Source organism: Pyrgilauda ruficollis, unplaced genomic scaffold, assembly GCF_017590135.1.
Source record: "Pyrgilauda ruficollis isolate IOZ18807 unplaced genomic scaffold, ASM1759013v1 scaffold2, whole genome shotgun sequence".
Lineage (NCBI taxonomy): Eukaryota > Metazoa > Chordata > Aves > Passeriformes > Passeridae > Pyrgilauda > Pyrgilauda ruficollis.
Window position 1 is genome coordinate 27581562 of NW_024519206.1, and position 248819 is coordinate 27830380.

General features: G+C 38.8%; 2 protein-coding genes across 16 annotated transcripts; one reads left to right on the forward strand and one right to left on the reverse strand.

The window, feature by feature from the left end:
- Window positions 1-31548: 31548 nt before the first annotated feature.
- On the reverse strand, window positions 31549-62011 carry LOC121352935 (programmed cell death 6 interacting protein). Of its 2 annotated transcripts, none has more exons than XM_041466363.1 (18): window positions 61679-62011; window positions 55595-55649; window positions 53774-53843; window positions 50557-50684; window positions 49827-49980; window positions 46684-46784; window positions 44881-44997; window positions 43840-44062; window positions 42997-43120; window positions 42194-42371; window positions 41673-41784; window positions 40432-40601; window positions 39464-39712; window positions 38045-38179; window positions 37078-37172; window positions 35644-35776; window positions 35044-35249; window positions 31549-34124 (listed from the first exon to the last, which is right to left on the reverse strand). In XM_041466363.1, the coding sequence occupies exons 1-18, from the start codon at window positions 61882-61884 to the stop codon at window positions 33959-33961; spliced, it is 2622 nt and encodes an 873-aa protein (XP_041322297.1). In that variant the 5' UTR covers window positions 61885-62011; the 3' UTR covers window positions 31549-33958. The 2 variants fall into 2 exon arrangements, with proteins under 2 accessions (XP_041322297.1, XP_041322296.1); XM_041466362.1 differs by having other exon boundaries at window positions 44881-45012.
- Window positions 62012-90883: 28872 nt separating this feature from the next.
- CLASP2 (cytoplasmic linker associated protein 2) lies at window positions 90884-236792 on the forward strand. 14 transcript variants are annotated; one of them, XM_041466164.1, is made up of 40 exons: window positions 90884-91087; window positions 102518-102596; window positions 115196-115299; window positions 118964-119055; window positions 119382-119457; window positions 120928-121025; window positions 127666-127736; window positions 147734-147880; window positions 163308-163387; window positions 168736-168828; window positions 169515-169660; window positions 171168-171303; window positions 174707-174777; window positions 176255-176314; window positions 177430-177507; window positions 178079-178246; window positions 180815-180870; window positions 182013-182183; window positions 185423-185446; window positions 188248-188265; window positions 190187-190288; window positions 195399-195569; window positions 196479-196586; window positions 200285-200347; window positions 201019-201125; window positions 204975-205219; window positions 205833-205896; window positions 207747-207749; window positions 210949-211112; window positions 211826-211904; window positions 216692-216835; window positions 220543-220686; window positions 221031-221137; window positions 222439-222592; window positions 223314-223542; window positions 227827-228020; window positions 228829-228957; window positions 230641-230847; window positions 231968-232084; window positions 233140-236792. In XM_041466164.1, exons 1-40 carry the CDS (start codon window positions 90893-90895, stop codon window positions 233224-233226), a joined length of 4581 nt encoding a protein of 1526 aa, XP_041322098.1. In that variant the 5' UTR covers window positions 90884-90892; the 3' UTR covers window positions 233227-236792. The 14 variants fall into 14 exon arrangements, with proteins under 14 accessions (XP_041322098.1, XP_041322085.1, XP_041322087.1 ...); XM_041466151.1 differs by lacking the exon at window positions 200285-200347 and adding an exon at window positions 212061-212111; XM_041466153.1 differs by lacking the exon at window positions 200285-200347 and adding an exon at window positions 212061-212111 and having other exon boundaries at window positions 204978-205219.
- The last annotated feature ends 12027 nt before the right edge of the window (window positions 236793-248819 follow it).

Sequence of the window (248819 nt, forward strand, 5' to 3'; positions counted from 1 at the left end):
GGAGATGTATCACTTATTTTGATCTGTTAGCTATATTGTGCTTAGCATATCCTAGGATAGGGTTCAAGTGGTCCTTTGGGCCACCAAGACACATTATTGACTTATATGGAGCTTGTCATCAACCAAATCCCCAAGATCCTTGTCTGAAGGGCTTAATTCCAGCCCTTTCTTTCCTCATCTATAGGCACATCTAGAATTTCTCTCTCCCAGGTGCAGAAATGGCCATTTGTTCTTGTTAAATTTCGTATAGTTGGTGATTGCCCAGCTCTCCAATCTATCAAGATCTCTCTGTAAGTAATCTCTACCCTCAAGGGAATCAACAGCTTCTCCTAATTTAGTAATGTCAGCATACTTACAGTGCACTGAACCATGTGAAAAATGGCCCTAAAATGAAGCCCTGGGGAACACCATTAGTGACTGGCTGCCAGCCAGATGCTATCCAATTTACTAAATTCCTTGAGCCCAACTATTCAGCCAGTTGTTCACCCAGCATACTGCATATGTATCTGGTTGTATGCTAGACATTTTGTCCAGCAAGATAATGTGAGAGATATAATCAAAGCCCTGCTAAAAATAGAAAAAAAAAAAACCAAACCAAAATAAACCCACTTCCACTCCCTTCTTTTTGTCCACTAGAAGGATAACACAGACATAAAAAGGATATTAAATTAGCAAGGCATGGCTTTCCCCTTGTGAACTTGTTGGGTTTGACCAATGACGGCATTGACTTTCAAGTGGTGTTTTCAGTAACTCCCAGAATAAACTTTTCCATAATTTTCTCAGGCACCAAAGGGAGGTTGACAGGCCTGTAATTGTCAGGGTCATTTTTCTCACCCTTCTTGAAAGCAGGAACATTTTCTGTTTGCAGTCAACTAGGACATCTCCAGATTGCTAAGACTGTTGCCAAATATCAGAGAGGTCTCCCAGTATCATTGAAAAACACTTCCAGTAATCTGGAATGAATCCCATAGGGTTCCATAGATTTATGGGCATTCAGTTAAAGCAGCAAATCCTATACCAGTTTAAAGTCAGCTGGGAGCTTATCATTCCCCCAGCTGGAATCCTCTTACCCAGGCCTCTCAGTGTACCAGGGTCCATCACTGGTGTAAGGACCAAGGCAAAGAAGGCATTAAACATCCCTTGCTTTATCTTCATCCATATTTGTGAGATGACCAACTTCATCAAGTAACAGGCCAAGGTTTATTTTAGGAGTCCTTTTGTTGTTACCATAATTTGAAAAGTTTTTCATTATCCACCACACTACTGGCAAGCTTCAACTCTAGTTGAGCTCTGGCCATACGAATGTTCTGTCTGCACTAGTGAACAGCATCTCTGTAGTCTTCCCACATAGTCTGAACTTGCTTCCAAAACACATATACTTTCATTTTCTGCCAAAGATCCAGGAGATCCCTGTTCAGCCAAGCCAGGTTTCTACCCTTCTTTTTTAACATAAGACACATTGGAGTTGTCTGTTTCTGCACTCTTAAAAAATGGTTCTTAAAACACAAAGATGGGGACCTTACTAACTAGTTTTTCAAGCAGCCTAAGCCTAATCAGCCTTTGGAAGCCTGCCCTTCCAAAACCCATGGTGGCAACTCTGATGAGTTTTTCTCATGTCAAAGCTTTTAAAATCAAGCATTTCATGATGACTGTGGCCAAGACAGCCACCAATTATCACTTCACCTATGAGACCATCTCCATTGACAAATTACAGGTTTAGAAGGCTACCTTTTCTAGTCAGCTCCCTTAGAACTCATAACTAAAACTTATCCTCAACAAGCTTTGGGAGTTTCCTGGACTTGTGCACATTTGTTTTATCACGGTCCCAGTTAAAATCTGGGAAGCTGAAGTCTCCCAAAAGGATAAGGGTACCTGATCTACAGATATCCTTTAATTCCTTATAGAACAATTCACTAGGGTCATCATCCTGGCTGAGTAACCTACAGATTCTCATTACAGCATGCAAGTCAGATGTTTCCCATGATCAAAAACCTTCAAATTCCGCCAGCAATACCAGCTTCAGAGACTGATATAGGTAAGCTGAATCTACCTGACGTCATTCCCTACAACTGGGAGGGATAAAGGAAAATACCAGCTATGCTTCTGATCGCTTTACCAATTCCTCAGGGCACTGAAATCTCTTTTGATCTCTCTTGGACTTCTCAATGTAACTTTATTGGTAGACACACAAAAAAGCAGTAACAGATAAAAATAATCCGAGGAACATACCAGTCTAGGAAGTTTCCTGGCAAAGTCTTTAACTGGAATCCCAAAGAACATTTCCCTGAAAGGTGAGTCTGGTTGACAGACCGGATTTTGTCTTCCCTTCAGAAAGGAGCCACCTATGACATTTTTTCTTTGGGACACGGCCATGAAGTGGGCGTTAGGCTGACCTGATCTCATCAACTCCTCTAGCATAGAATCACAGAATTGAGTAGGTTAGAAAAGACATTTAACATCAAGTCCAGCTGTTAACCCAGTACTGCCAAGTACTCCACTAACCATGTCCTTAAGTGCCACATCTACACATCTTTTAAATTCCTCCAGGGATGGTGATTCCACCACTTTCCTGGGCAACCTGTTCCAATGCTTGATAAACCTTTCTGTGAAAAAAATGTTCCTAATACGTAATCTAAATCACATCTGAGGTACAGGATGAGGCCATTTCCCCTTGTCCTATTGCTGTTACTTGTGAGAAGAGGCCAATCCCAACCTTGCAACCTCCTTCCAGGCAGCTGTAGAGAGCAATGTGATCTCCCCTGAGCCTCCTTTCCTCCAGGCAAAGCACCCCCAGCCACTCTTCATCAGACCTGTGCTCCAGACCCTTCACCAGCATCATCCACCTCCTCAAGTCCCTGTCCTGATGCCAGAGCCTGTTGTCTTTTGTATAAGGGCACCCAGAGAGGCAAGGTAGTCAAAGAGGAACTTCCACACCCCAAGCAGAGACTTGTATCCAATCACTTGTGTCCCACCTTCTGTCCAGTGGGGAGAAGGTGTAGGATCCCATTTGCCATGTGCTCTACCTATATCAACATTTTTGTTCCCAAGAGGCCAGAGTAGGCTTCCGCCAGCAAATACTGAAGAGCCTCCATCTACTTTTCAGTGAAACCTACAGAAAGATTGCAGAAGGTGAACCAGGATCTACTTCATAATATTAAACTGAGTTGATAAAAACATCCTTTGCACTTACCATTTACCTGTCATCTAACAGTATTAAAAACAAATGAAACTCACCTAGTGCGTTAATGATGAGCACAGACAAGGGACAGTCTCTCAATTTGGTAGCAATTGAAAGTTTAAAACAACCTTCAAGTGTCATCAGTAAAGGTAATTCAGAAATTCTCCCTCTTTCATGACACAATTCTGTCAATTAGATGAAAACAGCAATTATCAGTCCTTTCCTTTATTATTTGTGAAGAACCAAAACTTTCCAAGGATGATTAATGGCTCCTTGGAAAACACAATGCTCGGTTCTGCTAAATTTGCACTTTTTTGTTGGTTTTTGGGTTGTGAAGGTTTTTTTCATTTTTTTAACCATTCTTTCACACAGCCTATGAAAAGAAAGCAGTAAGGGCTCCAGGGGGAAAGTGGAGGGACAGGATACGTGCCATGGAAAGAAAACAGCAAGGGATAGTTTAAAGAGGTTTTTTCTCATTTAACTCACTGACCAGGGCAGAGATGTTCCTGCACTTTCATTAATTAAACAGGAAAGTTAACATTGTTAGCAACATTAGGTACAAAACCTCATTTAAATTGTTCTGAAACAAAACAAGAAAAAAGAAAATGCATTCAGAGGATGACCTTTGAGAATTCTGGCTTCATTAACATTTCAAACAGCACAGCACAAAATTAAGACAGGAAATAGACTTGCAATGCTATTTGACTGCAGAAATATATATCATTAACATGCCTATAATTAACAGGATAGCAATGTTTGTCCCATTGTCTCTGCTAATAACGGTGTAACATGTAAATGGAATTTATCCTAACAAAATTGAAGGGGATATTTAAGTTTATTCCACCTATCAAGCTTACTGAGAAATGTCAAACGACCCCCTTTTTGCCTTTGAAAGGAATTTCTCCATGCCTGCCTTTGCAGGCTCATGTAAAACAATTGCAGAAGGCATATACAGGCTGCTTTTAAAATCCAGAGTCCAGTCATCCTTTCTGGTGTCACAGCAGCAAGTTGATTGGGGAGCCACTAGTGACCCAGCATTACAGAAAGTAGTTCAGATGCCCACACCACCCCTTCCATGCAACACCACAGTGTTAGCAGCCTCTTTCCTCTGACTGGGATCATTTTCCCTATGCTCTATGGTCCTGATGGCACAGCACTGCCCTTTACAGGGCCATATGCTGGGTTTTGGTTTTGAACACTCACACAGAGGCCATACGTATCAGCAGTCTGTTCACTCAGAGGTATTCTGCAATCTTTTAGATCTCACTGCTGGGAAATATTGACCTGATGTCCAGTCTAGACTCAATTTCATTCTCTGTTCCCCTGTTAGATCTTCTCAGATAATATCCATCCTTGTACTCTCAAGCTGTGGCATGTATAGGCTGGCTGCTTGGTCATCAAGTGGCTGGCTGTAGGACTTGTACTTTCTCTTATGTCAGATCAGGTTGAAAATCTGATGAAAGCCTGCCCTCCATCCTAGAGAAGCAAGACACAGTAAGAAGTTCTTGACAAGGACCTGTCTCTTCCCAAGGCAAAATGAAGGGCTGAGTGTAACAAACATTTCAAGTGTCACTGCCAGTACTACACTTTTGTGATTAAGTCAAGTTGCATATTTTCAATTTGTTCCCCTATTATTCCTTTTCTATTCAGTCAAAGAGGCTGAAGCAAGAAGAAACACAGCTTACTCCCTTGTAAAGGAATAGGGGGATTATCTAACCTTCCTCTCTTTGTATTAAGACATCATTTACATTATGAGTTTGCCTAAAGTCACAGAAGGGGCAGACAGATACTTTGCCTGCTGGTTGCTTTGGTCATATAATAAGCATGGACAAAAAAGTCCCATCATGAAGCTGTTGTACAGTCACTGCTGCACCATAGAAGATGTCACCAATCTACTAAGGGTCAAGGAAACAATTATTGTGGGGTACAGAGACTTAGTAAACAGCAAACTTCAAGGATGAACCAAATTTGTGCATCTCAGCAGAGAACTGCTATTAAGATGTAATATCAATTAAGGTGCAACATTTTCTTAAGTTCCCTTCCCTCAGTGTTACTATTTATCAGTATTAAAAAGGCAATTTATACTTCTCAGTTCTCTAGACCAGAGAGCATATCTTACCAGCAGGAAAGATTAGACTGTCCATCACAACAACCTGTCCTTTCCCTGTTCTTATATTATCAAAACCTAGTGAGATTAAAACCATAAGAAACTGAATGAAACACATTCATTTGCTTCAAATTCATGGACTTAAAGTGAGATTACTATACACCTGTTATTACCTTTACCAGAAAAAGCAAAATCACAGCAATTCCCTCATCTGTAGTGAGAGGGTTTGAGAAACATTATATGTGTTTGTTGAAAGAACTGGTAACATAAAATGTCTTCTCTGAAGAAGTTTTAAGCAGCTTTCCTTTCCACAGGACTCTTACCCATCACCTCCCATGCATGCCAGTCAGCAAAAGGGTCCGAAGGTAAGGGATATTTCAACATGCTTCACTGCTCCACACACCATCACTCAAAAAAAAAAAAAAAAAAAACCAAAAAAAAAAAAAACCCAACCTATTATGACTAAGACTCAACACTGCAGCTTTACTATATCAATTCCACACGTTCAATCATACTGATCTCAATTATACATGAGCAAGGTGCTTCTAGACTCATTGCTGGTAAGCCCCTTCCTAGGTCTGAAAACCTGAAAAAGTCAGTGCATTGTGCAGCCACCTCATGATTGTTCTCCAGTCTAATACTCCTGGTTTTCATTTGCTTCTAACTGCATCCATCAGGCCAGCTGCAAATCCCCTAGGACCAGAACTATTTCTCCTGTGACAGAGTCCTCCTTGCCAATTAGTAGAACTGATTTATTTGGAAAAAGATCTTTGTGCTTTCCTTGGCGTTGAATCAACATTATAAAGTCCAAAAAAATTTTAAAGTAAATACATCAGCATTTCCAGCTAGCTCAACACAACTGTGGCCTTTTCAAGGCAATACTGAGCACTCTCAAGGGATTTGGATCTGTCCACGAGCAAAATTTTGTGACTTTGTTCCAAGTGGTGTCCAGTAAATCACAACCACCTGTGCCCCAGGTGAGCTAGCTGTTAATTTAGCCAGCACAAGCTCACCAAAGCTGCAAAATTCCCTGGAGTATCCCAACTCCATGACAGTGGAAGCAGCCTAAGAGACAAAGGAAAGAATAAATGGCTGCACAGGGAAAAATGCTATGGGGAGCTCTCTGTGGCACTCTGTGTCAGAGCCCAGGTACCCCCCACTGATTTTGTCTGTACTATCAATAAGATTATCTAAGTCTTTCTGGAATTATGCTCAAAAGCAGTGAAGTGGCCCTTCCAAGCTCAGAACTATATAGGGAAGGCCCTCTAGGATGTCCTCATCTTTTTGTACAGCTTCCACAGACCACACTCCGACACAAAACCCTATTAACATACAATGGAAGGAATTTAGGGGTGCATTTTTCTTAGAAGCCTTGACTAGACAACCTTTATCATTCCTAGTCAAAAACACCTTTCTTCTACTCACTAAAATCCCCTGCTACTTAAAAAGCAGAACTGCCTCAGGACAGATGTGTCCCTACAAAGAAACTGCAGAAGACAAATTTGGTGTCCATCCCTTCACTGATGAGTCACGTCCTCAGGGGTGACAGCCAAACACAGAGAAATTAAAAGCTTTCACAGCTCAGAGAACAGTGTGAAAAAGCAGAAAGTGAAAGAATGGAGGGCTGAAAATATTCACTCCACAAAAAGGTGATTTTTAAACTCTCTGCTTTGCCCATGTTAATCAGCAGCACGAAAAGTTGTATACTCAGATCTATGTTCCAGCAAAGAGAAAAAGGTTCAATAAATACAACAACCACAAAACTGCTGAGGACAGGTAGCCATAATTCTTTTTACAGCCTTAATCTGCTAACTGATAAAGTGTACGACTATTTGTGGTTCATTTTCCTGCCCATTTTAATAGGGAGAACAGTAGTTAAACATCCTTATGAAACTCTTCGGCAGCTTTAGACTGGAGGAGCTGGGGACTGAGAGAAGCCAGACCTTCAAGTTTCATAAATTGGAGCTGGGTGAGGATCTACTCCTGTGCTGCTGTGACTTTTTTTTTACAGGGTAAGGATCTAGACAACATCTAAATCTTTGGTGTTTCTGTACCACATAAGACAAAAATGACTTTTGCTTTGCCCATCTCCCCTCAGCACCTTCTCCACCAGCCTTAGGCCTGGTAGTCCATACCGGAGGCTCTGTTAGAAATCATCTTTGGTGGAAGCAAGCAGATCTTGCAGCAATCATATTGAAGTTGATTGCTGCTGTTGTGCATCAGCACAGCATTAACCCAAGTTGCCACTCCCCCACACAAAAAGGAGTTCACTGCCTTTTGCAGGACACTGAGCTCTAGATTTCACTGTAGGTGTAACAGCAGTTCTCCTTTGAAGCTGTTTCTATAACTCAGTCAAGACCTCATCCCATTGATGATTCATTGGTAGCAATCAGCAGACCAGAAGTACCAAAACGAATTCCTCAGCCTTGGTCGCACTTTCTAAAGGGACCACTGCTAAAACGTGTACCTTTGTCATTATGAGATTGTCTTTCAGTACTGGTATAGGTAGATGTATTGCTGAAAACCATTTTTCAGTGAAGAATTCATTTCACCAAACAGACAAAGGCAGGTACTACAGAATTTAGCTTATTTAAAAAAAAATAAATAAAAAAACCCACTGAACAATAGGAGAATGGTTTTATCCTGGCAGGATTCAGCAAATGATATGTTACTCACTGCAATACATATAATAGCTCAAGCCAAGCACAAACAGAAACAAGGTGACAAGGCCAAGAAAAGATCCTAGTATAAGTTCATGGGGAGCTTTTAGGCAGCAGGGGGGCACATATGACCTTAATAAAGAAACAGAGATGCTGATTAACACAAAAACACCTCTCTAAATTCACAACAGCGTCAAATCTAATGACCAAAGGCAATGCCATAGCATCAATCCACATCAAATTGCAAATAGCCAGAACACAGGAAAAAAATCAGACCTTAAAGGACACATGCTAAGGGTATACCAAAATTTATCACTTATCCTATCTGCCCATCCAAAATTTTTCAGCAGCAACCACCACAGTAGTCATTCTTCCTGTTAAAGTATACAGGAAATGACAGAAGTAAAACAAAACAAAACAAAACCAAAAAAAAAATTTCCAGGAAAATATATTCCTAAAAGAAATCCAGCAGGGAATAGGAAAAAAGTAAATGCCATCCATCCCTCTTCACAGAGTTAGACTTGATGATCCTTGTGGATTGCTTCCAACTTAGAATATTCTGCAATCCTTATTAAAACCAGTTTCCCTGAACAGATGTTAATGGACAATAATCAAGTAATTTAATTCTTACAGACTTCAGCTGTTCAATCCTAATCAAATATACTTACAGCAAGGTAAGGAAAAACAAACACTGTGTTGTGACAGACATCCATCCATAGCACTTTCCTGGTCAGGTTAACAGCCGGACAACCAGCAAAAAAAAACAGCTGGAAGGTAGCCAGGCTTGTTATCCTGCAGCAAAGCTGCTGTAATTTAGCTGGCACCTAGAGAAATCTGCAAGATTTGAGACACCTGAGAGACCACAGATATTTTGTGACAAAAGAGGAGAAAAATCCCAGTTTCTCCAGTGATGAATGGCAGGGGCAGGAAAGTGGTGCAAACACCTGCAGATATCAGCAGTTCTGCAGTCACCAGCCCCCTTCTGTGGGAGTCACAAATTAATCCACAAGGAACCCATGTGCAGGAGCAGTGGATCCAACCTAAGCTCTCCAGTTCTGAAATGAACTCTAAATGACTAATTAAAGGCCAAATAATATTCTCATTACTCACATTGCCCAGTATCTCGCACCATGATTGGTCCCTTTGGCTTCAATTAGTTGCTATCCTGATGGGTGCCAACTAAATAGCAGATAAATGCCCAATCTTAGCAAATTCTGAAAAACTGCCTTGCTGAGTGAGTTTTCCTTCCAGGTGCATGTCTGCCCTCAGTTACCTCATTCAAGGTGAGCAACCCAGAGATTTCAAAGGTCTCAATGATACCATTCTTGTTTAAGAAATCTGCTTTTTCCTGGAGACAAACCTTATGAATCATCCCTGTATCTGCCTTGGCATGACCTGGGGAACAACTGGTTCAAGTACAGCCTCACCAGAGGGGCTGCAAAGTTCATGGAGCACCTTTTCTCACCTCCTGAGAAGGTACCTTTTTTAAAAGCCCACACTGCTAACAAACAGCCACATTCAGACTGTGACCTGGGAGAGTACACTGGAGAAATCAGTTTCTTATGTTTCACTTTTAAATTTTAAGAAAGGGATAAAAGCCATAATGTCAATTATACTGCAGAGCCTGCTCAAAAGCCTACAAAATGTTTCAAAGAGGCATTTTAGAGCTACTTATCTTATATATACACCTTCTGCACAGGGTTGTGTGAATGTCAAACACAGCCCAAAACAAAAAATACCTAAGGTATTTATAAACTCCCAAGAAGGAAAATTCTTGAGAATCATCTGTTATTTTTAATTTTGTAGCTTTTTGAGTAACTTCAGAAAAAGAGCAAAGAAGTTTCATTTTTTAATGGCTTCTTGTAGCTTCTGTTGAACACAAACCAGATGCTTTGTGTTTCTTGTGCAGCCATTCCAGCTTGCACTGGAATGAGACACTGGCTTGCATTCTTTTTATACCCAAATAGCCTCATTTGTGTGTAGCACTGGTCTTATTCCACAGCAAGAACAAATTGACATGCTATTCCAGAAAATAGAATGTCTTTCAATTTCATGGGGAAAAAAAAAACAAATTCTTTTTAGACTTTTCTCCTCCTCCACCCCCTCCTCAATAGAAAGAGAAGTTTTCCTATGAGCCCTGTGAGCACAGACCACCAGAGGATTGCTTGGAGAGCAAGCCAGGGAGCAGCAGCACCATGGAAAAAAAAATAATTTTTTAATGAAAAGTTCCCCTTTTCATCTGTAACTTCAAACTGTATCAATCACTCAATTTGATTTTGTCACTTTATATGACTTTGCTAAACAGGGTGGATCCTTTCAGTGCCAGGGTAGCCAGGATGACCCTGCAGGTCCCAGTAAAGTTCCAGAAAACACCTGTAAAGCAGAGGGCCAGGCACACTCCCCAGAGCTCCCATGGTGACCTGGGGGTCACACAGAGCTCATTTCCTCATTTCCAGCTTTGCTGCTGGGCTTATTTGACAGTTGGGTAAGAGGATTTGTCTCCCTTGTGGTAAGTAGGGAAGGTACACAGGAGCTCAAATTGCAGAAATTTTGAATATCTCATGAGCTCTTTTCCAGCTTCAGCCCGAGCCAGCTGTCAGACAAGCAGCAGGTGCCTTTGCTAGCAAGATGTAGGGGAATGAGAGAAAGTGACCAAATGAAATAAGAGAAAAACTGATTTGGCTTACCCTCTCGTGTTCCTTCCTCACGTTTTCCCCAGCTGCAGGCTCAGGGTTAGAGGTTCAATTGGCTACAAACCAGGAACAGCAGCCCTGCTCACCTGCCCCACCTTTAAGCCAGCAGCTTTTCTGCTTTTTTTTTTTTATATGACTGAGCCAGCAGATGAAATCTGCCAGTGAAGGTGAAGAAATCAAATTAGTGGTTCCACCTGGGCTAAAGGAGCACAGCTGATGGAAATGTGATGTAAGTGTAGGTACATCTGCAAAAGACTATCAGAAGGGTGGGAAAACACAAGTTATTCAAAGCATGAACCAGGCACTTGCTAAGCAGCCAGCTGTGGAAATAAATGGACCCATCTTGACTCACAGCCATTTATAATCGTAGACAAGAATGAAAGTCCTATTACTTTTGAAGCCTGTAGCCATTTTATCATGCCAAACCTCATAACTTTTCAACAAAAAACCTGCCAACTGGCCCCTTTCCTCGGCTGTTCTCACCCAAACCCCTGAACCCTGGACTGTGCATGCACAGCTCGGTTCAGAGCAGTAAGACCTGAACAGCCCTGGCAATGACAGAACATCCTCCTAATCCACAGAGGACTCTGGATGACCCAAGAAAGCTCATAAAACACTACAAATGTAGCAGATTTTCCTAATTAAATAGAGACCATCAAAACTCCTTTAAGTTTTTAAAGAAATGTTAGTGTTTATAAAGGGAAGCTGATGCTGTTCAAATGGCTCCTGAGAGGACCATACCAACAGCAAGTTTGCAGCATCTAGAGTATGTTTGTCTACCAGATATTTGGCAATATATCTATGTACACTTATTAAAAATGAAAACGTATACAAACCTTGGCAGTCTAGACACCCACCATGGATTTAACACATGCTGTTCCTAAGTCTATTTATTTTCTCACATGCCTAGAGCAAGCCCAGAAGGCCTCAAGCAAAACCTTCTAGGGTGCAATACCACTGCCACAGGCAGAGGTAGAAAATAAATGACTTCAGGTGCTTTGGGAACATCAGCGGTACTGCAGGCAGAGAGGCAGGCAGTGGAAAATAAATACAGCTAAACAGTGGGAAATAGATTCCTCTTGCTCCTTCTGGCTTCCCACTGGGGAAGTGGATGGCAAATACAAGCCTGGAAAGGCTCCCACAGTCATCAGTGGCCATAAATGAAGAAACTAGCCCTTTTCCTTCTAAATTCTTCAGCTCACAAAGTTAACACTGTGAAAAAGAGATCCCCTGAGCTGGGGACAAATCCTGCACTGCTTCCATGCTGAAAAAGTGTTAACTGAGCTGGGGACAAATCCTGCCCCCTGAGCTGGGGACAAATCCTGCACTGCTTCCATGGCCAGGACATGGACTACCTGAGAGCAGCCAGCTCCAGGGCCAAAACTATTTGGTCACTAGGGAAAAGTAAGGTATCAAGTTAAGAATTCTGTGAGTTGCAAAGCAAATGCAAAGGGGACTGGTGGCTTATAGACCCTTTAAAAGCAGCCAGAGTTAGAGGCATTGACATTCTGTAGGTAGGAGAAAGGCAGCACCTATTCCCACCTTGTTTTCTGGGATCTCCTCTCAGAGGGGGATTTCATTTATCCTGCTAGACTTCATCCACAAAGAATTCCTGGGGAGAGCTTGTGATCTCAGCTAGTCTGGACTGCAACACTTGATATTTCAGCAAGTGGGCAGCAGATGGTTTTCAGAGGGGCTGACAGCTCCTGAGTATCCATCACACGCAGGCTGGCACCAGCCATGCAGCCAGAGCTGTGCAAACTCCAGCAAGACTCAAATTATCATGTGCCTGCCACACACACAGGCTTCTGGAGCATGGTCAGGGGTGGGAGACTCTGGGTGAGAGCAGGTGCTGAGGGGCTGGTGTGGTCCTGGTGGAAGCATTGCCTCCACCTGGTGCTTCTTATTTGCTGACGGTGGTCTCCAGTAAGAAAGATCCCAAACAAAATGGAGCTCAATTCTTCTTAGAGCTGGACATGAGGAAAAAGGCCACCTTCCTGATCTGTCCATGGGCCTCTTATTACAGAGGTGGCTGCAGCAGTTTGTGCATTTGCTGTAGGCACTGATTGGGAACAACCAAGTTGGGTTGCTTGCAGCTGCACCCCTCCAACCTGCATTCTTTGGGATTAAAATTCAAGTTCCCAGAACTGACCTGGTACTTCTACCTGTTCTGGTGTTTAGAAGATGCAAATTCTCTTTGTCAAGCCTTTTCAACCTCTTTTTAATCACATACAACTTAAAGATATTAAGAATGCTTCCCTTTCTTCCACATACACTTTTCCAGCAAAGTATTTCCAGCTCAGTGAACATACCGCACCTAAGAACAGTTAAACTGCTCTAACTCCATGTTAATCTGCCAAAATGCCCCATATCAAAGGCTCTATGAGTCCATTAAGTACCACAAAATAAAGAACAGCTTTTGAGCACTGCTAGCAGTATGAAAACGCATGAAGAGAAACCTGTGTGTGACTATAGTACTACCCACCCACCTGAGCATCCAACACCATGCCAGGGCTTACTGTTCCCAAATATTCAAAGACTTTTGTCTCTTCAGGCTTTTTACTTCAGGTAGTCCCCATGGGAAATTTAACCACATTTTAGAAAGAAAGAGAGAAAACTCTTCAGGCCTTAGAAAATAGTCCCACATAGACCATAAATCTCAGAGTAAAGGTTAAAAAGAACCCATTTGGCTGTCCCCTTCAAACCTCATACCAGGTTGGAGCTGCCAGCCCTCTCACAAACCATCAGCAGAGAACCACCAGCAAGAGCTGCAATGTGTTGTAGAGCTGGCACAAACAACAGAAAGACAAAAGCAAATACATGAACATCCCTCGATTTCATCCCACGCTCCTAAGGTCTTTGGGAGAATCACTGAAGGAAAGGACACCAGCCTCCATTAAGACCATAAGTGAATTAAAAAGTTATGAATTGTATTTGATTTTTAGCCTTCTTTAAGGAGAGACTTTTGAAGTAGCACTGTAAAAACATAGTGAGGAATTTTAAAAAGTAGCAGTTTGCATTATTAACATGAATGAATTATAAAACACGAGATTTACTTTTAACTTCTGTGCTCTTTCATTATTAACTTTGCTGTATGCTGCGCTTGGCATAGCCTCATGTAGAAATATGCTGAAGTAATCTAATATGAAGATGAAAAAGGTTTGGATGGTTAGGGCAAGTCACATCCATCTGTAGAAAAAATCTTTTGCAATCTTTTGCAATCTTTTTGACAACTAGGAATGAAAGAACATCCTGGTGTCTGTTCTTACCTGAAGATCTCAGAGCAAGTGAGGACCTAGCAAGGTTCAGGGAGGACTGACCCTAAGTCAGAGGAGCTCAGAACAGTATAATCCATCCACTTAGGAGCAGCCAGACACACCTTTACTCAGAGCAAGGTACAGCAGCCGGGCTTGAAAAATGGGTGTCTGCATGGGAAAAGTGTTAGATAGGAAAAGCACCATGTCTGGAGTCATCTGGGAGCACTCAATAGTTGCATGCCCTTGCTTCCAAACTGGCTCTGACTCCAGGTGCTCTCTGCCAGTGGTAGGTGGCAGGCTGGCACCCTCCAGAACCTGGCAGATCACATCACAAGCTCTGCAGTAAATCAGCCATCGGGCATCATGCTGTCAGAGCCTGCTTCTTCCAGCTCAGAAGTTGCCCTCAGCTTTGGAGCAGGGTCAGCTGCTGGAAGACTGGGGCTTCCCACATGCAGCGGCACAGAGAGACAGCGGGAGGACATCCTACAGGGCACGAGTGAGGGAGACCTTCTGTAACTGAGAAAAACAAAGCTCCACTGCACCACGCTGCTGAGGCCCAGCAGTGGTGAGGCTGCAACAATCTGTGTGTGTCCAGGGATGAAAGGGGTTTTATTTTGTTGTGAAAAAGGGAGGAAACGCTTGATTTGCCAAAATTTTACTTTTAAAACCGCTTCTTATTTAGAGGAGAAATATTTAGTGAGATATGATGTGGCTGTATTGAAACAGCAGGGCCAAGAGCAGGCTGAATTTCTCTGCAGCAGCCAGACATTATTTTCTAGGTAAGAAAAGGTTAGAAAATCTTCATGTGGATGCAGGAAGACTTGGTGGCATTTAGAGAATTAGCATGGAGGAGAGCTCCACGGTTCAGGATATTTCTAGGACATACTGCTGCAGAACTGCAAGAAAAAAAGAAAAAGGAAAAAACAAAAGTATTAAAAATATATATAGTTAAGCTACCTAAATGGTGAAAACCAAAACTACTCAAAAGGTATAAAACTCTTCACAATGCAATGATTTAAAAAGAAAACAACACTTAAAAAGAGATTTTTTACTGGGTTCTATGCCAAAATAGAGCCAACATTAATTAGTGGCTATTCAAGGAGGGTACTCTGAAAATGTTAATTAAAAGGGCTTTCAATTAATAGAATGTAATTTGTAGGGAGATGCCTGGGAAAAAGATTAAGCTTCTGCTTTGGGGTTTAACAAAACAGTCATGAGGTCTTGTCTGGAAGCCCTAATCAGACATTATTGCTCACTCCTGATCTGCTGGAATTCTTTGTGGGAAAAAGGTGAGCCAAGCCTTTCAACACCACAGAGCTTCCGAAGATTTTGCTACCAAGAATAAGACTCTTTTTAGTTGACCTTGCAGCCCTGTCAAGGGTGAGTCACAGAAGAGAGAGATCAGTATTTTCTAGTCTGAGCATTTGAACCAAGGCAGAAATGTCATTTGCTTCATGTTTGCTTTCCAATCTGAAATACAACCCTCCCATTCTGAAAAACATATTCCTCCTGTTGGTCCTGACACAAGTTAGGCATGGTGGTAAGGAAAAACTTGGAAAAATACTTTAAATAGTCTTTTCAAAATTTTTTAAAAGAAGATATATTTGCAGGTGAGATGTCGTTTGAGAAGCTGCATTCTGCTGTGTAAAGTGCACTAGAGAAAAACACACGGTGTAGCTAAAGGTGATCAAGGTGTAGCTCTAATAGCAGGGGAAACATGGAAGAGAAAGACAGCATCTCCTCTCAGGGGAAAAGCAGTCTCACTGATGAATGAGACAAGATGTCTAAAAGCTCAAGGAGAGCAGATCAAAGGCTGAAAACTAAAATCAAAATACTAATATTAGCTGCCCAGGCTGGTGCCACAAGCACAGAGCATGGTACACAGGCCAGTGCAGGCAGGGGGGAAAGCAGCAAGCTGGCTTGCTTTGACCTCCATCAGGTAGGAGAAGAAGGAAACCTGAAGGTCAGGCTGCAGCACAAAGGGGAGCAGGAGGAATCACAAGCCACAAAGTCCAACCTGAAAAGGTTGCACACAGGTAGGAGCAAGGGAGTCTTTGCCATCTCACAGCCAAGCCTAATGAGGCCCCAGCTTCACCACCTAAAGACATTTCACATCCTTTCCTCAGGGCAAAGAACTTTTGAGCCAAAGGACACTGGCACACCCAATTTTACATGATCTTGTGTCAGAGAGCTGATCATCTCCCAGGGCAGGCTTTAGGAAATTTGGTGAAAGGCAGAATGTTTGATTTAAAAGCTAGCAACAGAACTTGAACCAGAGGATGTGAAGCACACTATCCTTTACACAATCATGCTGACTTGCACTGGACTGTTAGTAAAAAATATACATAGAGAGAGAAAATACGTGCCTCCCCAACACTGCTGGGGCCAAATGCTCTATGCATGTCATCATATGAAACAATGCAGGTTACAAAAATGTGTGCACCTCAGCTAAGACAAAGAACAGCAGTACCCTCAACAGTGGAAAAACTCACATTGGAAATCTAAAACTCACATAGGTCTTAGTACTAAAGTTTAACAGTTCTGTTTGAGCCAGATGCAGCTGCTCACCGGCCTTGAGTTTTGTACAGGAGAGGCACAAAAGTTGTCCTGCCAGGTAAGCATCCCTGCTAAGTAACCCTGATTAATCCATCAAATTATGACAGCTTTCTGAAAGGATGAGAAATGCTGCAAACTTCACGCTTCAAGGCTTCACAGTTGTAAGAAATCATCTCTTGTCAGCTTTCTGCAGGTTCAGTCAACCCCACAGTTACTGTATCAGACAGGTTGAAATCCCTTTTTAGTTAACAAATGCCCTTGTTGGCTGGGTATAGAAGAATGCCTGTGAAAATTTATGAATGAGGTACTTTGTGCAAAACAATGCCCTCGTGCACTGTAGTGGCTTTGAGGGATGCATAGACAATGTGAGAAGGATATTCCAGCTGTTGGAGATGAATATAAATGTGGTCCAAGTCAGAAGTGTATGGAGTGGGAGTCAAAATGCTTGCTCAAGGGGATTAGAAAACAGGGGAACGTGGCATGTGGGATGTCATTGCAGGGAAACCACAGAGTGTCACTAGAGTCTTTCCTGGTTGCTGGATTTCCCCAAATTTGCCAGTACAACCCAAGCAGCAGAACTGCCACCTCAGCTGGTGATCTGGGACTGGATACTCAATGCTGGATACCCAGAGCAGATTCAGAAAAGGAAGAAAGATAATGGGTATAAGCAGAGGGAATGTAGCTGGACTATACAAACTACAGGGCTGTGAACATGCTGATACAGTCAGAAAAATAGTCTCTCTTGATTCTCACCTCCCCTGGAGCCTACACACAGATGTTTTCATTAAGGTATTAGGTACAGCTCATTATAATGGTGTCAGGGTATTTGATCGAGCATCACTGTTTACAGCACAGGAAGAACACTAACAAACTGGAGAATTGGAAGTTCTTTTTCAGAAACACAGTGACTAACAAATTGTTGAAACATATTCTGAAAAAAACCCTTTTTTTTAATAGAGGGAACAACATGACCCCATTGCGACAAATATGGATGTTCCCCCGTTTTGCTTGGACTGCAGGCACCAGACAGTTCTCAGGGTAACAGCATTTATTTGGGTACCTTATAGTTCACTGACGCAAAAGCATCCCAGATTTGTCAGATTCACTGAAATTCATGCTGAACAGCCAATAAACCAGGGGGAAAAGCAAAACTTTTTTTCTTTCTTTTCTTTCTTTCCCTCTCCCTGGCAAAGCAATGAGACAAGTTCTTAAGCAACATCTTGGAAGTCACAAAATAAAAGCATGGCATGAGTAAAGACAGACTTGAGCTGTGCTTGGAATCTAATTTGCTGCCAAGGAATTATTTAAAGTTTCTCAAAAACTCCTTTTAGCAAAGGTACTTCAGATGCTTGAGGTGTAAGATGCATCAAGACAGAGAAAGTTACTCCAATTAGCTGCACCTTTCAGACATCCTTTAACTGCAAGGGATAAGGACTGGCCAGCCTGAAGAGAGCAGTCTGCCAAAGGAGACCCTGTTTTAGCTCTCCCTCAAACTGTGATACCTTCAGTTTCTCAATGTGAGATGTTAAAGCTTCAAAGCAGCTCCTGGGTCCCCAGTTTTCCTCCTTTTTTGCTACATTGACAGCTCTGGTGGTGTCTGTGCATTTGTGAGGGCTCAAATTAAATACCACTTCAGCCCATGAGGGGATATAAGAAGGCATTTAGTGTTTTGCACCCATTCCAGCTGGAAGACCACCTCTCCACCTCTCAGATATCTTCTTTCCTAGATCATGCATATTGCATTAGGAACTCACTCCTGGATATGTAGCAATGTGTAACTTGTGTATAATAAGAGATATCTGCTCTGGGAGCTCTCTCAGATGAAACCTGCTTAGGCCTCCCTGCAGTGGTCCCTCCACAGCCATCATGGGACAAACTGGTACCAGGCCTACGCCAGCCCCTGTGTGTCCCTTTGATGGAACAAAAAAAGGAGGCTTCTTGCTCTCCCATCCTATTCTGCTTCCATATCCCCCTACCCCCCTCCTCTAGAGCCTCACCCACGCAGCCCCTACCTCCTTATCCACTCTCAGGCACCTGCCTGCACCAAAGGCCCACAGGCCTGAGCCTTGGGAGAAACATTTCCACCCCAGCTAGTCCATGGCAATCATGTGCACATGTGAAGAGCCTTCTCCTGCAGCCTGGCAGCTACAGGTGGTTGGGAACAGCCTCTCCTCTTGTGTTGTGAAGCCCTTTCTGAGAAAGATGAGGTGTAATTGTTGCTCTGGTGCTGAAGCAGCAAAACCCCCATTAGGGTGACAAACAGACCCTGAACCTCTGGAGAGGATATCCACAGCCCCTCGGAGGTATGTTATGCCGGATTCCTGAGGTGTTGTCTGGAAAGAGGCATATCAGCTGAGGAGCATCTCTTATTTAAAGAAAAATTTAAAAAGAAAAAAAAGAAGAGATGAGGGAACTGTAGAGTACAGAAAAGGAGGTACAATTTGAGGTGTGTGACAGCTCACTGGAGGTCAGTTTTCTGATCATACATGAGCCCTACATGTATGTTTTGTCAGTAGAACCTGTATCATCATCCAAGCACAAAGCAAACTGCTGCAACTCATCTGTAGATCCACCAGGTAAATTGAGCTTGGTTTAGAAGATGTTTCGTATCAAGAAAATAAAACAAAAGAGAAATACCTTTTTTGGCACAGCACACCAATGCACTTGCATGTCTTGCCTGAAGCCAAAATGTCAAAAAAGACTATAGTAGGCAACCTACCTCTCAGACTACTTTGTTTTGAAATTTGGTTTCCTGAAAAGGGTCTGTGGTGCTTTGAAGGGGGCAGAATTTACAAGCAACTCCTCTGGAAAGTTGCTAAAAACCATCTCACACAACTGTCAACTGCCCACAAATCAAAAGGATGAGCAGTCAGCTCAGCTGGCTAAGGATTTTACTGACTTTTGCATGACTTTGTCTGGCAGGAAGTAGGACAATCCTTATGTTTGGAAGAGGTGAAGGGTTTGCTATGTTTCTTTGTTTCATGTACAAGAGCCTGAAGCATATCCAATGACACTGCATTTTGCTTGCATTTGTACTCTGAATATACCCCTTGAGACCATGAAGTTCATGCTTAGAAAGGAAAAACTGCAGAAGAAAGAAGCTTCTGAACCCGCATCAAAATATTTGAAAAATCTGATGGGGAGGGAAAGAGTATAAGAAGTCGCAGTGCATCTTTCTTGTCAGAAGTCTTTCAGAAAAAGATCTGGCAAATTAATGTTACTGGGATGATAAAACTCATATCACACTGGGAAGGAAAGGGAAATAACCCAGTAGCAAAATCTGGGAATAGAAAAAGATATTAAGAGCTCTTCACTGCGGCACTTTACCTTCTTGTAATGTTTTGCCCACATCTCTGTGTACTGGTGTCTTTTGATCTGTGTCCTCCCTATGTCAGTTCACAGTGGGCTGTAAGGTAACCTGCAGAGCAGAGCAAACCATCCAGCCCACATACAGACTGGAAGAAGATGAGGATTCAGGCTCCAGGGGCTGACACAGCAAGTGTAAAAGGTGCCTTGGCTTTTACCCACCGGCACCCTGAGGCTGTTTGTAGCTCAAAAACTTTGAACCTAAAAGCATTTTCATCTGCATTTCAGGAATGCCTGTGCTATTGATCTGTCCAACTTGAAAGCACCAACTAGACTGCTTAGCTATTCATGTCAGATACTGAAAGGCATGTTTGCCAAAAGGGTAAGGTAGAATCTAAAACTGGTCATGTTTCAGAGAAGAAAACAGCAACAACCCACCAACACTAAAAGGCATCTGGAGAAAGAGACAGCAGTGCTCCAAACCCACCAACACTTAGCCATCACAGGGTACTTAGACCATATTTAGCATCCAATGACTGCATCAGGCTCAGAAATCTATTTTTTTTTTCTTATGTGGTTTTTTCTTTCTATTTTAATTTTTTGTCTTTTTTTCCCCCCTCACTTTTTTCCTCTTCCCCCAATAACATGCATACAAAAGCAATTTCAGCTGCACAGCATCTCTGGACCTGTTTAACCTGTGCCAACCCCAGGAGGCTGCATAGGCAATGATAAGCAAACCATCCTTCTCTCTCCACCAGCAACCTGTTTCCCAGACTTGTGTGCACCAGGAATGTCTGCTGGGAGATGTGTTACTTGTGAGCTATAAGCAACAAACTACACCACCACCTTCATATTGAACCCAAGCTCCTCCCTAACACACTGCTGGCCTAAATATTTAGTACTTGTTAGCACAGATGGCAACTCTTATCATGCATGTGGGAAGGAGGAAGAAAATCCAAAACAGAGGTTTTTATGTGGGAGAGCCATTTCACATCTGACACAGGGTGGCAAAGAGTCACAGTTAGCAGAACTTATAGACCTTAGAAATTATGCAGGTGGCTGGAAAAATCCCATCATCTCCTTGTGCAAGCAGGCCGATCTTGCACAAGCAGGCCGACCGGTGATCTGAGAGGTAATTCAGCAGCAGAACAGAGCACTGCCTAAACCTGCTCTGCTGAGCAGCACGCTTCAGTTGCTTCTCTGCATATTACCTCTCTCTGCAGGTTGCCACAGAATGGTGCCCTAAATTCTGGCAAAGCTGCTGTATCTAAGTGAAGAAAAAACTTGAGATTTTTGTTCAAGCCTTAATCCCTCAAACAGGCCACCAGAAGGAATGCTGCAGTTTGGCTCTTCAAGGAGTAAGGCAGGCTGTGACATTCACCAGGCACCCCCTGCAGCCCAAGCCCTACAGCATCCCTGCAAGCTCAACAATCTGTTTGTTAGGTCTCTTACAATGGTGCTGCAGAGGGATGAAAAACCTTGTCAAAAATTAATTTTTTTTTTCAGGAACAAGCCAGCTCTGTCCATCGAGAAATATTGAACAGTTTTGATAGTCAATAACAAAGGCATTTGAAGTCTCATTGCAGCTTCAAGTGTTTTAGCATCTGGAAGCTTGGAATATTCCTCCAAAGGTTTGCAGGTGCAGAATTAACCAAAATACATCAGCTCTCTTGCAGACAGCATCATTTCTGATATCTTCAGAGATAACCGCATGGATCAGGAGGATTATTGTGGCATTAGCTGCTCTGATTACATTCCCTACAGTTTAATAACAAGAGCAGTGAGACTATAGGTGTATCAACAGAGTTTTGGACTTGTGAGCAAAGAAAGTTGGGGGTTATTAGCAGAATGTGAGAAAAGAAAAGGTCACACACTCAAATATGCCTCTGAGGATACAGCCGACAATCTGTGGGGCAAGAGAAATGATTTCTCAATATAGCATCATGAGTTTTCTGATAAGAAGCAATAGGGACTTTGTTAGCAAAGCTGTAGATCCATCTTGTCACATCCAGAGGGCTTTGGCTGTAAGCTTAACCCATAAAAAAGGAGGCAACCACATTTTGTAACACCTGCCTTTTAAAGATAGTAGCTACAGTGTGTGCACTCTTCATGTTCCTATTTATCTGCTGGTTTTGGCAGGGACAGAATTCATTTTTTCACAATAGCTCACATGGGGCTAAGTTTTGGATTTGTGCTTTCAAAAACAGCATTGATAGTTCAGCAGCGTTTTAGCAACTGCTTAGCAGGGCTTACAGATGGGTCAAGTCCCTTTCTACTTGTCATATTGCCCTGACATTGAGGCCGGCCAGGGGTGCTCAGGTAGTTGGAAGGAGCCCCAGCTGACCAAAGGGACCCATAACCTATGGCAGCATTCCAGTGTATAAAGCTGGGGGGAAGAAGGAGGAAGTGGGATATTCAGAGTGATGGCATTTTTCTTCCCAAGTCACTGTTACTTATGATGCTCTCTTAGGGATGACTGAAGATCTGGATCCCCATGGGAAATGGTGAATGGGTTCCTTGCTTTGCTTGCATGTGCATCTTTTACTTTACCCACTGAACTGTCTTTATCTCAAAAAATTTTCCCAGTTTTACTGTTCAGGTTTTCTCTCCAGATCCATGGTTCTGGGAGTGAGTACCTGTGTGCTGCTTAGCTGTCAGCTAAGGTTAAACCACAGTGTAACTGCACTAGGACCTAGATTTTTTAATCATTAAGAAGAAACTTACTTTCATTTGATATAAAAAGCTAGGAAAGGTGGTCTCAGCAAAGTAGTGGCTGTTAACTGCACTGTTGCTCCTTCTGTCTAATGCTTTCCCCAAGGAGGTATCCTGCTCTTTCCACAGAACTTGTTTGGTTGGTACTTTGTGGAGGAAAGCAGAGAGGTAGCTAAAGAACTTTATAGCTGACATTACGAGCAAGTAGTGAGATTAAACATATTTTTCCCAGGCACATTTACCAAAGAGAATACAGAATAAGTTTACAATTCTATTGTTCCAGCTTGCTGTGCTTGTTAAAGTGCAGAAGACAATCTGTAGTTGCTTATTTTGTATCTAAGCAACTGTCAGACTCTATCTCTACTAATAAGAAAGGGTATAATTATATGCTGCTACTTTAATTAGCAGCAGATGCCTATGTTTATGAAATAAACTGTAAGATTTTTCTAAAGTGCAGAGCCTTGCTTATATGCAAGTCGCAAGAGCATTTTGGCAGCTTCTGGAGGCTTTGTTTGGCCGTGTCAGCTTGCTTGGGGCAGGGCACAGGGCACTCACAGCCACTTGCTGCGTGCATTAGACCACTGGCTCAGAGCCCAGCTGTCCTGAACACCCATTTGGGAGAGCTGCAGGGCAAAGATAAATCAGTGTCTAATATGCCTTTTTGACACTCCCAGTGCTGGCATGAAGCAAGTTCTTGTCCCTGATTCAAAGACCAAGAATGCACAGCTTGCTTTGGGCTACCTACTGCAGTGCCCCAGAGGCTGCTTTCTGCAGGATGTGGTCGCAGAGCAACCAGCACAGGGAAAAATCCTTAACATGAATTTCTGATCTCATCGAGGTGCTTCAGCAGCACGTAGTGATGCAATGCAGCATTTTTCTTCAGAAAGAATAACAACAGGGGCTACTGCTGAGGGTCCTTCTTTGCCTATAAGAGGAGAAGAGTACCGACAAAACAAAATAAAATCCTGAAAACATATGCAAACAGAGAACACAGATGAGAATAACCTTGTCCAGGATAGAAAATACTTGTTAGCTGAGGCTCTAATTTCTATTATTCTGTATTTTTATCCTTGTTTCCATGGAAACAGCACTTGTGCAGTGATGCTGTCCTGCAAGGGAATGAATGGATGCAAGCATACTTCTGTTCCTCTGTGAATTCTTCTCCTGGCCTCCAGCAACTTTGAACAAACCTACCAGTAAAGCTGAGGTTCTGAGGACAGTTAGATGGAAGGAGCTTTGTGAAAGGATTCAGGTAAAGGAAAAGTGATTTTGTAAGTTTTCCAGCCAAAGAAATCTCACCAGATCATAGAAAATTTGCATAGGAGGAGAACAAGGCCATGCCTGCAACTTCTACATCTCCAGAAGGTGCTTCAGCAGGAAAGCCCATACTTTCTTGAACATTCAACACCATCTTATACTGCCTGCCACAAGGCACAGATCTGTTCTTGTGTTTGGAACTCAGGGCTCCTGCTTAGAAACTGTAAAAATGCAAGACAACCTGCATGAAGGTTTAGGAGGCCCACAGAATAATCTCTTTGTTTGTCCATCCCTTGCAGTGCCTTGCCCTGTCACCTACACCTGAAGAAAACGAAGAAGGCAACTAAGTTTGGCCCATCTCTCCCTTCCTCCAAAATGAGCTACCATGCTGCCTTTCACAGCCATGTACACAAGAAAAAGGACAGGTCAGATCATCAAGGTAAATTTAGAGAAAAAGCTGAGCATCCATCAGTACATTCATCATTTCAGGAAAACATGAAATCGTTTAGCATACCTTTGTATTCATAGTTTTTATGCTCCCCTGTCACAGTTGGTAATCCAATTACAAGAACTAAGTTACACAAGACTGCATCTTAGTAGGCTGCAAGAGCATGCAAGCGTACAACCCGTACCTTTGTCTTCTTTTCCTACACTTCCCAATCTCTAATCCGCTCTCCACGAGCACTGCCAGCCATTTCTCTGCTCGCTGCGGTAGATGCTGTCAGCAGAGACACACACCAGATGCTCTCCCACAGAGCCCAGTTTTGCTCTTGCCCTTACTCTGCAGCTCTCAAGCAGAAGTCAAGGTCATTCCAATTGCAAATTTCTGTTTGTATTTGGTCTTCCCCACGCACAGCGTTAACTCACAGTGTGCAAAGCAAAGCTGCCGCAACAGGTATCACTCAGAGCACATATGGAGGCAGAAGGATCTGCTTGAAGGAGACACCTGCAAGCTGGAGCATTTGCATTTATTCTAAAGATTTAGGGACTAGTTTACCATGTAAGGTATTTGTGACAAAGCTTCATCAGCCTCATCTTGAACAGGCTTTAAGTAATCATCCATGCTTAAGACTAGCTATATAAAATCACTGTGACCTGTATTAATCAGTAATCTAGGAGATGAAAATTCTGTTTACACCTACAGTCATTTTCAAAGTGACCTGTATGACTTTTGAGCAGTATTTGAGGATTATCCTTTTTACAACAGAGGCTTTCTAACTTCTGCTACACACAGACAGTTTCAGTAACCTGTGTGCAGGTAACATTCAATAACAGGGAAAAATCAACTGACTGTGGTCCAAATGCCTGCTTGTTTTCTGTGCCATGTGATATGAATATTACTGCAGCTGTGCCGGGAGCAGATCTCCTCAGACCACCCCAAAAGACAGCAAGCACAGCTCAAGGGAAGCACACCAAGGCGCAAGAAGTTTCTACTTGTGCTACCCCGAGCTTCCAGCTCACCCCTCCCAACTCCTCTCCACAGGGGAGGCCACACAAAACACAGCCACCATGGAGCAACAGGAGGCAAATAGTCCAGGTAAATTCTCCCTGAGCATAAACTGTACCATAACCAGCCTCTTAGAGCACGTATCATATTCAAGGTCCTACTGTCAGCTCTTTATTATGGCAGAAACCAGTACCAGTTCAATAATCACCTTTAGGACCCTTTTCCTTACCCAACAGAACCAACAGCTATCCAAAATTGTGGACAAGGAAGACTCCCATGCATGCTATTACCTCCTCTTCAGAGATTAGGAGAAGTGTTTTACACTAGCAAGGTTATTAAATGATAGTGTGGGTCATTGCTATCAGTGTTTCACACAACCCCCTGCCTTTCTTTCTCTCAACTGAAAATAAAAGGCACAGGGTGTCATTTCACAAAAAACTAAGGTGGGGTGGAGGGGGTCCATTGTTAAGCCCCACTGACAACCCTGTGGTGAAATGCCACATGCTTAAACATAGCCAAAGTGCATGTGTGTATGTGGGGAATGGCAAAATCCAGAAAACATTCTTCTTCTAGAGACTTACAGGTAGCATTTCGATTTCTCCAATATTTTCAGAACAACCCTTTTCTGTTGCAGAGCAAAACTTTCTCTCCCTTCAGCTTGCATCAATTTTGTTTTGACTGTTAATGATGCAGCTCAAAATTTTCCACACAAAGCCGGTGATGCTGGTGAGATGCGGAGATTTACCAGCAGTGCAGTGCGCGGTGGATGAGCGGGGTTTGTGTTATGCCTTTCCATATAATGCCACCTAGCGCCACAGAACTGCCAGGCACATTTGATTAGATATTCCTTCTACATTTGGGGATGGAAATGCCCTGCAAAGTTTTGTTTACTTCAAAGCAAAATTAAAAAGTGTTTCAGTGTGGCCATATAACAACACTGGAAAACAGCAAGGTGCCAGGGAAGTGGTTTTAATCTGAATCTACATCTGTTTCTGTGATAGATCACATACTCCTTTCCTGCTTATGGAAATTAATACTTGCTGGAAGCTGCTGGCTAATGAAAAATTTAGTAATAGAATATGAAATGCTCCTTCACTAATGAAATATAACTAGTGACTGCAAGAGGCTGATTAGAGAAGAAATTCAGCTTTCTTAAATAAGAAACTCCATTCCTTTTGAGATACTTCTGTCTACCACCAGGACTTAGGCTCTTGCACTTGACCTGCTGTCTCTCCTCTGCTTTACAGGCTGCAGTTTCACATCACCCCTTTTTGACTCCAACACTGGACACTAGCATGTAAGCACTTACCTTGATTCCACTACTCTGGTCACTCCATGGATTATCCTACTCATTTCTGAAACATAAATCCTCATTACAGCCAGTCTGGACCAACATTGTCAAATGCACATGATCTGCTACATCTTCTGTCTTCCATTCTAAAGATCTTCTCGGCCCATCATCACCCCCCAGCTTTCATCCAGCCCTCTATACTCACTAGAAAAAAATGTGTTCCCTTCACCTTTAAATTTCTTTTCTGAACTCTCTCTCTGTGTACAGCTAAAGCTGCTTTCCCCCCTCCCTTTACCACCATTGATTTTTCTTCTGTTCCACTTAATATTTCAGTCCTTTTAACTTGAATTCTGCTTTCCTTGCACCACCTAAAATGCTATGATTCATAGTGTCAAAGTCTTGGGGCCTTTTTTCCATGCTTCCTCCTCTTCCTAAACTCATTTGATTTGCCTGCTGTTTCCTCAGCCACTGAGCTATCCCTCCCTCAGCTTTCCTTCCATTTTCTCCTGGCCCCTTCTCCTATCTGACCACTTTGACATCTTCCCTCCCTAAGATTTTTTCATCCCCCTGCAGCAACATCTTCTGTTAGCATTGTAGCTGCCCCAACGGTGACAGAGCTTATTTCCAACACACTTCTCTCCAGCCAGTACCATGGGACCCTTTTTTCTACTCCTCCTCTTAGAATGGGTCATGATGACACCCACCCCTCCACTTTGTTCCACTGTCACCTCATTCTGCAGCTCTTTAAAACTAATCAGTTAATTTTGCATTGCTCCAGGTAAGCAGACATCTTATCATGCCAGATGAGCTTAAATCACACTGGGTATATACAAAAAGACACTGTCTAAGTATGCAAACTAAAAGTAGAAAATTCCCAAAAGCTACATAAGTCCAGAAGGCCAATAAAATAGTTTAGGATGACCTGAAATCTTACCTATCCCTTCACCTCGGCATCACAGTGCTCTGAGTTTGGTGCACAGCTGGTCAGGAAAATGGATGCAGGCAGCTGAAATAATTGTCCCTGCATTTGGCTGGTTTTACAGTTCAGGCTCCAGGTCATCAACCAAGGAGCACTCATGGTATCTACACAAAGTTAAATTTGATGATGCTTAATTAAAAAACGATTTGCCTATCCTTCCACCAGCATAAACTTAAAATCTCTTTTCGTATATATTCACACCAAAAAGATCTGTCAGTTACACGGTTTCAGTCTGCCCTCTGCTGCAGGCAGCAGGCAGCTCCGTGATGCTGCTCACCTTCTGAGAATGTAAACAGCACAAGCTGGATCTGTCTTACAACTCAGATATTTTGTGTGTGTGTATACACAAATGTATATTCAACTCAGAAAAGTTTAAGCTAGCAAAATTAAGAGGTACCACCAGGTGTGTCTTTGGAAAGATTTAAAACCATTTAGTAGGAAATGGCAGAGAAACAAGAGCTGGGTGGGTGGGGTGGGGTGAGCCCACCCTCAGGCGGACAGCACTGCAGTGAACTCCCCAGGTGTAAGGTAGTTGGCACTTTCACCTCTGCCTCCCAGCTCACATGCCACATACACTCTTGCTGTCACACATTCAAAAGCAGAGAGAGCAATGGCAAATCTGTTAGATGAAATAACCTGTAAATGTTGTACCAGCCAAAACACAGGGCAGTTACCTCAGGCAGCCTCTGTGTTCCAGTGGAAGCCATCATTAGCAAAACCTGGACATTCAATTCACACGCCACGAGCAAATCCTCCTGTAGTCTGCTTTGGCACCAGGCCTGTAGGTCCACAGAGGACCCCATGGCCAAAACTGAAGCCAGAAGGGTCTCCCCACCGCTAGCAGCATGCCTGAGGTGTGGCAGGAGAAGCTGGAGCTCAGCTATGGCAGAGGAAGCCATTTGCCCTCATATTGCCTGTGTAACAGCACAGTGCTTTCTGCCCAGATCACACAATGCTGCTTGTCCCCAACAATTTCAAAGGCATCCTTCCAGAGTGAGCCTGGGTCAGGTCCCATCTTTGTCATGGGACAAAGATTACTTGAGACCAAAGGTTACTTCAGGTCAGAGGGCAGAAGCTACTTGATGTCAAAGGTTACTTTCTAAGGCAGATTTCCAGAATGAGACTAGCCCAGCTTCTGTCACAGGACAGCAGTTAATTGAGATCACAGGACAGGGGATGCTCAAGGAGAAAGGTTACTGGAGCTCATAGCCTGCATGAGGCCAGAATACAGAGGTTATGCTGGGTCAAAAGTTCTTTCAGAACAGAGATTACTCAAGGTACAAGGTTCTGCGAGGTCACAGGGTCAAGGTTAATTTAATTCAAATGTTGCTCAAGGCCAGTGGACAGAGGTTACATGAGGTCAAAACTTACTTCCAGTCAAAGGTTAATTGAGGTGACAGATTGCTCAAGGTCAAGGGTTAATTTGAGGACACAAGATAGAGGATCCTCAAGATCAAAGGTTAATGGACCTTGAGGTCCAAGGACAGATGTTCCTCAATGGCAAACGTTCCTCACAGTCACAGGACAAAAGTCACTCCAGGATAAAGGTTACTTCAGGTCACAGGACAGGTTACTCTAGGTGAAAGGTCACTTGAGGCCAAATCTGGTTTTGGTCTAAATCTCACCAGTGCCCACAATAACTCCATAGCCAAGTCTCAGCACGTTTTTATCACCTGGATGCTGTCAGCTGTTGTGTGCATGTGTCCCAGGAGCACAGTCCGAGACCAGCTGGGTTGCCAGGCCCATACCCATGTGTTGGGAAGGAAGAAAGTTTGACAAGAAAGTGTCACAGATATGCATGCTTAGCAGAAAGATATTTGAATGTAGAATCTGAAGAAGGAATAGATGAAAGCAAGTTTTGATCAAGCTGACAGCTGTAGGCACAGGCTTTGTCACCCACGACCCTGGACTGCACCTTGGATGCAATAAACTGCATTTTGAAGAGCTGCCTGGAGTCCCACATCTCTCATTCAGGCTCTTACTCCCACGTGCTTGCTCACCACCTCAGCCTCCAAGGAAAGGGACTGCAGGCAAGCTGCCCACTGGGAATGGCCCTTCCACTGCTCTGCCTTCCCAACAACACACCTCACTTGGCTGGAAAAGGTGCTGGTAGGAATAGGCTATCTTCACACCAGCAAATGCTCCAGCAGCTTACCAGCATCGAGAACAGCACTCCAGCACCCAGGAGTGCTTGAACTTGGAAGTACAAATGCAAAGAGGCATTGCCATGCAGAAGTGCTGAACGGATTAAAGGTGGAAGGACCAAAGGGACCAAAAGCAGTAATTTGTGGTGAAGCCTTGGTGCTGATTTGCAATGGTAGCTGCCTCTTCCTTTTCATGCTTGATAGTAAACAGTTTTTCTTCAGAATCTGGTTAATAAAATTGGTGGCCAGCCTCTCACATGGATTTTGAAACATAAAAAAAAAAAAAAAAAAAAAAAAAAAGCCAAAATAAAACTGAGAAACAGTTATAACTGAGATACAGTTGTTGGCACCAGGGACTGTTACTCAATTAGGGGAATTAGAGCAAGACTAAAGTCATAACTTGAGATTAGCAGTAACTCTATATTTGCCAGTAAGTTACCAGAGTTCCAAATTTAAGTCCAAATCAGAAAAATCTCAACTTGAGTATCAAGTTTTTGACTGTCAGAACACAAAAGCATATGGAAAAGTACTTAGAGCAGTGCAATTAAAAAATTAATTCATTTTTTAAATCTAGCAGTACTTAGCTATCTTGATGAACAAGTCACTTTTTTAAAAAAAAGAAACACTGACCATTTCAAATATACCTTTCAAAAGTCATGGTAAACCTAAAAAAGTTAGCACATTGGGTAATGTTAGTCAAAAGCAGCAAGAACCTCAAATCTTTCCCCATAAACAATACAAAAAAGCAATTTCGAGTTTTGCTCTGCTGTAATAGCTCATCTTTTCAGGCACTGAAACTTTCCAAATAGTTTCTTTTGAACTATACATAGTGAACTCTTGAAAATTCAGGCAGTTTCACTCAGTAGTATACAACCAAAACTCAAACCCACAATTGCTCAACTTAGTCTATTTTAATGTTCTGCCAGGATAAATGCATGCCAGAAAACAGCTTCTGAGATGCAAGTCATTTCAGAACTGAACATTTTAGCAACAAGCAAGCACATCTCTCAGGTAATGCAGAGGGGAAAAAAAAGTGTTTTCCAAAGGATTTTCTTGTGATTTTCAGCTACCTGTCAATGGGTGAGGTTGTTACAGTATGTCAAAGTTCAAATACTGCCTCAAGATACTTGGAAATAGCAAAGGACATAATTCAGTCTAAGGTCAAAATAAATCTCACAAATCAGCTCTAAAAGCACTCAAAACAATGGGATGATAGTAAAGAATCACCATTAGCCGGCAGTGTCACATTAGTGGCCAGGAAAGAAGACACTTTTTCCATATGGGCTGAGACCATGTTAATAAAGAAAAAAATTGCGGAAAGACCTGCTAGCCTTGCAACAATTTGGTATTTCACCAATGATCTGCTATTAGCCTTCTTCCCAAAACTTGTTTTTCATACTAATTGCATTGAAAGCTTTTATGCAAGATGAAATAAATGCTTGACTTCAAAGTCTCTGAAAGGATATGGTTGTAAACTTTTCCCTCCACACAGCAATTGAAACAAGCATGGCATTATAAAGCCTTTAAAAGAAGAAAAAAATTAAAAATAAACTGACTTCTTGGAGTGCCCATGCAGACTGTTTAATCTGCTGTTAGTAGCTGCCCTTACAACCCCTCTTCTTGCAACCCATGCTTTAATGCCCATGATGCTGGGAATCTCATGTAACCCAGCCTGAACATGAGTTCACAAAAACAAACTTGGAATGCAAGTTTCTGAAGGCACAGAACCATTACATCAACCTTAATCATTTCCTCCTCATATAAACAGAGGGAAATACACTCAATCAGCTTTGGAAATAAACACCACTACCAGGATCTGAACGTGGCTGTTATTACTAAGCAGCTGTAGCTGATACGCCTTCACCTCATCACAAACATTCTTGGGAGCCCATAAATTGTTTCCATCCTTTCCAAAATAACACTTGTCTGAACCCAAAGGAGTTGAGAGAAACACCATGAAATCAGGTTTTCTAACTGATTTTTTTAATAAACTATAGAAGAACAAGGTAACATTTCAACCAAAGTCATGACAACTGCATGCTTAAAAGCAAATACATAACATGTCTGGATTTTTCTGGTTTTTTTAGGAAAAAAAAAAAGAGAGAAACTCAACATAATGCATAGATTTCTACACATATTCAAATAATAGACTAAAGCAAGCAGAAACACAACTGGAAAAAATGTTTTGACAGTAATTCCAGATCTATGAAATTTTAAAAAGGAAATTTCAGTTCTAAGAACCTTTATGTGGGAACAAATGACTTTTTTTGTATAGCATGAAAATAAGTTTTATCAATTGAGGCACTAGAAACAAACTGACACAATAGCTCAAATGCATCTAATTTGTGAACTGAAAAACCTACAGCCCATGGCATACTAAAAATTAAGAATTTAAAAGGTTGCATTAGACTTGCAATAGCACATTGACACAGTGAAATTAGTGGAAAACTACTGTTTTTCCTGTTAGAATAAAATCAGGTTCTGATTGCTGTTTCCAAACAGTTATCTTCCTAGCTTTTTCTCATTGTCCTCGCTTGCCTTATGTCTTCTTGTCAGGGGAAAAAAAAAAAGGGAGAGGTTTCTGTGCCACCCCATTCGCAATGTTTCTGAAGAAATGCAAAGCACCTGTCTTTGTGCAGTGGTTTCATCTATGGTTCTGGATTCCCTTACTCCATCATGTTCCCCACATCACTGAGCTTCTACAGATGAACAAATTTGTTTAGAATCAGGTACTCAGTAAGTTCTATAAGGGGTGCTCATTTCTACCTTTTGATCCACATTTTCTACAGGTGTTAGTGAGTATTAAAGACAAGGAGTCTTCACACAGTGATCAGGATGACCACACAGCAAGAGGAAACTGAGACAGAAAGAAAGGAGCTCGTATGAATACAAATGCCGCTTTCTTTATGAGGAAGAATGTTCATGATCCAGTGAGGTTTCCACCCAGATGCTACAATAACTGGCACCTCTAAACACCTACACTAAAATATACCTCAATATCTTAATCAGGCACTTTAATAGAAAAACAAAGGAGTAAGTCTTTGTAACACAGGTATTGTTATAGTTATTCTGTAAGGCCAGAACATCTTCTATGAAGCATTCAGAAAATTAACTGTCCCACAGAACCAACTCTTATCAAGGGCTAAACGAAATGAGAGTCCCTCATTAGACAAGCCTGTTAGAAAAAGAAAAGGCTGAAAAATGGTTAGCAAATATTTGGTAGAAGCCATTAACCCCAAACTTAGATTCTTCACTATCTTATGTAAAATGCAGTGCAAGGTTACTTATCCCTTGAGATGATGGATCCAAAAGTAAACATTCAATGTGCTTTAATTCACAAGATTTTCTTTACCCCCGACCCCCCAAAAAAAAAGTTTTCCACTGATAACAAGCTCCCTGAGGGAATACATCTATTTTTTCAAGGGAAAAAAAAGCAATCATTTAAAAAGCAAACTGCAAAGCTCCAGCAATTAAAAGTTGCCCTATTTTGAGCCATAACATTTTCCACCACCATTTCTTTGGAAAACACAAGTTAGAACAACTACTCGCTGGTCCTGTAAGAGGACCCTGATCTCCCTTCTTTTATATAGTATCCTGCAGATGACAGTAACCGTTCTTAAAAAACGGTAATAAATGTATTTCAGTCCAATATACTCCAAAGTTATAGGAAAACTCTACCTGTAAGACTTAATCTACCAACATCTAAAAGGTTAATTAGAGTTTCTGTCACAAAAACACAGAATCATGGAGAAGAGATGGAAATTCACTTGTAAGGCTAAACACTTGAGAACTTCTTTGTTATGAAAGTCAAGGGACAAATGAAACAATCTACAGACACACAAAACACATTTTTATGGTAATGAGAATGCCAAGTGTTTAAACCGTTCTTAAGTAATTTATTTCTTTTTACTGATGATTTACAAGGCCTTGATTATTAGACAAAATAGCATATTTTAACTAAACTAAAAAAAATACAAACCAATAGAGTATAGAAGGAATTGCTATATGGTTCTGTAGAATATATCACACCCAGTGCACACACTGCTTTGTTTTTCTGATCTGAACCTATTTGTTACCTTAAGGATTTTTGCAAACAAATATTTTGGTCTAACCAAAACGTAATGTACTGCTTCAGACCACTGAATTAGGCTCGAATTCTGGCATTAGTCTATGGTCTAAACCACTGCAGTAGATCTTTCAAAGTGTTTAGTGTCATAAAAACTGATCTAGACATTTTGGAGCAGTTAACAAGAGACAGGAGTTATAGCTGCATACAGTTCGGTATGGTACACTAATGGAAGCTAGAAGTTTTAGTACACTTATTGCCAATTTCTCCCAAATTTTAACAAGCAGAGCTTCTTTGCAGAGACATTATTGCTGATAATAAGGCTGTTGAGGAAAAGGGTATCCAGGTTGTTGAGGTGGCGGATATGGTGGCTGTCCAGGAGTTTGGTACACAGGTGAGGGTGCATATGGCAGATTATACTGACCATACATGTATGGATTATAGCCCATTGGCATTGGCATCTGGCAATACCTGTGGGGGGGGAAAAAACAGCATACCTGAGTTGATAAATACTGATGATGGTAATTTGCAAAAACAACTCATTAATATATACAAGCACACAGGCAATCTCGACAAATCCTTTAATTTTACTTTGAGTGCAGCAGGGAATGTGGTAACTTTCGCAATCTCCACAAATGCTTTCCTTTAATTTTACTTTGAGTGCAGCAGGGAATGTGGTAACTTTCAAGGAGCGAACATGAAAACTATTACAGTGTGTGGAACAGAAATGCAGACAGAAGGTGGAGTAAAGGCAACTTGCTGGAACTGGAATTGATCTAAATTAATTCTCAAATGTTTAATAACATTGTGCATATTTCAATATTTGCTGAGCCTGCTACCAAAGGAGAGCACAGCTGCCTTCAGTTCCTTGTGATGACACCAGGAAGATGGAAAAAGGCATCAGAAGAAAGCACTACTCAACTGGAATTTTCTCTGTATTTTTCAGTATCTTAGTATCATACTAAAGACTTGAAAAATAAGATATGCCAACAGTTTTGAGATAACCACCACCAAATGATTATGCAAATGTCGGCAATAATCAACAAACCACGGTTAAGGAAATGCAGCCCTATTTTCCTTCTCCTTTAAAGAAGACGAACTGTAAACACTTAAAATGTACCTTCCCACAAAAGGTACAAGCAAATGATTCCTACAAGAGTTAAACAATTAAAACTAAGAAAAAAACAAAAAAAACCCCAACCCAAACAAACAAAAAACCCCAACCAACCAAAAAACCAACCAACTAAAAAACTAACAAACAAAATAACCCCTTCCCTCAAACAGCAAACACACCTTCAACAATAACTAACATTAAAATGTTACACACAAGAAAAAGTGCTTTTAAGTAACAGGATAACAAAAAATCTGCTTAAGTGCTCCTATAACTTACCCTGGGTAACCGGGATAAGTTGGGTAAGGTGGTCCCTGTGCCTGTGAAGGTGCAGTGCTTGCTGCAGGTGCACTGGCTCCTGGAGTAGGAGCTGGAACAGCAGCAGGAGCTGCAGCTGCTCCAGAGGGTGCTAATGCAGAAGAGGAACTGCTTGCTGCAGAAATCACTGGTGGTGGTGGCCGTGCTGGTGGCTGTGGTTTAGTCCCCTAACAAGAGAAAGTGAATTAAGTTGGAGCTTCTTTATCAAAGTCTTGGAATCAAAAGCTGTGGTTATATGATTAATTCATTTTTATTTTAATTTTAAACAGACATTCTATATTTCGTCTATATTTTGACAAAATACAGATAATGCAAAGTATCTAAATGGCAGTAAGCTTTTAATTTCAAATCTAGAAATGATGAGCATGAATAGTACATAACACACCTCTCTGAAAAGCCTTAAGATTTTGCCCTCTATTTCACTTCAACACATTTCCAACCACACCAGTATACTAAGGAGTGATACACACGAATTACAGATCAGTTTAGAGTTCTCAAGTACAGACCCACTTTCAAGTACAGACCCATTTTCAACCCACTAATTCTGCAGCATGTATTTACCACCATGGTTCTTGGGGCTGGAGTGGGAGCAGGCGATGCTGCTGGCTTACTTCCTGCTGCTGGCGTGGTCTGATACGTAGGCAGTGGAATGGAGGGAGCGCTGGGCTCCCTAGCAATGCTTTGCTGCAAATCTCTATTAAAAACAAAAGAGCAAACATGCAGCTTAGTTTAAGAATTGCTTGTTATACACTGCAGCCAGTTAAGCCCAAAAGATGCAGCAGAGTAAGTCTAATATTTAAAGCATGATCACTGAGCTAGCTCAAACTAAATTTGGGGTCCAAATCACTTCCACCTCCAAGAGGCGATGGAAAACCATCCTCTAGCCACCCCTCTGATTAACTGTTACATTTATTTTCTAATAATGTGTTTATGTTCTAACTCAGTACTGGGTACAACAGTAAAAGAGCACAGCAAGACTCAGCAGAATGTTCTATCAATACTAACCCTACAGCCTTAACACTGAACATAAACATTGCAGAGGTGTGAGATACTCAGGTCTCTGCCATAGTTAGGCAGCCTAACAGCTTCCAAACTACATGAATATAGGAAGGCAAATAAAGGCAGAAGGGGTTGTAACTCAGACTTTGTTTACAAGCACAGAGCCCAAATGAAAAGTAACAATTATACAAAGGATCAAGTTTGCAAAGGTAAAAATTGCGGGTTGAGCACCCCATTTTTAAGATGGCAAGTACACAGAACAACTGCAGCTTCACCAACCAAAATTTTAGTAACAAGTCGTCTTATAAAAGGCTACATGCTTTGCTAAAGAACAGTAATTAAATGGCAAACCTTTTCAATTATGCTTTCCTCTTAAGAGAAGAGCCTATAAATCACATCTGAAACATACTATACTATGTCTGATCTCATATAGGGGACAACAACATCAAACACTCTTCCTCACAAGAAGGACAAAATGTGCTTCTCTCCCCAACATTGTAAGCAATCCACAATATCTAAGCAATGATGAAGTATGAGACTAGAGCAGACTGCACAGCAGTAGAATACTGATGCTATTCCCCTATCATGCTGAAGACATGGAAGGAAATCATATGATGAAGCATCTAATTACTCAAACTAAATTGACAGCAGGAGAAGGGTGCAGAAATCAGAAGTTCCTCAAAAGACAGAATAAAAAATAACTAACAAATGCATGCCAGAAAGAACTGAGAGTGAAAACGTAACATGAAACAGATTTGTGTTGAACTGCACATAGGAACAATAGAGCAGACTTCAAAGTAGATTTTTCCATTTATCTCTCCTATCACTTTCCTAGGAGAGATGAGAGTAGGACCAGGATTTACGTAAAGAAGTGATAGGAGGAATAGGTGTGCTAAGCCTTTCTCATTTCATCATAATAAACACGTCCCCAAAGATAAATTTCTGATAAATACTTTAACATTTCTGCAATGTTTAAACAAAACATTGAAATCTTACTTGAGCAGTTCATCTCTTTCAGTCTTGCGAGCAAAGATAATGTCACTGCACTTGTTCTGGAATTTCAGCAGGATTTCTGTCAGCTCATTGTAAAACTAGTGAAGAAAAATAAAAACACAATATGCTCAATCAATACTTTCAAACTCCATGCTGGCATATTTCTATATATTGATCTAGTTATAGGTGTTGTACTATTACAGTGCCCAGAACCTGTCGTTCCATTAAGGTTTGCTAGTACATTCTATTGTGCTTTTCAAATCCAAAATTAGTCAGCTGCCGTTGCCCATCACTGTAATAATACAGAATTGTGTGTGTGTGTAAATATAAAAATAGTTTGGATAACTAAAAAAAACATACTAAAACCAGAGCAAAACTAGATCACTTCTGGTGACGGGCTATTTAATTTTGTAAAGGATAATTGTTTATTTTTAATTTTATTGCTCTCAGTTCCATGCATTTCATTTGTATAGATATCTCAGAAGTTGTGTTTTTTCTGTCTAATAAAATATCAATAAACCAGCAAAAAAGTGCTTAGTACAGAAGCCATAAGACACCTTCCAGACACCTAGATCAAAAAAAGCAAGCTAAATACAGCTTTCATTATTTCTCACGTATGCAGTAACAACATTTAAAACACCAATTTTATAAGGTGATTAAATACCATGGGAGAACAGATGAAAGAATTTCTTAAATAAAATGGCTCATCTGGGTGCTTCAGCATCATTTACTCAGCTGTAATTAACTTATCCTATTGCTCAGAAAAGCTTACTTTTCAGGTAGGAGCAAAGAAGCATTTCACAGCTCTTGAAACAATCAAAATTCCAGCAACTCACTGTCCTCGCTTCAGTAGTAAAATCCGCAAAAATGCACTTGTCAGCTACAATGTCTCCAAAGTTTATTAGGATTTTTGATTCACATCTCATTGTATACATAAAATGTCCTTTCAATCCCTAAAGCATTACCATACCTTTGTGCCTTCTTTTAAATTGGCTACAAGCTCCACAAAGTTGTCATTTGCTACAGCTAAGTTCTTCAAGACTTCTTCTCTTAAATTAGATTCATTGTTTGATTGTTTCATCTTTGAAAAATCCTGATGTGCATTCTTAAAAGAAGAGAATAAACAGTGTAAATAATGCAAGCTAGTTCTGTGTAAGACTCTGCATGTTTTGTATTCTTTTTCCTCTTAGTCATTGCTTCTGTTTTCCCCAATACCTGCTTTTCCTCATCTCCCATCCACACTGGACTTCCATACTTGCTACATGCCAAGTGCAGTGACTATTATAATGTATATTTCAGAACTGTACATATGTTAACTCACTGGCAGCAGGTATCAACCTGCTCTGTTGTGGGCTGCCTTTAATAATTCTCAAGCTCATCCTGCAGACGGTCTTTCCAAGGCTATACTATTTAGGCTCTCTCCTGTACTAACTACCATTGATATTCATAAAATCATATGTAAAATCAGTATTTTTAAGAGGCATTACTTCAAATTTGGTTGACATTGGCAAACTATTAAAAGGACAGGGAAAACTTACAGAAGGATCACCTATTTACATCTCATTTCTTTCAGGAAAATAAACAAGCAAACTTTAAAAGACTGTTTCAACTGCCAGAAGCCAAGAAACTTGAACTCCAAGACATTCAAACATTAAAGTAATACCCATCCAGATGTTTTAACTATGTTGTGCTAAAAAATATCCAAATATAAAATCCTTTCTAAACATGGTGTATATGATCATTTAAGAAAATATTTTTCCACTTGGAAATAGTCTCCATCATTACTCAAGCTGCCATTATCTTTTCTCCAAGCACTAAGACCTCTTTTGCCAGATTCACATTCAGGTACCCATCTCTTAATTTATGAATTAAGACTGAATTTATAAATAAACTTTGGGAAATGCTATTAAGTTTTACTTCAAAGAGCTCTGCACATACTGGAAGTCAAGCATATATTGTGAAGAGCAATTAGGAATAAACCAAGCTATACTTCAGAGACCTAAAATGTCTTCTAGTAGACAGGAAGAACACGTCTCCTGTTATCCCAGGAAGAATTAAAACGGAGTGAGGAGAAAAAACAAAAACCCAACAACTTTTTAACACACCACTAAGCTTATTTCAAGGACAAAACCATCTACAGAATTATGCCAAGAAAAAGTCCATGAGAATTTACACTGGAGCTGTAAAGAGAGCCTGCTAAACATTCCCATTTCTTTCTAGTGAACACAAAGACATCTCTGTATTTTTCAGTGATTGAGGCATAAAGGAATATCAACTGACATATGACAGAATAAAAAGCAAAACAGATCAGAAAGCGAAGTGAGACTAGACAGGTAGAAGTATCATTGCTCTTAGTTTAGGAGAGAGGAAAACATGCAAAGTGTTGTACCTGAATGTTTTTGAGAAGTTCTTCCTGCTTTTTTAGGGACTCCTGCACTTTCTGCGTGTAACTTCCATAAATTCTGTCCAACTCAGTCACAGAGATAGCCTCCTCATTTATAGCACCATCCTGCGCAAGTGCAGTCAGGAATTTGCTTGTCATATCAAAATTTACAGATTTCAGGTCATTTTCCAGTTGTTCTCTATCCTTCTTAACTTCATCCAGACTGGCCAGCAAAGTTCTTAAGACATTAACAACCTAGACAATATAAATGTCCTAAGTTAGCAGGTTTAGAGGAACTATTGGGGAGGTATAACCTATTAATAACTTGTTTCCATCTTGCATTCCACACTGATGCTGGTAATTTCTGCATATTTGTTTATGAATGTGCTTAAGGTGAGAAACCAGGACAAAATATGACTAAAAAAAAGATCTTCAAGCATTTCTCAATCTATATTCCCTTCTACAGGCCTGCTTTTGCTGAATTACTGCAAAATGTTTGGGGTTTTTTTAAGCTGATCAGATACCTTCTAACAGGATATTCTAAGATGGCAGCAAAAACCACTGACTTCTAATAATTACTATGAGAAAAATAGTAATATTGCTGTAGATGAGCCATTAACTTCTTGAAAAGCAAATTGGTGTAATTGCCCAATACTTTAAAATACTGAGCCATGTCTTATGTTGTCCCAAGGACTGAGCATTACATCCCACTTCCCTATATAACAAAAATATTCATTGCTCCTTTTATAATAGTCAACCAGTCTTGCTGTCCACAGTGATTGACTTTGCTCACATTAACTTTAACAAACTATGCTCAAGAAGATTTTAAACATGAAGTCAACCTCTTCTCCAAATGTTAGTTACCTCATGAATCAACTGAGACAGAAACAAATTAAATTACCAATTCAAGCAAGTTTACTTTGTTAGACAAATAGCACTTCTATTCAAAATAGAGACAAATCTCACTGCTTTACCTCATTTCCCTGTAGCGTTTTTGCTGGGTTGGCAGAAGGTATGGCTGCGTTGAGTTCTGCCTCTGGCTTACACAGAAGTGCAATCGTATCCCGGTGAGTCTGATAGCGCTCCTTCACCTGCCCATCTGCTTGCATAGCTTTATTCAAAATATTATGGTAATTGGCTCCCTCTGGAGGCAGGAGGAAGAAAAGAGTTTATACAATTTCAAAATTTGTTCCAACCAATCTTGCACCTGAGCAGGTTTTGTGCTTTTCAGCACAATTTTTTCATCACACATTTTTAAAAGCCTGTACAATATGTAAGACTTTTATATAAACTTAAGCTTCCAAATTATGTTTTAAGAAGTGCATAAACTAGGCACCCGTATTAATTCTCCTGTGAAGCATACAAAGGTATATGAACGAACACTGGTTTGAGCTACTCTGCAGATTTAAACCTCTGTAAGTTTGCAAGACCAAGTCAGTGGTTTCAGTCTCTTGTTAACTTCCAAAGACAACACATATTAGGCACACAGAAAGCATGATATAGTGATAGTTTTAAACAGTTTGACCTAACTGTTGGGGGCAAAAAAACCCCACCACATTAAAGAGACAACACACTAATGGAAAAAACAAATACGGTATTTAAGAGGCAATTGAAACTAGAGCCTTAGAGGGCAGGCATTTTTCATTTAATTTGCCTTCTGAAACTTCAGCATGCACACGTACGAAGCAAGTGACTTAGAATCCCCAGGCAATGCAAAGGAGAGCTGCTTTATTGCAAAAAAACCAGGCCTTTTAAAGCAGTTAGCCACTTATCAGTTTATATACATTTAAGGCACAACAAGCCCAAGTCAATCAACCTCCACACACCACAATGTGGACATGTGGCAGTCATGCAGCACATCTCTCATGTCTCTCTACCCCTATTCCAGCTGAGTCACTCTCCCGTAGTTCCCTTCTACTTAGCCTAAGTAGCCTGAGCCATGATTTTTCAAGGGCAACAAGACCCTTATTTCATAAGACTTTACCTATATGCAATATACACATACACACCAAGAGTGCAAAAGCAGCAGCAAATTCCCTGCTGTCACATCCTCTTTCAGCTCTAAGTAACAGTGCAGATTGCAATCAGGATGTTTTGGCATAACCTGCCTCAAACCGTAATCGGTGTATTTATAGGTAATATCAAAGCACTGAAAACTACTTTAATTTACACTATGGACATCTTTAGAACCCAAAGCATGAAACATGGACTGTACCTGCCCTCAGAGGCTTATAGAGTTCATTGGACGGTGTTCTCTGCCAGCGTTCTTTGAATTTTGTTCGCAGGTCATTGTCTGTAGCTTCTTCTTCATCTAACAATCTCAGGGACTGCAAGAGTAAAATGTTACATGCATTATGAGCTGTTTTAAACATAAAATAGCTTCAAAATATGTAGCTAGTATAGAAAACAAAAACTGCCTATACATTCTTCTAAAATATAATTTGACAAATAAAAAACAGGCATGAAAGGGACTAATCACTCAAATTTCTTTAGAATGTTTCCCAATGCTTCCCCCTCTCCACCAACTTTTTTAAAAAGAAAATATTTGTAAGGAAACATCCACATGTGACAGCACAGTTTTTGTATGGGCTGAAGGCTTAAATAGCATACTTTGAAAGTGTTATTAAAGTTACAAGCATTTGAATAATTATGCACTTTTTCTACTGTCATTTAAAGCAAAGTAATCATTGGAGATGTATTTTAAGATTATTTTAGTGTAGTAGGTTTTGGGCTTACTTCGTCTAGAATTTCTTTGTTCCTTTGTAGCAGTTCGGGCAGATCTTTGATCAGCTGATCAACAGTCTGAATTCCCCCCTGCTCAATCACAGACTTAGACTTGTTCAAAATAGACTGAGGAACAGTATCACCAGACACATCTTCAATAGCAGCAGGAAGATTGAGGGAAGCCAACACACTGAAAAAGTCAACGTGTTAAATAAACAACTTTTATTCTGAAAATAACACTGCTACCTAAACAAACAAGCAATCACAGTCAATTATAATGGAAATGGAGTGCAATGTACTCCTAGGCTGACATTTCAAACATACACCTCACTAACAATACATTTCAAAGCTCTTAAGCTAAAGAAATTCTAGCCTTTTAGCACTCACAAACATGGCACACATTTTAGGTAGTGACTGGTAGACAAAAGAAACAACTGCTTTAAGTTACATTGCTATCTCTCAACTTGGTACAACGTTTTTATAATTATTTATTTTAAAGAAGTTTTTTTTAATGACCACTGGAATATTGAAATCCTTCTAGATTCATGGTACTGGTTCTGAGCAAGTGTTGGACTCCTAAAAAATAAGGAAAGATGGCAGAAAAATAAATACCACTTGTTTTTAATAAGCCTTCAGATTTAACACCTACAGAAAAGTAGTTCTAAATCCCCCTATTATGGTTTAAATTTGCCAGCCTCCCATACAGTAATGAAAAAACACTGCTATAATCTGGATATCTACAGGCTGCAAGGCACCCAGGGCTTACAGGCCATGCACAACCTCACTTGAGAAACTTAACAAGAAGCCATATTTACCCATTTGCCAGATTTGTGGCTTCTCTCATCTGGGCTATTGATCTGTTCACCAGATCTGCCTTCCTCTGGTTATAAACACTCACAGACTGTTGCACTTGCAATGGAACCATCTTCTCAAACAGGTCTGCAATTAGAGTAGCATAAATTACACAAGCTGCATTATGAAATTAAAAGCACAAACATCTTCACAGCTTTTTTGTACATATTGTACTACAGAGACAGACCTAAACAGTTTAAGATACTTTCCTCCTACCCCCCAGGATATCTTAAAAACAAAAATCTATTTTTAAAGGCCTTTAGATTTCAATTTTTAAGGCTGAATTGAATTTGAAATAATTTAAAGACAATATATGTACACCAATTGTAGGGTTACAAATTACATTTGCCTTAAGGCTTCATTTCTAATTTTGTTTCATTAAAAGAAAAATATGAGAAAGTTAAGAGAATTTTTTCACAACTCATCTGTAGAGCCAACAAACTGAAATTTTTCAACTTCATAGACCAGCAACAAGGTTAGTTAATATTGCATAACAGAACTTTTCCTTTGGAAATTAAAAATATTAGTTACATACAGAAAATACAATTGCTGAGAAAAATCTTAGAAAGATCTTTAAGAAAATTGTACATTTCAGATAAGAATTTTCAACCTGTGCTTTATTACACTTATCATCAAGAACAACAACAACAAACTGGAGAAGAAAAGCAGCAGTTTCAAAAACACAGCTGTACACTTAACAGAATGCAAAAAGTAAATGTTTATTTTTGCAAGGTACAAACGAACTTTGTTGACCACGTGTTTCACAAGATAACAATTACCCTGTGCACTCCACACACTTTGCTTACCAGTGAATTTCTGACTGAGCGGAACAACAACCGGCGTAGACTTCACAAGACTGGCTTTTCCAATGGGCTCCAAATCTTTCAGGTCAGGAACCCGGTCATGGTAAATGAAGTCATTGTCTTTTTTAGCAGCTGCAAGTGCACGGTTGATTTTGTCAACCAGATCTTTAACGTTTATATATTCATCATAGCGAGATGCCACTGTTTTCACCAAATCTGCTGCATGCTAAAAAAAATTTTAAATATAGTGCAAATAATAAATTTTCTTTCTCCCTTTCATATATTTTTAAGAAAACAGATGAGCATACAGGAAAGAAGTTTCAAGACCCATCCTGCACAAAGCTGATAAATGCATAATGATAACTTTCAATATGTCAACACGATCATCTTATGTAAGTCTGTCAAATTTCCTGCATATCAGTAGATACACAGTGCACATAGATCTTCAATATCAGCTGAAGCAGCATTTCACATATTTATTTTACAAAAATAAATTTCTGGAGACTTGAAGGAAGTAGTTCATTTTAGCATTTTTTTTCTACTGTATTTAAAATATGAGATGACCTTATTCATTACAAGATCCGAGTCCCTCTAGAAACCAGATGTATGGGGCAAAAAACTATAAAGACTAAAAAGAGAACTGTTTGTACAATCTTTTTAAATTACTCAGATTTAAAGCAGGATATCAGCAAAACAATTTGGTATAGATCAGGTAGAATTTTAACCTTTGGGGGATTTCTAATAACATTATATAGGAAAAATTATCAACGTATCTGCTTATATATGAAGCTTATGCAAATACAAAGATAAAGATTTAACATGTCAAGCAGTATCAAATTTCCCAAAAATCACTAAAACACATCTTTACAAAAGTTAGAAAGGTGTCTTTCATCTTTGCAGCTGATAATAATTCAATTCATGTGATAAGCATGCTCAACAGTTTCTGAATACACTTCATTCTTAGTTATTTGGATTTCACAACTCCAACCCAGCTTTCCAGAATTAAAAGTTTTTCCATATTTTTCAGAGCAAAAAGTTACTCACCTGTAACCTCCCAATTTCTTCACCAAATTTCTTCTGTTGTTTTGCCAGGATAGATTGATGATATTCTGCATTGGCCTGCATAATGCAGTGCTTTGCAGCCAGAACAGGAAACACCTCCTGGAAATAAAAATACTGACCAGGGGAAAGTCCAACCACAATAACCACCACAGACAACATGGGATGCAGGAAGAAAAAGGAAGAAGAAAAGGAAATTAGATTCACCCAATTAATGGTTTAGATAGGTTAAAACATTAGAGGTAAATGTCAGAGATCATGTGGCTTTGCACGGATTGAATTTTTTAATCTGCTGTTGCAAAACTCTTGGTGTTCATTATTTTAAATGAACTATGATTTAAATCCAAGCCATGAAGTCACAACATTTACTTCAAAGATAAGAAATGCATGCATGTATTAGAAAGGACAGTTGCAAGAACACACCCAGACACCCCCAGACAAAGCCAAGACAGTGTTCTTAAGAAATGGAGGTGGGTGGAAAGATAGGTCTTCTAGGGGTTTTTTGCTTTGATTGGTTTTTAATCAAACAAAGTAATTACACTTAAAACAGCAGCAGGCCTATCAAGAAAGCAACTACAATTATGAAAGAACAAATAAAGAAGACCAGTGACTACTGACATGGAAAGCAACTTAAAAGTCATTTTTAGACCTTATATAAGTGCACTTATCTTTGCAGGAGTACCAACCAAGACATGAAGAAAACATTACGCTGCAGCGCACAGTACAAACATGGTCTTAGATCAAGGATTTTGCCTTACTGTTTTATTTCTTAAATCAAGGAGCACTGGAAAACCAGAGTGATGTTTTAAAGACCTCAGTATACAAAGACCTGCTTCTTCACATTTCTGCAAATTTGCTGCTCTCCCAGAGATGGAAAAATAACATTAAAAAAAAAAAAAACGGGTAAATTTGGAAGACAAAGCTGTCTGGAAGGCCTTGCAACTGGAGTTCCAGTTGCATCCAATCAACCTTCACGGCACACTCCTCAACGTGTAACTGTTCTCAGAGCTGGTGTTAACCAGCAAACCTTATGTTCTTTCAAACAATCTCACTTGACAGATTACTTTGCAACTGGAACAAGGAGCAGATCTACAGCTTAGAAAGGTACACAACAACAAAAGATAAAGCAATGGCTTTATTATTGCTTACTGCATGTCACTGTCAAAAATCATCATGAACATAATACCTACGTGAGAAACATTCAAGGAACACAACAAAGATCTTTCTACCTCTTCCAAAACCAACAGCATTCAAATCACAAGTCAAGATTAAATTGGGATATTTTACAAGCATCAAGATTGCTTTGAGGTAGGGCAAAAGAAGGCAGGCAGAAGACACACACTGACTTCCAGTCATATTTTTCACTAACAGGTCAGTGAACAAACCTCTGTATTCATGCTGTACTCAACAGGAGAGCAAATTTCACATGGAAACACTGAGACTAAGAAGCCAATTAAGCCCAAACAGAAAGTGTTAGTTTGAAAACAGATTTAGTAACAGATTAAGTTCTAAGACTGCATCCCTAAATAACACCATAACCATTTCAAGTTTACTTTAATGAAATGCATTACAAATAAATGCACTTCATTGTAATAAGATCTTACTTATTAAAAAAAACCCACACTCTTTTGCTCCCTCGATTCTTCACTGTTTTTCAAATTACAGGTTCATTTTCCTTGAAAGCAGCTTGAGAATATACATTTTAAGTTCTTTCTTTAAGTACATTCTAAACAATAACAGTTACTCACAATAACAACATATCCCACATTATTTCCATGAGTTACTAACCTTGGGCAAAGTATCTTTATATTGACACTGTTTGTAAGCATCACCATAGTAATCTGCAGCTTGATTTGCTAGTTTAGCTATGATAGCATCTTTCATTTTATCTGTGGGGAGAAGGAGAAAAAACAAAGAACAATTAAGATAATCATAAATTTTTACAACTGAACAGGTGATTATTTCATCTTTAAACAGCAATAATTGCATTTTAAGTGTACAGCTTTACATTACACCTCAAAGGTGGGATCCCATTCTTTCCTCTTGACATCTAGCAGCAGTTTCCAGAATTTCTACCTCAATTATGACACCCAAGGTTCAGTCAGTCATACAAGAAATCTTTTGGCAGCTGCAAGCATTTATGCAGGATTAAGAATGATGCTTTACCTCAAACCAATGGCAAGCTACCAGTAAAAGCCACAACAGTCCCACTCATAACTCTGGCAGCCTGCTCCCAGCCCTTCCTTGTGCCAGCACAAGCACTTGTGCAGCAATAGTCAAAGAATTTAGCTGAAATCTAGCTAGCAAAATAGGTTTTATTTTCAGCAGGATCTGCACCTAACCCAGTTCCATGTCAAGACTCTGAAAAACTGCAAGAGAGAAGAGACCAGTCATTTCCATTGCAGTCCACACCACTGTTAGCTTACAGCAAATACAGAAACACCACTTCTAGACATAAATAACCACAGCTCCTCAAAAGTCATATCCACTACTTCCTGTCAGTGCATGTGCCTATCTGCTGTGGCATCCCCTGCCTCACATCCTCATCCTGCTCCTGAAGCCAAAGCTGCTAGAATAGGAACATTCTGCAACTCTCTTATCTCCTTTTATAAAGGAGATATGCACTATTGGTAATGCAGGCTGGAGATTATCTCCTTTTATAAAAGAGATAAAGATAACCTCTGGCCTGCACTAGCAATTCAGCCTTCCAAGACAAGGCAGGCAATCAATGCAAACACTGGCTGTCCACTCTAAATAGCTGCCCTTAGAAACAAGCACCCAGTGACCCTTAGGTATTGACATACTGATAAGCATGACTGTGGGGAGATTAGGAAATCTGCCGAGTATGTTTATCTGCCAAAATGCGACCAAAGAATTCCCAAATGGTCTGCTCATAACAGCATATTCAGACGTCTATGTACAACATTTCAGACAAGAACTGTGATATACTATATTCAGTTTCTATGAAGTAAACATGTTTAAGATATGCCAGGAAGATCTTTTCACTGTGGAAGAGGACTTAGAGGACAACCTGGGAGAAAGTAGCTCATGAGATATACCTTTCTTTGCTGGAATGTTCCTGTCTGGGGCAGCACATTTTTAGTAAAACCAAACCACACAAAAAACCTAAATAACTTTCCTTTCTAGCCCCACCAAATATGCAGCAGTTGCATTTTCCTTCCTATAGTTGGACCATTAAGAAAGGAAAAAATACTGGCATATTAACCACATTTGCATTAACAAAGAAAATGTTAGAGGAGGCTCATTTGTCCATGCAGACAACTCAAAACATATCTTTCACCATCAGAAGCTTTAGTTTTTACTCCGGTATCTTTAAAATATAGCAGCTACAATATAAGACTTGATTCAGAACAGAAAACATGTTCAGACTTAAAGACAATTAAAGAAAACATTAGGAAAGGCTCAGAAATTAAAATAACTGACTTGTAGTCATGTAATGAAGTTAGATATGACTGACTAATTTGGCTTTTGCCAAAGATAAATAGTCAATGCAGCAAGAAGCTTAATTTCTGTTTTGAAATCTAACTTTGAAGGATTTGTGCTTGAAAAATAGGTTTTTGAAGGTAATCATGTCAAACATGGTTCTTCACAAAATGTTTTCCCCCCCGAGAAAAGAACCTAAATCCAGCAAAATCTACAGCCTTCATAATCAGATGATTATTAACCTTACTGTCTTTAAAACACTGTCAGACTTGAGTATTAGGAGTAATCACAAAAATCTTCAGGTCACTGTGCACACCGGGGGTTTGGATTAGCCTTGTTTTGTCTTTTTCATGTTTTGAAAAAGAAGAAATCAAGATGATGACGATCTGTTTGTCACGCAAAATGAGGGAAGCACCTGCTCCATTCCTGAAGGAAACATTTCGGGCATTTGTTGTACTAATTTATTTCAAAACAATGTCCGAACAGCCAGAGACTAAAATACTACTACCATCATGATAAAGAACAAACATAATTTATCAGCTGGCTAAAGGATGACAGTTTCTTGTTGAGCTTCTCCTAAAAGCAGAAAGGCTACAAGAGTTTTCAAGTATCTTCCCTATGAAGACAAGAAACATTGCAGTTCAGATAACCCAGGTCTTCCTCCAAAGTATTCCAAACTATGTCAGGAGAGAGAGCCATTTGTGGGCAGTCACATTTGACCTCTGTCCTTAGTTCTACCTTTAACTATCTGTATCTTCTAGACGAGCAACTTTTTCTGAACAAAGAAAGAAGAGCAGAAGAGTAAGAAATTTTGTATCATAGATAGTACCATTACACAGAATATTTCTTTGAAGCCTAAGTTCTCTAGTAGTTGTATTAAGATAGCTAGACTTGGAATGCGTATTTCACAATCAACCTTTAACATCTAGGGAAATGATTTTTTGTTCTCCTGCAGAATTTCTCTGATTCTGAGATCAACTGGGCATTCTAAAAGAATTGGTCAAAGAGTCTCTCTGTTAAAAGCAGGAGCAACCAAAAAGAATTTGTTTCTCTTCAACTCTTAGAAAATCTCATTGGTTTCTAACACAGTCATTTCTTTCTAAATTCTCATGAGATCACTCCCTAGACAGAGGAGTAGAGGAGTACTTGCAAAACCCCTTATACACCATTTTTAGTACTCTCAGTTATTTCAGAGTCTTTTGTTTTCAAGGGGGAAAGCGAAAAAATATAATTCAGTAATATCATTTGTAAAGATGAAGAACATAAAAAAGCAGATAGAAGAACTCTGTCAGGTGAACCTTAGACAAATTCTTAAGGGACATCTGTATTTTGTGTTTAATGACCTGCAAGGAGCATGGGGAGGATCAGAAAAGGCAAACATAAAAACTTCTGAAACACCCTTGACAGGCTCTTAGTAACTTAAAACACTACTAAGTTTTTTGGGGACAAGCTGCCCTTAAATATACAAGACAAAAATTAAAATATACCTCTTGTCGCTTTCAAAAAAAAGACTTCTTGGGCTTGAGCCAGCATAATAAGACTGAGAGTCCCAACTGTGTCTGGAGAGATGTCCACTGTAGGTTCTCGATTCAAGGCTGACAAAACTGTGTCTTTAATGTGTTGAAAAGCACCACTAGCAAACTAAGTAAAACAAAATATATTATTACTCATTCTTTTCATATACATTTTCCCACTAACACATATAATACATATAAAAATTTTTTTTTAAAAGTTTCTTTGGTGTACGGTCTCCCATTTATTGTTTACCACCAAAAACAACCCCTTGTGACCTCTTGTTCTTGCAGCCACTTACAATGAGACCATTATCATAACAGACTATAAATAATGGTATATTGGTTACACCTAACAGCCTAAGATTTTAACGCATTCCAGAAAGATGTAAGATTATTACTGTAATACTTGTGAAAACTAAAATTTATACTAGCTAAAATTATTAAATCTTAAGCTGAAGGTTTAGTTACCAACTCACTTAAAGGAAGGTGTATGGAGAACTGTATAGAATTATATCCTCCAAATCTGATAAACAAGTATGACACAAGACCATGTATACAGCCAATCCATCTTTGCAATTAAGAGCAGGAAAATATGTACATATATATTTTTTGTGTGTGTATATAGTTTTAAAATTGAGAGATACTTGTTTGGTTTTTTAACAATATGAATTCTGAATTCATAAGAAGCAGGGAGTCTCTGTACCTGATAGTGCTTAGCTGCAGCTTTTAGTCCTTCATCGTTATCCAGATTCTGTTCTGCTGCAATCTGGCTTGCCAACGCTCCACAGTTGAACAAAACACAGGTCTTCTCATATCCCAAACTCGCCAGAGCTGCAGGCAAGACAGACAGTCAGCCAGACTGTTAAGAAAATAAACTTCAGTTCTCTAGCATTCTACACGAGGCCAACACTACTCTTATCAGTAAAGGTATCAACAGTTTCAAGTAAAAATAAACAAAACCCCAATCTTACTCAACTTTTCAGGTTGAAATTATCTTCAACCTAAAGGCTTTACAAAGTCTAATTTAGTACTACCACAAAATGTTTCCATGTGAGCAACTACAGAAAGCAACACAAAGCATAAAAGCAGTAGCATGAAAATGTGTGCAAAATAATTTCAAAGTCTTTCTAACTAGAGTGCAGCTTTTTGGCTCTTGAAGCATTACCAAGTGGTCATCTGAAATATGAACTTCCACACATTAATTCCTTCACAATAACTGACCAATTACGAACACTTTTACATGTTCTGTTTTCTATCTATTGAAATGCAGGGAATTTTTCATTTTTAAAGCTACTGTTTCGGGCTGAAAATGCTGAAAAATATCTTCTCTATGTATGTTCTGAAACAGTTCAGGATTTACTTAGTTAAAACTTGATCTCACTAGGCAGCAGTGTAGACTGTCCAGAAGCGACACCTGCAGTACTTCATGGGCCCAGAGGATGGAGCCCACACTTCCGAAACTAGAAATACCTGAACAGGAACCATTTTGAATATTAATGGCTTTCAAAAGGTCAGTTGCCCTACACAAGTGCTTGAAAAAAACAATACTGTAAATATTAGTTCCTACCAGTGTCAAAAAGTATCTAGACAGTCCTCTTGGAGAATACAGGAGTGACAACTAGTGAATTTTCAATTTCACAAACCCAGGAACAGTTATCATTAAAACATGAAGGTACTCAATACATACATTTGTTTCATTTCACTAACATCCAGCCTCCTTAAACAGCTACATAATTATCTAACACCTCTCTGAAGCTTCTATGTTAGTGCTCACTAACCTGCACCAAGTTTTCAGCAAGCAAGCCTAAATCTGATGTGCCATTTTTCCCACTTGTTTCCAATTGAGTTACACTGTCACAGTCACTATTTCACCCAGATCATCTCCCTTCTCTAAGTTTATTTTTCCAGAATTTTTCTAAGAATAAGGTCTTGAACTCAGACAAAAGTTGTTTAGACTTGGAAAAGACTAAAATTCAAGACAGGACAGAAAATATGGCTTGAAAGTTTCTGAAGTGCAGAATTACTTTATACTCTGGACCGCACCTCAAGTGTGATTTACTATAGCAATACAGATTTTCCACAGACTCATCTGTTCACAGCACTACCTATTAACTTAGTCAATACATTTCAGATTACGTGTCGTGCCGTGAACTCAGTCACTTTCCAAGCAGTCACAGTATCTGTCAGCTACCACTGTGATACAGACTTGGGATCCAGGGGAAGGTGGGAAGCAAACAGTTAGGCAACACAGCAAGAGCCAGAACTCTCAAGTCACATCCCTGTATCTTGTTGCCACAGAAGTCTCAGGAGTTTTATGCTGAATTTCTATCTGGAAACTCCTCTTAGAAGTCAAGAGAAATTTTGCTTTCTTGATTACTGATAGCTTTGCTTTACACTGAGAAACCTCACCACCAATTCTGGTCTGACCACCAAATCTCCTTTTGTTAATTTCTTTCCACCAAGATCTGCTTCAAAGTTTCAAAATTACCCTCAGCCCATTGCTTGTTAACTGAGCATTACTCACATCTCAGTTAAAAACTTCTTTGATATTTGACACAGACTGCTGCATAAATCTCTGGCCATCTACCTCACAGATTATTTAGACTAGTATATAATTAACCTGCAGACAAGCAAGCTTCCTAAAGCTGCAGTAACATCACATTTATTCAGAGTGTTACAGTAATCATCATTGTTACAGTTACTGATTTTTTTCTCACAATTATTACAGATCTCTAATAATTTACAGACTATGTTTACATCATAAACATTCTGAACTTTACAAAAAAACTTATTCAATCCTCATTAAATATTAGGCCCAAAGAAGAAAGAACAAGCCAAATTCTGTGAAAGAAAACAAAGCATGTTCAGGAAGGTTTCCAATTATCCAGGACTTCTTCAAACAGTTGGAACAGAAAGCAAGGATCACCTGAGTATGCACAGGTATGTGGTGTATTGTTACAGATATAGTTCACACAAGCATAACTGTTAGCATGTGTATTCAGAACATAGCAAACTGCAAAGACTTCCAGTAGTTGCTAACTGAGACCTGGCAAAAACTTTAATAAAAATAAAACCGGAGTAAAGTTCAAACATCTTCTTCAGGCTTTGTCTGGAACTTTAAAATTGCAACGGTCATCTTGCAATGCTGATCATGATGAACACTTAGGTATAAATAGAAATACTAAAGAATGATGACAAATGACTGAACTGCTCCTCACTCACCAAAGGATTTAGTCTTACTTCTATATTGGCAAGTGTCCCAAATCCATTTCATGATCCTGAATTTGTGTGTAGGATTGTCCCACTATGACTAAACAAATCAGACTCAAACTCATCATGTTTATGGGAAAAAAGACAATTTTTTTTCTTCCCGAGTGTTTAAATCTGTATGAAAATATTTCAAAAAGAAGTGACAGAAGAGTAATTTTGGAGCACAGGCAAATAATTCTATTCTGTTGAAAATGTGGTATCAAGACTAGGTTAGTGTAGCCAGCCACCGTCACTCCCCTTCTGAAGTGGACTCACTCACTCCTAAGCACTCTCCATCTTACTCGTTTAGAACAGCAAGAGCTGCATTACCCAAAATCTAGTGGATCTTAATGTTAACATGAACAATTTTGATTAGCATCAACTGAAATTGTTCCCAGAAAACATCTGAGAAGCAGACAGTACAACTACTATCAGACTGCACATCTATTTGTGCCTCTGGAAATCTAATATAAGATCTCAATTTTGTAAAAATTCTTTGCATGGTGTTTACTTGTTCACTATCAATGTTGAAGTGATTAATCTATTACCAATACAGTTGAATTCATTTGAAAGCTATGTTGAGAACACTAGAAAGACATGAATTTGACTACATAAAAATATTCTCAAAGTTTAGTAACATTAATACTTGTTTTCTTGATACATTCACGTACCCAATTTGGCAGATCCTCCAAAAAGTGATCCTTTATCAAAAGCATCTTTCCACGTAAATGTTACACAGACCTGGAAGTTGTGAAAAACAAAGATCTTTACCTCTGAAATCAAATATAATCTTAAAATACCCCAAATCTATATTCTAATTGCATAAAACTTTTCCTTTACTTCTTGGAACATTACAAACATTCTGTAAGTTTCAGGAAATCATCAAGAAGTACTCAAAACAAAATTATGCTACATTTTTTCCTTTCTGTTAGTTTGCTCAAAACATTTCAAGTAGACAAGACAGAAATTGTCAGAATCATTTTTCAGCTCTGTTCATATTCTGAGCAACAGATAAATTTGTTTCTGACAAGATACTCCTCTCCCAGTAAGCCTGATGGGTTGATATAATCACAGTTTAAGGAAACCACCCAACCAGGCAGTTTCCAGTTTGCCAAATTACCCGTGTATTTGGATCTGTTGTGCAATACCAAAATCCACTCATTATTATGAGTGAATTCAATAGCAGCATTATCAGGAAATGCCCTCAGGAATGAGAATGGAGGTAGAAACAGTATGTTTTATTTATACTTCCAGCATATACTTCAGAGGCAATGCAAATACTTCACTGAACCTCCTTTCACGTCCCACAGTTCGATTCCTTATTCACCTGATCAAGTAATTGTAGGCAACTGGTATTAAACCAGAAAAGATGGCAAACTTCCTCAGTTTAAAGTGCTTGGGGAGAATCACTTCAGAAAGAGCAACAGTACTGCTTGATAGTGTATTTTCCTCTAGCAGCAGTGCTAGTGCAGGATGTTCTGGTCCCCAGAAGCATTGCTGCTTCCACTGACTACTTCTCCCTTTAGGTGGAACAGTTTACAGACATGCAGAACTTGCTGTCTTAGTTTTCCAGTTTTCCTTGTCTCAGGGTTTGTAGATTACCATAGCAAAGGATTTGCTCACTGAAAACCCATGTGTAGTTCTTGGCTGCAAGCAAATGCAGCTACATGCAAAATCCAAGTAGAAGTTAGAAACAGATTAACATTACTTATAACCTGTAAGACTGAAAGAAATTTCTCCTTTTAATCATAATATTACCATTTAAGTATAATTTGTTGATTTGTTAAAGAATATAAATTCTGCCATATTTGTAAACACATTGAAAGAAAATCCAAACCTTTCTCCTACAAAATACAGGAGCCTACAGATCTATTCCAGTCTCCACCTGAAGAAGCCTTCAATAGGGAGAAGTTCAGCTGAATTTCTCCCTAGAAACATGATTCTAAAAAATATGGCAGGAAAAAAAAAAACAAACCCTAATGAACACCATACCTATACAAAAACTATGCCTCATGAAGAGGCAGGAATAAAGGGATAAGCTCTTAAATGGATTATTCTGTTGTGAAGAAAACATCTCTTCTGCTTCAAAAAACAAAGATCATATTCCATTCACTTCTATAGGTTTTCCCATAGAAATAGAGAATTTAAAATCCTTTAGAAAATAGCATGAAATAGACTTCTTGGAAAGCAGAAAGCTGAAGAGGAATCAGCACAGCCCAACCCCTTCTGCCCTAGACCACAGTGATCACCCAGCCAGAGCCAAAATATTTTTCAATCTGTAAAACAAAGGCAATTCTGTCCACTAGAGGTGAAGTTTCAGCATAGACTGTATGTGAGCATCGACTAGAGAATAAACAGAGATTAGGAAAATAAGGCTCAGAGAGATTAGCTGTCTTGTTCAATAAAAGTACTCATTAGAGGATTAGGTACAGGCTTGGAAGTCACACATCATAGGTGCCATGATTCACTAACTGGTTTGGTAGTCTTCTTACCTGATTTTCAGAGAATGGAAACTTTGGTTCAATTGAACACAGCTGATCATAGTATCTAAAATTAAAAAAAAAAAAAAAAAAAGAAAAAAAGAAACACACAGCTATTAGATAAATGAAATTAATAGTTTTGATTTATTAAACTGGCATATAAGGTAGGGAGAAGGGCACAAAAGTCCTACACACAAGTAAGTTAAGAAGCTCATTTGCAGAAATGGAGGATTTGCAGGATGGACAATTTCTGTCTGAACGGATTCTTTCAGTAGAGAAACAAGTTCAGCAGGAGGTAGTTTTTCACAGATAACATGGGAACCCTGTCTCAGCTGGAAGTAAAACAGTATCACAGACAAAGCTGATCCAGATATCACTACCTGATGGATGGTGGATTAGAAAAGAGCACCATGCAAAGGAGTCCCTGTATACTTACAAGGAGACAATGAGTACATTAAGTCATGCTGCAAAAGTAAATTAAGTACAGCATTTAACACAATATAAACATGCTACACTGTACTCTCCTGATCTTACTACCATAACCCAATTTCAATGTATTCGAAATAGATGCCATTTGCTTTGCACAGAACCAGTTGGAGAGATCAATCATTCATAAAATTCTTTAGCTGTAAACTTAATTTTCATTGGAATATATTCTAGCAGTCACAGTGAATTAAACCCACAATTTCTACATGCCAATATTTTGTCTAGTCACAGTAGAAGATGTTTAGGACAGGATGCTAGAAAGATAATATAGTGAGAGTAGAGCATAGTCCCTCACACAATCTATCTAGGCAACAGTAAGGAATTCCAAGTTTTCCTGAGTGGTGACCTACACCTGCACCATTTGTTAAACATGACAGGCTAGATACAGAACACGAAACCCTTAAACTGCTAAGACCACATAACACTTGAAGCCTGTTTCCTGTACTCTTCCTGTAGCACTGGCCATACATATATGCTCAGCATTATATTGTGCAAATTGTTTTATAAAGAATTTATATTCCCAATATACACAACATCTTGCAGTAATGGTTTTCATAGCCTGTGAAACAGGACTAACATTGTTCCCAGTTCCTTTCACTATTAAATACTGATAACAACAGATACAGGCATGAGATGCATGTACAAGACCTCTATTATACAGACATTAAACATTTGTTTAAAAATTCAAGAAAAATTTTCAAAACTCATATACAATAAAAACAGTGTTAGTGTATTATTCAGTTAATTGTACCTGCCAATGTATACTAGATTACTGGTTTCTGACTTCAAATGAGCCACTGCAATTTAAGATACAATATACCAAGCCAGGTCAAAAACTACAATAATCTACAACAGCAACAGGACTTCCACCAATAAATGAATTGAAAGAAATTGCTTGTAAGGCTAAAAAAAGACTGCAAATATTTACTGTAACGGCAATCTTATCAAGATTAAACAATTTACCAACTTTGTGAAAGGTAGTTAAAAATAATAACTAGCCCTGAAGATTAATGCAACTATATGTTTAAATATACTTCCTCCATTGCCTTCCTCTGGTCTCAATACACTTGCTTTTACACAGTATCACAAAGAAAAGCAGACTTTGCATTGCTGTCTCCTCTTGACTCAATTTAATTTGTTAACCAAAAGCCACCACTAAAGCCAAGCTGTCCTCCCACATTCCACGATTACACTGTCCTCATCTGCCATGAGGATGGAGTAAAGAAGCAAAGCCTGTCAAATGTCCTTGTGAAGCCGGGTGTGCCCAAGCCTTGGCTCCCTGCAAACAGACTATTCTTTGTGTCAACATTACCACAGACAAAATAAGCCAGAGAGGTGTATACTCCTCCTAAAAAGGGCTTTTTGTTTGGTTGGTTTTAAACAAGTTCAGAATTTATGTCACTGTTTTGTTTACTATTTTAAGCATATGATGTTATTTCTTCTTATTAGAGATCTTGAAAATCTACTCAAGATTTAAGAGCTCTTTAAAACTCTGAAGACAAAAAAAAATCCCAGAACACAATCATGTGAAGTCTTTTAGTTTTATAAATATAAATGGTATAAATATAATGGTATGCATAAAACTAAACACATAAAAATGGCAAATGAAGATGTTAACCACAGAACAGCACAAAACCATCAGTACAAAACCTGAAAGTAACTACAGAAGGAAAACCCACAATGGATGCACAAGTCAGTTACACACAAAAGATGACAGTAAATACAAAGATGTAATTTAAAACTAAATTTACAGTAATTTAAACTATCAAGATATAGAGAACACAGGGCACAACACAGAGGAGTGGTGTGTTTGGCTGTACCAGTGAGGAACTACAACTGCAGCAGTGAAAGGAGGGGGCACATGTCAGCAACACAGATCTAGTGCTCAAAATATAGCAATCTCTCATCAAAACTGGCATCATACACTCCTAAATGCTAGTAAGAAAAGGTCAACAAATGAGTAGGAAGTCAATGTTTAAATTAGAATTTAACTAAAATTTATGCACTGCATTAAATTCAAATACTGTACCTCCTCCAAAGAATCATAAAGAAAAATCTCCTTCAAAAGAACTTCAGAAAGACCAAAGATCTGTCTTTGCTCTTCAAGATAAGAACCAGAGTCCTGAACTCACAGCTGGAAACCACAACTGCAACTTTCAGCCCTAAGAGAATTTGAACATTCAAAATAAAACCATGTACTCCTCCCAACCCCTTTCTTTCTCCCAATTTTCTTTTTAAAAAAAAACCTGCAGGAGTTGTTAGCAAAATTGAACCAATTAAACTTGCACCAATATTCCATGTCTCCAGAAAAAGGAAATAAAATCCAGGCTATCTTTAATATTGGAGGAAGCAAGGAATCCCTTGAAGCTATAATTATACTCAGAGGTAAAAAAAAAAAAGAAAAACACCACTAAATCAAATCTGCTACGACAGAATTTAAGGGGAAACATCTGTACCAAGCTCACCTACATCACCTTCAGAGCACTCAGATTCTCACAAAACAAAGAAAGCTTGGAAGCAGGCTGAGGTCTTTCCCAGTTACCCAGTGAGAAGGGGCACGTCTATCACAAAAGCTTCTCCAAGAGAAGCATTTGCATTCAGCAGCTGAACAACAGCACACCACATGCTTTCAAGCCTTATTGGTCAATGCTTGTCTAGGAAATGTGGCTGCAACAGGGTTCATTTCTTCCATAAAAGAAAAAAAAAAGTCTGTAGTGACTACTCAGTAAAACGAGGCTTTTAGAAATTACAAAACCATGGGCAAATCCTAGATTAGTTGTCAGAAGACTAAGCCCTCATTTCTTAACAGTTAAATGGTCTACAATGCTCTACTAGGTATTACGGTCTATAAAAAGCCACAAGGAAGTAAAACTATGCAAATGGTACCCATGTTCTAATTAGTTCTTCTAACCTTACTTCACCAACAAAGTTTTAAACTCCAACTTCAATGAAATTAAACATTAAGACTGTGTATTGCTCTTAAATACCAACAGGAAAACACTGGAAGTTGGAGAGGCAAGGAGATTTTCAGAGGAAACACAAGGCACTTAGGCACTTGTATATCTCAGTTGGATACTTCAAACTTCTGGATGTGCAGACAGTTTAAAATAACAGGGCCTTACAGAATAATTAAGAGAATATACGTCAGAATACTCTTACAAAGTAAGAGCAAATTTTTTGTCTAGCAACTGTAACAAATATAAATGGTCAGACATGGACCAAACAAGCCTAACTTGTTAGAAATAAGGGAAAACATACATCTGATTGTTTTATCCTCACTAACTTACAGTTAATTCAGACCTTCATCTTATCTCACTTCCACTATAAAAAAGAATAAATATTCACAAACAATACAATTAAAAATGCAGATGTTTTAAGAGAGGAACTTTTGCATGGGAGGGATATCACTTCATGTTTACATCAGTTCAGAGCTACACTCAACAGCTCCAGTCTACTGCAACAGCATCTGGGCCAGCTAAATTCATCTGCTGATCACTGACCACCAGCAGAGAGAACAGACCACTTCACATGGAATTGACTCAAAGCTGGTAATTAAGCAACTGCAAGTGGTTTCCCTTGATTATTCAGAGGGAAAACCTGAGGTGAAATTGCATACTATGGATAAATTCATTTAATAATAGGCTGGCTCTGCTCAGCCTCCTGGCTTTCCAAAACACTACTTTTATTTATTTTTACACCATCTCTGATGTCTATCTGACCCTCCTCTGAACTCATTTAAGTTGCTCAGAATGTCATGCCTACATTCTGCCTTCCAGAAAAGGTGTAAGGATCAGAATTGAAAAGTGGGCTGCCTTCTTTTGGTGCTGCAGAGCAACTGTTCGGGTGAAGTCACACAATGTGTCAAGGCCAAACAGGGATTTCAGACAGAGACTAACAACAAACCTGACTGGCACCTTCAGAAAAGGAAGCTCAATTCCAGCATGTTCAATTGAAGCTCAATTCCAAGGGAACATAATAGCATGCTTTTCAATTTGGGTAGCAAAGTTCCTCTTTCGGTTCACAGATACTCACAATTTCCCCGACCTTCAAAGGCATAAACTCAAGTACCTTCAAAAGCATACACAGCAGTAGACAGAAATAGAACAGGGAACTACAAAGCTACTGTAAAACACATTCAGTGGAGTCAGAGCTTTTACAGCACAAATACCCAGTGAAGGGTTGATAATCATCAGTAACTCATTTCTCAAAACTTGCATTCTTTTTGGCAAGGCACTTGTTAAGAGGGTTTTGAACATCTCCAGAGACAGAGACTCCACATCCTCCCTGGAAAACCTGTTTCCACGCTCTGTCACCTTCAACATAAACAATTTCTTCCCCAGGCTGAGGTACAACTTCTTGTGCTTTAATTTATGGCCACTGCTCCTCATCCTGTCACTGGGCACCACTGAGAAGGGACCAACACCATCCTCTTAAAACTCTCCTTTGAGGTATTTCTCTGCACTAATATGATCCTTTCCAGTCTTCTCCAGATTAAACAGGCCCAGCTCCTTGTAAGAGAGATACTCCAGACCCCCAATCATCCTTGTGGCCCTCCACTGGACCCTCTCCAGTAACTCCTTCTTGCTCTTCTTAATACTGCAATCCCTAAGTGTTTTAGAGAGACAGGACAATGGAGTTGTTAGTCCTAACGCAGACTTTATGCACTTCACCAGGCAGAAGGCACAGATAAATCTTTTGCTCATCTAACTTATGGTAACTCCAGCACCACAGAGACCCCATTAAACTTTCTGATAGCAAACTAACTGTGTTAAGCAGAAAAAAGAAAGGATATGACTTTGCAAATACATTAAGAAGCTGCTAAACATAGAAAACAAAAGGAAATCACGCTGGTAGCAAAATACAAAAACAAATCCACACACATAACTGAACAGGAAGTGAAAATAAAGTTGTAATAGCAAAAGGTAACACTGAAGAGAAAGAAACACCAACTCTATAAAGAAAACAAAACGGTCTGTCATAGGTACAAATTGGAAGAGGAAATTTACACTCGAAGAAACTTCTTACTGTGAGGGAGGTGAGGCACTGGCAGAGGGATTGCCCAGGGAGGTCGTAGATGCCCCAACCCTGACACTGTTCAAGGCCAAGCTGGATATAAGGCCTTGAGCAACCTGGTCTAGGCGGAGGCGTCCCTACCCATGGCGGCTGCGGGGCTGGGACTAGATGATATTTAAACTCTCTTCCAAACCCTTAACTTCTCTGGTTTTGCAATTTCTACGTACACCTAAAAGCTACTGGCACGACACAAACACTGGGAAGGGGATGTTGATGGGGACAAGGCCTTCCCCTCCCTGTGCTGCCATCATGTGACACCCCACGACACCGGAGCGGCGAGGGCCGGGGACACCGGGATGCTGCAGGACACCGGAGCGCCGGGGCGCCTGCATCCCACAGGCCGCCGGAGCCGGCCCGGCAGCCCACAGGCCGCTTCCTCCCGGCAGGAAAGGCCGCCCACACCTGGGCCCGCCCGCACCTGGCTCTGGCTCCGGCTCCGCCACGCCCAGGGCCCGGAGCTGCCGCCGGGGCCCCGCGGGGAATCAGGGCTGGGGGAGATGGAGGAAGGGGGAGATGACGGCGGTGGGGGGCCCCTACCTGAGGAGGGTCTCCAGCGCACTCTCGTGCTTGTCGAGCGGGCGGCCGAGCGCGCTCTTGCGGAGCCTGCTGAGCTCCTCGGCGGCGCGGCAGTGCTCGGCCTGCGCCTCGGCGCCCGGGTAGCTCTGCTGAATGAACTTGCACAGCGGCTTGGCCAGGTCCACCTCCGAGGCCTTCTTCAGCTGCACCGAGATGAAGTTCGTCATGGCCGACGCCGGGCGGGCAGAGCCGCCACCGCCGCCGCTCCTCGCCGCAGCCTCGGGCTCCCCTTCCCGGTCCGCCGCCGCTGCCGCGCTTCCGGGAGCGCCGCGCACGCGCACGCCCTGCCCGCCTCCCGCGCCGCTCTCCCGGAGCGAGCGGCTCCTGAGGGGAGCGGGAGGTACGTGAGGGGAGGTGCTCCTGAGGGGAGCCGCTGGTTCCTGAAGAGAGCGGGTCGTGACGGGAGCGCCCAGCCGCGATCTGCCCCAAGCGAGGGGGCGGGTGCTGACCCGCGAAAGGCGGGTCAGCGGTCATCAGAACTTTATGCTATTTACACATATTAGAAACAAAGGCATCAGCGTTTACCGTTTCTAAATTGAATAACTTTCTTATTAATTAGTACTCAAGTTCCTATTTGCTGTTTTATCTATCGCTTGTGGTGCTAATTAATCCGCAGGCGCAGTTCTTGCCTCCATTTGAGTCTGGGGTGTGCTGAGTTTTGGTGTCCTCACTCATGGTGGCTCTTGTCCGGACAGACTGTTTTGGAATTATTTTATTCTCAAAACAAATGGTTAGCCAAGCGTGCAGGCAGACGGAACGACCGGATCCTTAGGCTTGGAAGGGAGATCATCTAGTCCAGCACTCCTGCCAAGGCAGGGTCACCTAGAGTAGGTGACAGGGGAACATGTCCGGGTGGGTTTGGAATTTCTCCAGACATTCGCCCTGGGCAGCCTGTTCCAGCACTCGGCCACCCTGAATGGGAAGCTCTTCCTCCTGTTGATGTGAAACTTCTTGTGTTTTAGTTTATGGCAATTGCTCCTCACCATGATTCATTAAAAAATATGGATATTGATCTAGTACTGATATCCAACTGTGCCAGACAAAAACTCTCTAGCAGTTTAAAGTTAGAAAGTGTGTGTTTATTGCAAGGCTGGGTAGCATGCGGGATAGCTCCCAAATACACACCGCAATTTACAGGTGACAGAGTCCTTTTATCTATACCAGTATTGAGTACCCAAAATACAAGTACATATTCATAACTTTGGTACATCCCATTCCCCACTTTGTATGCTAATTAGTTCAAAAGCTATTAAACATGCATAGTGTGTTCCTTGAAGTGGGTCGGTGGTCCCTTTCATGGGGAGGGGTCCCAAAATGAGGAAGTAAATGAAGTCTTCCTCATTCTACATTTTCAATGCAAATATGACAAATGAACGCTTGGTAGAACTCCCATTCTCTGTCTTCAATAGGTTTCAAAACAGAAGAGGCCCACAATTGTCTTATGTTCCTAAAAGCTATTTATCAGTTTCTATGTTCTTCATTATAAACCTAGCTAACCAAACTTGCTTGTGTTGACAAGCAATCAATTTTATTAGTTAACTACTAACTCTTAACTTCATCAAGGCCTACCCATTTATTTTAATTAACTCCAATAAAGCTTATCTCTAACTAAAATCTTAGCTCCTCTAAAGTCTCTAAGTTCCTTAAACTTTATGTCTCAACCCTGTTGCTGGGCAGCACCTAAAAGAGTTTGGCACCATGTGATGCTCACTATGCAAATTCCTTAATCATATCTGTCCAGCTACAGCTACTTATTAACAATTTCAAAAAAGGTACAAAATTTAATTCAAACCTTGAGGGACTCAAATCTTGATGGGCTCGATATCATCCCCTCCTCTAAGACTATTTAAGATATAAGATGCAGGGTTTTGTATCCCCGGGACAGCTGCCTGAGGGGAGAAGGGCACAGTGCTCCCTCCCCAGATAAACCCCTGGCTGTCAGAGGGTCAGCACATCCAGTGGGACCCCGGGAAGGCAGTGACCTCGAGCACTTGAGATGTGGCTTCGGAGCTTGGCTGTGGTGAGGGAAAACCTCACCAGCCGGGAACACAAGCTGTGACATGGCAGTGACAGTGGTGGCCTTGAGAAAGGTGGTGCAGCAGACAGGCATGTAATGCCTCACAGGGTCCTGTTCTCAACCCACCCTAAAGGTTAATGCCTTAAATTAAAGGGGGGGGGGGGGGGGTGCTTCTCTGTAGCAAAAGTTGAAATGTCTCTATTGGCAGCAAAAGGAACAGATTCTCGTGTTGTGTAATCGTGGATCAGCTGTTCACATCACGCTTGCTTTCTGCTGACTCAGCCCAGCATGGCTCAGAGGAGTGAAACAGGCACTCAGCCTGCCAGGCTGGCTGGTCTGGGGACCAAAAGGGAATATTCAGCCCTTGTGATCATCTCCTCCTTTCTTCTGCCCCGTGTTCCAGACAGCTAAGCCTCCAAGCCTGATATTTTCATAAGCTGCCAGGTGATGACACCATAAAAGGAATGGTAAAAGTGCTTTTAAAATTACATATTTGTTCTCATGTTGTAGCAGACCATGAGTTTTACTGTAAAGCAGGAGATCACTCCATACTGAAAGTGTTCTGTACTAAGCAGAGCTGTCCTTGGCATCTCGTGAATGTCTAAAGTGGTGGTGCATAGGAGGAAAAGGGTAGAGCCTGGGAAATCAGTCTTAACCACTCCTGTCACCACTGGGAGGGGCAGCTTGTCCAGTATTAAATGTTCTTGTATGCAATCCAAAGATTCTGTGGCAACAGCAGCCAGGCCTTCCCACGCACAGGCATAGGGAATGATGGAGTTGTCCTTATTCTGCCGCATCCAGTCACCTTCATTGAGGCCCAAGTGGGTGTCCTTTGGAGCTCTGCCAGATTGCTTCTGCTACAAACTTTGCTGTAGTCACAAAATGTGACTCTATGTTATATAGTCTATAGTTTTTGTATCTATAGTCATACAACTATATGTTAACAGTTTCTAGCACCCCTGTACTGAGTAAACCCCCAGCTCAATCAAAACCAAGTTATAATTGACTTAATTTTACATTTAAAATGTAAATAAAATTTAAATAATTATAAAATAACAATAAAATTTTTATCCTACAATGAATACAAAAAGTAGGCAGTCGTGCCATACTCCCGTTTGGGTGCATGAGTTCCTCAGTGCTTGTTTTCCCTCAAGGATTTATTGCCCACAGATACTTGCAAGCATTTTGGTCTCCTGGTTTGAGTTAGCCTTGCACTGGCCACACTTTCCTGTTCAGGGGAAACCTCCTCCCTTGTAAGCTCGCATTCTGATCAATCTTAAGATATACTCCTAACTTTGGACAGTTTCCAATATCAAGACCTTCTGGAGTATAGTTAGCCTACACATCGTTACAAGATATGTGGCTGCCTATATGTGGAAGATGGAAGCCATCAATACCTTCCAGCATAACACTCATAAACACGGAAAGGGTGTGAACAGGGAAGGGCAAAAACTGCAGCTATGAGATCATAGTTCTACTTTAGAGCCCCAGTGACCTTTAGATGGCTGTTGCTTAATGAAGGCAATGACTGGTACTTTGCATTCCTGAATGTCCATCAACACAGCAGAGGAATTTTTCACTTTGTCTTAGTTTGCAGAACTTCAAAGGAGTGATTTGCTTCTTTCCCACAGATCTCTTAACAAATCAGTACTCCTGAAGGCTTTATTCTGATTATTACAATTACAATGTTATAAGTAGTAATGACTTGTCTCCTTGTTACCTGTGTCTAACTAAATACTATTTCCCAATTTAAAGATGAGGAAGCCACAGTCAGTAGTTATCAGTAGAGGGGGCATAATCTGCATCCTCTGACTCAGAGTCCTGTGCTTTAAACAACAGACCATACTTCCTTCTTCAACAGATTTATGATAGTATCTAAGGGAGCCACTTTAACAGAGGTTCCCCTAAAATGTTTAAAGTCATGCAGCATAAACACATTATAACCACATTTAAGCCTTACTGCGGTCAATGATGCATTTCATTTTAGTGTGGACATTAGATGTCCCCAGCTTTCCTCTTTTTCCTAAATAACTATTTTTATTCTGTAGAGTTTGATCATGATGCTTTATTCATAGTGTAAGAATTACCCTGTAGCAATTGCACTAATTGGCAAAGCCATGCTATAACAAATCAAAAATCAGAAAAGGAATTGATAAGTTGTTAATTTCATTAAATCTGATGGTCCTCTTGCCTAAAGTTTTATTTCATCGCTCAGATCCAATCCCATTTTGATACTCCTAACATCATTTTTTGTGAGATAGGGTAAGGACTAAGTATTTTATCACCATTATCTTTTGACCATGAGTTTCAGGAGTGGTTATCATCATTTACCAAAATGAGGGAATGCAGGAAAAAAGATATGTCTGATTTGATCTGAATAACCCATATAGTTCTACTATCCATTTAAAAGAAATTGTAAAATTCCTTTGACGTATGAATAAATTTTCTCCTTAGCTTCCCATAATCAAAAGCATAAGGAAAAAATCCTACCATTGTCTTCAAATCTGACACTCCTTTACTCTTTGTTTCAAAATTTAGAGGCATTATTAATCCTAATTTCCTCAATTTTAATTTGTATTCATGAAAGTTTTATATTTCTCATATTTGAGGGCGGACCTGCACCAGGAGATACATTGATAGCGAGCTCAGCTGGGCAGGGGCCATGCTTATCTCTGTGCTTGTAGAGCTGCAATCACAAGAATGCTGAGTATGTCATCCTACCCCTGTTCAAATGCTAAATAAGAAAAACACATCTTCAGTCTACATTCCATATGTGATACAGGTCAGGATGAAGAAGTGAGAGGCTGGAGAAGTGGGAAAACATCAAATCAATACTGTTGGTACACTTAGTTAGAGTATAGTGGCAATTACAGAATCACGGAATCACAGAATGACTAGGTTGGAGGAGACCTTCAAGATCATCTAGTCCAACTCATGCCCTAAACACCTTAACTAAACCATGGCACCAAGTGCCATACCCAGTCTTTATTTGAATGCATCCAGGGATGGTGATTCCACCACCTCCCCAGGCAGGCCATTCCAATATTTTATCACTCTTTCTGTGAAAAACTTCTTCCTAATATCCAGCCTATATTAACTGTGGTGCAGCTTGAGACTGTGTCCTCTCATTCTGTCATTCGCTGCCTGGAGAAAGAGACCAACCCCCACCTAACTACAGCCACCTTTCAGGAAGTTGTAGAGAGTAACAAGGTCACCTCTGAGTCTCCTTTTCTCCAGGCTAATCAACCCCAGCTGCCTCAGTCATTCCTCAGAGGGCTTGTGTTCCCAACCCCTCACCAGCCTTGTCGCTCTTCTCTGGATGCACTCAAGCATCTCAAGGTCCTTCCCAAACTGAGGGGCCCAGAACTGGACACAGCACTCAAGGTGTGGCCTCACCAGTGCCGAGTACAGGGGAAGAATGACCTCCCTGCTCCTGCTGGCCACACTATTCCTGGTACAGGCCATGATGCCATTGGCCTTCTTGGCCACCAGGGCACACTGCTGGCTCATGTTCAGCTGGCTGTCAACCAGCACCCCCAGGTCCCTTTCTGCCTGGGCACTGTCCAGCCACACCGTCCCCAGCCTATAATGCTGCAGCGGGTCATTGGGGCCAAAATGCAGGACTCAGCACTTGGACTTATTAAACTTCATCCTATTGGACTGTGCCTATTCAGACAACTGTTCCAAGTCTCTCTGCAGAGCCCTCCTGCCTTCCAACAGATCAACACATGCCCCCAGTTTGGTGTCATCTGCAAACTTACTAATGAAGGACTCAATCCCCTCATCCGTGTCATCAATAAAGATATTGAACAGAACTGGCCCCCGCACAGACCCCTGAGGGACACCACTGGTGCCTGGCTGCCAGCTGGATGCAGCACTGTTCACCACCACTCTCTGGGCCTGGCCATCCATTCAGTTCCTAACCCAGCAAAGAGTGCTCCTGTCCAAGCTGTGGGCTGCCAGCTTTTCCAGGATTGTACTGTGGGAGACAGTGTCATAGGCCTCGCTGAAGTCCAAATAGACAACATCCACAGCCTTTCCTGCATCCAGGTGGGTCACCTGGTCATAAAAGGAGACCAGGTTGGTCAAACACGACCTACCCCTCCTAAGCCCGTGCTGGCTGGGTCTGATACCCTGGCTATCCTGTAAGTGCTGTGTGATGGCACTTAATATAAATTGCTCCATTATCTTGCCTGGTACTGAGCTCAGGCTGAGTGGTCTGTAATTACTAGGATCCTCCTTTCTACCCTTTTTGTGAATGGGTGTCACATTGGTCAGCTTCCAGTCATCTGGAACCTCACCAGTGAGCCAGGACTGTTGGTAAATAATGGAGAGAGGCTTCACAAGCTCATCTGCCAGCTCCCTCATGACCCTGGGATGGATCCCATCTGGTCCCAGAAATTTATGAACATCGAAGCATTTCAGTAGTTCTTTGACTGCCTCCTCTTGGATAATGGGGGGACCATTCTGCTCCCTGATACCACTGACCAGCTCAAGAGGGCAGTTTTCCTGAAGTTGTCCCACTGAAAACTGAGGCAAAAAACTGAGGCACCTCTGCCTTCTCCTCATCTGCAGTAACCAAGTTCCCTCCTGCAGCTAATAAAGAACAAAGACTGATCTTACCCTTCCTTTTATCGTTACTATATTTGTAAAAACATTTTTTATTATCCTTTACTGAAGTCACCATTCTAAGTTCAAACTGAGTTTTGGCTTCCCTAATTTTTCTTCTACATGCTCTAGTGGCCCCCTTAAATATTTCCTGAGAGACCTGACCCTCTTTCCAAAGATGACACATCCTCTTTTTATTCTTAAGTTCCTCCAAAAACTCCTTGCCTATCCAGGCTGGGCGTTTGCCTTGTTGCCTCGTCTTTTGGCACACAGGGACAGTCTGTTCCTGTGCCCTCAAGATCTCTGTTTTGAAGCACGTCCACTTTTCCTGGACTCCTTTGTTTTTAAGGGCTGCTTCCCAAGAAACTCTTTGAATAAGCCTCCTAAATAAGCCAAAGTTGGCCCTCTGAAAGTCCAGTATAAAAGTCTTATTAATGTTCCTCCTGACTTCACCAAATATCGAGAACTCTATAATTTCATGATCACTATGCCCCAGGCAGCCTCCAACCACCACATCTCCCACCAGTCCATCTCTATTTACAAACAACAGATCTAACATAGTCCCTCCCCTGGTGCGCTCACTCACCAGCTGCGACAAAAAATTGTCGCAACCAAGTTGCCTTGCAGCCGCAAGCTAAAGATAGTGACTATGTCTGATTTTGGCTTGAGGGGAGGGTGCTGGCTGAATGATCTAGAATGAGAAGAGCATCACATGCTTAGTGCCTCAGAAAATAACATTGCAGGTGTTTATAGAAAGATATTTGCCAGACCTGGAAACTGTTGACCTAGGTAAATAATTTTACTTGCTGCATTGCTCAGCATGAGCTGGTGATTGCACTTGCAGCACAGAAAGCCAACTTCATCCTGGGCTGCATCAAAAGCAGCCTCAAGCCTGTAGGGCAAAGGAGGGGATTCTGACCCTCTATTCTGCTCTGGTGAGACCCCACTTGGAGTGCTGCATCCATCTTTGGGGCTCCCAAAATAAGAAAGGCATGTACCTGTTGGAGCAAGTCCAGAGGAGGCCACAAAGATGATTAGAGGGCTGGAGCACCTCTCCTATGAAGACAGGCTGGGAGAGTTGGTTTCTTCATCCTGGAGAAGAAAAGGCCTCACAGAGACCTTAGTACCTAAAGGAGGCTACAGGAGAGATGGACAAGGACATTCAACTAGGGCATACAGTGGCATTACAAGGGGTAATGGCTTTAAACTGACAGAGAGTAGGTTTAGATTAAATATTAGGAAAAAATTCCTTATGGGTGGTGAGACACTAGAACAGGTTGCCCAGAGAAGCTGTGGATGCCCCATCCCTGGCAGTGTTCAAGGTCAAGTTGAACAGGGCTTCAAGCAGCCTGGTGTTGTGGAACATGTCCTGGCCCATGAAAGGGGGCTAGAACTAGATCAGTTTTAAGGTCCCTTCCAACCCAAACTGTCCTATGATTCCATGATGTTTGCAGATGAACTAGAGCCAAGCAAACAGGGAATCCAACCAGCATCAGTGCAATATTTTCCATAAATGCTTACAAGAATATTAGCTATTAGGTCAACTACAGCACAGCCTAGAATTTTCCTTAAGTCTCAGCAGGCTTCAGAAATATGCCATATTACTGATCATGTAATGATAGAGCCTGTTCTTGTTAATCATACACCACAGAAACATGAACAAACAGCTCTTCACTTTCTCACATCATGGTTTGTAGTGGTGGGTCTTCATATTAAGCACCATGGCACTGCTAGTGTTTTCATATATCCTCTTAAAAATGTTATTCTTTTTACTGCTTAAACTATTCATATCACTATAGTTCTAGAAGATTTACAAAGCAGAAGAGGTTGTGGTAGACAACAGCAGCTTCTAGTTCAGTAGGAAATAGCTGAGATGCTGTTAAAACATGTTTCCCAAAAGATGAATATCAGAATTAATTAAAGATCTGTGAATACAAATATAAATGCTTTTTCACAATGTATTGCATAAAACTGCTTTTAATTGGCTGTGTTACCATAGTACTGTATGTTAGGGTGCAGTCATGCTCAACCTCCAGATACACAAGAGGCAATGATTACAGAGGTAATTGTTCTGAAAGAAAGCAAACCATAAATGTGCAGTGCTATAGATTTACTGATACAAGTCAGGTGAGTAGGAGGCCCCAAAATGGCCATTTCCACTCTGAATGAGTTTGTGAGGATATAAGTTTATACTCTGTTTCCCATCTATTGGTAATGGGACGACTATGCATAAGAAGAAGTGGATGTAATAGAGAATATCAGTGTAATTTAATCCTGGACAGATTATACTGATTACAGCTATTTACTGAAACATTGCATATAATTTTCTGAAAAATCCAAAGTCATGCATGAGTGTTTAACTTATATTTTGGCATGAAAAATCTGTAATCAACAGATTTGATTGCAAGGTTTATGGTGGGCTGTTAGAAAAAAGTTCAGAGACTTCCAGGTTAGATCGGGCTTTGAGCAACTGGTTCTGGTGGAAGGTGTCCCTGCCCGTGTCAGGGGGCTTGGAACAAGGTTATCTTTAAGGTCCCTTCCAACCCAAACCATTCCAGGATTCTATAATTCTGAGTTTGTTGAAATGAAGAAAAGGTTTGCTCTACTTTTGTTCAGTGTTGAACCACTGATATTACTTACTAAATTATTAATTCTACTTTACATATATAAATTATGGAGTTTTAAACAATTTTTACCCTTAGGAATGGAAAACAAAGGACCTGCCATATTGCATTAAGAGCAGATGAAAAATCAAATATCTGCTTTTTGTGACAATGGACTAAATTTTCCCTTACTCTGCACTTATTCTTGCTATGAACATTTCCTTGAAGTGTCATAGGATTTCAGAAGCCCCAACAGGAGATGGGTAGTGTTCTAATGTTATCACATCTTTAATTAAATGTTTAAGGAAGAAAGGATTAATGGCCTTGAAACAGAAGAGTTTTGCAATATAGCCTTCCCCTAACTATGCTGTGTTTTATTTCTTCTCATTTTAAAATAATAAATGACTGAACCTAAGTATGTGATTCTTTATTCATTCTGGAAGAGAGAAGGATTTTTTTTATTTTACAAATTGCTCTTACAGGCTTTGATTTTTTGATTAAGCTAGCCCTTAAGAGCTAAAAGTCACAAAATTTTCACTTAGATTCTGTATTAGTAAATAATGCAAACATCAATAGTGACAATAGCAAAACAGATGAAAGATACTTGGGTAACTTTGAATCTCCTAATTATTGCATATTAGGGTATATCTAAAGCAACAACTTCAGTTTATTCACTTTAAAACATTGCTTGCTTTATTTAAAGCATTGTATTTCATATTTTATAATGAATTTTGTTCAACTGTGTTATCCATTCAGTCCAAATTCTTTTTGAACCAAAGGACAGAGTAGCCTTCAAAGAGGCAGAAATTAATATGTGTCCTTTGTTGGTATTTTACAATATATAATTAATTTTTTTTTTTAGTTTGTCTGCATATTCAATGCAAGAAAAATACATTTTCCTGTTTGTTACACTACAATTACAAGGCTTGTCTTGAAAACTGCTTGTATAATTTGAACACTGCTAGGTATACTACATTGAAGATATGGAAGAAATTAAATTTGGTTTAATTTTGAAAGATCCTTTCTACATCGTCACTGATGTAGCAGATACTTCAACTGTATTTTCTATTCTGAAATCACTTATGAAATATTCAAATAGAAACAATTTTACTTAGTTTGCAAGATGTCTGGATGGAGGTAGGGAATTAGGTCGTCAGTCATTATGCAGAAGAATGCTTGCTAGTACAGAGACATCACTTCTTGCTACATGCAACAAGAAGGACAATAAAAAAGATCCCAACAGAAGTACCTCTACTTGGTAAATTTCCCTAAAAAACACTCCTGAAATTCAGTTCTGTCATTTAAGTGATGCCTTATATAGCAAGTGAGAGGTTCACACCACTAAGTAATCCTCTCTATTGGCAGTGAAGTTTTTATTTTCATCATTTCAGATGGGGAATAGCCTGTAAGTTTCCGTTCAATTATCTAGAACTCCTTTACTACACAAAGAGTGGGTTTTGAGAAGACAGTAAAATAAACTTTTTCCCTCTTATGGGCTGTGTGCTTGTGCTCCAACAGACAATCATGTGTGGATGGGAGGCATCTGTCATTTGGCTGGAGGCGTGTGCCTCTACTCCAATGTCTGTAGCAGTGGCTGCCCAAAGAGGCAGCTCAGCTCTTTGCTCACTGCCAGGTTATTTGCCACCTACTCACTAATCCAGATTTGGAATGTGCTCTTCCCACTCAGTAAAGGGGGTGAGGGGTTTTGAACCAAGGTGAATGGAAAGCCAGACATGCTTTTGAGCACGCTTGTGTGGGCTGATCCTCCGTATATCTGCATCTGCGCATATTGCCGCTGTCACTGCGCACGTGGAATCTATTCTGTGAAAGCACCTTGCAGTCAGGAGAAGGAATTTGCCATTCTGCTCTGGACAGAGCAGATTCACTCTGCTGAAAGTTACTAGGAGATGACAACAGGGGCCAAGGTCTAATTTTAGGTTCAAGGGGGATGATGAGCATGTAAGGAGGAAAGCGAGGATGTGATTTAAAAGCTGTCATTTCAAAGTTGCTCCTTGTAATGTGAGAATTGAATGAAACGTTCCCCAGGAGCATGGTCCAGGAAGCACAGCTGTGGTCCTTATTCTCTGGAAACAACACAGTCCAGTGCTGAATACTCTGAGACCTTACAAAGAATTGGAAGATCAAACAAAGGATGGAAGACCCTGAGCTCCATGTTGTTCCATGGTCCATACAGGGAGGAGTTTATGACTTTTCCCATTTTAAAACACCTCCTTAACACACATACTGATGTATGTATACAAAGAGCCACCTCTAATAACTTCTGAAAGCTGTAAAGATCCTCATGTCCTGCTGTTAAACCTGTCCATAATATGAGGTTTTTATCATACACATCCAGAATATAATGAATAGGAACTAAGTTTCTCTGTTAAATAATGTAACAAATGCCAGTATAGGCAGCTATTTTGAAAAGTTTGGTTTGACCACAAAAATCTGGGGATAAAGAAATGGCAACAGGATTTGCTGACCACACTGCCAGAGGATTCCTCCTAAAAATGCTTTCATTCCATGTTCAAAGGAGAAATTATAGACAGACTTGTACTACTGTAATCTGCAAAAAAATAAGATGCAAAAAATGTTGTTTAGTCTTCTATTTTATTGTTCTCCTGGCTGCATAAAAATGTATGTGGTGCAAGCAGGCAACAAAATGCAGCATTAACAGTGTGATTTTGAACAAAAAATGGAAGGAAATAATGAGTTGATGAAGGAAATTTTTACAATACATGCCTTTTTCTATTTTTTTTTTTCCATCAGGGGAGATAACTGTGGCTCACATTGTTTCTCATTGTTGTGGGACATCCGTAGGACTTCCCATTGTCTGAGTCAGACATTAAAGAGGAGAGTTTGAGAGACACTGGATGAGCCAGTTTGTGGTATGACACTGCACTTAAGTCAACACCTTTGCAAAAATTACATAAATTAGGGCAGATTTCAGTGCACCATTTGTCATACATGATTCATCCTGGCATAAAGTAGCTGGACAGGGCTTGACTAATGCTAGTATGTAAACCTTACACTAAGGAATATATAATGCAAATTATATTTTAGAAGCTCATGGGTTTGTCCCTAATACTTACTTCATGGATTGCCTCTGCAGGTCCAGAAAGTTCTTGGTGTCACATACACAGGCTGAAATTTTTGTAGTGTGTTCCTTAAGTGGTATTTCCTTCTGTAGAATCCAACATTCAGGCTGATTTGTACCTGCAATTTTCATTCAGGCTGATGTATAAACTACAGTGTTGTGTTCCTTTCAAACTGGTGTGTTGGTAGGCCTAGATACTTAGCGCTGTTTCCTCTCCTTTCAGATACAGAGGTGGTGACATACACAAATAAGATAATTCAAGGAATATGAGATAGGTTACTCCTGCTTCCAATATTATGTTTAAATGAATGCTTAATTACTATCCACTCTCTTGCAAGCATTGACAGGCTTATCAGCAGTCAGCTGGCATTACCTCCAACCTACTTAGCTAGGAATTTGACTATGACTAGGCAGAAGTGACATTAAATTGCCCTTGGAATCACTCTAGGATAGCAAGTGAATTTCACAAAGTAAAAGTCAAAGGCTAACCACTCCTCTACTGGTACAATCCTTCATGCCTCTGTAAGCCTGATATCACCAGATGTGCATGTGTCTGTCTACTTTCAGGCTTCTGGTCTTGTGTATCCTTTCTGTATCTCTGTGTCTACATGCACGTACAGCATCTGCTTCTTTCGCTACTCACAGGCTTCAAAGAATGTACTTTGGATTGGTTAGCTGGATGTGAGTCATCAGAGCAGGTCAATTCATTTTCCCATGGTGTGTTTTGTTCCACCTCATGCATGTCACTTTTTCCATTTTGATCATACCAGTATTACCTGCTTGGCATGGTAATACTTTATCAGTGCCTGCTTGCAGGGATGAAGCAGCTAAAGAATTTTTGCTGCACCATGCAGATGACTCAATATGACTTTTCATTCAATGTACCTAGTGTTTATATGCTAATTATTTAAATGTTACTTTTTATTGGCCAGAAATGTATGCAGTGATTCAATGCTCTCTCCTTCTGTATAAAATTTATATATAAGGTCTAAATATATGCACATCAAAGTAAATGCCAAAAAAACCAGCTCAGTAAGAGATGAGAAATTTTACTTGAGATGTATTATTTGTTAAGAGCAAAGGTAAAAATTAAAGATGAAAAGGCTCACCAGAATTTTTTTTTCAGGAGTGCTATAGTTGTACCCACTCATCTCCACTCTTGGGCTGTGACAGTTTGCTGACACTGTATTTCATCACTAACAAACAAAAAGGTTGCTTCAGCTCATTTCCTTTCCTGTGTTCTCGCTTGCTCACATAGAACAATAAACCATATTTGAGAATGGCATATTAACCAGATTATATGCATGGAAATGTAGGAATTAAGAATGGTGGAAATGGAAAAGAGAATACTGTAAAGAATGGAGGACTGTAGGTAATTATTGGAAGCTGAGGTGATGACACAATACTTGAAAAAGGAGCAAGCTTAGGGTGTCCTGAGTAGGGTGAGTGTAAAGTTTTTAGGGCTCTTGGATGTTAAATGAGGGACATAAAGAGCATGGTTTTACTTGCCATAATACCTAATAAATAACCAGAGATACATGCAAGGGTCTTTGCAAAGATTTAGGAACACTTTATTAAGTTAGACAATAATTGAAGCAATTATATATTAATAGACCTATCATAAACATAACAGAGAAGTTATTTGCCAGAACTCCCATGCTAGGCCCAGCAAGAGTACCAAGGATTTCGGTTGCAGTAGAATTTATTACCGTACTATGGACATTAGCTGTCCCTGACTTTCCTCTTCTACTTTTCTTCACATTCTACCTGTGCCAGAAGAGGTCTTCCAAAAAAGAAAAAGAAGAAGAAATTGCAAGACTGGTAATATTTGCTAAAGATCTTTCTGTGTTTGAGCCAACATGAGAGCAGTCTGGGGTGTGGCCAGGATGTTCTTCAGTACCTGTCATGCAGAGAGCTGAAAAGTCCTATGGGAAACACAGCAATTATGGTACAAGTTAGGGCAACTCTTAGGGCAGCTGGAATTTTTCCAGGAACCAAACTGGCCTGTGGCAACTTTGGAATGGAGGTTAATACCTATACCTTCCATGTGCTTTCTGCTCTATACTATGCCTGAAGGGAACTAAGCTGTCTGACACTGCCTCACTTTTACAGTGTTCTTACTGTGCTGCAGAGGGAGAACACAAGTGTATGAAATAGTGCACAAACAAAAAAAAAAATTAAAAAAAAAGAAACAACAAACAAGCAAGAAAAAAAAATCTGTCTGAAGCACCATATGACTGTAAAGAGCTAACAGATGAAAATAGGTGGAAATGTACAAGGTCACTTATTTAATGTGCAGTGCAGAGATTCCTGAGGTAGCCCCAGCAGAAGTACTTCCCAGAGCAAAAGCCTCTAGAAGCACTGCTGCAAGCAAGTTAGCTCTGCGTCACAGCACAGAGGCAGCTGTCACACCACTGTCACTGTACAGCACACAACATTGTCACCGTCGGGGGGAAAAATGCACTTTTCTCCTTCTAACTTAAAAGCTCACTTTTAGGAAGGAATGAAAAACTTTTTAAAAATGATTACTCTGTGAATCACGTTTCTACCATTACCCTCAGCTTTGCCTAAATAAATAGGGGATACTGATAAAAATGATAGGGAGCTCATTTTCTTCTAGCCACAAGATAAACCTAAAAGTAATAATATTCATGCCATGGTTTTGACTTATTTCCCGAGAGGAGTAGTGTATCTCTTGAATCTACTACCAGCTGCAAATGCCATGCTGATAAAATTAATCTCTCAGAGTGAAAAGATTACACTGTACAAAGCTACTATGTAATTTAATATTGGATTTTCTCCTTGTCGCAGGATTAGTTCTTTTTATGATTACTGACACATGAAATAAAAAACAGTGACCAGAACACTTCTAAAATTAAGTCAGATTTTATCACATAATGGGCATTTATCAGAGTAGGAGAAAAACAGGGTTCATAAAACCAACAGCTAGTTAGTGGTTATGGAAAGTAAATCTGCAACTGAACTATAGTGGTGGTACATTAAATAGAAGTGAGTAATGGTAGCTGAACTTAGTTAATTACAGCTGGAAATATTTAAAATAGCTGGAACAGTTGTATACCGAAACCATATGATGTGTTTTGGCTTGATTGCTCTCAGAAGGGCCGCTGCTGTACAACCCTCCAGGCAAAACACCTGCTGAGATGTATATGCTTATAAGGAGAAATTACAGACACATTTTAAAGCTGATAAAGATTGGATTCAAGCGACAATTAAATAGCTATTGCCTAGTTCTGTGAAATATAATTTGAACTATCTTTCCTCTTTGTGGAAAAATATTAAAATTAAAAATATTGTACAAATATGCATTCACATGGACTACTGGACACAGTTATGGCTCAGGGAAACTTTTTATGATAATTGTGTTCTTGGCTTTTCATGTAACAGCCATATCTCGGCATGGAAGATAGATTATATTTAAAACTTAAGGTTTCTGATAGACCTTCTGTGATCTCAGTGTATTTCCGTACTGGACTGTACACTGCCTGGGGCCAGAACCCCTGACTGTACACCATCAATTATTTATGCACATCCTGAGGCAGAGAGGGCAACCTCAGCAAGGCAGCAGAGGATGCTCCTCACATGTCCACCAGTGCATGCAAGGAGGGGGTCTGGGCCCTGCTGCAAGTTCAGTGACAGGGCCACACCACAGCCCGCACCACCAGCACCCACCTTCACCTGCCACATGCCTCTTCAGGTATCCTTGCAGCACAGCTGGGCTATTCAGCTGTCCTGCTGGCTAGGCTGACTACACAGCGAGAAGGCACAGGAGAGGAGGTCACACTCCAGCTCCAGAAGGGCTTGGTGCTTGGTGACTGCTGGAGCCAGAGTCTGCTCTGCACCTACAGTGACAAGCACAAAGCAATCTTGGTAGTAGACAGACACAGCCACAGCAGCTATACGTGTTTTCACTTTGGCTTTCACCTGCAGCTGCAGACCTTCCTCCAGCAATGCCAGCTGAACACCAGACCCTAGCACTGCCTAGCAAGACTCTCTGGAGCTGACTGTGACAGGCTCTGGCTAAAACTCATGCTAATGAGAACAGGAGAAGTATTTTGTATTGAATAACACTCCTTGACTAAAGCTCCTGGCCTGGCCAGGAATATGGTCACATAACCACACAAATACTGTTCTTCCTGCAGCACTGCCTTGAAGGCAGCTTCTGGTCTGCACAAACATGCATCTTGAAACACATCGGCTTGTACAAATATGCATTCAAAAATGCTTTCAAAGCCAAAAGGTCTGATTTCTCTCTCCGACACTCTCTCTGATATAACTATAGCATATCCATATCCCAGGGATGTATGGACATTCCTGGAAGCACGCTGCAGTCAGCAGTGTGACCATGGATAGAGTAACCTCAAAAGGAATATAGACATAGCCAGCGTATCTGCTTCATTCTCTAGGCTCAAGTTAGCACTTCTTGAAGCAGCATCAAGATATCGATTACATTGCATCAAAGAAGGAGAATCTCGCTTGTCTAATCTGTCCCTGTGAAACCCAGAGAGCACAGTCATCATGGAACTTCCAGGATACCAGGGAAAAGAAAGTAGTGCTACAAAATGCGAGAAATGTCAGAAGTTTTGTAAAAGTCTTTTCAGTTAGCAAAATCTGATGGATTAAAGTGTTTGCTTGAAGAAGTAAGGTGGATTATTGGAAAGCACTTTCACCATGTATGCTTCAAAAAAATAAGGTTGGGAGAAGAAAACATTTTCTGTTTAAGTATGCCTATTTTTTTTTCCAAATATACATATAACTGGATGCTAGTTTTGAAAATGTCAACATTCCCCAGGATTGCTTTCATAAATATGAGGAATTGTAGCCATTGCCAAGATGTGCTTCATTCCTATTTTTGGGCATACTTCAGAAGTTCATACTTGAGCAACTCACTGCACTCAAGAGATGTTGTGCTTAGGTAAGAACTGACATTAAGCCTCATCATAACAGGATTTTCTGGATTTCTGAATCTCAATGAAAGTCTGCAGCTAAAGTTTTGAAACTAGTCCTTAGACTTCCAATGGTTCTACAGCAAAGCCACAGAGATGAATAAAAGTGAACTGTGGGTGGAAAATCAGATTTTATGTTGAAATTTTAGATGTTGTCATTCAGGTCCATCTCAAATCCACAGTTTGCATGGACTGGTTCTACTGCTCTTACTCCTCTTTTGCCATGTAGCTTTGTGACAGAAATGAGACAGAAGTCCTACATTCAAATGTTTAAAGCATTTTAGGCAAAAGAACACTGCCATTTTCATACACATAAAGAAACATGTATTTTACACTTCAGAAAACAAGAGAGTATATACAGAGCTAAGAAACTAACTATTTTAATTGCAAGCAAGAAGTCCAAGACCACAAAAATACCATTAGATCCAAAGTATGAGAATCCTTAAGTGCATTCCCCCAGCAGAGGCCTGACTGCCTGTGCTGGAAGCCAGCACTGATGTGGTATAGCTGCACAAGCTTGGATGACATGGCTGTGAAAAGCTGGTGGGTGAGAAAGAGCTGTGAGAAGCCCCTTTGGAAGCCTCCTTGCTTGGGAGCAGTGCTTAAGCTCCATCTGTTGCCCTCAGCAGAGGTACATGGTGTGCCCAAGTCAGACAGCTGTCTTAACCCGGAACCTGCTTTGTGACCAGTGCGGCAGCCCCCAGCTGCTGGCTGACCCTGGCACTGCCAGGGGACAGCTCTGCTCACTTTGCTCCAGCACAGGGCTCAGTGGGACCCCTACTCCAGCTTGCCCAGCTGGTGGCTTTCCTTCCCTTACAGAGCAGCCTGCTCTGGCTGCAGTCCTTGCTGCAGTGATCCCTGTGTCATTCACAGGATTCCACATGAACCTGCAAGAGCACCCATCTGCCTGATACCAAGATCCTTGAATAAAAGTCACATTGTCAAGACCTAAGAACAAAGAACAATGTTTTATTAAAAAAACCCACAAGCTACTACATTGGTCACTAAATTGATATTATTTTAGCAGAGGTTGAGCAGTCTTTTCCTTCCAAAAGGATCAGGCTGTAGATTGGCATTTAAACTAGTTTAAAATTAGCCAAAATGTTTAATGTAAGCAGGTATCTAAACTGAAGAAACTATAAGTCTGGTTATAGATGACTTTTTAAGCTAGTCAACCTCACTTCTATACATTCTTGGTTTGCTATGAATGTCTGGCATGACAACTATTGGAGTCAAGACAGGGGATGGTTCAGACATCCACAGCAAAGATAGGTGTGTAAGATAGGTGTGTACCATGCTGGGGGTGGTAGGGCTTTCCCTCTGCTGTCACTCAAAGCACTGACCTGCTTGCCCACTTATGCACAGGGTGTATGTTCTGGAAAATCCATAGCACAGGGCACGTTTGTGTGCAGAAACACTCGTAGGCTGAAATTTTGATTTCAATAGGAATTTACTTCTAAATAGGCTGGTTATTGTCTTTAAATGCTGGCAATGAATACAAGAATGTCTCTGCTGTGACTCATGCAATATTGGTAAAAAAAGGGGATTCATAATTGAGACATCACAGACATCATCATTACTCAGTCAAAAGCAGATTAAAAAGAGTCTACTGTTGCTGCCACAAATTTGCATGATATTACTTGGGATTTTATATTTTAAAAAAGTTATAGTGTTTCATATTTTTCTTGATTCATCTTTAGTGAAATAGTCCCCAGACCTATGCAGTGTGGATAACTGAGTTCTCTCAGTGGAAAAATAGAGCCTCTAAATGGGGAACAAAACCCCTATTCATAATCTGACTCTTAAGAAATTGTGTCCCTTCAAAGTGCCTGTGTTTCCAATCTGTACATTCACTTCTCTAACCATTTCCCTTCTAGAATGTAGAAATGGTAAAGTACCTATTTTTTTAATAAAATACCAATAAATTGGAACCTAAGCATTGGCTTGTGCAAGTTCTAACTGCAACTTAATGGATTAGGGCAAATGAATATCAAATTCCTTATATGGGTGTGTAGAAAAGTACCTGCTAACAGCAAGTAATTTAAAATCATAGCATCATTTAGGATGGAAAAGAATTTTAAAATCATCAGATCCAATCACTAACCCAGCACTGTCAAGTTCACTACTAAAATTAGTGGCTATAGGATTTATTTGGAAGTAAACTGAAAATCTATATAGGTTTAATAAATGCCAAAGAAAAGTTTGGAGGCTGTTCTGAATAATTATTTGAAACACAGTGGGCTTTTTAACTAAATTTGTGCACATATGTTTATATAACAATTTCTCTTTCAAGTTTTAATAATTGCACTGCATTTTAATTTTAAGATTTTTTTTTATTACTTCAAGTAATTATTACTTATTTCCACATGCTTTCTTTAAGAGATCCCATTCATACACATCGCATCAGTACTTCATCCTCTTTCTGCAAATAAACAAAAAAACCCCCAAAATAACAAGCCCAATCCCTGATACTGGTCAGAGTCATAGGACCTGAATCCAGTCTTAGTTTTCAAAAATTGTGTGATTTTGAGCTTCTTGGATTCATGTGGTTTTTTTTTACTTCTTTTCCAGTTAGATAACCTTTAGATGTGCTTAAAACTGTATTTTCTTGACAGGGCAATCTATTTATTGATCATTAATATACCATGAATTTAACTACTTGTAAACAGTCCAATTCAGAGCCCACATACACTAAATCAATCTTCTTGTCTTCCCCCTTAATCTGCCTCACTTTCCCCACTATTTTACTTGACTTACATTGCTATTATTTTCAGAGCTGTACTATTTATCTCATTCAAATATTCTTTCTAAAGTGTATAATTTTACATATAATATAATTCTATTTTTATAATTTTTTTCTCCCAGCTAGGTTGGGAGATTTGTACAGGCTATCACTTTAGCCGTGGGAAAACAGGGAGAATTGGTGCACTCTGTGCATCCTTAGAAGCAAGCCTCCTCGCATGCCAGTGTGTCGGCCGGTGCAGACACCAAAAAGCTGTGACTCAGCATCTCTCAGCAGACACAAAGAGCCACCCGCAGCGGCCCCAGCACGGTGTTCGAGAGGTCTGCAGCGTTTGTGACTGCTGCTTTAGCCTGTCACGCTGCAGATGCACAGCTTCTCCCAGGTCAGGACCTGCGGTGGGGGAGGGAGGGAGGGAGGAAGGGAAGGAGAGAGGAGAATGCCTGAAGCTTTCTTTCCAAAACTCTAAGTACTTCTGCGCAGAATGGGTGAGAGTTCTGAGCTGAAAATGAATTTAGTAGAAACACACCCTTGTACAGCACAGACCAGTAACAGTGGGTATTTGGTCAAAGAAGAATGAGTGCTTATAACAAGATGCTTCTTGTATCCTTCTCTGGCTTTTGTCTGCTCCAGTTCTGTTTCCACCAATTCCCCTGACCTATCTTGCATAGAAGTCCATATGAAGCTGTGAATTGCAGTAAAATGCAAGGACAAACATTTAATTTAGTCATGTAGAGACTGAAGAAAAAGAAAAAAAAATGTTTAGAAATCTAAAGTCTATTTTCCTAATGGAAATAAGCAGAAAGAAAATTTTAAGAAAATATTTATAACAGCAAATTATGAGATACCAAGTATGCTTTGTCATATTATTCATTTAATGAATGATGGCCATGCTGAGTACAGTCTGCTTTAAACAGTGGGTTCAGCAGCACCAGATACAAGAGACCCTAAACTATTCTACAGAAGGACAGTATGTCACGTTCATATTTTTTGGAAAATCCCTTTGCCCAGGATTTTTCTCCTGAGAAGCTGAGAAGCCTCAGAGATAAAGGGAAACAAATATTATCTCATTTGCTTCTCCTGTGTTTTGCTACAGATGAATGCTTAAATTTCTTTCATATGTTTACTCATTTACAGAAGTTCGTCCCCAAAATACCAATTGATATTTGCATCCATACAAACCAGTAGGTTTCTGTGTGAGAAAGGTAGAATGCCAAGAAAAAAAAAAAATCTGTAACAACTGCAAGCTTGGCTGCTTTCTTTTTCTGCATAGCGTTATCAGTAACAAATATGGTAGGTAAAATTCCAACTTCACCTTCCCAAGTCGGGAATACTTGGTCGGGAATCTCCTTAGACGAGAGTTCACCACGAGAGGGAGCTCTCAAGCAGCCAGACAGCTTAAGCAAACTCCAGCGGAAAAACACGCCAGAAACAGGCAACAGCCAAAAAAATTTTGTCAGCCTAATCCCAACACGGAAATGCGTACAGTTCTTTATGGAAAATAAGTAGTTTTAAACTATACGTATGTAAATGCCTCTGTATGCGCTAAACCACATGTATGTTTAGAAAATTTTCTCCCCGTTACAGGAAGAAGCCTGCAATTTCTTACCTCAGAAAACCTTCCTTGGATCAATACTGCTGATGTAGAAGCTCCGTGAGTAGTAAATTACTGCTGAGCCTGTCCTATTTATAGAAGGACTTGCATTACAGAAACAAAAACAAGTCCAGCTAGAGGCCAACAGATCATACGTGTCTTTCTCTCCCCCTTCTCATTCCCATGCAGCGAGAAGTGGGTTGCTCAGGGTAAATGGGGGCAGTCTGGCACTGCACTAGTGTTACTAGGATGAGTATCACTGCTCTTCCCGGTTTGGAGAGTTGTTTCTATGTGAAGAGAAAGATTCCATTCTGCCCGTTTTTTCATAGCCTTCAGTACATTCACTGTCTTGCAATCTTCCTGCAGATAATGAAAATGCCATGATTTGTTTTGCAAGAACAGAGATTTTGCCATTACAAGGCCAAAATGCACCCAGCTACATGTCCCTTGATACTGCTCTGCAGTACACTGTGTGCTCACCAGCTTTTACTTTTCAGGTCAGATAACATAAGTAGTTTGGATCCTTTTCTAGCACTTTCATGCTGCTGTTACAAAGAGTAGCATTACAATACAAAGGTAATTGCATCTATATTGAAATAGTTCTCACAGTTTATTTTAACTAAAAAGTTAAACTAAAGTTAAACTAAAAGTTTAATTTATTAAGTTTAAAAAATCAGAAAATTTTATATCAATGGACTATTGCATTCCAGATTTTTTCCAACATTACGTGAAATCATTATACAGCAATTAAGGTTGTACACAGAACACTGGCATACTATATTCCTCCATAGAAATTTAAAGATAGAAAATCCTAATTGAGAAAAGTCTAGCAAATAACCTGCTGCACAAAACAGAAACAAACCTTTGCTTGGCAAACCATGGTCAATTTCTTCTATCACTAAAGACAAATATCTCTGTTGCTGTGCAAAACGGGCACAAAGGATGCTAAGTTATGCACCAGTGCTTTGATTAACTATGTAAGGCATGGTAGACTAACATGATGAAAGAGAAGTTGTCACTTACATGTTAATTCGGACACTATTTTTTTATTACCTGTAGTTTTTAATTTGTTCTTCCTTCTCTATATCACATGAATCAAGAAAATTAGCAAATTACTCATAAAAGATTTATCAGGCTGAATTATTTAATTGCAGTGTCTACATGTTAAAACATATTTGACAATAAGGAACGAATTAATGCCTTGGAGTAATCCAGTAATCAGGCATCAGACTGATCCCCCCTCATACTCCATTTCTGTGATTAAATTAACTTTGTATGTACAGTAAAAATACCAGACTACTAGTTTCAGCTCCTGTTTTATAAATAAGCATATGAAAGCAATCTCTATTAAATATGTAACTTAAAGAACGTTTATGGCACAAGCCTAAAGGTAGCTGAGTTCACCAAGTACATTTTTAATACAGTTACATTTGATTTCATATTTTAAGACCTTGTGAGAAAAATGGGCAAATCTTCAACTAGCTTGGTACATATATTGCAACATCATCGTCATCAGGACATTCCTCCATTAATTATTTATTTATATTCAAAAGATATTTATTACTTGACTATTCTGATATTGTTAATCTCAGGGGGAGGAATTCAAATGATACTTTAAAGTTATCGGTATTGACAAATTCAGCTTGAAAGGATACACATCATTCATTTGCAATGAATGACAGAAAAGATGCAAAATAAATACCTATACAACATAGATAACGAAGTCTGACACATTTCTGGTTAAAATAGCACAGTCTTTTTACCTCTTGACAGTATCACGAAGACCCTCAGTGTACTGATCTCCAACTTTTAAAAAAATAAAAGCCTGTGGTTCTTCCAGAAGACATGAAAAGGTGGTTAATGACTGAAGGACACTACATCCAAGACGCAATCTGAACATTTGATTCGAGTCACCCAGGGTGGAACATGTTGTAGAAGTGCTGACCCAGTTCCTGGGGAATCCAACAGGAAGGACAACTTTCTCATAGATTTCTTCAGTGTCAACCTAGGCTACATCAAGTGTAATTTATGGGAACTTTCTGAGTGACTCATGTTTAAATTCACTCTATTTTTATTATTTTGGCCTGTGTTCGCTATTTGTGATGAAGAGAACCTTTTTATCAGAGACTTTTTAGGGGATTTTTATGGTTCTTTCAGCAATGGGATCATATCCTCTGTGTGGGAAGGGTTTCTCAGAAAGGGAAGTCAGTCTGTGCAAGTAGCTTTTCTGCAGCAGTGACTGACAGGCCTGCTACAGGAGATCGATAACCAGGTTGCATGAGCTCTGAGCCTGTTAAGGCTTACTGCTAGCAAAGGAAGGAGGCCAGAGCAGAGCCTGAAGCACGCTACGTGCTTCCTTATCAGCCAAAGGAACAAAGAGCATGGCATCCTCCCTCCCCAGCCTGCTGGTAGAATTCTCGCCTTTTTCAGAGCAGGATAATACGTGCAGGAATTGTGCAGCACACTCTGATGGGCTGGGGGCGTAGAAACAGGTTTGGTGTGCAATTCAGGTTGGAAATGCGCCTCACTGAATTAGTGTCATTTACCTCGGCTCCTGCTGTAATTGCTCTGGTTGCTGGCACATCACATTGAGAGGACTGAAGGAAATTTTGATTCTGCATTCAATTACAGGGCTTAATGGCTCTACAAAATATTATGCATTGTACAAATACACAAGAGTAGTGGATTTATGCTCACATGCTTGCATATCAAAAAGAAGATTGTATTCCAGAGGAAGCAATCTCCTTAACTGAGAATAAGAAGCTTTAAAAGATCTTTGGCTTGAATGAAAATGCCTTCTTTTTGGAGCCCAGTCACATCCCTAGGTATAAAGTCCACTAGGACTTGTTGTGATAAGGCACGAAATGATGACACAGACACTGTTGCTTTCGAGGGGAACAAAAAAGAAGTACTTTTATTTTCTGATTCTAACATTCATAGTTTTCCAAAGGTGACAGTGGATTGGAGGGTGACAGTGCTACCTCTCCAATGCCACTGGACAGACCAAGGGTCCATCAATTCTTTCCACCTCCATGAAAGAATGCAAAACATAGGTTATTTACAGAACTGTGTGTGAGAAAGTTTGTTGAAAGAATGTAAACATCAGAAGGCTTAACAAAGTCTTACAAAATCAGGGCGACAAGGACTCTGTGAGAACATCTACAACGAAACCATGTCCTTTGTCCAAGCTGAGGGACTGCTCTGGATTCAGTGTTGGAGTGCTACTCCTGCCTTGCTAAAAAAGGAAATGAACATCCAGAAGTTCTATTTGCCAAATCCAGAAGCTATTTGTTTGCAGAGGAAAATGTCAACAAACATTTATTGATACCACCAAAAAAAAACCCAAAAAACCCCCAAAAAACACCACCTCAGGAATAAAAAGGCTGCCCATTTTCTGCTGTTACATCAATAACAGTACATCAAAACAGTGTATCTATAATCAATACTGTATAAAGGCACTAGTTATGGCAGGTAGTCACAGGACCACAGGATGAAATACAGTGGTTAAATCCTCTGATTTTACAGCAAGGCAATTATTTTCTGCTGTAGTTTTTAAGAAAACACTTATTATGTGAAATGGGAAAAAAAAAAAAAGAAAGGGCACATAGCCCAGCATGACTTTTTGCCCTTAGCATAGCTTTGCAATGCCGTCTTTGAGTTTACAAAATAGTTTTGATATTTCAAGTACATGTCTTATTATACTTTACCCTTCCCCTCAGTTTCAATGCTAGTCACAGCAACTGGATTACCTAATTGGTGTATTTGCTTTGAATTGAGAGAATTTCAAAAACATAGTGCCACCAGCTTTACCCCTTTGTTTACTTAGGAATTCCTTTCTTCAGAGATTGAGCTTAACTTGGACTCTAATGAAAAGTGAATTTTTTATGACTTGGGGTTTTTTTTCAGATAGTTTGGACAAGAACAGAATTTGTTTACAGTTGTTAATACTCCAAGAGTCCAGTACCGTCTACTTAGTTATTTTCTATTTAGCCAATATTATTAGGTCAACAATAACTTTTAAAACTTTCATAGCAAGATATTTGCTTTTTAAACATACAACACCAATGAATCAGATTCTAGTGCACTGATAAAAAATATTGCAATCCAGTTTTATTTTTCTGAAATTTATATTTTCACTTCCAGAAGCTTCTTGGGTCTCATTTTCCTAGAAAAGCAACCTGTAATTCCATATCTTCATAAATGGCAGTGCACACACAAGACAAGAACTATTCAGCTCCATCAAAAATTCCTTGTTTTTTAATAAGTGCACAGGGAAATCAATTATGGAAACACGATGAGCAGTTCATAATTTTCTTGTAAATTATGATATTAAGCTCAAAGTAAATACAAACATTTCTGTTTTAAAGGCATCTTTATTCTTTTTAACCATCTTCATTATTGTAATGCCTAGGGATTGATGAAGCATGGGATCCTCAATTTGCTGCATCTCACCAAAATCAACAAAACAACAAAAGGCTGCTTGTTGTCTTGCCTTCTTGCCTCCTGCCATGCCTGTGGATGGAGAGATCTCTTGAGATCTTTTTTTTTTTTTTTTTTTTTTTTAAATAGATCAATGAGACAGAAGGAAAGTGGGGAATTCCTGGGAAAGGGATTTGTGAGAAGCAGACAAGTAGGAACACTGTAGCACCAATTTAGTTTGGTTTACACTGCTGTGAAGCAGCAATTTGCAGGTGTGGTTCCTCAGTCTAAATCCAGTAGCCAAATGAAGGGAGTACCTTGCTTTCCTGCAGGCTCACTCTTCCCCAGTGTAAGGACTAACAAGGCAAGCCAGACAGCCAGACTCTGCTGTCTTGAAACTAAGCTGAACTTTCATAACACAAAGGCTGTTTTCCCCATCTATCTTCTAGCTGTCTGCTTCCGCTTTACTTGCTCCAACTCTGGTAACTGCTTAACCCCAGAGTGAGAAAATTTAGGAATCTGAATCAGCAAAAAGCTAGTTATGTGATTTCAAAAAAGGGAGAAAATTAATTAAAATATTACCTTTCTGAACTGTTTAAGTGAAGATAAATAAAAAACAGCTCTAGCGTATGAAAGGAAAGAATTGTATACACAACAGCTGCCTGTATCAGCTGTGGCCTCCAGTTTAGCATGAGGAGAACCCTCCCAATATCAGAGAGGCAGGAGGCCAATGTCACTGTCCATGGCCACTGATGGAGGTTGTTACGCTTCCCATCTTCCAAGTCCCATGCTTCTGCCTGTAGGAGTCGTGAGCCAGCCCAGCTCACTGACACCAGCTCTTGTCATTTAGCCCGTTAAATCAACCCAAGTGGTCAGTGTGTGCAGGGTCTGGCACAGGGGACAAGACAGGGGCCAAGTGGAGCAGCTAGGGGGGAGAAGAGGAAGAATGACCTCCTCTTCTTTCCTTTCCCTGCATGTGAAAGCCATAATTGTGCCTTCAGAGGCCACAGAGGCCAATGCAGAGGGATGAAGAGGACATTTCCTTTCCCACCATCAAGAGGACTTGGACCAGTTTAAACTGGCCTTGAAAAAACACCTAAAATCCCAGCCCCTCACTTAAGGGTCTCTGTTTTAATTCAAGTGGATTCCTGGCAGTCTGCATGTGGGTCAGCCATGCTGGGGCTTTACTTGGGAAATTGCCATCCATGAACAGTTGTTCAGTTCAGCTGCACATCCATGTGCAGTTCTGGGCTTCTCAGCACAAGAAAGGAGCTACTGGAGACAGTCCAGCAAAGGGCTACAAAGATGATTAGGGGTCTGGAGCATCTCTCTTATGAGGAGTGACTGCAGGTGCTGGGCCTGTTTAGTCTAGAGAAGAGAAGACTGAATGAGGATCTCATTAATGCAGATAAATATCTCTAAGGCAGGCGCCAAGAGCAAGGTGCTGGACTCTTTTTGGTGGTGCCCAGCAACAGGAGGAGGAGCAAGGGCCATAAATTAAAACAATGGCCATAAAATAAACACAAGAAGTTTCACTTCAGCATGAGGAAGAACTTCATGTTGAAGGTGGTGGAGCCCTGTACCAGGCTTCCCAGGGAGTTCATGGAGTCTCCCTCTCTGGAAACATTCAAAACCTGTCTAGACGTGTGCCCATGTTATCTCCTTTAGGTGATCCTGCCTTGAAATGGGGTTGGACTAGATGATCTCCACAGGTCCCATTAAACCCTGTGATTCAGTGTAAGTAACGGTAAAGTCCGATGGGTTGTGCTGGATTTATGGAATAGCGCTGAGCACCCAGGCTTACGCAACTCTGAATTTAATAATCCGTGTCTCTCTTGAGCGCTGTCGCATTCTGGATAAGGAACCCGATTTTGCGACAGCAACGCTGCAGAGCCAGCCACACCGGGAGTACTGGGATGGCTCCACGGTGATCTTCCCACCTTACACCTGGGCACTGAGCAAGGCAGGAGGGGTTGCAGGGCATCGCTAGGCAAAGCCGGGACCGCGCTCGGAAGGGGGAGGGAGGAAGGCAGCAGAGCACCCAAGCATCCCAGCACCTTTCACGCCTCTTCCCCTGTTCTTCCAACACTTTCCCTTTCTCCCCAAGAGCGCCGGACCGGCTCCGCGGAGATCAGCGGGGCGAAGGGCGCATGCGCCTCCCACTGCCGCTGGACACGACCCGCAGGGGTCCCGGGGGAGCGCCCGGCGGGAGCGCGCACCGCCCGCCCGTCCGTCTGTCTGTCTGTCTGTCTGTCCGTCCGACGATCCCGCCGCAGCGCGGGGCGGGAGGAGGGCGCGCGCTCTTCCAGGGGAAGCGGGAGCCGCGGCGGAGGCGGGGCCGCGCGGGCCACGCCCGGTGTGTCCGCCTGGCGCCCGTCGGGGCGGCAGCGGCAGGCGCAACTTCCACGGGACGGAGGCGGCGCTGCCGTTGCAGAGCCCGGCGGGAGAAGGCGCGGCGAAGCGTGAGCTGCTCTCTGGGGGACTCTCCCGGCCCGGCCCGGCCCACGGTGGAGGGCAGCAGGCGGCGCTGAGACCCGCCGGGACGAAAGTTTGGGAGCCGCCCCGCGGGCGGGCAGGAGGGGCCGGAGGCCGCGGCGTCTGGAGCATGAGAGGTTCGCCGCCGCCTCGGCGGTGCCTGTGAGAGGCGGCCCGCAGATCTCTCCTCGGGCGGGAGGAGAGAAGGCAGAGCGAGCGGAGGCGGCAGCACCTCGCCGGGGGACCCCCCGAGCCCGCGGCCGGGGTGCCTGAGAGCTCCTCCAGCCGCAGCGCTTGTTCTCGAGCTTTATTTCCCGTTCCCCGGCGGGGGAAGAGGAGGGGCGGCGGCGGCGGGGAGCCCTGTCGCGATCCCTCGGGACGGCGCGGAGACGGCTGGAAAGCCCTGAGCAGGAGTAAGCGGCTCCCACCGAGCCCTGCGCAGCGCCGCGTTCCTTTCCCGCCGGGGGCTTCCCCCTGCGGGGCTGCGAGTGCGCATGGGGGCGGCGGGCACGGAGCCGGGGCGGGGAGCGCCGGGAGCGGCTCCATGAGGACGGCAGGCCTGTCCGCGCCCCCGCCGCCCGCCCTGCCCTGCCCGCGCTTCCGAGCCTGAGGCCCTCGGCTCGCCTACGAAGAAACTTTTCCGCAGCGTCCGAAGATGGAGCCTGCCGGCATGGATTATTTCTGCGAGCAGGTACAGCAGAAGGACGTGGGCCGCAGGATGCAGGTCGGCCAAGAGCTGCTGGAGTACCTGGGCGACCCGGCGAGGTCCCCCGATTTGGAGCAGGACCAGCAGCGCCTTGACAAAGTGATCGACGAATTAACAGCGTGGGTCAACTCCAGTAATTTTAAGGTAAGGCTGCTCGGCGGGGCTCGGAACGGGAAGACCATGATTCATCATGGTAGGGAGGTACGGAGCCCCGGGTTACTTTTTTAATCAGGTAAGAGCAGAAGTTAAACTACATTTGTGCCAGTATTATCCCTTCCCGCACACAGGGGAATTCCGAAATTTTGGAAGGGTGGTTAATGTTTTATTGTTTCTATCCGTCTGTCCTTAAAGAAGCAGTAATAGGGGTTTTGGTTTTGCCTTTGTCGTTGGCTAGGCGGTGTTTTGGTTTGGTTTTGGTGTAGATTTGAGGGTTTTTTCACGGCATAACGTTAAATCCCCTCACCCCTCCCCCCGCAACTATAATACACACTCGGGTTGTGTTTCTTACTCAGAAACAAGATAGCTGATGATTATTTTTCTTATTTTTTTCTCGCTACCACTCCCATTCCATGGTCTCTGTACTTGGGTGTAGTGTTTCAGGGGTTGCCATCGTTTTCTGCAGGCCGTAAAGAGTGCTGCTCCACCGGATTTGTATCACGCTGTGTGTATTTTAGACGATTTAAGGACTAATTGGCTTCTTGGGGGTTCCCACTATAAGTTTGAAGTTGTTTATATCGTCTTTAGGTGACTTTCGCGTACCTGGGAAGTTATACGGTATCCTCACAGCGGCCCGATGATGACTCACGTTTCGCTTTTTCCTGTGTGCGTGTGTCTTTTAGACGGAGCCACGGGAAAAGAGCGATCACTCCCTCACACAGCGTTAACACTTGCGAGTTATTCTGACGTCGGTCAGCCAATAAGGCGATTGACAGCGCAGTTTTAGTGCCAAGGACAATCGTCTTCGCATTGGCGATTTTTTAAAAAATTTATTTATTTTGAATTTTCCCCTCCCCGCGGTGCGTGTGCGCGGCGCGGCCGGGGCAGGCCCGCGCTGCCGCCGCCGGGGGGCGCTGCCGGGCCGCGCTGCGCCGCGGGGCTGCCGGCCGGGCCAGCTCCGCCCTGCGCTGCTAGCGTGATCGGCTCGCACTTTGGACCTTTAAACTCGCTGCAGTGAGCTTGTTCTCGCTTTTTTTTCCTGTTTTCTGAGACACAGGAGGAGGGCGCAGAGTAACCTCGAATGGCAGTATGTTCCTGAAATGGATTTTTTTTCCCCTCCCTCCATTGGCTTTAATCCGCCAGCGTTTGCACGTAGCAGCTTCTGAGTTTGAGGTCTGAAAATAATAAAGGCTTAACTCCATTTGTGCATATGATTTATTTATTTTGGAAGCATGTTTGTCAGTAAAGGTCGGGTTAGCTTGAGGAAGTACCGTGTGCTGAACAAATATAATTTATTTACCTTTAAATTCATCATCTGAGGACAGCTGTTGGTGAAAAAAATAGATTAGTGCAAGATCTAGACAGGTCTTTAAAAATACTCTTTTTCATGAAGAGTGATAGCTACTTACTTAACAGGTTAATGTAAGAGTTTCTTCCTGCACTTGTAAGTTAACAGAATTAGGCATTAAGACTGGAAATTAAATTTTCAAGATGTATTTTTCGTAGTGCAAGACATTTTATTTGCTGTTTTTGTAAGGTGACAGAACTCCTGAGCTGTTTGGACTGTAGGATGAGTGAGAGCTATGTAGTGCTCCGCAAACATCAGTCACAGAAGGGAGATCCCCTAATCCAACCTCCCTGCTAAAGCAGGTTCACTGAGAGCAGGTTGCACAGAATCACAGCCAGGTGTGTTTTGAATGTCTCCAGAGAAGATTCCACAACCTCTCTGGGCAGCTTGTCCTCTGTCACCCTCAAAGTAAAGGAAATTTTTCCCTTGTGTTCAGATGGCACTTTTATGTTTCAGTTTGAGCCTGGTGACCTTATTACATGGCTGGGTACCACTGAAAAGAGTCATGCAGAATGAGAGTATTACAAATTCTAAGAATTTTAAAGACAGCTTGCAAAATCATTGAAGTATTTTTGTTACATCTTCTCTATGTCCACTTACTGGTGGCTCTTTATTGCATTTCAAAGCACGTCACATATGTTAGAGCATGGTGTTAGTCACGGGTTTGATTCCTGTAGGGGCCATCACTTAAGAGCTGGGCTTGATGATTCTTGTGGGTCCCTTCCAGCTTGCAAGATTCTGTGATTATATTAATGGCAACAGCACAAGATCTTGGGTGCTTTGCTCACGATCAGTACCAGTGTTCCTGGCTGTGGTAGTGACGGCCAGTGTGTGCTGCTTCAAAATGAGGATTGATATTCTAGAAAAATGGCGTGTGTTTTGCTTGCATACTTTGTCTCGTGCCAGCATAGATGTTATACATTTAAATGTTGCATCCTATTTTGTTATTACACTCAGGCCCTCAACAATAGAACGTAATGAATGCCACAGACTTATGTGTCTTCTCAAAAAAAAAACTAGTGATTTTTGATTGCTGTATTATTTAACACATTGTTGGTCACCCTTTGCTGAGAAATGGATACATAGAGCACTTAACAATTCTGCTTATCATCTTTCTTTTGTATCTTGCTAAAGGTCTTGCAGGTCTCCAGAGTCCTAAAGTAATGAATCCTTCCCAGTTGACATGACTGGTGATATCACAAGCAGTGATAATGGCTGGTGACTCAGAACTGCTGAGCTAGATGAATTAGAGATACAAGTGGGGGATGCTGAAGGAAGTTTTGATGGAGAGCATTATTTCTGCTCATGGTGATGGGTGTGGATAATAAGGGGATAACTAATGTGGCTTGCCCTGAATGTGCCATATTTTTTACTCCCACTGAAAGCTCAGTTCTTGTATGCAGTGCACTCTGCTGACTATACTGAAAGAGGAGATGCATGATCTGAGCTCTGGTTTCAACTCTTAAGCTGTGCCTTTGAAGAGAAAACTTTCTATGATATGCCACCCTGGAAAGTTTTTGGCTCATGTAACCAGAAGGGAAAGACTCTGGAGGAGTAATAGGAGTGTTGGCTTGACAGGCTTGATAATGGGAAAAAGAGAATAAGCATTCAGTAGACAAGCTGGACTCAATGATCTTCCTAAGTGATTCTATAATTCTAAATGTGGGGTAGTTATCAGCAAGGGTGAATGAACTCATCCCCAAAAGATTTTGGCCATATAAAACAGACAGTGCTTTTGCTGTTCTGAAGTTTGCAACTCTTTATAGTTATTTAATAAACAACCTGGCAATTCCAAACTGAGAGAGCAGATAGGAAAATTTCTGAGTTCATTTAGCTCATTGAAGTGGAAAACACAATTACTAGCTTGAGTTACTGGTAAAACAAAAAGGTGGGATTAAGAATGTGTTGACTCATCTGCAGGTGGTTCAGAGTTGTAGTGAAAATTGGTTGCAGAACATAGGGAATGACCTAGAGAGAGATGAGTCAATGTTGAATTATGAGGACTTCAGTTACAATGTCTATGCAGTGATGAACTGGCTTACAAAGCCTCCTAAAAGCTTTGCAATGTCAGGGAGTACACAGAAGACGTGCATAATTAAAACTTTTATTTTGTATCTCACTAGAATGAAAAAATTCCTCACTGAACTGAAAATTGGTTACTTGGTGATCTGGTTTATTTTGTACTGGTTGGGTCTAATCTCTCTCCTTCTACAATGTAGAGATTTGGGGTTTTGAGTGTACGTCAGTCCCTATCCCCCCTCCCTCAACTGTTTTCCCAAGGCTGTGAGGAATAAGAGCAGGTAAGTTGAATGCAAAGTATTAAGAGGAGTGATAGAATTATTCTGCTGGTATATGGTCTCAAACTGAAATATTTAGCAATCTCAGGAAATGGGAACAGTGCTACTGTTTGTATTTGGACTCTCAGGCGAACTTCAAGCAGTAAATGAATTACCCATTCTGAGGGTGTACTACTGATAGGTATTTGCTGGTGTTACTGGGTTAGCCTGGATTTTCATCAATGTATACATGAGTTTTCTTTAACACCTCTGTTAGGTCTCTCTCATGCTCAGTAGTCACTTGAAATAATTACAAGATTATCTAACTGTGCAGTCTGGTGACTCAAACTGTTCTGTGTCTGACTCAAGTAATCTGGAAATCTGCTTTGAACTCCTGCTGAAGAGATGTGGGATGGGGAAATACTGCTTTTAATATAGAGCTTTGCAAATCTCCTCTTGGCTGTTAGCATGTTGTGGAGTCTTCTAAGAGCACGAAAATTGAACAATTACCCTCATTGAAATTATTTTTTGAGCAATAAAGCTGCTTTTTGATTCTTTAAACAAATCACACCTGATGGGAACTAACAAAAAACTATGGCTAAAATGGTGGTAGTTTCTCGAGGTAATTGTATGTGAGAAGAGTAATCAGGAATGTTGGTGATTGCAAGTCACTTTTGGATTTCTTACCTTTGTGGTCAATGTCTTAGCTTGTTTTATTCCTCAGCTGGAGTAGAAAATTAATTAATAATCACTAGTTTTATGCCAGAGCAACAGATTGTTTGCCATGGGAAGAAGAAAATCTGATTTCACTCTTATCTCTTTCTGATAGTGTGGATGAACTGTTTCTTTTAGGCAAATCCTTGGAATTATCTCTTATTCTGTGTATCTTGAAGAGTGAGATTTTTCTGAGGTTTGTCTCAATGCCAAATACCAAAAGATATTAAAATACCAGTAATGTTGGTGTTGCATTTTTGAATTTCCTTGGCTTGGCAAGTATTAATTTTGGTTTGTCTTTAGTTTGACACAAGGCCAGCAGGAGGAGCTTTCAATTTCCAGAAGGGAAGAGAAGATTTGAACTGTAATTTTGCAGATAGGTAAAGACAAGTGGTTAGGATGCTTGTCTGAAGTACTTTCAAAGAGATGGCTGCAGTTAAAACTTGGTTGACTGCACCTCTGTGTGTGAGGTGGAACCTATGATTTAAAATTACCTGAATAAAACGGAGATACTGAGTTCTGAAAAAGTAGAGTTCAGAGATAAAACATGTGGCGTTGCACATTTAATTGAAAATAACCGAATGCACAAATGCAGGATGTGGGGTGTGTATGTAGCAGAGCTTAGGAAGAAAATGTGTGGGGTGTTTTGGATCTGAAGTTGAACACAAGCCAACATATGCTACACAAAAGGCAAATGCCATAGTGAGTTGTAGGACTGTAAGATTCAGGACAGAGAAATGGAATAAAAGAGGACCCTGCTAAACCTTTATTTTCAGTTACAGTGCTGATTCCTGTATTTCCTTAGTCTTTGTTAGCATATGTTGGTAATTTAAATGTCTGTTGAAGAAGAAATATTTGACTTTGAACTCTTTGCTGAATTTCATTCTTTTTTTCTTTAAATTTTGTTTGATCTTGGCTGTGTGGGAGCTACTTTCTTTTTTCTGTGTAATGAGAATGTGGTTTGACCTGTCCATGTGTGAATCCAATTTTAGTTTTCAAACTCAATTATTTGGTTCCTTCTTGAGTAATAATTACTATTTTTTTAATGTAATATTTATGTTCTCTTCATGATACATTAAGTGTGATGGAATATTAGCCAAATAGTCAAGCAGATCTCCTGAAGACAAGGGACAAGAAGTTTTAATTATTTTAATTAAAATGAATTTTGTCTGGTCTTCAGTTGGGAATGGGGAATATATAGTCTCAAAGTCTCAGGCATCTCCTCCAGAGGTGGAATTGACAGTTCTCAGTTGTTTTGCAGCTTCAGTTTGTGTTATCCAGCCGAACTGAACTCACTGTTGAAACAGCAGCTCTGCTGCTCATGTGGTCAGGTGTTCTGTTCTCACTGTTGTTCCTGAGGCAATTAACGTTTTATCAGTGTTCAATTCATTCTCCAGTGTTTCAGCAAGCTGATTTGACTCATGTTACGGGTGATTTCAGTGCACCAGGTCAAACAGGTCTGCAGGTCAAGAGGGATAACAGGACCGTCACTTTTAGCCTGCGGTTTGATTGATTTGGGTGTGGGTAGAAAGCCTTTCCAAGCCCTATGCAGTGTGTAAGAGGAGAGGTGCATCCTTCAGAGCAGAGCTGGCAGCAGTCAGTGCGTGTGAGCCGAGCAATTTTAGCAGCACTGCTGATTCAAGCAGTTTCTGTCGCTGGCTGAGGAGTGGTGCTGGTGCGTCATGCCTGCATTGCTCTGATGGGAGTGCTTGTGAGGCTGCCCAGCTAGCAGGCTCAGGGAGGAGACACAGCTCAGAAGATGCCTTCTCTTGTTCATTTGTTGGGCTGGTTCCCTAAAGTGGGCTGCATGAATGCTTCTCTTCCCACAACAGAAGAGCTGGTGCAGAGGTGGGAGTAAGTAGCGTAGAATGGGGGTCACTGTATGTTTGATACAATTTAAATGAGAGGAAATGAGAAAGGAAATAAGAGACCTTGGGCACAAAAAGAATTAAATTACTTTGAAAGAACTGAGTCCTAAAATAAAGTGTTTCTTTGTTTTGCACCATCAATGTGCTTAGAAAGGCTTTTGACTGCAATTTTTTTCTTTGGAGAAAAAAAGTTAATGTTTGTTAATTAATTTTTTATTCAAAAGAGAAATACCATACATCTCATTGTCTTCCCACTGAACCTTGCTTTTAAAGAGGCTCTGTTTGAAATTTTTTCCAGTGCAGCACATAAAGTTTTAGCCAGACAATCTCAAAAAAAAAAAAGTCAAGTGTTGCTGCATCATATGCTTTTGGGTTTTGCACACAGTCCTTGAAACAATATTTATGAAAAATTTCTTACAGTAGATAAGGGAAAAATGTTTAATGCACATGTGAAGTAAACTGGAGATGCTCCTGTAATGGATCAAGCTGGAGGCAGTACACAAATTTTAGAATACTGTATTGTCCACATAATACAGAAGAGTTTGGAGATTACACTTGCAGTCTGAATTCAGTTTGAAGATGATGAGAAATTTTGAAATAACAGAAGGTTGTAAACATTTTTTTTTTTCCAGTGATCATTTTGAGTGTTACACAAATGTGTTCTTCAGAATTGGCTAAATGTTTCTTAATTAATGTGGGCAGACAAGATAGGAAGCTAAAGTTCCCAGCTTGGGGAAACGGAATTAAGGCATATTTCCTTTTTTTTTAATAACCTCTAAAATTTTTACGAGAACATTTCTCTTGCTTGTTCTGGCTGCAGTGCAGGAGAGGTCAACATAACAGGGACATCACAGAATTGTGCCTGTTGGGAGGTCCCCTGAAGAAACGAAGCCTTTCAGTGCAGAAATACCCGTGTCACTCTCTAGATAAATACGGGTGATTCATTCAGCAATCCTCTGGTAGTGTAGTTGCTTGTACTGCGTCACTGAAAGGTTCTGTGGTTGGCCATCACAGGAGATTTGTGAAGGGAAGGTTATCAGAAGTTTGATAGTCTGTACCACTTACAGTAGCAAAGATGGGATACGTAGGAGAATCTTACCTTGTAGTCTGAAGTATAGTTGCAAAACATAATTTTGAAGGCAGTAGCCTTGTGTTTTTAGGTAGAAGGGGCTCTGCATTTGCTAATGAACTTGGACTCCAAATGTTGAGCTTGAAGACTTTGTAAGATACCAGCAACTCTGCTCTCTTCTTGCATTATGATGTGGTATGTGTTTAAAAAAATCATACAGTTGGAATTGGAAGTGTGTCATTAGTGCTCTTGAAGGTGAAAGAAGCAAGAGAATGGAAATAATGCTTTCTTGTCAGCTAAAATATCTACAGTATAGATGATGTGTGTGCAGCTGGGACTGCAGTTTTGGCTTCTGTCAGCAGAGGCAGCTGTCCAGCTGCTGCTGAGTGGCAGGGAGAATGGAGTCTGAAGATGTCATGGCTGGGGCTGAAGAACCACACAGGTTGAAGAAATGACCGAGAAAAATAGAAGTGTCCTTTTGCTCATGACGCCAAGGACATGCTTAAGTATCTGCAAGCTTTTGAGTTAAGAGAGGGAATGGAGGATGGGTAGATCTCTGCAGAATGGGGAAAGTGGATAGAATTGGAGTGGGAAACAGTAAAGAGAGCAAGAAGTATGGAATTGGGGAGCAGAAGTGTGTCCTGAAAGATGGGTGGAGAGAACTAAGAATATGAGACTTGAACAAGTGAAGTACAAGATACTGCACAAACATAAATATTTTTGTTTCATTTTGAGCTGCTTGCGAGGTTCTTGAGATTACGATAATTAAGAAAGTGAACCTTGTGTCTTGGCTGACAATACTTTAAAAAAAACATCCCATGAAGTTTTTGCATACGTCTTGTTCCAGCAGTGCAGCGCTGGAACAATGCTTGCTCTTGCAGGGCGTAGTTGTTTGGCATGCTATGTCCTGTTTGTCAGAAATTGTTAGTGATACCACAGCTGTCCCCATGGTGACAGGAAGTCCAATGCCTTAACTTCATTCTTTGGAATTCCAGATAGGGACCTCCATAATTCCCCCATTAGATTCTCATGACTAGTTCACAGATCCCCTTCTACAGAATCTATATTTCCATGTACAGTTCAGAGATCCTGTGACTAAATCCAAGAACATTTGTATTAAGGTCATTCAGCAAGTTACACAAGTAGAGATGTTTTCCTGGTAGTGTTCTGCCCCTAGCTGTCCCCCACAGGGATGGGAAATTACAGAATCATAATGAAAATAACAGTAAGCATGCATGGTTATCCAGGTATGGTTTGAAGAACAGTATTTCTTTTTCTAGGAGAAAACTTAGGTGCCACAGTTGTCCACCGAAAGGCAGCGGGAGTGCTGAAAAGTGTGTGCAGAAGGAGAGCTGGAAAAGGAACAAGATTGCAGAGCAAGAATAGGCTCAATTACTAATCACTTGTTCTATTCATAATCGTTTTTTGGTTGGAACATCTTGATTTCACTAAAGAGTCTGGTCTTTTTTTATCCAGAACAGATAAAATATTTCTCAGTTGGTTTGGCAACTTTGTTGTGATCTGAGAAGTCAAGGATGGTCTTAATATTGGCTTGTTAAAGAATAGCAAATAACCAACTCCATTTCAAATGAGCCTAAATTTCTTTTTCCCTATGAACTTTAAAAGCTGTTTAAATCCTTCAAACAATGGTGAGCTGATGAATCAGTCTCAACATACAAAGGCTCTTTCTAGACAGCAAGCAAAAGGCTTAATGAATGCAGAGTAAGAAACAAATCCATTGATTTTAATCCCAGAAGGCATTCATCCTTCATTGGAGCTGTTGGGGAAAGAGCTGTGATGCTGGTGAAAGGTTTTTCTGTTGATAGTGGAGAGCCTGTGTTGGTAAATGGTCCCACACAGTGCCTCAGAACTTGGAACCTCTTTGCTGCAGGTCTTCTGCAGAACCTCGAAGTTCTGCCTCAATTTTTTTTTTTTTTTTTTTTTTTGGAATGATGTTTGAGCATTGTGTATCAGAACAGAGAAATATTAAAACTGATTTACAAAACCAGCAGGTGGTAATTCACTTGCTATCCTCTGTAGTTGTGTGGTTCAGCTGACTTGTTTTGTGATGTGGAATGGTGGAATGAAAGCACATTTTGTAGCTAGAGCAGTTTTCCAGTACTACAGCTTGTGGCCACGCTAATATTTTAACTCTTCAGTTATTGTGACTTTTCATACCTGTTACCTTTTCAAAGTTGCAGACCACAGAATACTTTGCATGAGGTAAAGCTCGTGCATGTGTGCTTTGTTCTAAGTTTGAGTGACTGTTCTTTATGAGGATGGAAGTCTTTGAGACAGATTTTGCCGAGATAATCAAATGTGTGGAGAAGAGAGAGACTTTTAAAAACGTGTCTTTACAGATGAAAAGGCTCCTGTTTGTGCAAAACACTTGAATGGAAAGGTACCTTAAAATTGTTAGTGCAAGTCTCAGGTGGGTTTGTAGTCAGGAAACAGAAGCATAGGAAAACTGTGGCTCCAGAAGGAATTTATTTATTTCTTTCAGGCACTGGTTTTTAGACAGAGCTTTTGACTATGGTTTCATATTGCTTGATAAGATGGAAGATAACATTAAAGGAAAAACCTTGTGGAAAGCATTGACATTACTGCAAAAGCTAATTTATATACATTTTTTTTGTCTAAGAAAGTTACTAGCTTACTTACTTCCATTTCCCTAATCTGTAGATAGTTACTTGTTGGCAATATTTTAATTTAAGCTGGTGATGCCATGCTATCCTGTGTTTTAGTATGTTATAGAATTGTGTCCAGGTAAGTTGTACTAACTGCAAACTAAGTTTTATATCTTCTTTTTAAAAGAAGATCTGTTGTGCTAATACTGAATTTATTAAAACCAGCTTCATTGTGGGGCTGCTTCTAATCCTAGGGTTTTTGAGGACCTTATTTTTCTAGTTTCCTATGGAAACAAGGCTCATATGGTGCTGTGTGCGTGGGCCATGTATATCACATGCATATCCAGTCTTCTGGCCTTCTGCCTAGTGTGGACAATTGTGACAGATAGAGATCTTAAGGAAATGGAGGGGTCCAAAAAATACAGATCCAAATGTTACGAAAATAAACAGCTAATAAAGGAGAGGAATTCTAGTCATGAGTTCATGGGGAAAAATGTGCAGTGCATCTCTTAGTAGAAAATAAAGAGGAGGAAAAGCTGTAAAGAACACCCAGGCTTGAGGAGGTTGTTCCTTTGACAAATGATTGTTCCATTTGCACCTTCATGGGCAGCAGCAAATTGAGGTAACTACAAGTTGTGAAAATGCAGGTTCTGGTGTTCCTTATGAGCTATTGTAGGAAATAGAGAAGGAAGTCTTGAAACAATATGCAGGATAGTAAACAGCAAAAGAAGTGTCCTGACTTATTAAAGTAATTTTGTCAAATTGATAATTTCTGTTTGTGTTTTTGTTTCTGTGTTAGTGGATAGTGTTGTCTCATCTGGTTTCTGTTCGTGAATGGGAAATTCCTCAAAACTCCAGTAGTATTTTGCATTTCCTTTTTTTTTTTTCTATTTTGGTTTAGTTTTTGTTTGGGGTTTTTTTTCATTGTTGTGGGTTGAGTTGGTTTCTGTTTTGGTTTAGTTTTTCTAGTTGTGTGTTTTTGGTTTGAGGGGGTTCTTTATTATATTTTTTAATGAGCAAATGAAAAATTAAGCTTTCCTAGTTTAACAAGTAGGTGGAAAAATGGTCTAGTCTGGACCACTGGGGAAAGCAGAATTAGCTTCTCAATTATTTTCTTTAGGGAGTTTGGAAAATGATGTAATGATGTCAGTGGATGAGCTAAGTGGCCAGAAGTAAGCTCTTAACATCTGGGAAACCTTTAAACTATGTCTTTGTTTGGGTTTTGTAGTTGAAAATAGGAAAACACTGGATTTCTAATATTTATTTTCTTCTGTTTTAAGACAAGAATTAAAAAATCTGAATTGCTCTGGTATATGTAAATAAACTTGATCCATTTCAAAGATAGTCTGATAACTTTGTCTTGATAGGAACTTCGAAGAAATTATTAGCTCTTCAACTGAAACTTTGAGATAGCTTTTCAGCATACTTGCATTTCTGTGTTTAAGTTTTTTGCAATATATTCTAAAAAAATCCTCACTGATCTGGTTTATAATATCTAATGCTTTTGTTTCAACAGGTAGCACTACTGGGATTAGATGTTTTAGGTGCCTTTGTTGACAGACTATCAGGACGCTTTAAACCGTATATAGGAACTGGTAAGTGAAATACAACTTTTTTTCCTAAGACCAAGCAGTAAAAGACACTTCCCCCCCCTCTCTTAGCAGCTGAAGTGGAACATGTTGAAAACTTCTTGAGCTAATTATAATGTACTGGCAGGCATTTTACTGTTGTTGGAATTGAGATAATTGTATAGTAGCATGTCAGTATTCATTTGTCACTGATTTCTTAGGTGGTGGTTGGGATTTTTTTAAAGGTTCCAGGAGCGCCTTTCCAGTAATTAGTTCCATGCTATGTAGTTGCTTACCACTCCCTGGGACAGTCCTCTAAAATTTGCAGTGAAACACAAGCATTATCTTTAACTTGTGTTAAAGATGGAAGGTTTTATTTGCAGATCACTTTAATCAGAGCTTTATGTCTGCTGAAGCCTGTAGTCTCAGAGGATGATGTGGTCCACCTCCTGTTAGATAACTTGTCTGTAGCTTTTAGCAGTCTAAAGTTTTTATGGGATAAAAAAAAAGTACTGACTCTTATTCCTGCGTGAAATGTTTACTCAAATGAATTTCAAATTAATGGATCTACATGTGCTGCAGTATGAGACCTTTTTTCTGGGAGGTACAAGCAAACTACAATAATCAACTCATTTTGCTGATGGCCTTGAAAAGAGATGGTGATACTAGGACATTAACATTGGTTTTATAGCACTGGCTGTTTTTGACAGAAGTTTCTAGTGGATGTCCTTTTTCAAAATTTGAGTAAGTTACATCATTTTCCCTGATCCCCAGCTATCTCAAATTGTCTTCAAAATTTTAAGCTTCCTCTTCTTTGCATGTCTAGTTTTGTAATTAAGAGCTTTGAAATAAAATTTCAAAGTTCAGGAATACAAAGTATAATTTATGACAAGCTGCTAACTAAATTAATTGAAAGTGTATTTCAGTATTCTGTGGAGCTACTGCAGTAGAGTGCTACAGCATTTAAATCTGTTGCAGAGAGCTTTTCTTTGGCTGGTTAATTTTGTATTGGAGCAGTGTAAGGGAACTGGAGGCGTATTGTGCTATGCACAGTATTGATTTTTGAATAGTCTCCATTTGTAGCTACAAACACTGTTTTGCTCCAGAGTTTGGCTAAGTTTTGATTTTTATTTTAAGACTCTCTAAAACCTAAAATTACAGTAACATTATTAAAGGAGGGTTGGGAAGCTTATTCGGTTTCTCTCTGTTGTTTTAAGTATGAACTATGTGCGAATAGTTTGAAAATCCTCTTGTTGGTTTGGGCTTTTCTTGTCACAGTAGTTGAGTGAGACCATGTGCAAATTGAACATTTAAATTTCACTAGTATTTATATTAAAAAACAGAAGAGAGAGAGTACTGGCACTGGGTGACCGTTGAACACACATAACATCTGAAGCTATGTATTCTCAAAGTATTTTTCCGTTAAGCTAAGTAGTAGTGCTTTCAGCTGAAACTGATCCTCAGAGCATCTCCAGAACGAAGACCTCTAGAATATGCAAGTTATTGTTGTTGATGATCAACTTCTGTGTAAACAAACCTAACAGTCGCTGAAATCTTAGTGAAGGCAGAAAACAGTATTTTAGGTGACTTTTAAAAAGAGTGATATGAATTCTCCTCAGGTGGTAGCTCTCTCTCCAAGTTTCATAACAAGATCAGAGTATTCAGTTTTTGTCAGTGAAGCAGTAATATAAAAACATTATTATTAACATTAAGTGTCTGGGGTTTGTGTAGTCCAGGGCTTATGAGAATAATTAAAAGCACATTTGTGAACCAGAGAACTGCTTCCTTCAAGAAAATTTCAAGAACCAGGAGTTTCCTAAATCATGTTCTGTTGACTCTGCAGATTTGTCTTCTAATGTAATCTGACTCCAGTAAGTCAGACCAAAGACTTGTATTTGACAGTGATTTGTTTGCAGATGCCTGAGAAGAAAGTAAGAGACACAGGCAGTGATAACTCCTTCATCAACAGGAGTTGTCAGCAGTCTTACAGGTTAGGGCCAGCTGAGGCACATGGTATCTTCAGTGTCTGCCCTGTCACTGTGTTTTCCTACAGCTTTATCTGTTTCGTTTCTGACCCACGTAGATCTTTGGCTTTTGCAGAGTTCTGTAGAACTACTTAAGTATGCAAAACTTGTTTGGACTGATTGCCTGAAAAACTTAGTGCTTGCTAGATCTTGTGTTAGAGAGGTGAGCCAACATTTCTTACCTTCCTGACTGCCAGTTTCTATTTATGGATCTCTTCCATGCCTGTCCTCTACTATCCCTTCCTCTGCCCCAGCTCAGAGACACAGAGGAGCTGTTTCTTGTATACAACTGTTTGCCCTTTCAGTTCCTTTCTCTTGTGGTGCATTTGAGTTGAGGAAGCCATATCTGTCACACCATACCAGAGAGGCGGCATATATTCACAGTGCCGTAATTGTATTTGTTTTCATTTGTCGTCTATTACTTTTGCAATTATTGGTTATAGATTCCTTGGTTGCATAGCTGCTTCCTGAAAATTGACCTAATACATGCATGAGACTGTCTACTACAGCAGCCTGTTTCCTGTGCAGTGGTGGTGGATTCGGGGCCCACTCTCCAGGGCAGTGTCTTTGCTCCATGCCTTTATCCTTAGGGCAAGACCCCTTCTTGAGAGCTGTGTGAAAGTCCAAATGCACTCTGTTAGCTGAGTTACCTTCTGCAGAGGTGTTTGCAGAGAGCTCTTACAGCCTTGTGAGGTACCACTTCATTTTTTTATTTGACTTTTTATTTTTATTCCCAGATTGCTTCTCCAGCCTGTAGCACTACATTGGGTGGCTGTGACCCAGATAGGGCACCCAGTATTTGGCCTCCTTGTTGAACCTCATACAATCCATATCCATATATGGATCCATATATCCATACAATCTATATCCATAGTTATGCATTCGACAAGAAGCAAGTATTCTATCAGACTGCCATTTTAGTTTTGTTTATTTGTTTGTTTGTTTGTTTTTGTTTGTTTTGTTTTTGGTTTTTTTTCTTTTTTTTTTAGCTTGGTTATGTCCAGTTAAGTGATTCTTTGATCTGAATATTGTTAATGAGATATATAATCGTGTACTGCAGATGTGCAGTGGTTTAGGTGATATAAGGAGAAAACAAAAATCATGGAATCAAGATTGAAGATGCTGGGAAATTTGTAAGCAAAGTAGTTCAGCTAAGTAACAAGTTCTTCGGGCCCCACAGACCATCTTAGTAGTAATTTATATGGTAGGCTTTTACTTTCTCTATTTTGGTCAAATAAATGCAAGTATATTATCTTTTGACAGCAAACATAACAGAATTTTTGCAGGGAATTCAATTATTACTTTGGAATATTCAATCTATAGTTAACTTCTCATTTATTGCAGTAAGCTGTTGTAGGTAGGTGCATTCTCAAAAAAAAGAATAGGAATTGCACCATGACTATATCAAAGGAGGATAGATGTAAAATACCTACCTGCTTTGTTCTCTGCCTTTTTTTAAGTACAATGCATCCTTTTTTTTTTTTTTTTTGTGAAGTTTCATTTTTATAGCTGTTTTCACTTACAACATACCTGCAACCTTAAATGTATTTTTCTTTTAATAAATAGTGTTACATTTTGGTGACCCTGAGATGTTTTTATACTTGATTCAGATCTCAGTAAATGATGGAAGTATAATAATATATTATCTAACTGCAATATGAGAAAACACATTCCACCTTTTACACCCCATGCCAATTTAATTTCCTGTTCTGTTTTGATGGGGGTGGAGGATTTCCTTAAGTGCAGAGGACAGCTAATGTCACTGAATATTCACTCTCTTAAACATTAGTCTTCTGCTATGAAGTGAAAAACATCAATGCTTTACTATTACTTCATTCTTTGTAACCTACATATATGCTGTAAATTACATTTGGGCAAAATCAATACCACAGAGGTAGGGCAGATACCTTCCAGTATTTCAAAGAGCATGTTAGTGATCTTTGTATTGAAGTATAATGCCTGATAAGAGACTTAATTCAGTTTCCTAGGCAACCATCTAATGTTGCACTAAATTTCTTATAAGGTGTTATCCTTTTGTGATTAACCACATTGAGCATGCTCTGCAGCTGGCATCAGTGTTCTGGAAGTCTAGACACACAAATTTGGAATCTTTCTTTTAGTACTTCCACTTAAGATCCTTGAAAATACTTTGGAAGTGATAAATACCAGGGTATGTGTTCTTTCATAAGACTGTGTGTCTGTATTCTGGGAAAAATAAAGCAGTGTTTGAGTGTTACATCTTTTGGTATTTAAAACTACTGCTTGTTCTGTGATTAAAAGAGATGTTACATAAGAGTACATAATTACTGTATCACAGTCTCTTTTCCCAGGTGATCATATTAATTATTAAAATAATCACATATATCCAAAATAAAAGAGACTATTAGAATTATGGGCATATGTGTCTGGATGATAGGATTTCTGGGAAAAGTGTCTACTCATACTTTTAGTTCTGTTTTCTAAAACAAGTGAATATGACTTGGCCCTCTTCTTATTGTCAAAAGGAAAAGAAAGAACACAGTAAAGGTGTACAGAATCTGTTTCAGTTTTACTGTGCAGTATTATACATGACATATTTTTCTGCATATATTGAACAGTCCATTAGTCTGTTACATAACTATATTGACATTAGGCTTTACATACAACCATACAAAATGTTGCAAAATACTGTACTTACCTGAAAATTAAAGAAACAGTAATTGACAGTTAAAATTGACAGGCAAAACACAGATAGGTTATGTTTGTATATGTACCTGTATGTATAAGTCTCAGTCGGGATACACATTTTACACACAAGAACTCCTTATGTAAATGTGTTGATATGTTTAGTAGTAGTTTCAAATTCATCTTACTATGAAAAGAAACCACTGGGCAAAAATAGTTTTGGAAGATAGTTGTAGTGCCATATATTAACATGTGAAACAAATTTGAAGTGTTTAAATTTTTTACCAGGTAGCTTCAAGGAGCGTTGGAAGAGCATTTAAATTAGTGTCCTCAGACTAATTTAAACACTCCATCAAATTTATTGTTATAAGGAAGCCTGCAAGTGTGGCTGCTCATGTCCTGGATGGATGCACTCTCCAGTAGCTTAAAAACTGGCTGGATGACTGAGCCCAGAGGTTGATCGTCAGTGGAGTTAAACTCAATTGGTTACTGGTGGCAAGTGGTATTCCCCAGGACTCAGCACTGGGGCTGGTTCTGTTTAATGTTTGAATCCATTATCTGGACAAGGGAATGGAAGGCACACTCAGACAGTTTGAAGATCATACCAACCTGGGCAGGAGTGTTGATCTGCAGGAAGGCTCTGCAGAGGGATCAGGACAGGCTGGAGCAGCGAGTTGAGGCCAGTGGTTTGAGGGTCAGCACTTGGGTCACAACAACCCTACGTAGCACGACAGGAGGAGCGCCTGGGAGTGTTGGCTGACAGTGGCTGAGCATGAGCCAGTGTGTGCCCAGGTGGCCTAGAAGGCCAGTGCTGTCCTGGCCTGTATCAGTAGTGTGACCAGCAGGACCAGGGCAGTGATTGTCCCCTGTACTTGGCATTGGTGAGGCCATACCTCAAGTCCTGTGTTCAGTTTTGGGCTCCTCCTTGCTAGAAAGACATTGAGGTGCTCGAGCATGTCCAGAGAAGGGCAGTGGAGTTGGGGAAGGGTCTGGAGCACAAGGCTGATGAGGAACCAGCTGTGGATTAGTTGCCTGGGGAAAAGGAGGCTCGGGGTGACCTTATTGCTCTCTGTAACTACTGCAGAGAGTTGTAGCAAGGTGGACGTCAGTCTCTTCACCCAAGAAACAAGCAATAAGACAAGAGGAAGTGGCCTCAAGTTGTGCCAGGGGAGATACAGAGAGGATATGAGGAAAAATGTTGTCAAGCACTGTTACTGGCCAAGGAAGAGGGTGAGTCACCATCCCTGGAGATATTTGAAAGTCTACTGTAGATGTGACACTGAGGGACATGGTTTAGCAGTGGCCTTGACATTGTTGGGTTAGTGGTTGGCCATGATGATCTTAAAAGAGTTTTTCTGACCTAAATGGTTTTGTGTTACCTGATGTGTTTTAGAGCAGTTGTAAGGGCTTGCAACATGCCTTAACTTTTTGAGTGAATTTGGATTGAAAGCAGTTGGTTCCAAGAATTTGGAAATATTTGTTTGAGGAAATCAGTGTTTAGTAAGTGACACCCACATTTTAATTGGTTTTTCTCTTAATGATTGAATTTTTGGGTGGAAAAGACTCAAGTGTGCAGTTCATTCAAGCTGTGACTCTCTAATAAGTGGTTTTAATGTGGTATGGAGAAATGCTTTGAAAATCCATCATATCCATGAAGACTGAGAACTGTATTAGAATGCGCTACCATGGATATGTAACATGTAGATAAATGCTAGATCTTCATGTGTTAGTGCCCGACTGAATTTTATTCTCATTTTTCGTTTTTATTAATTTAGTTGAAATGTTGAGACTAAGGGCACGTTCTGCTGAGGATTCAAGATTAAAAGTGCTTACAGAACAACTAAACATAAAACTTGGAATAATTAGGTTGGAAAAGGATCTGCAAAATTATCTGTTCCGTGTCTTTGCTTAAAAAATGGCCAAGCTATGGTGTTGGAGAAAACTTGGAAATTAAATTAAATAACTCAAGACACTGAGTTGTTCAGATAAAGTAAAATAAGCTTTTCTATTTATATGAAAGATGTCTTGTCTCAAGGATGCCTTGTTATATCTAAATGCAAGTCAGGTGTTTTTTCTGATATTGCCTTTTCATAGCTTACTGACCTCAGGAAAAGCTGTGTTGGATTGTTGTAGGATTTTCTTTAACAATAAAATGTTGACTAAACAATAAAATGCTGACTGTTTCATGGGTTTTTTGTCTTTTTTTGGAAAAGGCATTTAGAGGACAATCCATTATTTGGTGTTTTTTTTTTTTTTCTCCATAATAGCTGCTTTTGTATTTTTAAATGTAACAAAAATACTAACTTCCTGCAACACCTCAGAAAATCCTTAAATTTTCTATTATTTCCTCTGTAGTTAGTGGTCACAGCTGAAGGTCATAACTGATTAAAGCCACAACTTTTTTCATCTTTTTGATTAGATTCTCTGAAGTTTCAGTTTAAAAAGAAAAAAGTAAAAATCTATGCAGGCTTTTTGGTGGTTTTTTGGTTTTTGTTTTTTTGGGTTTTTTTTTTGTCCTGGCTGGCTAGTGCTGGAGTTTATTACTAGTGGGAATTCATTTTACCTGAAGTGATTCATGCCTGAGTGATAGGTTGGGATTTAGGATGCCATTTGCTTGCTGTCTGTGGGCATTTCACTGTATGACACCTAGAAATGCAGTGCTTTTAACTCAGACTAGAGAAATCCTAGCCCTCTTTGATTTCTACTTGATTCTAGTTAATTCTAGTTATGTAAAATACCTAGCTTAGAGTTTAAAAATTTCAGAAGATGCCATGAATATTTATTCTCAATCTTCTAGTTTTCTTTCAGGTTTAATACACCTCTTGAAACTCTTTGGCCTTTAAGACTGTACTCATGTTCCTCAGACTGACACCTTGATAGGCACATGGATAGATATGAAAAAAGCTTTTGTTTCTTCCTCTCTGCTACTGTTGATGAACAGTATGTGTCATTAATCCCACTAATGCTTTTCTTAATTAGCTCCTGGAGAGACCCCAAGAAGCACATTAGTGTCTGAAATTGCTGTTGATTAAACTGGCCAGGACTTTATGTTGAGGAGGGGAGCGCTGAGGCCCTCTCTGAGAGCCTGCTTATGATTCTTTGCTTAGAAGTAACCCCTTGACCACATGGATCTGTCAGGCTGGCCCTGTAGGAGCCTCTGTGGGATGCCTTTCTCTCCTGTGCCCTAATTGCAGAGGCAGCTCTTTCCCTCCCTCCTTTCTAATGACAGCTGTTCAAGGCTGCTGCCTGAGCTGCAAGGTTTCTGACGAAACAAGGAAGATATTGCTTCCTAGGTTTAATGTCTTTCTGTCCTCAAAGACTTCTCTTTTTAGTAACAGAATTTTTGCCAACACTGATAACGTTTCTTCAGTAAAGATTCTTTTTTGTTTAATGCTTTTTTTCTAAGCCTGCAGTAATGGACTATCTAAAGTTGATTCATAGAAGTAGACCTGAGATTTAAAATGAGCGCAGGTATATAAAGAGCAGCAAGCGTAAGTGGTCAGAAGAGAAGAAAAAGCAACAATACAAACTGAAAAGCTCCAGAAGGAACTCTTACTAAAGTTTAACAGAAGGAAATTGTTTGTGCTACCCATGGCATCCTTTTGCTGCAGGGGTCATATAGTTAAATTGCTCAGGTTTTAAAAGATACGTTCTTTGTCATTGTAGGCAATTTTTGCAATTTACTTGTTTTATCATCTTCAATCCTAGTAGAGGAAATAAATATTTAATCTATCAGGCTGTACTCTGATGGCTGGTTTTGGCCTTAACTCACGCATTTACTGTCCCAGCTAGTGATGATAAAATTATTTGATGAATTTGGATAAAGGAAAATTTATTCAGATTTACTGAAATAAGAGAAGGAAGGCAATGGAAGCAGAAACTGATGGGATAATAAGCTCTGTCATGGATATAGCAGAAAGGAAAAAGGCATAAATAGCAGCTCAGATGTAAATGCACAGCATTGTTAGCCCTTTAAAGGGGGTGATTATCCCGCTCTGCTCTGCACTGGGGTGGCCTTGCCTCAAGTGCTGAGTGCACTTTGGGGCACCAGAACATAAAGACATGAAGTCATTAGAGAGTGTCCAAAGGAGGCCAGCAAGGATGGTGGAGGGTCTGGAGGGGAAGCCGTGTGAGAAGTGACTGAGGTCACTTGGTCTGTTCAGCCTGGAGAAGAGGAGACTGAGGAGACAGCCCATTGCAGTCTGCAACTTCCTTCTGAGAGAGGAGGAGGGGAAGGCACTGATCTCTGTTCTGTGCTGAGCAGTGACAGGACCTGAGGGAGTGGCCTGGAGTTGAGCTAGGAGCAGTTATGTTGGATATCATGAAAAGGTTCTTCACCCAGAGGGTGGCTGGGCACCGATCAGGCTCCCCAGGGAAGTGGTCACAGCACCAAGCGTGACAGAGCTCAAGAAGCGTTTGGACAATGCTCTCAGGCACATGGTGTGACTCTTGGGGTGTCCTGTGTAGGGCCAGGATCAGACTCAGTGATCCTGATGGATCCCTTCCAACTCAGGCCCATTGCAGTCTGCAACTTCCTTCTGAGAGAGGAGGAGGGGAAGGCACTGATCTCTGTTCTGTGCTGAGCAGTGACAGGACCTGAGGGAGTGGCCTGGAGTTGAGCTAGGAGCAGTTATGTTGGATATCATGAAAAGGTTCTTCACCCAGAGGGTGGCTGGGCACCGATCAGGCTCCCCAGGGAAGTGGTCACAGCACCAAGCGTGACAGAGCTCAAGAAGCGTTTGGACAATGCTCTCAGGCACATGGTGTGACTCTTGGGGTGTCCTGTGTAGGGCCAGGATCAGACTCAGTGATCCTGATGGATCCCTTCCAACTCAGAATATTCTATGATTCTATGAAATAGCAGCTCAGTTGGAGGTAGATCTGGTAGAATTAATGTCTGCTATGGAATATTTTTGCTAAACTTTTAGGTTTTCTTCAGTAATCAAAACCTGTAAAATTGTGATGTAGAAATCTTAACAGGAAATCCTCAGATGAATGAGATTTCTGCAATGTAGAAATCTTAACAGGAAAACATCAGGAGTGGCTGGAAATGGTAAGAGGCTTTGATAACATGCTAAAACATGGTGAAAAGACAAGTTGAATGAAATACAGTGCTTCACAAAAAATAAACAACAGCTGCAAAAGGAATCACTGTCTCCTAAATTTAGTGTAGTTTTTTTCTCAGCATATCAGCAGAAATAAATAACAGAAAGATGTCATATGTTACTAGGTTTTCCAAAATCCATTCGAAATAATTTAAGAATCTCAGCAACAGAAGATAAAAGATGGATAAGGTTAATATAAAACAGTAGGATTGTTCAGTCCAGACTGCATGTGACAAATTATACACCTCACTGAGTAATTTTTTAGGAGGCTACCACATTGAATACAGCATTCATGTATGGTCCTACTTCTTCTTTGTCACCCTTCTTTTAATTCTGACATCTGTTTGAGATTGTTGCGTTTGCAGGCTGATGCCAGGAACAACCAAATGGATGTATTTGTTATGCATTGCAGTATAAAGAGGGACACTAATTTGATAACGCTGGTGAGAAAGCTTGTGCATCTTAAAGGAAAAGTAGCAGCCAAAATGATGTTCAGTTTTGAAACTTGATCAATAGGAAACCCAGCTTCCAATGATTTCCTGCTGGAGCTTATTCTGACAGAAAAGATGAACAGCCACACTGGAAACCAGCTGGTGGTTGCCAGCATTCAACAGCCTAATTTCTTTTGTCTTGTGCAAATAGAATGTATCATGCCTTATATGGGGTCTTAGAGAAACTTGAGTTTTAGGGGAAAAAAGCCAAGCCTTTGGCCCTCCCACAGCGTGTTGTCCCTCTGTCAGAGCTCCAGGAGTGGCAAAGGCTGCTGTGTTCAGTAGTTGCACACACTGAAATCTGCGGGCTGTGTCATAGCTTAGTTTAACTCAGTGACCTCATCTCTGTTCAGCAGCTTCTCATAGCTGTTCTCTGTGCTTGCCTTGGTGATTTGAGCAGAGCCCTGGTATCTGCAGCTCTGTCAAATGACTCAGAGTGCTAATTAGTCACAAAGGAGCCGTGTTCCTGCAGAACTGGCACTGGGCTGTGTTTGTTTCCTTCTCTGTAAAGCTAGAATTGCCTTCAGCTGCCCAGCAGTCAGGTCAGTGTAGAGATATCACTAGTAGTGTAAAGCATGGGGACAAGGTTAGTTCAGAAGTGCTGAAAATGGACAGGGAAAATACTGTTGGCAAGAAAATGTAATCCGTAGGTATATGAGTGATTGGAAGTTCATGGGAATGGTCAGCTGTGTACTCCCAAAAATAACTTAAGTTCTGGACTTTTTTCTCTGTTCACAAAATGGGAAAAAAACCCAAAACCAAACCCAACCACCAAACAAAACAGAAACACCCTTAAAAACCAAAACCATAAAGACAAAGTCCCACACTATCAAAACAATGGCAATACAACCAAATGGTAATCCAACCCAAACAAAAAACCCCCAGACTCTTCTTTTCAAATCGTAAAATGAAAGTAGCTGTGCTAATTTGTTCAGAGGAAAAAGAGTAGAGAAGATAGATGAAAAAAAAAAAGCCATGATAATGGTGGCTGAAGATGTCAGTGGACTATCCAGAACCAGTAGAATTAAATACTCAGATTAGGACACTAAGAAAGCCTTCAGGTATCACAGGGGGGGAAATTCCAACTTCAGCAGTGTATTTGTCAGTAACAATCATGGTACAGAAATGGCTCCTGTTTTTCATGTAGGAACAGAGGACTCGGGAAACCTCCTCAAAATGTATGATTCTGTTCCCTTTATTTTGTTGGCAAAACTATTGTTTAGTTATTACTATAAAATCATTAAGTACTGGTAAAATTACTTCAGATCTGCCTTTCAAACAATAGCCAAATACAGTTATTTCTATAGTGAGTAGAAATTCTTTAGCAGTCTGTTGAGATCAGGCAGTAACTGCAAAATATTCTCAGGTGTTCAGTGATGTAGTACCAAATGTAGCAAAAAGTTATTTTAGCTGTGAAGATGTATTTTTTACTTGGAATATCTTACATCGCTGTCCTCTGAGGGATGACATCTCCACCAGTTCCACCAACTCCATCAGCTGTGCTTCCTGAAGGGAGGCAGCACACTCGGTATCATCACCCCTCATTTGGTACTGAAAGCACTTGGGGGGGAGAATCTCGCAGAGGATAGGTCCCAGATGGAGGATTGGGAACCAGTACAGCAGCGTGTCTTGCACAGCACAGAGCTGGCTATGCGTTCATTGATATATTTTTCCTAATATCATAGCATTAATTTATCTGATGTAATTATATACTTCTGTCTGGAAAAGCAAGTCCTTTGGTTTTGATTTTTACTTACTTTTATGGTGTGAAATCATCAGCTGTCCTGCAATTTTACTTAAATATTGTTTGAGGATGCTTGTTTTAACATAGTAATTTTTAACAGTACTTTTACTGAAGGAAGGCTGGGTTTCCTGAAGATACACTGTGTGAATAAAGGGATTTTAAACTTTAAATTTTCTTACAATAAACAGCAAAGTCACACTGATTTTAAAATAGTCTTATATTTCTATTCCAATTGTTTGCCACTCACCATGCCTAGCATTATTTTTTAGAAAAGCCAGACATTCTGAAGCTAACTGGAACACTTTTTGAAGATGAAATCGAAGTCATTAATACAGTTTTGAAGATGGGAAGCTTGCTTTCTTTTTAACCTGTTGAAAGTTACTATTTTCTTCCATTTCAGCCTTATGCATTTGTTGTTAGTCTTATAAAACACTCAGAAATGCACTTGAGGCTTTAAAATATTGTGGCCTACTTAAACTCAGCTTTTATTTTCGAATGACATGTATATTACATCTGTTTCAAAAATATCTTTACACATTAGAAAATCTCCATTGGGTGTTTAATCTTTTTTACTTTCTCTTTTTTTCCCGTTTTGTAGTTCTCATGGCTTTGATAGATCGTATGGGAGATGCCAAAGACCAAGTTCGAGAGCAAGCACAGAATCTTATATTGAAATTGATGTGTGAAGCAGCACCACCCATGGTATGATTGTTTAATCCAGATTCAGATGGAGGCCTCCAGTGAGCTTATGACTTCTGTATGAACTTTGAACATGTCACAATGTTATTGCACCTGTTAATGGTGTAAATGTTAAAGATACTCTTAATGGATTGACACTGATGTATTGTTCAGCTAAAGATAAAAATCTTGGCACGATGTGATTCTGCATATTTTGCACATCATAGCTTAATTCTGAGTAGATGTTTTTATACTGTGTAACAGAGCTTTGTTAATTAAAGCATGTTTGAAGCATCTTCTGGGTTTGAATAACGGGAATAAATAAGTTTAATTAGCTCCAAATAGATTTAAAATCAGATTTGTATTTGAACATACAGGACTAGTCCTACAGTTAAGGTGTACATTTTCTAACTTAGGAGAATCTGGCCTTCTAGCTCTATTACAATGATGCTTTGTGAACCATGGACAAACTGAGGTGGGGATAAGTTGCCCTTTGGCTTGTCATTTTTGGTTGCAAGGAGGCTTGCTTTACCCAGCCTTCAGTTCTAAGCGTTATGCAGCTTCTGAGTGCTTAATCTTATATCTCTACTCTCTGAGTCTGAAAAATGGAGGACTGTTTAACAAGATTATATTCTTGAATAGTGATATTATTTGGAAGTCTGGAGACCTTTGATGTGAGTAAGAACTTACTATTTGAGTTGTTAGTTCCTGAAGAAACTCTGTTTCTGAGTTCTAATTCTAGAGGTTAATAGGGAAAAAAAATGGGTTTTTGTATGTGCTAATTCCTGGCTTTGTTTATTCATAGATACAAGTTTGAGTTTGTGTGCAGTGAATAAGATGTTGTGGACTTTATCTGGCATGAGAAAATTATTGTCAGTTGCTTTGTTTGTCTGATAAAACATGTAGCGTGCTAGGCTATTATAGAACATGTTTATCTCCCTTTGGCTACAGGTCTGGTTGAGATTTAGGCATCAGGGTATAGTAATATCATCCACAAAGACGTGCCTTTATCTATTCACAAGCTGCAGTGTCAGTCATATTCATTGACCAAGAGACCTGGCAGTTATTTTTTTGTGTCAGAGTGCCAGTGGTTCATAAATGACATGTTAGTGTGCCCAAGGTGCTCCCAAATACCTGGCATACAGACCAGAACCTTTACAGCAACAGCATTTGGACAAGTGCACAGCAGAGCACCTTGGAGATACCTTCATTTGGACAGCTGCTGATAAAGAAATTGGTGATAGTTGCTTTGTGCTAAGCCCTTGTCAGGAAAGTTTTACATTGTTGATCCATCTTTGTTGGTGCAGAGTTGTTAGGCAGTACATAGAGGTGATGGAAGGAAGTTTCCATCCCCTGTGAAGATGACTCCGTGTCAGAAAGTGTACGAGGTTTGTGGGGTTCAAGGAAGTGCATGTGTGTGCAAGACAAGGTCTGTCTCTCCTGGTAACTCCCCCATGGTGGGAGAAGCCTGGCTTTGGTTGTCTGCTCTCAGGAGAGCTTATGGGTCATTACAAGTTTGGATGAAAAGCATCAATTATCCCCACAGCAGGGACCAAAGCAGTAGAGTCTTTCCTGTGCCTCCAACACTGAAATCCAGAGCTTTAGGCTCTCTGCTGCAGTGAAGCATCCCTTTAGAAGAGCTGAATGGAATAATTTTTTGAGGATAAGTCCTGTAAATTTTTTTCTAGTCAACTCACCTTGCCTCTTCTAGCGTGTTGTTGAATAATATTTAATTTGTCCTGATATTAAATCCCTTTACTTGTTTAAATGTTTGGGGTTTTTTTGTTTCTTTTATGAGCAAGAAATGTAGCTGTTTATAGTCAGGAAGGCATAAAAATATATATATATATGTATAAATGTGCATGAAAGGAGCAAAGTGAGGTTTGTTGTGATAAGGTACGAAATGACAGAGACACTGCTGCTCTTGAGTGGAACAAAAAAGAAGCACTTTTATTTTCTGACTCCAACATTTATAGTTTTCTAAAGGTGACAGTGGATTGGAGGGTGACAGTGCCACCTCTCCAATGCCACTGGACAGACCAAGGGTCCATCAATTCTTTCTACTTCTATGAAAGAATGCAAAACATAGGTTATTTACAGAACTGTGTGTGAGAAAGTTTGTTGAAAGAATGTAAACATCAGAAGGCTTAACAAAGTCTTACAAAATCAGGGCGACAGAGGTTAATATCAACTCTTGCTAGGAACTTCTAATTAGGAGTTAAAATTTCTAGGCAGCCATTTGAATTTCTCTGCTTAAAAAGATGTGGTTGTTAAGGGGTAATTCAGTGAAAGACTAAATTTCTCTTTGGTCTGCTTTGTTTATTTCAGTAGTCTGCAGTTCCCTCTCTACCTGTGTTTTTATACATCTAGCAAGGAGATTTCCTTTTTCCCATGCTTGTCTGTGACAGTGGGTTAATTGGAAGGATGTTTTCTTCCGTAAAATCCTGTTCTTTGTTGTTAAGCTATGCAGTTTTGGCAAGCCATATCCTGTTCGTCTAAGGTTTGTTTTCTCTAAATGCAATGAAGTATAAAACAAACAAACAAAAAACCACAGATGGAACAAAATTATCAAGCAGGGCTCTAATTGGAAAATTTTATGTCTGCTCTGAAGCGTACTACCTCATTAATAAAGAGGATGCATATTCCCTGCTCTTATGCTCTGTTTTTGTTGATCAACAGCTGTTTGTGAAGGCTTTTTTTTTTTTTTTTTCCAGAAAGCCGATTGCAATAATTAGTATGTAATACATTTTAGCAGCTTTGTGTGGCGTCATTATAGGTTGCAGTTGCAGCACTCCGGGGTGCAGTTGGCAGGAGGGAGGTGCCTGGGCTGCAAAGTGTGCAGCTCCTGGCAGTGTGCAGCCATCCATCGCTAGGCAACGCTGCCCGGATGCTGGCCGGGCTGCAATGGCAGCGCTGCAGCTGGGGCGAGTTGCGGGCTGAGCCCGTGCATCTGCTCCCAAGGAGGATCCCCGAGCTCCTCTGCTCCACGTTTGTGCTTCCAACGCCCTGATACACAGCTAGAGCACGGCGAGGAGATGGAAAGGTAACGGGATAAACGCAGCAGGCAGAGAGGCAGGGCAGGCAGAGAAAAACGAGTGCGCAAGGAGGTGAGCGAGGGTTCAGCGAGCCAGGAGATCGTACCACAGGAAGCGGCACCAGCACGGAGAGGAGAACCGAAAGCAGAACAAAAATGGAAGCACAGGAATCAGAACGAGGGGGCAAGAAATAATCAAAACATGAAGAAATAGATCTAAAGCAAAAGTAAGGGAGAAGTGGGACCACGGGAGTAGGGATAAGGACAAGCTAAAATGGATGAGAGGAAATTTTGGCAGGGAACCAGAACATGAAGCAAAAAGAATATAGTAACTTCTGCTTGAGTCGATAGTTTGTAATGTGAATGTTTGTTTTGTGTGCCTTAACTGTAACAATTCTTTATGTTAGAAGAGCTGTTTCTCAAACAAGGAAAATACTCAGCTAGATTGCTGAAGGACTTTTTTTAGGAATTGGTTTTGGTGTAAAATCTGTGTTATGTTCCATATTGTGCATTTCATAAGTTAGTTTTATCACTTTTCCAGTGGACCTGCCTTCTGTTATTTTTTTTGCACCTATTATGAATGTAATTATATGGAATAGAATTACGTTGTATTGTGCTCCTGATAATTAAAGACCATTATTTCTGCTTTTATAGTACATTTGGGAACGCCTTGCTGTTGGTTTTAAACACAAGAATTACCGATCCCGAGAAGGAGTGTGTTTGTGTCTTGTTGCTACCTTAAACATGTAAGCTTTTTGTTTCTATGGAGATGTAATGGTTCTATCCTTCTTCTGAATGTCATTTTTCTCTGAAAGTAATCCTTTAGGGAGTCTGCTTCAATTAAATTAATATATGGGAAAATCAAACAACCTAAGTAGCGGGCTTTCTGAAAGAAAGACTAAAGTTACAGAAATATTATCTAATTTAAAAGTAGATCAAGGACTAGTAAGAGAGAGACAGAGCTTGATTGATGTCAGTTTGTATTCTATAAAATCTAAGCCAAAAGTTCACTTCTGCAAAAATGATTTTCTGTTGTTTTTTTTTTAAAAACACTCCTCTTTTTTTTTTTTAGTTATGGTGCACAGCCATTAATCCTCAGCAAGTTGGTACCACATCTGTGTATAGCATTTGGTGACTCCAACAGTCAGGTAAGGATTTCAGTACTTACTGGGCCTTGAACAACTATACTTTGACAGAGCAGTGAAGCAAAATAAGCATTCAAAGAAAAGCTGATAAGAGTCCTTGTGTGCAGCAGATCATTATTTTCTACCATGAGAAAAAGTAAGCCAAATTTCTTCTTAATCGGTCCATCCATTGGAAGATGAAAGTAGAGTTGCAAAGGCAGCAGTATCACAATATACTGGTCCCTTTAGTTTTGTTTTAGAAGTTGAAACTAGTAATTGCTGAAAGTAATTGTTTCTTACAGAGCATGTTGAAAGGAAATAAATAAAAATAAGCTATTCACACAAAAAATTACCTCCAGAAACAACCCTTATATGAAACCTGTGCTAGTTTACCAAATTTGCTGAAGTTAACCTTACGTGTAATTATTTTCCAATTGGAACCCAAATGCATTTAAGAGCATGCAAGGACTGTCATTAAAATCATTAAAACATCTGCAGTGAAAATCAGGAAGTAGTTCATAATGGTGACATCTGAACCTGAGAAAATCTTCCAGTGGAAATGGTTAAAATATCTTGATTTATCTGAAGTTGTGTTTGAAGGAAAAGACTATGAATACAGTAAGGGAGAAGATAACATTGGTAGGAGATGGACTTTTAAACAGGATTGGTCTTTATGCTTAAGTTCTGAATGCAGCAAAGTTCCTGTCTCCCCTGTGCTGCATAGCATTGTTCTCTTCTAGAGATCTTCTGTTGAGAATTTGTCCTGTTTGCTGATCATTAGTTAAAGATGTAGTTCACTTCTTGCTAGAGCAATTGTATGTTTAGTTTGAGCTGCTGCAAAGAACAATACTAAATTAATTCCAGACATTCTTTATAGAAAATAATGGCATTTATATGGCATTTACTAAAATGCATTTTTGGCAAATTTTATTGTGATGAACATGGTTTAAAATTTTTGAAGAGGTACTCTATCTCCTTTCTTTCCCCTGTTCTTTCCCCTTCCACTGTCCTACCCTATTCCCTTTCTTGTGCTGATGTCATGCCACCTGATTCCAGTTGAAATAAAGAAAATACCGATCACTTTGATCTACTCTTGTGGGCAGTCTTAGTCTTCCAAAAGGACCTTGCTGTGTGTCAGGACAGATGAAAACAAGATGAAATGTCAAGACTGAGTGTAGGAGCTAACTTTTGAAAGTATTGCCTGCTGTGAGCGAGCCCTAGATAAAGCACATTTTTTCCACAAATGCTATTCTTATGTCAGATCCAGAAATTCCCTCTAAAGCTGTTATTTCTAGGATTTTTTACCATCTGGGCATGCTCTAACTTGGAACAAATGCCATCCTGATATAATAGTTGTATGTCCTTTCCTTTTCACCCTCACTGTTTCAACTGAATTGGCATAAAGGGCCATAGAAACTGTAAGACGAGTGGCCTGTCAGCAAATATTGTTTCGGTTTCTGTAACCCTGAAATTAACAATTTAAACTGTTCACAGGTGAGAGATGCTGCCATACTAGCCATTGTAGAGGTTTATAGACATGTGGGAGAGAAAGTACGAATAGATCTTACAAAAAGAGGAATTCCTCCTGGAAGGTAAGCTAGCTGCTCTGATTTTGTAATTCTGAGCCATTTATGTTTTACTGTTCTTTATCTGGACTTTAAACTCACAAAAAACTCTGTTTTAAAATTACTGTAATTTTTATTGTATATTCTAGTTAGTTTTGCCTTTCAGTATGATGTTACTAGAATTGCTTCACTGTGTTGTATGTTGATTAGTTTATATGAAAGAAAATTCATTATTATTAATAGTTTTTACATTATTGTTAGTATTATCATATTAGTTTATATGAAACAAAACATCGTTTTGTTTCTACCTTTGACTAATTAATAAAGCTAGACAGAGCTTGAAGTTGTACTTAGTGAGAAAGACTGTATTCCATAAAATATTGTAAAGTTCCTTGTTAAAACAATTTATATTTCTTAAAGGGTGTTAATCCCTTATATATTAGCATACCACTTTACCATCACCTTCCTCTTACTTCTTGATTTTGATAAAGCTGAACATGTCTACTACTTGGTTTCAGAGAGGATATCAGATGAGTGCCTCATCAGAGCCATCTAAAAAACTAAACTCTCCTAAGAGAAGGTTTTTAGGAGACTTCAGAGCACCTTCCAATACCTAAAGAGGGTGTACAGGAGAGCCTGGAGAGGGACTTCTTACAAGGATGTGATAGGACCAGGCTTTAAACTGGAAGAGGATAGGTTTAGGTTCAATATTAGGAAGCAATTCTTTTCTGTGAGCATGGTAAGACACTGGAACTGGTTGCCCAGAGAAGCTATGAATACCCCGTCCCTGACAGTGTTCAAGGTAGGATTGGATGGGGCTTTGAGTAGCCTGGTCTAATGAAAGGTTATCCCAGTCCATGACACAGGAGTTGGAACTGGATGATCCAAACAAATTCTATGGTTCCTTGAAAGAAGAAGTGCCATGGAAGAAGGGTGTTGAATTTATTGTTTCTCATTCCAGGCAGAGTTCAGCCTGTTGAGACACAAGTTTACCCTGCCTATGAGAATGAGAAGTTGCACACATTCTCTTCTATTTAATGATAGTCTTGGTTTTAAACTAGTAATGGATTATATGGTTACCACAGAAGTTAGGCCATATTATTACTACAATTCAAAAAATTAAGTTTCCTAGCAAATAAGTGGAACATATCTGAGAATATCTTCCATGCATTAAGATAGGGCCTTGGACATCTTTTGGAACAGAGAATAAAAGAGTACAGATACCACAAGCTTTTTGCAATTAATGTTGGGTCTGACTGTAAGTTTAAGTTGCGTACTCACTGTTTACAATTCCATGTGATACAAGCTGAGTACATCTTGGGATCCAAATAGGATTAAACACCATAGGTGCTTTGTATCCTCAGGACAATCAACAGCTTCTAATTTAGTTGCAGTAGGTGCCAAGTTGTTGTTTCTACTGTCTGAATCAGCTGAATACAAAATTCCCCCTGATCTGAAAGCAAGCATGGTTGTGTAATTTGCATTTACATAAAGAAGCAAGACTCTACTTGGTGCATGTTAAATGGTTGCTGCTACTAAATCTCCAACAGTTTTGCACCTGACAGTCAGGACTAGTGTTAAGTAGTACATGAGCTGAGTGTCAGCTGCTGTGTCCTCTGCAATCGGTTTCAGGCTGGGATAAAGGGGGGAGTTATGATTTGCTTGAGTTTAACATGAGACTGCTACTCTCTGTCCCATCCATCCCTGACAGAAAGCAGAGTTCCTGTAGTCCTGTCTTACTCCTTCACACAACTAAGAAGGCGTTTGACAAAGCTCAGGAAAGACAGATTAGCTCTTTGGTAGCTCAGACTGTTGTTCCTTCAGAGGCAGACCTCATTTAAGACATTTCTTCCCCCGTGCCTGTCAAAGCTTTTCCCTTTGCTTAGATGCAGTAAAATTTTCAGGTGGGTTATGCAGAGCTGTGATCTGTGAGAAGAACCCCTTTGATGTAGAGTAGCATCATTATTTTGAGGGGAATCTATGTTCATGTGTGTGTGTCTGGGTAGGTTTTAAGTATTACAGATAATCTGTAGTTCAGACACAGCTGCTTTCAGTTGTTGAGTTCAGCCTTAAAGAACTGCATTGCAGCTCCTTTGCTGTAAGTCAGTGCATTAAAAATTACATGTAAACATAAATATTAGCAGACAAATTTATTACTTTAGTGTTTGGTGCACACATGAATCGATAGCATATAGGCTTGTTTAGTTTGCATAACAAATTACACATTGCAGAGCTGTGTGTTGCTGCTTGAATGCACTCCATCCTAGAGCACTGAAAATAAGAGCTCCTGTATGCTGAAAGGAAGGCAGGAAAGTTAATCAAGCATTGTTTTGAGAAATTGTTCAACTTCCTTAAATATCTAAATGGTATATACATATTGTGTCTGTATAAAGCCAAATACAGTCAGTACTTTAATAATAGTAGGCTTAAAAGGTTTTCTAATCTCCACCTGGTAGGGTTTGCCTTTGTGGAAAATACTGGATTTTCTACAGGGCTTTACTGTCAGAATCTAATGAATAAAATATGGGATCTTACTTTTGTAGTTCAATTTGACTTATTTGCTGTTTATTTTTCTTCAGTGCATTTCTCTTCTTTACTGAGATTAATTGGTGAGTTTGTTTATAAATAAAATCAGTGAGTTCATCTTTCTGTTTGTTATTTTTTAACTTAGAAATCTCAGATTATTATTATGTTTTTTGCTTGAAGCACATTCCTTTTCCAGAACAATTAGTATCAAGACAGTGGTTGGAAATTTGGATGTTGTTTTCCCTTTTGTTGTAATTGCTGCCAGAGAGGTTTGACAGTCTTTGGTGTCAGACCTGAAAGCAGTAGTGTTAATATATTTGTGAATGCTGAAAATGAATGTTACATTTATTGTTCAGTGAGCCAAAAATACTGAAGAGGTTTTGTTCTCTATGGGCCAAACGGACTGTTTTACAGTATGGAATCTGCGTGGCTGATCTTCCCTGACTGGAAATAGTATACGTGGCTCTGGATAGAAGTTACTTAGTCTGAGTGTTAAAAGCTTTTATCATTGAGGAATTCATCTGACAAATTTCCCCACTGTTGCTTGAGAAACAGAAATGTGAAAAAACAGTCATTTGTTTAGTTCTTATGTCTAGGGCCAAAACTTCATTTCCTAAAATGTTGAAGCATATTGCAGTATGCATTTCTGAATACCACATTTTATGTGGTATGCACATTCTACTTATTTGTCTAGTTCAAGTTGTAGATGAGGTCCATCTGTGTGTCCAGATGTGGACACATGTCTTCAAGTTTGGCTTTTTTTTTTTTTTCCCTTGGAAGGGGGAAGTATGGAGAAGCAACTGCAAAGTTTCATATGGGCCATTTCCTGCTTTAGACTCACTTTGGACATAAACAACAGACTAGTTAACCATCTGTTGTTCTTCTTTATCCTTCTGCTGTTGATAGGGGAGTGGTGCTCTTTTGCCTCTTCACCACAAGGTCCACACCTGTCTATGGCTATTTGGGAAAAGGAGATAATATTTCTGTCCACCAGTGACATGTAGTGACTTCAGTGATTGATTGTGATTGCCACATCCAGAGTTGAGCTTGCAGATACGAGATAAAAGAGTAATAATGCTTCCCTTCTCAAAGAACATTCCTTATTGCCAATAAAACTGGTCTTCATCCATCCAGCCCTGTAGAATTTCTTGGACTCCTCTTGGCAGGCTGTCTTTTGCCAGGAGCTGAACCTCCAGTAAATATTCTTAAATTGATGGTGGTTGCAGTCATTTTAGAGACTCTAGCCCATACTGCCTTGCTGCTTGTCACCATGTGAAGAAATAAGAGAAGGTAGTAAGAAGGGCAGGGTGGGAGGAGAAGGGAGGGAGAAACTTGTTGTGAGAGACTTTGCAAAGTAGTAGTTACAGATCCTGTAAGCTCTTCTAAAGAGAGGGTTGGTTCTACAGTAGTGCTTTACCACGTTGACAGCTGTGTTATAATTGACTCTTCTGTTGTTGTTGCAATTATGACAAATACTGAAGAGTGTGTCTCTGGTCATAACGACATGCTTTGAAAGTTTGAGGAGTGGCAGTACTGTGTGTTGTTCTCCAGCCTGCACCACTGACAACATAGCGTCCAGTGCTGACAGACACATTTTTTATTGTTAATACTTTATCAAATATTTTGCCCAGCGTGAGATGCAACATGTATATTATTCTAACATATTTACAAGGAAGCATTTTGCTTTTAGCTTCTGTTTAAAACACTCAGGAAAACATTTTTGAAAACAAAGTTCAAAAGAGCAGGAAATATTTTTTTCTTTTGAATTCTCTGAAATATTTGTGCCAAGTGGATAACAGCTTTACAGGATGTAAAAATCAAAGTGAAATTTTAAGGCAAATCTGTTAATCTCTCTAGTCATATTTAGTTTCTCTTGGGATAACAGTTTTAGCCTTTCAGATATACTGTTAAGTCTTCCTCATTAACTAGGTGAACTGCTAATGCAGTGTTTGCTATGGAATCCAGCACTGTTGAGGGGAACTCACAACAATCCCTGATAAACACAAACATATGAGGCAAACACATTAACTTCTTGTTATGAAAGCAAGATGGCTTAATGCATTGTTGTCGATATTGATTCTCGTGTGAACTTCTCGCTTCATACGGTTGAAAGCACATAGCATGTTAATGGGATTTCATGTGTCATTAGTAAATTCCAGTACCCCAAAACCATTTCATGTCAAAAATTTTACTTTTTCAAGTCGAAGTGCAGAAAACCCCATTTCAGTATACACTGCCTTTGGTTTGCAAAATTGATCTTTTCCAAACTTGAGGTTTAATAGTAAAAGCAGTGACATCTGTGAATTGCTGCTGTTTCAGACATTTTGCTGTGGCAGCAGTGGTAAGAAATGCAATGGTGGCGCAAAAGGGAGAGAGGATAATAGATTCCAGACACAAGCTGGTGAGTGTGCTAGGGAAAGATTAGGCAAACTACTGCTGAACTACATCTAGTTTTGAGATGAGTTGAGATGGTAGAATAACTGCTGGTTTGTGTTAGGGGTTATTGACTTAAATGATTAAGAGGTTTTTGGTTGTGTTGTTTTAGATCCTTGCAGTAGGGTAGGCCTTTTTGTGGAGATCTGCATAGTTATTTTTGTGGGCCTACTAAGTCCAGGACAAATTTGCTCTGTAGCATACTGCTCTGAAGTATTTGGAAAGTAAAAATAATGCATTGTGAGAGTCCTAAATTGTTGGAAAGGTGGGGGGAAAGGCTCAAATTTTTTACGCTGTTGTCTTTTCATTTTTTTATCACATTCTCCATTATTAGGTAAATTAGTTTATTAGATAAATGACATCCCAGTGGTGAAAGGGATATGCAAGTCTCAGAGAGTGTAGACTAAGTGCATTGCCTCTCTACATGGATCACTGCATAAAAGTGGTGTGTGCATAATGAAATGTTGAAGTGAAATCTTTGTGCGTCCTTGACTTTTCTCCTTGTGAGAATTTTCCTACCCAGGTGTACTTCCTACCCATTTTTCTTGTTTTGTCATAAAACAGTTTGGATTGTGAATTGTCAAGACAGCCTATCAGTGCAAATTTTGAATTGGGTAGTATAGGCTCTGGTTCTTGTGATGTAGCTGAGCTGTACCTGTTTGGAGACCTGCAGACTGTCATGTGATTTGTAGTTCATAACTTTGTTCATTTAAAATCAGGATTCAGTCCTGATAGTCCTGGAGCTAAAAATCCAGTGTGCATGTTACATATTACCATGTTCCAAGTAGTCTAAAATTCAGAGAAGCCTTTGGAGAAATACTAGTAAATATTCTCAGTTGTTTGCAGCTGAACAGTGTCAGTACAAATCTATTATTAATGCGTGGGTCACATTTTTCTGGGAGATACTTCCACTGCTTTTATTGAGTTTTCTGCAGAAGTGATGAGAAAGGGCTGTTGAAGTGTTTTGCCAGCTTTCTTGATTGAACATCATTTTTTGCCCTGTGGGACTAGGTTGCAAGTGTAGGATCGTGGAGGTTTTTTTTGGTTTGGTTTATTCTGAGTTTCGTTTGTCTGTTTGCTGCTTACGTGTAGCAGAACATTTGCAGTGTATTCTCTGTTGTGACATTTCAAGTCAGTGGTGTGCAGGTTGGACACATTGAAGAGTTCAGGCTATCTTAAGTTTAGAAGAAAGTCTTGTTGTTTGGGGTTTTTCCCCTCGTGGAAGTTCTAACTAGCACAGAGCTCTTTTCATAACCAAACTAAGGAAATTTTGTAGAACAAAAACTTTGAAGAAAATTATTAATAGTCTTAGAACAAATTAAATAGCAATCTTTTTTTTTTTCTTCTAAGTGAACATTCCATAGTTCAAATTCTAATGTTTTATTGTTAAGTATGAATAAATATATATGTACACTATATATACCCAATATGTGCTATTACTGAACCTAAACTATAGAAGGTTATTTTTAATCATGCTAATAACAATACTCAATTTTTGTTCTTTGCTAAGTTTACTTATTTTCTATGCATTTCTGTGAAGATGTTCAGCTAAAGAGGAATCCTTTAGGAATTGTTTCTTCATACACTTATTCCCTTGTATATTTTGCATTGCTGCTTTATATATGCTGATAAACTGATTTCTGTTTTTACCAGTAGCCGGTGGGATTTCAGAGATGTAAAAACCCTTTGTTGTTTTTGTTCTTTATAGGTTGCAAACAATCTTTGCAAAATTTGATGAAATAAGAAACTCTGACAATATGATTTTAAGTAACGTCAGTGGTGAGTATGAAAGATTAATAATCAGCTTTAGATTAATGCAAGATAAGTATTTAAATACTAGTGTTATCAGTGGGAGATGGATGAATAGCAACATGTAAATGCTAGGAAAATGAGACACTTGATGAAACAAGCTTGTGCACTTTACTGGAACTGTTTGCTGGATTGTGGTCAGAATACAATTGGAAAAGGTGTTGAAACTGCATGGAAACAAGCAGTGAATATTTAACGAGTTACAGATGTGCTCAGTAGAGGATAGAAGAATGCTGCAAAGTGTTCATGTATGGGAAAAAAGATCAGATGAACCTTTTTCCTTCGTTTTTCTCTTAGAAACAGACTTACTTCAGTGATGGGTGTGTTTGATACTTTCTCTGTTAAAATGATGCATCATGATTATAATACATGGAGTTTTGAATTACAGAAATAGGAGACTGCAGCATTCAAAGACAATTGTTGAAGTTAAGACTTCATTGAGCTTGAGCTTCCTATTTTGGTGTATTTGAAGGAAAGACAACCAGTTGTGCAGAAAATCCCTGTTACTTCTTACTGCTGTTTTGCTACAATATTTTTTAGTATGAAAATTTAATTAAAAACAGTCAATTATGAAATAAGTTTTACATAACAGCAAAACAGAGGAGGTGGTGTGGCAGTGGCTTTAGCATAGTCAGTTTTGGAAACCTCATTGTCTTCTGCAAGGAATCAATAGATCTTGTTTTATTGGGAAGAGTTTCCTCATATTAATTTGTCTTTTAAAGTCACTATGTTGATTATGGTCTGCTGTATCTAAAAAGTGTAACTGTTCAAGAGTAGAAATATTTTGAGGAATGCATATAATTCCTTAATGTACTCAAATATACCTTTTTAAATTTTCTCACCCTTTTCTTGTTAATGTGAAAACAGAAGTGACTTTAAGTTCAAAGGAAAGTGTTTTTGTAATCTTTTCTTTGACATGGCAGGAGTTTTTATGCTGCATTTTGCTTTGAAATAAAAGACTGCTATTCTTGAACACTTAAAAATTGATTTGTAAAAAATCATATTTTTTTAAAAACCCACATCATTCTAATTTGGGGAAGAATGTTTTACATAAAAATGTAAATGTTTATGTTCTGTTATACTGTAAATTTACTCATTATGAAAGGGTAAACCATTGCCTTTTGCATTTAATAGTAATACAGCTGTGTAGGTTTCATAGGTTTGACAGATTCAGAGATGCATTTTACGTATGTATTTTTTCTGTCAGTAGTTCTCAGGAGAACAGAGAAAGTCACAAAGTGGAATATAAGCACTGAAATAATTAAAATATATGAAAATGTACATATATATCACATTGCTGCACTAGTTAACATAGCACTTCTGTCCCTTTTGTCTCCATTTAAGAGAGTTAAGAAAGTTTATTTTGAAGCTGTTTTTATCTTATGTGCAAAACACAGATATTAATGTTGATCTGTGACAGTATAAACCATGTATTTTAACTTGTAGGTGGCAATTTCTATGCAAAAGTTACTGTGATTCTGTTTTGGTACTATAAATTACAGAATCCCTCTTAATACGTTGGTTTCAGTATTTTTGCTTGAACCTAGTTCATCTGTTGCTTCCATCTAGACAGTTTTTCAATGTTATTCTAAAGGTATTCTTCCATTGTTAGTGCTTTATCTTGGCTTTGTGCTTCATTATTCTCTGAAGGACAGTTTGTATTTACTGCTTGCACGTGTAGATTTAAAGTTACTGTTGAATTCCTGTGGCCTTGGTTCCAACTTTTCTTTCAGGAGCTTTATCAAACATCTCTGGATAAAGACCAGATTTTAGTGGCTAAATACATCTGTTACAGTGTTGAGGATTTTTTTTTTTTTGGTGCTTTGTATATTTTGTAGTAGGGTTTGGGATGGTGGGGGGGAACAGGGTTGTCTTTCCCAAGCGGGGGGAGGCAGAGGCAGGGTGGAAAGCACAAAAATACTTCAACTGGCTTTAATATCATTAAACTCTATAGTGGACCTTCTTAACAGCAAAAGGAATGGCTTTTTGCCAGGTGGCATTACTGTCCCAAGTAGGGTGACTGTACTGATGGGGGTCCTGTTCAGTGTGTGATGGATAGGGACTGACTTGTTAATACAACCCCAGGAGATGTCATCTTCTTCATAGTCCTGAGTTGTGCTGCTGTGGTAGTGAATATTTGGTGTGTTGACCTAGTTTCTGAGAATCCAGAGATGTGACTTAGGATTCTCTCATCAAATAATTCTGGTGTCAGTTGTTCAGTCTTTTTATCCAGCATGTACTTAGGAAGAAAAAAAGGAATGACTCTCAGAGCTTGCAGCTTTAAACAACCTGATTACAAAAATGTTTTCCATACTTTATTGATAGTCAAAACAAAGGTATCTTTTAAAAAATACTGATCTAATACTTGAGAGTTTTAAAAGACATCATGTTGGTATGCTTAGGTATGTGGGAGAAATACAGGTAGGACACGAAAAGGTCTCCTTCCTGCCATCTTAGCACACTGGTAGATATAATATCTTACTTTTTCAGTGTGCTTGAGGGGATCTGGTGAGAACAGCCCCTTTAGTCTTATGTTACCTCTTTTCTTTATTGAATCTGGTCTCTAATGGGATGGTAAAGAACAGGGGGAAAATGAGTTACCATTAGGGACTGACAGATCCTCTTCGAGGGTAGGTGAGGTGAAAGGCACATTCAGACACTTATGAGTGGAATAATTGGGGTGGGATATAACCAGGAGTTTCAAAAGCCAACAGATGAGGAGGTGCCATGTTTAAAAAGGGAACTGGGTAGGAATCTTAGTGCTTTTGCTTGATGAGAGTGGCTTACAGCCTTAAATAATATTCCAGCTGACCCTTGATTTTTTTATTTTTTGCTCTAAGGTGTGTATAGTAAAATCAGAGATAATTTCTTTAATGTGAATTATGTGAATGAGTGAGCTGCTATGCAAACCTTGGGATTTGTTTACATTCATAATGATGCGTATTAAAAGAATCATATCAGGATGTTTGCCTGTTAAGCAGTATCTTACACGTGCTGCTAGTTTTGCCCTTTCACTCCACCAGAACTTTATGTAGCCTTCCAAACTGGAGAAGATTCTTTAAAGCACCACCCCCCCCCCCCCCCCCCACCATTTTTCAGCAAGTGAATGTTCATTTCTATGGAAACAGAACTGGCAGCCAATCTCAGCACTACAAAAGCACTTGTTTCTGCTGCCTGAGATTGTAAATACTGTTTTCTTTAAGAGAATTCAAGCAGATTCCTATATCAGATAGTAGTGTCATTATTGAGAGAGGGAATTAAAACAAAAGTAGGCAAACTTAATAGTGAGCTCCCTGCTGCACTCAGCAGAATGATTGGGCTGAAGATAAATCACACATCTTTATTCAACCTGTGCACTTTTTCCATTTTAATATTTAATGGCTCAAAGGACTGGCTTTACAAACAGAAAATATGACAGGTAGGATATGTGATGTTAGTATCATGGTGTAGGGGAGTTGTGTTATGGGTGATAAAGGTGCAGCTGAAATACATGTTCTGGAAAAAAAAAGGAGCAAATAAAAATCCATAGCACTAGTGTGTATCTGTTTTTCCACATTACACTATTGTTTTTTATTTCCCTTTGCTGTTTTCTATTTGGAAATATAGTTACTATGGAAACAGTGACGACATACTCTTAATAGAGCTCACCAGTGCGGCACAACATGAATATATATCGTTTGGGAATACTGGTGATAGCTGCCGTGATTATTTTATGGAGGTTGTGAGCTGTATGTATTCCTTTGGTGTGCTCAATGCAAGTGATCAAAATGTAGCCACATCATTTTCCATTTCAGCTGCTCTTCCCAATGGCTTATCATTTTAAATAGGAAAATTTACTGACCAGTGAAGTGTACTGGTCAGTTCAAGCACATTTGCAAGAAAAGGGCCTCATCAGGCTGATGCTTCCACTGGTTTTAAGGAATTTGACTGGGTTTTTGGATTATTACTACAGGGAACTGTGTCTGGCTCCTTGGAAATGCGTGGTTCTCATGCTCTGTGTGACAGCATATGCTGCAGTCTGCCTGAGTTTTAAACTTTCCTATTGGCAAGACTAAGTAAATTGGTACTACTTACTTGCTACTCTTATTTTTTTGATCACTGTTGGATTGCACTCTCTACCCTCAGCATGTCACCCAAAAGGTACATTCAGGTACAAACTGATCAGCAGCTCAGGTCTGGGCAGGCTGTCATTGATGCCCCCCAGCGTGTGTTGCACGCATGCTTTGGAAGCAGTTTCTCTTTTAAAGTTGCGGGGGTGGGTTTCCAAAGAAGTCTTCCGAAAACTCAAAAAAGGCAGCAGCTTTCTTCAATGCAGCCCTTTCCTACTTCCTGTGGCTTTACTGTTTTGTTTCATTACGTGTTACGTTACGTTTTGGTTGATCTCTGTTCTGCAGAGCGCTCGTCCTTAACCGAGGCTCCTTCCCTGTCGTTTCCCGTTCCGTGGTGCTGCTGGGGGCAGAGCTGTCCCCGGGCTGTGCGCTGTGCCCCGGGGGCCGCGGCGGGGGGACCCGGCGGGCGCGTGACGGCGGGGGCGGAGCGCCCGGGGGGCCGGGCCGGGGCCGGGGCCGGGCCGGCGCGGAGGCTGCCTCGCAAGGCGGGACTGCTATTTTGAAGCGAGGCGGCGGCGGTGGCGGCAGGGAGCCGGCAGGAATCCGGCGGGGATCCGGCCGGGACCCGCCGCGCCCGCCCTCCCGCGGCACCGGCGGGCATGATGGCTGTGGGGGACGGTGAGTGGGGACCGCCGTGCCCTTGGGGACCGGCGCAGGGCTGCGGGGGCTCTCGGCAGCCCGGGCGGGCCGGGGAGGTTGGTATGGCAGGTTGGCGTCTTGGGCTGACGGGCTTGGCTTCCGCCCGAGCCGGGCGCTGGCCGGTGGATGCTACGTGCAGCAGCCGGAGGGTACCGGCGCACCGAGCGTGGCAGCTGCAGCCCTTCTTGGAATTTTACCCGTGCCCGGGTTTCTGGGATGGCCCGCGATCTCAATTATTTACTACTCTGGCTGATTCCTCTGTGCATTTTTATGTTGGCGTTGTGTTTACCCCTGCTGTCTCGGTGTTACTTGTGTTGGCCACCTCTGCAAGATAAGGCAGAATTTACTATGCTTTGTAAACAAGCGGATGTTAACCTGCCCTGTTGTGTGAATAAATTCATACTTATTCAGCATAGCCATAAAAGAAGAGCCTTGCTGCTAGAGGTGGGGATGTATATTTAATAAAGACATGGGATGTTACTACGTTTCCTTCACTGCACAGTGTATTGTTACACAAACCAATGGAAAGTAGGTCAGTAAAGCAATACAGACTATTTGGTTGTGTTTTCGTTAAAAACTAGACATATGTTTTATCTTTAGGACGCCTCTGGTGTTTGCGTGTCAGCCAGGTTCTCTGAGCTTAATACCATGATGACTTTCTATATATGCATTATTATTTTTAGAGAGACTTGAGGCACATTCATTGGACTTGCAGCAAGTTTAGGGATGGGGTAGGATGGCTGTGCTTTCACAAGTGACAATATATGCAGATTTACATAAAAAGATGGTTTATAAAGATCACAGATTAAGATTAAATCTTTTATCTGAATTTGCTGAAACAATAGTTGTAAGAGTCCTGAGAGAGACCCTTTATTGAGGTGACCTGAAATGTGTGTTTTTCACTTAGTTCTTTCATATCAGAGACGGAAAGAGAATATGAGTGTGACCAGAGCACAGAGAAATTATGTCTGGACTGCACAGTCTAAAAAAAAATATGGGCAGTTCTCTGATGTTTGTATTTTTGTCATTTGCAAGGTGCAGGGGAAATCATGGTCTTTGTAGAACTGAATATGAACCAAGCTCACTCTTGCTGAGATTTTTTTTTTTTTTTTTTTTTTCTTGGAAATGTTTTTCTTCATCTTTGTTTCCTTCCTGTGAGGCAACACAGTTCTCCATGGTGTAAACATGAATTGTGGTAACTTGCAGATTAAGAATACAAGTTGTAGCATGTTAAGAAATAACTGCATTCTCTAGGCAAAGCTGTAGGATTTTTGTCGTTCTGTAATGGTCGAGGTTTATAAAGTGAGGGTGGTTGTGGAGCTCTCTTCTGTATAATTTAATTCGTCATTAACAAAGGCACTAAGAACAAAGTACTGTTCAGGCAGTCAGCTGACATTCTGTGTAGGAGCTTTGAGCAATAATGCCAGATACAATTAACAGTGTGTAGGATGATTATGTAGCTGTTGGTCTCTCTTAAAACTACTGCTTACCACATTTGCAAGGAATTCAGTCTTCTGATGTTGTATTATAAAACTGCAAGGGAAAACAAAATCTTAGTTACTGTTAAGAAAACTTCTTAATATTTTTTTCTAAATTTAATGATGGTTTGGCTGTGGTCTTTTGTTTTGCAAATATTCTGTATATCCTCCTAACAGATGCAACATAGAAGAAAATGTTTTATGGTTAGTGATTCTGCAGCCTTTGAGAAATGTCTTTTCTCGGCAAAATGTCACTTTGTTGTGGCCAGTATGTATGTTTAACTTAATATTTGTGAGACTAGGCTGAAGGCATTGTGCAGATACTCCAGAGAGCAGATTTTTTGACTTGTTTTGTTTGGTTTGCTCGCCTTATCAGCCTGGATGTATTACAGAATTGCAGAATATATTAGGAAATGCTATTTAGAAGTGGTAATGTCAATTTTTTCTTGAATGCAAGACGTTGGCTTATTGGAACTTTCTGGAAATTTTTTTCCAGTTTTCTTGAGCACAAGCAGAAATGTAAATAAAATGTGATGCTTAGCAGTTGAATCTTAATCTGATTTCTCAAGTGAAGATTAAAGGGAAGAACCAGATTTTCTGTTTGCCCCCATGTTAACTGTCTCAAGCTCTCCAAGCTATTGTTGGAAGAATGTGGAGGGGGAAAAATATAATCCTGTGCTTGTGGCCCAGCAAACAAATGGACCGTAACTTCTACTGTAGTGCATGCATGCCAGTGGGAAAGCATGCGCTGCCTCGGTCTTAAAGGCATTTCACATGCTTGTGTGAGTGGAGGTCTGTGATTGCCATGCAAGTTGTGGAGGCTGCTGAGGAAAAGCAGCCAGGAACTGTTCCTTGCTCTGGTTTCCTTGTTCCTTGGGGAGGATAATGCATCTCTGCCATTATCCTTTGGTAACCAGATTAGGCTGCTGTGAGGAGGTGGCGAACAGAATCACCGTGTGCACATTGCATTTGCGTTCTCTCCAGGGTTTGTAGTTCAGCAGCTTCCACTGGTGTTTCCTCATCTTTTTGGCAGTCTATGGCTATGTTACCCTGTGATTGGTAGGTGAGGAACTGCCTTGATCCCAGTTGAGCAAGGTAATTAGGATAAAGACAAAATTATCTGCCTAAAACTACAAATGGCCTTACAGGGAAGATCAGACATAGGTTTTCTTAAGATGTACTAAACATATTGCAGTACCAGACATAAGGTATTTGAGGGCTATCTAAAAGCATATAATCAGCTTTGTAAGAGGACATATTTGGTACACACATTTGTTGCACTAGTGTATGTAGGTATACTGTTTTGTATCATATAGTGAATAAGCACTTCTTCATTTATTAGTGTATTTTTATGTAAATGGCATATAATGTATTGATGTTTCATGACTTAAAGCACTTTCCAGATTTTAAATGATAAAGCATATGTGACTGGTTTATGAAGAGAAATTATCCTTCTCTCTTACTGCATATGCATATCAAATTTTGTGTTTTGTCTTCTTTCAAAATACTTGATTAATGTATGCATGGTCCTAAAGCATGAGAACAATTATCTTCCATTCGCTGATGTTCTTCTGAGGGAAGGCTGTCTTCCTAAGTCTTTAATCTGATTAACTAGTTTCTGTGAAGTGGGTGCTGTACAGCTTTAATATTTTACTTTTGACTGAAAAAGGGATTGGACATATTAAAGGTACAGAAGTTACATTGATGTTTGAGATATTAGCTTGATTTAAAATATATATGTTATTTTAGTACATGTGGATTTCTGAGGTGTATTTCTGATTTTACTTATCCACTGGTAGGAGACCTTTTTAAACCAACAGAGTCCTGTGAATGATGATAATAAAGCAGTTGCTACACTGGCCTAGAAATTGGTCAGGCTGTGACTGTGGTACTTTGTACCATTCAGAGCCATCTCCTGGGTGTGGGAATATAAGGAGTAGCAGAAGTTTTTGTGTGGGATAGAAGTGTATCACTTGCTCCCTTTTCTGTTCTTGTTTGGGCCTGTGTTTTCTTTACCACGCTGACCACACGTGCAGTGGCTCCTTTTCCTGTAGTTGCTCCCCACCACTCCTCCTCCGTTATTAGTGGTTGGTGGGCACATGGTTTGGGACATGGCTGTGCCTGAGAGAGCAAGGACAGATACCGTGAGCTGGAATGGGATTCCTGTTCCGAACCAGTGCAAAGCTTCTTTGCACAGCAAGGTCATATGCTACTGCCGGTGATTAACATAGATTCTGAGCTGTGTTTTGTCTATGGAGTGCAAGTACTGTTGCTAATAGCAGTAAAAGAACAGTGGGAAAGTGAAGCGGCTGAGTGGGAGAGGGAGGGAGTGTGTAAACAAGCCAAAGGCTGTATGAAAAGCTGGAGAGAGAGAACGGATGAATACAGCAAGGTTCAAGACTGATGTGAATAGAAAAAATAATTCAAGGAAGAATTCAAGGTGCAACTCAGAGCATTTTTATTTAAAAAACAGAGCTGCAAACATATGACAGACGCAGTTGCTTTCTCAAAACCAGCATAGCTTCTAGAATGATAAGTGCACCTGATTTTCTTTTAATATATTCTAGGGTAATAACTACAAGTTTTGTCTTCCTGTTTCTAAATGACATTTTCAAAATGTCAGGGAACTTTGTGGATTGTGGTGGTGGTTGTTGTTTTCATTAAACATGAAACATGAGTTCACTAAAAAGATTTCCACATATGTTTAATCGATCATCAAAAAGTGTCGGTTATCTGGAGTGCTGGAGTCAGTTTTTATTAGCTTTTAAGAACAAGTCACATAGTAAAAAAAATTCTTTTGGTGTTTTCCATTCTATCTGCATGTTTTTGTTTATTTCAGACTATTGGTAATATTACATAGTTTTTGGTTGTTTGGTGGGGGGTTGTTTATTGTTATTATTTTTTAAAGTACATTTTGGAAAAAAAAAAAAAATAAAAAACCGCATTAGAATTGTGAACAGCCACAGGAGAAATTTAAGGCCTACTAAGGGCTTCCTTTCATAGATGTTGCACAAATCTTCCACTTGACTGATTGGATATTTGCCTTGCAGGGTTTATTTTCATCTTTGTTATCTATGAAGTACCAGAAGTATTTCCTTACTGTTACATGTTATTTTTAATAAATACTGATGAGCAAGTAAGCAACATTTGGATCATTTCAGTGTCTGAAATACCTTCAGAGGTGAAGGGTCTCCTGTAGTATTGACCTAAATCAGAAATTCCATTCGGTGTATTCTATTTATGCATGCATCTTAGTTTTAAAGACTTGTGGTTTGGATTTTGTGTCTGCTTTCTTTGCCCAGCTTGTTCATCAAAATACACTTTCACAGCAACAGCTGGAAAGAGCAGTTGATAACTTGGAAGTGCCTTTTGAAAACCAGCTGTGTATGTAGACTCTTACAAGAAGTAACTACAATTTAAAACTCACAGGAATTTCCCAGCTATACGGAGTGTAGACAACAAGATTTTCATGTCTATTTAATTAATGTGAAAATTCTTATGTTCAACTGAGAAACACTTAAAGGCCCTCAAAGTTATGGATAGTTGGAGCCTGAGGAAAGGTGAGAAGGGCTGAAGTTGCAGAGCAAAGCTCTTAAGAGCCTGCAGAAAAACATTACTTTCTTCAATTGAGGTATTTTTGCTTTCATCACATCAGGAGCTGCATGGTGTTCCATGATTGCCTAAGCAATGAGCATGAGTAGATTTCTATTTGACAAAAAATCCTTTTATCATTATGGATTGTCTTGTTTGTTGACCTGATAAAAGTCCTTTGGTCAATGAACTTACACAGCGTGAGGTTTGCTATTGAACTTAAAGGTCAAACTTTCTACATTTCTCTGTAGGTTGTTTTTGTTTAAAATTTCTTAGCATTGTCGAGTCCATTTTTACAAACTCATTAGAAACACTGTGAGAAACAGTCTCTGTATATTATTTGGGGGTTGGATCATGTTCCCACAAAATTAGAGAAATGGCAGCTACTAAGGCTGCCTAGCCATATACCAAGCACTTGAGATTTTCCTGATCTGGTGTGAGCTTTTTAGCTTCTGGGGTGCTGTTGGATGAGATGCTGGACATGAGTTGGCAATGTGGGCTTGCAGCCCCAAAACCCAGTTCTGTCCTGGGCTGCATCAGAAGCAGAGTAGTTAGCAGGGCAAGGGAGGTGATCTGTTCAGTGAGTTCACAGGAGGCCACAAAGATCATGGGAGGGCTGGGGCACCCCTACTGTGAAGACAGGCTGAAAGAATTGGGATTGTTCAGCCCTGAGCAGAGGAGGCTCCAGGGAGACCTCACAGCACCTTCCTGTACCTAAAGGGGGCCTACAGGAAAGCTGGAGAGGGGTGTTTTACAAAGGCGTGGCGGAATGGCTTTAAGCTGAAAAAGGTATATTTAGACTAGAAATTCTTCACTTGAGGAGGTGAGGCTCTGGAGCAGGCTGCCCGGAGAAGTTGTGAATGCCCCATCCCTGGAGGAATTCACTGCCAGGTTGGGTGGAGCTCTGAGCAACCTGGTCTAGTGAAAGGTGTCCCTGCCCATGGCAGGAGGGTTGGAACTAGACAATCTTTAAGATCCCTTACAACCCAAGCCATTCTATGATTCTATGTTAAGAAGTCTAGTTTGAGGAGAGTTGGGCCTCTTAAAACCACCAGTTTTATTACCCACAAGTGAAGTGGCAGCATTGAGAGTAAAAGAAAGATAATTTGCCATATTTTCTTAATCTCTACTTCTAACTATGTGAGATAGAGGTCAGGTGGATCAGTGAGCTGAAAGGCAATTAACAACTCCTTTCATTCTGTGCTGTGGCATGCATGTTTTTATGTGCAAATGCTAACTTGTAATTCCAAAACTACATGGATGTAAAATGCTGCAGAAAAATAAATCTCTCAATATTTTATCTGCTGTGTGTTCATATTGCACTTTCTGCTTCTAGGGTCTGTGTTTCATTTGTCAATCTGCCTTGCTGTTTTACATTTTCAACATGCAAGTGGAGTTGAACATGCAGAAATTGGCCACACTAAAAACTAATGCAAATGTTAGCTGCTGTCACGATCTCTCTGATGGCAGACTTACATTTGTCACTGTCACGCTCTAATACTAAATCCCAATTTAAGCTCCCTGTTTGTAAACCTTCTCATTGATGTTACATATATCCAGTGCCCCCTCCCTATCACATACACTTGTGATATACAATAAAGATGAATGAACATGGTACTTATGAAGTGCCTCTCTTACCCTTGCTGTGATGTAATTGATAGTTTGAAAATTCAAGTCATTAAGCTCAGGGGCTTCTGTGTCACTGAATTAAGTACTGGAAATGTCCTGAATTGAATAGTTTCTCAATGGATATCAGTTGTTTGGTTGACTTAGCTGCAGATAGGTAAATATGGTGGTTCTTTTTGCTACTTTCTCTACTTATATACATCAATAATGCTAGCTGTATTATTGCAGTTTATGGATAGTGGTTTCTAGATAAAATGTATTTTTGTGATGAATATATTGGTTGTAAAATAGGTCATTAGATTCACTGAAGAAGATGCTAGTGCTGTTGAGAGCTGGATACTTGATGTATAAGCAAAAAGAATTTGTGAAGAAAGAAATCAAATTACTTCTGGAGATGAACTAATAAAGACAGAAATTAAATCAGACCTACTGAGCAAAGACTGGCCGTTGGTTTACAGAATATTTAAAATGCAAATAGTGGAGTTTATACTTCAAGAAGATACTTTAAGTGGCAGCTTTTTTAGAGGGCACCATAAGCAACGGAGTGAAGGGTTTGGCCACAAGTGGGGTCTGAATTCAGGAAGGCTTCAACAGTTAAATAAACCATCACTTTTGATGGAAATTAGGAATCTTTTATGTATAAAGTGGCTAACAGAAATTCACCAGGCATCAAGTAAAAGTTCTGTTAGGGCTTTTTCTTTTTCTTTCTTTTTTTATCACGTTTTAAAGTGAATTACCTGCTTTCATTTTAATCAGTGTCTGGATAGGGGAAACTCTCTGAGGGAATACTCACTCATTTAGCAGAAATCTTGAGTGCTTCAGAGGTTACTGTCTTTCTTAGCTTTAATTCTGGTATTTCCTAAGAGAGCAAAACATTTGTGCTGTGGTAGGCATGTTTTACTTCGTGCTAAAAGAGAGGAGTATCCCATCAGTTTCTGTGTTACAGTTAGTGATTCAACCTGTGTGTTTAAAATGCCAAAAACTTTCAGTCTTTGATTTCTTCTGCAAGGCAAGTCTGTGTCCTTCCTACACCTTTTTTGCCCTCCCCCTGCCTAAAAGGCAGCTGACTTGTTAATGCTGGACATAGTGCAGTGTGGTCTAAATAGCATGGCCTAGAGCAATAACACAGTACAGATGTTGAAAAACAATAATGTTACGTAGTTTTATTTTCAGCCTTGCTGTTTAGTCTTGAATTCTATTTTAGATGTTGGCCTTGTCATGAATTCTGGAGAACCTCATTATCTTTCTCTTCTCCTTTTACTGAGAAAGTGGTGCTTTGTTTGTGAATAGGTTGTAGACTATTAAGTGTTGATTCAGAAGGCCATTGAATGTGCCTCAGGAAGGATGTCAAGAAAGTGAAATTGATGATTTTTAAAGCACACTGATACTGACTGTATCTTCAGTTTTCAGTAAGTTTGCTGGGAAATGTTCAGTAACGTTTGGGAAATGTTACACATTTGGACAAAAGTCCAATTGCAAGAATTTAGAAAGGACTAAGTGATTTATTAATTAATTTAAACATGTGGACTATGGTAATTTCACAGATATTGTAAAAATGTAAAATATGGCAAGATTTGCAGAAACTGTCTTTAATAGGTAAAAATTAGAAAAGTGCTTGGGTTTACAGGGGATATTCTGGAGCTAGAAATGGGAATGAAGATTTACTTGGGAGCAAAATTAGCTCAGTTGCTTATTTGAGCTTATTGCAGCTTTATTTGAAACCTGTAGTTAAGTCTTGTCTTTTATCCAGACAGTAGTAATATAAACTGTAAGACTAACTTTTCTTTGGAATTAGGAAAATAATACTGGGGATATGTTAATTTTTTTTTAATTAATCTTTTTGTAACATAGTCCTTCATGAAACTGTGGAGCAGAATAGATAAACTACTAATGTCATTAGAATAGGCCCATATTAAATGTGGATAATTATTGTGACATGTACCATTGCCACTCCTAAATATTTCTTTTTTAAATGTTTGTTAGGCCTAGTATTTTCTTCCTCATTTTCCTTCTTTTATGTTGTCCTATTGGTTGAGGATCATATTTTAAAAGAGATCAAATGCGTACAACAGAACAAAAAAAACCCCAAAAGCAGATGTGAGCCTCTTTCAGTGCTGTAACTGATCAATGGACTGTAGGAGAGCTTTGCTTGTTGAAAAATTAAGGAACTTTATTAAAATTTGAGATCAGAGCAACAGCAAAATTTAACTGATAAGTATTTGCCTTATTCCTATTACTGACTCTTGCTCCCCTTACTTGCTGCCTTTTTGGTTCTTGGTTGGGGTTTTTTTTGGTTTTTTTTTTTTTTTTTTTGAAGACACTGGAACTGCCTGAAAAAATAGCATGTGAAAGAATATGTTTGGTTGAAGAACTCTGGGGGTTTTTTGTACAAAGTTTTGTTGTTCTTCAAACACTGTTCTCATTGGTATTTTTTTTATCTCGTCTATACCCTGTGAGGTTACTGCAGAAGGAGGAGTCTCTTCTGGTAGGAGTTTGAGATTTTGTTGGTAAGCATCAGCATGTGTTGCACAGAAGAGACCCATTTGCCAGCACTGTCATTGGTGCAGTTGCTTCCTTCAGGAAGGCAAAGAGGAGCAAAGGGGGTAACACGAAGTAAAATCTGTCAGTATGTGGCCTCACGTTACTTCTGTGCCTCCACTACTGTCCCAAGGAGTGCCGTGCTCCATCACTGTGGGAAGCAGGCTTTTGTTTGGGCATGAGGATTTGTCTCCCAATGGTTTAGGATCCCAAGACCTGCTGTGGCACGGGGAGGATGCCAAGTAATGATGCTTTTATGACAGATCTGAAGATTCTTAAGTGCAATTCATCTGTCCAGCCATAGGTGTGTGGTGCCACTCCGGGTGCCTTGCACTATCCTCAGTAGCCACACAGAGCGACCGGGTGTGACACAAGAACTGCAAGAGATCTGTGGCCTTCTGGAATGTCAGCTGGCTGCCAGACAGGATGCTCAGGACTGTCTAAACTGGTTTTAGATGACTGTGCTTAGGCAAATGAATCCTGTCCTTTGTGTCAGGACAAGCAGATTTGGACTGTATGGAATGCCTGATGTGTAAGCGATAAAGTTCTCACTAAATGATGCGGGGCATTGGCTTGAAGTATGGATTAGAGGGATCAGCTAACCTGATGCATGTGTAGTGCTTGCGGCTTCATTTTCATGCTTGACAGAAGTTGTTGTAGGCCGCACCAGTTCATCTGGAATTGAGCTAATGATCCAGTCCCAGATGTTCCAAGTAATTGATGCAGTCTGTGTTTGTAAGTCACTGAAGGGAGACTGCCAGTGAGTGTCTTGGTAGGCACAGAAAGGGGGAGTGACTAGGAAATTTAAAAGAGTTCATCTACTTGGGGTTTTTTTGCTTAGGCAGGATTTTGCAGCCGTCCTCATAAATATTTTGTGGTGTGAAAGAGGAAGTGTTAACAGTAGGTAAAAACCAGTATTTGTTAGTAAAGCTTATCATGATCAGTTATTGAAGTAAAATTGATACAAATGTTTTGAGCAGTCAGTTTAAAAGCAGTTTTATTAAATACGTAAATATTAAGTATACTGTGTTCTCTAGTTTGACTCTTGTCAATCTACAGTAAAATACTGCAAGTTGGTATTTACAGCCCTAGTTGTGTTAGATATGTAATATGTTGCTACTGAAAATAGTATCCAGATTTGCCTTTATTGCCAGCTTTAGTTAAGTATTACTGCAGGGGATCAATTTTTTTTGCCCTCATGTCACTTGAGGATCTACTTTAAGTCAGTTAACTTCTGATGTCCTACTGCTGAGTAGCACAGGTAGAACATAGATCTTGTATTTGTACTGCTGTGTAGGTGATACTGTGTTTTATTTTTCTGTTATTGACTATGACTTAAAAGTCTTACATAACAATGTCACACTAGTTATACGAATCTTCAGACCAGCTAAGGTGGAGGCTTGAGTTGCAGTAACAACAAATGTATTCTAATGTAATCTTCTTTGAAAATGAAATATTTTTTCTCTCTGGATATGAAAAACTTTAGATTTCTCTCTAGATTCTCCTTGTCATTGTATATATCTTTACATTTACTGGATACATAATTACCTTTAGTGCTGTGTAGGCAAATCACAGTAAGTAGATTGTTCTGGAGTTTAAAATATTGGGAGTGCTAAAATGTTCTTTGAATGTCAAGTTTCATCATAAACATTTATGCTTTGATCTCTCTGAATACTTCAGAAAACATACACTACATTCTTGTGATCTGGCCCCCAAGAGTAATGCTATAAGGAAGATAGCATATATATTTTGTTTATTTTTAGTTCAAATTACGTAGTTTGTTTCTTAAGAATTTTAGTGTTTAATGCTCTGTGATAGTTCAAGTTTTGGTCTGTCTGCATGGACTTAATCTTCATATAACTTTGATAAATCATAAGGTCTGAAAGTGTGATCGACTTTGGGTTCTGATGTGTCCTGCAGGTTGGTTTGGTAGATCTTTTACTGAAAGATTTCTTAGACAACTCTTCAGAGATTTGTAGAAATGCACAGCAGTTCATTGATTGCAGTTCACTTGGTGCATTGTACCTGCAGAGCATCCTCTATGGACAGATCTCTGCTCTCCATTAGAAGAGAAAATTTCTAATGGTCAGATTTTGAATCCTGAGTTCCTAGCTTTGTGAAGGTAAAAAACAACTTTTTCTTGAATTTTTTCTTCCCCTGCCTTGAAGTTGCTCATCTGGAAGAGAGCTTGTACCAGAGTGAAAGCATTTGTTGCTCATCAGGTTTCTTCAGGAGGTTTTGGCAGTACAAGATTCCAGGCTCTTCTCTGTACGGTGTGCTTACTTCCAAAACTCCTTATGCACTGTGGTTTAAAATACTGCATATCAAGTACAAAAACGTGGGATTACACTGAGGCTCAGTGTCTTTATTGTGTTTTGCCTTCAATATGTTCTGTGGGTTGCTAGCAATTCATACAGCTTTTTGTTTTTAGTAACTTGGAGGTTTGTTTTAAAACACTATTTGGATAATGCTTTTTCAGCTGTCAGGTCTATTTACATACCTAAAATTTGATACTCTGAAAGTGTTAAAATGACCTAGAATGAAAATTATCCAGTCATTTTAGAATGAAAAAAGTTTGCATCTATCAGATGGTTTTGTTTCAAAGTGCCAGTTACATTTAGGCTTTTATGACTTCCATTGTAGAGATATATTTTGTTTGTAGGCTGCATAAAACTAACATTAGAGGCGCAGTTTGATACTGAAATACAGTGACCCCCATGCTCTCTGTTGGCTGTCAGGAGCTCCATCCCTGCTCCCTTGGCCAGCCAAAGGCACGTAGTAAAGCCAGATTGAGCAGAACTGCTCCTTGATTATGCCCTGGGGACCAACAGTTACAACTGGAGCTGGGCTTCTCGGTGCTGAAGTACATGGAAATGCTTTTACAGGAGCTACCAGCAAGTGGATCATTGCAGATGAGTGAGAGCACATGGAAGGTGCATTATAGGGGAAGCAGGTGTAATGCTCTGTTTTCATGAAGTGCTCTAAATACAGACTTCAGGTTTTGGATCTTCATGGTGTAAGATTGAAAATGGAATGTCCCTAAAGATCATTCAGGATTTTGATGGTAAATCCTAGGGAAATAAACGAGTAAAGGCCTGAACGTGTGGGGAAAACCTCTGGTTTCTTTAAAAGACAGTGTGAAGTTTTCCTGCTTATGTTTATTTAAAAAATAAACAAATCCAGAACAAAAGAGGCTCAGCTGCATTATCACTTTAGCGTTAATAGAATTCAAACAGATCTTTTTCAGCCATTAATTTTACACGGTTATGGTACTGTGCTGTAATTTTGGAACACTTCAAGTAACTGCACAGCAATTTTTAATTTATTTTAACATAAACCATGAAAAGTCTGGTTAAGAACACCCATGTATCAGTGGCTTAAATCAGTTCTGTGTATCTTAAAAAAAATAGACATTTATTTTAAAAAGATGAGTTTCGTGTGGACTGAAAAACTGTATAAACTATTTCATAGTGTAGATTTTTAATCCAGTGTTAAGAATTGTTTAAATGTATGAAAAAAAAAACATTCTTTAGCTAGGCAAAGTAATTTGACAATATTACCAAGAACATTATTTCATGTATCCTCTAATATACACAGCACGTCAGTAGGTTGAAGCATTTGCTTTTGCATTTTTTTTTCTGGAATTCTGTTTGCACATTGTGGGGTTGAGCAATAATTTCTAAAATTACCCAGTTTTGATACTCCTTCATAATGAATTGTTTGGTAAAAATAAAATTATTTTGTCTAAGTCACTGGTTCCCAAAGTACACAGTTGTTTGGGGTTGTCTAGATTTTTCTTGATTAGGAGTTGTTGCATAAATGAGCAAATGCTCACTTTCTGGTTTTAGGATTGTATTGCAAATAACGTTATTGTTTCAAAGGCTTGTGCAATATTTGCATATCAGTGCTGCATTGTGTTGGGTAGTAGCATGAGTGTCTTGCTTATTTCTTCATCAGATTTGAAAGTGCAGCGGCAGAACCATTTTTATTTGCAAAGCCTGTTTTCACTTTTGGTCTGTTTTCATGATTCCATAGTCATGTCAGTGTTGATCTGATCATGCTGTTCAAAAATCTGCAAGATATTTCTAATTTGAAGTTACCTGTAATGCTGCAGGTATCCTAGATATTAACCCTTGCCATTTACCCTTCTATGACAGTGTTTAAGTCATTTCACTTAATCTGGCCTTTGTGTTAGTGGTTCTCCTTGCTCGAAATCTTGATGTCTGGTTCTATTTAAGATAGTGAGAGTAAAAGCATCAGGATCAAAATGTATTCTGGCTCAGCCCGTATGCTGAGCGGGAGTGCTGTTTCCATGGCAACACACAGGACAGTGAGGGGGAAGGCTGATGCCTTTTCCTCCCATTCGGAGAGTTTACAGATCCAAACAATTACTCTTAGCAAGATTCACTTAAAAATCAGTGTTTATAGCAGAGGGGGAAATAATGTTAATGAAAATTGTTAATATGCATCCATATTCTTGTGATGGTTTGTTTCTTTGATCATGGAGATTCATTAGTGCAAAACACAGCTTTTGGCAAATGCAAGAAAAATGTGCTAACTATAGCAGCAGTGATCTTGGACACGTTAAATGCAGGGTGCTCTGACGTTCGATGGTGCTGCCAGTGCTGCTGGACAGAACATTGCTATACCCTTTAATGTAAGCTGCCTTCCTCTGGGAGGCTGCATTGTTAAATATAGTTGACATTTCCCTAGGAGCAAGTTCTGAATAAGCAAAGGGTAAACAGTTAACCATTCCAGAGATGATGAAGTTTTGCAATTAATTTTTTGTTGCTGTTGTTGTTTTTTTTACAAATGGCAGGTTTTGGAGCAGGTAGTATGCTAAATTAGTATTTCATTACTGTAGTGCAGCTGTGTCTCAGCCTCGCCCATTTTATTTATTATCAGAACCATAGGCTGGATGTTTTCTGTGCTCAAGCTTATAGATAAATCCTTCTTCCTTAAGCGAGTGGGGAAAGCATTATGTTCTACTGTTGGAATATACTGGGGTTCTTTTAAGGCACAATACTTTGAATTGAGACTGTTTAGTCACTAGGCATGAATTTCTTTCATGATTAAAAATCCACAAACCTGAAATTATAGGAAAGAGGAGTGCAAGCCCCGGAATATTGTCTGCCTGTCTAATTTTTTTAACGAAGGATTGGAATAGTGGCAAATACCATGTGTGGGAATGAATTTATTTGCATGGAGAATTTTCACCTTTTCCTCTGGCGTTGGCTCCCAGAAGATGATGTCACCTTGCAGCTCATTGGTTGTGCAGCACCTAGTGCAGGGAAGGGAAAGAAAGATGCCGGCACAAATCTCAGTGGTGGATCTAGGGTGTTTGCGAGCAGATTTTGATAGAACCTTTGATTAGTATTAAGAATTTACTGCATGTGGCCATGTGAGGTGCTGGGTCCGTCCTAGGGTGAGGGGATTGAAGAGCTATCAGAGGAATGAGGCGGCTGATCTGCAAGAGGATCTGTGATTGTAAGTTGAAAAATCTGGGTGGAAGGAAGGAGACAGGGAGTGCTAGTTAGACACATTGTGGGAGGATGTGTAGCAGAAAATGCATGCATGAGTGAAAGAAGGAAAAGGAGAAGCATTTTTCTTCGGTAGACTGGAATGATAAAAATTATCACTTTTGTTTTGGGAAAATATTAAGAAATGGTTTAAAAAATTCAGTCTGTGCAAAGATATTTTTCCTTTGTGGGAGTGGATGTGTAGGATTCATTTTTTATGCTCAGTTCTACTGTGGTTAATTAGGAAGGTAAAATAATATTTTATAAGAATGTGAAATGTGGAAAATGCTGTTTATCTCCCATTGTCATTTTATTCCTAGATCAGAGACAGGACAAACTGATAAATACTTGTTTTATTTATGCATTTTGTGATTTTTTGTGCAATGTGAAGGAAAATAATTTTTGTTAGGAAATTAAAATACACCCATTCTAATAGCTCTATTTTTATTTAACATATCTTTTTCTAGACAAAAGCTTTGATGATGAAGAGTCAGTGGATGGAAATAGGCCATCATCTGCTGCTTCAGCCTTCAAGGTTCCGGCACCTAAAAAGCCAGGAAATCCTTCAAACAGTGCAAGAAAGCCAGGATCAGCTGGTGGGCCTAAGGTTGGAGGTAATGTAAAGCTATTCAGATTCTAATCAGTGTTCCCAGAAACCTTGCCAGAGAGGCACAAAACAGAGAACTTTAGAAGGTGATGTTTAATTCATGACTGCAGTATTTTTGCAGAGCTGAGAATAGTGAGGGACCCTGTTTTATATAATTATTCATCTGTAAAGGTGTGTGCATATCTGTCTATTTTTGTGAGTGTACACTGAGCTTATAAAGGTCTCTCATATTATAAATAAAATTAATGTCTGGAGATAGCATTTATGTTGGTGAAAGGAAAAAAATAAATATATATATATATATGTATGGGTGTCTCTGCTGGAATCCACACTGCACTTACTGTATATATAAATATTCTGTGAAATTCTGGAGAAGGTCTGTGTAGATTAAATTTTTACTGTAGGTCTGCACTGTTTCACGTGGCTAGAAAGGATTAGCCATTGCCCAGAGCCCTCATCAGAGGTGTATGTTACATCTGGATGACTTTTATTATTATTCTTTTAACTGTCAGTGTTGTGAAATTGGTTGTGAAAGATAAAAAATGAGGGCCAAAACCCTTGGCAGGATTTTTTTGCATGGTATGGCTTTAAAGCAGTGTATGAGGAATGCTTAGTAATTATGATCTTAGAACAGGGAAATCCGCATTTTTTTAGGGCGGGGGTAGTCTAACAAAAGCAACTGTTTACTGTTAAAGAAGTGGCTGCTTTTTTGATGGTTCATGTACGCATTCAGAAAAAAAATACATAATTCTGTGGAGATACACCATGCTTCAGGTACAGGGTTTTTATGAATAAGTGATTCTTTTAGTAAGGGGTTTTTGTAAGAGTAATTTTTCCATGTTCCTGTTCATGTAATCTCATATATGATCTGCAAAGCAAATATAAAATTTGGAAGAAGATATACGTGGCAAACAAGCTGCCTTAAGTATTTTCACATTACTAAGATACAGCTGATGTTTTGAAAATTTATTGGTTTTCAATAGTGATCTTAAGAATTCCTAATAAATTGAAAAGATCTCCATAGGGCTGGATCAACACTGTCGTAGTCTAACTGAGAATTGATAGGAATATATATCAGAATAGTATCAGAAAATACCACCTAAAAGACTCCATAAAAGAAATTCTCTCATTGATAATTGTTATTGTTGTTATTATTGCACATAGTGTTACAAATGAGTAAATATAAATGAATAACTAATTATAATGTAACCTCTTTAACCTGAAGCATGGTGGTTTTTGCATGCAAGACTAACATACATAGCACCAGAACTGAATGCTTAGGATTCCTCTTTATTTCAATATGGACTTTTAATAATATTTTACTAAATGTAGATGGTTCTTAATGTATTTTTTTTACATGTAGGCTTTCACTTTACATGCTCTGCAGTAAAAACATGAAGATACAAGGTGAAGGGAGATAAGAACAGAATAACCACTCACTGATTTTTCAATTTATCTAAAAATACAGTAGTAAAGCAGATTAAGATTAAAAATTAGTACATTGTTTTTTCTCTTTTTCCTATATTGCCAAACTTTAAAAAAATTAAAATTAAGCATGCCAAAACCAGACTACTTTGGTCATTCCTTGCTTTATACCATCTCCTTTCAACTGAGGAAGATATTGGGGTGTGTTTACATACCCATCTATTTCCCTTCTTTTTTCATTCTGTAGGATGTCTGTAGTCAGAATTTTAATACAGTATTTACAAATCCTGCATCTCCTAGCCTATTCAAGAACATTCGTATAGATGCCAAATGTATTTCTTAAACAGTAAGGACATAGTCTCGTCCAGAAATGAGGAGTTTCCTGTAATAATCTTCATATGAACAATGACTCTAGGTCATACTAGAGGCCTGGGCAATCCACTGTCCCATATGAGAGTGGTCAGAAACAACTGCTAGAACAGAAGTGTCTAGAGGCACACTGTCATTATGGGACAAAATGCTGGTTGTAGGAAGCTTTATTCCACAGAGAGCCATGGTCTTTGAAGAGCCCATTTAGGGCATCCTGTTCTCTTTATCTGGAGACTTCCTGCATCTTTATGACTACAACAAAACCTTGATGCTCTTTCACATCCAGTTTCTGTAGGATCTATTTTGCAGGTGCCTAAAGGACACCTAAGATTTTTCTCCAGCCTCAAAATTGCCATCTCCATGGAGTACATTTATAGTTCTGGAAGTTGCTTGCTCTTGCTGATGTAGTAAGAATCTGCTGTATCCTACAGTCCCAAATCCTTGTGCTTTCCACTGCATTCCAAGTCAGTAGTCAGTGGGTGTGCCATTTCTCGCCTTTTCCTCATAAGCGCTGGATGGGTATTTCAGGCTTTCACTGCTCACCTCGTGCTTCTGCCACCTGTTGGTCCTGCTTGTCCCTTTTCTCCGACTCTCAAATGTCCATTAATCCATATTCAGAAGTTGCAGTTCAGCCTTGGAGGAAGAACTAGGAGCAGCTCCTTTAACTGTGTTGCTTTTTATTTCCCTTCCACAAAAATCTCCAAAGTCATGTAAGTGACCTGCAGTTGAAGCAGGTTTTTACTGCAGTTTCTCCTCTTCAGCCTTCTGAGACCAGGCAGAATTTAGTGCAGATAGAAGTTGTGTTGAGCTAAGGCTGAGATTACTGCAAGTTCCATTCATTTAAACTGCCTTTTTTATTTTAAAGGATCCCAGAGATCCTTTTCATAGAGCGTTGCTTGACAAAGGTGTATTTTCCTATGAGTTGTAGGGGGCAAAGTACAGGTTTTTTTCCCTGGGTCCAGAAAGGGTTTGAGGCTACCCTGTCTTGAGGCTAAGAAAATTTAACTCCTTAGCCATGCCTCTGGCTTTCTTACCTGCTGACACCTGCTGAATTATACCTCAGATGCCTGTGTGCTTGGCTTTTCATTATATACATCATGGAGATGGTTCTTAAGGAAGAAATGGGTGCCCAGATACGCTGTTCAAGTGAAAGGATACATCTGACATTAAAAAAAAAAAAATTTCTCATGATTTTGGGCATTTTTCTTTTAATGTAGGAAATGTATTTTGGTGGCACTGGAAGTGCAGCATCATTGTCCAGGAAGGCGGGTAAAACAGGTCTTACGTGAGCAAGTCCTACTCAGCCTGCAATTCTCTCTTCTTGTGCTAGGAATGACTGTGCCAGACCTTTTCCTATTGGCAGTTGAGATGGGAAGGCTTGTAGAACTTGTGGATTTGCTGACGGGCATGATCAAGTCTACTGAAGACAGCTTGCCAAAAAAGTACCAGCCACAGTGGTTTCCTGCTCTGGGAATAAAGAATCCAGCAGGCTGTTTCTCCGCTGGCTTTTCTGCTTGGAGATGTTCAGACACTGAGCTTCTTGTTAGCAGTGTCTGTGTCATCATTTCGTGCCTTATCACAACACTTGTTAGTGATGAATGACAAATGATAGGTCTTCCACTTAATGGGATGGTACTTTTTTTGGCATATTTCTTATTCCATGGTCGATACACTTTGCTAAGTTAGACCTTTGCCAGCAAGCACGCAGCTGATTTACTTACTTCTGATACACTTGCTCTCAGCTCTTCATTCAGGTGGTAGAGCCTCTGGAAATACGTCTTTGCTCTAAAGCCTTCTTATTACTGAGGGTGTGCACTCTGTGTTCTGCCCTTGCAGAAATTGGATACTCAGGAGCTTTTTCTTGGCAGTACGGCTCAAGCAGCTTTTTAATTGTAAGGGACACCACAATTTACAGTAGAAAAGTATTTGAGTTCATGTCAGCCAAATGAGCTATATTCCTCTCCCTGTGCTGTTCAAGATCTCTTATAGGTCTTTGGCAAGTTCTCTTGCAAATGTGAAAGCCCTGTTCCAAGTCTTCTAGGGAATTGCCTTCGTGTATACCATTTGGAAGCTTTATGTAATGTAAGTGTTAGTAGGAAACCTCAGGCTGCCTTAACAGGAAGTCTGGCATCCTCTCTTTTCCCAATATGTCAGTTTAGGTCAGTAGTCTTCAAAATGGATTTAATGTAGAGATGATGATTCTTCAAGAGAGCCATTTGGCCTTTGGAAGAAATGCTTGCTGATGAAATATAATTATGACAGAAGTTGTTGTTAACTTTCTTCTGAATTTTTTTTTTACAAAACTCTCTGTGGGGCTGGAGCATTAGTCTTCGTGTTGTAATTTGAAACAAGGTGAACTGCATACTTTTTGCAGTGTTTTCAGCACTAAGATGCTGCGTGGTGTATTTTTACCTGTATTTCCTTGAGGTTTTTTTAATCTTTAGTACATTGGTGGGCTGACAGTATGATGTACTGGTTATTGTTTTACACTGATGATATTGTTACACTTTTTGACATATCTAATGTATCTGTAGAAATCAAGTAACTGGAAAACCTGGTTGAACCAGGTAAACAATTTGCAATGAAAGGCTGTGAGAACTGTAGTAACACCATACATGAAGGAAATGTAGAAAGCTGTTCCCAGCTTTAGGAAATTTTAAATTAGGTTTTTCAATCTGTCATTATGCTTTTTCCCCCTTCTCAATAAGACATACAGGGCTTTGTTGAAAAGTATTAAAATGGTGCTTATTTGCTTTCTTGGGCTTGATTTCCTAGCAGAAGACATTTTGAAACCTTTAGAGGCTCTATAGGACAAAATTTAAATGAAAAGACCCTGCATAAAACAAGTGTGAGACTGAAAGATAGGTGAAATCTCAGCCAGTTAAAGTTAACCTCACTAGAACTAGGTGCTGTAGTTAAGAAACATTTGTGTTAGAAGGGCTTCAGGAATTGTGGAACTGTAAATACACAAGGTTAGTGAATGAACTTGAAATAATAGACTCATGCTCACTGTATCGATTGTCTCCAGACTCAAGAGAGTTCTATGTTCACTTGTACAAAAACCAAAAGAATTCATCATAATCAATGCCCACAAGGGTTTTTAAAAAAAAATTTGAATTCTGAAGTTCATGAATGTCTCCTCTGTTATTCTTGTTAGCCCTCATTAAGTGATTTCCAAAGTGCTCTATTTGTTGTATAAAATAAACTAGGATTTTTTGGTTTTCCTTGTTCTACCCTGGTCCTTTGTATGACGTAAAGCTGCTCTGAGGTAATATTAGTCAGCAAAGCACCCCGACATTCTGTGGCACTTTGTTTCCTTTTTGATTTCCAGGTGATAGTGAAATTCAAGGATTTTTCTTCAACATCCCAGCTAAAAACTCTTTTTGTCATTCTGAGCAGCCTTAGAGATTAGCCTTGGGTATCAGAGTCTGAATCAGACAATTTGTTACAGAATACCTGTTTGCTTCCTTTTCCCACAGTTAATGTCAATTAACTTCCATCCCAAGGGATCCTTTGCCCATGGAATTGTTGGGTTGCAGTCCTATGGTCATGAACTGCAGCTATTTTAACCTAATCCAGGGTTCAGGGAGGTAGGAGGATTTACAGCTTTCTGTGCTCTCTGAGAGTTACTGAATTTTGTTGTTGTTTATTCCCCTGTATGGCACTTGAGGTTAGGGATCCCTTCCCTACGATCAGTGCTTTGTTCTCCTTGGACCATTATAAATAGTTGTGCAATCACTGGGGTTTCCATTCCTGCAGCAAATACCTTCCTTTGCAGCTCTCTTCAGCAGGGGGATTGAAAAATTAACCTTAATAAGGAATCTATTAACCTTAATAAGGAATCTGAATGAAAACAAACATGATACATTACAAATATATATATACACATACACGTGTATGTACACCTTCAGAAAATATGTGTATGTGTCCATAACACTGTTCATTAGTCTCTGTTTTCTGTGTGTCACCCAAGTGATGGTTCATACTACCCTGTTTTTCACTAAATTTCTAGAAGTTTCAGTTAAATTGTACAATTCATTATGTTGGTATAAGCATGATACTATATCAGACAGTCTTTTCTCAAAAGGTTCATAGTCTGGAAGTCAGCTTGTAAATGGATAAAATAGGGAGAGAGTACCAGTGGAGCATGGAAGAAGAGGTCTGGAGATAAAAACACACCACAAGATGTAGCCCAGCCTGCATGTGACATCTTTGCCTGGGGTTCTGGTCCCAGACATCTTAGTGGCAATCATGGTTGTACCAGACAGTGATGAGAATAAGGAAGACAATCCAGCCCTTGTTTAGCTGCTGACACTGAGTACTGATTATTTGAAGCAATAGGAAGGGGAAGCAATTTGTTTGTATCTCCATGTGGGTTAGTCTAGAAGAAAAAAAAGAGGAAGGAGGGAGGAGAAAGATGGACTAAAATCAGCTGACCCTCCCGCTTGGAGTCCTTATGGACTGTGACTGTGTTGAAGAGCTAGCAAAGACAACCATTCCAAAACGTTCCTGCATTGCTGCTTTGTGGAGTAGCAAGTGTGATTCCTCTTCATAGGGTGGTGTGTTGGTGTGTGGGAGAAGAGTCTTAAGAAACCTGTTTCATTTCTTTTGACAAGGTATATGCTTTCAAACAGAGAAGCAGGGAGTGGAAATTATTTTTGTAATGTCATTATTTGCACCTGTGTTGGAAATTATTTTTTTTGGAACGTAAAAATGATATGTTTTTTTACAGTACAAGAGAAAAAAGAACACTTCAAAGTCAAGTTACTTCAACCTTCTGTCTTGCCCTAATGAACTTCTAGAGGATGAAAATGTATTATCTAGAAAATGTAAAAATGGTAATGGTGTAGTTTGTGGTGACAGGTGGTGTGGATTGTTGTTAATAAAGTGTCTGTTTAAATTGTTCCAGAGTGGAATACACAAATGGACACTGACAACAGTAATGAAAATTCTATATTACTGAAACTATTACGTCACAGTGTCTCAAATCATTCTGTTTTGGTATCAGAATTACAGATGGTACAAATCAATTGTTTGTGTTCCTGCTTGTTCTCAGTAATTTCTGTAATGTAAAATAATTAGTGCAATTTTCCCCATTCAAATGTAAAACTAGGATCAAATTAAAGTAAAATGTAAATAGGTTATTAGGAAGTTACATTAAAAGCTGAAAATAAGACTAATGCTATCATGTTCATAAAATAGCATAACTTCCAAACTCACCTGTTGAAACTGAGCAAATGGACCTGGGTCGCAAATGGATGTCCTTTTAATTATTTATGAAAACTGAGTGTGGGTAGAGAAAAGAAATACATGAGTGCTTTGAAAGATTACCATGGGAGCATGAACATTGAGCATGAGTTGAAAGATGACTGCATGAGCTTCCAGTTGAGTAGAAACCAACATTAATCAAGTTAAGCCTAAAAAGTCAGGCATCTCTGTGCTGCTCATGGAACTGCTTGTCTTCTTCCACATCCAGGCTTTGGTCTTACCTAATATATGCTATCTAAACTTTAGCAGTATAGCACTGTTATTTTCCTTGTTTTATAATATTCTTATTTACTGTGTGCTTGGTAAATGTTTATTAATTGAATTGATGCCACAGCATGTCTGGGAGGAGCGATGATTATTAAGATTATAAAAGATTATTAATCTTTTGTACCTGTGAAACTGTGTACAAAGGAATTGAGGCTAAACTTGAAACTATGCATTCAGTGTTAAGAATCAGCTTCAGACATTACTGACTAAGTTTCTTGAAGCATGTTATATTCAATACATAATTCCAAAGGAATTTGCACGCTCAAGAGCAGCTTCAAATTTTACCGTATGCGTTCTGGTGCTGTCATCTTCAGTCCAACTAAGAATTATTTTGTGCTTCCTCTTAGTACAGGAGTCCTATATTTGTACCTGATTAACATGTCACACCTCAAAGCCTGAGATGTGCTATCCTAATAGTTGAAAACCTGGCACCACTTTCTTCCTTCTGAGTGCAGCTCACTCCTAATTTCTGTTTGTCTCTCCTGCTCCTATTCTCTCATGGGGTGTATAATTGTATGGAGAGATCTGCTTAGCATCTCAGCCCTCAGAGACAGCACACTCAATTGTTCGGTGGAAACTTGTCTTCATGAGCAATGTCTCTGGCATGTAGGAGGAATGTTCTAATGGAACAGGCGCAGTACAGGTGGGTTGTCTTGGGAAGTTCTCTAACTGTGTCTAACACAGGCAGATAAAGTAAGGAATACAACGCATTGTAAAGGTATTTCAAGATACTGTGCTGTTTTGTTCAGTTTATGCTGCTGTTCGAGTTTGAATGGCTTTCTGGATGCCTCAGGGATGATGACTTTTGGCATTGGAGGAAGTGGGGTGGACAAGTCAGTACAGAGTGAATGTCAGTCACCAGGGCTGAACATGACAGAATTCATCTGTCAGTTTCCTTAAAGTGGGATTTCTAGTGAATGTTTTTCTATTCTGCTTAGTCACTCAAATTGTTTTCTAAGCTTGTTAAAAACAACAGGAAGGCTTTGCCAATGGAGATGCTGGAGGGGAAAAAAAGAGATTCGTTTGGGTATAATATTGTATCTGATGATTTAAAAACATTTTTCTGAAATTAATTTTAAAAACTCTGGTAGCTTGTGTTGGAATAACTGAACAGGTTTGCTGATATGCCTGCCTGGGTGTCTTAGTCAAAGGTAGTTCAGCTTCAGTCAGAGGCTTTTTAGGCTAAGTTACTGAATCATGAACTGCAGGGGCCCATGAGACTGGTACAGGTTCCTTTTGCTGTTCTCTCACTCTCCTGTTTCCCTATATGCAGGTAATAACTACCATAAGACAAATGTGTTGAGCAACCCAGTAAGTTAATCTCCCAATGAAGTTCTGTTTGTGAGGTTTCCCTGGTAGACAAGGTTTGTGCTTGCGGAAGTTTATAATAACAGAGAGGTTTTGGAGAATGGGGAGTTACTTGTTTGCAGATGCAGTTGCTGTTTTCTCAGGAAATGGACACAAGGCAGCTGAAATTCAGTTGATGAAAACTTCTAAGCTGGGATCTCTGCAGCTCTTCATAGTTTGGTCTTCCCCAAAGTTTTATTGGCAGAGATGTGGCAGTTATTAGCAGCATGATCTGTTTCTTAACTTGCATGGCAAAGGCAGTAAGTGATGCTGACAGTACAAGTTACTTAATTTTATCTTACTTACTGCTTAATTTTATCTGAGTTGGTCTAATTATATCCATCCTATAGGATTTACCAGTGTAATTATCTGAAACTATGGTTCCTGTCCATAAAAAAAACCCCTTGTCTAATGTTAATCCAAGTGGCTTTTACTTGAGCAACTGCTGCTGCTTTGTTACTCTCAAATGTTTTCCTAACTTAAGCAAGCATGATGAAAGCATCTATATACTGAGTGATTCTCAGTCACCCAAAGATGAAAGAACACCTTTGTGCTTCATACAGATACTTGAGACTGAAGAATACTTATTTGCTAGTTTTATGGGAAGTTTAATTTAAATTCGTCAGTTGAAGTTTGCAGGTCAGATTTTCAAACATGGGAATAAGAACATTTAGAATGTTCGAATCTGTTAATACAGCAAGGTATCTATGCACAGTATATCAAATAGCTTTAGATAACTCAGTAGTTTAAAACCTGAAGGGAATTTTCAAAACTTCTCAGTCTCCAGCCAATTTTCTGAACATTTGATTCCTGTTTTACAGAACGAGACTTATGAAAAGATGCTATTCTAGACTATTTTTGTAATCTTATGATACCTGGAAAGATAAAGAGAGTCCTTACTGAATTACTGAGATTGAGATCGGTCTGTACAGGAGGGTCTGTACAGTATCAGAGTCACCCTTGCCATCTCAGAGGTTGTAATTCAGATTATGAAGCACTGCAAATTTCCTTCTCTGGCCCCCAGCAGATACCACTTTAAATAATAAGGCCTGACCCAAGGATAAAGAAGTCGATTTTGCAAAGACTGAGAGCTTCAGGAGGTTCAGGAAAAATCCCAGTTACAGAGACTAACAGACAACAGAATATACATTCAAAGAATTAAATATGACCTTTGCAACATCTGCCCACTATGGCTGGGAGTAGAATGTGGTTATTATTGCAAGTACCATGCTGAAGAAACAATTAGGTCTTGTGTCTTTGTCATTGATAGGGTTGTTGTCATCTATTATTTATAGCTTGTGTGTGTGCATTGGCTTGTTTGTTTATTTATCTTTGGTATCAGCACTTTCCTTAGATCCACTCCACTCCATGTCTTGTGAGAGAGGCTGTCCATTTTGCCATGTAGCTTCTGCAGTTGTCCTTCCTTGGGTTCATTTTGTTTAGGTATTGCTCTATTCCCCTCAGCCTATACTTAGACTTTCAGCAGCTGTACTTTTTTAAGATGCCTGGGCTAGTTTCCTTCCTGTCTTCTCTAACTCATTTGTGTCCTGAGTCAGCCACTGGGTTGTGCTGCCTTGGTGTTTGTATGGCCCCACAGTGAGGCAGACTAGGGAACTTGCTCAGTGAAACTATTCATCTTGACCAGTTTATTTTATTCTTGGTTTAGCCCCTCCCTTTTGTGACTTAGTGCTCAGCTGTACCAGTGCTAGAATGAGAGAGGTCAGTAGGAGTGAGTGGGAGTTGCCAGTTAACCTATGATATGAAAAGCTGAGTAAGTATTTGAGCTTATCCTGGCCATTTATCCCACGCAGAGCTGAAGCTGCTGTCTGTTCCTAATTTACAGCTGATTGTTTATTAACCTATAAGGCCAAAAGGGTAACAGTAGTTTTTTCTTTCAGTCCAGAATGAACTGCATCTATTGCTTCAGTCTCTGATAGATAAAAAATGAAGTTTTGGAATTAGCTGCGACAAAGGCATAACATTTTGTTGTCTTTCAGAAAAAATCCCGTCTACTCCCCATCATTTTACTGTAGATATGTTCTTAAGGAAGATAGTTATTGCCTACAGTTAGAGATTTCTGAGAGAAAAAAGACATCCGAGAAACAGTATCCCTTTCAGAGTTTACTAGTGGTAAATTGTGATGCATGTTGTATCAGAAAATAGTTAAATTTTTTTAGGGAAATATTTTGAAAAAAGGGTTTAGGAACAAAAAGTGAAACAGAGTTTTAGAGTGTTTGTTTCTCCTAAGTTTCTACACCTGAAATTCCCTTTTTTCACAGGGAAATTTTTTGTTGTGAAATTTTTGTCAAAAGACTTATGAAAGTAGAAAAAAAAAAAAAAAGAATTTGATTTACAAAGGCCTGCTACCAAATAAAAATGGAGCAAATTTTTTTGTACTTCTAGGCCAGCACTTGTGTACTTCATTTAACAGTTAGGCATGCTTTGAATAAGCAGTTCTCTTTTTCAAAACAGGAATACAAGTCCAAAATCACATTCAGCATCTTTCTTCTTTCATATTGTTTTGTCATCCCATGATGTACAGATTTGTAGATAATACTGGGGAGAACATCAAGGCAGTAGAGCAAGTGAACATTCCAAAGCTGTGATATATTGGAAGTATTTCAAGTGTTTTAGTCTGAAGAGGGGAAGAACTCAACCACAGGAATTAACTCCTGGGTGAAAAAATTGATTTCACAGAAGGCTGGGTAATTCCCTTGCTTGCATACAGTACCCTTTCTGGTGTTGAGTTATTCTCAGTGCTGAACTCAGCTTTATGACTGGAATAAACCTTCTTCCGAAAAAAGACTCCTAGGGCCTTGCAAAGTGTTAGAAATCTTTACCTTTAACTCAGGAAAGTGTCATCTCTGTTAGCAGTCTGCAGCAAGTGAGGGATTGTTTTTTGCCTCTATTTCCAGACTCACTGAACTTCAGTTTAAAAAAACAAAACTAACCTGAAGAGGCACACACAAAAAAGAGAAACCTATCAAAACCCCCCATCACTCCACTATAAAACTAAGAGGAACTTCAGGTGCTGTGATATGCTTCCATTTCAAGTCTGTCTGTTATGTTTGGTATATTCTCAACAGCTTCCTGAACTGGAACTGAGGCTTCCAGGGCTCTCTGAGAGTCTGTCTAACTGGAAGGCTTGAAGGATAAGAAAAAGTAAAGGTTAGGAATGAAAACTAACAAACAATGTAGATAAATGTCTTGGGTGTATTTTTAGTCCTCTCCATGAGAGAATCTTTTCTTCTGGGTCTCAGCTGAAAAAAAAGCTCAATTGGATTCAAGTCCAAAAACAGGGTAATATAATTACCCAGCTGATGACACTCTGAATTTTAGCTGTGTGCTGAGCACTTAAAGATGTTAAAAATGCAGTGGGGTTAAAACCCCCTAGAATTGTTTATAGTGTTCTTGCCTTTAGGAATGCAGTAGCTGAACTTGTCCCTATTTGGTTAGAAGACTGTGTGTTCCGTGGGGAGCCTTGAACATGCACTGTTCAGTGGAAGGAATTAATACTAGAGAGAGATATAAGAAATTTGTAATCACAAGCTGGGTCTGAGAAGGTAAGCAACAAAACAGCTTATATGTGTACTCGGTCAGATGTATCCGTTTGGGGTCTGGAGGCAGCACTGTCTGAATTGAGAATTTAGTAAAGCTCTGGTGTTGCTTTTGTGGAGGACAGTCAAGCCTTACAAAAGCATGAGAGATCCTTTGAAGGCATCTGCATGTGTATGACTGTTATGTATCTTGTTAGCACAGTAAAATACTTTCTCCTGAATTGGGAAACACCAGGTGGAGTTCTGTCATTTTTTGATTGTCTCTACAGAAACAGTGACTTGGTAAACAGAATTGATAAAAATACTTAGAGATTGGAAGGGGAAGGGAAAAATTGAGCAGTAGTTTTCCTCTTTAGGCAGTGTAGACTTGTGATTTCTATACTATATGAAGAGAAGTTACTTCATACTTTGTTCTGATATGCACATGCTATCATGCAGTTGAAGAGAAAGATCAGTGAAATAGAAATGAAATGTGGTTTACAGATAACTTTGAACCACATAATGTTTGGGTTTTTTTACCAGTCAACGAGGTAATGAAACAACTTTTGCAGAGTATTAATTTAAAAGAAAATTGTTTTTTATATGTGAGCTAATTGTTGAAACTCAGGAAGATGGAAAGTTCTCTGTGTCTGGGCTATATCAGATGGATTTTAAATAGTAGTCTGTCCCTCCTCTTTCTCTTTTTGAAGTAAAAAATGCTCATTCCTTGGATAAAGGATTTTCCCTTACTGTTCAGGATGAATTACTAGATGGTGTTTAGGTGATGGGAATATCTGTCATGTAACACATGCTGTTTCCTAATTTCAAAAGTGATACTTTAGGGCAGACTGAAGGTGACAGCATCTACTTACTTAGCAAGGGCAACTTCATCTTTTAATCTTTATGGTGTACAGCAGTTAACTAGAAATACTTGAAACCCAAACATTTTTCTAAATTTTTTAGTGTTCATGGCCTATATGTGTCAATTTGTAATGTTTCTCTAGTTTATTCCCTAGGAAAAAAAAATAGGTAAGTAAAGGATGGGAATGCAAAGTACTTTTTTCCCTGTGTTAGCATAGGTGTTTGTGTATTTATGTAACTGAATAATAATAGAGAACTTTTATAACCTTAGTTTTCTATTTACTTTTCTAAAGTAGGTATTTTATATTGACTGTTTTGTTTCTATGAGACTTTCTTAAATGTCAGAGTATTTGTGGACAAACAAATGAGGTTATGATCTGAGCATCTAAGTAGCTGTTTGTACTACCTACTTTAACGTGGTGCCTCTGGGCCAAATTACTTCTTTCAAGGTGTCTCTCCACAAAATTCTGCTCTGACAAGGATATTCTCCCTTTGAAGAGCTGTACAAGTTTGTGTGGTGGAAGGGTGTGTTCTGGGTGTAAATGAATCTTTCCCTGGTCTATTTGACCTTTCAGCTGGTCAAATAGTCATTAACTTTTTGGAAGGGTTTGTTCCCTTTACTCTCTGTAAGGAGAAGAAATAGGTGGTTATAATTTCTTCTTTCTTTTCTGGCTGCCACTGGTAATTGTGACAGATGGTGTTAGAGATACACACGTTGAAATGTATTGTATACAGCATCTCTTTACAGCATCCCTGAGATAAGGCGCTCAAAATCTATTAGATGTTCCTATATCATACTGCAGGTACTGTGTCCAGACTCTGTGGTTTTACACTAATGAGCCACAAAGGTATGTAAGAGATCTTTGTTCTGCACAGCAGTGTTGAGATCTAGTAAGTTTGCCACCAAATTTGTAGTAGTAGTGCACCCTTGTGCTTCCAAACTGTACATGTATACAGACACAGCAGACATAGTTTCCTTCACTAGATTTAAGAGATCAGGGACTGTAAACCATGGTTCTTAGAGTGTAGCAACCAAACATTTGATTCATCAAGAATTCCTAGCTTTTTGTTCTGGTTGACCATTCAGCCTCTTAAATGCTTTTTCTTCATGGTTTTTGTTTGTTCTGTAATTAGTAAAATATGTGTCTTCTCTGTGTGATGCCTCCATTTCATTCTGCCAGTTAGGGAGGACATTCTGCCATCTCTCCTGTAGGCCTCACTCTGAAAGAGGCACTTGTTCCCAGATACTCATTTGCTATGACAGATTATGTTTTTCCTTTCAGAAGGGAAATGTTCAACTGGACTGATTCCATGTGGTTAATATGTTTGGTCGTATTACCTTCCTGATGCAATTATTGAAGATATTTTAGGATTCTGCCAAGCTTCACCTTGTGCTTGGAGTTCTTGACTTGTAGCATAGCCTAGATTGATGACCTTGTTCTTTGTTTTGATAGCAAACTTGAGCTCATTTCTTTAAAAAAAGGGGGCTTTCCTGATAACCTGAGTTTTTGCAGGAATGCAAAATCTAGACATTGTTTTCAAATAGTTTTCTTGCTTAGACTTGTCTTAGCTTCTAAGACAAGATATTAATGAAATTTGCAAGCTATACCAGGGTGAAACTGGCAGGCAGTTACCTGTCAGTATTCTTCCGTGGTCCTTCTGCTGGTTATCTTTGGCTGTCATGTGAGAATAGTTCCATCACGAATGGTCTGAAAACAAGGTCACTGAAGTTCAGATTTTGCTCCAGTGTAAATTGTCCTCACTGTATCTTTTCTTTCGTTGTTGAAGTTCTTGTAACCTTAAGACTAAGAAATGTACCTCATACTTCTTAGCTCCACATGAGAATACTGAAAAAGACAAAAATCAACTTCCAGACTTTCAGGGTTGATTACTTAAGGCACGTAGGTTAAGATGAAAATTCATCCTGAGGAATTCAATTTAGTGATGAATAGCTCTTGCTCTGGTAAATAATTTGAAATATGGGGCTTTATTTTAGAACATTTTTATTGTCAGGGTGCAGGTCTCAGAATTGGATGCAAACAGCTACTAGAGGATTGTTATACAAAACATGTTTCCAGTTAGACACAAAAATAAAAATTATGACGCCATTAAATTTGTCAAATTGGAAATTACTTGGAATTGTTCATTTTGGGTAAAGAAAAGGTCATTTTTTTTCTTATGGTGAAGTGGGAGTTCAAGGTCTTGTGATTCTACGCACAATATACAATACTACACAAAAATGAAGCATTTTTTTAAGATATATTAAATGTTTGAAAGTAGATATGGTGAAAGATAGTTGTAAGAGATTTCAAACCTTGATGTATGTTATATCCTGTTTAACAGTATTTTATGTTTATTTAGGTTCCTCTAAAGAAGGAGGAGCTGGGGCTGTGGATGAGGATGATTTTATTAAGGCATTTACAGATGTTCCTACTGTACAGGTAAGATGCTATGTATATTCATGTTTGTCTTCAGAAATGTGTTATTTGCAATAATAGGTTAACCTGCTTTTAAAATTTACATAATTTTACATTGTTCTAAGCAAGCATCATTACTTTTCCCTCTTTCTGACCTTCAAGTCTCCATGGAAAGCTCTTTATATTTTTCCAGGAGTTACCAAAAAAAGTGTCACTTTTCTTAACTGTCTTGCTAATTATTACCACATTGTGTTTTGGCTAAAATGCCTTATTGCTTTTCTCAAACGTTTTCAGAGAACTAGTGAAAATAATTGGATGTTTTAAGAAGATTAACATGATGTTGGGAAAGTTTAGGGCTACAATTTCAAGGCATCTTAATAATATAGGCAAATAATTTAAACAGCAAGAATTGTATTTTCAAATTTGCCTGAATTGTAATGATGTGTGTCTGGTGTACATGTCCTTATTGTAGTAATACTTTAAAAATATTAATCTAGTGCCTTATTTTCATACTAATGAACTTGTTGGATTCTGAGTTCTTAATTAAAAGATTGGATTTGAATTTCTGTTCTTTTAGTGTGGGAATTGCATGTATTCGATACTTTCACATAGTTGAGTCATTTAATATGTGTGTAGCATACAAGGGCTGTTATTCATAAGTTTTTCTTGAGCAGCTGAAGTGTGGAACACAACCAAAGTCTCAGTAAGCCATAGTTCCCAAATGACAGAAGGATTTTGTAATACTCCCCTTTCTTGATGTGTACTTTAGTTCTATTTTTATTTCCCAAGCATTTGTTATTTGTTAGATCTGCAGGCAGCAGTCCTGTCTGCTTTCATGAGGGAGCACTCAATCTCCATGATCCCTGTCACATCAAGGAAGTCTTTGTCTAACACTGTAAGATCTTTATGTATCTTTGCCTCTTCAGACTGTGTTAAGAATTCTTCGAAGGATAAAAACATGCTGCTCTTAATATTGTTTATCCCTGTTATGTTGAGCAGAGCCATGTTCCACAGAACAGAGAACGTGATGCTTGTAGTTCAGTGCCTTAGTGTGTGCAGTCCCAAGCACAGAGTTCTCTAGTTACTCGGGCTGGTTGGTAACACTGCAGGAGCAAAACTGGGATGACCACAGGCCGTAGACAAACACATGTTATTTTCTGTCTGACTGCCAAATGGCCTAGGAAGGCAGGTCATTCTCTAAACTGCAGAAGATGGAGGAGAAAGACATTTGTCTTTAGTAATCTCCCACAAGCTGAGGTGGGGAGGCAGGAGAGAAATGTGTAGCTGACTCCCAAATTACCTACTTGTTTCATGGATGAGCATGCAAGAAAAAAAACACGAATTTTTTTTTTTTAGCGTCCTTAGGAATAATGACTTCTTGGCCAACTTCATGCTTCTCGTTGTGAACAGTCTCTGATCTTTCAGAAAAAGAAAATCAAAGCAGATTTCATGTTCTGCAACCATGTTAATTACTAAGGAAGTGGGAAATGTCTCTGTTGGACTTGTGAAGAAAGAATGTTTATGAGCTGTAGTTTACCAAATTATCCTGAAAGCAAAGGACAGCATGAGGAGAGAGAGATGTTTAGATGTTACTGGGCCCATTCCTGTGTCTCTTCTGTTTTCATTACATTTATGTGTTTGAGTAGTGGCTTCAATGAAAGTAAGAAAGGAAAACCAGATTCAATTCTGGATCAAGATTTAGTGCATCTAAATTAATCAAATAAATTGAGGTTACTTTCAGTGTGGGTGTGTTTTAAATCATCCTTAAAACTCTCCAAAGGTAGATCTGACTTTCCAGTAAGCTGTTCATGTGACTGCTCATCTTTTTTTAGGAATCTCATATTGTTTACTTGTACCCAGTTTTTAAATCCCCATCTTGAAAATACTTTCCATCTGTATAGTTATTATTCTTACTTGTGTTTGAGCTTTTAATTTTTGTCTTTGATGTTACAGTTGCCTTTAATGAGGTATGTTTATGTTGCCCTCTAACGGATAGCAGCAGTTTATGAAGATGGGTGATTTTTAGATCTAGTCTGATGGATCTGTGTGCCAAAAAGTACTCTAGTGACAGGATTGTGCCCTCGTATTCAAGGTTACAACCATAATGTTTTTACAACTTAAGCTGTTGCTGAAACAGAAGAAAATTCTGTGTTTGAGTTATTAGGAGTAACTCCCATTAATAGCTAAAATTGGTTTGAAAACAAGTTCAGTTGTTTTTATAAAGTCTGATGTGGGAGCTTGTGAGCAAAAAATACATTATGTCATTGGCTGAACACATAATTTCATCTTGGCCTCCTAAAAGTGTAATGAATTGAGGGCAGGGAGAAAACAAATTATTAAAATATTGCCTTTTATTCCTGTGAAATTGAGGTAGGTGTGTACAACGTTGAAAATACGGGATTTTTCAGTGGAATTATAGTTTTCATTTGATGACAAAATAAAATTATACCACTTACTAAATTCTACACTGCAATACCAATTTGAATATTCCTAAGTCCTGTTCTATTTGTGCCAGGTAATTAAAGAAAAAATTCAATTCTTTGCCTGGAAATGCTGTTAGGGTAGACATGAACCTGTGTTACAGGTTGCTTCTATTTGCCTGGTGCCCAGCATGTTTTAGTCTTGCAACAGTAACTATACTGTACAACATAGTCTCTTATGACACAGAGGCTGACAACAAAAGAAGGCATATTTTTGGGACTGACTTAATGAAACAGCTTGCAAGAAGTTTTTGTACATTGACTTCAGACTGAGATTTGACTGTGCATGGAACAGTTCTCAGTTAGATGCTACCAAGAGACATCATCCTGCTTCCCTTCTTGTTGCACCTCGCTTTATGAGAAATTCACAGAGAAATGCTAAGTTGGCAAAGAAATTCTTGCCTCTCCTCTTGCAGGATGAGCTTTCTGTGTATTAAAGGTCTGAACTGAGCAGGAGACAGGTCAAAGAGAGTTATGGTAAAGGGAGATTCTGAGGAGGTTGAATCGTGTCATGAATTCTGATGGTATGAAGTGTCACTGTAAGATGAAACTGCATCTTGAGTTAACCACTGACTAGTCCTTTGCACTTTCAAAGAAAAATAAAAATTTTCTTTCAGAATGGAAATTAATTTTGATAAAAAAGCTTACTGAGACACACGTAATACTTTTTTTTTTTTTTTTTAAGAGTATGATACCTACAGAATTCGTGTTAGAATACACTAGGTTTGTTCAACAACCATTAATAGGCTACCAGTATACACAAATATCTTAAACAGTGACACAGAACTCATGTTCAGTTTTGTGGGTGGTGGAGTAGAAAGTATCTTACACTTGGACCCAATATTTTTCATTAAGTCATTTGTTCATTTTAAGTAAGTTATAAATCAGATGTTTAGTGACTTCCAGTGAAGCAAACCATAATTGTGAGGAATAGCTTTCTGGTTTTTATGGGTTCAGTCATGTCTCCTGTATAGGAGTGCAAAGCTGCTTCCACACTGTATCCTGGAAGAGCTCACACAGCTCCATGGTAATAAAAATCTCACTTTCATTGGTAAAGTATATTCAGAAATCGTTTTCCACCTTATAGTGAAGCTGGTCTGGGTCTACTAATTAATCTGTTTCTGAAAAGGTTCCTACCCTGTTTATTCTGGAAATCCAGTATGAAGGTATTTTAGAGCTGTGATGTCTTTCACCTCCTCCATATTCCAGCATGAAATATGCATACCTCCATAACCATATTCTGTTAAAAGTGTTGGAAAAAGAGTAGATGTCAATAGAGTTAAGGTTCCATATCTTTTGTAGGTTAAATTAATTTGATGTGCTCAGGAAAAGTGGAAAACTACACTGTATTTAGAATAACCCTTACAGTAATTTGAAGATGCCTGGGAAATTAAGATATTGTAAAGAAAATAATCATTGAACATAACTGCAGAACAGAAGAAAGACATGGCATTGTTTTAACAGTAAGATCAAAGATGCATGTACACATGCTGGAGCAGCGTGTCCAAGAGACACAGCTCTTAACCAATTCAGGCAAAACAAGGTGTCCTAACCACTGGCCCTCGTTTCCTCTGTGTGCTCTTGCACATACAAAAATCGTGTCTTAAATAATAAGGGAACATCAGGCCCTGCTGTTTAGGTGCTACATAAGTTCTCATGCTGGTGTCCAGCTTTCACTGTAGAAAGGTGAGCTTCCTTCAAGTCCTCACTCACATCTTCCAGCCCTGTGTCTTGAAGGTGTCTCAGGTGGTGTCAGGTGCTTGTGTATGGGCCAGTGAGTTTTGCCTAATGTGATTACGTAAAAAAACTTCTGATCCAAAAAACTGGAAATGTTTAGCTGAAGATACTTTATAAAACAAACAAACAAAACAAAACAAAACAACAACAAAAAAAAAAAAAAAACACAAAACAAAAAAGACCCTGGCCAGATTAAGTTTCTGCTTAGTAATTTGCTTCATATTCTCTTAAACTTATTCTCAGTCTGAAGGGAAAAAAACTTGAAATTTGGTGTATGCAGTGGAAGCAGAAAAAAGCATCTTTGAGTTACGTCCAGGAAAATAGAAGTGAAATCAGTCAATTTGAAAATATTTTTTCATTAGTAGGTTTTTTATTCCTTTCTTCTTTAAAAATCTGTTTTTGTACATTTACAGTTCAATAAAGACATTAATTCATTTATAACCAAATAGTGTCTGTTGCATGATTAGCTTGTTCAGGCTTCATTATTGGTGGTCTTACTGTGTAGTGAGAATTTTGACTAGAGGTGGCTTCTTATATTTATTTACTGACTGTATAAGTTACTAATTGATAGTCTTAAGGTAGCAATACATAGAGAAGCTATGGAATGCTTTTAATTAAATTTTTCAGACAAATTGTAATTCAATGTTCTCACAGCCCAGTTAGTTCCCCAGAGTTTCCCAGCTCCAAAAGAGTTGCAATGAGTTAAAGTGTGTGTTGAGTTTCATTCTAAGAATATGAAAATGAAACAGAGTTTCAATTATATTGCAGCAGATTATCTAAAATCTCTGCTCCTCTTGAATTATTTTTTTATGTGAAGTTAATGAAATTGTGGATGTGATTAGCTCATCACAAAGGTGAAGGGTCAAGTCTTTGTGATAAGCTAAAAGGAAAGGAAAATGCTGAAAGGAAAATGTTGCTTTTTCAGCCTTTTTTTTTTTAATGAATATTCATTACTCATTATTCATTAAGTGATATCCTTACAGATTGGTCTTAAAATGCCCATTTATAACTCTTACACAGATCTCTGTAACTTGAGGGGTAAGATTGGTGGGATTAGAATCATATTTTCATTCTTCTCAAGCTATTTTTCTTCATCACATTATGCGGGATGTTAACCATATGAACTTTCTGATATTTTTATTTTTAATACTTCAGATCTATTCTAGTCGAGAACTTGAAGAAACGTTGAACAAAATCAGGGAAATTCTCTCAGATGACAAACATGATTGGGATCAGCGAACTAATGCGGTAAACTTTTTATCTTATTTCAGGCTTGGGTGGGTGTATTTCATAAAGCACAGACAGCCAGATATTTAAAAACTTTTTTTTTCCTAAAATCATTGCACTCCATGTAATGGAAGAAATTTTCATTTTAATTTTTACACCTTGAATTTCTGTATACCGGGTAAGTTTGTGGGGTTTTTTTAAGTCTAAAATGCATTTTTGCTGACATATAAGTGGAAGCCTTTCTAAAAGCCATCACAAATGTTTAAGTTTGGCATTTATGCAAATTGCATATTCTACAGGTTAACTGCTAGCATTAAAATCTCTTGTTATGAGATAGTAATAGCTATGAAATATCTGTTTATAGCCATGAAATAGCTATTAATAGCTATGAAAAGTTCCACTTACAGAGTTAAAATTTTTGTGTGTATATATCATTTATATTTTTTAATCGGGTTTATGACATCTTAATGTTTATAAACAAGTGTGTGAAGGGAATTATGTGTTTGTGTATTTGTATTCTGGATTCTGAGATTTTTTTTTACGTCTAGAGCTTAATGTAAATTTTTTACAGTTCTTTTTAATTACTGCCATATATTTTGAAAATTTTGATTTAAAGACATACTAACATGTATTTTTGCATAGTGAAGCTGTTCCTTTTGTTAATGCATATTGGCAGTGTCCTAAACTAGCCACGTTGATTTTTTTAGCTGAAGAAGGTTCGATCCTTGCTCGTTGCTGGAGCTGCTCAGTACGATGGGTTTTTCCAGCACTTACGGCTGTTGGATGGTGCTTTCAAGCTGTCAGCCAAGGATCTCAGATCCCAGGTGGTTAGAGAAGCCTGCATTACTGTAGCGTAAGTACAGTTGGAGTGCCTTTGTGCACCTTGCTACATGTTACTGTGGGTTGGCTTAAAGGTGCTTTATCAGTGTTCCAGGAGAGGTTCTCTTGCTGGACTGCTGTACTCTGTGACTGATAAAGAATCAAGTCAGGATCTGAAGCTTCAGAGGAAAAGAAATGCTTAAAGGAATTTGTTCTCTGAGGGGATACACGTAGTTGATAATCCTGTAACGAATTGTATGTGAATCACCAGTTACCATCCTTGCAGAGTCATCATTAGTGCAGGTTAATACAAACTGCTATGAATGATATTGGGGACTTATCTTAGGATCATTTATGCTTGGGTGATTGGCACAGCACTTCACTGGCACTGCTTGTAAAGACAATGCCAATAGCGCTGTAGTGGTTTGAACACAGAGCATTTTGCTGTGGTAATACCTCTCATGGAATCATGGAATGGGTTTGGATTCGAAGGGACCTTAAAGATCATCTAGTTCCAGCCCCATTAGCAGTGCAGGGACACCTTGCCCAGGACCAGGTTGTTCAAAGCCCCATCCAGCCTAGCCTTGAACACTTCCAGGGTTGTCTCTGGGCAAGAGACAGATGATGGTGATAATTTTAGAAGCTGTGGCTAAACTGAAATAAAATCTTCACCATTGGCATCTTGTGGACTCCTTTAAATTCAGGGGCAGAGAGGAAAACGAGAGTAGTCGTTCCCATTTCTGTGTTTTCTGTGACTTTTTTTATCCTCTGGAAAGACATTAGTGTAACCGCTGGTTTTCAGTGGCCATCTGAAACAGGACCACCATAGAGTTCACCCTTGCTGTTCTGGTCTCCTGTTTGAACAGACCAAGAGGAAATGTTGAAGCATACAACTGCCCTTTCAAGGAAATTGAGACTTTGAGAAAATTATAATAACCTTTCCTAACATGAAGTCAGGAGCAGTGTAAAAGTACTCTGCAAATGTTCTCATGCAGGCCTAACAACCTGAAATTTTCCTTGATCCCTAAGATTTTGATATATTTGATGTGTCATTTGCTGCTGGCTGCAAATCCTTTTTATATAGTCCTCCTGCACAAAAAAAAAGCATTTGTTGTCACCAATGGACAGTTAAATTACTGTGTATGGCATGTGTTTTTGTATTTGTTAAAACTGAAAATGTAACCTTTAGCAGACAAGGGAGTCAAATTTTATGGTTGGCTGATCGTGGTGAGTTCAGTAGTTTTGTCTGCATTCAAAAGGGAAAAAAATCTCAATTTATTTAAAATTTTAGATTTATACATCTCAAAGTCTGTTAAAAAGCAAAAATACAATGATACTTTATGTGGACATGAAAATTTAGGCTTTCCAGTTGTAGTACTTGTTTTTCATTATGAAACAAAGTTATTCACGTTTGGTTACTTAGTGTGCCTGGAAATTGTGAAATTGAGAAATTCTGTTGTTTAGAAAGATGAATCTTTAAAATCTGCAATGAACTTTGTTATTTTCAGACTAAGAAATTAATTCACGTTTCTTCTAAACAGCCACCTTTCAACTGTTCTGGGAAACAAGTTTGACCATGGCGCTGAAGCAATTGTGCCTACTCTTTTTAACCTGGTCCCCAACAGCGCCAAAGTGATGGCAACCTCTGGGTGTGCAGCCATCAGGTTCATCATTCGGGTAGGTGTTTCAATCTCACTTCACCTGCTAGGAATTTTTAGGTGGTGGCTCTTGGCAGAGGTAACAACTACACTGAAATACAGGTTTTAAAATCGTTCTTTAACAGAGGAGTAATGGGTGGACAAATACTACATATCATTGAAACCAATTGGCAGCATTGTCACAGTAAAGATGGTAGAATAGTTGTGAACAGCTAGTCTGTTTTTGTGGTTTTGGATTTTTTTATAATGCATTAATTGAAAAAAGACCAAGTGTGTTTCGAAGGGTAACTGCTTTTAACTGCCTTCTTGGAAAATACAAAGTTAAGCTAGTAGCTAAGAAACTGGTGAGAATTTAAATAGCGCAAACAACAAAACAAAAGGTATTTCTTTCTACATATACACTCCCCCCCAAAAAAATTTGGAACTATGGAAGAGATTGCACATGCCTGGATCAGTTCAGAAAGCACAAGTTCATGAAAGAAAAATCCAATAGAGATAAGAATTTTTAAATTCAAAAACTTTCTAAGCTGAGTCCCCAAATCTATAACATTTGGAATAGAGGAGTGCTCTATCCTAGCTGTTTTCTGCTGAATGTTCTTTGAGCATCTACTGATTGATGTCTCAGGCAAGACAGTTAGAGCTTTGGGACTTGTACTGATATTTTTGTGTTTCACATAAAGTGGGAGATGGCCTGTAGTTTCTGCATTAGAAGTTGTGGTGTTCTTAATGCCAAGCACTTACTGCAATTAACTATGATCTCATCAATGGTTTTAATTTTGTAAGTTGTTGGAAAACCTAAGAGGTTTCATCACTTAACACCTTTTTTTGCCATCTTCAGTATGGTTTGGAATATACTTGCTTTGTCTCTCTGTGCCCCTGAGAATGTGCTCTGAGACCTTTGCATGCATGACCTTCGTATCAGCACTTGGGCTAAGACAAAATCCCTTGGTATTTTTTCCCCAGACTTTCACACTCCACTGTGAAATGGCACAGACTTGAGCGGGAAGGAATACACCGTACACACGGTTAATTAAAGTTGTAAGAGAACAATACCATTTGCCACAGTAGTGTAAGACAAGCTCAGGCATGTAAAAAGTTATAAACATTCACCAATTACATTACATTGGCTTCATTGGTTCAGTTCATTTGAAGACAAACTTACACATCAGCTATAGTTGCCCTGATTTTGTTTAAATTTCTGTTCTTCTTAGCTGTGACTTAACGTAGTAGATTTGAAGCATAAAAACAAGAAAATCCTGTCCACAGTGTTCAAATACCCAACCAATAAATGGCATATGTGAGGTTTTTTTAGTAGAAAAATCAGATTTCAGAATTAAATATCAAAAAGAAGTGCAGCCTCCTGCCTGTTTGGGCTTCTGTCCTTTGGACTAAATAAGTATTGGTCAGGGGTCTTTGATCAATTGAATATTTAGAACCCAAGCTACTGCAGGTTTTGGAGTCAGTGTTTTACTCAAAAACTCACAGCAGCGTCCTGTTGTGATAAGGCACGAAATGATGACACAGATACTGCTGCTCTCGAGGGGAACAAAAAAGAAGCAACTTTATTTTCTGACTCCAACATTTATAGTTTTCCAAAGGTGACAGTGGATTGGAGGGTGACAGTGCCACCTCTCCAATGCCACTGGACAAACCAAGGGTCTATCAATTCTCTCTACTTCCATGAAAGAATGCAAAACATAGGTTATTTACAGAACTGTGTGTGAGAAAGTTTGTTAAAAGAATGTAAACATCAGAAGGCTTAACAAAGTCTTACAAAATCAGGGCGACATCATCCAGTGACAGCCAGTTCAGATTCTGGTGCTTTACTGTGTAATTGCTGTAGAGTGAGTCTGCATAAAAACAGAGAGGCTGTATTGTACCAGTGATCTTGAAGAGCTTCATCTCATCTTTGTGCCTTCATTGGATTTCATATTTCTTCTCCAGGAAGTTCTTACACTGCAGTCTGATTTCTCTTTCTTGACTCTTAGTACATCAGGAAGCCAATTAAAAAAAAGGTGGGGGAGCAGGGAGGGAATAATGGAGGGATGGCATGGTGGCAGAAATCTTTCTCAGGAGGAGGGATTCAGCTTTGTCAGCTGATCTTCAAGGTGGTTTGCAAGGAAGCACATATCATTACATCCTCAAAGGAGCAGCAGATGAAGTATGACATGTTAAAAACAGAATGAAAGCAAGCCTGAAGCTTTGATTCCTTTGCAAAATGCTTTCTAGAAATTACAACATCGATAGCTCCAAACAGCTTGAATGTACAGGTTTCTCCATCTGTAAAAAACTTTATTTTTGATTTGCTCATTGTCCCTTTCTGGAAGTCATGTACCTCTTTTCAATTTGCAGTCTATACAAATCTATACAAAACACAAACAAACCCCTTAAAACTGTGTTTAAAAGTATATCAGGACAAACAAATGCAACTGTTGGCTCTTCCAGAATTTTTGATTAATTCCTTCCTAATCCTAAAATTGGCAGTACTCTGTGAGCTGATGATTATCTCTGCTTTTTTTGTGATTTGTGTGTTTATATCCTGCAGCTGTGATACATGAGAGAGTAAGAATTCTTCAGTACTGAACTTCTGAAGATCTTGGATTTTTTTAAATTAGCCTACTCTTTCACACTGTATTGGGGACTGTTTACTGTAGGTATTTAATTAAGAAAGGACTAAAGAAATTACCTGAAAACAGATTTGTTGAACCACATTACTCTTACTTGAAATTAAAATGGTTATGCTTTGTGTCTACAATTAGTTAAGAAAAGGTGAAGTAAGGTAGCTTTAATTCTGAATTCTGTAATGCATTTGGATTGAATGTAGTTTATCTTATGCTTAGTTTGATAGTTTTCTTCTCCTGTCAGGTGTTTTCATATAGATTGTATATATAAGCTTGCTTATATGTCAGTGTTTTTATTACTTTATTGACATATTTTGCATTAAAGGACATTTGATCGTTGTGGTACTAATCATACTGCTCCTTGTAAGAATGTCTGTATTTTCATATTCATTGATTCACTTTTTGTTCTATAACCCTGACTTTTAAGACAGCTATGTCTATTACTTTTTTTTCTTTCCTGTGGGAAAACTGAAATAGCATCAGCTTTCAACTCCTTTGAGGAGATAGCTACATTTGAACTTCTTATATTACTTTTGACAGCAAAGTTGCGTATCATGATGTTATTGTTGATGGCACTGGAAGTGGTTTTTACTTGACCTTTTGGAAGAAACGAGCTTTAATCAACTGACCTGCTAACAGCAGTCTTTCATTTAATAGTATTTTATGACTTAGTTTTGGCAAGCAGTGTAAATTATTGCAGTTTTTATTATGGTGTTAATTCTGTTTGTATTAATAAGCACAGTACAAATTCAGGATTCAGGAATGCTTTTCTCATTAACTGCTTTGTCCTTTTTTTGGCAGCATACTCATGTGCCACGACTCATACCTTTAATAACAAGCAACTGTACCTCAAAATCAGTTGCAGTTAGAAGGTGAGTACATTATAAATGAAAATTATCAAAGCTATTGGTTTTAAAATTATGATTATCATATGTTGAAAATTAACACATTAGAAGATTTGTGGCCATAAGTGCTGAACACACAAAACTGTTAGCCAGTAAACTGCAAACTGCAGAAATTAATTTCAGCCTTGAGACAGAGGCAGCTACCTTAGGACACAAAGCATCCATGTGTTGTGGTGGGGGTTCAACAGCTCAGCTACATCTCCAGCATGTTGCTTTCTCTGAGAACATGAACATGGGGATTGGCTCTTGAGAAGATGAATTGTTTTTTGACAGTGTAATTTTCTGCACCAAATCACACAAAAGCAGTTAATGCTGTTTCTGAACTGACACTAGTCCTGGAAGCGATGTCCCAGTATGTGTGCAGGAAACAACTTGAGCATCTTTGAATCTAAGCTGCTTTTGCATCCAAAGCAAGTGTTACCTCAACCCAGATTGTACTCACCTGCCACACCTTCTGGTTTGACTGCTAAACACAGGCCTTCAGTGCCTGCACATGCTGTGCCTTTACTGAGGAATAGACTGTAGGTGGCTTTGGTACTGCAGTTCACAATCCAGTGAGCATCAGTGAAGGCATTGTCTCCATACTGCTGTCATTCTTTTGGAAAGACAATGAAACACTAGATTGGTTGTAATAGTGAAAAGCATTGCAGGATTTCTTGCCATGCCTTGCCAATGTCCAAAGGATTTGGGCAGAATAAAAACCAAATTTGTCCCTCCAGAACAGGTCCAAAAATGCTGAATAACCAGAAAAAGAGGTAGTTTCAGGCTGTCAGGTTCACTACATGTTTGAAAATTATCTACACCTCCCTAATCTGTGTCAGTTTGATTTTTCGTCAGGATCTAGCTTCAGACACAGTTTTTGAAAGTATGCCTTTTGCTAATGGCAGTTTGCTAAATTGTCAAGATTCCCAAATGAATAATGAATACAGTTAGACATCTTCATTAGTACAGTGCCAGAAAATCTTTTGCAGTGCTTTCTATATGCAGAGCCCTCTGCTAATGGTCTCATGTTTTCCTTTATGCTACATATTCAGTAGTGACAGATGGAAGAATGGGAATAGTGTTTGGGACAGAAGTATACTGCCACAGAAATCCTATATTGTGTCTTTAATTTTTTTTTTTAATATATTAGGATTTTATACTCTGTACAGTTTTTTCAACTTCATTAATGTCTGTTATTTTGGGACTAATACAGTTAACATGGTGAACAGCACATTGTTAATTGAACCATGTCTATTATTTTGAAGATTAGTTAGCCTGCATGTTTGCTTAATAAACAGAACATTTTAACTTTCCAATAAGGTGACCAATGCCCTTACTTGACAGATAAATGTACTTTTATTTCATTTATTTCCCTCAGGAGGAGAGAGTAAAGTTAGTGTTTATTCCACAAGCACATTAGAGAAATGAGTATTTAATTATGACTTTGGTTCTATGTTTTTAGGCGCTCCTTTGAATTTTTAGACCTGTTATTACAAGAGTGGCAAACACATTCACTGGAAAGGTATGGGCCAGTATACTTTTTTCCCTAAAATAAACTGCTAATGTAATTTAAGACAGAAATATTGCCATTGAATCCTTTAATTGGATTATGTTGTTCAGTGTTGGCCAGCCTTTCTGGCATAGACAGCCTTTCTAGCACGGCAGGTCATGCGGCTCATTCAGGTGCCAGGGGGAAGGAGAGCTGTACGTTCCAGCCTTGGCTTCCTGTGGCCTCCTCTCCTTACCCTCTGCCTCTCCTATCCTGCGTGTGAGCAATGCGTATACAGGTACGCATCTGTGTTTTCTCCTGGCAGGAGGAAATCTGTGTGTTTGCTGTGAAAGAGGGCAAGTGGGCTTAGGGTGGAGGACTTCTTGTGCTAATGAGTAAGGGCATGTTGTGGCTTTTCCAGATAGATAGAAAACAGCACATGCATCAGTTCTGCAGGTTGGTCACTGTAAACACAGGGTAGGAGCAAAGAGAATAAAGGGCATCCAGAAAAGGCTCTGAAGAATTCATCCAGTCACATTGCTGCTTCCCCAGGGTGCTCCTGAGAAGGGGGAGTAATGGGGAAAACATTTATGCCAAAGTGTCTAAAAAAACCCACAAAGCCTGCCACATCTCCCCCACCCCCAAATAACAAACCTCCTGCCCAAAACTTACCTTGAATTAAAACTTGTTTATCTTCACAAGTTTCTGTTCTGATGGGTACTTTGCTGTTCATTGAACTTGCATTCAGGTTTAAAACTCATATGCCAAAAGCTTTCAGAGCTGAAAGAAAACTTATGGTCTTAATTTTTCCCTTTTTCCTACTATTGATATAACAGTGGAAATAGTTTTTCCATTTCAGGAAGGCAAGTGTCTTTAAAAAAGGTATTTTTAAATAACTTTTAAAGTGTGCTAGGTGGGTGTATGTCAGAAGTAGATTAAAATCCTTTTAGATTGAAGGAGTAAGCTGACCTAAACCTTTACAGAAGGTACAGTTATGTCATCAGTGTGCTTAAATGTTTGTTTACTGCATATTTTGGAAAGAATTAGCATTGCAGCTGTTTTTTACTTGGTGAAATGTTAATGAAAGTGTAAAGTTACTGCTTAGAATTTGGAGTAGCAAAATAGCATGAAGAATGTCTTTCTTCTAGGCATGCAGCTGTCTTGGTTGAAACAATCAAGAAGGGTATTCATGATGCTGATGCAGAAGCAAGAGTGGAGGCAAGAAAGTGAGTTTTGATTAATTTTGCTCTGAAAAATTGTATGTGCTGAATGAGTGATAGAAGGCTCTAATCCATGGTGAGCTGCTATCCATGGCTGAAGAAGATACAAGCAAGTTTGTTTGAAAACTGATGTTTTTGTCCTGAATTGCTACCCAGTTTCTTTTGCAAAAGACATTCTCAAAGCCAAGTCAGTCAATGCAGTTGTGCAGCATTTGATAATTCCACTGAAAGAAGAGTTAGAAAGGTTGATATTGCTGCATAATCATTCTGCTCCCATTAATTAATTCTTTAAAAAACTGCAGCACTTTGACTAGTGAGAAGGCCAGAAAACAATTCCTTTTGCTTCCCCACACAACTGGTAAGTGAATGTGAGACATTCAGAGGATAGACTTAAGCTATTTTGAAAAGATTAGTTCAGTCCCTGTTGCTGACTTGATGAGCATTGCTGTGTGCTTTACGTACTCTCGGTTCCTTTCCCTCCTGTCCATGGTTATGGTTCATTCTGTAATCTTTACTTGCTGACTCCACCCTTTAAAGAAAATACTGAACATTTACATGTGGTTATTCTTTTTTGTAGGGCTTATCTGGGTCTTAGAAATCACTTTCCTAGTGAAGCTGAGACTCTGTACAATTCTCTGGAGCCACCCTATCAAAGAAGCCTTCAGACCTATTTGAAGAATTCTGGCAGTATAGCATCTCTCCCTCAGTCAGACAGGTCATCCTCCAGCTCACAGGAGAGCCTCAAGTAAGGGTCACTTCACTGTTTCTGAGCCAAGAAACAAATGCAGTTTCTCAAAAGCAAATTATCCAGATTCCTGTTGAGTACAGCAAAGCTGCAGTTTTATTTTGTGACTTCTGTTTTTTTAATAAAAATTTCTTCTCTGGTGTTTTGCTGTGTGACAGTGTTACCCCAGCAAGGTGCAAAGTACAGACAGTCTTTAACTGGATATAGCATGCTGTATTCATACATTCATTCCTTAATAGCTGCTTTAAATCCCAGAATATCTTCAGCGTTCATATTGATGTCCACGATGTGCTGAATAGGTCTAGGAAAACTATAGTGGTGTAATTCCTTTTTCATCTCTTCACTGGCAAGCATGAAAAAGGAGCATCAACAATGAGTGAGATTCATTGGAGATTGGTTTGGGTTTTTTTTTTTTCCCCTGTCTTCACAGTACTGAATATATATTAGCAGTATTTCATAGCTCTGCCACTTACTACAGGGTGGGTCTGTGCTGCAGTCAGTGATGTATTAAAATGCATAGACAGTCTTGAGCTGAATAAATTGAAGTTTTCTTAGGTACCAATAGTAAAAGAAATCTACTGGCTTTTTAGCAGAAATATGAAGTAGTATGTGGTGATTTTTGCCTTTAAATGCTAGAAAGCTTCCTCAAAGTATTTCAACCTTTTAGTATTTCAGATCTTCATTATCAAAACCAGAGAGCTTTTCTGCTCACTTGTTATTTGAAGGCAAAGACTGCTTCTCACATAGTGGAATTTTTTTTTTTTCCCTTGATTACCAGAGGTTTACCTTATCTTTCCTATGATACTTGTAATTATAAAAAATTGTTTTAAAATAATTGTCTGTGATGCAAGCAATTGCCAGCACTTCATTTTCCACAAGTGTTTATTCAAAGATTAAATATTCTTGTTTAAATTAATCTGTGTTCCCTGACTGAAAATAAAAGTGCTGTTAATGAGTTACTGGTAATACACTATTAAAAACTAAATTTCAGGGAAATCAGAATCTTAAAAAACTCTTAAATCTTGAAATGTTGCTTCCCATGTTGTGTGAGTGCTACAGTACAGGAAGTGAGAGGTAAAATAAGAAATGAACAGAAGAGGTGATGATATTGGAAATTCATGAAATTTTAATTGATTTATTACAAACTTTGTATTCAGATGGATGTTTGTTACCCAAAATTTTATTTCTGGCTTTAGGTATAGTGAATGCTGAATTCCCCCTGTATAGTCTAAATTAGGAAATATGGGTATGATTTCCTAGAAGTCAGATCCTATGTGATTTTTGACCTTCTGAACTTACATCTCATAGAGATTGTTAATCCAGAATTATTTTAGAGAAGATGGAGGAATAAGAAAGAAATGTGGTGACTTCTGTCTACCTATATGAAACTGTGTACATAAAACATCTATTGCGATAGATTGTGGCAGCTGTCTGGAATTGTAAGGTCAGGAGCTCTTCCTCAGCCTCCTCACCGTACTTGAGGCAAAGTACCTTCAAAACACTAGTTAGTCATGTCAGAAAAGCAGGTTTATTCAGAATAAATTGCAAACACATATTCTTCTGTGAGGATTTAGGTTATGGTGCTGACCTCTATATTACTGCTGAGTACCTGAGCTAATAACTGGGGTAAATACACAGTATGAGGCATCTCTTTTCTCTCTACTTTTAGATTTAAAATTAAAGGAATTATTTTTACTAAAGCTTGAGACACTGACTCAGCTTGAAATTTGACTGTTGATGAAATACTTGACTATTTCATCAAATACAAACCTTCCCCGTCAGATATTTAACCAATGAATATGCTATTATGTTTACTTCTACCGGTTCTTTTAATTTCCCTGGTCTCTCCAGCTGCATTTTACCCTTCCAAACAGGCCAGAGGATGGGCTCACAATTAAACTTGACCAGACTGGAAGACTGTGCTTCAGTAACTACTTGTTTTTGCAGTGGGAAGGAAATGAAGACAAAACATAGAGGAAAAGACATGGGATTTTTCTCCTTTTATAAGTTATGAGAGCCTCTACATTCCAACAGGGGAAATGGAGTCTAGCTGCTTGGAAGCATCAGTATTTCCTTTTTTAATTTATAACTTAATTCTTGAGACATCTGGGACTGGAGGAGGCTTATGAGTTGGACACCTGTTTTTCTTGTTACTGCAGACACCACTTCACATGTCACAAATGAAGTTTTTTGGATAGCTCCCACTGTTCTTGTTTGATGACTGATGTATAAGATCAGCCCTGTGGTTAAAACCTTGTACCAACCACCTTAAATGTTTCTGTGACCTGGTCTGGGATACCTGAACTTTGTTAGCAAAGTGTGCCTGTCGGTAGCTGAAGGATTAGTGCTGTGTGATAAGGATGTAGTTTTGTAAAATATAAGGGAAAAGATAATTCTGGTTTTCTTACAATTTTCTATTTCAAATATTTATCTATAAAATATGCTGAGGAGGTTGAAGGGGAGAAAATAACAGAATTTTAATTTTTTTCCTCTCTTTTATTTTTGACTTTTGCATCTGGTACATGAGACTTACTGGATTTATTTTTTTATTTTTTATTATTTTTTCAGTCGGCCTCTGTCATCTAAATGGTCTGCAGCCAGCCCAGCAAGTCTTGCAGGCAGAGGTAAGGTGGTGGTAATATAGTGCAGTGCCTAGTTATTGTTCTTAATGTTCTTTGAATTAAAAGTTCTAAATGCAGCTTAAAACTTGACTGTATCAGCATTTACCCCGTTTCCTAGATAAATAATGGTATGTGTCACTACAAACTGTACCTGGAGCTCAGATTGCCTCACACTCACTTCACATTTCATGTAGTTTCAGTTGTTTCAATTATAAGACATAATTAGTTTTGAAATATTAATTCATTGATTCTCTCTCCTGGAGTTTTGTTATGGAACAGTCATTCTCAAAGAAACAAAACATTATTCTTTGTTCTGTTCATGGTTAGGCTTTTGGCAATTAGAAATTAAAGACTCACTGTCTCTTTCATCTGTTCCCGTGTAGCTGTGCTCTTTCTAAATAAATAAAGAACAACAGCCAAACGGTATATTTGTAATTCAAAGAGCTTAATTATGTGTTTAGTTTTAGGAATTTAATAACTTCAGTGTCTTTTCCCATAATGTCTTAGTAACTCTTTGAGAGTAAATCATTGAGCAGCTTTTTGCAAATGGAGTGTAATTAAGAATGGATACTGAAACTGATAAGGGGAGTGAAGTTTAGAATACCTAAAGTAGTGGTTAAAATTAAGCAGATAGTTAAAATTCAGTAAATTATAGGAAGTGAATACGAAAATACTAAAGATTGGACCCTAAAACATTTCAGAGTACACATTCAACTCACCTTAGCTGAAGTGTGGGAATATTTTCTTCCTTCAGTATCTCAAGGAAGGATGTGAATTTTCTTACATTTGCGAATCGTTCAATAATGTAATAAATCACACGAAGGTTCAGAATTATGTCATTTGTGCTAGGGTGGGAACAGACAGTTTGCATTAAATAATGCTAAAATTTCATGCTGAATGAAGAGGAGTACTACTGTCACACAAACTGTTTCTATATGCAATTCATGGCAAGACCAGGTCTAGTTTACTTTATAATCTCAGTAATTCTTGGTTTAATACTAGTTTAACCTTTTTTACATAGTTCTTCATGCTTTCTTACAAGCATGGTGTGGTAGTAGAAGATGTTGCCTTCTCAAATATCATTCATTTTATTCAATATCAACTCTCTTCCCCCCCCCCCGCCCCCCTCGCCCCTTTTCTGGTAGCTGCAGGCAGCAGCAAGGGTGTCCCAAGCCCGGGCACCCTGCAGAGGTCTCGCAGTGACATTGACGTGAACGCTGCCACGGGCGCCAAGGCCCGCCATGCTGCTGGACAGACAGCTGGAGCTGGGCGCCTCTCAGCAGCGGGGCTGCCCCCGGGGTCCTACGCCTCCCTAGGTAAGGGGAGCACCTCTGCACTGCTCTGAGAGGTCTTTGTGATTTTCTTGATCAAAAAGTTACAGTGCAATACTCCTGTATTTGAAAAGCAGTCGTCGTTGTTTGTAGCACTGGAGTATAGCAAAAGAGCAGGTGTTCTGAAGTAAGTGCAAACTTTCCTACATGCTTTATTTTTCTTGTGCTGGAAGAACGCCAGGGCAAAGAGTGTGTCCATACTATGCTCTCTGAATGTCTTAATCTAGAATTACGTGTTGGAAGGAGTGGTACCTTTACTTAACAGCACGTGGTGGTCATGCCTTTTTTTGTTCATAAACGTAGCAGGGAAATGAGTGTAAGAGCTCTTAATTGTCCATTTTTCTTAGCTCTTCAGGTATTCTACAAGAGTGCTAAAGAGATACCCTGGCAGTCAGAGTGGCTTCTTCATGAAATAGACAAGCGTTTTACACAATAACTTACTACATTCAGTTCATAATTTCTTCCTAAGGACATTGATGGAACTATGTGTATGCTTTACCTAGCTGACGGTCTCCACTGATATTTGCTGTTAGACATACAAAGTGTTACAAGTCAGTGTTTTAAGAGTACAGAAAATAATTTGATAATTGTAGTGGTGGTGGTGTAGGTGCTAGAGCATCCAATGGCAGTGGTAGAGGACTATGAACATATTTTTGTTCTAAATTTTTAGCTTATCCATGTTGTAGGGATAACAGTGGGGAAAAAGAGGTCCACTGTTCACAAAACTGTTTTTTTATTCTCAGCTTCTGTGCCAGCTAGACCACCAAGGAGAGACATGTTCTAATGTTAGTATGGCTGTAAGTGGTCACAAAGACAAAGAAACTGTACAGTTCTTATTTGCATTGTGTTTGGGTAGGTGTTAGCTTACACACATGTAGGCTGTGGTTTGCAAAGGTTTTAGTTGTGCTTTCTAAAATCAGAAGTTAAGTTAAAAGCTACGTAAAATGAGTTGATTCTTTATGTCAGGGCCCGCTTGAAGTACTGTAAACGGCATTGATTTTAGTGTTAATTTAAAGAGTGAGCAATCCTGAACTAAAAGGAATACTTGGTACTTGGAATAGCAGTTTTGGATGTGGGCTCCCTCTGGTGCCCACAGAGGGGGCAGCAGAACCTGCTGGGTTGCAGATGGACACCGACATGAGGCTGCTTGGTGGTGGGGATACACCGGTGGTGCCTCAGGGAAATTATGGATGCTCCATCCCTGACAGGGTTCAACACTAGGCTTGGAGCAAACCACTCCAGTCGAAGGTGTTCCTGTCTACCGTAAGGGGTTTGGAACATCTTTAAGGTCCCTTCCAACTCAAACTGTTCTATAATTCTGGAATTTTGAGTTCCTCCTAACTTAGTGCCTAAAAACCTGAAATATATGGGATGATCATTTTCCAAGATCAGAGTATTGCTTGGTGTGTTTTGATGTGCAACAAAACATTTTGAACCTCAGACAAAGCTGGAATTCAGAGAAGTAAAAGTGGCGCAGAGCATGGTGACAGAGAGAAAAGTCAAACGGAAAACAAAGAGAGACATTCTGCTCTGTTCATGTCTTCTTTATGCTGTTCAAATGAAGGGACTGTATTGTCTTAATACTTTTCACAGAAAATTATCTCTTGATTGGAAGATTGGTTTTACAACTTTTAAAGCAATATCTGATTCATGCCAAGAATTTTTTAAGCAAGGGTTGAGAAGGGCATAGAGTGAAGTAAGCAGTGGTGGATTTAGCAGGAAAGTAACAGAAATAGCTTATTCGCTTTGTAATGTATTGAATGGGTGAGTGAGGATTGGGGGAGAAGAATAATAAGCAATAAATCCAGATCCTATTTGTTTGAAGGAAATTGATTTGAGTTGCTGGAAAGCTTTACCTTGCTAGCAGATGCAGTCACTTGGGAGAACAGTGTGACGTCATTTAGAACGGCAGAATAACGTAATTCTGGCAAAGTACAGTGAAAGGGCAGTGGTAGTCAAGGAGACCAAGGTTTGTTTGCAGTCACATAAAAGCAAATGCTTCACTGATCTTGGCTCAGTCTCCTCTAACAGTTTTTTGACTGTAGTGAGGTAATTGGAAGGATACGTACCATGTAGACAGTGTGACTGTTGTTTGTTGTGGATTAGCTTCAGAATATTGTTTACTATTAGTTTTCAAAAGGTAACCTTTAAATGAATGGAGTGCAAATCCAAGCAAGTGCCATGTTTCAGATAATGGGCTAATTTGTAAAGTTCTTTGTTCATTTTAAAGGATTTGTTTATAGTAGCCCAAATATGGAAAGTTAAATGACAGAACTATCAAGCTAATGCTGACCATGGTCCGAAAAGGCCTAGGCAATGTTACTTAATTTCTGTAAGTCTTGCCACTGCCTTTAGGTGTTGCAGTCAATACCAAAATAAATGACATTGTGTCCTATTTTCAGCCTGGCTTGCAGAGAAACATCCACCTTTTGCTTACACAGCTACCAAATTTTAAGCCTCAGAAGGCCAGAAGCTTATAAGCATAGTAATCCATAATTGTATTCACCCATCTCTTCCCTTTTCATTATTAATACAAGAACTCTTGCTTATTTATATTAAAAGACTATGCTAGAGCAGAAGGATACTCTCTAGTTATTTTAAATGTTGACTATCTTTGATGTCCTTAAGTATTAATGCTTTTGTTGAGGAGGCTTGAGCTGTAATTATATGTCTCGTGCTAAATATTTTAATTTTGATTGTTACTGTCAGAATATTTATGCCCTGCCTTCCAGCTGAACTGGTAAATATTTAATGCTTTTAAAACAGAGTGAAACTTTCTCTTATTTGTCCTCTGTCTTAATTGTGCTACTTTTTTCCCTCCTGTCCCTTACCCCAGGTGTGTCTTCATGCTCAGAAGCAAATTTCATAAGAAATATAAATATGTGGTTCAGTAATGATATAAATATGTACTGATGCTTCAGTAACTGTTTACACCAAGAATGAAATCATTTATAAATGTTTGTAAGGGTTTTCTCAAATTTAGGAAATAGAGAATCAATATCACTGTGCCGGGTACTTGTACTCTGTTTTGTAATTTTGTACGTTGCACTGAGCAAAACCAACTTTGCTAAAGGTAGCTTATACATGCATTAATTAGATAAACATGTCTGCTGTATTTAATATTAATGTATTTTCCTCAATTAATGTTTTATGACTCTGCTGTGAACACCTTTATTCTAACACACTAAGTTTTCCATGTTTCTTTGCCTGCTTTTTCAACAAAGAGGATACTTCTGACAAGATGGATGGTAAGAAATTATTTAGTCTGTCCTCTAATTCTATTAAATATCTAATAAAGTGTCTTTGATGTAAAAGTATTGATGTTTAATGTGTTTGTCTGTTCATTAACAAATTACTATGCTGTTTCCATTAACTCCTGTGTAATCTTGATGTCTTATGTGTTACTGCTGTATCTGTCAATTTCATGAATGTTTGGTCTGTATCAGCAACAGAAATGTTATCAGAAATCTGACATTACCCCTCTTTTTTGAAAGAAACTCTGTTAATTACACAGCAGTTCTGTAATTGTTACATGCTGATTTTAACTAGTTAAATACATGCTTTTGAAGTTATTCTAGCTCCAGTTGATTCCATAATTTTACATGTGAAGTCTTTTTTTGACTTAGCAGAACAGCAGTGGGAGAGCAGAACATGCTTGACCACTTAAGTATAAAAAAAAGCAAAAACCAAAAACTCCTCTCAAAATCTAGGCTTGCTACATAATTTTAAGTGCCTGTAAATTCTGTAGTAAAATGTAATTCTGTTAAAGAATCATTTGTGAAGAAGACCTACCTGTTAAAATAACTTATCAAGTATTCCACCTAAGTTTTAGCACTTGCTTTTTCTTAATTCACTCTGTTACAAACACATGGAGGGACTAAAAAGCAGTTGAGCATCAAGCTTCTCATAGCAATGGTCTGTTTCAGGTGTGTGCAAATAATGCTTCTCATATAATAAAGTGACAGTTCCAGCCTTCTGCTTGGTGATTGTAGTTCTAATTTATTGCTTGGGAGCACTTAACAAGCACTTAACAAGTTTGCTGCTTACTTAATATTTTGTGTGATGTATTTATTAACCATGCGTGTTTGGAAGAATTAGTAGCTTATTGCAAGCAAATGTATCTCATAGAAATTAAAAGAGTAAGAAAGTAGATCTCTAAACCAGAATTCTGAATAATTTCAAAACACAGATGCTTCTTGAAAGAATTGGAGCTGGTTTTGAGCACTGAAGATGTCAAGACTAGTTTAATAAAATGAGGAGCATTTGTACAGGATAGTAGAGTTTGTATTGCTTGTTTCCACATTACATTTCCTTAGGCTACATATAGTAGGCTTTATTTATAACTGTTTGCATAGAGCTGTTACTTATAGCAAATCTTGAGCTTTGGACATTGCCACCAGAAATAAAGGTTCTTAGGGCCTTGTAGGCTTTTTCTTTTTTTTCTGTCCAGAAGTCACAACTAACAATATGTTGCACATTTCTGTTTAAAATATCAAGGAAAGTGCTATACAATTGATCAGAGTTAACAGGTTGGGGTTTTGTTCTAGAAGCTATCTCTAGATATGATCTGCAGGATGGAATGAAAATAGCTCAGCTGTCCAGCTGTAGTTGTATGATACAGCTGTTCTGATCTAACCACCACCAGGAAGAACTAATAATTTTTCCTTTGCCCACTAACCTTTTCCACATATTTTTTGGCTTCTTTTGTTAGCACCTTGTGATATTCCATTATTGATTACTGTAGGTGAACAAGCTCCATAAAACTGATTTCATAAAAGTGACTAATACTCTGTTATTTAGCTTTTGGAGCTGCCAGTGAGCCTTTAGCCATCCAGACCAGCTGGTAGCACAAGGCTGAGAGGAATGAGAAACAGAACCACCCCTTTGAGGAGCTTTTAGGAGTCTGTTAGCCTGTCTTAGGTGTTGCATAGAATCTGCCTTCCAGGATCCATCCCTGCAAGAATGTTGGATTTGGAGAGGTAGCTCAGGCTTTGGAGGGTTTGGTTTTTTGTTTGGTTTTTGCAAACTGACAAATTTTATCTGGCGTACTTTGAGGCACTCCTCCATACATATTACTGTAACTGATTTTTGTGAAAAAGCATTGAAATATACACTGAACTAGTTTTTTAGAGGGAGTTTTTAAAAATAGTTCTGTGAAGATGTTGTAACATGAGAAAACTTTCCCAGCAAATCTGACTGAGTTGAGGCTAGCAAAAGACGCTAACAGATGTTTTCATCATTGTAGTTCTCTTGAAATGCAGAAATGGTAGAGGGTGAAAATAAAAATGGAAGTACCCTTTGATTTTTCTTTTTTAGGGGCATTTAACATTTTTATCATTACTAGTATGCATTTTATTCTGTAATAAGATCTGTTTCAGAGGGACTTAGAGGAAGGACTGCTGATGAGGCAGGGTCCCATCAGTTCCTAGGTACTGATGGGAGAAAGGCTTGTCTGACTCTCACGTTACCAAAAATCAAGCCTTGTTAAGTTCAGCATACTTGTCCAAGTGTGATCTGATTTCAGCAAGCTCATATTCCTTCCATGTCTCTGAGCAAGACTTGATCTTGTGCATGTGCATCTTCAGAGTAATCACAGGCTTAGTTCAGAGAAATCCTCCTTGCTGGCAGTTCCTATCAAATTATCACTGTCCAGTGTGGGAAACACTGTCTCTGTGTTTTTCTCTGAGGTTATGTATAACATTATGTTTCATATTTTCAGAAGAGCTTGCATTGCAGTATTTTTAATGTCTGTTTTGATCTGTATATGTAATTTTTTGACTGATCTCATAGATGTAATTTTCTTCTATTGAACTTTTTGTGGTTTGAAAGGCAGCGATGTGCATTTTGTTCTTGTAAATTGCTCTTAGTGTAGTATGGATATTTTCTTGATTATTTTACTTCAGTTCAGTTATGGAGTTGCTACAAAGAAGCTTTAGCTCTCTTGACTTGAAAAAAATTTGTCAAGATTCCCAAGATTAATCTCAAAAATAAATTTTAAAGACATAATATTGTTTGGAATATCATGTATTTTATTATTTTTTCTGTTTAGGAACAGCTTCTGAAGATGGTAAGAAACTACTTCATTAGACTAGCTAATATTTTCAGCTTCGTATTTTCATTGATACAAATGAAGCTTTAAAAGAGGAATTTGGTGTTTCTTGGGCTTTGTGGAGGTTCATAACAGATATGGGCTTATGGGCTAACAGCTTATGCATCTAATACTTAGTTGTTATGTACTATTTTTAAAATTCTTTTGCTTTTGTTTTAATTCTCAATTATTCATCTGCAGTCTTAAGTACCATTGCTTAACATTTCTACTGTGAAATTACAGGGGCTTTATAATATTGTGTTCATTTTTTAAAGCAAATCTTGTCGCAGAATATTTCATCAAATGTGTTCATGCTCTGGGAAGCAGGTGCTACTATTACTCATCTTGGTGAGACTTGGAAGCTAATTTTCTATCTGTTATTAACATTTAAACCTGCCATTAGTGAATGGATGTAGAGACTCCAAATGAGTTAACAGTTCGTTTAACTCACAGACACAAACAGGTTTATTTTACATTGATAAAACTGAAACAGGTTCCAAGTGATACTTTAACATAGTATTGAAATAGTGGCACTCTGTATTCCTAGGATTTGGGCCAAATTCTGAATGCAGTTACATGCCTTGCAGTCTCACAGCTCTCAGTTGCCATTGCACAGGGATAACTAGTAGAGTTTGGACTAGTTAATCTAAGTTCTTGCTAAGCCTATTATTTTAGTGAATAACCCCCTTTTTCCTGATTCTCTTCCTGTAGACTCTCATCTATGTCTATTCCCTCTACTTGGATGAATAATATTAACTTGGTTGATCTCCAAATTCTGCTGTGGAAAGCCTAAAGAGGCTAGAATTAAAAAACAGTCTGTGTACCTAATTCTTCTAGATCAAATATTGACTCAGCATGTCTAGAAAATATTTTAATTATGCTGTGTTTGAAAGTGTTGAGCTAGATCCACCCTGTACAGACTTTTTGGGGTTTGTTCTTGCAACTTAGAAGAATTGTGGTTAGCATGACTTCGGTTTTGATTTAGTTTTTCTGTTGTTTGAGAGGTCGGCTTGGGAAATGTAGTATACAACACCACTATTTTCTTTTATGAATGATCTTTCAGATAGCTATAATTCAGACAACTGGGATCTTCCTTTTGTTTGTAATTTCTTTTTATGTGCTGGATGTTACAAGGAACATGGCTAGCAAGGCAGAAAGGTTTGACCAAACCCAAGAGAATTTGCCATTTGGCATTCAAGACAAATGTGAATCTCTTGTTTTATTTGTAGAGACTTAATTTAATTTGTCTCTTGCTTGGCTTTTCTATCTAGTAGGAAGAGTAGTATTTCTTTATATCATGTTGTCATGAGAAGTACTTGAATATACTTAGTGTTTGCAAAATGCTCTGGAAGGTTTGGGAAATCCTGTAGAAATCTGTATGACTGGGGCCAGGAAAACAGTATAATCCTCAGTAATAAAAAAGCTAGTGTTTAGATTTCTAAAAAGAGGAGTGAAGTTAGGAAGAAAGCTCAGAATCTGTAGTTTTATGACAGCAAAAGCAAAATTAGAAGCTCAGGTAAACATGAGAAGACTGTACCTGATACAGCAACATTAGTGTTTGCAGTGCATTATATTGAGTAGCCTTCCCCTTTTTTAATGTAGTCAACATATATGTGTTGGAAGGAAGAGCTAGCTAGCCAGTCCAGGGTGTTGAAGGTGTAATGTGCAAATTGTTTGCTGAAACATGTAGCATCAGAGGAGAAGTATCTTGCTTCCTCAGCTATTAAATTCCTCAAGGTGTTCAAATTTCTACTAATTATCCCAAGCGAATTGCCACCAGTTGAGTTACATTGTGCTTCTTTTATATGCAGAAACTTTAGAAAATATTAGTAAATACTACTGATGCTCTGCTTCCTGCATGACTGTGAAAAACTGATTTAATGCCATTTTTCTTTTCTAGGTCGTATACGATCAAAGCTCTCAACCCCTTCTGTTGGTATTGGAAATTCTAAAACAGATTCCAGAGGACGGAGTAGAACCAAAGTGGTGTCACAGTCTCAGCGTATGTATTTTCTGTTTATCAGTTATACCTCATTAAGAGACCAAATGCTTAAGCATATATTCATTGACCAATGGCTACAGTCAAAGTTAATTTTTTTTTAAAAAGCTACATACTGAGTTGTTGTTCTGTGCCTTAGGTTCATCATCGCCAGACCAAAATGAAGGTATTTTTTTCAGTGTTTTGGGTCAGTGGTATTTGCATGCTTTTATGATTCATGTTGTTTTTATCTGGACAAAATAGTAGGTTAGGTCTTAGTTTGCCAGTTAAATTAGATAATGTTGCAGGAAGTGAAATCTGTCCATAAATTCTGTCTTCAATTATAACTTCTCAACATTCTTTTCCCCCCTTTTCTGACTTCCACAACATGAAAGGCCACTAAACATGGACTAGTAATAGAGAAGAATAGGTAGGCTGAATGGTGTCCTTATTGTTACCTGAGAGACCTAATTTTCCATTTTTAAAATAGTCTTATTTTAGCCAGAAATACCTATTTTCTTTAGGCTAGGCACTGCTGTAGTTCTTGGTATAAACCCCTTTTTTTTTGTATTACAGCTCTTACCTTTACTTAACTCTTCTTTGAAGGAAAAATACTAACCCCTCATGTTACAATCAGTTACTGAGCTTTTCTTAAGTCAAAGGGTTAAAACAAGCAAGTTAATGTGTGTCAGCTAATTCACAGTAATTTTCTGTGTGTGTTTAGCAACCAAAGCAGATCTAGCCAAGCACTTGGTCATTAATTAAAAAGACCCGATTACCTCACGCTCTTGGCACGGGCTGACCTACAGCAATTCGTCCACATATCTGATGTCTCCAACAGACATTTTCTGATTAAGCTCTGTAGCATTTTCAGATTCTTGTCTGTCTAATTAAGTGAAATTTAACTAAATTAATGAAAAGAAGACAAATGCACAATAAAATTAAAATTAACTTCCCACTTGTATAAATTGTCAGATCTAATGTTCTAAACCAGTAGGTTTTACCAGGTTTAAAATTTTCATTACTGATATTTTGCTATCACTGACCATATCCACCTTCTTTAATAAAACCCTTTAATAATTTGTTTAATGGCAGAAGCATTTGTCTTCATAGCAATGACTGCATCTATTGTAAATAGAATGATTTTAGAAGTTAAAAAAGCAGGTAGTAGCTGGTTTTTTCCTGTTAGAGTACTTGCCTTTCCGTTTTGCATAATTTAATTTCCCAGCAGTTGGATCAAATCTGATCTAGTGTTTGTAGGTTTTCTGAAATAAAGCTTTCAAGCAATGTGAACAGATAAATGTACCATGCTAAAAATTCAGTGGAGTTACTACTAAAATTCTACTACTACTACTACTACTAAAATTCAGTAGAAGAAGTTCCCTTAAGGGCTTTGACAGTACTCTAGTCCCAGAAGTGTTTGTGAAATGAGAGCCTGAAAACGAGTTGTTATTGGCTGGGACAAAAGTTCTGCAAAACTTGTTTTACAGATTGCTGCACTGTACCATAAGCAAAGAATATGTGAATAATTTTAGAGGGAGGGAAGGTAAAGTTCCCTCTAATCCATTTTTCCTTTCTAATAAAGCTATAAGCAGTGTCTGTAACAATTTTTTCATTAGTATTAGGAAAGTTTGGAATTAAGCTTTTTGAAAATACTTTTGTACTTTGAATAGATTTGGTAAATTCATGAAAAGTGAATATGTTTGATAAATGTCTGGGGAAGGGGATGAATTTAGGTAGCAATATAATACTTTATATGCTACCTAAATTCATCATTCATTATTAGATGATGATCACTGTCATATAACATTAAATAACTGTATATCCAGAGAAGCAAAATTAGGCCTTTCCAGTTTTTTTACTAATAATGATGGGTTGGGTTGGGTTTTTTTTCCATTTTTCCACATTTTTATGGCTAAAGAGATAAATTGAGATAACTAGATCTGACTACATGTGATGATGTGTGAAAATTAAATGCATGAATGCATCTTTACAGCCTTTTATTACTACTTCTGTTCAAAACCGATTGCTTCAAATAGCTCATTATAACCTGTCAGTGGGGGAGAACAAGAATTCTGAGATGTTTTAAGGAAGATAAACAGGGCAAATACAAAGGGACAGGTGAAAGAATTCTCAGGCACTGTATGCCAGCTGTTTGGGTGATGCTTCTTTATGTGACTGAAAATTTTCACAGCATTGTGTGAAGCGTGATGCTTAATGTTTCCATGCAGGGGGTTGTTTTGGTTCCCCAGCTGATATAATGAGAGAATAGCTTCATACTAGATTTAAGCTTTTTTTATTTTTTAAACCACTCTAGCACAGATGCTTTTTTTTTAATTTTTGGGTTACAGCTATCTTTTGTTCCAAAATCATTTGATGAAAGACTTGCAAATTTGAATGCTTTTACAAAAACCATTTTTTTAGGGTTTTAAAAGCCCTTTACTCTTCTGTTTTTAAATTAACATAAACTAAATGCCTCATTATTTTACTCTTACCTGTGGAAAAAAATGGTTACATTTTTTTCCTCTTCTTTCCAGTTTGGTTGTTGGGTAATTCAACAGGGTCTGCTAAAATTGCATTACAGTCAACATTCAGAGAATTTCTGAATGGAAGCAAATTCTTCCTTTTGTACTCAAGATTACTTTTAAAGAGGAAAACGAAGAATTCTATGCAAGTCTTTTCAGTTATGCCATTGTGAATTTGGTTTTGTTGTTTTGGTCATCCACCGCACCTGCAGCTCAGTTCCTTTACTGTTGTGTCTCAAAAACAAAGTTTTGATCTTGTGTGCAATTTTGTTCAGCTGTTGAACTTCTTGAACCTTTCTGGCAGTGTAATATTCTTTTCAGTTAATATCCAGGCTACAGTTTCATGCTTAATTCAAATTTAATTCTTCAGTGTTGAGTTGTTGATTAGAAAGCTGAAGAATTGTAATTTGCTTGTGCAGCTTTGCTTCATCTGCTTTGTACATAGCATCTGAATTTAATTCTTCAATTGTGGAAGCTACTTAATAGCACTGCTTTAGCATAACTCCTTTGTGGCTTTTTTTCCTGTGTGAAATGACTAAAGCTTTCTTATTTCCATTTGCCATTCATTTTTTAATCTGCTCTGCTCCCTCCCTCTTCATGGATTATAAATCCCTACCCTAATCCTGCCTTTACACTTGTTCAGGATCACAGTCTGCTAACCCCATTGGTGGTAAGAGTCTACAGAATTCGTGTACACATCATTGTTTGATCACCTGTTTGACATACCTCATTTAAGGACCCTATTCAGCAGAAATTCTGGCTGGCTTTTTTCCATATGCTGCACATGTGCAGTCCTTATGTAGAAAGCAGGAGAGATAGGAAGGGTTTGTCATTTTGGAGTAGTGCCTTAGTAATCTTTCTTTCATCATTCAGCTCACTTAGATCTGCTGGTAGTGGCGATACTGCCAAGAGTATGCCAATGCTGCTATTTTCAGTCTATGTAGCTGCATTCAGTTTGTTTATGCTGCAGTGGTGCACTTTGCAGGTCAGATTATAAAAAGATGAAATAAAGTGCTAGAACAAGTGGTTACATTTCTTCTGAATATTCTGAGAAGAGTAAGTTCTTTTAGATTTCTAGACCTCTTGAAGAAAATGTACAAGTCTGCAGCACAGTGAAACCTTCAACAATATTTTTATTGTTTTAAAGAGATATAAAACAAGAAGTAAGCATAGTAATATCAGGTCTAAGTTGAAATACCCTGATATGAAGAAACTGTCAAAACCTTAATTTTTGCACATCACAGCAGTTTTACAGGTTTGGTTATTTTTCTGTTGCTATAGAAGTTGTGCTTGTTTTTTTCCAGGCTGCATAACACTTTATTTATTATTTCTGCTGAATAGGCTCATAGTTTGGAAAGGGATTTTGCAAAATAATCATTTCAAGTTTGAATTCAAACAATGAATCTGAAAGTACATGCATGGCACATTTTTTAGATTTCTCTCTTCCACCCAGCATATGTTTTACTTTGTTTGGGATTTTGTTTCTATTGCCATATAGTCAAGCTTTAGTCAACGTCTATCTTTTTTTCAACGTGTCTCATAAGAAGTAACCCATGAAATTCACTTGAAAAGTTGCATGTTGTCTGTAAATCTGATAGCATCACTGTGGTCATACAGTTACCTGATTTTAAAGATTAATGAAGAGTTCAAATCTGTATGTAATTAGTCTTTGATTGAAATTCTGTTTTGCTTTTTGTTTGTTCATATCTCTTGAATTGTACAGCTGGAAACCATATATTAATATCAGCTGGTGATAAAAATTAGTTACAGCTAGGGAAGAATGAATTCTTTGTTAAGAACTTAGAACTTAAATGTTCTGTAACTGAAATATCAAAATGAAAGAAAAGTGACCAGAAACTACAGTTTCTTGTAGTGATACTATAGCAGGAACATCTGTAGTACTTCGTACTATACAGTTTTAATAACAGAAATTTAAGGCACTTAAATATATCCTAGTCAATTTTTTAGCTTGTTTAAAACTAATTGAAGATTTTCTTTAATTTGTGGGGTAATCTCCACAGAAATTACATGAGTACTCTGTCTTCTGTCATATTTTATTTAATGTCACAATAGTCCTTGAAGACACCATGCATTTAAAAGCAAGGGAGAAGATTTCAAATGTTAGGAAAATCACATTAATTAATTCTAACATTGCTTGCGTTGGAAGAGCTGAGATAGTTATGAAATCCTAGTTTAAAATTTCTCCCTTTATCTTTCTAGCAGGTTTGTTTGTTTGCCCTTCTTTATTAATAGAAAATGTGGTTAGTGAGACCACATGGCTTAAAAAAAAAATAAACATGTTCATTTTAGGGACCGTGGAACTCTTGCTGAAGTCCAGAAATAATAATTGTGGTTTCTTGAGGTGTAGTGCTCATGTAGTGCTAAATACCATGTCAAGTGCTTCCTTGCATCCATAATTTTAACTACCTTGTATGCAGTACTGTAAGAACTCGGACCAAGGCATTCTATTTCATGTTTTTATCTTGTAAGTTTTTCCTGATCATTTCAATCTGCCACCACCTTCCTACTAACTTCAGGTATTATTTTCTTTTTAACCATGATTGTTTGTCCACTGTGCTGTTGCTAATATTTATTCATTCCACCTTCAGCTGGCAGTAGATCCGGGTCTCCTGGAAGAGTTTTGACAACAACCACACTTTCCACTATGAACACAGGAGTTCAGAGAGTGTTGGTGAATCCTGCAGCTGCACAAAAACGGAGCAAAATCCCGCGAAGTCAGGGATGCAGTAGAGAAGCTAGTCCTTCTAGGTTGTCAGTAGGTAAGAGTCACCAAATAACTCTTAGTTTTTTTATAGCCCTTCTTGCTTTCAGTGCTGGATATCGACAGCTGGTATTTAATTATAGGCGGATGAACGAAATAGACTATATCCCAGAATGTGGCTGCTTTCTGAGACTAGTTTTTGATACACAAGACAGTTTTAAATTGAAGCTGCAATTTGAGGTTTTTCTTGTCAGAATGTTGTAGTTGTTCTTTTCCTCACCTCCCTTTCTTCCTTCTCTTTTTTTCACTTCTTGTCCAAAATATCCATATCCTTTGAATGAAAGTGTAATATCATTTTGAAAGTATGTTCTTCATTACTTCATGTCTTCCGTGTATGTGTGCGCACATGTGTAAATGTTACGATGCTAAAATGAAGGTTACATGTCTTCAGCCTCAGTATAATTCGATTACACTTCATTGCAAACAATGTTATTGAAAAACATCTGTTGATTTTAATGGTATGGATGCTGTTGTTCCTTTGTATTTTTGATTTTTATCTTAGCCACATAATTTTATTTTCCTTCTTTATAAAGCTGTGGAGTTTTCCATTGGTGCTACTGTTGATTAACTTGATCTTGAGCACAAATTCTGAATCATTACTCAATGTTGCTTGTTTATTATCCGTCCTTTCTAAAGGGTCTTTCAACCATTCTGTAGAGTTAGTAAATTTCCATTTTAAGCTGTGCAAAAAAATCATTTTATTGAAATGACTACACTTAGACTAACCCAGCACAATCAAGAAAGTCTGTAAAAAAGGTTATGACTTGAAATGCGACATAATCATCAATGTCTTTTCTTAGAAATGCATCTTTGATCTTACTGCGGAACAGAATTGCATTAAAACTGCAACTTTTCTTATGTCTTCTCCCTTTGTGCCGCTGTTTGTCTGCACCCTGAATCATACTAGCGCGAGGCAGCCGCATTCCTCGGCCTAGTGTGAGTCAGGGCTGCAGCAGGGAGGCCAGCCGTGAAAGTAGCAGGGACACGAGCCCTGTCCGCTCTTTCCCGCCCCTCGGTAAGTACTGGAGCCTTGTTGTGCATGGCTGTCCCTGCCCTTCCTTACGTGCGCCTAACGAATCCGTGCCTCCTTCATTTAGCTTCTAGCTGGCCACCGTGTTCTCCCTTCCTTTGGCTCTCTCCCCACTTACCCCGATGGAGGATTGACCAGTGTGTGAATGGGCTGCACACAGGAAAAATACAGGCTTTGCTAGGCTTAGGCTGAAGTACCAAGTCTAGAAAGGTGTGTGATGCACGGTGTCTAGATGCCATTTTGAAAAGGCATTCCTGGTTTTGGATGTTTTTTTGAAATTGCGTGTTTCTGTTTTCATTGCAGCACTCATTGCTCAGGTACTTGTGTGCAGAGGGTCAGCTGTTGCTCAAAATTTTCTACCTAGTCAATGATTATTTTAGTGTGTACAATACATGTGTGAAATTTTAGTGTGAAAATACATTTAATTATGTCCCCTTAGCTATATGGTCAGCAGCTTGTTGGTATGACACAAATGACAAGGTTTTACAAGATTATCAGTCTGTTTCTGAGATGCCAATGAGGCACAAGGATATTAGTTGGTAATTACCTTAACATGTTGATTAATGATTAGGGAAGGTTTTCATGTATCTTTGTCAAGGTTACTACAAAGTTGATAGTAAATTTTGCTTAAAGTGCCTTTACATATTGGGTTTATTGATTGAGTTTTTGTTTTGCTTGTTTGGTAATATTAAACTCTGTGCAATTGAATCTGAAACAGATCTCTTTTTGGTGTTACCTTTGTCTGAAATAGTCTTCAGTATGTATCCTTCTTATTTGCTTTCTTCAGTGCAGTTTACAGTTAAGGACTTCATAATACTAGCTGTTCAAAATAGTCTGAAAACAGTAAATCTCTGGTTTCTATCTCAAATTGAGGCACCCTGCTGTACTCCTAATTAGCACTGGACATGTGTTGTGGTCTGTTAGGGCTTCCTGCCAGCCATGGTTTTATTGGGAGAGTACAGATTAATTGAATGAAAGCTGTTACGGTAACTAATGCTAGTTTGCCCAGATGCTGTTTAATTGGGAAATGATACTAAAAGTAGATGTTACGCAGGATCCATTAGGAAACCTGTATTTTTTTCTACAACATGGCTGGGAGATTGTGTTGAAGTACATATGTACCTTCTGTTCTTTCAAAAACAAGGGTGTTTTGCAGAACTCTTGGTGCTTCTTTTGCTGCATTACAGCTTGATTTCAATTAAATGCGTGCAAGATCAGATTTACATTTTGTAATTGGTCAAATGCTTGCTCTCTTAAGAAGTCCGTATTAGGCAATACTCTGAGATGTGTTACTGGGATAGATGCCACTGGAGGTTTTATTCTTATTTATGGAGATCAGTTTGATGATTCAAATATGAAAACAAGTACCTATACTAGTGAAATAGATGGAATTGTCTGGTAGTACAGAGAATGCAAAGTAACATGTATAGGAATCCAGCACTGGTTTAAAAAAAAAAAAAGGAAATTATACTGGGAATGGGAATAAATTAAGATTTCTTTTAGTATTACTTTTTATTTGAATGATTTAAAATGTAATTCATTGTTTTGTTGGTACAAGTGAAAGATGAAATAAGGCAAATTCAGCTCTGTGTATCTAGAGGCAGTTTGACATGGGGATGAATAGGGAAATGTAACTTGCTTTGCCACTGTCAGCACAGAAATTTTTGCTTATGAACATAAATTAGATAAAATTTAGTTTAATCCCCCTTTAGGGTATAAAATGACCTAAATGCTGCATAATTGCTTCACTGTATACATTGGTATGAAGTGTTTATGTAATCTCACATCTCAGTATAATGTTATTAACTGGGAGATAAGAGCCATTAAGAATCAAGTGATTTGTAATTTATATAGAAGTGTCTACTTTTGTTAAATATAGTCAGTATTAAATATCAGACTAGTGTAATGTCCATATTTTAGCTAAGAAATCATCTTAGTGGGAGTCCATTTAAAGTCTTATTTTGATTCACACTTTAAAAAATTGCAACTGCAAAAGTAAATACTTGACAATTTCTGCAGTTTGAGGGGTGCAAAGAATATTTTTGAAAATATGTTTTGGAATGAGGTATGTTTCACCCTATATGTAGTGCTTTTTCTCACTGTCTTAAAAATTTGTCCAGCATATTTCAGATGTATGTAGGGGCAGGAGATGTTTCAAGTTTCTTGCGTAAAGTTTGAATTTTTAGTTTCCGGTTGAACCTGTAATTTTCGGCGTTCATTGGTGGAAAGTAAGGGGAAGGTTTATCCAATTAATGCTTGTATTTAAAGAGCTGTCAGCTGTGTTGTGACATCCTCAGTCCTGTCTCTTTTTCCATGCTGAAATGCACTTTCTAAAGAGCCAAGCATTCCATGAAGCATTAATTCCAAACTGAAATGCCCTCTTCAAACATCTTCATGTAGGATTAGTTAGAAATAAAGTACATCACTGTACCTTATGTGAGGAGTGGAGAACTTAATGTGGAAAGACACAGAGATGTTTCTGGGATCTTTACAGTGCGTTGTGGAAGTGCACTCAGGTTAAAAGGTCCTTCCCAAAATGCTGTTTGGTCCATGGTTCACCTGTATGTGATTCAAATCAGACTCTTGAGTGGTCTTTGTTAGTCAGAGAAAAGGATGGTTAATTTGATTTGTCTGTTTGTGCTAGTTTATATATCAAGAAGGAGTAAGATATGTGCATTTACAGTTATTTATTAAATGGTAAGATTTTATCTGGGAGTTTTGCCCCTGTGGATGGACATTTCCATTCAAGTTTAAATTGTCATTTATGTGGCGATAAAATTCTAACTTAAGTGAACTGAAGAAAAAAGTTGAATTGTTTAAAAACATATATAATTTAAAAATTACTTGTTTTAAGAAGGAAAATACTAGCAATGGTGAGTCAGCTTCTTCAGAATCACTAAAAAAGCAGTTTTATACAAGTGCCATAAGGAGTGGGGTACTCAGTTTTATTCAGAAATCCTTAAGGATCTTCAGTTTCCAGTTGCTATAACTTTAAAGAATCTTAATAAGCTGTAGTAACTAACATGTGTTTCAGCTTCACATTTTATTTATTTAAATAAAATAGTAAGTATATGAATTATTAATTGCATTGGTTGGCTTATGTTAAACTTTTAATTATAATTGGCTAATTTTGACTTCATTTATGTAGTGGTGAGTTTTTACTGAGGTTGAGTTGTCTGCAACATAGGCAAGTATTCAAGTGTGTACAGATTGTCAGCTGCCAACACAGCAGGTTCGTGCAGGAGGCACTTTTTGCAGATAATGTTTGATATGTGAGCTCTGGCTCTGACTGGAGCACATAGGATTTAGTTAAGTCCACAATGCAAGACCAGTGTCAGTGAACAGATGACTTTTTCTGATGATTCTGTTTGTGTGTGAGTGTGTGCATGTGTGTCTGTGCACCTTTTCTTCTTTGAACTTAAACGTACTTGCTTTTACCCTGCTCTTAATCTTGTAAATTTAAAAAAAATTTATGCATGAAATGTCCAGTGTACATAAACCTACATAATCATATTTGGTATAATCAAAGAACTACTCTGAAGATTTTTGCTCCTGTTTAATACTCAATTTCTTGTGCTTAAGCTGAATCTTTTTGATAAATATTCTCTTGTTCGTCTGAGCCGTTATTGCAGCACTTTGATTCCATGGTCATAGATAGGGTTTATTTAATCCTGTTATTGCAGCTTCCAGACATCACTCCAGATCCACTGGTGCCCTCTACGCTCCTGATGCTTATGGGGCCACAGGTGAAGGATGAGTACCCTTTGCTGTCATCTGTGCAGTCATCCTGGATTTTTTTTCCCCCACCCACTCCGTTATTCTCATAGTTCAGTTTTAGAAAGCATTATTTATATTAATTTGAGTTTTGTGGTTTTAATAATCCAGATAGATGTGTTTATGTTGCTAGATTTTGTCTCCACCCTCATCCTCCAATGTTAATCCTTTTTTTTTCTTAACAACATTTTTTTACTTGCAGAAAACCTTTTTTTAGTTTTCTATTTTTTAGTATTTGTAGAGCATTCTTTGTGCATGTAGTTTTCTAATCAACAGTCTCAGTAGCTTTCCTGTTGTATTTGCTTTCTTTCTAAATAAAAACAAAAACCCAAAATGAAGAAGACATTAATTTTTAAAAAGCAAAACTTCTTTCAAATAAAACCATTGTTCTATAGGGGTTTTTCTATGTGATGTTGCAACGGAACGTTTGTAGGTGACTGGCTTTTTACTTGAATTCTTACTTTTGTCTGCACCACTAAAGACTTCAGAATGGAAATGGTTATTTTATCCAATACATAACTTATTTAAAATGCTAAGCAAATGCTTTTCTTCTACTTGGGTTTTTATAAGTAAGTGTGATGTTTACATCCCAGCTTTCTATTGTGATTGAATTCTTGGTATTTATTTTTTGTTGTTGTAACAGGTACTGGCTTCGGAATTAGTCAGTCGAGTAGATTATCGTCATCAGTCAGTGCTATGCGAGTTCTGAACACAGGCTCTGATGTAGAAGAGGCAGTAGCAGATGCTTTGGTAAGAATCACACACCTACCTTGTGTAGGTTACAGGCACTTCGGGTTTTTGCTTCCTGTACATTAGCAAGCAGGAGAACTTGTAATTTACTGTTTTATTAGCTTCTCGAGGGGGAAAAAAAAAAAAGGAAAGAAACTGAGTTGCTGGAGCTGCAAGTATTGGAATTTTCATTCCCTGCAGAAAAAAAAAAGTTTTAACTTTGGAGAAGCATGCTTTTTTTCATGGCAGATAGGAAACAGTCTTGGACTGTTTGGTTGGAGTGGCCTAAGGAGCTACTTGAGCAGGCAGAACTAACCAACAGTTTCTCACAACAGCCAGAAAAACTTCAGGATAGGTTAAAGGCTTATTAGAGCTGGGAATGATGACAGCTAAAGCCCTCTGCTTACCAGAAGCCTGGCTGCCATTTAAAGTTTTTCTGTCTGACAGCAAGTGAAATTGATGCTGAAGAGAGAAAATGATGGCTGGGCAGTCAAGCCCCACCCAGCCACTTTCTCCCTCCTCTGCCACTGGTGTCAGAGAGAGAATCAGGAGGGTAAAATCCAGAAAACTTGTGACTTGTGATAAAGACAGTTTAATATGGAAAGTAAAACCCATGCACCCAGGCAGAGCCAAACAACAAATTGATTCAATGCTTCCCATGGGCAGGCAGGTGCTCAGCCGTCTCCAGCAGAGCAGGGCCCACCACGCATAGCAGTGACTTGGAAAGACAAACACCATCACTCCACACATCCCCCTCTTTCTCCTTCTTTCCCCCCCTCCCCCTTTATATACTGAGCATGATGTCATGTGGTCTGGAATGTCCCTTTGGTCAGTTTGGGTCATCTGTCCTGGTTGTGTCTCCTCCCACTGTGAATGGGCTGTGTCCCATTCACCCCCAGCTTCCTGGGCAGCGTGGCAGTAGGGAAAGCAGAAAAGATCTCAGCTCTGTGTGAGCCCAGCTCAGCAGTAACAAAACCTCTCTCTATTATCAACCCTCTGTTCAGCACAAATCCAAAACACAGCCCCATACCAGCCACTGTGAGAAAAATTAACTCCAGCCAAAACCAGCACAGCAGGTAGCATCTCATAAGTTTAGTTTTTATTCTCCTTTGTTTTCAAAATGTTACACTAAGTTAAAACTGGTTATTCTCTGTTTTAAGCTGTACTGTTCTTTAAAAAGGTGGGTGTGGCTCCTCTGCCTTCCTGCCCATGTAAGCCAGACTGAACACATGATGTATTTTGCTATTCTGATATTTACATCAGCAAGCTGAAATCCTCAGTTAATTTAAAATACTGATGCTATGAATCAGGTACATTCTTATCAATTATTGTATGCTATTTGCATCTCATTACATACTTTTAAGTATCTGTTTTCTAGTTGCCAGAATGCTTTAAAGAAATGGTTATTTCTCTGGTTTAAGAAAAACTGTTATTTTGAAAGTTAGTTAAAAACTACGAGTTAGACTCTAAATTGCAGTCAGATATAACTCAATAGATAGAAACAAAATTTCAAAATCTGCAGAACTCTGTCATACTCTTAGTATGATTATTTATTGATTTCTTGGTTAATACTTCTTTCTTGACATATTAGTTTAAAATTTGTGTGCCTTCACTGGCATAGAGATCAGAATATCTGTGAAATCTTGCATAAGAGGTCATGGTGAAATTGAGTGCATTTTCCCCTTTCTGTTATTACAAACTTGCTAAAAGTTCAGCATTAATGGTGAATGCTGGTTTGTAAACTGGCAGTCAGTCTGGATTTTGAAATATGGAACAACAGAAGAACAGTCCATGGAACATGGAAATTTTCTGGCTGTAACTGGAAAGCCTGTGCTATGGTCCTCTCCACACAGGTGCATCACAAAGAGTATCTTCAGTACTTTTAGCAGCCTCCTAGTTTTCAAATTTGCTGGGCAAATAGTAAGAACATAAGTTGAGGAGAAAGTCGTGTTTCCAATGACTGCTCTTGAGGCTTGAATATGTTGTGCTTTGTTGAAAGAATAAAGCTTCTTCAGAGAAACTGGTTTGCATTACCTGGATCCAAAATATCATGATGCTGCTAGATATGTTAGAGGAAAATTGGTTTGTGTATTTTAACTAGAGTATGATATTACAAAGAAGGATCAAGAACAGCATCATTTTGTTATTGTAGTACTTGCATGCCTGGTTCCTTGCCATGCTCTAAATGGTACAGGTTGTCCTGTACAACTGGCTCCATGTAGATGGAAATCTGGTAATAAACACCCTTATTGTTTTATCATAGACTGAAGATTCACACTCATAGTGGTATTTTTAAAGGGTAGAATGTAGAGTCCTGACATATGTAATAAGTACAAAAATATTCTAGATTGTGTTACTCTTTTTTATTTTATGAAAAATACTTGGCCAGTTTTAGTGGTGATGAAGCCAAAGAGGTGTCAGTCATCTGCCTAAATCTGTTTTGAATATTGCTGTATAAAATGCAGCAGTAATGGAAATCTTTGCATGTTTTTGTCTTTTACTTTAGTACCATCCTTGGCATTTCAGATTCATTTCTCTTTTCCAAAACACTTAACATCTCTGTCATTTTTCCCTTCAGTTATGCTCTTACACATGTATGTATGCTCATTCTGTTGACAGTAAGCCTGCTTGTTACCTGTTGTATTGATTAGTTTGTGATTATTATTGGGATATCCTTTACGTGATCCCATGGTTTAAAATGAGATCCTGGTGCAAATGGCAGTGGTAAGTAAAGGGAAAATGGTCACTTATACTGCTGCTTCTTTGAGTAGGTAACAACACTGAGTTTTTAAATGCTGACTTCAGCTCCAGAGTTTGAATGGCAAGAGCTGTTTTGCAGAGGTGTGTGGGTTTTTTCCATTTTAGTGTAAACAGATTTTTTTTTTTTTTTCCCCCTCTGACCTTTGGTATGTTGTGTTTTGTTTTGTTGGCTTGTTTTTTGTTTTAGGAGATTTGAAATTTTGCATTATGTAATCAGTTTTTTGTAGAATATTGACTGTAATTGTTGCAGTGAAAAAATTTAGATACTAAACAAATAGTTCAAATCAAGGTTTTTTACTTAACTTAAAGTTAATTGTAAAATAACAGTTGACTGCAGGTGTTAAGTTAACATGTTCATGCTCAAATATCACTGCATAAGACACAAAGATTTTGACAGAGGAGTCTTTGTTACCAATCTGCCCATGATATGTAATATTTTACTGGAAATGGAAGCTTAGCAAACTACTTCTTGACAATATGTGATATGCTAATCAGACACAGAGAGCTAAGAAAATTTACAGTAAGACTATGTGTTGTCCAGTGGCAGGAAGTTTATTACTCGCAGTGCTGCTATGCCTTACCTTCCTGTTCTCAATTTCTGTTTCTTTTCAATAATTTACTGCTAACAGCTCTTAGGAGACATACGGACTAAGGTATAGAAACTATTTTTCTTCTTTAATAGTTCAGTATTTTGCTATTAACATGTTTGATACAAAATGAGTTAAAATGTCAAAATTTGTGTAGACCTCTGATTCTTAAATTCTGTAATGTGTATAAAGCTATGAAGTGAAATAACTAACTTGCAACAGTCTTTTGTCACCCTGTTAGGCAATTTCATGGGTTCTTGAAAGAAGACCTAAAGTTAAATGTTTCATCAAACATATGTCTTCCCTGCGTCTGCTTTGGGTTTATGTTTGGAATACTATGCAAGCCATACTTGAGAATATTTTCATTAACTTGGTTTGACCTGCTGAATGGTTGAAGCCATTTGTCACTGCAGGGAGTAGGGGTCACACTGGTTATTGAAATTGTCGGTCTTTCGACCCATTATGGGTGTGTTGTGTTACCCTTGGAGAATCAGTGCTGATCTGGGGTGTCTCTGTACAATAGAAGAAGCCCGTGCGAAGAAGGTATGAATCATACGGGATGTACTCAGATGATGATGCCAACAGTGATGCATCAAGTGCCTGTTCAGAAAGGTCCTACAGCTCCAGGAACGGGAGCATACCGACCTACATGAGGCAGACAGAAGACGTGGCTGAAGTCCTGAACCGCTGTGCCAGCACCAACTGGTCAGAGAGGAAAGAAGGCCTTCTAGGCCTGCAGAACTTACTAAAGAACCAGAGAACTCTAAGGTAGGATCGCGTCTTAATAGAGAAACATCTTGTTTCAGTGTTGGTGGGAGGCAGGGGGAGAGGGAAGGCAGGGTGTGTCTTTGAGAGTAAGATGGGGGAAGGGACAAGGAAGCTTTTCTCAGTTCTAGCTACTAGTGTATATTTAAATACTAGTGGATGTAGGGAATTAAAAATTGTGAATTCTTACCATACAGAACGTTCATAAGATGCTTTCATCTACTTTCAGTAGAAGGCCTTTTTTTATTATTACTATAATTTTGGGGGTATTTATTCAGAAGAAATTGTTTACTACTTGTTTCTAAGAACACCTTTTCCACTATTTGCCCTGTTACAAAAGTATGGTATAATGTATGAGACAGTTTAAAAGACATTTATAGGTTTGAAGTCTCATTTTAGATGAAAGCTATTATATTTTTATCCATGTCTGAGCAAAACTTAATTTACTAGGTTATTTGATTGAAAGCTATTACATTTTTATCCATATCTCGAACAAAACTTAATTTACTAGATTATTTGATTCAGTATTTACTCTTGATTTCACTGATTGCTGTGCATTAGTGTTCTAGCAGAACAAGCAGGGGAGTTGACTAATGTGTTGTTGTCGTTTTGACAGTCGTGTTGAGTTGAAAAGATTGTGTGAGATCTTCACAAGAATGTTTGCTGATCCTCACAGTAAGGTATGTGTAGGTTTTTCTTATTTTCAGTAAATTTCTGAAAACATAAATTAAAAGAAAGGCAGTTATGGTAAATTACATCAGTGATATTTGCATATGTAAAATTTCACAAACAGAAGTAATTAATGGTATCGGATTTCAATTAATTGAATTTGGAGTTTTGAACAAGATAATTCTCCCCCCTTTTTCTGCAGGATCATGTAAATAAAGTGAAGGTTAATGTCATATAAAATGCATTGAAGTAGTTCAGCAGTTTGTGCTCAAAATCTGTGTTTTCAAGAACTTGTTGTTTACAGAGACCACTTCAACAAAAGTATAGATTTTCTCTCAGTGAGAAGAAAAGGCTCTGCACTAATTCAAGTTACAAATAAAGTTGTCTGACTAAATCATACATAATCAGATAAACTATGCCAAATGTGTACTTATTTATTTTCTAGGACATTGTGTATTATCATAGCTTATGATGTCTTCCATGAATATCGTAGATAGGGCTCGCAGTTGAGACTGGTGAATAATTTTTACATCATTTTTTAAATACTTTATAAGGAGACTATACTTTGATATGAAAGAAACTGTGGTGTTTTATTCAGTTTTACTCAGGTAATGACTCAGTATGGATGATATAACAAGAAAAATAATGCTTCTGTTTCCTAAGACAATTAAAATCTTTTTAAGTGAGTTACGTTGCCTGATAGTATTTTTACAGTTTTTGCGGAAGGTGGGTTACTAGTACAGCTTGATTAAAGTTTCTCATAGCAGAAGGAATGCAATTAAGGAAGGAGCCTAATAAATGTAATAATGTAAAAAAATACCTAACTCTATATTTATTTAATTATAGGCTTGTTTGGAAGAAGTGGTATCTTTTATTTTGAGTATAACATGTCCCACTTTGTGTCGGTGTTTCAGAATTGATAAAATTATAAAGTTTAATTCATAATAGGGTATTATTTCAGAAGTATTGACTTTTCCCAGAAGAATCCTGAAAAACTAGTTTGATTATGCAATACATTTTACGTATTTTTAAGTCTTCATTATTGCTGCAATGGAAAATTAAATTCAGAGTGATGAGAGGTTTTGACAGGTTAACTTTAGTGTTCACCTGTCCTCTTTATTTTTGCTGTTGGAGAAGGTGACAGCTGCGATCTCTGACACCATGTATTTTGGAAATAACTTGCACTGCCAACAGCAATGTGGTATTAAAGTTGATCACATACTGCAGAAATCCAGAAGAAAAAGACTAAACCAAGCAGTTAAAAAGAAAAAAAACAGTACATAAAAAGTCAAAGCAGAGGAAAGAATATCAAATGTTGAAATATTGCTAGAATATTTACTTTTTAAATAAAGTAATTACCAAATTGTTAATAGCAGCTTGGTTTAATTCTGCTTGTTCTGTGGTACTTAGTATTGCAACAGTGCAGTACTAATGTAGGCTAGATTGTGTGATATGTCAGAGCTAGAAGAGCGTTTTACCTTTTAAATAACCCCTTAAAAATGTTATATTGACTTGTTCTAGTTGATTGTTCTGTTTACTGGCCACTGTGATATAAAATAATGTAGCTTCAAGAAAATTTGGCCTGTGTTGTAACCTGTGGTACAGTTGTTCCAGTCACTGAAACCTTGCCTGCTTTTTGGTGTTGGAAAACTATTAATAGTTTATAGGGAGAACCCTTTATGTAATAACCCTTTAGGAGTTCATGAGCTGTGATTTTTTTTTTTTAATCACACACATACGCCTACATAAATCTCATCTTAGACTCAAGTGTTTGTAGGAATTATTCTGTCATCACTTTCGTGGGATTTTCTAAGGTTTACTTTAACATGATGCCTGGATGGAGGGAATTACATAGAATAAGAGAGTAATAATATTTGGAGGAGAAAATTTAAAGGACATGCCACGTGCTTATTTTAAAATTACATTGGGTATCCCAATAAAATTACTTAAATTTGTCATAAAAGTTTTGAAGTACCTTTTTTGTTTTATTTTGATTTATATTCCATACAGGAACTTCGTATTGATGGCCACTAATTTGTGTGTTTTTATCTTTTTCCCTTTTTTGTTGTTTTGTTTTGTTCTGTTCTGTTTTTGTTTCGTTTTGCATGCTGTCCCCTGTGTTGGAACTCTCTTTAGAGAGTAAGTTGGTTCAATATTTGTTGGAAACCTAACCTTACTTGCATGAATGTGCAATTAACCCCTTTTCTCTATTTTTCTTCCCCAAAGAGTTCATGCAGTGTCAAGCCTTTTGCAATCATAAAATGCTATAAACAATTAGTAAAATGTGTGGTAAAGTTTCGAGATGTGCTTTATCTACTAATTAACTGACATTGTTTGGTTATGCATTCCTGCTTTATATTGTGGTGGTTGGCACATCTGAAATAATTCACTTTAGAGGTAGATCACTTATAATTATTTCCATATCTGTTTATTTTTTCCCACTGTCAAATTATTATGAACTTCAACTTTAGATGATTGATTTCAGAATTTTAGCTTGCATCATAAAAACAGAAACTGCCATTTTTGCAGTATCCACATACATTCTTCAATATATAGGTGTTTGAGTTCCATTTTCCATTCCAAATTCATCCTTTACCTTAAATGCTCTTTCAGCCTTCTTAAATTCTTCATGCTGAGGCAAAATGATATGTTTAGTATTTTTTGTAAATGCAACAAAATTACGTGACTTATTTTTCTCTAGACATTCTCTGTGGTAAATCTAAAGTGAAACAAAGCTTGAAAACAAAACTGAGTCCTCAATTATGTATATTTTTAACAGCTAAAACATCAGCACAGGATCTTCTGAGTACTTTTGCCACAGTGAATCATAATTCACTTTATAATGATTTCAGTTTAAGCCACTTAACATGTTTGAAGTACCATAAGAAGTCCATATTACTCCATCAAGTCGGAGCTTGTAACCACTTTATTTGGCCTGCCATGTTTTAATGGAAAAGCCATGCGTGTCAGTGTCTGCAAACTCAAACAGATGCAGGTTTAAATTCTGCTGTGCTGTGTAGTTCAGTTTGAAGGATTTTGTGAGACAGCCCCCCACCCCCTATACACACAATGTAATCTTTGTAGCACCAGAATTTGTTTGTTTGTTTGCCTAAGTATATTTTCCCCTTACTTTAGGGCTGTGAAAGCCGAAGACTTCGTATTACAATACTGAAAATACATACTGGTTTGGTTTTGTCTCTGTCTTATAACTGTGGCTACTGCTTGGGAATCCACAAAATTATCTTATAGTTTCAGTTTAGCCTGAGACAGAAGATGTTTCCAGTCCTGCATGTAAAAGTCTTGTCCCACTACTGGCAGGGTAATTTTGAAACCTCAGACTTGAATATACATCTACACAGACAGCACAAAAGTTGGCAATATTTTTTCCCAATTTTTAATGTAGTTTGTCCCAAAAGGGAAATTCTTTTTTTCTGGTGGGCTTTATGTTGAATAGGGATTTGTATTGTTTTGTTTCTAACACAGATATTCAGTATTAAGGATATCTATTAAGAAATTTCCCCAAATCTACAGTAGATCCTGAAAGAGTCATAAAATACCTGGTTGAAAGGGAACCTCAAGGATGATCTGGTCCAAACTTTCCTGATAAAATGAACCTCAATTTATTTTTTATTTCTAATTTAAATTTGGAGGCGCTTCTTTAAGAGATACTTGTATGGATTTTTTACGCTTTATTGTGTGAATTTGCTTTCCCTGACTTGATGATCAACATGAAAAGCAATGGAATTTCCTCAGCAAAGAAGGCATGCAGCAGTCTATGCCAGCTCCTCCTTACTTGCATCAGTGCTGCGGAAGAAAGTCTACTTCAGTGGCCTAGTGTGTGCAGCTGTGTGAGGTGTGATCACAGTTTGGGGTTTTCCACTCTCACAGCAGCAGCAGAGCTTTGCCTAATGACAAGGCAGGTCAGCTGCAGGAGGATGTGGGGTTCCAGCCCTTGCTCTGCACCAGCCTCTTCTTGCCTTGCACCCGTGTCATAAATATTCAGGAGGCAATGTCTGCCCAACCCTCTTTGCACCACAGCAATACTTCTGTACCCAGCTCTGTGCTAGAGTGTGTATTGTGAAGGATCCTTTTTCAGCTCAAACACCCATTTTTCTTGTCAGAGAAACAGAAAACCCATAGGCCGCACAAGTGTAGAGTGTATACATCCTGATTTCACTCCTAGGTCTGGAAAAAACTTAAAATGAGTCAGATATATTAAAAGAGCTCTTTAAACTAAGTTACCTATTTGTCACACCTTCCTTGACCCCTTCCCTCCAAAAAAAGTCGTTCTTCCTGGTGTGAATCCAATAAAAAATAAATGGTTTTGGTTCCTTCGGTTTTGTTGCTTTGTTGTTTTTTGTGGTTTTTTTTACCTAATGCAGTCTTTTCAACATTATTTGTTGAAAAGAAGACAATGGATATTATCTTTTCAAAAATTGAAAGTATTTCTGTGTTTTAAACACCTCCCAAACTGAAATCTCATGTGGATTTTTTTCCCTACTGTGGTGAATAATTTTGTGTTGGGATACCTGCAATAGTAGAAGAAGCTTGTTCTGTTCTACAAGTATTTTCTGTAAAGGAATTGGCTAGCTGTCATGATTTTGCAGTAGTTAATCATGCAGATACTTAAAATTAATATTTTGTTAAAGAATTCTAGCAGCATTTTTGGTTTTAAAGAGAAAGTGTTTATGTAGTCTTCGAGGAATATGACAACTTAATGATAGAGCTTGAGAGAGTAAAAAATTTTTACTGGAAAAATTGAGGTTGCGCCAGCCATCACAGTAAGCATTCCTTTTCTTGACGAAACTGCATGGAGTACCTAATTGTCAAACTTCTACAGAAGTCAGCTAACATTTCCAATGTACTCTTATATCACAATCCAGTGAAAAGGCAAGGCAGATTTCTTTCTTTTCCTTTCTTTTTTTCCCGCTTGGCTGCAAAACACTGCCTTTCTCTGCCTCTGATTCCCTTACTGCTTTCTTCGTTTGTAAGTTCGGCATATGTCAGTGTCATTTCCTCTTTTGCCCCATCCTACCCTCTTTCCATCTTCTTCTGCCTTTTAGGTGTTCAGTATGTTTTTGGAGACACTGGTCGACTTCATCCAGGTCCATAAAGAAGATCTGCAGGACTGGCTGTTTGTACTCCTGACACAGCTGTTGAAAAAAATGGGTGCTGATTTGCTTGGGTCTGTACAAGCAAAAGTTCAGAAGGCACTTGATGTCACAAGGTAATGAGCTCTTTAAAAAGTAATAACAACATAGTTTTAGCTATTTTCAAGGGTTTTGCTGCTTGGTTGTTTTTGGGGTTTTTTTGTGTGCTGTTTGATTTCTGGAAAAATGCACAGCTCATAGCAGATCTTGAAACTTCAGTAAACCTTGTTGCTTCCGCATTTTGGTTTCATGAAATGACTCCTAATTGAAAGGGTTTGAGTCCTCAGTGCTGAACAATTAATATGATACTACTTACCTGATTCCAAAATGTGCATTTGAGACTTGTATGTTTGTTGTCTCACTTTGTGTTCAGTGATGTAGGAATTGTGTTTGCGCTTCTTTATTTTGTTGTGGAAGTTTCACTGGAATATTAATCTCTGTGTCAGTATTAACTTTTAAGGAGTTATGGTAATAATGGATTTGCTTTCTGTCTTCCCTTCCTTCTCCCCAGATTTCACTAACAGCCTGATTTAGAATCAGAATTCTAGCATACCATTGTTATATTATTCCTCATTATTTGGATTATCTGTTCTAGCTATAATTGCTTCATAGCAGGAATTCCTTAAGTGTTGTCCTGGACATGCTAGGTAAATGTTTCTGAAAGGTCAGATACAGTGACAACTGGTAGCAGTTTCAGCTTTACTGAGAAGGGAGAGGGCTTATTTGGTGCCTCTCAACAGTTCTTAAAAGAAAATTTAATGTAACTTAACATTATTTTGTTTGTTTACAGGGAATCTTTTCCAAATGACCTCCAGTTCAGTATTTTAATGAGGTTTACTGTTGACCAGACCCAAACACCTAGTCTGAAGGTAAGACTTTTTAGGCTTGCTTTGCAAGCAGAAATCATCATTAATAAAAATTTGCTCATCTTAATTTTTGAATTTGGATTGTTATTTTTGTTTTGTCTAAAAACAAAAAAAATACAAGGTTTTCAATTAGTGGATTTTGTTTTTATAAACTTTCAGACAGTCAAGCCAGCACTGCAGGACCAGCTTCGCTCTTTTTGGAGCTCAAAGGTTTTTGTCTGAATTACTGTCTTTATTCTTAACCCTATGTGAAACCCTTAGAGTGTTACCAATAATTTTTATTTGAATGCATTGTATGCTGCTACTAACCTTTGCGAGAAACTTTAAGCATGCAGATGCTCAATTTTAAACATGACTAGTATGAAAATGTTTGCTGCAAGAGAGATCTAATAAAAACACAGTACAGTAAAAATGAGCAACAAAAATGTGGCTGCCTAACATCAAGCTGGTTATGCAAACTCACTCTATCAAGTCTTTCCTAATTTTATGTTTGTGATTTCCCATACTTTTTTCCCTAGTTCATATATATATATTTTTTTTTTCCTGTGTTCAGCCTGATAGGCCTTGAGTTATTTTAAATTATTCTAATATTAATGTGAACTTGAGTTACTATGTTAAACATCAGCTACTTCTGTGGTACACTCCACTTCTCTGAAAGCAGTGTGTAGCTTTATAATTACACACGTTTTTACCTAAGAATCTGTAGTCCATGGATGTGCCAGCATATCTGAAAAGTAAAAACATATTCTGTAGTACATTTGCAGTTCCAAAGAGTCTTGCTTTTAGAACAAATGCATCAAATCCTAAGAAGATTTATAAGTGATGAGAATGGGGAAATAACAAGCATATGATAACTGGCATCTTCTGCTCTATCCTGCACGAAATATTTTTACTCAGTTTGATACTGCACAAGAATATGACTTTTCCGGAGTTATGTTGAACCTAAAGTCACATGAATATGCCTTTTTTGTCTACAATACAGTAAAACTGATATTTTTAAGCTTTTGAGGACAGTTGATACGTTGACCACTGTTGCTTCGTAGAGCTGTGTTAAAAAGGGACTGCTGTCATTTATTGAAGACAGCAAATGAGGTAGTAAAAATCAGTTTGTTGTTTAAATGAATCCTTGGAACAAATTGAGATTGGTTGTATTTTGCTTGGTTTTCCTCCCCAGGAAGGTGAATTTGATGGTTGAGATACTCCCATTTTCCATACAGTAGTGTGTAGGTGTTAAAGCTATATTAAGCACATTTCAAAGCTGAGAGTGTAGATTTGGAACAAAACTTGGACTCCTACTAGGCTGATTTGGGACTGAGTTCAAGATTTTTCCCTAAATGGTCCAGAAGGAATTCAGAAATATGAAACACTTGATGGGAAGGCATTCTGAAAATAATTTTGAGAGAGAATTCTGAAATCAAGATGCTGGTAAAAGTTATCTCCATAGAAGAACACCTATAGTTCTATACTATACTATAGTTTGAAGCAAAATCAAGAGTATTTAGAATGAATTTTTGGGACAGTAAATTATGTAACTGTTTAAGAGAAGGTAAGTTTTTTTTTCCCCCAGAAGAAAGTGGAATCTACCCCGTACTTCTTTTTTACGTGGTAACTACAGCTTCAAGATTCAGGCAGTAAAGTTATCTTTTGCCCACAGATCAGAAGTATCTGTTTAATATTCACATTGTTGAGTATATTTCCTAAATCCCATCTTCAGTGCACCCAGATAGAATAATTGATGTAATCAATTGAATAATTGCTGTGGTCAAAAACCACTGAATAATTGATAATCCTAGAGAACTACTCCAGTTGTTGAAGTCGTGAGCTTTTGTTCTTTGATAAATTGTTATCTCATTGCTTTTCTTCTAGGAATATTGAGAAACAGCATTGGCTGTGGCAGGAAAAAGTCAGAGAAGGGATTTTCAGCATCCCTAAAGATGGTCAGATAGGAGGGGAGGGGATGGTAGATTAGAAATTTGAGCCATGTAGTGATTCCCTTCAAAAAATTACTTTTTCATCTGGTTTTCACATGATAATAGTAAATAATCATCATCCTTTGGAATAAACTGTCACTGTCATTCTTATACTTAAAAAGACAGCTAAGTCAGGCGGTAAAACTTGAGCTTTTAGAGGGGCCACAGAGGTGGATTTGGATAGCTAGGCAGTAAGAAGGCCAACAATAGAGAAGATAGAATTCTACTGACCTAAATCCATGAGGAATGCAGCTTAGTGTACTGTGCTGTATCTGTCATGTTTCTGCAGTCATTTTACACTTAGGTGTGGTGAATTACTAGACACAGTTTAGAGGTGCCAGCTGTATGTGTCTGTGTTGGTCAAATGTTTGGATGGGCATAGGAGTCAAATGTCCTAGGTGGGATATAATCTATTTAGCTTATATTTGCAGGTGCAAAGCATACAGTTTCCAAAGAACGGTGTCCTGAAATACACTTCCAATCATCACTTCATTTTTCTTGGGTTTCATATCATCTCAGGCTCAATGAGGAGTTGATTTAAGCATTGTGACCAAAGTTCAAGTTTCTGAATCCTTCTTTACTTTGAAAATGCTGATTTGTTGACAAAGATTTTTACCTCAGTTGATCGGAAGATTTTTTTTTTTAACCTAAGTCAGCATTAAAATTTCTGGATTAAAAAAACCCTGTGTAATACAGATTCACAACAATTTATCTTTAGTGTGTATTTTAGTAATTTGGTTATATAATGGCACAGGCAATCTCTCCTAAGTATTCAGTAAGTTGGAGACAGACATCTGGGATTTGACAGTCTGAAAGTGACAGTATTGAACAACTTCACAGAGAGTGGTTTCAGCTTAACAACAAATATTCATTGTAAGAATTCTGGAGATGGTTTCATTGCAGTCCAGAAGTTTTTCTCTCAAAAAGATGAAATGGATTGTTGAAGATGTTAGCCTTTTTATTTCTAAATTTCAGCTCTGTACGTAGTTACTAAAAATATTGGCAAAGATACTTCTAAAGTAGATTTGCTGGTCTTTTGGAGTTTTACCTCAGTGTGGGGTTTTTAATCTGTAATAATACTGGCTCATGATATTTGACCATACAAAGGTGTAGCCCTTCCAGAATTTCTTATCTCAAAAGTAATTAGTAAAAACTGTTTTTTCTCAAAATAGCTGTCTCGTTTGGCTTAGGGAATCTGTCTCACTGTGAAAAGCTCTGTTAGTGAGAGCTCCCTCCATTCATTTTCTGTTCAGTGCTGTTCTGTCCAAGAGCCTCCATCTTTGCAGAACTCTGTGCAAGTTCCTCAGGAAGCAGTTCTTCAAACACTAAATAATCCTGCTTTCTCAGATGCAATACTTCAGAGTCTCTTCATTGGGAGAAATACCTCTGGGTGTTCTGAGTGTTACAGTCCTTAACAGCAACGTTTTCAAGTCTTACATGATATTTATTTAAATCCTCAACAGTCAAATGTAATTGTGTCACAATGGTTTCCCTGTGTAATTTAGAAATGTCAACTATTGCTCTGAATTTGGAAAGCCATGTGGTCTCAGCTTTTTGCAGAGATGTTCATGGCTTGTTTTTTATTCCTTGGAAAATAGCTAGCAAATAGTGTGCTTTTGTAGATATTGATCTGCATAAAATGAAAGCATTGAGCTGCTGCTTGGTATAACTTCAGAGAAGTTGAGTTTTAGCAGCTGTTTTGGAAATTAAGTATTCATTATTAATCCTCATTTGTATGCCAGTGTATCTTGAGTTTTTAATCACTTACAAGTTTCATGACCAAGAGAAATTTCTAAATAGCTTTGCTCAGAACAGTTGTACTGCAAGCCATGAACAGCCAGAAATACACCCAGAACTCTTTTTCTCTCTGGTTGTGATGGACATAGGTCTCTCCCTCCTGGTAGGTATTTTTGGTTCACTATAATTGTTAGTGGAAATTAAAGCAGCTAAACCTGACAGATGGTCTAAATAAATATCCATAACCTTTGTTGACAGATTGGGTGACAAATTTCTGAGGTAGTAGGAGCTGAGTAAGTAAACATTTTAGACATACACAGGTGTAATAGGTGCCCAAAACCGTGCAGTGGTGCAGTATTGGAGAAAGCAGAGAGGGGCTGCAGCCTGGGATGTACAAAACAGGGATTCTGCATAAGGAATAAAACAAGTTTGTGGAGTAAGAGAATGAGCAGATAAACGAGGGAGCTCACGAGGTTTTTTGTCCTCCTGGTAAATCCATGTCTCTATCATCTGAATATATTCAGACAAAGTGAGCATGTGACCCATCTTAAGTCTCTCCTAGAAATGCTATTCCATACATTTTTTAGTATTTAGTGGGAAGATTCCTGTGGCTTATTATTTCCAGAGATTGTGACTACTCAACCTGATGTTTTGTGAAAAAGCACTAAGTGTTAACTACCTGGTAGGAGCTAGTAAGAAGTGATCATTGATTCATCAGATGATGTTCATTTTTCATTTTAGCACTTGAAAAATTTTCTTAATAATTCTGAATTAATCTTTTCTTAATTTCTTTTTTTTTAAATATAAGCTTCTGCGTATGCAATGATTTATGTCTTTTAGTTGCTATCAGTGAGATGTAAGCTTTCTATGAGTATTTGAATGTCTGTGGAGTAACTTGCTTCTTCAAATGTTAAATCCATTTGTAGATTGTTTTATTGCAAAGAAAAATTATATTAATGCTGAAAATGTGTAGTTTAATTGGGAAAAAAAAATCTTTATTTTAGGGAATGAACACTCTGTGAGCTCAGTTGTTCTTGCAGCCCACCATTTTTATTGTCCATCTGACTCTGTTTCTCATTGCAGGTCAAAGTTGCAATCTTAAAATACATAGAAACTCTCGCGCAACAGATGGATCCAGGAGATTTTGTAAATTCAAGTGAAACTAGGTTAGCAGTGTCTCGAATCATCACCTGGACCACAGAACCCAAAAGCTCAGATGTTAGGAAGGTATGTTTGTTAATGTGTCCTTAGAATTGCAAAGCATTCCAGGTAATTAAGAATATTTAAGTAAAAGAATAAAATTAACATCTTGAAACTCTCCATTAGGGTTGTGTTTTTTATATATGTTCGTATGTTGAGATTCTGTTTCATAATTTATTACTTCATTGCAAGTACTATCTAGTACTAAAATCTCTTTAGTGGCCATTTTTTGTACAGTTTTAACATTACTTCAGAGACCACCCCTTGTGATACTAAGTAGCACATTTGTAACAGGAGTGGTAAATTTGGTAGCAAACTCAGTCTAATCTCTGTTGGATTTTCTAGAGTCCTTTATTTTTAACAACAAATAGACAGCTGTTGAACCTTGGACAAAGAAAGTGCTTTGATAAGGTATAGGCTTATTGTCATAGGCTTATTCTTGTAATGCTGCACTTCCAGTGCAAACCTCCCTTTTCCACATAATGATGTGAAGTGAAAATTAACATTTGTGAGCTGCATAGATACAGCAAGGATACTAAATAACTATAAGAAATGTACTAATGCTGTCTTCGGAAAGGGTTTCTAAACAGCACTTCGATTTGTAGAAAGCAAAAAAACATACAATTTTATTTGTGATTTGATGGAATAGTTTTGTTGTTCTGATGGTTGCAGGTCATGCTGTGTAGCTGCCATTTCTAGCATGTCAACACTACAAAAATGTTGTACCTTTTATGGTTCTTCAGTGCAAGTGTCTATGACACACAGAGCTAACTCTTCTCTCTCTTTTTCTGTTCATTTCTGCAGTTTGAAAAGCTGCAACAATTAATTTGTTGAGATTTGTTTTGCTGCTTTCAATTAAATTTGAGTTTTGGCAGCTTCATCTTTTCTGGAAAGAGCAATTTCCTTTGTTTAGTAGGGATGTAGGAAAGAATAGTAGGAGCTGTCATACAAATTGTAATGTGAAGAAAACAAAAATAAAAATAACTTAGAAAACTTCTTGGTATTTAGGATGTTTGTAAAACAAAATAAAAAAAACACCAGAGAGTTTTTGTATTAGAGGCAGTGTTTTAGTCATTCACTTCTTGTATAACTTCATGAGTTTGAGAAAACAGTAATAGATTACATCCAATGGACTTTCCTTGCCTGGGTATCATGTTCTAGTAACATTTAAAAGGTCATAAAACAGAAGAATTGAAGCAGCACTATCTTCTAAATCTGTGAAGTTTTAGCACTGAGACACGTGGCAAGCTGTCTTATCTGATGGTTCGTAACCCTGATAAGCATTTTTATGTGAATAAGTAACTGAATCATGCAAAAAATTACCAGTGAGTTTAGTCATCTGGAACACCTCAATCATGTAAGTTTTCAGATTTTATTTTTTCTTTCCAAAACACAGCTCTTTGAGGCAACTAATTGCAAAAATCCTTCAACGCTTGAAAATAAAATTTTGCCAATAAGAAGTCAAAAGAGTTATTCTGGTAGTATAAAATGTTTAATTCTCTTAACGATCTTCTCAATCTGCTATCACAGGCTTTCTAATCTTATTTAGTTTAATAAGCTTTATAGAACTTAGTGTAATTTCTTTAAATGAAAAGCTTTTTCTAAGTAATTTCTGTGTAATTAATGGGTTTGATTTTTTCCTTAGCAAAAACAGTTCTAGTACTAAGTATTATGAGAAACCCTAGTTTATTAGTCTCACATTGGGCACTCTTAGTATAGTTCAGTGACATGGGACTTCTTTCTGGAAGGTCAAATTTTGTTTCAAAACTTAGATTTCTTCTATGATTGGAATGCTTCTGGAAAGAGTTTTAATCTATTCTTAGAAATTTTCTAAGAAGAAAGCAAAACCAAAGAAATATTTATAATCCTTATTTCACTCTTTTAAAGATGATTTCTGTGTGAGTGAATTTAAATCTCAGCAGAGACCTTATGCTGGGGAGAACAAAAACCTCTAAATACTCTAAAACGCAGGGTTTCTTCAGCAAGGAAGAAAGAGAGAAAATAGATAATTGCATTGGATACCTTCTGCAAGTCAGTATCAATTTTGATACTATAGGCAGAGCTTCATTTTGGGCAGACTTGATGGTATCAGTTTCTATCCTGATACAATCCTGGACTGGCTGTTGTGTTCTTTTAATAGCAGCTTAAATAGACACAGTATTAGGGAGTGGAGATTGGCTAACTAGACAGAAAAAAGAAAGTGGTGATTCCCAAACCTCTGCTCAGCTGCTGAATTTGTCTTCGTTTTGCTTTGTATCAATTTTGATGAAAAGACTGACTATTAAAAATGACAAGGACAAGAGAAACATCAGACAGATTGCAGAGGACATTATGGGTGATCATTTGAAGGGAAGGCTATCAAAAGGAAAAGGAAATAAATGTTAAAGAAAACAACCAGTCACAAGTATGCAAAGATAATTTGTGGCAATCTGACATGCTAGGATTTTTGTTGTTTAACTTAACACTGAGATGTGTGCAGGTAGGTGTGCTCATGCCTTGGCTCTCCATTTTTAATTAAAAAATGCTACAGTTCATTGCTCTGGAAGCAAAAGTAGGGAAATAAATGTCTGAAAGAATTTTCTAAACTACTTGGTTGGAGTGTATTGGTGGTTAAGAATGCTATCATTCTGTCTAGCATGAGGCACTGGTTCTCTCCAGTGCATGGCAGACCTTGATGGTGAGCTGTATAAACTGCACATAGCTGGTTAATCTTAAAACCACAGTCTTCTGCTACAAAGAAGTCATTGTGGAGAACTTTCTCCAGCTCTCCTTTGCACTTGTTAGTTACTCTGTTGACAGGTTTTTTTAATGCTATCCAGTGAATCTTCATCAAACTGTACAAACATTACTTAATTCTTTCAATCAACAGTTCCTGTACTAGAGGGAATCCAACTCTTGTGTAATATACTGTGTTGCTTTGTCAGTAGAGAGTGCTGATTTTTTATTCAGGTAAAAAAAACACCCCAGCATATGTAAAACATGCTGTAGGATGGTTGTGATGGTAAAGATGAACTGATTAAATTGAGAGTATGGGAGGTGACATCCAGTACAAACTACTCCAGTTTTCATCTTCAGAATATATAGTCAGCTAAATTTCATTGCCCATTACGTTTGCCTTTCTTTTAGAAAGGTTAAATGAAGCAGAGCTCTGGCAAGGTTAACTTACTCACTTGGCTGTAGGGTAAATTATGAGGAGCATCAAGTGCTATGATCACTACTGTCTCATTCCACATTAGGGTATCTTGTTTGGTTGGGTTTGTTTTAATTTCTACAGTGCTAACTGTTCCTTTTTAGGCAAGTGTGTTACCATCTGTAATTACCACTTGCAGAACTCAGTAGAAAGGATCACATGCTTGCTACTGCCTGGAGTGTTTAATTTCTCTCTCTAAATTTTCAACTTCCCAAACTCTGAAAGCCATTTTGCAAATTCCTTCTTTTTTTCTTTTTTTCTTTTTTTTCTCTCAGTAAGGATGTGGGGCTAAGGGGGTTGAAAAGCACATTTCTGAAAGATTGCTTGTTAGAATGATATCTGTGTGCCTGAATTTATCAAAATCAGAACTTCCAGCTTGCCAGCAAATATGAATTGCCTTTGTTCATATCTGTTGACATCTTTATTCAAGCTTGATCAAGACTTAAGTCACATTCTGTGATTACTACTCATTACAGCATCTTTTGCGGATAAAATTACTTTGAAACTGTAAATAATGTCTTCAGTTTGTGTTTTCTTCTTGTAGGCTGCACAGTCAGTGCTGATTTCCCTTTTTGAACTCAACACTCCAGAGTTTACAATGCTGTTGGGTGCTTTACCAAAAACATTTCAGGATGGAGCCACAAAGCTTCTCCATAATCATCTCCGGAATACAGGCAACAGTGGTCAGGTATCCACTTCTGTTACTCTTCTTTCTGAAGTGACTGTGTAAATGCCTACTTAGTAGCTCTCTGTGGAATGTCCTTTCCTTTTCCTCTGCAGTTACAGTTTCTAAGTCTATGTTGCTTCCAAGTGACCTCCTAGGTTTGGATGTGTTTCTTAAGAGTAGTTTATCTTGTACTTTCTAACACGTGATTGAAGTTACTAGTAATGGGTTACACAATTCAGGAATTTAGTTGAAGCTCTTTAAATGTTTCTGGGCATCAGAAAAATAAACATAATAATAAATACAGTAAGGTAAAAGGGAAGCTTTTAGTCCTACTAGAGTATCTTTTCTCACTTCTCCTCCTCCAGGGATCGATGGGAAGTCCTTTAACAAGACCTACTCCACGCTCCCCAGCAAGTTGGTCAAGTCCTCTCACTTCCCCAACCAATACATCACAGAACACTTTGTCACCAAGGTAATGCAGACTGGTGATGTTACAATTCTACATCCAAGGCTTACAACATATTGTCCAAAATGGAGCCCCAGTAATGAAAGCATGGGCAAAATTTTGCACAAAATGACAGATGCTCAGAAATAATCCCTCTTCCTCCATAGAATGAAACTGCTCAGCCTCCCAGAAGGGTCTGACGTGCTGGCCTGAGGTGGGAAAGGGCTGTCCATCTTGGAAGGCAAATGGATTAGCAAGAGAACTAACCAAAGTGTGCTTCTCTAACAAGTGTTAAAACATGTCATCTGATGTCATGGTTTAACCCCAGTTAACACCTAAGCATCATACAGCTACTCAATAGCTCCGTGGTGGGATATGGGGGGCAATCAGAATATAAAAGAGAGAAAACTGAGATAAAGACAATTAAGTAAAAGCTGCATGTGCAAGCAACAGACAATGAATTTGCTACCTCTTATGGCGGGTTCAGGTGTTCAGGAGAGCAGGGCCCCATCACTTGTAGCAGTGACCTGGGAACTCCTTCCCTCAGCGGTATATGCTTAGATGGTGGTGCCGTATGGTGTGGAATATCCCTTTGGTCTGTGGGGTCGGCTCTCCCAGCCGTGTCCCCTTCCAGCTCCTTGTGTACCCCCGGGCTGCTCGCTGCTGGGGCTGTGTGAGGAGCAGAATGGGCCTTGGCTCTGTGTAAGCACTGCTCAGCTATTCCTGGTACAGTGCTATGTTAGCAACCCCATTTCCAGCATAAATCCAAAGCACAGCCCCCCAAGCCAGCCACTGTGAGGACAGTTACGTCTGTCCCAGACAAAAGCAACACACTTTTAACCAGATTTAATATTGGGGAGACTAAAGAAATAATAGTTTACAAGTGTTTTTTATAGTGATGATGTTGTCAGCAAAGTGGACTCGGTAATTTTGCTTTTACCAGTCAACTTGCTGTGGAGTTCTATCGGTGCTCCTTACTTTAGGACTTTTTTCAGAATAAGAGGATGGTGTAAAAATTCCAGTTGTTTCACATTCAACAGAGTAAAGCAGAGCAAAATAAGTTTTTCTTCAGGCAGATGCTGTTACCTAATGTAACCTTTCCCTTATCTACTTTCAGTGCTTTCTGTGGCAGTGGTAGTACACTTACTAAGGCATACGATAGTACAAATTTGTATTGTGAGGAGACAACTTTCTTAATGTCTTTCAAGAAAAGTAATAATTTTAGTAATATTTCCTTAGTCTCTGTAGTTACCTGCTAATGCAATTTAAAAGTACAGATCACAAAATAAATCCATCTTAGTTCCTATGTCTTTCTCCATGGCCCACAGTGCATTTGACTATGACACTGAAAATATGAATTCTGAAGATATTTACAGCTCTCTTCGTGGAGTCACTGAAGCCATTCAGAATTTCAGTTTTCGTAGTCAAGAAGATATGAATGAGCCTGTAAAACGAGATGCTAAAAAAGATGACAGTGATTCGGTGAGTATTTAAACTCAGTCCATGTTGGTATCAGCAAACTAAGCTAGTGTCTGATTGATTACAGATAAGAAAGCATCTGTTTCAGGAGGTTTATATTCTTCTTAAGCTGGGCATTTCTCCTGAATTACTTTAAAGCTTTAGAAAAATACGTTCCTCATCTCAAATTGCATTTTGAAAACGTAAATGCTGATTTTACGTAGCAGTGTCTGTGTGTTTAACATGTCAGAAGTTTAGAAATCAGTGATCTTGCAAAACAGCTGAAATTATTTTTTTGAGAAGTTTGTATCCTACTATATGTTTTTCTGAATGTTTTATTTTATTTTGTATACAACCTGTGGGCTGTTAAGATGCAGTATTTAAGACTCCTGTTTCTGTGGAACTTTGGCTGTAAGATTTGTTGAACTTGGCAACTATATATATGCTTAAACACATTTTTAATCATTTTGCATCAGACTTGTAGGATAAAATACAACTATTTTTGATTTGATTTTTTTTGGACAACATACGCTTTCCTTTTTTTCTGGTTTTTTTTTGGTTGGTTGGCTTTTTAAGGAAAGCAGCATTTAGGGAAGTAAGACTTCTTATTTGAAGGCTAGTTTGAAAATTCTAAGCATTTTGAAATTTGTACGTTTTTGCTACATAAATGAATTAGTGATGTAGTTAATGGAAAGGTGTAAGATTGTGTTTCACACATGCTCGTGTGCTACTTCCTCTCCTGCAGATTTGCAGTGCTTCTGGAATAGTGGACATGCGAGCAGGAAGTGGTGTGAGCGATACAGGTCGGACAGCTCTGGATAACAAAACGTCATTACTCAACACGATGCCTCCCCACTCTTCACCACGCTCACGAGATTACAACCCATACAATTATTCTGATGGTATCAGTGCATTTAATAAATCTGCTTTGAAAGAAGCCATGTTTGATGATGATGCAGAGCAGTTTCCTGATGGTAAGATTCAGATTACATTCTGTGCTAGAAGAAAAATGATGAGATTTTCTATCTGGGAGTTCAGCTTCTGAAGTTATTGTTAGGAAGATATGTATCACTTCTTTGAGAGGTTTTTACAAATGCTATATTTTGAATTAGTTTATTTGTTACTCAGCTCTTTGAGTTACACTGTTGGATTACCTGGTATTTGTAGAGACTAAGGGTAAGAATGAAGGAAATGCTGAACCATGTTGTATACTTCTGGAAGCACATCCTTTATCAGTATTGCCAGTATAAATTTACTTATCAGATGGTTTTATGATTGAAATTTAAAGCAGGAGGGTGGAGAAAAGATTTACAGCAAGGAAGTAAAACTGGATCAAACAGGTTTGGGAATTAGGTGAAAGATTAAGTATTTTGTTAGTAATATATTTGTATTTGAAACATGGCATTGGCATTTTCTATTGACTAAACATTATTTTTAAATGAAACAAAACAAACTAGCTTTTTACCAGGAATGTGGTGCATCTAGCCCATGTAAATCTAGGAACATGGGTTGCTGTTTTGTAGGCTTCCAGAGCTTCTTTAAGATATTTCTCCATATATCTTTAGGTAATTTTTTTTATATTTCTGTGGTAAGAAGGTTCCAAAGTAGCACTACTATCATTATTTTAATTAATAGTCAGTGGTTCTCGTAATCTGGTATTCACTGTTGTTCAGCTATAGATCAAGTTTTTAAGTAAGCACTTTCTTAATAACAAGGGAACAAGGGACAAAGTCATCATCTCCTTTCTACCTGTTTTGGTTTTGTCATTCTGCAAAAGATGTGTTACAGAAACAGTTGAAAAACAAAGTTATTTTTTGACATGGTGTTTTATTCATCTATTCTATAAGTTGGCTTTAAGTTTGCATCAAATCAAAACCAAATCCAAGTATGGTGCATTTTTCTTTGTTTTTCTTACATATCATTAAGAAGCACATAGTGTAGCCAGATATTATCTTCTGAAAAAGATTGAGGGAAAAGCACAGTTTTACAAATCATGGCATGTACATATTAATAATTAAATAGCTTTGCCATCCACATACAGAGCCAGGTTATGTTTGAGATTCTGTATTAAGGGATCTTGTTTTACAGGGGAGAAGCCTCCTACCTTCTGACAGCTTATTTTTGGGTATTGCATTAAACCAGATGCAGTCTGTGCTGTGCCAGCATGATCCAGTTTTGTAACAATTCAGGACTGGCTGGAGTGAAGCATCCCCATCCACTATGAGTTTGTCCTGGTTGGAGGAGTAGTGCAATGCATTCTTTAGGTCTGCTCTTTAATGGGTCTTGATGAAGTACTTGGTTTCATTCCTGTGTTGTTGACCCATAGTATTCAGTTGTATCATGTACATTCTGTTATTTGTGTGTTACTGTTAGAATTTCACTGGGATTATTTGCAAAAAGTCTGCAAGAGAAAAGATACATTGGCAAAATACCTTATACCTACAACTCCTCTGCTGAGAATTACACACATAAACCTGAAGGGTTAATTTGACATAAGTTACCAGTTTTTGGAAACTCCACAGAACTACTGCTTGTTCCTGACACAAAATTACATTAGTACTGGATTCCCAGCTATCTTGTCATGCATTACTGACAGAAGGATGTGGAAATACAAGGCCAGGTGGGAAAACCTTAGCTGCTCCTACAGTCTTGTCAACAGCACTGGGGCAGGAATTTGTATTTTACAGACAGTTTCTCTGGCAGTTGAAAATTTTCTGTGGAAGAGATGCCACAGTGTGCCTCACATAATTCACAATTGATGAGTGTTTTGCTTCTCTTGGTTTTCAGAGTAACAGCCTAAATCTTCCAACCACTTTGTTTTTTCCCTGAGGGAAATGCTCTTTATCTGAAGCATAGGGAAACCTGGCTCTCCAAGTCACTTCCAGACTTAAAAGCAGTTCACAGTCTCTGTTTAAAAAACAGTGCTCTTCTCCAAAGAAGCTTATTTATTTCAGCTTACTTCCATGGATTGCACTTTACAAACATCTTCCTTTTTACCTCCCAGTTTGTACATGGGCTTAAGATTTCTGCTTCAGTGTCTCGCCTTGCACTTGGCATCTTTTTTTTTCAAACCATTCCTTTGATTTAACATGATAATTTTCAGTTCTTACTCTCTTCTTCAGAACATTTGTGATTGCTCCTAAAGTGATGTTATCTACAGATTTTCTAAGTTGGCTCCACATTCCTTTGTAGCACTAACAAATGCATCCAGCGGAACCAGGCTCTGCACACATCCAAGCAAGGACATCACTCGTATCCTGCTGCATTAATAGAAAGCCATTTATAATCCAGTCACCTGCAAGTGATACATCAAGTTTTGCACTTGCTTTATTTGCTTTATTGGCCATCATGTTTGCACAGCTTTTATATTAAGATGCTGTGAGTGGCAGTAGGAAAATCCTTCCAAAATTCAGGACATACCTACATGTTCCCTTTTAAACCTATGCTGTTTGTCCTGTCAAAAGGATATTATTTGATTGGTTTGAGAAGAGCTGTTCTTCATCAATTATTTATCTCTCTAATGTATATTTTAATTCATTCAAATGAAGGAGTTCTATCTACTCCTCTTCATTTGTGTTTTGTTTCCTTTCTGAAAAAGAAATTTTGAGAGTAGACTTTGAACTTCTTTTATCCTTCTCCATTCTTATCTATAGAATGTTTGGAAATTAAATACTAAGTGCTAAGTCATACAAAGGAATGGAAAAGGCAAGCTGAAAAGGCACATCCCTCTTGGTTATCTTCACGTTTTTCAGTTATGTAGTCCACTACTGGAACTTCTTTCCTCCTCTTATTCCTGCATGGACATGACTATTACCTTCCCCTGTCTCTTTAACCCTTCTGTCCATTCATCTAAGATGACACTACAATGAAAATACTTTATTTAAACAGAAGAGAGTAGTTTTGCTAATGAAGTGTCAATATGCATTCCCTGAAATTGGATTTGCTGTAGCTATAATCCTTACAGTTTGGTAGAACAAGTATGAGTGCTGCCAGTAAAAGTAATCATCTTGCTTCCATAAAAATGACTGTCCATTCTGCACATCTCCTTTAAACAATAACTGACCTAATGCAATTTCAGTCTGCCCTTTAGTCAAACATTAATCATCCATTAACACAGAGGCAGCAGAAGTGTTTGTAGTTTTCTTTCAGATGCTGGTGCTCCTATTTATTCATGCAAAACAGAATGCAAATAGGAATGTGGGGTTCAAAAGCAGCATGATTTTTACAGTAGCTGATGTGTGATTTTAAGATATTTAATTCTGTAGTACTCAGCATTTACTGTGTTCTTTTTAAAAGTGCTTTGTACAGCATTTGTATGTTCAAGGGTTGTGATTTCTCAGTGTATGGTGTAATTAATTTGTTATGGAGGGTGTATTTAATGTGTTAGTTAATACATTCAGTCATTTCAGGAAAGGTGCAATGCCTTAGGAAAAGGCATATTTCTGTTAATTTATCCAAATGTTTCAATGCATAGATGGAAGCTATATACTTCCTGTTCTTAAAGGCTAAATGGGTCTCGATGATGGAATAAAGATACTCAAGATGACACTCAGCTTTCATTAAGACCATATTTAAGTTTCTTGACAGTTTGCAGATCACTCCGTTTTGCAGTCCAGTGTTTATAAATACAGGTTGTATTAATAATGTATTTTTCCATTATCATGGTATCCTCTCTAATAAAAACTAAAATCCAGAGCCATCTCTTAATGAATTGGTTTTGGGATCTATGGGACTAATAGCCCTGGTTTGCCTTTATTTCAGCTCTTTTGTACCAAGAACTATTGTTGTACTTTTTTTTTCCCCCTGTTTGTTTTAGCAACCTAGCTGTTGTGGAAACATGGCTTACAGAAGTCTAAACAATTCTGTAATACTAACAGAGAAAATAATTTTTTTCATCTTGAATGGAAGGGTCATATGGGAAAGATGGCCCTTCTTGTATATATCAGATTTAAAAGGATGCAGAGTACTTAGTGGGTACTGCAAGCCTAAAAACTCCTGCAGTAGACTAAGCCTGCAAGGGAGCTTTTGCTGTGTCATTGTAGGGGTTTAGGAGGGATTGTAATCTTGTTCAGCAATGTTGGCTGAAATGTTACTGAAAATGTAGTAGCCAGACTGCAATTCTTACAGGCAGATGTGGGGGGAAAAACAAAAGCATGCTCGAAAATGAGCAAGTCATACTAGAATATATCCTTTAGTTGTACAACAGGCACTATTATTATTATCTGCAGTAACTGTGTTTGTGCATTCCTTTTTGACAGAGCCTCCCATGGACCATTCTGATCTGGTTGCAGAACTACTGAAAGAGTTATCAAACCATAATGAGAGAGTTGAAGAAAGAAAGGCTGCCCTGTATGAGCTCATGAAGTTAACTCAGGAAGAGTCTTTTGGTGTTTGGGATGAGCACTTCAAAACAATACTTCTTCTGCTGCTTGAAACGCTTGGAGATAAAGAGGTAAATTTGGAAACATCCAGTTCAGAATGTTCACAAAGTACATGACTTATTTTCAGCACCTTTTACATTTGTATGAGTTGTAGAAAGGGCACAAATTCCAGTTAGTGGTGGAAAAAAACAAAAAAACTGTGGGAATACAAAAATGCCATGAAGTCCAATTCCTCTGATGGTGAAAAGGACATCAGTGATACTTAATTTCTCCAGGATTCCTATTTGTGGATTCTGACATATTAGATCAAATGAAACATTTTTGCACTGAGATTCGAAGCTTATCTGTTTATAGCCCCTGAATGAATCTGGAATATCAAAACATCATGTGTGGCAAAGCATTTAAAAATCTGTTTCTAAAATACAGTAATACTAGTTGTGAAGAGACTGAGTTCTTTCTATCTAATAGTTCTCTACAAAGGCCATTTTTCTGAAATTACTCAGTATCAAAAAGACACTAGTACTTGTGTTTGATTTTTTTAATAATTATTTAAAGAAAAAGTTAAAAATGTGTTTATTTGCATGATGGTTTTATCAGCCCTTGTGTTTGGAACTTAACTTCTGGGTAGCATAGATAAGTCAGAATAATTTAGTAGTGTGTTTATGACATGTCACCTGAATTTTCTGTGAAGAAAAAGAGATTGAAGAGACTTTTTTCCTACTTTCATTTGTTAACACTAGATTGAGCCTGTATATGTGTGCAAAGCATAATCAGATATTTTTTCCATTATGAAAGACTTTTCCAGCAGCTGAACAAATGTTAAAAGCATAAGTCTGTTTAAAGATGCATAACTCATTTATTTTAATATTGAATCTTTAGCATGCAATTAGAGCTTTGGCACTGAAAGTTCTAAGAGAAATTCTAAGAAACCAGCCAGCGAGGTTTAAGAATTATGCAGAGCTCACAATCATGAAGACCTTAGAAGCACATAAGGATCCTCATAAGGAGGTCAGTAATCAGTTATTTTATTTGTTTAAGGTTCTATTGTTATAAAATTATTACAAAATGAAAGAGCTGTCCAGAAAATGTGAAATGATCAGTTCCTACCGAGGAAGTAATTTTTTTTAATAATGAGCTTATTATTATATGTTTAATAACAATGATATTATTAGTTCACATGGATATGCAAGAAAAAAATCCCCTGCAATTTTAAAAGCTCTTGAATGGTTAATATCATCCCTAATAACAATTGGCTTGGGTGCCATCCCGCAGAACTGTGTAACCAACAGTGTGTCACCATGGCTCTTCAAGGAATAACTGAAAGGTGTTTTTTCCTTGTTTGGCATCTTAAGCCAACTATAAGTGTCCTAGAGAGGTAAAACAAGCTTTTGGATTGCAGTGAGGTTTATGGTTGAGAGATGACACTAAACAAGACGAGGAATTGTCAACCCTTTCCATTTTGCTCCAGTTGAGAGCGTGGCTTTGCATGGGGTGTTAAGGGAAAATGCACAGGAATATGTCAGTGGGGGAGGTGCTTGTGCTAGAAACAGTGAGGGGATTCAAGAGAAGGCTGAATGTAACCTTGCTCAGAGCGATTTGTGATGCCTGCATACACAATAAAGGACAATGCATGTAAATGTAGGAAACACAGATACAATAATGAACCCAGTATTCAACTTCTGACATCAGTGTCACTGATGCTGTTGAAAGAATCCATGTTTATTACTAAATGACTACGTGTTCCCCATGCAAGGGCACTTTGTGGAATTTACTGTAGAGTTTCAGGCTTTGAAGTCGACTGCAATTCCTTCCATCCCATGACTTTATCACTCATTTGATACTCATTTCTCTTTTCCCTGTGCTCTCTGGATTTGTTTCATACACTGTATTTATTACAGTGTCATTTCCCCATTGTTCCTTCTCTGTTCCTGTGCTTTTTTCCCTCTCATCGTTTTGAGTGTTAGGAGTGAGAGAGTAAAGGATGGAGAGAAAATTTTGAAGGTTTTTGTACATCACTGTGTACCACTCATTCTGTACAGTGGTTCCTCTTGTTAGATGGCAGATGCCACCACAGCACCAATGTGAAGATAAGATGTTAATTTTCTCTGTGGTTCCCTTGCTTTGTTTTGAGATTGTGTACCTGTTGAAGTCCTACATAATTATTCTTGTTCTGCTTGTTCTGCATATTCTTCAGGGTTAAAGTACTCTCTTGTCATAGTTTCTTTCAAAATTATAGGGGAAGAAAAACAGCTTGATTGGATTCTACAATTAGCAATCTAGGCATGTCATTAAACACACCTTCGAAATGAATGCGAAAGCATGTTTTATCAGTGATCGCTGACCTAACAAGCAATAGCAAATGGCAACACAAGAAATTACAGGCTTACAAAGGTGGTGATATTTCAATATGTAGTTGGAGGGTATGCAGAATATAGAAATTTCAGATCCCATTAAACAAGCAGGTTTGAAAAACTGATATGTGTATTGCCAAGGGCATAGTAGCCACAGAATATGGAGAAGAATTGTGGTTTTAGAAAATTATGTCCAGTGGCTGAACTTGTTACATATTTCTATAATACTGCAGAGGTCTTGATAGAAAATTTTCATGCTCAAGACCTTTACTGCCAGAAAACAGACCACAGAGTAAGAGTCTTACACAAATCACTTTTCTGTGTCTTTTTCTTTCACTAGGTGGTGAGATCTGCTGAAGAAGCTGCTTCCATGCTGGCCACTTCCATTAGCCCAGATCAGTGCATCAAAGTTCTCTGTCCAATTATCCAAACTGCAGATTACCCCATTAATCTGGCTGCAATCAAAATGCAGACAAAAGTTATAGAAAGAGTATCTAAAGAAACCCTTACTCAGCTCTTACCAGAGATTGTGCCAGGTCTAATACAGGTAAGGAGAGAACAAAGAAGAAACAAAACAGACTAATAAAAAGAAACTGTAGACATGTGAGTTGCAAAGACTTTTTAAAAACATTACCACTTGGTTCTTATGAAGGATTTTACTTATCTGATAGTTGATGGCTGCCTTGACCCAAAATACTTTCAATAGTGGGAACAATCTCTTTGATTAGCAGGGAGCTAAATTATAACCATGATTAGGACTGAGGAAATCTCAGTAGGATATAGAGTCCTGGTTATAGGTAAGCTTGGTGGATACTTCCAGTTCTAAGATAGTTCTTTGTTGTTTGTAACTTTTTCCAAGTTACATAATTTGATGTGAAATTGTGTGTGTTTTCTGTATAATTTTAGGGGTTTGTCAGCTGGGTCTTTTGGGAGTCAAGAGAAAAGAGCAGTTTATAAAGTTAAATAAAATTAGAAGAATATCCAAGTTTTCTCTTCTTTTGTCTTTAAAACTGAAAATTTTACCACTTTTTTATCATTTTAAGAACCAGAAGACATTAATTTCCTTCATAGATCAAAACTCTTTAGAGTTGGCATCTGCAGATTTCTGTCTTTAATGAGTGTGATCCAGTCATACATCTGCAGGAAAATAGAGACAGAGAAGGGGCCCACTGGGAAGGGAGTCTGAGTGAGACAGCCAGGCATGGAATGATAGAAAAATGGCAAAAGAAACAAAAATAATGGAAGAATGAGATGAGGGTTAGCAAAAGAGCCTTTAGCTTTTAAAAGAGTTCTTCATTCAGAGCCAGGAAGCTCTAAATTGTGAGTGGTCTTTTCCTTTAAGTAAATAGCTGTATAACCTAGAAAAGTTCTCTTATGTGCTCAACCTGTTGCATGGCAGCAGCTCAGTTTTCAGTTTAACATATGAACAGGACTGTGTGGATTTTAAATTCACCCTGGAAAATGATTATCAATGGTTATTAATATGCAGCCTGCTTTTTAACTGCATGCTCTGTATTAGTGTGTTTGTTTTTTTGTTGGAATGCTTCATTGGGCTACACTGGCATTAATTTACCATAGACTTCAATGTATTTATTATAGTAAATAGCTTTCTGGGGCTTTCAATCATTAACTGATAAGGTATTAATGTTAATTTTATTGCTTTCTAGGGTTATGATAACTCAGAGAGCAGCGTTCGTAAGGCATGTGTTTTCTGCCTTGTAGCCATTCATGCAGTAATTGGTGATGAACTTAAACCACATCTCAGTCAACTCACTGGCAGTAAAGTAAGTAGAAGATACAGTTCAAAGAAATCTTGGCTCATAATTGCATCTTTGAGTTTGCATTTTGGTTGCCATTGCCAGAAAGTTTCAAAGAAGTGTATACTTGAAAGAGACTGTCAGTTGTATTAATACGGCTTTGCTGTAAAATATTCAAAACTGAGAGTTCACAGGTCTTTTATATGCAAGTGTGCAAACTTTTGTGTAAAGATAATTACTAAACTATGTTTCTTACTACTTCTGATGCAGTCAGTTCCTTGTATGCTGGTAGCAGTGATAATGGCTGTACTCAGCAGGCTTTTCTATCCGTGTTTCTTGTCTTTCTTTTCATGCAAGTTCTGATTCAAAAACAGGGAACATAGTATGCCCATGTTACATACAGCAGTTCTTTTTATTCTTCCTCCTTGTTATTTTGCTTTCACCAGTCTTTTCAGTATCTCTAATTTGAAATAATAAGAACCAGTCTCTGGTCCTTTTTATTTCAGGATATTTATGACTTCATTGACATCTTTTTCATGGAGTTTTTTGCATCTAAACAGCTGTAGGTTAGTTGTGAATCTCTTTGTCCTTGGGAGTAAAACAGGACAATTAATTTTGTGTATCTGTGAATAAGACAGTTCTATCTTTAAATAGTGTCTGGCAGTGATTGTATTTCAAGTGACTCCAGACAATAGTGGAAGCTTTAGTACATACCAATATTAGCAACTCTGACTAGAGGCTTAAACCTCAGCAGTAACTTAGAAGATACAGACACCCAAACCACTACCATACTTAGAAAAGCAATATAATTGGAAGAAAATATTCCATCTATCTTAAACTAGCTACTTTATATCATATTATTTACATCCTTAGAGAGGCTTGAGCAGTTTCCATGTGACAAATTTTGTTGTGTTTGATGTTTTCATTGGCATGTATGTTCCTTTTGAATAACTGTGTAAAGTACAATTTGACTTTTAGGGAAAAGAAAAAGGATTAATGTCTGTTTTGTTGTACTGTTCCTGTAGTCAGTCTGTACAGCTTGCGAATACTAAACAGAGTTAATTTCTGGCTTAAATTTGCAGATGAAATTATTGAACCTTTACATCAAACGTGCACAAACAGGCTCTGGAGCAGGGGATACAGCAGCAGATATGTCTGGACAAAGCTAATGAAGCTGACAAGAGCTAACCAGGTCTCCTAAAGGAAGGGCAAGGCCCTCTTCAGTGAAAGGAAAATCCTTACATGCAACTTCTGGAACTTTTTTCTTGTTTTGGTTCAACACCCCCCCCCCTTTCTTTTGTTATTTTTCTTTTGTGTTTGGGGTTTTGGGTTTTTTTTTTTTTCCCTTTAACCAGTGGCTGTCCTCAGCCTGCATGAGACTGTTGCAATAGAATTATTCCAAATCTAAGGAAAAACAGTATTAACATCAGGTGATCAAAACAGAATAAAAATTTAAAATAATCTTATCCATCAGTTACCCTGTTCATAATCCTCTGTGTCTTCCCATTAACTTTTGCCAGTGTTACTGTATTAAAAGATTTTTTTAGTGCTAATTAAAAAGGTATGCTTTAAGCTTCAGAAGTTAAAATATAAATTCTGTTGCTTTTCTTCAGCTGCAGATAACATTACTTTTTTATTGCTGCTTTGTTTGAGCATCATGTCCTTTGCTAGAAACAAGAAGTGATGTGAAACAAGGCTGAACTAGTCTGAACTGCAGTGAGACTTGTTCACTGTGTTGGTGGTTCATCATCTTATTTACAGCTTGTTTGGGATATTCTGGAGATTGAGAAATATGCCTATAAAAAGAAAGCTGGATCGATCCAGTTCTGTCACAGTGATATTGTTCATTGGTTGTATGTTTGTTGCATAAATAAGAATTTCGTGTGCGCAGCAGAGGGCTGGTACAACCAGTACCTCTTAATGTGGGAGACAGCCCTGCCAGGGCAGCACTGCCGAGCTGGTGACAGTGTGGCAGCCTGCTGGTGAGCAGCAGAGTTCATGGTCACTTGATGGATGTGAACCATCCTTGTCACCTTTCGTTCTTCAAGCAGGATGCTTCAGAATGGAGTGCTCTGCCCAAGCATGCTCAGTATGTATTTATCTTTATCACTAGAATGTTTCCTCTCAACCTAATTGCTGGAACAAGTAGTCTTGTATTGTAACTCACATGGGATCTTATGAGAACAGTGCAGAAAACTATTTATTCCTTATCTTCCGAAAAGCACCAAGATTTTTCTGCATTGAATTTAAATGGGGGGAGGGGGGAATAGTCACAAATGCTATGGATCTTGCCACCTTTTAATTTAAAGAAAAATATATATTTTGGATGAGTAGGAAAAGCTGCACCAAATTATTTGCATGGTTTTCTTGAATAGCATCCTCAAGACCCATCTGGATTAAGATGTGGAAATGTTTCAAGGGTTTGTTTTTCCATTTTTGAAAAAGAGTTAGTATATTGTGAATAATGGTTCTTTGTATTTATGAAGTTGATAATGGAAAGAGAACAAAGATAAGTAAATGTGTCCCTAAATGTTGTCTTTTCCTTTTTTTTCCTTTCTTTTTCCTTTTTTTTCTTTTATATAAGCAGCAAGCTAATTAAGTGAGAAATGGGATGAAACAGTGCCCTTCCCAGGAATAGTGGAACTTTTTTTCCTGGCATTATTTTCCCTTTGACTGTGATTTTGTCTAGTTGGAGGAAGTGTATCCTGATAAGAGAGAAAATAGTGGTGCCAAGGATGATGACCTATGCTAGGCTAAAATTCTCTCTACCTCTTCAGGGTGACTAACTTTTGACTGAGCTGCTGCATATAGCACCCAGTAGAAGAACTATCTACAGAAAAATTTTTTTTTTTTCCAAATTATCACTTAATGTGTATTCAAAACTATTCTTCAACGTTGCAGCCAAATATCATAAGAAATTACTTACATACTTTACCTGCTAGGAACCCTGAAAAACAAAACTTAATAAAAAATTAAGTCAGATGCTTGTAGTTAACATGAAAGGTTGTTTTTACTTTAGTTTGAAGTGAATGCGATAGAAAGAGCTAAGATGTGGTTATTAAAGAAGCAATGACATTGCAGAGATTTATTTGGAGGACAAGTTGTAGAAATATATGTAAAGACTTAAACCCAAGACTGTCATAACTCATTGCTAGCCCTTTTTAGCAGCTACATGAAGAAAATAGTATCTCCTCCTTCTTTCCTTTGTTACGTGTAACATCCTTGTTGTTTTCTACTGTTTAATTACATTGTGTATTTATAGTTCTATGCTTACTGTTGTGCATATACTGGCAATAAAATGTACATAACATTACTTAAAAGATTAGCAATGTATACATTCTGGTTTTTCTGTTTTATTTGATCACATGCTATAAGAAAAATTATAAATGTTATTCATACAGCATTGGTTAAAAAAATTTATCTTCATGTTTTGTGCGTCCAAATGATGTTTCTTTATATAGTTTTGTTACTAAATCTGACTTGGCATTTGAGAACATGCTGTGAATACAGGTATATTAGACAACTTTTTTAAAAATGGAATAGAATCTTTATGAACACAGCTTCCTTCATATGGGCAGATTTTTTGCTTATTATTTCATTTATTTGTACATTATACATCATTTGCATTTTATTTTTTTAATATTTAAACATATTTTTCAGTCTGCACTCTTGTAGTTTTTACATTTTAATTATACAAAAGGTCGTGTCAAAAAATTGCACAAATTCTAAGCTTAATAGCCCTGTATGTTATTCCTGCATTTTGTATAGGTAATATTTATTTTCAGAGAACCATTGCAAGATGACTGTTACTTGTCATCTTTTTGAAGATGCTATTTCATACTGAAAATGTAAGTTATTGAAACATACAGTATATATTCTGGATGAAACCTAGTTTTTTTACATGTAAACAAAAAATACGTTTTTTATCCCCTATATGACTGAAAAATTTTGCTCCAGATAGGGGGGAGGAAGATATTTACCCCAAGTTTGTTCTTCAGTTTTGCTTTGAAGCCGCCTTAAATGTTTTAAGTGAAGATATCCCATGTATTAAAAATCTCAATGCAATATATTTAAATGAATATTTTACTTATGATATGACTAGTTTTGTTTCCAGCAGAGATGGGGTTGCTATCTTTGTAAACAGATAGAATCTATTTATATTACATAAACCCATCTGAATGTAAGAATTTGGAAAGAAAATTATTTCCACAGCTGCCAGTTGATCAAATTCACTGCATTGCTTTTTGCCTTCATTTCCTATATTATAAGTAGATATTAGCTCAGTTAAATTCAATCAGTGATTAGTCATGCCTTATGTTCCTGCTGGAGGTGGTTTCTCTAATGGATTAGCATAAAGATCTGGGAAAAAATAGGACAGTTATAAGTTGCTGTTCTTTCAGACAGGGTTTCTATATGTTCCTTCTAATATCCTGTGAAGATAGGTCATTGCAGTAATTTGATTATTAAAATGTAATTCTTTAAGGTTGTGTTTGGGCTTTAAAAAAGAGGAAGGAGAAGAAAAGCTACATGCAGAATCAGGATGGGAAATGAATATTGTGGATGTCTCAGACTTGGATGTCATTTGCTTTAAAGAATTTTGAGTAACACATTATGTTCAGATGAAGTCTTAGCAAGGAAGTTGGGATAATAAATGTAAATTGAAAGGAGAGCTGATCATGTAAATTTTCCTGAGTTGGCTTGCTTGTTTGTTTTTGAAGATAAAGGTTGGAACAGATTGAGTTGTGTTTATTATTTGTGGTCTGAGTCACAGAGCAAAAAGAACAAACATCTGGATCCTGAAACACTTACATATTCTTAATGGTTTCTATCCATGTTTAAACATTTAAGTCACAAACATACCCATGAAAAAATTCTATTGAGAATGCAGGCCTAAACTGCTCACAGTTTGAATTTTCAGCAAAGGAATTCAAATGCTGAATGTGGCATTGTCCCTTTGGAAACAATCATAAAAGAGAAAATAATTTTGAGAAATAAATCTGTTGAATTATGCTACAGTTTACTCCCTATGGGAGGTGAGTGAGAATGGTTCCACTGGCTGTGATAACTTGCACTGTGTTAGGCTGGGACTTCACAAACACAGACAAACAATAAACAATGTGATGGGGATGCATAAGCAGTTCGGAACTGGAGGATTATCTGGAGAACAATATCTGTTGTTATTCTCCCAATTAAAACAGTAAACTGATGAGTTTTGCAATTGCAGTCTACTTCCAGGTAAGATAAAAGTCAATACTTATATTGAGCTCAGTTAAGAAAGCATCTTTAAATTCTCCCCCACATGAGTTTTCCAACTCATTAAAAGTACATACTTTCAAGATTTGCTTCATAATTTATATGTTTTCTTCTTTTTGTTAAAACATATAAGATTTTCAGAAATGTGGGAAGCTTGAAGAACTAATTGTGCTAGTCTGGCAAAAAATCACACTTTATTTACTCTTTTCCTATATTTTGTAAATGTTTCTATGTTTTAGTGTACTTTAAGAGCTCAGAGTTTCCAAGCTGTGCAGCTTGGATTATCCCAGTTGAAGAAGTTTCTTCATTTGCTAATGGGATTTTAGGATAGTAAGTGTATTTTCTAAGAAATTTGCAAGCAGTTTTGAATACTGTGTGATTTCTGTTGAATATAAAAATTCTGTCACTTTTGATGTATTTTAGATAGATATAAGTGATCCTAGTGGAAATACTTTGAGGAAGTAAGATTGGAAAAAATTATGGATGGTGAAATAAGGAAAATACTTCTTCAGTGGAAAAAGGAACATACCTGCATGTGAATGTTTGATACCCACTTACATTGATATCAGATAGGAGATGAAAAGGTAACTGAACTTGATCTTGGGCATCACAGTTTTACAAGTTCTCTTTTTCAGTATCCTCTTACCTAGATCATGATATTTTCCACCAATGCTGATTTTTGGACCTGTGTAAACTCATATTACAGCCAGTACTGGAGATGGTTCTGATAACCTTATGTCAGGATTCAAAAATCCTGACCTATCCTAAATTCAAAAGCAGTCCCTTTCTGTCCAAGGAACACCTGTAGCAGTTAAAAACAAATAGGCAGATTTAAGTTACGCATATTCTCATAAGTCAGCTGGACTGGTTTAGGTATTCCCTCACCGTCTATTCATCTCTGCCTGTGGCAGAATACCTACGGGGGAGCTTCCCTAATATGTTCTCCAATCTGATTTGTCTGGAATAATCTCAGACTGGTCCTCCAGCAACACCAAGGACTCACAAACCTGTGCCAGAGAATGGATGAATGTCTGTCGTGGGCTGAGGAGGTCTGCCTGTATGGGGGCAGTGGTGGGGGAGGAAATATGAGAAAACCTGTTTCTTAGCACAGCGTGTTTAACCTGAGCACATACAGCTCATGTCAAAATACCAGGGAAGATGAGGAGACTGTTCATCTCGGCTTGGATAAATAACTCAAGTGCAAGCTTGTGGGGGAATGGATGTGTGTTCCATTTGAAACTGCAGATCAACATGTTTTAAAACCCAAAATTAATTTATATGCTAGTCTGAAATAATACATTTGAAACTTACTAATGATGTGCAAATACAAAAAGCCTCTAAGCTGGAAAAAGAGTGATTTCTGGCCTGTTACTTTGTGTCCTTTCAGCACAACTTAAACTGATGCAGATACATTTTTACACTACAGTAAATGTCTTTACAGATGGTTGTATCTTTCCTAAAGAATTTCTGAGCTGTTTGATGCTGGTTTTGATCTTTGAGATGACAGCTACGGCCACACTGGCCAACTAATCAATTGAAATACTTTTCCAAGACAAAATTACCTGCTTTCCCTAAGGAATTTTCATGCATCACCATTTATTATAGCCTATACCTGCCCTAGAGAAGAAATCTAAATTGGCTATTACCTGATTGTTCAGAAAGTGCCAGCTTAAACTTTTTAAAACCTTACTTGAAGAGCTAGTACTGTTAGAGGCTGCCTTTTCTCAAAAATCTGTTAATTAGCCACTGCTTGAGCCATGTAAGAAGATTTTTGCACTGTTAGGAGGTGGAAAATGCAGGGTTGCTAGAAAATAATAGGAAAAAGACAAGGTGTATATACTTAAATTAACCCCTTGTATATTGCAACTAATGTTCTGAAAAACCTTAAAAACCTTAAAGCCCCTTTGCGATTTGTGAAGTTTTTAGGAAGGGAATTTTCTTGGAATGCACTATGTCTTGCTTTCTGCTTTGGGAATTGAGAGGAAAATACTGATACTGGAGGACTTTATTTACAAACCCAAGCCAGCCCAATGCTAGAAAATGTTAGACTTCGCAGGGTACCAAAGCTGCCGCAGAGGCACAAGTAAAAGGGAGTCAGTCCATTAGGACTGAGAAATAACGAAGCTCTGTTTTCTGTGTCAGGCAGCCTACATTGCCACAGCAGTCTGGGAGTCCAAATACTGATTTTTAGGCTACCAAGCACAGAATAGCATAATAACAACAACTTGAACTTGTCCACCTTTACAGACTTCTGAGTCATCTTAAAATAAAATGGACTCCACCCTTTTCCACCATCATAAAAACCTGCTAACTTTAGTTTAGATTCAGGTATGACGTAATGGGTTAAATCAAAATACTCTCTGGTCAGTGATGCTGTCGAAATCTCAGTGCCTACAAATGATGTGCATGTCATAGGTTTCTTTGTATGCCATGGTCTTCCTAAAAAGCAGCAGATGAAACAGAAGAAAGCAAAGGTAATACTTGCCATGCTTCATCTTGTAAGGTGTGAAGTCAGTAAGGCATTTATTCCTCAGCTCATACCTCAGCACCTTACTGCATCCTGAGATTGAGAAGTAGATGGTGTGAGGAATGTGACTATAGAGGAACAAACTACAGACCAGGAATTCCTTGCAATGCAGACTTTCTTAAAAGGGGACAAGACCCCATGAGGAAAGGAGCATATCCTGCTGTATTCTTCAGAAGCAGCCAAATCTATGGTAACCTGACAGTTGAGCACTGGGAGCAATCCATATTTCTCCTTTACAAAGTTACTTCTCCAGCTGAGCACTCATATCAAGGAGACACTGAAGCAAGTCCACAGAGTCTGCTATATATCTGATGTTTTTGATCAAAATGATTAGAAGGAGCTGTTGAAGAATTTAGCATGCTCAGCAGTGTTATGCATCATGCAGAGTTCTGGTCAGATATCCTGTGATGTGTTGTGTTGTCTCTATTCTGGCCGCATCCTAAGACTTGGGAGTTGCACTAAAAATGTTCATTGTGGGTTTTCCCATTTCTCCTTTATTTTTGTTGGCAGGCCTGCTTCTCAAGAGTTCTGTATCACAGAAGAAGGGCTGGTAAATGCATCAGTCATTCAGCATTCAACAGGCCCAAATTACAACACCTAAAATATCCAAGAATCCAGATTAAAGTTGACAGGTAGATATGGAGAGCAGGTGGGGGCACTGGTGCTCATCTTCTGCTGCACTCCATGGACACAGTGCACTGCTCTTCTCAGGCTGTCGGCAGTGACCCTGTACTTCTGCCACCTTCAGATGACCAGACACAGCAAAAGGACTGGGCTGGGTCAGCCCTTAATGTGTCAGGAGGTGTGTGGAGAACTGCAGGTCAGTGCAGTGATGGATCACGTGCAGAAGTTATTCCTGCTTGTGGCTGTTATCCAGCATTGTTTAAGTTCACTGCAGTAGGAGGGAATACACTCTCACTGACAAGGTGTATAGGAGAGACAGAGAAGTTGTGTACTCAAAAATAGAGGGGCTAGAAATGTATGTCAGCACTTTTGACAGAGATGTATGATGGATTCATAGCCCATCCAAGCCAGGAGTATCATCTAGACACAGATAACTAACTCACTGTTACCCAAAGTCACCCTGCGTTAGGCAGCAAGTGCTGTACAACCAAAGAGTCCAAAGACCAAATAACAATACTTTTCTCAACTCTGTTTTGGGAATGAAGTATGTAGGGATTGCTTCTGCATCAATATAAAACGTTCTTCTGACTTTTAACTGAAAACCTTAAAACTTTAGTATTTTGAACACAACAAAAATCACTGGACAGCAAAAACTTCCATTAAACAAAATTTTCAGAATAGTTACTGAATTCACAGTGTCTTATATTGTGCCTGATTAAGTTTTTCATGTGCTGTCTGTAGAACAATTTTACTTGGTGAAAGCAAAGAGCAAAGATGACATTTGGTCCTATTAACCGGTTATAATGCCAGTATTTAAGGTCATTTGTTGTAGTTCTCAGAAGAGCAATCAGGAAAATTATGTGAGAAGTCTGATCACTATAAAAAAGATTAGCAAGTTGAGTGATGCCTTAGGAGACTTCATCATTTTGAATGCAGCTCATGGGAAAAAAATCCAATAAAATTATCAGGTACTATATGCTAAAGTACTTAACTTCATATCCACCCATTAGCAAAACATGAGCCTCCCCACCTTAAATTTCAGGTTGGACTTTGTATGCCATACACAAGCCTTAGAGCAAGAGATGTTTTAAATAAATAATGCCTTGTTGTTTGTGTATACAGTGCTCCTTTGCTGAGATGTATGTACTTACTGGGCAGATCATAAAGCAAGAAAAAAAATAGCCCCTTAACAATAAACAGTACAAGGTAAAAAACTCACCTTATTTGTCCCCAAACTTGAAGGACCGTGTAACCACATACCTTTATGTCTAGAGGTTAGTCAAGGGCAGCAGGTGTGGGTGTGGGGGATATCCAGTGTTTCATAAGGCAAAATACCAGATTTAGATGTAACTTGAGAAGTTTATCCTGATTTTAAAAACTGTGTTACAGTGTACTTGAAGCAGTACCCACGTACTGTTTGCAACAGATATCAGTCAAAACACAAGACTCTGAATAGGACAAAGAAAAGAAACATGGAATTATTTTGAATAATAATTAGTTTGAATAATAACTTTTTTTAATACATTTTCTATCTACTATATTCCATACAAGGAACTCAAAGCATCTATTATTGATAATGATCTTGTCAACCCTTGGAGGGGGAAAAAAGGCAAAATTTCCTCTTTCACAGTGCTTTTGCGTAGAAGTCCACAAGACCTGGTTGTGCTTTGCTTCTGTTATACCATCAGGGACAGTGGTCATGGTGGGGATAGGATGGTTTGTTGCAGCAGCTTCTGTGGTCACACTCTGTCAAGTGTGAAATAGTTGGCATACCATGAGGGACACCTGTCACACAAGCCTTGGGACTTCTGCCTTTTGTAAGAAGCAGGTACTTAGATCAGAAAAGCTGCCATTATTTCACCCTCCCTACAAACACCCCATCTCCTCGAGGCAGTAGTTTTTTGGATATTATCAATGACTTACTTGTCCACATAAGGGTAATATTTGAAAAATCAAATGAAGGTAAGAGACTGAATGGGCACATTTGCTGTGATGCACCTGTGTTTTATTACAGCCTTCTGTTGTGGTCAGGAGAGTCAAAGCTCTGATAACAGCTGGGCAAGCTAATGACAGAGAACTGAAATCAGAGAACTAAAGCTCTTGCTCACTGTCTGCATTCAGAATACATGGGCTGAACCCAGACCAGTAGCTGAATCTGCAACTGCTTGCCTGGGCTCCCCTGGGGTGGTTGTTTTCAGTGACAGCAAATTTTCTATCTTGTTATTAAGAACAAATCTGCAACCCTGATATATGGTGTTTGTGTTACTTAAAAATATCAAAATTCTAAAAGGAGTAGGAGCCAAGTCTATGCTAAAGACAAAAAACAGGTGTCTCAAATGCTTTTGCTCCCAAGTTCTGTCTTGGACTTCACAAAAAAAGACTAATCAAAACTGCAGTGTTCCTTCTCATTTGCATTCTGACAAATGAGCATCTGTCAAAAGCAGTGGGCTGTTTGAGGAGGGGAAAAAGTGTTGGGCAATTTAAAGCCACATGAGCCCTGTGGGATATGCATAGAGAGGTGGGAGCCATTTTGTGGTAGAGCTCTCCTAGTGAAAGGGAATCTGTGGTATTGCCCTTTCCATTTCACAGAAACACAAGTCACAGAACAAAACATGACTGCCTTCTACTTGGGAAGCTCTTGTAAACCCCAAGGGAAGGTTGTGAATGTGTTTTGTGGGATGTGTAGTTCTCTTCCTGAGAATAATCAGTGCAGATGGAAAAGGAGCTTCCAAATAAATGCACTGCATGCATTTAACTCGTTTGCTGAAATCTAGGGCTGAAGAGAGAGTAGCTTTACTTTACAACTTACTGGTTTATGGAGCAAACGGGATACCAGGATATATATTCTTTTCCTACAGTCACTGAAATCGAAATAATTATTTAAAAAATACAACAGTGATCACTGGGACATGAGCAACTCTTTCAATCTGTGAGGATGCTTGTTTCAAGTCTGTCGTTACAGAGACATGTAAGAGGAACAAAGGAACAACTAATCTTGAAAAGACTCATCCAGCTCTCATCCTTGCTGGACCAAAGATCAGTTTGTGTGCACTAGCAGATCTGTGTCATAACAGCTCTCCTCGAGGTATTTATGTGCTGCTTGGAGGAGAGTAATCTCTCAGAATCACTAAGGCAGCAGTCCCAATTCTTGTCTGCTTTCCTGGGCAGTGTCACCTGTGGGTGTTTGTTTCTCATCCCACATTTACAGTTCCTCTGCTATTATTCTGTATCATTATATGCTGGGGACATGATTCTGCCTCTGCTCTACTCTGGTGAGACCCCCCCTGCAGTGCTGCATCCAGCTCTGGGTTCCCCAGCACAGGAAGGACATGGACCTGTTGGAGCAAGTCCAGAGGAGGCCACCAAGATGATCAGAGGGATGGAGCACTTCTCCTCTGAGGAAAGGCTGAGAGAATTGGGTTTGTTCAGTCTAGAAAAGAGATGGCTTAAGGGTTACCTTACTGCAGCCTTCCAGTACCTGAAGGGAGCCCACAAGAAAGACACAGAGAGACATTTGATTATGTAGTGACAGGACAAGAGGGAATGGATTCAAACTGAGAGTAGGTTTAGATAAGATAGTACAAAGAAATTCTTTGCGATGAGAGTAGTGAGACGCTGGAACAGGTTGCTCAGAGAAATTGTTGCTGCCCGGTTCTGGAAGTGTTCAAGATCAGGCTGTATGGGACTTTGAACAACCTGGTCCAGTGGAAGGTGTCCCTGCCCATAGTGCATGATCTCTGCGATCCCTTCCACCCCAACCCATTCTATGATTCTAATCTTTGCTTTTTGTTTGCATTGTTTGATATTAAGTAAATATAGGTTTAGATAAGATAGTACAAAGAAATTCTTTGCGATGAGAGTAGTGAGACGCTGGAACAGGTTGCTCAGAGAAATTGTTGCTGCCCGGTTCTGGAAGTGTTCAAGATCAGGCTGTATGGGACTTTGAACAACCTGGTCCAGTGGAAGGTGTCCCTGCCCATAGTGCATGATCTCTGCGATCCCTTCCACCCCAACCCATTCTATGATTCTAATCTTTGCTTTTTGTTTGCATTGTTTGATATTAAGTAAATTAAGGGATAATTGTCTGAGATGCTATTAAAAAATCCCCAACCAATTATGCTTATTTGAAGCTTTTTTGGCTGCTACATATTATTATAATTTTAATATTAAATAATTCCTTTTTGTTTCCCAGAATCTTGCTCTCTGATGTCCTGATTTTTATAGCTTGTGTGTTGCCACAATATTGTAATATGTTTTAAAAGTATCTATTTATAGAATGAGGTGGTATTTAAAAAAAAAAAAAAAAACAAAAAAACAAAAACCAACCAAAAATAACAAAACTACCAATGAACTACTATTTGTCAGTAGTCCTTCCTGTGTCAAGCAGAATGGGTGCCCTCTGCAGGTAACTATTTTCAGATGAGGATTTTAGATGTGTGCCTCCTATTACTTCTGAGTGTCAAGGTCTTTCCAGTACCAACCTGTACTATTCTGTGTGTTTTAAAATTGATACTGCAATCCTGGCTGAAAATTCCAGCAAACAAATGGCACTGAGTGCACCAAGCAGCTGGTTTGCACCTAAATATGATTTTTACCTCAAGTGTGGGTGTGAGGAGTGGTGTTGGGTTGGTGTTGGAGTAAATATTTTTCCTGCAATTTGACAGTGTTTTCATCATTAGGTTGGGGTTTTTTTTAATCTTGGTTTGTGGCAAGAAGGTAACTATAAGGTTGCAGTGTGCCTGACACCAGAGTGAAATGAACAGGCAAAAAGGCTGCTGTTTAAACACTGCTGAGAAGGCATCTTTCTCCCTTAGAGAGATCTTTGTGTATTCCACCTTTTTTCTTTTTCTCTGCAGTCAGTCGTGCCTATGCAGGTTACAGTGCTCAAGGGCTCTGGACTGTGTGAAGAGGGATCTGGGTGCCTCTCTGAGGCCAAGTGCAGTGAAACAGGGTTTGCTTAGTGACACTAGGACAGTGTGGGGGCACAGGAGGAAAGAAACAGGGATGCTGGTGAGGTCTGAGCTGCACTTATGTCACATTAGTAGTAGAAAAGCCCTGCAGCTGGGCAGCAGCAGGAGCACAGTGAGTCTGGGGAGCAGGAGAGCATGTGGGAGCAGCCAAAGCCATTGGCTACCTGCCTCTCCTGGAGGGAGGGACAACTTGCTGGCAGCAGCTGAACATTAAGGGCCTGAGAGCAACCCGACATCAACTGTCATCTGAATTTGCATGTTTGTTTTCTCTTTCCTATCTCCCATCACTGCAGCGACCATCTCTTAGCTGAACACAATGCTTCACCTCACTCCAAAATGCTTTTCTGGCACAGCCAGCCTGAACATTATCACCACCACCAGTATCCCGCCAGTAACAGCTACCTGCGGTAAGTGAAGAATGGGGGTGACTTTTAATCATCATAATAATTATAATGCTATAATACACAGGAATGCAGATTGTACGTGCAATCTTTGCTAATCCACAAGTTGAAGCCCTCAAATAGAGCTGCTGATTTGAAAGTAATTGGAGCAGTAGAGTCAATATGGTGGAGGCTTACTTTGCTGTAGCCCTACAATTTTCACAAGCCATGTCACTGTATGTGCATGCTGCTAATAGTGTTAGGAATATTCTACTGCTTAATATGATATTCACAGATGTGTTTGGTTGGTTGGGTTTTTCTAATTACACTTGCAGTCTGTAGATAAAACTCCGTTTATATGAAATAACAGAGACTTAGAAATAACTTGATGTCTCATATCTACTTTGATTATTTCCTGGAGCTCAATTGATCTGCGGGACCAGGGTTTGGGCTGCTTGTTGTATCAGTGCAGCTAAATGCTTTCCATTGAAATTCTCATGGAATATACAGCTTATTGCATCAGCATATTCCTGTGAGCTACGAACCTACTTAACCTCTGCATAATTGAAACATTATTTGTGTACAGTATTCAAATTTTCTTATAATTAAAAAAAATATTGTGCTTTGACAAGAGCTAGGCTCATAGATTACAGATAATCTTGATGTTAATTAAGTTTCAATTTATTATGTGGTTCACTCTTTGTATTAAACTTTAGCTTATTACTTTTTGGCTAAATACAATGTACATAAACATGACAGTGTTTAGTCATTTATCTTGACATGGCTCTTTCTACATTGGTAGCCTTAAAACTATTGCTGAATCACAGAATTACTAGTTCTCTTGCAGAATTGTTGAGTAGCATGTTTTTATTAGAAATATGTTAGGTTTTAGATTTTAAAACAAACAAGCCAGCCAAAAAGAAACTCAAAGAAACTGAGGCTGTATTTGGGTTCCAAAGTCTGAAACTAATGAAACTGCAGTGGAGTTTTATAAAATCAATCCATCTCAGTACAAAGGTGAGAGTGATTTGATATTTAGATTGGCTAACACAAATAGATAGCAAACACAGCGCTGTTTCTATTGACTCAAGCAATAAAGCAGAAATGAAGGACGGGTGCGAATTCCCTGACGCAACCTTGTTTACAAGTGACATGCATGGCTCCAGCACAAAAGGAAGAAAACCACAAGGGAAAGTGAGGGTGGGAAGTGTCCACTCACTCCTCCAGTCTTCCCTTCTTCAGCCTCTGTGCAGCCACGAGGAGGTTGGTCCCCTCACAGCTTTTTTCAGGGTTTGTTTTCACCATGTCCTTGCCTTTCCTTTCCTCGCCTTTGCTCCTTATATTTGCTTCTATTTTCCCACCCTTATCTAAAAAGCTGCCATTTGAGTCCCTCTGAAGTTGCTCTTCCCACACACTTTTGAGCAGCTGCCTTTAGGTTTGGATGGCAGCCTGCATCTGTGTTTTGGTATTGAAATGCAGCGCAGGGGGGACCCTTCCACCATCAATTATGGGCTGTGTACACGAGCTGATCTCTAATGAAACTGCCCCTCAAGGCCAAATACCTTGAGGAGAAAGAACATAAACAGTTCAGGCACGAGGCTTCAGTCTGGTCTGAATCACTGAGTTGCTTGGCTCTGTCCTCAGTCCACCTTTAGTGAAACAGCACACCTCAGTCCCACACCTGGACATCAGTAAGGCTGGTAGAGAAACAATCAACCTCAGGGGAGGATGCCAGCCAACAGCAGTGATAAGCAGAGGGAGAAAGGAATGTCCCAGGATCCCCACATCCCAGCAGAACTGGAATGCTTTTTTTTTTTTTTTTTTTTGCAAAAGCAAAATTGCATTGGCAAAATCAGACTTCCACTGCCTGCACTTTCTCTCTACCACATAATGTCTCCAGTTCCAGTCACTGGGTCTGCAGAAGTGGAATGGCAGGGCCACAGGCAGTGTTGTCTCTGACAGGTTAGACTTGTGGATCTGGCTTGCTCAGAAGCAGTTTGTGTGCATTGCTGATCCTCAGCTGCGGATCTGAGAATGGCACTGATCAAGGAACCTGCCCCAAAGAAACACATCACAAGCCTGGACTTTAAAAACAGCAAAAACCAAACAACGCACACCTATACAGGAAACTTGTTGCCAATGAGCCAGGGATACAGATAATGCTAAAGAAAATATACCTTCCCTTTAATATTCACGTTTTAACAGAAAAAGGGCATTTTGTGTCCTAAAACAGGCGAAGATAACGTCTGCAGAAATACTAGCAGTCACTTTGTTTATCACAGACAAGCTACACCCAACTTTTCAAGACTGAAATGCAAGAGGATGGCTTTCACTCTGTCCACTCAGGATACCCTCAGGAATGATTGGAATTTATGTCACAAGAAAACAATTCCCAGTATAAAAATCAGCAATTTATGGTCTCGTAACTGCTATGTAGCTATGTTGGCATAGCTCTAGTAAGCAGAGAAACCAGTTCTGCTATGCATAAATCGAACTGTATGTGGCCTCTCTGGTCTTATATCCTGTCTTATCTGTCAGAAGTAGAAAGTGTTTTAGTTTCTCACAAACCTCCTTTTGTAAAACTTACAAAAACAGGGTTTTGTGTTATTTCTGCTGCCTGGGTATTGTCGTCTTGTCAGGCTTAAAAGCGGAATTTTGCCTGTGGTAATTTCAGTTCTCACTCAAAGCTCTAACATGGTAGCTAGTGCCCATGTTAGTGGCTTGTCCATGAGCCCTTGCCTTCTTAATAAATTTCACTTTTTCTAAGCTTCCCCTTAGATGCAGATGAACTGCCCAGACAGGCAGAGAACTCTTACAGCAATTACAGCAGGAAAAACACCAGTACTTTTTTTTTTTTTTTGAGAAGATGGCAGTAATTTTAATTTACAAACTGCCTTTGAAGATCACAAATCATGGTCTGTGTACCTCTCTTTATCTTTGAGGATCCCATATGCACAGTTTGAACAACAGCTAGTATTTTGTTCACCTTTAATGAAGTTAGGGCCTTC

What these genes read in the sequence shown, in the direction of transcription:
- CLASP2 (XM_041466164.1), top strand. Translation starts at nt 90,893, where the DNA reads ATGGAGCCTGCCGGCATGGATTATTTCTGCGAGCAGGTACAGCAGAAG. An exon ending in AGCTCACAGGAGAGCCTCAA is followed by an intron (nt 178,247 to 180,814) that starts GTAAGGGTCACT and finishes TTATTTTTTCAG; the next exon opens with TCGGCCTCTGTCATCTAAAT. An exon ending in AAAGCTCAGATGTTAGGAAG is followed by an intron (nt 216,836 to 220,542) that starts GTATGTTTGTTA and finishes TTCTTCTTGTAG; the next exon opens with GCTGCACAGTCAGTGCTGAT.
- LOC121352935 (XM_041466362.1), bottom strand. Translation starts at nt 61,884, where the DNA reads ATGACGAACTTCATCTCGGTGCAGCTGAAGAAGGCCTCGGAGGTGGAC. An exon ending in TTTTTTGAAAGCGACAAGAG is followed by an intron (nt 46,785 to 49,826) that starts GTATATTTTAAT and finishes TTCTCCCCACAG; the next exon opens with ATAAAATGAAAGATGCTATC. An exon ending in AACTTCTCAAAAACATTCAG is followed by an intron (nt 38,180 to 39,463) that starts GTACAACACTTT and finishes TCTTCTTTTAAG; the next exon opens with AATGCACATCAGGATTTTTC.